The sequence below is a fragment of the Natator depressus genome, chromosome 2, assembly GCF_965152275.1.
Source record: "Natator depressus isolate rNatDep1 chromosome 2, rNatDep2.hap1, whole genome shotgun sequence".
Classification (NCBI taxonomy): domain Eukaryota; kingdom Metazoa; phylum Chordata; order Testudines; family Cheloniidae; genus Natator; species Natator depressus.
The window spans coordinates 153700300-153988657 of NC_134235.1; the positions used below are offsets into that span (position 1 = coordinate 153700300).

General features: G+C 42.1%; 5 protein-coding genes across 7 annotated transcripts in view; 4 read left to right on the top strand and 1 right to left on the bottom strand.

Moving 5' to 3' along the window:
• Positions 1 to 30705: 30705 nt before the first annotated feature.
• Positions 30706 to 162745, top strand: PLEKHG4B (pleckstrin homology and RhoGEF domain containing G4B). Its single transcript, XM_074945162.1, has 24 exons — positions 30706 to 31208; positions 61944 to 62141; positions 81779 to 83153; positions 89141 to 89338; positions 89782 to 89905; positions 99804 to 99897; positions 104386 to 104472; positions 105601 to 105717; positions 106718 to 106816; positions 107681 to 107823; positions 110884 to 111022; positions 112543 to 112665; positions 114018 to 114182; positions 118610 to 119526; positions 127149 to 127401; positions 134649 to 134738; positions 134855 to 135079; positions 135406 to 135576; positions 136951 to 137131; positions 141541 to 141657; positions 142094 to 142363; positions 143077 to 143291; positions 147937 to 147996; positions 161988 to 162745. The coding sequence occupies exons 1-23, from the start codon at positions 31152 to 31154 to the stop codon at positions 147976 to 147978; spliced, it is 5400 nt and encodes a 1799-aa protein (XP_074801263.1). The 5' UTR covers positions 30706 to 31151; the 3' UTR covers positions 147979 to 147996; positions 161988 to 162745.
• A 6702-nt stretch (positions 162746 to 169447) lies between these two features.
• Positions 169448 to 179937, top strand: LRRC14B (leucine rich repeat containing 14B). Its single transcript, XM_074943215.1, has 2 exons — positions 169448 to 170388; positions 179292 to 179937. The coding sequence occupies exons 1-2, from the start codon at positions 169484 to 169486 to the stop codon at positions 179935 to 179937; spliced, it is 1551 nt and encodes a 516-aa protein (XP_074799316.1). The 5' UTR covers positions 169448 to 169483.
• Positions 179938 to 207046: 27109 nt separating this feature from the next.
• Positions 207047 to 229010, bottom strand: CCDC127 (coiled-coil domain containing 127). 3 transcript variants are annotated; one of them, XM_074945165.1, is made up of 5 exons: positions 228937 to 229010; positions 226067 to 226151; positions 225124 to 225195; positions 220198 to 220326; positions 207047 to 210404 (listed from the first exon to the last, which is right to left on the bottom strand). In XM_074945165.1, exons 4-5 carry the CDS (start codon positions 220316 to 220318, stop codon positions 209734 to 209736), a joined length of 792 nt encoding a protein of 263 aa, XP_074801266.1. In that variant the 5' UTR covers positions 220319 to 220326; positions 225124 to 225195; positions 226067 to 226151; positions 228937 to 229010; the 3' UTR covers positions 207047 to 209733. The 3 variants fall into 3 exon arrangements, with proteins under 3 accessions (XP_074801266.1, XP_074801265.1, XP_074801267.1); XM_074945164.1 differs by lacking the exon at positions 225124 to 225195 and having other exon boundaries at positions 228937 to 229009; XM_074945166.1 differs by lacking the exons at positions 225124 to 225195; positions 226067 to 226151 and having other exon boundaries at positions 228937 to 228961.
• Positions 229011 to 229119: 109 nt separating this feature from the next.
• Positions 229120 to 258374, top strand: SDHA (succinate dehydrogenase complex flavoprotein subunit A). The gene is made up of 15 exons (XM_074945163.1): positions 229120 to 229265; positions 236057 to 236143; positions 236552 to 236713; positions 237334 to 237477; positions 240235 to 240399; positions 241814 to 241962; positions 243775 to 243899; positions 248205 to 248373; positions 249313 to 249508; positions 250468 to 250639; positions 253091 to 253209; positions 254661 to 254772; positions 256158 to 256288; positions 256960 to 257073; positions 257981 to 258374. Exons 1-15 carry the CDS (start codon positions 229197 to 229199, stop codon positions 258065 to 258067), a joined length of 2001 nt encoding a protein of 666 aa, XP_074801264.1. The 5' UTR covers positions 229120 to 229196; the 3' UTR covers positions 258068 to 258374.
• Positions 258375 to 260974: 2600 nt separating this feature from the next.
• Positions 260975 to 288358, top strand: part of FH (fumarate hydratase) — a 47890-nt gene continuing 20506 nt past the window's right edge. The window contains exons 1-6 of the mRNA XM_074945167.1: positions 260975 to 261147; positions 271461 to 271595; positions 279676 to 279786; positions 280996 to 281172; positions 284235 to 284417; positions 285559 to 285724. Of these exons, the coding sequence (XP_074801268.1) occupies positions 261016 to 261147; positions 271461 to 271595; positions 279676 to 279786; positions 280996 to 281172; positions 284235 to 284417; positions 285559 to 285724 (904 nt within the window). The 5' untranslated portion in view covers positions 260975 to 261015. The remainder of the gene's footprint in view (positions 261148 to 271460; positions 271596 to 279675; positions 279787 to 280995; positions 281173 to 284234; positions 284418 to 285558; positions 285725 to 288358) is intronic.

A 288358-nucleotide genomic window follows, 5' to 3' on the forward strand; every position in this document is an offset into this window, starting at 1 on the left:
TGGTTTCAGCTCCAAAATTTTATTTGAGGGGGAAGTTTTGATAAAATCCAGTCACTAAAAATAGTGTTCCACTTCAGAAACACCATTCAGATTCTCTTTTCATTCAGCTAACTTAAAACTGTTTGGGTTTTAAAGGCTTGAACTTTGGGTCCTGTTTTTGAAGCACTGAGTGCCCTGAGCAGCCTGTTAGGACTTCAGTGGAAGATGGTGGTGGTCTGAGTCTTGCAGCTGGGACTCCACTTCTCCCATGATTGTGTACATACAGATGTCAGTGAGTACAGGTCACTGTGAACATGTGAAAACCAAAAACATTAGATTGAAATAGTATGTGTCACATTAATTTTCCTAACAAAATAAGGACAAATGTCAGAAGTGGCTTGTTTATCTACTCCCTTGCACCTTTGTGTAGTCACTTACACCTTTACCAAGTGGATGTACAAAGCTACCATTCTGATTAGGTGGTATTGTGCATCCACTCGATATTCATTTTACACAAGTATACAATGTGCAAGCAGGTAGAGAATGAAACTCAATGACTTGGATCCAGATTCTGGACTTCTTGCTCAGGCAAAATTGCCACTGACTGCAGTGGAAGTTTTACCTGAGTAAGAGGGCCATTCTTTCACTTATGTAAGAGAGTGTGGGAATTTGAAAATGGAAACTCTTCTACCCTTGTCAGTCCTTCCTTCTCATTTTGTGCTTTTTTGGAGGGCTGTCTGTGAGCTTGCACTTTCCAGAATTGAACATGTCCCTCAGAGGGTGTGAAATTTGAAATAGGCAGGCTTATAGGTCCCCTTCTGATGACAGCTGGAAGGTTAAGACTCTCTTAAAATTACATTGATGGGGGGGGAAAATCCACAATCTATTTTCAGGACCTGAGCTCATTATTACCTCTGTAAATAGGAGGCAAACACTTTTTATCAAATTGGCTACAAACTATATGGTTTATACTCAAAGGGATTTAGAAGTCTAGGCGGTGGACAAGGGGTGCTAATCCCAGCTCAGGAGAGGGGGTGCAAAAGTGCCTTCAAGCTCTTGGCACCAGTCAAATCCCTGGGTGTAAGTGAGAGCAGAAGGTAAGGCCTGTTTATGGAGAATTCTGACAAGTCATCAGATTTGAATATATGCTCTGCCTCACCTGCTGATATTCTTAGAAAAGTCAGAGTAATGCAACAATATAAACTGAAACACTAAATAAAAGGGCTGCATGTTTTACACCCATCTGTAGTTAAATGAGGGGACTCTGTTCCTTGCTGTGCATCTGAATCATTCCTCCCTCCTCCACCAGACAGGCAGACAGGGCCCCCCATGCACACTGCTCTCCCGCACCACACAAAAGTCAGTGTTTGCCACTTCCATGGCACCAGCTCTCTTTTTCCTGGGAGCCAATGGAGGTTTCACCTTAGGGGTGGGAGATCATCTCCTTCTCAGCGCTGCAGAGATGAGGCAGAAATTGCTATACAGCCCAAGTTTGTGTTACCTGTCCACAGAGCATCCCCACGCTGTGGGGTCTTGAGTGCAGGGACGATCTGGAAGCTTGACTCATTAGACCTGAGCTGCCAGAGAGTAGGAAGAGGATGTGCCAGGGTTCTCAGAGTGCAGCAATCCTTTGCCTCTGGGCCAGTTGCGGGCCTTGTTTCCTGTGGATCTGTGGGGACTTGGAGCAGAGCCACATCTCATTTCAAACCAAGCCCCTTCGTAGAGCGATTTGGGGGAAGCTCTATAAGAAGAGCTTGAAGGAGTTTTTTCCTCCCATCAAACTCCTTCCCAAGGGTATTTCTGAGGCCAGAATGATGTGGATCTGTTTTGAAAAATCTCCATTAGCTACATGCCTAGTGGCAGTTGTAACATTTCCCTCTTGGACGGGTGAGATCAATATGTACAGCCCACTCCTACAGAAAATGCTCAGCTCAGAGTGATCGACCCCTGAGGGCCCCTTTTCGACCTTAGTCAAAGTTTGAGGTGCTGGGGGTGTTCCAGTTGGGAGTAGAAATTGGGGATAGGTATTCCTTTGATGCGGTGGTGTTTATTTACAAAGTCCCATGTCTCCGAATGCAGAGGGAGTCAAATAGCAGGTAAAAACTCCTTTTGCTTTTGGCACCGAGAGCACTCTTTTTAGCCTGCACCGCTGGTCCAAAAAACTCTTTCCAAGTTTCTTCCTGAGTCAGCCACGGCAGTGCTTTCAGCTGCTCCTTCAACCTTGCTCTTTTCCAGCTTTGCTGTATATTCTCCCCTATTTCCCCCTCCCACCCCCAGCCACAACACCCAGTCCAACCCTCGGCCCACCTAGTACTAGTTTCTGGGCAGGCTTTGCTAGGCTTTGCTTTAGGTGTCACTGCCATGCTGTCTGGAGGGGCTCATGACTGGGAATGCTAACCTCAGGGCAGACTGTCAAAAAGGAGGGCAGATACCCCAAACTGGTAGTATGTTCTGTAATTAGATTTCACCAACCTTGTACCTAATGTGAACTCGTGGCTCTCTATAACAGTCTTACCATGAAGTCACAGTGTGCCCCCTTGGGCATTCCCGTCTATTCTGCCACTCAGGCTAGCTGGACTTAGTGATAGTTGGTTGTCATACATCAAAGATCACAAAATATTCAGGTTGCTCCCTGTCCCAAGAAACCAGTCACTTCCTCCAGATCAATTTGTACCTCAGATCTCTCACCAAAGACAACACTTGTAGCTAAACCCATAGTTAACTAAAGAATTATTAACTAGGAAAAATGAGAGCGTTATTTACAGGATAAAGCAGGCAACATATATGCACAAATAAGTTAGTCTGTGGTTCAAAAAGGTGACAGATGTAATAATCTGTCAGCACTGAATGTCTAACCCAGATTGACCTGGGGAATCACTGCTTTTGTTTCTTAGCTCCAGCCCTGTGAGAGTCCAAACAGTAGAGACAGAGCAAGGGAGTTTTCTTGTGTCCGTGTTTTATCTCCTTCTTCCAGCACTTAAGCTAATGGGATGGGCTTTCTTGCACATAGCACCTGAATGAGTGTGGGAGGGCCATTAACCTAGTCTTTGTATCATGATGTTCCACAATCGCCCACTTAGTCTGGATAGTCCTTGATGGGGGGGGGAACCACTCTTCCTGCCAGGGTTCACAAGTTCAGAGCAGGCATTTTTACAGTTACGAAGCAAAACGTACATATTACGATATAACATGGGATACATTACAAGTAATACACGTGTAAACTTTGGGTGGGCTACAGTTTACTTCACTGCCCGCATGAAATCTGAGCCCAGCTACAGGGAATCTATTAAGCATACCCAAAACTACCACACGCAATTCCAGAAACTTTTGGATATGGAGTGTTAATTGTGCATCTGCCTAGCAACAGTGACCCAGACACAACTCATTCCTACTCCCCACCCCTAGATCTTTAAAGAGATCCCCCTTTTAGGCACATGAGTCACACATGCAGCAACTTACAAGCATTTTATAGAGTCTAAACACATCCTTACAAGTCTAACACCTATCTTGGACAATAACAACATACAGGTGATCTGGTCTGGTTTCCAGCTATGAATTTGTCAGTGCCTAGCTGATGCCTGCAGCCTTGGCAAGAGCTGGCACCTGGTCTATCCGTGTCACAGTCACCCCTTAACTGCCTCTTACAGCCATCTTAAATAGGGGGTTCACACATCCATTTGAACAAGGTTTGCCAAATAACAAGGGCAGATCCCTTCCCCTTGTGAAGCTCCTGCTCACTGTAGGTCTCTCTCCTGCAGGTCTCATTCTGGCAAAACTCTCACTGACTTCAGTCAAACTTTTGTCTGAGTAAGACCTGCAGGATCAGGGCCATTATAAGTAGCTCATACATGTGCTGAGTAAAGGAGTTCACGGATCACAGGCAAGGGCTCTTTGCACTGAATCATACCCATTTTGTCATTTTTCTGCATAAAAACATATTTGTGTAAATAAGGCTAAAAAGAAGCAGGAGTTGAAAAGTTTTAAAATTATTAGCACTCTGTGGGGACAGCAAGCATGGTTGCATTCCAGATAAGAATGCAACTCGTGTTGCTGTCAGCTGATTTCTGGATGTTGACCGTAGGGTTGCCAACTTTGTATTTGCAGAAAACTGAACATCCTTGGACCGCCCCTTGTACAAGGCCAAACCCCCACTCACTCCATCCCCCCTCCCTCCGTCGCTCGCTCTCCCCCCACCTCGCTCACTCACTCATTTTCCCCAGGCTGGGGTGTGACAGGGGGTGAGGGCTCTGGCTGGGGGTGTGGGCTCTGGGGTCGGGCCGGGGATGAGGGGTTTGGGTACAGAAGAAGGCTCCAGGCTGGGGCAGAGGGTTGGGGTGTGGGAGGGGACTCCAGGCTGAGTGAGGGGGTTGCGGTATGTGGTGGGGAGGGGGGAGGTGCAGGCTCTGGGCTGGGGCCAGAAATGAGGGGTTCAGGGTGCGGGAGGGAGATCTGTGCTGGGGCAGGGGGTTGGAGTGCTGGAGGGGTGAGGGTTTTGGCTGGGGGTGCAGGCTCTGGGGTGGGGGTGGGGTTTGGGGTGCAGGAGGGGGCTCAGGGCAGGGGCTTGGGGTTCAGGAGGGGCTTCAGGGTGCATGCTCTGGGTGGCGCTTACCTCAGGTGCTCCCTGGAAGAAGTGACATCTTTCTTCTGCTCCTAAGCAGAGGCGCCACCAGGTGGCTCTGCACGCTGCTTGCACCTACAGGCACCACTCCCTCAGTTCCCTTGGCCACCGTCCTGGCAAATGGGAGTTGCTGAGCTGGCACTGGGGGCAGGGGTAGTGTGCAGAGCTCCGGTCCCTCCGCCTAGGAGCCAGAGGGAGATGCCGGTAGCTTCCCAGGAGTTGCATAGATCTGGGTCGGGAGCCTGCCTGCTCTGCCAACCAGACTTGTAACGGCCCAGTCAGCAGTGCTGACCAGAACTGCCAGGGTCCCTTTTCGGCCAGGCATTCCAGTCAAAAGCCAGACCCCTGGGAACCCTAGTCGACTGGCTCTGAAACAAGTTGTGTCTAGGCCTCATTGGCAGAAGGGATAACTACCGTGAAATGGATGAGGCCTTCCAGGCTGTGGGTTAAATGTTTGAAGTTGTAATATAGAAGTAGGACATCTCCTTGTCAGAAAAAGGCTCTTTTAGAGATACAAGTGGTATATTCTGAAAATATTTTTGAATAGCTAAAAGGAACTTTATCCAGATTATTTCTGATGCTTTGAGAGTCTTCCTGGTTGGCATCACCGTCCAGTCTAAGTCATTTGCTTCTGTCTGGTTTTTCCTCTTGTTTTAGCCTGAAGCTTCAACCAAAATCAGTTTCAGACAGTTTGTGAGAGAGAGCATCCGGCTGAATTCCAAAGGTAAGAGGATGAATCATATAAGAATTAGGGGTTTTTTATATTGTTCTTCTTGTGGTCCTGAAATGTGCCCAGGCATAGGAGAAAGAAATGCTCCATCTTGTGCTCTGCTGCAAAGTTATAGCTTCTTTATGAATATGCAAGTAAACAAGATTATTTTTTCCTCTAATAAGCCTACAGCCTGGGAGCTTCAAAGATAGGATCCCCACCTAGTTCCTCGATTTTAGTGTAGTTGTCTAAAATGAACAGTATCGCAAAAAATGTGACGACAAAAGTAGGAATAGCTTCTAAATATCCTCTACACTGCCTGGAGAAATATATCAGACTTGACCTGGAAGGGACCACCACCTTAGAACAGTTAAGGTAGTTCAGTCTTCTCTGTCCATCCAGTCCTTGGCCTCTTTTCTGAGGCTGCCATAAGGAGTGCTAAGTGTGACCTGGACATCTGTCCACTAAGAAGTGGACTGAGACTACCCATTAATTTCACCTAGTACATCAGGTAATCATTAGATAGCAATAATTTTTGTTTGTTAGATTAACATTGTGAATATTCTGGCTGCTGTAATCTGTTATGCTATTTCCTATAGTGAAGAACCTGGCAGTTTCTTGGAAATAAACACAATACAAATTTCTCTGTCTAAATCCAAAAGTGTGAAAATAAGATGTTGTCAAAAGGTAGTATGAACCTGGATGTGTTTACATATGTGTGAACTCTAACTGCACATACTCATGTGCGCACACAGAGAGAGAGTGTTTTAGAATAACTTAGTCGGTGCATATTTTCAAAGGAGGTATATTTCTTGAGGTTTTTTTACCTGAGCTTTTCTTGACATCTAGTACCCTTTTTCTTGTACAAAACTGATTGGTGGTAACATCTGATTGGCTATGTGTGGCTGCAGGATTAGAAATGAAATAGAACTTGAAAGGTGACTTGCAAATTAATTCAGGTCTTGGAAAATCAGATGTTTATTTAAAGTGTTAACTTTTTTTGCATTTTCCAGTTCTGAAAACTGTTGCCAAAAATGTATTGTTTCTGAATCTCTGACATACCTGCAGCAGAAGCCCACAACACTATAAGCCTTGACTTTTAGAGGGAAATCAGGGGCAGTAGAGACCTGAAAGAAAAATACTGAGGACAGCATGGGAGCATTAGGAAAACAATAAACAGAGAAATAAGAGAAGCTAATAAAAGAGATTAGCAAGAAATTTAGTAAAAACATGTCACTACTAGAGACAGAAGGGAGGGACGAAAACCCACTGTATTTACTTTTGAGCACTCCACATCTCAGGCTTTTACAAATTTGTTTGAAATTGTTCAAACTACTTTAAAACACGTGGAATTTTGGAACAGCCAGTGTATCATAATACTTTATTAAAGGCCAGCGAAAATTCCTGTTTAAGGGCTAGCTTGTGGTTTCAGACACAGCTTTGAGGAAGGGATGCATCAACTCAGGAGGAGCGCTGGAAGGCATAGTGATTCAGTGACACACATCTGAGCTGCAATTACTCCCCTGCATCCTCCTTGCTCCCAGGGTAGGAATTTACTGCTGGCCTATTTCAGCAGTAAATCACTCGCTGCCCTGCCAACCTCCCCACAGAATAGGAGGGTGGAGCCATTTCCTCATCTGTTTGCTCTGAGGGAACAGGCAGGTGAGTAGCCTGAATTGCTCCTGTGTGTCTAGACTTAAGATCCGGGCAGCCTGCATAAAAGGCTCTAGCTTCCTTCTGTGGATGTGTAGTCCAGGTCACTAACCCGCAATTAGTGATGAGACTGAGTCACAAAATTCCAATTCCACTCCAGGGGTTGGATAACCCGCTTTCCAGAGTAAAACCTGCAGGAAGGGGCAAAGAGAAAGGAAAGCTCAACACAATTCTCATCTTATCTTTGAATTTCTTGACTTTTTTGTGTGTCAGTGCTTTACTATATCGTTATAATAATATTTTTGTATTTAATTTTCTCATATTTTTTTCAAAAAGTATTTGATGAGTGTGTGCTCATGTCACTGCACTCTCACACCTCCCTTTCCAGGTATTTCCTGATCTCTGTGACATGCATGAACAGCATTTCTGATGGTCAACGTTGAGATCTTCAGATGTGCTTTGGCTATTGTGGGAAACTGGTTAGATTTTGCATTTTGTGGGCCAGATTTTAATATCAATGAGTAAATCTGGAGTGCCTCTGGTTTAAGGCAACAGGGTTTCTCCTGATTTACATCAGTGTAACTAAGATGAGAATTTGGCCCTAAAAGTCAAGGTGAGTAAATAGTGAAGGAAATCAAGGGCTCTCCTGTCCCTTTCCTATTCTGGAACCAATGAAACAACTCACTATTGCATGGTGAGAAAAGAAAACTGGCATCAGTCATCATTTCACAAATCCAAATAAACCTCAGGATTTTCTTGTTTAGTTCTCATTCATGGGAGAGCATGAAAACACTTGTAATTTTCATCTGAATGCCACTGTGGTTCCAGATTTGTTTGTTTTGTCAGAGAACTGCTCTAGTAGATAAGTGTCAAGTCTGAAACAAGGTCCTTTTCAGCTTTTAAGAAATAATGCCATTTTCTACTCCGTTACTCTAGTTCTTTAACTGGCTCAGTTTTGCACTTTAGGGCACATTGTTGAAATAATTAAACAATCCATTATAGGAGATTTGCATTGATTAGTTCTAATACCTTTGAAAGTTAAATGAAGATTTATTAAATAAGAATATATATTCAAAAGTTTTTAGATATAGCTCTCTCTTTTGTCTATAACGGGGAATGGTCCCGATGTCATTCACTAAAAGATGCTGGTTTAGTGATTCTTCGGGATTTTAAGGATTTAGATTAGGACATAAAGGGTCTGATTCTCTTCTGATCATGGTGTAAATCAGGAGCAACATCAGGGAAGTCAATGGTATTACTGGTTTAAAAGCAATGTGAGAGGAGAATCAGATCTAAAGAATACAGTTCTCATTTGAATGTGACAGTTTTAATTGGGATTAATTTAACAGTGGTTTAAGTGTAACTTCCCTCGTGTGCAATTGGTATCGAGAGGGATTACTGATGGATCTAAATTGTTGGCCATTCCTGCTGGTCTGTAGCCACATCACTGCAGGCTGTGATCTTATTAGATTATGTTTGCGCGAAGCACTTAACATGCAGAGTACTATACAGATACTAAATGTTGTTATATTACCATGTTATTTAAACATGATCAGGGCAACTTAGTAATTGGACAGGATCATGAAGACCTTGAAGGAAAATGGTGGTGGTGGCTTAGTAGCTAGCGCTTTCCCTTCTGATTCAGTATTGAACCAATATCCCCATCGTGATCCTATGGGCTTTGTGAAAAAGGAGGTGGTGTATCTTGGTAAACCCGTAACCCTGAATATGTATGATTATTAAAGATCCCATGGAACTTTTTCACAAGGCCACATACGTTAGTTCTGGTGTCCTGGCAAAAATTCACTTCAAATTCCCCATGCAGTTTCAAATGGCTATTGTCTTTCAATTTCCTGCCTAAAACTTGAATAGTGTTGCTGTGTGCTGTAAGTGCATGTGAGCTGCTGTGCTTTGCTCTGGTGGTGTGCAGTTTATAAAATCAATCTGTCTTTTTGTCTTTGCAAAACACTTTTAGAGTCGAACAGATAATTAAACTCTGGGCTTTTGCCCGTAGCCATAGAGTTTCATTGTCTCCCTGACTTTGCATGGCTAGTGGTTATGCAGAGTAGATGAGGGTGTGGCCTAAAAGATGCCATGGCTAGGCATCTACAGGATTTGGGGCAGGATTTCCTGCAGATTCTTGCTAGGCAGATGGAGGAACTGTCGCTTCCATGCTGTCATCCCCAGTACAGTCGATAGCTCAAGGCCATGCTGCCCTAGGATACCAGGCTGCCGGATGTGTGCCGTGACTCCACCAAGGAGATTCCCAGACAGGAAGAATGAATTAATGCTGCTTTGAGTAATGTTCCTTTACCTCTCTTTTTTGCAGTGGATGGGAGAACATGCCCTTTAGTGGCCCCAGCTGCTTCTCTCAATCCCTGACCCCTCCTCCTTTCAGACCATGCAGATATTCTGAGAGGTGATTTAAGGCAGCCATGCAGAGGGTAGAACATTACAATTCTTTCCCCCCCATCTCTATAACTTCCATAGATGTGACTCCTCCCTCTAACACATAGTGGATTAAAACATAGAGACCACAGTTGGAAAAGTCAATATAGAAAGGTTTTAGGATCAAATTTGGAAGAAAGGTTGTGTGTAAATCCATGCCTATGATAATTACTGTAATATCCTAATTAGGGTTGAAAAATATGTTGTGATGTGTTATTGCAAGAGATACTTATTTACAATACATTGAATGCCATCTAAAAATCAAATTATTTAGTTAGAGATGGGCTGAAATTTAGACACCATATCAGCCAGCCAGGGTGGAAAACATTTTTCAGCCCACCCCACTCCCAGTGACTGTGGGGACAGGGGAGTCAGCCAACCAGAGCAGAAGAAGGAGGTTAAAAAAAAGCTGATTTGGTGCAGCCATACGGCACCTCCTGGAAACTGGTGCAGGGCAACCACACTGCTTGCCTGTCCGTAGAACCAGCCCTGAGTATCCGTCAAGTAGACATGATCAGGTTACTCTTTCAGAAGAACTGAGCAGTTGGTTTAATTTCTTGATTAAAAGAGTGACTAAATTGAATAATTATTTGTACCATGTAAGTTTTGATTTTCTTAAAATAAAGTTCAAGGTTTATCTAAGGATGAAGTCCTTAAATCCATACACTGCAAGCTATTGGTCTCAAATCCTGTAGTTGTTCTGTTCAAGAAGATGTGACATTCCACAGTTGGCTGTGGATATTAACACACACAGTGGCCATGCAGAGATTGCCATGGTGAGTAAATAATCAACCCATTACATAAAGGCCATTTTTGCAGCAGGGGAGTGTTTGTCGAGGTATCTGTATGCTCACATCTCAACTGTTTTTTCTAACAAGAGCTAGCGAATTGAGAGAACTGAATAAGTTTGTGCTTTTTGGGAAAGGGAAGCTTTGAGATATGCATATAATCACAGTATTGTGTAAAACCATTGTGGGTAAATGTAACCAACAACAAAAATTAAAATAATCTCGGGACCAAATTAAGGATGTAAATACCATTTTAAAAGTTAACCGTTTAAACTATTAACATTTTTGTTTAAACGGGGCCAGCGTAGCTGGGGCTGCTGCGGCTGGCTGGAGCTGCTTCGGAGGCTGCAGGAGCTCCACGTTGCCTTGACCAGACCCTGCTGCAGAGCTGCCAAAGGCCCCTGTGGAGACCAGGAATGGACGGCTGCAAGTAAAGGAGGAGAGCAGCCACACCCATGATTTAAAAAGCTGACCCTTGCTGTGATTTTTGGAGGGGGCTGAGGACGCAGTAGGAGGCGACCCAGGGAGCAGGCTTGGTGGTGTCCACCCCCAAGGCTGCATAAATGACTAGCCAGTCACAGGGCCCTGGGTTGGAACCCTGTGGAGCAGGGAGGGCCCAGGTTCCCTTATCCCTGGCCCCAGACTCTCACCACCTGCCTCAGATATCGAATCCCCCTCCCTCATGCTCCCAAAACAAAATATTTTGAAATTGAAGTTCTTGTCAGTTTCACCATTGCCCTGGAATGTCACTTTTACTGAGCAGCTGTCTGGGCTCCCAGGGATGTGCAGCTCCTGGGCAGACCCCTCATGCAGACTGCCCCAGTGCTAGGGACCCCAGAGCTTCCAGACTCTTAAGCTCGTTTCCTCCCCGGTCTGGGGCTGCCCAGGAAGTCCACATAGTGAAGCTGCCCCAGAGCTGCAGACGCTGTGGGGATCTAGTCCCAGGATTTCTGGGCTCCCAGCTGTACATCAGGGAACCTGGAAGCTCTGAGAGCTTCAGCTCAAGCCAGGGTTCTAAGGATGTCTGGGCTCCCTGCTACAGTTCCAGGAACCAAGCCACGGATAGAGCAAGGGCACGCTGGGGCTTTCTGGCTTCCAACTCGAAGCCGAGACCCTGGAAGCTCTGGCATGGCAGGGCTGTCTTGGAGCCTGGACTCTGAGTTCTAGGCTCCCTGCTCTTCAACAGGGAGCCTGGTAACACTGTCATGGAGTGGGTGGCCTAGCAACCCCATCAGGCTAGGCTCCAGCCTGGAACATGGCTGTCCAGTGAATTTCCAGCGGACGTCTGCCTGTGTTTTGTTGAATCTGTAATATATTTGCAGAAACATTTTACTTCATTGAACTGGTATTTTTCTCATCAAACTACTCTCCTATCCTGAGTAAGATCATTCGTAAATTGGTACTGAGCCATTTCCAGCAGTATCTGACCTTCCCTGGTATCTCAGACCTTTCCCTGTGAGACCTTGCACCAGAACACAGTATGGAAAGAGTCCTGACTAACAGATGGAAGATCTTCTGGCTAGGGACAGAGATGAATGTTGATGCGACTTGATTTATTGTCTGGCCTTGAAACTGTTGATCAAAAGGTGCTGCTGATCTATCTGAGAGATCTGGCAGATACGGACATAACTGATACAAAATCTCAATGCGCAGTCCTATCTGACAGATCCTAAAGGGTCATGATGGGCAGCCGCTCCTCCTGTCTGGGGAGTCATACGTGAGAGCCTTTAGAGCCTTCAATCTCTCTGTTCCTATTCAACCTCTATTTGAAATTGCTAAAAGTGTTAGTGCAGAATGCAGAGTATAGCCTACAATGACAGACATAGACTGATGGCACAAACCTCTAAGTGTCCCTTAAATCCTGGTCAGAAAGTATTTTTTCCCAGGTATCCCAGGAAGAAATAGTAACCTGAATGAAAGACAGCTGGCTCAACTGTAATCCAGGAAAGACTGGGATACTGTTGATAAGAAGGTGGAAGAAGCATTTTGCAGAGCTGGCTAATACTGCAGACTCACTCTCAAATGACAGCATGTGCCCACCACTGATCAAAGCTGTGTACAGCGTCAGAATCCTGCTAATCTCATTGCTCCTGGACACCAGAATACTAGCTGTCACCCCCAGTGTTTTACCTCTTCAGCTAGCAAGGAAACACTCCTTTTCTCTCAGGTGAAGAATTACACCTGATCCCTTCATTTACCTTCTGGATGAACTGTCACAACTTACTCCAAAACCAGAAGTGAAGGCTGTGAAGGGGCACTTTATCCAATTTATGGCAGTCTGCCTCCTAGGGGGATGGAAGAGTATAACTGGTGCTCTGCATTGGCTCTCCATTCATTGCAAGTTCATTTCAAGATGCTGGCCCTGGTCTTGAAGGCTTATACTAGCCTAGAAGCCCTCTTCTCCCTTCATTCTGTGCCACAGAAACTGTACAGCTGGCTCACTACAGCTAGCAGAACCTCTGGGTTAGACTAGAGGGAAGCAAGAACGGAGCTTTCTCAACCCAAGCTATCAGAATCCCCTGCCAACTAAAATGGGGTGAGTCCAGCCTTGCTACGCTCACAGCATGCTTCAAAACTCTCATCTTGCTGAAGATGTTCCCCAAATAACATTGTGAAGGAGACCCAGGCAGCGCTCTCCTGCAAAACAGCAATCAGCAGCTAGAACAAGAGAGTGAGTAGTATTAGGATCCTAACTTTAGAGAGAACTTGTTGTGATTTTTTGTAAACTGTCCTTCAGGCCTACCTGCTATAGGGAGAAAATACGGTTTTTGTTCCCTGCTGCACAACTGAGAATTGTCCAGAGCATTCTGGGACAATGGGGATGAAGGCAGCTAGCTACCACTGCAGCCGTGTGGGGGCTAGGAAAGGAAACATTGCCAGGGATCTGATCCCAGAGGAATTGGACACATTTTATAGTTTCACTAGAACTAGCCTGAACACTGAGACGGTGGCTGGAAACCGGGCTGTCAGTGTGAAACTGGTGTAAGGGAAATGGTGTATCAGATCCAAAGTTTCAAACTTCAAAAATAAAAGGGGGGATGTTTTGTTTGGATAGTGAACATGACCTGTCTTAAAGCAGAGATGCTTAGAACCCCTTTGAACTCCACTTATTGTTAGGGTCAGTAACACTGTAGGCGTTATGAGGAGCATATCTGATTTGGCCAGCTAGAATATATTCAAGAATAAAGCATAATTCCCCCTACTGGGCTGAAACTAGTATGTGAAATTTACATTTGCTCCTCCTTTGAAAATGTTCAACATGTAAAGAATGAGATGTATGAGCCTTAGGACCCATTCTGGTCTACGCTATGCACCTAATGTAGTGTTGTGCATGGTCTTGAGTGAATGCCTGCTGACCTTATCCAGGTGTGTGTAAAGAGTGACTTACTGTGCCTCACCGCTTATGATTACGTGCTGAATACTGACTATATTGGTATAACAGAGACTGTCCGCAGTAATAGAAGCATCAACAAATTCTTTTCAATGGTTTCTAGAATCTGTGTGCATTGAAAAAAACCCCGAAGCATGTGTATTTCTCAACATTTAAAATAAAAGTCCCTTTTAAAAATCCATTTGAGTGACTATTTTGAAAGATCCAGTTTCTCAAAATCTGCATCTACTGTTGATATTCCAGTTCAGTTCAAGCTGGTAATTAGAAAGCAGAACTAACAGAGTAAACCACGATTAATTCAAAACTCTTTTTGCATCTCTTCAGCTTGTCTAAATAGTTTCAGTGAAAGATCATAATAGGACAGGAGATCAAAGAATCAGATCAAGTCCTTTATCAGACAGCCAAAAGGTCTCTAATGCTTTCCAGTGTGGGAACAATCTAGTGGGTCTGTTGAGGCAGTACATCTTACGTTTCTTTTTACTGTGAGTGCATTGTGTGTGGATTCAGCTTCGGATTTCTGTTGTCACAGGGTAATCCTGAGAAGTTGTAACCTTTTTAGGACTATTGTGCTGCTGCAGAAAGTATTTTCAAGATTTCAGATTTTAACATTCATATATTTAATTCAAATGCAACATTCCATAGAATATATTTATGAGAAGGATGGAGGAAAAAAAGCATCTGAACCCAGTTAATAAATATAAAGCTTATTTAACAAGAGACTTAATGATCCTATTATTTTAACAAATCACACAAGATGGCATCTGATACCAGGCATAAGTAGCAGAGACTTGTTCACCACATCCTCATGACAAGCTTTTTTCCATTGACAGCTGCAGGGAGGGGCTTAAATTTTTTTTTATGGGAATTGCCAAAAAGTGCAGGTTCAGGTAAACTGATGCAGTTCACAAATTTGGGTCAATTTTGGTGAATTGTTTCAGTAGAATTTTTTAAAAAGGAAATGTTGAAATGGTTGGCTTTGGCATTTCCAAAATGAAACATTTCAACGTCCTGTGTCAAAAAGATTTTTCATTTTGGAATTTTACTCAATTTTATTGAAAAACAAAAATGAAAAAAATGTAAAATCCTCAAAACCAAATTGTTTTCATTTTGACCCAAAGTTTCCAGCTTTTTTGTTTTGGTGAAAAAAATTTAATACATTTTTCGGGTCAACCTGAACCAATTTTTTCCCCATTGATTTTTCTTCCCTTTTCTCCTCTGCAAGTTTGGCTACCAAAATGAACACTTGGTTATATGCACAACTCTATTTGGAATTCCTTCCCACACTGAATTTAGACACTGAAGAGAACTGTTCCTGGTTTCCTCTATGGCAGGACAGTACATTTTTTTTTTTTCCCCTGTGGGGAGTTGGAGCCTACAGCTTTTATTTTATCTTTGAAAGTTGATTTGTCCTTAACATGTGGAGGAACACTGAGCATTCCTTTCTCTGGGATTTATGATGCCAAAGGCAACCTTCCTTAGGGGTGGGGGGGACATGTATTGGGGGGGAAAGTGCTTAATCTAATCCTCATCACATCTGTTCAGTCATGTATTTTATATAATGCTTGCCACCAAAGTTTGCTGGGAAAAGATGGGATCCACCTGATCAAAGGGAAGAGCATCTTCACCCACCAACTTGCCAACCTAGTGAGGTGGGCTTTAGATTAGATTTAAATGGGGCAGATGACAAAAGCCCAAAGGTAAGCTGCTTTTTTTTTTTTTAAAGGCAACCTTAACAGGGATACTTGGTGGTGGTGGAGGGGGGACATTGAAATTTACAATAGGCTCATAGGAGCAACTAGAGGGAAATCAGTGGGGGAAATCTGCTCAATGTCCTAGATTTCTATACACAAATGAGGAATAAACAGGAAAAACTGAAAGTATTAGTCCATAAGCTAAATGATGACTTAATTGGAATCACAGTTGATGTCTGCACTGCAGTGTAAACCCAGGCTCAGACTCCGATCCAAACCACCTTTCCCTCTAAATGCAATTGTGTCTAACCCAGACCTGGGCCACAGGACCTTTGCAGGGATGGAAGGTTGGAATCCGAGTTCTGCAGGGGCTTGCGCCCAAACTTCCACATTTTGTAGTGTGGATGCACTTAGGCCTGGGCCCCGTTGACTCTGGTCCCAATAGTCCCCCAATGCTATCGCACAGTCTCATGGGACAGCATCCTAAGACTGCCCAGTTGACTCCCAGGAAACGGAAGCAACTCCACTGGTTCAAGTGCAGCTGCTTGGCATTTAACCCTTCCATTTTGTTTTGAACACTAAGCTGTGAGCAGAGTGAACCACCTTCTGCATTTGTAATGACCACTGACGTGAAGAAGTCCTTTGCCAAGCACGCAGATTTCAGTAAATCTCTGGTGTGAGGTGAGCAAACAGTTCAACTTTAGCAAGAGTTCCAGAAATGACCACGTGCACCAGCTAACAGTGAAGAAGCTGATAGCATTGGGGATTCACTGGACTGGTGACCAGTGCAGGGAGTGGATTAAGCGACTCGAGACCAACTACTGGAAAGCGAGGGATGAGAACTGCACCTCTGGGAACTCGGCATCATCCTGCTCCTTTTTTGAGGAGTTTGACTGGGTACTGCACTGAGCCACTAGTCCTTCAGGACAGCCTGGTCACCTGGTGGCAACCTTCTCACCCTGCGTCCAGTACAGGACCAGAGAGGAGCCAGCAAGCACCGGAGGAGGCTGCCAAAGTGACGCTTTTATACTCAAACCAGGCCCTAAGGAGGCTTTGCTGTCGGTGCACCTCTAGCATATTCTAGGTCTCAGCTCAGAGGAGCTTTTTGATGCCCCTCTAGAAGAGCTGCCTGCCATGGAACCAGCATCAGAAACACAAGAGGCGGAAATAGCTCCTAAGCCTGGTAAGTTTCTGGTTCCATGTTTTCTGCTGCTGTTGAATATAGGGATGGGCAGGACCTCTGGTTTATTGCCCAATATAAAATTTATTGCAAGCCACAGGCAGCAGAGTATATCTGCTCGTGGTGGCTTGCACGCCAGCACCCTGGTGGAGACACCTGGTGGAGAGTGGGAAGCATGAACAACAGTGAAAAAATCATTTAAATATTTTTTTTTCGAGAAAAATTCTCGCACATTCTTACAGACATGCTGAGGTGGCTAAAATAAGAAGCTGATATTGCCTTCTCTTTTAGCATGCCGGGCCATGTGGTGTCGGGCACAACACAACACAATGAGCTGCCTGAAAACAGAAAACTGTCTGGAGGGCAAGGGGGAAGGGAAGGTTAAATGCAGTCCATGGATGACTAAATCAGTGTCCAGAGAATGGCTGGGGGTTTGTATGCAGTCCAGAAATGTGCTGGGGGATGGGTGGGGAATGGCTGTTTAGTTCTTCGGGAGTCCTTGTTCTCATGTGTGTTTGCATGTACTGTAGTCCCTGGGAAGATGCGTTCAGAGCAGCCTACATCGGGAGCTGTAGAGAGCCATAGAGAGGCAGTCATCCATGTGGATGCTAATGCCACATCCTGTAGATTCCCCCATGAATCTTGACCCAATCCTGGGCTCTGATAGCCTCACACTCTTCCCATAGTTGGAACTAAAGATAGGTTGTCAAATTTCAGGGAAGGTCATATTTTTCATGTCCACCCTTATAGGTCACCAGTCTACTCCGCTCATACTTGTGCTACTCTGTCACCATCAATTTGAAAACATCTGTGGCATAAACAGCTGGCTTGCCACTGGCACCTTGGAATAAAATCTCTTTGCCATTCTGGAACCTCTCGATTGTAATGTCCTCAAGAATGTGGAATGTGTGAAAGTAGAGAGAAGGCTTCTGTAGTCAGCTGCGGCTTCCCTCCTGCCACAACAAGCCAAAGAGCTCTGCAATTTTTAAACTAAACAAAACAATTATAAATTGAATCTTACCATTGTCTCTGCAGTCTCTTCACTGTGATTAACTGAGTCTTGTCCCAGGAATTGAAGCATTCCTCTCAGAATATACTGAGCCTCAGTTTTACAAAGTAACATTTTTTGGCTTTGAGATTCCACACTGCACTTTTGCCTGGGGATGCACTGAACCTGTTGTGAAGCACTGAAACAATAATAATTGGAGGTTTTTAGAACAGGTGGGACAAACATCTGTCAGGGATGGTCTAGGTTTACTTGGTCCTGCCTCAGCATAGGGGGCTGGACTTCTTAAGATCCCTTCCAGCCCTACATTTCTATGATCCTATGAACAGAAAAAGCCCTTCCATTGATGTAGGACGTTTCTACACTACGGAGCTACAGGGGCACAGTTGCAGGGCCAGAGCTGTGCGATAAGATCCATTTACTTGCACAGAGAAAATTTCAGCTATTCTCCTTAAACAGAGGAAGAGTGTTTGGCTATGCAGAGTGGCAGTGGTCATAGCCTTCAAGACCAGTGGAGCTCAAATAACTTTAGAAATCCAGTAGCAAGCCTGTGAATTCTGGAGCATCCATGTGGTGTGTCAGCCCCATCCTCTTGCTCCCTTGTCATCGTAGCTCACTCGAGGCATGAAGCCATTGGCTTTCCCACTGCAGCTATGACATACTCATTTGATAATGGGAGTTCATGTTGTGAGGCTGCTTCCTGAATGTTCCCTCTTCTGGTCTGAAATCATCCACCACCAAAGTGATAGAGAAAATTGGGCTCATTGTTGGGGGGAGACTGTCAGTGCCTCCCTTTGTGAGGGTGAGGCTCTGAAGAAGAGCTCTACTCAGGAAGCTCTCTTGACTCAACAGCCTTGCCAATTCTCAACCTGTATCAAATCTTCCATTTGTAGTAAAGGTTTTCGAGACGATTGTGGAGAAGAAACTCTGGAAGCATCTGGTGCCCTGGGCTTTCCCTAATCCCGGCCAATATCATTTGCTGATGATCTCTTCTAAGAAAAGCTGTATTGATTAATTTAGATCTATCAGTTACTTTTGATATTGTAGACCACAAGGTGGTGTTGACATGGCTATCGTCCCTTGCTAGAGAGTGGATTGAGTCACACTTCAGTGTCTCTACTTCTTCTTATAGAAGGGATTTCTCTCAGGGCAATCTGCTGCTCTAACACCTCAGATATTTGGATTGCTGCAGGGTCTGATTTTGATTCCTCCCCTGTTTGATGTGGCTGATGGGAGGCTTAGTAAGAAGACAAGGGTTTGTGCTGTCTTCAGTATCTGCTGACCCTCTTAATATAATAGAACAGGTGAATCAGTGACTGCAGGAGATTGAAGACTGGTTGGGAGACTGCTAGCTGAGGCTCAGTTCAGGTAAGATGATGGTAATATTTACACATTGCTGGAAAGAACCAGAATTGGTGGGAATTTATATGGCCACCACTGAGTGAAAGATAGATCATGGGTGGTCCTTATGCAGGTGAACAGGACAGGGAACAAGGAAGCCTTTTGCCTCCCTTGCACTTCCCAGATAAGGGTCATGCAGGGCCATGCTGTTTCCCCCTCCCCCCTGCCCCATTGTCTGAACTAAGGCATAGACACTAGAGGCACATGCCTATGGCTCCAGCTCCTGGAAGTGTACAGTAACTCGAGAAGCTCAGCTTTCATTTGAAAAAGTATGTGTCTAGCTGTCATGGGTGGAAAGAACACCTTGTAAATGTGACCTGGATGTAACTGATGCAGTGATTTCTCCCTGTGTCTGCAGAGAGCCTGAAACAGTAACTGTGAAAGGAGTGAACTGCCACTGGCCTGCTGGGTGACCCTGGGCAAATCACTCTATCTATGTGCCTTGGATTCCCAATCTGTAAAATGGAGATCATGATAGTGACCTCCTTTGTAAAGTCTTGAGATCGACTATATAAGCTGTGTGTTAATATTATTATAAATTCTGAAATCTGATGTTCTGAGGGGCCCCATTTGTGAAAAAGGGTTGCAACTTAGGAGTCTTGTTAGATGCCAGGTTGCTACTGAATGTTCAGGTAGTGGTGATGGCTAGTAGCACTTCTTTTTCATCTGCAGCTAGTGAGAGGAGTATGAGCAGTTTCTTTCAGAGGTGAACCTTCTTCTCATGGTTATCCATGCTTTTGTTACCCCCAAGGTTATAGTATTGAAATGCCCCTTACATGGGGCAGCATCATAAGACCACCCAGAAGCTGAAGCTGATGCAGAATGTGGCTGGCTGCTTTATTAAAAAGAATTTCACACAGGGAGCAACACCTGATATTTGTGCTCTGTGATCTGCACTGGTGGCCCACAGGCTTCCAAGTGGAGTATAAGGTGGTGGTTTTACCTACAAAGGCTTAAAAAGTTTTGGACCTTGCTAACTAAGAGCCCACATATCTCTCTGTTCTACATGGCTGCATTTGAGAGCAGCTGAGTTTCTTGACTGGAGTTCTTTAAATTTAAATGTGTGGGAGTTGCTGCAGGGGCACGTGAGGGCCCCTCAGTTAGAGAACTCTTACAAATCCAAGTTCTGGTCGACCAAATCTTCTGGATGAACGTGATGCATCTTTTCTCCAAGGTTTTTGGGGAGTGCTCTGGGATATGATTGACAGGTTTACGTGAATGAGTATTTAGTGGGATTAATAATGTGTTTGTTTGAGGTACCGGAGTAGTTTACTATATTGTTTTATTGACTCTTCATGTTGTGGCTGTATGTTTTCATTCTTTTAATGGCACCCAGGGCAGTTGAATGTGTGTTTATTATTCCTATTGTGAGTTAACATAAATAATCTAAATAAATAGACTTGAATTCAATACAGAGCCCCAACCACACTGTGTTTGCTCATAGGGGTTTCCTTGAGCTCACAAGGAGGGCGGAACATTCTGCTTTGTGGAGAAGTGGGGGAGCATTTGACTCATTTGTGAACTGTTGTGTCCCAGAGCACAATAGCTTTGCCTCTATTATGGCAGAACCAAAAAGGAGAGAACTAGAAATAGATTGAGCTATTTGAAAATAAACACAGTCGTAAACACAGTAGGATGCTTGCAGACTATTAACCGAGAAGCACTTTATTCATTCGTCTTTTTTTATGTTGTGAAATGTGAGGAATTATTTGGCTCTACATATTACATCTTAATAGAGTTGTGTGTCACATAGGTGTGATAGTGTGTAATACATAGTATTTTATTATATATTGTGACAGGGTCAGGCCAGATGGCTAGAGGAGAGTGATAGAAGGCAGATGTATTAGCCCCAGGTTAAGTAGGTCCCTTTCCCCTGGGTAAGGTAACAGGGAAGGTTCCAGAACAATCAGGAACTTTCTGGAAACAATTAAGGCAGACAGGCTGATTAGAACACTTGCAGCCAATCAAGAAGCTGCTAGAATCAATTAAGGCAGGCTAATCAGGGTACCTGGGTTTAAAAAGGAGCTCACTTCAGTTTGTGGTGTGTGTGCGAGGAACTGGGAACAAGAGGCACAAGAAGCTGAGAGTGAGAAGGCGTACTGCTGGAAGACTGAGAAGTACAAGCATTATCAGACATCAGGAGGAAGGTCCTGTGGTGAGAATAAAGAAGGTTTTGGGAGGAGGCCATGGGGAAATAGCCCAGGGACTTGTAGCTGTCACGCAGCAGTTACAGGAGCCACTGTAGACCGCTGCAATCCACAGGGCCCTGGGCTGGAACCCGGAGTAGAGGGCGGGCCCGGGTTCCCCCCGTCCCTCCATCCCCCCAACTCCCTACTTGATACTGGAGGAGTTGAACTGGACTGTGGGTTCCACCATGGGGGAAGGTCTCTGGCCTGTTCCCTGATCCACAAAGTGGATCAGCAGAGACTGTGGGGATTGTTCTTCCTTTCCCCATGCTGGCCAGTGATGAGGCTAACTGAGTGAATGGCAGATTTGAGCCGTGAAAGGGGCCAAACTGAGGGCTACCATGAGCCTCTGAGGCGAGAAAATCCGCCAATAAGCACAGGACCCACCAAGGCAGAGGAGGAACTTTGTCACAATATCTTTTTCCTCTGTTTCCTGATGGAAATTCAGACTTTTGGTACTGGAATAGTTCTGATTACCAGGTAGGTGTTTCCCGTGAGTTCTAAGGGTAAATAGTAGTTTTGAATTGTTTCATTCACTCTGCTTCTAAGATAAAGTCAACAAGCAAAAACCACTTCGGGGCATTTTTGCTAATTGGTGTTTATTCTTCATCCCTTTAAATACCTCTGAGGCAGTTAATGTACTAAAGGTTTTAAGTGGTTAGAGTTATCAATAAAACTAAACTCTTCATAAATGCCAGTTTTGACTATTACTTATATTCCATTACTCCATATCCTTTTTGTAAGCCTCTTTTCATTTGGAATCAGTATGGTGGGTTTTTTTTTTTGTAAACTCAGTCCCATCTTAATGGCAAAACTGTAGTACTTGTATTTTAACAACCATATCAGATAACACGACACACAAGAATTTTCATTCACAGTCAAAACTGTTGTTCTTTGTGAAAAGAAATGGCAGAAAGACAAAGCTGTGTACCTAGAGCAAATTCTAAGCCCATACATGCTAAGTGACCTATGAACTGAAGGTTAGTTCTGGGTCAAACCATCAATACCAGAGAAGACTCATTCAGAGCAAAAATTCTTAGTAAAAGATTACTGGAACATTAGGCCTTTTGATGAAGTGTTTCTGTAAAGCTGATGATTGATAACTGTCTAATCTGAAAAAGCAATTTTAAAAATATTTCATTGACTTAGAAAAACACCTCAAACTAAAGCCTGTGCAACTAAAAATACTCAACATCAAGTATTCTGTCAATTTTTATGACCAATTAAAATGATTAGATTTTTAAAATGTGCTAGTATTTAGCCATCGAGTTATTCCATACATTGGTTTCTACTGTACAATATACTAGGAAGAGAAAAACAGAGGATAAGGAGAAATGGTTCCTGTCCAGGATAGGCTTAAGGAATTGTCTCCTGCCGATTTTCTTGTTACTGCTGCCTGAAACATTTCTGTAAGGAGTTAAAAACAGGATATTTACTGACCTGTGGGACATAGAGCACTGTATTAAACTCTGACTATCCTGTTCCAAGCATCTCCACCACTAAATTAAGTTTTTATATTAAGGATTGAATGAATTACAATCTGTCACTTTTTATACATATAGAGACATCACAATTACAGCTAATATGTTAGATGGGGAATGGAATTTACAAACTTTACATCTACAGGCAAGGAAGCTTGAATTAAAGGAGAACCATCATTAATTGGTAGTAGTAGTACTTAGATCTTCTTTCAGGTCCACTTCCAGACACTAGGGGGTGAGATATTGACAAACTAAGATCTTGATCCTGCAAGCACTTACCACTGGTTGTAAGTGTCTCCTGACTACTCATGAGACTAAGCATTACTCCTATTAGTATTTTCAGGGTTGGGTTCTGTAACCGTTGAGCAGATCTGATGTATTTCATCCAGTAGCGGGCACTAGTATGTATCTATATCAGGGGTGGCAAACCTTTTGGCCCAAGGGCTACATCTGGGAATAGAGATTGTATGGCGGGCCATGAATGCTCAGAAAATTGGGGTTGGGGTACGGGAGGGGGTGAGGGCTGTTGTTGGGGGTGCAGGCTCCAGGGTGGGGCCAGAAATGAGGAGTTCAGGTTGCGGGAGGGGGGCTCCGGGCTGGGGAGTGGGATGCGGGGGCGGGAGGGTGAGGGTGAGGGCTCCGGCTGGGGTGCGGGGTCTGGGGTGAGGCTGGGGATGAGGAGTCTGGGGTGTAGGAGGCTGCTCTGTGCTGGGACCGAGGGGTTTGGAGGGCGGGAGGGGGATCATGGCTGGGGCAGGGGTTGGGGTGCGGGAAGGGGTGCAGGCTCTGGCTGGGGGTGTGGGCTCTGGGGTGGGGCTAGGGTGAGGGGTTTGGGGTGCAGGAGGGTGCTCCGGGCTGGGATCAAGGGGTTTGGAGGGTGGGAGGGGGATCAGGGTTGGGGTGTGGGGAAAGGCTCAGGAATGCAGGCTCTGGGCGGTGCTTACCTCAAGTGGCTCCCGGAAGCAGCGGCATGCCCCTTCTCCAACTCCAGCGCGGCCATGTGGCTCTGCACACTGCCCTGTCCGCAGGCACTGCCCCTGCAGCTCTCTCTGGGGCACTGGAGGGGGGCTGTGCTGCAGCTTCTGGGAGCCGCATGGAGCAGCCCCCGACCCTGCGCCCCAGCTTGAGTGCTGGAGTGGGGCAAGCCCCAGACCCCATTCCCCAGCGGGAGCTCGAGGGCCGGCTCAAAACGGCTGGCAGGCCGGATGTGGCCCACGGGCTGTAGTTTACCCACCCCGACCTATATCTACAAGCACAACTTAATATCCAGTTGTAGACCAAGATACTGCGTAGGAGTGGGGGAGCTTGCGTGGCCACTACTTAGGCTTCAACTGATCCATGGCTAAACACAGGACTTTAGGTTCCAGTGAGCATCTCTTATGAGCAACAAATTCATTTAAAGGCAGGTGGATAAGGTTTCTGGAGAAGTCTGGGATTTGAGACATTAGGGTTACATGCAGCAGACTAATACTAGTGAAAGTACACAGTAAAGTGGGATTGATACACTATAGTAAAACTGATTATGACACATAGATATGCTGTTTTACGACGAGAGATGGAAAATGTACATCTGTTTAATGAGGAATTAGTGTAATGTGTTCTGCAGGATTTTAGTGAGAAAATTGAAGTAGTAGCACTAGCTGCCAGCTGGGAGCGGGAAAGATTAACTGCAATCCTAGTGGTAACAAAAGATGTAAAAACAGGCCAAATCTCCACACAGATTTCATTCCACTCTAAAATTAGATTTATAGATGATAGCCAACAGGAATCTAAAACAAGGGTCCAACTGTGCAAACTTTATTTATGTTTGTGAACACCTATTCTCACAACTAGTTCCACTGACCTCAGTGGCACTATTTCTGTTAGAGTTTACCAGCATGAGTAAGGGCTGCATAGCTGAGCACAAGAAACAGAAGGATAGGAAATGACAGCTGATTCATTATGCTTGTCCTATTTGTCTTCCTGTCTGTTTCTTTGATTCCCACCCATGCCTTTCCAAACTTATCTTGATAGCTGCAGAACTCACTGAAGCTTCATGCTTCATTGACCTTGTTTGGTAACCTTTATTAGCTCTTTAACTTAAATTCTTTCACCTCAACCCTTATAGTTTGGTTCCTTAATTGTATTGTTTTGTAGCCAGCTTTTTATTATTTTGTATTTAAGGCCCTACTTGAATTGCAGGATGATTGTCAAAAAATTGCAGCTGAGTTGCCGACGAGCTATGGAAAATTGCAGAAAAGTAACAATGGACCTTATTATTTGTGGTAATAAAATCCATTATTACTTTCCATGATTTTTCCGCTGTCAGCAGCCCAGGGCTGAAGTCGGGGGGCTCCTGCTGTCAAAATTGTGGTGGAAGCCTAATATTGTGGAATCTGCGGTTTCTGCAATATCGCAAGTTAACTAGGGCCTTATTTCTATTATTTTAGTGAAAAAATTATCTAAGCAGCTGAGCATATATATTTTTAAGCGAACTCCTTTTCTAGAGGAGTTATTCCATGCTCTGTCTACACTCAGGAGTTGTAGACCTAGTTTACTTAGATATTTTTGGTAATTTATTATTATTTATCATTTGTATTGCCTTACTGCCTAGAAGTCCTGGTCATGGATCAGTACCCCGTTGTGCTAGGTGCTCAATAAACACAATAAAAAGACAGATTTTTAAATCGTGGTCAAAGGTGAATGGCAAGAAGTTTATTTTCAGTGAATTAACCCTATGTTATAGTACATATTGAATGCCCCATATAGAAAGGTGATTGCTCCCTAATAAGGGTTGTGAAGAACATAGAGCTATTAATAGAGTCTGTTGGTTTCCTGGTTTCCCACCCAAGGCATTTTCCCTTCACCAAAGGGTATTTTGACAGAGAAAAGGATGGTGATCCATTGTTGCCTGTGTACCATCCAGAGGTTCTGTTTTGTGTGGAATATCGAAGTGAGGCACAGAAGAGCATGTTCGCTGCAGGTGGGAATGTTGAATGATTCTATCAGCAAGCCTCTAGTGAGTGCTATGAAGTACAATGCTGACTGCAAATGGTAATTCTCAACAATTTATAAATCAGTCAGAGACTAATGGATTTTTATGGGGATAGCAAAAAACCCCTCTCTAAACCCTGAACTATTTTCCTACTAAATTTCAAAGTCCTGTTGCAAATCAGGGAGGCATTAGAGCAATTCAAAAACACAAAAAAAGTTGGACATCTTTTATAATGAGAAATATTTAATGACAAGTATGAGTCCACCGTAATGTAGGGATTGCTGCTACTCCTCATATAATAGCCTCTTCTAGGGCTTTTTAAATATAATCGCAACATCATATTTTCACGGGTTTATAACTTATTTTAGCAAATGTGCTCCTAGCTAAAGGGCGAAATGCAAGGTATCTCCCTAATGAGCATTTTGTTTGAATTAAAAATGTAATTTGCCCATTTTAAATTTCAAGTATGGGGGAGCGGGCTGTTTATTCTGATTTCTTTATTGACGTGTCTGCCACTAAAAGGCACCTATATTTTTATAGTGACATTTTGCAATTAAAAACTAAATTAAATTAAATTAAAACTTATTTTTTTTAAAATAGTGGAGATACTTGAGTTCTAAAAAGTAGGCCCAGGCAGTCTCAAGCTATGTCTGCACTACTAGTGCTAGACTGGCACAGCTGCACTGCTGCAGCTATGCTACTGTAATGCTGTAGCGTACATTGCTTTATACATTGACAGGACGGATTTTTCCATAGATGTAGGTACCCACCTCTCTGAGTGGCGGTAGCTAGTCAACAGAATAATTCTTCCATTGACCTAGCTGCATTTAAACCAGGGGTTAGGTTGACTTAACTTCAGTGCGATGGGGTATGAATTTTTGGAGTGATGTAGTTAGGTTAATCTAAGGCCTGAGAGCAGCACATCGTGCTGCCTTCAAGAGGATTAAAGTGCCTTCAAGGGCTCAGCAGTTTTGCTCCTTGGGCTAGCTGAGACAGGGTCCTGGGAGCATTAGGAATTGCACTTAGCACTTCAAGGTGAGTACCTTGCATCAGTCTTGTGCAAATGAACCAGTGTGTCTAGACCAGGGGTTCCCAAACTTCATTGCACCGTGACCCCTTTCTGACAACAAAATTTACTAGATGACCCCAGAAAGGAGTCCACCTGAGCCCCACCGCCCTGAGCGGGTGGATGGGGGACGGGCAGGCGGAGCTGGGGCCATGAGGGCTCTGGGCAGGGGGGCCTGTAACCTGAGCCCTGCCGCCTGGGCTCAGATTTGGGGTCAGGTTTTGGCCCCGGGCCCCAGCAAGTTTAAAGCCAGCCCTTGTGACCTAAGTTCCCTCTAAACTTCGCAGCCACACAGCTGACTATTAAGCCCCACGCAGGGGCTCAGGGCTGCAATGGTGAAAGAGGGCTGGGGGGGGAGTCCTTTCTCTCTGCTGCAGCCCCAGGGCAGCCTGCACCCCCAAACCCCTCATCCCTGGCCCCATCCCAGAGCCCACACACCCCCGCCCCAGCCCTGAGCCCCCTCCCACACCCCAAACCCCTCATTCCTGGCCCCACCCCAGAGCCAACACCCCTTGCCAGAGCCCTCATCCCCCCCCACACACCCCAACTCTCTGCCCCAGCCCTGAGCCTCCTCCCACACTCCAAATCCCTCAGCCCCACCCCCACCACATGAATTTTGTTATGTGCACCAATATGGAGGTGATGTGTCACACACAGCCTCCATTTTGGTGCACATAACAAAATTCATTCCGCACATGGACATAAAAAATTAGAGAGAACGCTGCTGGCGACCCCATTAAAACGGGGTTGTGACTCACTTTGGAGTCCTGAACCACAGTTTGAGAACTGCTGGTCTAGAAGGACCAGGTTACTGTGCTGTGGGGTCACTGAGAGGGAACTGAAGAACAAAATGGAAGTTTCCAGGTAACTTTCTACACAAAATGTAATGATGGATACTATGTTGTACCTACTTTTAAAAAGAAAGATTCTGTCACTTTGGTAATCTACTTAAAGGAATGGGACAGAGCCACTAAAATATCCAGTTACAGTTTATGGGTGTGTCTGAACTGAACCTCACATTTTCATAAAAGTTTGGGCAAAAAAAAGGGCTTAATCCCAGAAATTATTATTATTAATATTGTGGTAGAGCCTAGAGGCCTCAATCAGGATCCAATTTGACTAGAAGGGTGGTGAAGCACTGGAATGAGTTACCTAGGGAGGTGGTGGAATCTCCTTCCTTAGAGGTTTTTAAGACCTGGTTTGACAAAGCCCTGGCTAGGATGATTTAGTTGGTGTTGGTCCTACTTTGAGCAGGGGGTTGGAGTAGATGACCTCCTGAGGTCCCTTCCAACCCTGATATTCTATGATTCAGTGTGTAAGGAGCTGTGTGCACATATAATAAACAGGCAGTCCTTGACCCAAAAAGTTTTCAGCCTAAGGCCTTGTCTACAAACAAAATTTGTACAGATTTTAACTAAGGCTATATCAACAGAAAAACTCCTTCTGTCTGTGTACTGTGTGTCTATACTAGGGCTGCAGTCAGGTCCACATCTTCTACCTCAAGGCCCTGCAGAGACTCCTTTAAGGTGCAGGTAGTCAGGCATGGAGCGCGCTGACGCATGTCTTCCTCCGCCGCCTCTGAGGGTTCCGATATGACTGGCAGTCCTTCTACCTCCATCCAATGGATCTTTCACAAGACCTCTCTGAGCTGCCTGTCTTCTACTAGGACCTCCTCAGGACCTGGAAGCTGATCTCCGTGGTGGCTGCCAAAAGGGAGGACCTCCTCACGGAGCCCTTGCTACACAACCCACATCTCAGTGTGCAGGTGGCGGAGTCCCCCTTGGTGCGCCACAGGTGTACCCGCCAGGATTGGAGACATTCTGGACTACAACCAGAGGAACTGGTTGGACCCCCTGGTGCTCAGCTGCTGTATGGGGCTCTCCACCCCTCACATCCTGCCACGTATACTCAAGGAGGTGAGGGCAGTCTTACAGCCTCTAGGGCTTTCCTTTAGCGGGTCCTGGGAGAGGGTGCTCCCTGCCCTCCCCTCACCCCTGGCCCTCCGGACATCACCATCAGGCCCCTATCCCGTGATCCTTCCCAGCCGCCCCCTCCTCATCTTACTGTATGTGTTTGTAAAGTGCTGGGTGTATATAAAGAATTATAAAATTGACTTTGTAAGAATTTACGGTTGGTTCTTCCTTCAGTTACGTGCGTAACATTTAAGGATGCTACCTGGAGTGTCACAAATTCACCAAATGACTGTTGCTGTGTTTTAACAATGCCCCATTTAGCAGTGAGTTTAACTATGCTCTCTCTGCCTCTCATTTATCTCAGTTACATTACAGTAATTTAAAAGTGCATGCAATTAATGTAGCATAGGAGACGAAAGTATTAGCAGAGTAATGCTTATTCAAATACTTGTCAGTTGTGTGTTTTTAACATGTATTTACCTGACATCTGATCTCTGATGATGGTGTATTCTGGAAACAACCCTGCCCAGAAATGATTTATACAAAGCAATTCAACTGCTTTCCCTGGTGTTTGCGCAGGTGCATTATCAAGTCAAGTTGCTAGAAACTGTGCCAAATTATAGGGGGTTGTATTGTGCCTGTTATGCACTTTCTTATGTTGGGGCAGGTGCAGAATGGCGTGCCCCAAGTGAAGATCCAGGAGGAAATCTGCTTCCTGCAGGAGGAGCACACCTGCCACTATGCCCTTCAATGAGTGCAGCCTGCTTTCCCCTGCATGCCTGGCCTTTGCACTGGGGATGGGACCATGGTCCCACCTCTTCCTTATCCTCTTTTTGCAGTGTCTCGGGCACTAGGGAGCAGTCTCTGCACTAGACTGAAATCGTGCCCAGGTATTTATTGTGCTGGGACTCAACAGGGAATGCTTTGCTTCCCCAACCCACACAGAACCGCTGAGCATTATCTGGCCCAAAGGTATTCCTGAGGTAGCTATAATGCAGGGGTGGGCAAACTTTTTAGCCCGAGGGCCACATCGGGGTTGCGAAACTGTATGGAGGGCTGGGTAGGGAAGGCTGTGCCTCCCCAAACAGCCTGGCCCCCGCCCCCTATCCACCTCTCCCACTTCCTGCCCCCTGACTGCTCCCCTCAGAACCCCTGACCCATCCAACCCCCCTGCTCCTTGTCCCCGATTGCCCCCCTGAGACCCCACTCCCTATCCAACCCCCCCTGCTCCCTGTCCCCTGACTGCCCGCCCCCTGAGAGGCCCCCCAGAACTCCCACGCCTATCCAATCCCTATCCCCTGACTGTTCCCTGGGACCCCTGCCCCTTATCCAACCCCCTTATCATGCCGCTCAGAGCAGCAGGAGCTTGCAGCCCTGCCTCCCGGCCAAAGCCAGCCACACCACCGCACTACCCAGCAGGAGCGGCGGGCCAAAGCGCTGGCGGCATGGCGAGCTGATGCTGCGGGGAAGGGGTCTAGTCTCTCCAGCTGGGAACTCAAGGGCTGGGCAGGACGGTCCCACAGGCCGTTGTTTGCCCACAACTGCTGTAATGTGTGGTATAAATATGTGGTAATTCTTATTTTATATACAAAGTCATGTCATATTGCCTTTAATTGTTTGGATGAGTGGTGCTTGTTTTGAAAGTGGCAAGCTGCATATGTAGACCCTAAAAAAGTTCACAAGGGGCTATAAAATGGTAACAGGAGCACTAGTATCTACATTTACTTGTATAAAGTCACTGCTGATTATAGAGAATGAAACACTGACTCTAGGGATGTTTGTAGCTATTCCTAAAAGTCAGGACATGCTTTTAAAATTACACTGCATGCTTTACATGATATTCTGATACACCACACTAGTAAAACCTTTGAGCACCGCAGCAAGTATTTAATCCTCAAAGAGGCCTTTCTAAAGCTTATTTCTCTGATAAGTGAACAGCCCTAACTAATTTAGGTGTGCATCTGTGTTTTTCATCAGCAGCAACAGTTGCCTAAAGCCACTGTAATCTGAAGAGAATGTGAAATGAAAAATACTCATACCTTGATTGCTATTAGCTGCCTGAGGTCCTCAGATTCAGGGTAATAGAATTGCCTCTAATACTAGGCTCTTATTACACAAAGTCTAGTTCTTAGGTTTTTGAATCAGATAACCTGCAAATTAGTTGCTAGGTGTTTTTGCAGGTTTACCATTGTTTTGGGTTAGGTGTCGGAGAAGCTTCCTTTTCTGATGGGAGAAGGTTTGCAATTTCAGCTTGAAGCGGAGTTTTGTTTTTAATATGAAAAGGGAAGCATGATGATCCTTTGGATTCCTGCAGGGCACTTAAGTGAGAGCAGCTATTGTTTCATGTTTTTGGAGGGAGGCACTCTGTTTTGGACTGATGGAGGAAGTTACATCAGCATGCATAATGAAGCAGTGGGAGAGCAACTTGTACTGTTTGGAAGTGGACACTCTCTGTTCTCACGGTCTGACAAGTGGCAGTGAAAAATGCTTCCTGAGAACATTTACTGTGTGTAAAAGCACATGCAAAAGAGGAGAAGGAAAGCTAGAAAAAATGTCAAGTGAAATTATTAGAATGACATGGACTTCTGTACAGTTTGCATTGTCTTGACAAAGTGGATTTTATGGAATCATTTTTTACATTGAATTCAGAACAGAGGAAGTGTCAACATGAATCACCGAGCTACAGCTCCGAAGACAAGAGGTGATAATTATCTGAGCATAAAGGTATGTTGAACACAGAAGCAGTCAGAATAGTAATAATATGTATGGTCATAAAAAGTATGTTACAATAAAATGTTATGTTTATTGACATCAGTAACAGTTTTCTAATTATTTTGGAAAAGTAATCCAGAAGTTTTATATTTTACAAGTTCAGTTTTCCACTCCCATTGCAATCTGGAAAATGTAGACAAACCTGTCTAAAACTTTTTGAATATATATGACAAAGAAATATACGTATGGATAAAGAGTAACTCAGTGCTTTTAGGTTAGCTACATGGGAGAAAGCAATATATGTGAAAATAAGACTGATTTTAACTCTTTCTCATCTGCTAACTCAGGCAGTGGTGATAAATTGTTCTTCAGCTCAGAACTGTGTAAAATGAACTTAACAAACTGCTTCTCACTGTGGGAGAAATGGAATTTATTGCCTTAAGAATATAGGCAGTGGCTTATATGTAGGAATGTCTGTTGGCTTAAAGAATGGGCATGGCTTAGTAAAACAAAACAATCTTTTCAGTTTCAGATAAAAGTGACAGAAGCTGCTTTGTGTTTTTATGTGAATTGTTAAAATGTGTTGACTTGTCTTTGATTCAGCTTTTACTGAGAAAATTAAATTGAGTGTGTTCCATTTGGCAAGTCTACTTCTACTACTCAGCAATACTTCAAATCACACTTGATAGTTTGATGTAGTTAATTCAGAATAAAAGTGCATTAAAAGATTTGCAATTACAGAGAGGGGAAACTTCATGATTTTAAAGCTTATAAATCAGATGTGTTAATCAAGATAATATCTGAAGTAATATTCATTTAGAAATAATGATAATGTTCTTAGAATAGAAACATTTTGTATGTTCTAAAAGGGAAGTTGAAAATATATATAAGTAGGTTTGGGACTTGTGAGCATTTGTAGTACAGATATATGCATTGCAATATTTGTCTCATGAGGATGCTTTGTAATAAGTTCTATTAATACATAATTTGCCGAGTGTTAGCTGATTACGATTATATCAAAGCACAATTACCGCTATAAATGTTCATTGTCTATCACTTACTGTGATGCTGTATTACTGCTTAGGCTGTAAAGCTGAAACCAAATTAAAATTAACAGTCAACATTTGTTGGAAGGAACCCACTAAGTTAGTAAGTTCTCTCACCATCAGACCCAATGTGTATTTTTCTTGTTATATAACGCTATATGGAAAAATCCACCAGTTTCTGAATCATATGCTTTTTTTATACACTAGCCAAATGTTCGATACATTAGGATTTTAAAGCATATGTGGAATGTTTCCAATGGGTCTCAGCAAAGTTCAGCAGCTTTGACCTCAGTCAGGTACACAATGAAAGAGATAACAGTTCTTCAGCTTGATATGTCAATCTATTATTGTCTCCCAAAGTAATAAATGCATTCATACTAGCACTTTATAGTCCAATGGTTTTAGTCTTTGTGCATCTGGTTAAAAATTTGGTTTAGCACTTTCTGTATGTGACACAACAGTTAATACTCATTTCGCTTGAAGTAGCTACTGAATACTTTATTTTTTGTTGAGCTTAAAGGAGGTCAGACAAGACAAAAATAATTAACAGCTCATTTGACTTTGGGCTTGAATCAACAGGTGGACACAACTTTATTCCTATTGCCCAATGATCTACAGTCCTTTAGATACCATTGTGTAGTGAGTGGATGTTTGCAAGTACGATTAAGATTTTGATATGAAACGGAGTTCTATTTTTGCTGCTTCTGCGCCAAGTAAAAGTAACCTTTGTCCTCCCTTAACAGTAAGATTAGGTAGGTCAAACAAAGGACAGAAGATCTAAATCTAATTTTATCTTTTAAATAATTATATTTTGGTTTCTTGAAACTGATACTGCTAGCAATACTGTACCTTGAATAGATATTTTCAGATATTTAATTTACTTGTGCATATAATATGGTAAAATGATCAAGCAAACGTTCAAAATGTGTATTTTTTAAAAAAAAATTTTTAAAAAATTATTTAAAATGTAGGCTTTATCTTTAGGCATTCTTTTTTTTTTTTTAAGGATTTGAATGTGCCAAAATGTATTTTAATGTTTTCTTTCTTTTTTTTTTTTTAAAGAACAAAGCAGAAATCAAACTTTGTATTTCTTTTGGCTCAGGGGACCTTTCCTTTGGCAAGTATGATCTCAAGATTAAACTGCTCTGTCTGTTTTAAAGGTTCGCAAATTATTTAATTGCCAGCAAAAATTATAGCATCATGATTAACTCTTCGGGATAAATTTGGATTGTAAGGCTTTGTCTACACTACCCAACTTTTAGCGACACACCTGTTGCTAAAGGTGCAGGGTGTAGCTGCTGTTAATCAGCAAGACAGAGCTGTCCCGCTGACCAAAAAAAAAAAAAAGGTTCCACCCTCAATGAACGGCAGCAGCTTTGTAGGAGAGTGCTCCCGCCAACAAAGCGCTGTTCACACCAGAACTTTTGTCGGTCAAACTTTTGTCGTTCAGGGTGTGTGGTTTTTTTAACATCCCTGAACGACAAAAGTTTTCCCGACAAAGTTCCAGTGTGGCTGTTCTTGGGGGCCTGGGACCTCTGAGGTAGGCACAGTGTATCAAGGAGCACCTGGGAATGTATTGTCTGGGCAGCCTGTGCTATACTTTTTTGGCAAACAGTTCTGTTTCTTTTACACCAGTGTAAATCTGAAGTAACTTTTTGACTTAAATGGAATTACTCCAGATTTATTGCAGTGTAAATGAGAGCAGCATTTGGCTCTTTGAAAGGCTTCAGTGTTTGTTCCTCTGCACTGTACTGGATCACCTGGCCAGTGTAAAGGGTGTATACCCATGGTTCTCAACTTATTACACATTGTGGGAAGCATATGCAGCCCACAATGTGTTACCTGGACTGCAGGGGCTGGGTGGCAGGGCAGCGGCAACCCAGAGCCTGATGTCGGACCCTGGCCAGCTGCCCTGGACCCCGCTACGGACCCCTACCACACGGCTGTCCTGGGCTCCTGACCCCGTGGGGCCGGCCAGGAGCCCCGGACCCCAGACTGGCAGCCCCGCCTGCACTGAGCAGCTCAGCACACAGCTGAGCTGGGCCACAGCTGTGTGCTAATCGGGCTGCATGCGGGTTGAGAACCACTGGTTTATACTCAGGCCATATCTACATTTCCAATCTTACAGTGGCACAGCTGTACCGATATAGCTGTGCCTCTGTAAAAGCACTCATGTAGCCACCTTGTGCTGACACGAGAGAGATCTCCCGTCGACATAATAAAACCAGCTCAATGAGTGACGGTAGCTGTGGCGGTGGGAGAGCATCTCCCGCTGCCATAGCGCACTACACACGAGCACTTATTCTGGCAAAATGTGTGTCGTTCTGGGATGGTTTTTTTGTGTTTGTTTTTCAGACCCCCGAGTGACAAATATTTTGCCGACATAAGTGCTAATATAGACATGGCATCAGATTCTGCCCTCGCCCCTCCCTGTCTCTTTGTGGAGGCTGGCTCCACTTCGGCCCCAGGCTCAAGCAGCCGTTTTGTTCAGGGAAGGGAAAAAGTATGATTGCAAGCAGCTCCAGCAGGAAGAGAGGAGAGGTCCTTGCACCATCCCTCATGCCCCCACTGCCTGCCTAGACAGAGCCGGCCACAATATAGCCATTTAGATTTTACACCACAGATAGTAAATATAGTCTACAGACCACCTAATGAATGCCTTTCACACACACACATACTGTAGGGTAATACTTAAATTAGTTAGGACGGTGTGACCCTGGGCAAATCACTATCCTCTCTGGGCCTCAGTTTCCTTATCTGTGAAATGGGGTTAACAAAACTTACTCTGGGTATTGTGATATTAATCAGTTAACATTTGTGCTGTGCTTTGAGACTCCATTGGAAACAGTTGTAGAAGTGCTATTGTTCAAGTTTCAATTAGTTGAACTTCAAACAATTGAGATAAATACAGGGGATACTATTTTCAGGATTCTCACTTTGATGACATAGAAGAGTTCTTGGTAGACTATAAATATATTTTTAAAATTAATGTATTTTAATGAGGCAAGGTTGCTGAGGTAATATCTTTTATTGGAGCAACTTTTGTTGGCAAGAGAAGTTGGCCCAATAAAAGATATTATCTTACCCACCCTGCCTCTCCTAATAGGAGATAATAGCCGTGGCCAGAGACCATCTGACTTTTTAAACCTTTATTTTGCCTCCAGACAGAACTACATTAAATGTTAAAACCATTGATTAGAAGGGCTGGCTTTGCAAAGGAGTTGTCATTTAGCATGGCTGGCCTTAAGGTTCAAGAAATAAAATTGTCTTTTGAAGACCTCTAAGCTTTTCTAACATTTGGCATTTGATAGCTGGAAATAAAATTACTCGTATATGTTGCACTCAAAGTGGTATTTAGTATTTTCAGTAACAGAGCAGCCAAAAAGTGTAGAAACTGTAAATAACAATTCACATTTTTTTGTGTGTGTTTCCAAATACCACTATTTTTTTTCCTTCATACCCACTACAGGGGCCAACATTTGGAATCTTCCTCTTGCCAAGATTCCTGTAAACCTAATTCTGTTGAAAGAGCACAAGAGGAAAATGGAGAGTGGCTTTGTGTGTTCTCTAAACTGTCAGAGGTCCCAAGCAGAGAAATCTTGAAGATCTTGTAGCCATTGCAGAGGCCCAGGCCATGAATACAGACACCTGTGGTGTTCTCTAGGTCTTTCCCATGGCAACATGGGGTGCTCCAATTGATTTTCTGACCATACCTGGGCTGAAACCCCACATGATAGCACATTGATGGTCTGTGCAAAGGACAATGTTGACACGGTCAGTCTTCTCATGTGCTGGGCAATCCCTGTGATTTACGGTGTGGTGATGTTGCAGGAAGTGGCTCTCCACAGGCCACGCTCACTCCCAGTTCTGCCACATTCCTCCCTCTCCCAAAACAAGGAGCCCAAAATACAGAAAAATATGTCTTCCATAGAATTGGCAGGAGTGGGAGATGATGGTATGTTCGCACCTTCTTGGCAGTCTCAACGGGTGTGGGTCATTTGGGCTAGAATGGGCCATTTTGATGTTTTCACATGGATAAAGATGAAGTAACAATAACACTTCTCTGGTAAGGCAGAATTCAATGGATTACTGATTAAGTGTCTCTAACCACCTTGATATGCAGAAGATGGTCGCCCATATGTTTTACCTCACTACTCAATTCCAACACTGAAAGTTTAGGCCTGGCTAGCTGGAAAAGAGATTTAAAGTCCTTTCAGTTGCTTACAGGAGCCCTGTCTAGCTCAGTAATGACTGAAAACTATTACTGTCTGATGACGGTCTGTTGGCCTATGTAGCATGAAATGATAGTCTCAGTCCATCTCCTGGTGGAGACATATCCACATTGCAAAATTTGCCCCGCCTCAGCAGTCTCAAATTAGATTTGTGTGCCACACAGAAACTAGGACATCCAATGTTTTGCGCTCAAAATGTTGGATATGGTTGAAACCATTTTGAAAATTTGGCCCCAGTTACTTGCATATTGTGGATTGCACCTTTGAAAGATGATCCAGTTTTCCTCATTGAACATGAATTTAAATCTGCCAGGTGATCATTTTACAGAAAAAATTAAATCCAGCAGGTCATTTTCTATGAGAGGCCCTCAGCTTTGAAGATCACTTGTTCCTTGGTCCAGAATAAACAGTATTAGTTGACCTTCAAGGCATGTTTCAAGACCTGTCTTTTTACCTAGGGTTTTGGGCCTGATAATGCTGCTCATTGTGAGTTAAGATGGGTATTGTTGGAGGCCTGATGGATGTACATATTTTCAGGTTTGTATTTTGTTAATGTATTTTTAAAATTATGTCTGTTTCTTTTTGTTACATAAATCTATAAAAAATAAGATGGAAAAATTGATTTAAGTGAATCGTGTAATACAAATAATACTAAGAATTGATAGATGAGGAGGGAAGCTCTTGGACTGCTTGTTCAGAATGAGTAAGATCCCTATTCAGAGATTAAAAACCACCTCTGTTTTGTCAGGTCATAAGATTCAGTCTGCAGCCAGAACACAGTAAACCCTAACAGACACCAAGTGATGAGAGCAATGAAAAATGCTGGAACAACTGAGGAAAATCAAGAGTGATTTTACTCTTAATTCTACCCCCTGCCCGGCCCCCCCAAAAAAGTCATATCAGTCTATCTCTCATCCTCTGAATTTAAGAACCATGCATTCTCTTGCTGTAGGTGCTCTTATTACAGTAACTCTCTGATGAGCACAACTTTTCTGAACGTCATTGAAGAGTATTCAGAGTTAATAAATTTGTAAAATATTTTGACAGTCAAGCTATTGGGAGTCCATTCAAATGATTTTAATATTGAATTTATCTGTAAGATGAAGAATCAAGCACTTGCTGAGAGTCATTAACTAAGAATCAGCATTTTAAGTCTGAATGAGATAACAGTGGTAAAATAATATTTAAATGTAATTCTTGCGGTCTTATTTAAGCTTGTATTGTTCATTACACAGACCGAAGTAATGTCCAACATGTCCAGGTGTTTCCTTTAAAAGCAAAAGCTGGCCAGAATGATTCTTTTTTCTTGGCACTTTATGGTCATTCAGCCTTTTCTTCTATTGAAGAGACAACACAGCCACAACAATCTGTATAGTTGGGACTGCATCTGCTTTGCCCATTTGTTTTGTCTGTTGAAGTTCGCCTCCTCCGTTTAATTATTGGCATAAATAAGAGTTTTAGTTATGGGCAAACTTCAGATGTTTTATTTTGGACAAACCCCAAAGAACTGACTGCTCATCTGAACCTTTTGAAGTCTCCTCCCTGCCAAACCCTATCCTCATTCATATGCTTTCTTCAATTCCTGCCACCTTATCCAGATTCCTAAAGCTAGTAACTCCCCTTTTTATCGCCCTAATATTCACCCACCTACACACTTTTGTGTTTGTCTGGTGAAGTCCATTGTGAGGGCTCAACAGATCAAGCAGACTGTGCTCACCCGGCTGCTATCATAAAATTCTGTGCATTCTAGGGCTTCATAGGTCAGGGGGTGTTCTACACACTGTTCATTCTGCAAGTCCTAAGATGAGATACAGAGCTGGCAAAACTTGGCTCCCACCTTTCTTCTCTCCCGCTGTGCTTCCCTTCCTGGCCCTGCTTCATTCCTAGCCCTCCTACTTCCTTAGCCCTTCCTTGCCCTCCTCCACTCTCTGCTGCCTACCGTTGCAGCCTTAGTACTCATTTTTTTGCCCCAGCCGGAGCAGCAGCTGTGAGCCACTTCTGCTCTGCTGTTTCCTGGAGGAAATAGGACCCAGCAGTGAGGGACACTTTGGGCATGTAAATTAAAGGAGGAGGGAGAGACAGGGGTCAGGGTGAGCTGCTGCCAAGAATCCTGGTTGGCCCCTCCCCCCAACAGCGACAGACCATTCCTTTTCCTTATGACAGCACATCCCAGAACTGTAAGATCATAGAGCCCTCACACAGGAAGCAGTGCACTAAGGATCAAGTTGCCTGGCCCAGCCGCAGTGGAACTGAAGGAGCACTTCAGCTGGCCAGACGGGACAGCCCTCTGAAAATCAAGGCATTGCACTTTGCCTGGGTGGTCCACCAGTGACCTACCTTGAATGTGAGAAAACATATTTTTCCTGGGTCTGTAAATTGGACCCACCCAATGTACTTTAAGCTCTTAAAATAGGCAACTGTAATTCAAGAGATACGAGATTCCTATCAACTGTGTGTCTGCCTCCCCTTAAAAAAACACTGTTTCAGGATGTGGCTGAAACAGTCAATCTTATTTAATTAAAAAAATATTTTTGTTTTACTCCCTGAGAGAATTGCACATACATCAATTCAGAGGATTTATGAGTAAGATAAGGACAATTCAGCAGATTTGCCCCTTGGACACTGGAGGCAAGGGCCGTACTTCCCTTTGCAGAGAGAAAAAACTCCTTTTCTGGTGTATAATCCATTAGAATTGAGATTACAAAGATTGAACAACTCCCTCAGTGAGTCTGAAATTGGGGCTTTTTCTAAAAGTAATACTAAAACTCGTGATAGTTTGAGGGTTATGCAGAAATGTACATAGTCCTTTCTGCCAGCCCTCACCAAGTCCAACTGCTAGGATATTGGAATTGCAAATGCAGTGTCTCTTCTGCTAATGCTCTACCTAAAGATCTGTTTCTTGCTCTCTCTCTCTCTCTCTCTCTCTCTCTCACGCGCGCGCGAAAAGGTGACCCTGTTCTTGCGAGGGTGAGTTAGCTGATGCAAGGTTTTTGGACACATTTGGGAAGGAAGGGCAGCTCCATAGGATTTGAGCAAATTCTAATGTAGAGGGCAGTAATTTCTTCAGGTTGGCCAGCAAACTACATGAAAGAAGATTGTATTGTTCAGTCTCCCAACATTTTACATGAGGAAAAATTACTACAATCATCCAATTATTGTTTTAAGTATGTTTTTTTAGTTTGTTTAGTTTAGTTTGGCTGATTTTATGTTTTTGCGGTAATGAAGATATCCCAGTCCCATTCTGAAGTCAGGATTTCCTCTACTGTTGGAAAAATCTAATTTGGGATGGTAGCTTTGGTCAGTGCTGCTGTTTGTCCCAAGTAAAGTTTACAGTTTGTCTCTAGTTTTTGAAGGTTTGTAAGAAGGGGTTTATGAAAAGCAGGCATATCAGCTTTTGCACAGTTCAGACCACATTGCTGGGTGAGATGGATATATTTTTGTCTTGCATCCTCCATATGCAATTAACTATATTCGTCATATAGTTTGAGAGACTTTCAGATAGAATCCTAATAGTACATCAGGATTTGGTTTAGTGTTTTTAAAAGTCTTTCCTCACCTCCTTTGCTGCTTGTGGATGCAGTTTTATTGCATCTTCTCTTAGAGTTCTCAAGTTCTATTGAGAAAGTTTTACAAAATTACAGAGACCCTTTGCTATGCAGTGCAGGTGGGAGCAATTTGTAGGCAATGGGGAGGAGTGGAGAGCAACAGTCCGTTACATCCTTCTCTCCAAATCCTGGACACTGCAGCAGTCTCCCTGGTGGGCCTGGGCTCTTCAACTTTTGGTTGGAGCCTGGGAAGGAACTGCTGTCTGTGGTCTGCTCGTCTCAAGTCTGAGCAGATTGAACATTGGAAAGTTGTACCAGCAGATGGATGTAGCCACCACTGAGACGTTTGCCTCCAGCCTGGCTACCGTACTGTGGGGGAACCGTGGCATACTGAGGAAGGGAGGAAAGACGCTGTGTAGAGGCACTGAGTTCTCTGCACATAAGCTCCTACTGTCTGTATCTGTCATGAGATCTTAACCCATCTGCTGGTATAGGGGCTCCTAGTTTCAGGAAGGAATGAGAGAAAGTAAATGCTCCCCAAGCCTCAGTGAAACGAGGAAGGAAAAATCTGAGAATGGAAATTTGTGAAGTTTCCAGCCCTCTTCATGGGATAACTCAGACTGATGCAGCATGTGGCCCAATAAGTGAAATGATCAGTTAACACAACTAATGTAACAGAGAAACAAATGTAGAACTATGGGTGTGTCTGCACTGTCCCTGGGAGTGAGCCTCCCAGCCGGGGTAGACAGACTGAGCTAGTGTGTTAAAAATAGCAGTGTGGATGTTTGTAGTTTGCGTTGCAGCTCTGACTTTCAAACCCACCTGACTCCCTAGGCTTGAGAGCCTGAGCTCCAAGCCCAAGCTACAATGTCCACACTGGTACTTTTAGCGCACTAGCTCAAGTCCTACTAGTGTGAGTCTGTCTACCCACGCTGGGAGGCTTGCTCCCAGCTGCAGTGTAGACATACCCTAAAAGGTTATTAGGAAAGGAGAAATAATGTGCAAAAATACAAGGCAACCAGCTCTGAAGAAAAGACTAAACTTAACAGCCCCAAGCACAAAAGAAAAAGTTCATGACTTGCTCTCCTGAGACTCAAAATGTTCAGATATGACCCTTTTGTGACTCATTTGCCTATGTATCCTTTTTCTCCAGCTGCTGACTTTTCAAAGCTGATAGTGAAATATATACATTGTTGAGCAAGATCTGACCTCGAGCTAATTAAGTTCTTTCCAGTTCTGATTTTATTGTTTTTATGATATAAGGAAAGCTTAAAATTCTGGGGCTTTCCCTCATTCTCTGACAGCTAAATTTGCCTTTTTTGTCATTTGAACTACCAATTGCTATTTCTTCATCTTGTAGGCTTAGAGAACGGGGACTTTTTTTTTTTTTATAAACTATCCTTTCTGAATTTCCATTCAGAGATGGATAATGTAAGATATATCACTATTCTCTCATTGTTCTTTGGGTGGATTTTCAACATACTTGCAGAAATAGTATTTCTGTTATTCTTTTGTCTAAAACTCTGTGTGGGGATTCCCAAGGGGGATGTGAACACTCTCTCCCCCAGAGCAGGTTTTTCAGATGTGCCAAGAGCTTCTGTTTATATTTATCATGTGTTTTATATAACCTGTCTTGTGGTTAATAAAGCAACTATTTCACTTTCTCTTCTTGAGGTCAAAGAGCTTCTTAATGCCATTAGGCATCTTTCTGGAAATTATGAAGTAATTAATCAGCTTTCTAGTTCCTGCAAAAGTTCATCAGATACTGCTTAATAAACAGATGCCATTTTAGGTGGAAAGCAGCTAAGAGGCTATGGCTGATCAGATTTTATTTTCCTTGTGCTCTTTTTTTTTTTTTTTTAAATCTCTTGAGGCCCTTTTTGTTCTAAGGAATCTTATATAGCTTCAAGTAAAAATGCATAATTGTTTACCACTGCAGTTTGGGACCTAATGTAACTGATCTTAATCAAGCTATGTGTCTTAAATAAGCCCGTCACTCTGGGATATGAGCATGAGTCATATTTACTGTTCTAAACTCTCCTTTCAACAGTGCTACCTACAGGAGGCAACAGTGAGAATTCTCTAACCATGCTGCTAGCTGCAGCCGATCAATCGAATCTGTATTACAATACACTGCCACACGGTGGGCCAGATTCTGATTGGCCCCTATGTGGGTGGATAGTGGTTGAGATGCTGCAAGGAGCCTCCTCTCCCCTTTGCCTGGGTAAGGGGCAGGCAGAATTCCAGTCCCTGTGCTCAGAGGAGCACAGAGCTGGTCCATCCTGCCCCAAAGTGGGAATGCAAAAGGTGGTGGCAGGGCTATCTTACCTCCACAGACATTGGACAAAAGAGCGAGTTGGCTGCCCAGAGGTAAATAAGTTCCACTCTACAACGAGGTGCAGTAGCAGGTTTGCAGCCTATGCCCCTGCCCACGAGACATTTTGGTGGATGGTGCTGCCCCCACCCACACTGGGGAGCAGAGCCATATCACCCTATCCTATGGACTGTGCCTAAAGGTCAGAATCCTGCCTTGCATTAGCACTGTAGCAGTGTACTGCATGCTGTGGGATGGTTGCAGGAAAGGTGTAAATGAACTCTGCCGAACTTGCTTCAATCCTAGCGGTGCACTCTTTTAAATATATTAAATAAAACCAATATTTTGACAATCAACCTTTCTTCCCATTAGACAATAACCAGTTGTGAAAAGGCTGTTATCTGTTTATAAAGTGTTTCGGTTACCAAAGCCTGCTAGAGCTGTTAGCTCTCATGACAGTATAACATGTGGATATGGCTACACGGTAGCTGGGAGCGTGCCTCCCAGTGTGGGTAGACAGATATGTGCCAGCTCTGCGAAAGCTAGTGGGATAAAAAGAGCAGTGTGGCCATGGCGGCCCAGGCAGCAGCTCAAACTAGACATCTGAGTACACACCCAGAAGTTAGGTGGGATTATAATTGGGTGGCTAGCCCCTGCTGCCACGGCCACTCTGTTTTTGTTTTCATGTCTGTTTGCCTGCCCTGCGAAGCACTCTCCCAGCTTCTGAAAGTGTGGGGTGCACTGCGGGGCCAGGACAGCCCCTACAGGGGGTGAGGAGGGACCGCCATACTTTCAGCCCCCAGACCTGCTCCGCCTCCAGGCCCAGCTCCGCCCTAACTCCCTCTGCCCCCTGCTCTGCCCCCAGCCACAGCTCCCCTCTGCCCCCTGCCGCAGCTCCGCTCTGCCCCCTGCTCTGACCCCATACCAACTCCAACCCCAGCCACAACTCCACAGCACCACCTGCTCCAGCCCCAGCCTGGTTCTGCTGTCATTCCCTCCCACCCCTCAACCAGCTTGGACTCCAGCCACAGCTCCTCCTCATCCCCAGTTCTGCCCCATCTCTGCCTTCAGCCCAGACTCCTCTGCTGAGGAAGCCTGTGAAATAATGGAGGGGGGGCACAGACAGATTGCATTAGTGGTAAGTGGGGGCACGGCGCACGACTGTAGAAGTTTGAGCGCCATTGAGGTAGACAATGCCCTGTGTGGATCTCAACCACTCTCTAATATGGGTCACAATATTATGGGGGGAAGGATCTGGGACCTATTGGAATGCCATCTCAACGGGTGGTTTTGGGCTGTTACAGATTTTAAGGAATCATAGATTTGTGTTTATTTCTTGTGGAAGGCACCCAGATTCTACAGTGATGAACAACATTATAAAAACCTAGTTAGAGAACATCAGGTTGGTGGGAGGAGGCTCCTTATCTAAACTCATCCAAATCAGAGAAAAAGGACTGAGGGTTGAGCAAAGGTTCAGGGAAGTTATTAACTCTTTGAACCATTTTGCCCAGCCCTACCCTACATTTTCCCTGTTAACAGCTGACCTGTAACTGGATCAAAATAACCCTTTCACTTGCTGGTTTTATAAATCAGTGAAGACTAAAGACATACTTGTACACGGGACACTTACAAAACTACTAACAAGTCTGGACTGGACAGTGTAATTCTAGTTAAAAACAACAGTAAGAATAAATCAAGGAGACCTTGTTGTTTTGTTGTGGAAAGCCAGGTTCCTACATGAATTCCTTCAATACTTTTTCTTGGTATTTTGGTATATAGTTATGACCAGCAACTTGTCCTTCTTTCTGCCTCTGCAGAAGGATTTGCAGTTTTCTCTAGTGCCACCCCATAGACAGGTTGTATTTTTGACACATAAAGTAACTTCACAGCAGCAATTACTTATTTGAAACATTGACCGCTGTATTACTAAGAATGTTTTTAATAGCTTTAGTTTTGAAAATTCAAAAGAATATAAGAATTTAAGACTAAGAAATACTTAGAACATAGTGGGTATAAGATTAGTTGAATAAAACCTCAGAGCCATCTACCAAATTCTTAAAATAAAAATCTTGAATATTTGAGTTGAGTTGAGAAGGCAACATTGCTGGGACAAGATAGGATGTCTAAGATCGAGAGAACTAAATTTCCGAACATATATATACTGTATAGTAAGAACTACATTGATCATCCTGTAGTGTTTTTTTTAGGGTGCAGCCTGAAAGTGTATAATAGTCAGGAAGGCAGGTATGATGATACACAGACAGAGATGTCGCTGCATGGTTTCATACTTTAAGCTGATGAATCAGTTTAGCATCCATTATTCCAGAGTACTATTCATCATGTCTGACTCAGACTTTAAAGGTCAACTATAAGTCACTAGGTTCTTAAGAAAAGTGCAATATTTCATGTATAATTTCAATAATGCTATATTTCCCCCCACCTTCACCCTTTATTGAATAAAACAGATGCCATTGATTTCCACTCCTGCTCACTCAAGAATGTGTAATTTTTAACCACACAGTTGTAACTAAATTTGTGATACAGTCTACCATTACCGTGGCACATGAATAAGAAGCATGAAAAAGCTGACTCTTTCTTTATTCTTCTTACGAATACAAACACAAAAGGTCAAACCTGCAGCTCTTAATCATTCCACACTCCATGATGTTAACAGGACTTTCATCAGATTACAGGCTGAGTAAAGACAGCAAAATTTGTCCCATATTCTTTTAAGATTTTCATACAGTCCTCAAGCAATAGCTATAGTGAATGTTCTGAACGTATATTTTTAAAACGATAATCTGTTTTAAAGGACTATGTTTTCAGCGCTCAAGCTTTTTGTTTAACAAGTTTCTATTTTCTTTAATAGCTTCCATCGGCTAATTTAATGCAATGAGATGGAGAAGTTGGTTTAAAAAATTGAGTGACTAATTAGTAGCTTACTGGGAAAATTATACTTGAAAGGTACTGAACAGATGATAAAGCCTATTTTGGAGACTTGATAAACCAGGTGTGTTTCTTACAGACTGGATACAAGGCAGACTCTGGCAAAGGATTTAATAATCTATTTTGTCTTTGAAAACAGTTTGTTTTGGCTGGGTTTAAAAGTGAAGCTGGCAAGGAGGCAGGGCAGCACATCTTTCACACAGGATGGTCTTTTTTTTCTCACAACAGCTAATGGGAATGCATTTGGCAATACCAATGCTGGCTTCTTTCAAAGATTAAAACAAAAAACCTTTCATGTGTGAATAACATGTTACAGGCATGAGAATTAGTGCTATATCTTATGTTGTTTTATTGTGTAGATTGTTGGAAAGGATTTGGTTAGCCCACCTAAGCTAAATAAGACTGGAGAACGGAGATCTGCAGTTTGCTTCAGGAAATTTCTGATTTCATCAGTGTGTGAATGGCCCCACCTCACCCTTGCCCCTCTCCACTGTTTTTGGGATGAAGAGAATGCTTAGGGGCAGGGGCGGTGGAGCATGCTGGCTGGGGCACCTGGACAAGGGTGAGGAGATGTTTTATTTTCACGGGGGAGGGGAGGGCGAGGTTAACTAATAGGACATGTGCCTGACAGCACCTTGAATGCTTTGTATGTTTTGAGTATTCTTATCTGTCTGTCTTGTCTATTTAGGTCCCAATCCTGCAAATGGTAGTGTGTGAACAGACTCCTGTGCCTACATGTGACCCAAATGAAGTCAATGGGGTTCTGCCCAGGTGCAGCAGCTGCCCACATGCTAACTGCTGTAGGATTGGAGCTTTAGATTGTGACCTTTTCAGGGCTTGGAGTATGTCTTCCTATGTGTTTGTATAATACCTACCCAGATCTTGATTCCTGTCTCTGGGCATTAACAAGAATTATTTTTAAAAATGATAAATTGAACATTCAAGATCAAGGTAATCCAGATTATAATTGTAATGTTTTAAAACTAATTTGAAGATAATAGTTCTTTTTGGAAGCCCTGGTGTACCCTTGTCTTTATTCCAGTCACCTTCCTTTCACCAAAAGGCAGAAGCACAGAGAAGAAGGTGACAGTGAAAAGGTAGGAAGAGGAGGGGGAAAAGGAGAGGAAGGGGAAAGTTAATTTATGAAGAACCAATAATAGTAAATAAAACAAAATAATGAGTTGCCCTCTCAACAAACCAAAGTAGTCATATTATTATGGCAGATGTCACAGGGTGGTACTGTTACACATAATCTTCCAAGTTCTTTTACTTAGTGTATGAGCAAATGTTCATTCTTGAGAAGACATGATGTGGTATTAGTTTTTTGTTATGCAGTGTTCTCTGTAGAACCAGTGGTCTGGGAGAGGGAGCTGTGTGAGCAGCAAGAGGGTTTGTTCTCTGCTTTTGGTCTCTGATATCAGAGTTAATTCTTGGGGCAGTGTTGCTCCCTGGTAACCAGGCACTGGTGTTGGGCTGAGATTCCTGAGAGAAGGGGCTGCCCTGCCTCCTGGTAGACGACCTGTGCTCCAGAAGTGTGCATGTATGTATGTATGTATAGCGGAGGAGCAACACTGATGTCAGAATGGGATATAGGTGTTGGAAGAAGAGACATCAAAATGAACTTCTCTCACTTGATCTTTGTCATCTCTCCCCACTGCACTAAGTTGTCTGTCCATCTTTTGCTATATTATATCTGAATGTAGGGGATAAACTTGTACAGGTTCACAAGATGAGACCATTATGCTTTGAGCCAAGGCTTAAATTCTCGCCAAGTATTTCCTGGAGCCCCAGGGCTCGGGGCTTCAGCCTCACCGGGTGTACCGGGCTCGGGGCTTCTGCTCACAGGATGCGCCAAGGCGCCGGCGGATTTGTAAATATTTACTGGACCTCTGCTCTGTATGGCTCCAACTGAATTTAAACCCTGCTTTGAACCTGCAAACATCTACATGTGGAATTTCTCTCTTTGATTGCCATTGAGAGACAATACCCAGCTCTTATATAACCCATCACCAGTAGATCTCAAAGTGCTTTACAAATACAGATATGGAAGTGAAATGCCTAAGTTTACACATTAGGCCAGGGGTAGAGATAGGAACAGAATCCAGAATCTCCTGACTCCCTGCCTGGTGCCTATCCACTGAGCCAAATTACCAGAATGCGTTGATTTGGGAATAGCCAGCTCAGGCGGTAGCTGCTTAGATAGCAACTCTTGCACTGCTCCTTTCCTAGCAAGAAAACACTTGTAACCCTATTTTAAGAAGCTTTGAGTTTCCTCAAACTTTAGCCAGTTCTTCAAAGTAGGTTAATTTAACATTTGTGTGTAGTGCTAGATCAGGCTGGGATGGAGAGTATAGCAGGAGGGGCTTAGCTAATCAGAGATAAATCAGTGGATTGTAAGCCAGCTGGGAGCTCCATGTTTCTGGAATGCTTTGGTACCATGAAGATTCTGTCACAGAAACAATGCATTTTTGAGAGTGGGAGGAGGAAGAAAGAAAAAGGCAATATAACCTCAGTTCTGATTACTCCTCCATCTCTCTTGTAAACTAGAGAATGAAGTCAAACTGGCAGTGCTCCAGTGCAAAGCTCTTTCCGTTTAATTATAAAAAGTGAACAGTTTCAACATGTGTAGTTTCTTCAGCATGTGCATCAGTCACTTAGTAAGTTAGTTGACATGCAGCAGAATGTGTGTTTTATATAGATAGTAGCCTGCTTTTTAGTTTATTTGTGTTCATTTTGTTATGAATGTGTTTAATGTAAATGTAAACGGTCAAATCCATCCCGGTATATATCACTGGGCTTCAGTGGAGTTTCACCAGAGATTAATTTGTTATTACTATTGCTCCTACAATGTGCAAGGGGATGTTCAAACACAAAAAAGTGCATAGTCTCTGCCCTGAGTAAATGGGACTTGAGCTCCTAACAAGTTTATCAATAAAATTAACTGAAGCATAATATAATTTTATAAGAAAATCACTAACTACAGTTATTGAATTAAGATGTTTATTTGCCCCCCTGCTTTACAAAAAGGAAGTCATTAGCAAAATTAAAATTTTATATCTCTTCTAAAAAAGTATAGATTTATGGTTGCCTTCCTTTCACCACCCTAACAACCCTAACAGAGGAAAGAAATTTTCAAAAAAAATCCTTATCCCTTGAATCTCATTTATCTTTATTCACCCCATTATTTCCCTCATGATTTTTTGGTGTTAGTAAATACAGAGATGACAATAGAAGGGATAACAGCATAGCCTGCCCTTCACCGGGTCCAGTAATTCCACGATCATTGCATTCAAACATAGGATGGTTCAATTTAGGAACACCAAATTGGAACATATTCTTTTGGATTGTATTGGGGTGGAGGAGGGGTAGCAGTGTACTGGGTGGGTTTTGGCAGGTGGTGAATAGATTCAGGTTGGAATGCTTTTATTTTCTTAAAGGATCCTCCTCCCAAAGAATCCCTTTTGAAACATGAACCAATGGACTGGCTCCCACAGGGTTTTATGATTAGGAAAGGTTTTTATTCAGTTCAAAGTTGGGCACTTGGTAGGGGTTGAACAAAACCACATGGGCACAAGTAATGCCAAAGACATAGGTATGAGACATATGGGTAGGAGACATATGTCACTGGTTGGGGGTTAGGATGTGGATGGGGGAGGGGAATGTGTCACTGCATGTCTGTGGTGGGAACATATCATTGGCTGGTGGTGGACGGCAGTATGTCACTTGCTGGGCATGTGCTTGTTTCTCTCCCTCTTTGCTCAGTGGCTTTCCCACTTCTCCCCTTGCTCTAAAACTTGTAATTCTCTTTGGCATTCTTGCTTCTCCCCTCCCTCCACAATGACGTCCGGTGTCTTCTCCTTAAACTCAGGTTTGACTCTTTGATGAGCCCAGTGCTTTGTTTCCTTGTTGGTCTGATTATTGAATTTTCCCACTACTACTATCCAGTGGATTATTTACAGGTGTTGGGACACCCTATGCTTCATTTGTGGTGGTGGAGGACAAATTCCATAATCAGACAAGAAATTATGCACTGGGACCCAACACAAAGACAGTTGTTTTCTAAAGTGAGCATTATGGTAGCGCAAGGATAGAGGTGGAGAGGGAGAGTAGAAAGTCAGAACAAAATGAACCAGAAGAGAACCTATGGTTTCAGTGTAATCTGCTGAGGCACTGGGACTACTCTACCAAATCATGACAGCCCCGGGCAAAACGGACATTTAGTCTCCTTCTTGACACTGGCAAGTTCCCACAACCTTTCTCATCTCAAATTAAAACCAGAGTTACACAAGAAAGAAAAGGCAGTAGTTGCATACAGATAACATGCTAAACAAATGCCTTCAATAACCAATTGCTATCATGACCATTACTCTAAACCACCTTATACACAAATCCATATTAAAAAAACTAAACAGCTATGTGATCGGAACATTTAGGATGTATGGTTAAACACTCAAGTCATGAGATGGCAAAGGTAAGGTTGTGTACTGAACCTGAGCCCTGTCCAATATATGTGTATGAGCTGGTCTCTCTAACAATGCACAGTGTGACAAAGTAGCCCAATGGTGTTGAGCAGGAAGGGGGGATATGTGACAAAGTCAGGCCGGACGGCTGCAAGAGGGTGTAGGAAGGCAGATATGTTAGCCTTAGAATGTTAAAGGCCCTCTTCCCTATAAGATGAGAAGGGGTTACCTCAGGTCAATTAGGAACACCTGGATCCAGTTAAGGGCTGCCTGAGACCTTTTAAAACCAGGAGGGCGAGAGAGACAAGCTGCTACCAGGCTAGTGGCAGCAGGGAAGTAAGCTTCTCCAGGAGGGAAGGCTGTGCTCCTCCCCATAGGGGAAGCAGACAAGCCTGAGTGCCTGCTAGGTTAGGGGAAGGACTGACATCCCGGGGCAGGCTACAGGGTGACACCCAGCCCCAGTGAGGAGGCAGGGGAAGGTATCACCCTTTGTTTTTTTGTGTATGGGACTCTTTCCCTTTTGTTTGATGGAGGATCACCCTGTAGGCCTACCCTGAGGCCTATCCAGGAAATATGGCCAAAGGAGCACAGAGGGGGGAGGACAAACGCTGCCCAGAGTGGGGTGGGGCTGATTTACCTCAGGCCCACCATCACCAGAGGGGGAAGTGCTTGATCCGGCGAGATGAAGGAGGTGCCATGCCACAATAATAACTTCATAAAAAATTTTCTACAGCCTTAGATACATGTGACATCATCTAGGGTTTTGTGTATGCCAGAGAAACAGAGCCCAGGATGCACAGTGAATGGGACAAGGGTTCTTGTGAGCCCTTGCCTTACTCACTGCAAAGCTTTCAACCTGTAGAAAAATAGTATGGTATTGTATCATTATGTGATTGCATTATAATGCAGATGCAGAAGGGGGCAGAGGTAAAGTTTCACACACACAACATTGGCAATTCCTAAATTTTGCGTATGCCAAACAAACATCATCCAAGATGTGAGGCTGAGACAAGACCTTATGCATACCACATAGGTATATATGGGCTGAGACAAGGGATTTTCTCAACCCCCAGTTTGTGCCTCTGCATTAGGTATTTCATATGTGCAGTGCATACCTAGAGACATTTACGTATTTGAGTCTACATTCCTGCCCTCTCAAATCTCCTTGGGCGTGTTGACTGGCTATATTTTTCTTCACTTACTGGCCAAAACGGTGTTATACCATGTGAACTCACTAGTGCGGAATAATTATTGCCTTCTCCCTCAGAGATAGCTTTAATTTAGTGGTGTGTCAAGTGGTTCTTGTATGTATATCAGTCATGTTTTAGTTCCTTGTGAATGAATGGGGGTGCTAGAGAAACATAAGTCATTCTCACACTGTTACTCATTCACTCCAAAAGGTGTACGATTTGCCATGCTAGGTCAAACCTGTGGCCCATCCAGCCCAGCGCTCTGCCTCTGGCAATAGCTAATGCCTATGCTTCAAAAGAAAACAAAAAGCCCCATAATACACCTCGTCAGTTGTGCGAAGAAGCTGTACATTCTCGTTGAAGCTATTTATTTCAGAATGACATGTCCTCCTTCCTAGAACAAAAATAAAATAGCTGTATATTTTCTCTAACATTATTAATTATCATTTTTACTTTATTTATTTGCATTGAAATAGAGCCAAAAGGCCCCAGTTGGGATTGAGGCCCCAACATACTGTACAAACAAAGGAAGGCATGGTCCTTGACCTTAAATCCATACAATTTAAATAGGTAGGCTTGTCCTGTTTGTGCCGTTTTAAAGTGACCCTTAATTCCTAAATGAAAGACCTTTTTGCTTTGGCAAACAGTTTGATTAGCAGTCCTTTTAGTTATTAGAAAATTCCTCTCTCAAGGTGCTTTCCATTCCTGGTGTGTTCCCAAACATCTTTGCAGACACATTCCTGACTTGACAACAGTTATACTTTTCAAACTCTTGGAAAACAATACTTTTCACATGCCTTTCTCTCATTCCATGTGTAGTTGTCATTCTAGGTTGGCTGCACACAATTCAAAGTAATACTTATTATTTTCTATTAAAACTGGAATAAATGGAGGTCTTCCAAGAGGCAAGCTCCTCATTTTGTGTGCATGTGGGAGGAGGGAGAGGGAAACGGAGTGGTGCTGTTCAGGATATGAAAGATATCGAATGCCGCATGTTGAATATTTTACCTGTTGCAGTTTTATACTTTGATTTCCGTTGCCCCGTGTACAGCAGCGTTCTTGTAGCTGTCCAGCCTGCCTTAATCTTCACAAAGGAGGAGGAGTTGCTTTCAGAGCTTTTTATCCAGATGAATCCCAAATGCTTTCTAAATTACCAGTCAGTCTTTGTCTCTCTTTTGCGCCTGCTCGCTTATGTATGCTCATTTAGGCTCAATGACTGATTCCTGGCCAGACTACCAGGCCACCAGGCCAGCTATGCTACACAATATTGCTTAGTGGAGTCATAGAACATGTAGGATCTGATTGCTGCACTGAGTAGCATTAATCAATCAACTTTGTACATGGATCTTAACTGAGAGAGGAATGAGACTGTGCTTAGAGCACTCCTGCTGTCATAGAAAATGTTAGGGGTCCAGGACATACAGCTTTCTGTGTAAAGTCCTGAGAGCTTGGTGCCATAGAAAATGTTTTATGCGCCTAGCAGTAGTGCTCATAAGTGCATTTCTCCAAGTTCCAATGCTGGCAGGATTGCTCATGGAACATCTTGGCTCCTACTGCTCTGCTTTTCCCCCATATAGACCACATAATAGCAAGAGCAGGATTTTGCCCTATATCTAAGTGCTTGCCCATAGACAAAAGTCACACCAGTAAAAGCTTGGTTGGCATAGTGCTACCCGCAAATCTGTTTTGGTGGAGTGCACTGTGCCGATGTGTGTGTCAGTGCTTGTGTTTATGTAACAGCACGCTGAATCACTAGAAGTGTGGTGTTCTCCCAGAGATCTGCACTGCTTGCAGGCTCTCTGCTTTAATGGAAACTTCTGATGTGTATTGTGGGATGACCTCTACCATAGAGAATTCTGGAAATGTGAGATAAAATGCCAGAATTCCCTTTGATCTATCCCATAATTCACCTCTTTGTTGTGCCTATTTCTGAACAACACACTAGAAACATGGATGAGGACTGCGCCGCTCCAGTTCATTAGGAGAGAGAGATGCTTTTCACAGGGAAAGGGAAATTTATGTAACTGCTGAATCATTGCCAGTATTGGCCAAGGAAGGCTTGTTTGTGATCTTAGTTTTCTTATAATTTACAAACAGTGATTGCAGTAAGTATCACGTATAATGCATTATCCATTTAAAGTCAGAAATAGGACAGACATAATATACCAATGAGTTTGTCAGTTATCTTTTTGAGTTTGTCAGGTGATTAGATTTAACTACTGAGTGCTAAACTATAAGCCACTGAAAGTTTGGTTTCACTTTGGCAACTTGTCATGTGCTTGCTTCTAATTTGCATATAAATGTATACATTTATATGCAAATAAACACACACAAGCACAATAGTTGCTTGTATCTTCTTTGCTGGATGACTAGAAATAGCTTGTTAATTGAATTTACAGGAGATGAAGACAAAACAGCAAGACATTCACTATGTCATTAAAAAGGAAAAGGCATGGGGCCTGATTCTCCACTGTGTTACACCAGCTCTAGAGCTGTACAACTCTCTTGGCTCCAGTGCAATTACACTGGTGTAAAACTACTGTAACAAGTGTAGCACAGTGAAGAATCAGGCCCTTGGGTTCTGGCCTGTTAGAATCATTAGTCTTAATAGGGGGTACCTCCATATCTAAGATCAAGCACAACAAAGTGGGGGTTGTGATCTGTTAGGAGACCATACAAAGTGTGTGACCCTCATGTCTGACTTTGGAAGCTACAACTTTAGCTGTTGCTTTCTTATTTTTATCTGCATAATGATTTCTTCACCATCAGCTGAAGGATTCACTTCAGCTCTTCTGAGTCTGCAACAGCTCTCATTTCAGTTTGGGCAGGGGTTCCTCCATTTGTTCTTCACCCAAGCCTAAAGCTGTACAAACACCTACAACTAGATGGTGTTTGATGCACATTAGTTGTTCCACATGGGCTGTATAAGATGAGGCCTTTATTCTCTTTCAGCTGACTAATTCCTTGGTCTTCACAACAGGTCCATTACCAATGCTGCTGTTCTCTTGTTTACATACTGACATCTGTGAGGGGATAAGGAGGAAGGACTAAGGAGAGTTCCCAGGCTTTGTAATGCACTAATGCTTCTTCTGGGATGCTAACTGCAGTGTGCTCTGTGTTAATCAAACTCAGTTTCAAGTGTTGCTGTTTAAACATCTGTAGAATAAACTGAAGAAAAGAGTTAATATAAAACCATAGTTCATATACAACCTTTAAAGTGACCTACTGTATTAATTTATTCCAATCAAAAATACTTCTTAACTTTTTTCCTAAACATGATTTTCTTACTGGGCTACTGGAGACTTCCTCTTCATCTGTTAGTTTAATTATTTTTAAATATGGCCCGTGCATGCTGTGGGGGGAGAGAGGGAGAGGTTTTTAGGACAATGTTCAGACCCTCACAAGTAAGATTATTGTAGCTGAGATGCCATTAGGGCATACTAATATTTTTAGGACCAGTAACAGGTCTTAGTCCCATCTCTAAATCCAACCAGTTCAATCAGAAACAAAGTTAAACAGGAAGAGAAGCTTCCTGTCTTTTCTTTTTTTTTTTTTTAATCTCTCATGATTAAAAGGAAAAGAGTAAAGTTGAGAGGATGAAATAATTATTTCTTCACTCACATACAGTGCGCAGGATGACAACAAAGCTTCCTATACTGGCTGCTGTCCTGTCATGCTACTATCTGATAAACTGGAAAAGCTGCCTCAGGAAGAGGGGCAGTAGCAGACAGTTCTAAAAGGTTCTGTGGAATTGTTTAAAAACCACTGTTATAGCAATTCTGATGATTTACAGATTTTTAAACGTGTAGGAAAACCAGTGTTTTCTAGACTAGGTCCCTGCTAGACTACTAGCCAATCTCTAGACAGGGATGCAGAAAAGGACCTAGGGATAAATGGCAGATAAACCCAGGACTAAAGCTGGCTGGAAAAAGAGTGGGACATACTTTCATCAGAATTTGCCAGGTCATCAAAATTAAAATGTTTTGCAGAGATTGTTAGATTCTGATGGACTTCCAATGGAACCTAGGCTGGAACCTGGCCTGCCAGGCACGTTCATGTCTGAAACCTGCCTGGTTTCCTGCCAGCTTACCCATGTGGCTTCCAGGATCTGTGGCTCCAGCTCAGGCTGCTAGGTGGGACTGCCCCAGAGCCAGGCTCCAGTCATATTCACAGAGAATTTCAAAAATTTTGGTTTTCAATCCTAATTGGAACACAATACCAGATTTCAAAATATCTAAAACCTCTGTAAAACAGAATTAACTCCCACGCGTATTTCCCCCCCTCTCCCCGCCCCCCGAGCTCTATCAAGGACCCAGAATCTGGTAAAAAGTTAGCCATAAAGGGACTTGCAGTGTTAAAGGGACCTAAAACATCACTGCCACCACCAGAGGACCAGCTGACAGTGGCCAGTGGCAAGGCAGCTCAGGAATATGTTGGTTAAATATATTCTCCAGGCAGCCTGTGTTGAACATCCTATGGAGCTTGAGCTGGCGTCCCCCTGTCGAAACTCCTGAAGGATGGCAGCGTACAGACATTACTCTTCCATAGCAGCCTATGAATGCTCTCTGGAGTTCAGCACACATCCCATTGCAGGTGAATGAAGACACTAGTTTAGAATACAGCTTTGAATCATGGTCTTCCTCTTCTTCATGGCTGGCTGTTTGTTTGGTACGAAGAGAGACTCATTTTCCCTGCTCTGAGGGAGAAGAGTCACTGGTAACTCGATGGGGAGCACAGAGTGGTTCGATGGTTCCTACATCCCCAGTCCAGTTGTCAACACTTACTGCATTGTGTTGCATGTATCATGTGGTACAGAAAATTCCTGCCACTCTATGTAAACAGGTGGCCTTCCCAGTTGGCATTAAAACAAAGTTCACATGCTATTTAGGGTCAAAACTCACCCCCTTTCCTAGGGCATGGCTTTATTAACAAATTAATGCAAAATAAACAATATAAACTCCAGCACAAACCACCTCCCCATGTTTAGCTGTTTGTGAGGTTCTTCCCTTAAGACTACTCAGCTTTGGATCAGGGTTGCTAATTTTGGTTGGATGTATTCCTGGAGATTTATATCACATGATGCAATCTTTAATTAATGATTCATCTTTAATTCCTGGAGACTACAGGACAACCCTGGAGGGTTGGCAACCCTACCCCAGAACCCTATTCAACATCGAGAGAGAGAGAGCCACTCCCATCTCCCTCCTACCCAAGGTACAGTCAAACCTAATGTAAAAGTGAATCAGCAGGTCTCATTTAGCATCTCTCATTTAGCACCTCTCAGCAGGTCTCATTTAGCATCTCCAGGTACATTGCTCTCCACTTACTCTGCTGGGTATCAGACATAGTACACCAAGCACCAGCCAGGTTTATAGCACTCAGAAGTGAATGTGGCTTGAGAGCCATAGGTTGATTCTCACTGAGTTAACCAGTTTTATGAAATGCTTTATGATCTGAGCACATACCTCATTAATGTGTCAACTACTCTCTCAGGCTCTTGCATTGTAGGGTGTGCTACAGCATGTCCTGTACACAGCTCAGATAAAATAAGTAAACAAAACAGCTGGGTCTGAGCAGATCCCAAAATGTAAACCACACATAAACACAGGGATTAAAAATGTGCTCTCTGGGGCTTTTCAGCAATTTACATGGTTATAATATGCAAAACTTCAGGGGGTGACTTTTGTTTCTCAACTGTAGTGTGCAGTAGTGCCAGTAATTGTACACTACACTTTGTTACTGTGTGTGTGTTGATAATGAACATATGGACAAGTAGAACTTAAATGCTTTCCAAACTGTTACAATCTCATTTTATTGTGTTTGGTATGTGATTATCCTCTGGCTTACATGATAGTTTTACAATTTAGTAAAGGGTACATAGACTCAGTCAGGCTTCTTGACTGAATTTTTTGTCTATAACAGAATAAAAACAAAACAGAAGTAATTTGATTTTCCTTCTATGCCAATTGATTCTGCATCATTCTTCATATCACTTAATTTTTTTTCTCTGTGTCCTCCTCTTTCCATTCCTCTTACCTTCTAGTGGGCGAAAATGGTGACTGAAAAAATGGGGGTAACGGCATTAAGAATTGTTTTTAAAGCATCAGGGCACTTTCTACAATCCTAGCCAATTATGGCACAGTGTTACATTGTAAGACATATAGCTACCTGTATATGGTTAACACCTTTACCTACCCTACCTGGTATTTGCTCAGCCTCTTTGATATTGCTCTGACCTGGCTTTCAAAACAAACTGCAGCTAATCCAAACTGGGACTTTAGCAGTTTGAGTATGGATGCAGGACAGAATGGTTCAGTGGGCAGAACACTCACCAGACTAGGAATTTTGGAACTACTGAGGTGCTTTCATTTGCCTTCCATCTATGGAAGTTCCTGGTATTCTTTTTTTGAGCTACATGGGTTAGGCCACAATATATCACTAATTCCAACACTGCTGTTTCCCTGAACTTAAAGCCTGTAGCTTCAAATTCCTCACCAGGACTTGGGTTCATAGCCAGTGAGTGCTGATGCAGCACACACCCCATTGCAGGCTAGTTTAGAATACAGTTTTGAATCATGGTCTTCCTCTTCTTCATCCCCACTTCTGGCTGTGTGGTATGAAGAGAGACTCATTTTCCCTGCTATGAGGGAGAAGAGACACTGGTAACTCAGTGGGGTGCACAGAGTGGTTCGATGGTTCCCACATCCCCGGTCCAACACTTACATGCAACACAATGCAATATCATGTGGTACAGAAAATTCCTGCTGCTCTATGTAAACAGGTAGCCTTCCCAGCTGGCATTAAAACAGAATTCACATGCTATTTAGGGTCAAAATCACCCACTTTCCTAGGTCATGGCTTTATTAACAAATTAATACAAAATAAACAATATAAACTCTAGCACAAACCACCTTTCCATGTAACACAGCATATAAAGTAGCATTGTAGTATTGTTCGTCTGTAAAGTCTCATTGAAATGAAATGAGAAACTGGATGAGAAATTAAACTAAACTCTCTTCACACTATCTTGAGTTGGATGTTTGTGGTGTCGTGGTAGTTTTTTTAAAAGGGTCTTGGCCAAATGGTCTTCTAAACAAAGCGCGTTCTAATGCCTAAGGTGATGAGTTGTTGAACTTGTGCAGACTTCTTTGTTGGCTGTGTTGCTGCGCTATCAGAATGTAATTATTAAATACTTTGAAAAGTGCTTTGTTAGGGACTTTGTGCATTGCATGATCCTGATGATATCTTCCCTGTCAAGATTGTGCCAAAATTCTGCCTTGTTGTGTGCAGGTGTGCTGGACTGATGAGGGCTGAACCCCCAGCACATCCATGCATGACAAAGGAAGGATATAAATTTACCCCTCCAATGAGCAGTGAACTAGGCTAGAGTGCCTGGCTAGAGTGCCTCATGGGGCTCCATGGTCCCAAAGGGTGTTGGTTGATGACTTGGGGGTCTGGCTAAGGCTTGGTCTACACTACAGAGTTAGGTCAATGTACGGCAGCTTATGTTGACCTAAGTATATCAGTGTCTACTCTAGAATACTGCTTCCACTGAAGTAAGTGGCCTGCTACACTGACAGAACTCCACCGCCACAAGAGGCATAGCATTTATGTTGATGTAGTTAGGGTGACACAGTGTGCATGTAGAAACTGTGTTAATTACATTGGCTACTGGCTGTCATTCTTTTCAGTTTTATGGATGCCTCTGGCTCAGAACAGAGGATCAGAGTAGGAGCCTGGGGTTCACAGCTGGAGCCATGAAACTGACAAGAATGTCAGTTTCACTACTGATTAGGCTCTATGGTGTAAAATTGAGCCCATCAGTGGGCTCACAGCTGCACACCACCCCAGCTGTCAGTTAGGTGCCAAGCTCACAGCTGGAGCCCTGAGGTGACAGCTGAAGCTGTGAGCCCTCCTGGTAGAAAACCTAGTGTTCTGCTAGGGTAGAGCCATTCAGTGTGGATGGCCCTTGATTGCTCCATCACAGCTTTCCAGAAATAGTTCCTCCGCTGGATATGTCTATGCTATCCGCACAACAGTGGCACAGCTTCAGCACTTGCAGCTACACGTCGTAATGTAGACACTTACTACAGCATCAGAAGGGATTTTTCTGTCACTGTAGTAAATCCACCCCTTCGAGGGGTGGTAGCTAGGTTGATAGAAGAATTCAGCCCCATCTACAGTGGGGTTAGGTCGACCTAACTACATTACACAAGGCATGAAACTTTTCACAGCCCTGAGTAATATAGCTAGGTAGACCTACATTTTAGGTATAGACCAGTAAGGGTCAAGTACTTGCTACAAAATAGGTGCTCTAAACCACCCTGAATGTTACATTCAAAGTGGAGGTTGAAATACAACATGATGATCACAAAATGGAATTCATTATTTGACATAGCCATATTCCCTCTTCCCCATCTGTCACAAATCCTCATATGCCAAACAGTGATTGGCCATCGTGTGGGTGAACAAACCTGTATTCCCCTTTGCTCCCTCTCTACAGCGGCCAACCATAGTTGCGATACTTGCACTGCATTGTGTGTAAGGGCACAGCAGGGCTAGCAGCTCCATGTGCATCTTCTAAGGGCTGACACAACAGCTGTCTGAGACATTGTGCCTACCGGAGTGCCCCTTGAGGTGGTACAACAGCTAAGAAATGTGCAGAGGATTTAAGTGGAAGGGTTAACAAATTGGAGCTCTTTCCACAAAAACGATCAGCAGTGAAATATTTAACCACGTTGACATATAAACTATTACAATCAGATTTCCAAGTCAACCATCCATCAAGATGAACTAATGTAGTTCATGGCTCACTGAGCTATTGCTTCAGACTGTCTGCAAACTCAAAAAACACTGTGTCAGTTTACACTGTTGCTTTCACAACCAAATCAGTTAGAAATGTAATTTTATTTTTGGCAGTTTTGATTCTGAAGCACAATTCTGTAGTCAGGGCAGGATACTGAGGCAAATAATGCAGCTGAAGAATCACGGAATGCATGAGGCTGTGGTTACAAATGTATTATCAGGCCCCAAATTCTCAGCTGTAAAAATAAGCTCAGTCTCTTGAGCAGTATTAAACAAGTGTAAATAAATTCAGGATCCCTTCAGCGTTCATGCATGTCATTCATTTTCAGACCATTGTAGTCCAAGTTTATTCAGAGTTTATTTCCAGTTTTTGAGATGATATAGAAATGTTTCAAACAGCACTCTTTCTCCAGGAAGAAAGAACAGTTGTTTCTCAAAGTCTCGTATCAAGAAATGTCTTGTCCAATCAGTTTCTAATGTTCAAAATTAATATATATACTTTAAATAGAAAATAAAAATCTACACTATGCTGAGACTAAGCACGAGAAATGTCATGCCAAAAGCAGGTTTTTGGAGAAAGTACAGTTTAAATTTGGGCTTAGAATGGGAATTATCTTTCATTCTTGACTATGGAGTCACTTCTGAATCCGTAGGTCATATGTAACTATTTGTGTAGATATAGAGAGATACATTTTATATGTGCATGCATGCATACTGTCGAATTGTTCATTCTAGCAGCGGTTCGTTTTATAGCAAAAAATCAGCCATATCATTTACACTAATTATTTATACAAAAATTCGGGAGTCATCTACATATTTCCCCTTAATGTCAAGATTTTTAATATCTGTGTACCAATTTTCTGGATTCTGTGGGATATATTGTCCAGAGTTCTCCTTAGCAAAACTTTTTTTGCTCAGGACAAAATCCTGTTATCAGAACAATATTGCCGAGTGGGGAAAAGTGCACCAAGTCAAGCGGAATAGGGTTCAAATCTGTCTGTGTACAAAGGAGCTGGCTTATCAGGATCACGGTAGGGTCAAAGGTGCTCAGTTTGTATTGAGCAGAAATTTGGCAATGTTAGCTGAAGCTAGGCAAAGGGGCAACATTAGGGGAACAAACTGGTGGAATCGTGGTGAGACAAAGGATAAAAATACCATTTAAACAAGTGCCCTTGTGTGTAGGATAGGGGAAGAGCCTCGCACTGCCAAGCATGCTCAGCAGCCCATATGGAGTCCCACAGTCTGGACAGGCTGTGTGCTTATGGCGCACTAAAGCGAGGCCCTCCTCAGCAGCAGCAGTCAGTGCCTGTGCCACAGCTAGTCAGCCGTACCCCCAAAGGCTGTGAGAGACTCCACAACCCAGGGCAGGACCTAGGGAGGAAATGCTTCTTCCCTATTACTCCATCACGGGGGTGAAGTCTCCTTGCTAGTCTGATAACAGAAGAAACAGTGGGGTTGAATGGCCTCATCTGTAGACATGGCTGCCAGCTCTAAAAGAGGGTAATTGTCCTCCCCTGACTGTATTTTAATTGTTGGTGCCCCCTTTTGAAATTGAATTTTTGTTTTAATCCAGGCTTGATTATTTCCACCAGAAATAGTAAGCGAGGTATTTCCTCAGGAAATTCTGTACCTAAAAAAGGACATTCTTGTATATGTACTGAGATTCTTAAAGGAAAGCATTCTTTCACTCCATGCAGGCACTCCTCACAGAACGACTAGAGAGTTGCTGTCACAGGGTTTATATTATGTTGTTATAAACATAAGGCGATATTTCAACTTTGTTCATAAATGTTATGTCATGATATATATCTATATCGCGCTGTGTGTGTGTGTGTGAATATATATCACTTAGAGTATGTCTCGTTGGAAGGATTAAGAAATACACTTTGACTGAAGCTTAGTGTGGCAGCGTTTCATATTTTGGATAAATGACTGAACTTGTGTGAAGATGTTTCAACTAAATCTGATTCTAAGAAATGTTGAGCTTCATTGAAATTTAAACAGAGCTGAATGGGGTTTAGATTACAGAAGTTGGGACTATGATTTTAAAAATGGCTAAAACACTTACTGTACAAATTGGGCAAAACAGAAGAACAGCCACCCACCAGTGTACATGCCATGAAATCAATTGATTGACATTTTAAAGTGTTTTATTTACAGTTAGATGTTTGATTCTCACAAAGCACTGTCATGTTGCTTTTTATTTCAGGACTCGGAGTCCCTTGACACCTACATCCAGAACACTCTCTCTGCATTATACCCACCTTTCGAGGCCACAGCTGCCACTGTCCTGTGGCAGCTTTTCAGCATAGTTGAAAAGCTGTATCGAGGAGATGGCCTCAGGTGCCTAATTGATTTCCTTGTCCCTGCCAAGAGAGCCTTACAGTGCATTCAGCAAGAAACCTGTGTAAGTATAGCTTACTCTGGCAAAACAGAGACCTCCTTTGTTCCTGACTTGGGAAAAGAGATAAGATGGAATTTAATCTCTGATCTAGAGAGCTCTTTTAGTCTAGCAAATAAAATTTTGGATAACCAGGGAACAGTGCAAATTCTAAAGGTACCAAGGAGAAGAGTGACAGAGAATTATTTACCAACCTTTTAAAACTGTGTCCGGAAAAGGAGTTAACTTGCAAAACCCGAACAGGAAATTAGCTGCAATCTACAGAAGTTGTTGATAGCAAAATTTGGGAAGGAAAACATGGTCTTTTTAACTGATAATTATTTTAAATATCCCAGTGCAGGCACTGAAATGATAGAGGACCAAGATAAAATATTTGCAATAACAAAAAAAGCGTAAGTCTGGAAGGTATTTTTAAAGACAGCAGATATTGTAGCAAAGAAATTATTGTGGTTATTTTCTTTTCCAAGCTGTCTAAAATCCTGTCCAGTGATGTGTCTGGAGTATGGAGCTGGCTAGGGCTGTACAGTCCACTTGGGGTTCATGGCCGCAGAGGTTTAAGTCCTGATGGGTGACATCCTCAGTGTTGGGGGGAGGATTTTTCCAGCGATTGATTGATTGACAGACAATTGGAGGGAACCTTGGAGGACTTATACTCCTCTGTCTCAGCACTCCTGGCTGGAATCTCCGATGTGATATAGCTGACAGGAAGTAGAGAAGTCAAGACCCAGAAGAACTACCATTGCATGCAAATGGCAGATACAAGCACCCTGTCAGCTCCTCCACACTCCAAATAAGACATCTCCCCATTTAAGTTTTGTAACTACAAGGACTCTCTTCTGACCACCTTCTCTCCCTGCAGCAGTTCCTCACAGCTGACTGCAACCCTAGTGAACACTGTGGGTCCATGATGCAGGAGAGAAGAGCATCAATCGATGGACAGAGCAGAGGGCTCCTTTGCATGAACTTACCACATCCACAGTTTGGTTCCACATCATGCTGCATAGATGCAGCTCTCATCTGCCCCTATTCTGTATTCAGTCTCGCCATCCTCAGAGGTGGAATTATTTATCAGTCACATACTGTCTCTTTTGGTGCCTAGCAGCAAGGAACTTCTCTTTATTATGGTGGTCCCAACCTGAAATATAATGGTACTGTGTCTGGATTAGCTTTCCTTTGAGACATGCAATAGAAATATTCAAAGACAGAATTTTAGGAATCTATTTCTCTAAAATGGGAATCAACTCCCCTTTTTCCTTTCCATTCTTCAGCACTAGTAATATATAAAACAGGTGAAATATGATTTTCATTTTCCCCAAATCGTTATATGCTGTTGGAGATTTTCAGAAAATGCTAATTGTTCTCTCTTCTCTGGGTTGTCTTTTCCACCTGAGTAGTTTCATTTAGATTTCTGATGTGTTTACACTTGGTAAAAGAGTATCAAATACTTAATCCTCCCTCAGAACTTGAGGATAGACTAGATGATCTTTTGAGGTCCCTTCCAGCCCTACGTTTCTATAACGTCTGTGAAATTTGCCGTCCAACTGAGCTATTGCCTGTCTGGTTTCATTTTTCTCCCCCTAGCTTGGCATGTTCGGTGAGCTTCCTTTCAACTCTTTGGTGCATGATGCTCTTGAATCATTCTCCCCAACCTGTTAAAATAATAATGCTGCTTGGTTCAGGTTTTCGGCATTATCAGCAGGCTGCCTCTGGCTTTCCATTCCTTTAGCTTTAAATTTTAAAAAAAGTTGTTGGTTTTTTTACCATCATTAGCTTTTTCCAGAGTGAACTACTGTTGTCTTTCTGCAGACCTCCACTGCCACAACTTTTCCTGCTTGCTGCTAAGTGCCATGCTCAGCTCATGAGATCCAGAGCTAGCATTCAAATTAGCAGTGATGCTTGTTGGTGAGCAGGCAGGAAAGAAAAACGAGCTGGATATACTTTCCCAGTATTTTTGTACCTAAAAAAGGATTGGGGTTCTGTCTGAGGGGTGGGCTGTGTAACAAGGTAGCAGGCTTCTCTGTTGACCCACTACTATTAGCAGATGTTAGAAACCTGCCTAGAACTCCTGACGTTAGTAAGTGTGGCTCATTAACTCCTCCCAGGGTACACAGAGAGGCTGGAGTCTCTCTCAGGACAGAGGCGATAGGAAGCTAAGACAGAAGAGATCCTGGAAAGGAAACTACTGGAACAGCCGTACTCGGGCAGGAAACGTGGGCTTACACTGAGATTTAGGTTGTTTGTTATGAGTAGGGCTCTGTGTCTGTCATGGAGGTTGTGGAAGTCACGGATTCCATGGGGTTCTTCCCCTGCAGCGGGACCCCCAACTCCCCACCAAGATTCAATCATGAGTATTTTTAGTATCAATCATGGATAGGTCACGGGCCATGATTTTTTTTGTTTTTTGCCTGTGACCTGTCCATGACTTTTACTAAAAATACTCATGATTAAATTGTAGCCTTAATTATAAGCCAGCCCCCCAAAAGAGGGGTGAGTCTGGACACTAGGTCAAAGTCAGTGTGTACTTTTGAGGACGGAGGTAAGAATTAGATCACTGACAGACTGTTCTTTCCATCCTTAATATGTCTTGCCTTAAGTCATGCTGTATTACAGCTGCATCTGTAGTCTTCTGCTGTGCTCAGCTGAGGAAGGAATTGAATCACCATCCTGCTTAATCGTTCCTTAGCAAGTTATTGGAAGTGCTCCAAAGTAGATATGACTTACGTAATGGATAGTTTATGTACTTGGTTTTCTTTGTTATGTTTTTATTGTAGCACATTTTGTTTTGATGTAGGGTTTTTTGAAGGCACTGAGTTGTATATGTATTTGTCCATTAGGTGGGGAAATAGAATATTCTTAGATCATTCTTTTAAATATATTTTTTAGCACCTAGCAATATGTCTTTTTTATGTTTGTATTTTGTCATGTGGCTTTGCTACAGGTAATGGCTTTCATTTAACAAATTTCTTAAGAGTCTTACAACAGAAGTATTCCCAAACAAAAAACTTTAATGTGAAGTGAAGATTGCAGTCAGGTATCAGAGTTCTGAACATGTACTACCTCTATATTTCTGTTACTCACTCACTCAGAGACCCAGGAAATTCAAAGTTAAGGTTGCACTTATAAGAAACCCAAATATTTGAAATTATGGAAATTCCCAATTAAGATAGCCAAACTACTTTAACTCAGCACATGTAGAGATGCCAGGCTACCATTTTCCCTCCTTTGCAGATGAAGTATCAGAAGTAGATGACAAAAAATGTGGGTTTTATAACTATCAGAGGGGTAGCCATGTTAGTCTGTATCCACAAAAACAACGAGGAGTCTGGTGGCATCTTAAAGACTAACAGATTTATTTGGGCATAAGATTTCGTGCATAAAAAACCCACTTCTTCAGATGCAGATTATAGATACAGGCATAAACATATATTGGCACATGAAGAGAAGGGAGTTACCTTACAAGTGGAGAACCAATGATGAAGGCCAATTTAGTCAGGGTGGATGTGGTCCACTCCCAATAATTGTTGAGGAGGTGTCAATACCAAGAGAGGGAAAATTGCTTTTGTAGTGAGCCAATCACTCCCAGTCCCTATTCAGGCCCAAATTGATGGTGTTAAGTTTGCAAATGAATTGTAGCTCTGCAGTTTCTCTTTGAAGTCTGTTTTTGAAGTTTTTTGGTTGAAGAATGGCTACTTTTAAATCTGTTATTGAGTGTCCAGGGATATTGAAGTGTTCTCCTACTGGCTTTTGTTATGTTACCATTCCTGATGTCTGATTTGTGTCCATTTATCCTTTTACATAGAGACTGTCCGGTTTGGCCAATGTACATGGCAGAGGGGCATTGCTGGCACATGATGGCATATATCACACTAGTAAATGTGCAGGTGAATGAGCCTCTGATAGTGTGGTTGGGTCCTCTGATGGTGTTGCTAGAGTAGATAGGGGGACAGAGAAGGCAACGGGGTTTGTTACAGGGAATGGTTCCTGGGTTAGTGTTTCTGTGGTGTGGTGTGTAGTTGCTGGTGAGTATTTGCTTCAGGTTGGGGGGCTGTCTGTAAGTGAGGTTTTATAACTGGTTGCATACCCACATGTCTCCAATATGAAGTGTTCTGCTTTCTCACCACACTAACGTTTTGCTTTTTTTCATGCAAGTGCTAAAATTTTACAATCAGGAAGGTTTGTATATGGAGCCACACTAGCTCTGCCTCTAATGAAATTTAGATAATTGTCTAGGGCATGCAGTGGTTAAGGTCAGGGCTGGATTAAGGCAGGGGCTTTAGGGGCTGCAGCCTAGGTCCCTGGCTCAAGGTGGGGTCCCACAAAAATAAATCACAGGCAGAGATCTCTGGGCCGCTAAAAGGGACGCTGCCTGCATGCTGTGGCCCCACACTGCTCCCAGAAGTGGCTGACTGCTGGCACGTCTCTGTGGCCCCTGGTGAGGGGGTGGGGAAAGGCAGCTCCATGCACTGCCCCCATCTCCAGCATCATCCCCATAGCTCCCAAGGGCTGTGCAGAGATGTGCTAGTAGCCAGCTGCTTCTGGGAGCGGCGTGGGGCTATGGCAGGCAGGCAAGCAGCCTGAGCCCTGCTGCGCCGCTGGCCAGGAGCCCCCTGTGGTAAGCGCCTCCCCGTCGGAGCCTACACCTCACAGCCCCTCCTTCACCCCAACCTCCTGCCCCTAATCAGAATCCCCTCCTGCCCCCAAACTCCCTCCCAGGCCCTGCACGCCTTCCTGTACCCCAATCCCCTGCCCCAGCCCCCTCCTGCACCAAATTCCCTCTCAGGAAAAAGACTTGTGTACAGGGGCCCCACAAAATCTAATCGCCGGGCCCAAAGGAGAGTTAATCTGGCCCTGGTTAAGGTAGATACAAATAGTAGGGGAGGTGCTCTCATCACACCAGCTGTGGAGGAAGAAGAGCTGTTAGTCTGTTTTCAGCAGAGGAGGGGCAATGTGCCCTATCAGTCCCCTTTACTTTTTAATCCGTGGTCATGTGAAATCATAGGGCCAGATCTTAAAAGATGCTGAGTACGCTCTCGGATTCTATCATGGTTTGGCCCTTAATGAAGAGTGGGGAGTGGCTGCTTGTTTAATCATGAAATTGTAGAGTAATTTTTCCTGCAGACCATATACAAATATATCTAAGACGTTCTAGTTTTTGTGGTCAATGACAAGCTGAAACTGTAATGGGTAGATAAGGTAGTCTGGGTTTCTCAGGAGAGCACTATATGGGCAGAATTAACGTAGTTTGGCTACCATGGAAACTGAACTCTGAGTTTTATGGGGGTCTGACATGGTGTTCTGTTTATTTATGTTTGACTTGTTAATTCCATACCCTGCAACCCTAGTGTCAAACCTGAGACATTTCCTTAGGTTTTGTTTTTTCCTAATATCCACAGGAAAGGAGCCCTGTTTCTGCAAACCCTACGAGGTCTGCAGAAGGAAAGGCCTGATCCAGTAGAGGTTGGGAGGGGTGAAGAGATTGCCACCTTGGTCATTTGGCCACAGTATCATGCTAACTACAGTCTCCACCCACTCTCCCGTGGAGGAGAGTGCGGAAGTGGGGGTCAGCAGAAACAGAGCAGAAAAACTTCCCTTCCTCTCCTGTTGTTCCCCAAAGGGGACTGATGAATTCCTTACTGAGTACCCCTGCCACAGGCTACATGTAAGCATTCGCGAGGAAGGATGAACCACTTCACTGTTCTTCCTCCTGTCTCCTTCGACTTAATAGGCCCCATCGGGTCTTTGTGCACTGTCCTTCCCACCTCCTTATCAGCTAGCTTTATTAGGCTCTTTGAAGGCCTCCTGACTCCACACACTGTAAGCCTAAGGTTCATAGCCCCTAATGAACCGCCTATGGTAAGGAGTGGTGGTGGGCCCAAAGAAGTACTAAAGGCTTGTGGGAGATGTGGTTGAGTGTAGCCCTCAATGAGCCTAAGGCTCAGGGGAACTGAACTTCCAATGAGACCATGATTTGCTGGAGGGGTGTGTATATGAGGCCTAACAATCCTCCTAAGGCTTGACCATGGTCCTGCCCTCCTGCAGATCTCTGAAAAGGCAAGGGAAGAGGGACCCCTTCCCATCCTTCTCCCTCTAAGCCCACTGTTCTCTCTTCCCATATACCCTCATCCCCAAACAGTTTCCTCAGGCCTGCAGAAGCAGAGTTCCCTTCCTACAGCTCTGAGAGCAGGGGGCTTTTGGAAGAGGGGTCCTGGGAGCCATGCTTCCGTCAGGGCAGCTAGACTGACAGGGAGCCAACTTGAGAAAATTGTCTGTACATGCAGCCTCCCTCTCTTCTCCCCTGCTCCTTCCTTCTACTCACAAAGAAATCTGGTTCCATTTAAACTAGATACCAAAAAACAAGAAGAGTAAAACTTTGGGACAGATCCTCAGCTGGTGGAAATCATTCTAGTCTTCTTAGAGGGCATGTTCTGTAGGGAATTTCTGCCAAACATGGTAGATTTAAGGATTTACCTCCCCCACAGTCCTGCTTTACAGCAAAATTTGTGTGTGCGCACATGTGCAGAGTTTGAGCCTTATAATTGCATCTCCATTCATCAAAGTGGATAATATATATCTCCCACCTCCACAGCATACCCTAGAGATCAGAGGTGTAAGCCACCAATGGGAGGAAAGTTTATATTTGCTCTAATATTTGTTGCTTTCTTGGTTGCTTTTTACTTTTGCTTTCTGTATCTTTGACACACTTTTTTCTCACCCTTCTAAATGAAATCCCATATCATGTGTGTTGCCCCTCATTGGCTGAAATCTGAATCTCCCTTCCCCATCACACCACACAGTATCACATATTCCCTTCTGCCAGTTCTATCACTTAATGGCTTTTTTTCGGTGTCCTACTTTGTCCTGCTGATTTACCCCGTGCTGACACTGAAACAGTAGTTATGGAAAAGGTATTTTTGTCATGACCTCATTATATCCAGAAGCCCAACTTTATCTCTAATCATGCTCAATCTAGACTATCAGTAGTCTCAGTGAGCCTGTTATATCTCTCATGATGTGTTTGACTTTGCTTTGCATTGTTTTTGTTGAGTGATGTCTGGCTTTATTTCTTTCACCTAGTATTTCTGTATTTCAGGAGCTACTTAGTGGTTTCTACTTGTGTTTTCCCATTCCAGTATTCCAAAAACAGATCACTTGTCAGCATAACAATGCTGGTTTAAATGTCTGCTCTCTCTCTTTATTCCCAAGCCCAAAGCATTGAAGTTTGAATTTACTTGAATTTAAGTCTTCCTTCTTCTGTAGACTTGACACGTTTTTGAGCCTTTCTGACCACTCTCGTCTTTGCATAAAAATAATACGATTATGATTACAGTACCAACAAATCCGAAACCTTTGCTCTCTATTGCTTTCCTGTTGTTTGCTGCACTTGGATCTTGGTACTGATGCATAGGTCTTACTGGAGCACCAGGGCTGAATTTCTTTGCACCTTATGTTCTTTTAAAGTCAAAGGGCAAATTTCCAGCTTCTCCTACATGAGTAGGTTTGCGGAAGGAGCAATAAGGCATTTTTAGTACACATTAACAGGGAAACAGGCATCAGGTACAAAATATAAACTGAGGGCCAGATCATTGGTTGGTGTAAATTGTCATAGCTCCATTGAAGCCAGTGGAGCTATGTCTCTTTATACTAGCTGAGGCTCTGGCCCCTAGTCTTTCCTTTAGCACGAAGTTGATGAGCCAGCTAGTATGCTTAGTAGCTCAGCAGAGTCCTATGTTGGAGGCCAATCAGGATGGAGATGTGGTAAGAGCCCCACCATCCTCTGTGTGCGTGCTAACATATGGCAGCAGGTACTGGGAAGAGTTCATGATTCCCCTTTCAGGCTCTCTTCTCAAAGCATTCCCAGTTGCTTTGATCTCATGCAGTCAGAATGCCTCTGAGCACTTCTGTGATAACTCTGCACATCTTGGTACCACCAGTTCAGAAAGGGGGTAATTAGCCCCATAGAATTCAAATATGAATTTTTAAAGTGTGATGATTAAACTTTGTGTTGCTTTTATTCCACTGTAGAGGAATGTGGAGACACAAAGATTGGTTAGATTGATAGGAGGGATGGGAGCATAAAAATAATACATTTGTTGAAAAGAGTGAATATCTGTTTGCTGTTTGGAAAACTCACTGTTCACAACTGACGGTCCAAAAACATTGGGCTGCAAGATGTTTCTCCCATCTGTCCCTTACTGGATAGCACTAGATCCTTACTAGGAGACACAATCAACTCTCCTCTATCTCTGTGTAGCTTACTCATGATCAGACAGAGCTAAAGAGACGCAGATCTCATATCTTGCTTTTTGCCTGGTCTGCTAGCCAGGCTCTCCACCTTCTGTGGACCATGCAGGGGGAAGGGACGGGAAATCATCAGAGCAAGGAAATGATGATGTCACTTTCCCACTGTACCAATCTGCAGCTCCCTTCCTTGGGCCTTAGGGTAGAGAAGAGTGAAGATTCCTATCCTATGGTGTGCTTCTTTTCTTTCTTTCCCTATATTTCACCCAAATGTTCCTACTTAAAGGCTTCAAACATTGCCAAGTACACTTTATCTGATCAGACAATATTGATATCTGGGATCTGAAACAAACCAAATTACTAGGATGATCCTCCCTCTCTCCCCTGCTCCCCAAATGCAAATATGAAACAAATCTTTGAGTCTTCACACATGCCACTACTCATTACAATTGATATTCCTTGATAATGGTCCCATATTAAGGTTTTTGGTTTCAGTATTTTTCTTATGTCCTTTTTTTTAATAAACATTTGGACCAGTTTTGCAAGGTGCTTCATATCTGGCAGATGCTGAGTGGACTCAGTTTCCATGCTCAGCACTGCCCAAGCCTGAGCTTTAATTAGTGTCACTATTGAAAATATTGTTTAAAATCAAATGCACGGTTTATTGGGAACTCAGTAATCAAACCACAGCTCACTAAATTTAAGAGACATAAACAAGTATAAGAAATATATTGTTGGAGTCTGCAGACAGTTGGGTGGTTTCATAGCTCAGATTTTCAGATTTTCCATTTTTAATTATACCTCTTTGTAACTGATGATTATATTCTAGAGAGACTGGAAACTAAACATGTATTGTTATCCAGGTGCATGGAACCCTTTCATTTTTATCCTTGTGCTGTCCATGCTGTCAGCCCTTGCTTATGCAAGTAGCTCTGATTTCCATGAGGATAATGGGATTACTTTTGTGACTATGGGTTTTGCAGGTTCAAGCCTTAAATCAAGATAGCCACATCAGTGAGGTATTTATATTTGGAGTGAGTAAATGATAACATGAGCACTGTCAGAGACAAACCATCGAAGTGTTTGGATTCCGTATCTCATGGTTACGTGAAATTGATATAATGAAGAGAGACTTTGCCTGACAGACAATAGCTGAGGTGATTATTAAAACAATTAAGGATAATCAGTCATGTTAACTTACAACCTCTTTTGAATGCAAAAACACTAATTCAGAATTCGGAGTCTCTGCTTTTTGCTAGAACTATACAAGTCACAACAGCCTCATTAAAGTTTTCAGGTCCCAATCCTGATTTCATTGAAGTTAGTATTTCAACTGACTTCAGTGGGAGGAGGATCAGGTTGTGGGGATGAGGGTGGTGTGAGAGGGAGGGAAATTTTTGCCCATATTTATACTTGTGAACTGGAAGTTTCTCAGGAATGCAACTATTCAGGAAATGATGTGAAGATTTACAGTCCTCAGGCTGTAATTTACAAGGCACTGAAGGATTTATAATCCAGCATTTGTCCAAAATATAGAATCTCAGTAGCACTCAGAATAAGGGGTTTAATGACTATTTCGTTGTAGTCACACAATGGACAGTTTTCTTGCCATAGCATATGTTATGTACTGCATGCAGTTATTCATTTCTAATGACAGAGGTTTCAACCCACAAATGCCTTTCTTCTCACCCTTGTTTCCTTTTTTGCTGATAACTTCCAGTTACCTGTCTGGAAAGCTGAACCTACCATTGCTTCCACTGGCAGTTTAAAAACAACATAATCTCCATAGCCTAAATGGATGCAAGAAAAATTAACTTTTGTTGATTTCATGATATTCAGAAAACAAATTAGAGACAGGAGAATCTAGAGTCATTTAAAACCAGTCTGGACAAAGCACTGTAGAAGATACTGTAGATAACAGACCTGGATTAGCCCCTCCCTGGACAGTGAGTTAAATAACCCAATAGGTGTTTTCCATCTCAAAGTTTGGTAGTCTAGAGCTTTTCCTCTGGTGCCACAAAGAGAGGGAATGCCAGAAGGGGCTTTGGAAGGGTGAAGGTACAGCTCCAGGGAAACCACCATCCTGTGAAAGTGCTCCTGCTGGATATAGGAAGATGTGGAGAGGAAGACCAGCCACTCCCCACAACATCACTTTGAGCTAACCCAAACCAAAACCTGGTGGTAACAATACTAACTCCCTCTGGATCCTCTCTGCAGCTGCTGTGGAGTGCCTTTTGTGCATAGGCCTCTGCCTCTAGGGCTAGAGCGTCTCTTTCCATGAATACTAGGCTGTGCTCCCTACCTGCTCTGCACTCCTCAGAAGCCTCTTACCTGAGGCATTAATCACTAGGAAATTCCACAAAGACAATCTGGTGGAGTTGCCTGGCTCCTCCGCCCTGCTTCTGCCTGTGCCACTGTAGGACAGAGTGATCTATGAACCTATCAATTAGCCCTTCTATATCTTCATGGGTTCTCGAATTCAGTGCCTCTGTGGAATTTTTAAACACATTGTTGCATAGGGGGAAGGACAGGGAGGGAGAGAGAATACAGAAAAACATTACTTTTCAAATGATGGTTTACAGCACTACTGATTTCTTCGTACACAAGACAAATGTGCCCATACGTGCAACTCAAGTAACTGATCTCTGTGTGGCAGGAGATGTCAGATTGTTGCTGAATTAACCAGAACACAGTATGAAGGAATTGGGGTGAAAAGTAAAGTGTTTTAGTCCAGAGACATTTGCTTTACTGTTTGTTTAAAATTTAAATAGATGCAGCTGTATAGTAATCAGCGTTTAACTTACTTATTAGTAGCTGAAAATTGCCAAACCTAAATAAATTCAAACTTATTCATTTTTATTGGCAAGACAAAATATATGCAAGTATTTCCAAAGTGTAACACTCAGGTAATTGTCAAAGGGAGGTACAGTCTATGCAGAAAGGCACCAAACAGGATCAAATGCTTAAACAGTGGATTGTAAAAGCAAATTATAAGTGGCTTATGGGAGAACAAGTGATCAAGCAAAATAAGAGCTATGTTTTCAGTGTGGTCTCTGGGAAATAAGACATTTCTACTAGAACTGTGCACTTTTAACTCCCAAAACTCGTGCCAACTTAGTTTCTGGTTTTGCTTCATGTGGCTCTCCGGCTGTTCTGCTTCACTTTTAAGTTTTAGGTTCAAACCAAAGCAAAAACTAGCTGATGCCCTGACAAGTTTTTCCTGGTGTCCAAATGAAACCAGGCAAAACCACTGGATTTTTAATGGCTTTCACCCAAAACCATAGATCTGTTGAGGTTCACTCCAAACTCTGCCCAAGTTTGGTCAAAAGGTTCATCAGCCTCAGTGACCCCTTTAGCACACCTGACACAAATTCTGAGTTTGTAACAAAATCTGCATTTATCAAAGTTGTACTGAAGTAATTATGTGGCCTAGTGGATAGAGCAAGGGACTTGAACTTAGGGGACCTAGGTTCTATTCCCAGCTGAAGTTGCATGAACTTTCTGTGCCTCAGTTTCCTCATCTGTAAGATGGGGATAATGATACTAACCTCTTTTGTAAAGCATTTTGAGATCTACTGATTAAAAGCACAATGTGAGAGCTAAATAGTACTAAACTTTAATTGGTACCAATACACTCGTTGAGGAACTGCCATATAACTGTAATGCCACTACAACTTGCCCTTGTGTGTATGATTTCAGACATTACTTATATTGTAGGTTGAGGTATTTTATGTCTGATTTAATGTTATCAAAGACTCTTAGGCTATGAACACTTCCATTGTATAATAGAAATCTCTTTCCTGGAGCAATAGACCGCCTTTGTGGTTGTCCAGTACCTTGGTAGATGAGCTTACTGATTAAGTCATTAGATTTGTGGTTACTGAGGCAGATAGCAGGCAGGCCCAGGGGATCTTTCTCTCTTTCAGGTCTGGACAGGTGCTTTGCATCTACAAACTATTCATTATTTTTTCTCTGAGCAAAATATTTTATTACTCTGTTGACAAAAATGCCACCACCTGTATTTTATTTAATTATTTGCTTCATTGATTTATAGAGTGCTTATTAATGTAGCAACTAAATCATCCTGTTACTCAGGAGCATGCCTGGTCTTTATAACTTTGCACAGGTTTTTAGATGCATCTGAATTTAATATTTAAAAACTAGTTAAAGTGATCATAAGGGTTATTATTATAATTTAATTATTTTCATTGTGCCAGGAAAGCAAGCTATTCTTCATTTATCAACCAAATTCAGGCTTTAGGGACAAATTCTATGGTGACAAAAAATAAAAACATCTAAATTAGAATAACAAATAAAAGCAAAAATAAAATGGGGGTGGAAATGAGAGAAGAAAAAACAGACACCAAGGACAGCTCAGCGAGCGAGAGAGAAGTGGAGAGAGGAGGGAAGTGCATTGGGACATGGCCTAATGGTCGGGGTGAGTCTCCTTTGCCCAATCCTTCACAGATGTAGGACTCTGCTCCTATTGCTGAAGCCTTATTTGTGGGTTTGCCAATATAGTAAGACCATTGCATAGGTTGGGTGAGAAAGGGAAACCATTTCAGTGGTTAGCAGAGTGTGAAGTAGCATTTTCAGAGTTGAAAAAAAGCTCTGGTGACTGCGTTTGTCTTGGCCTATCTGTGTTTCAAAACCCCTTTTCATATTGGTCACAGATGCTAGCGCTGATGGTTTGGGGTCAGTATTGACATAGGAGCCCAAAGAACTTAAGGTGGTGGCTTATTACTGCAAAAATCTTTTCCGGAGAGAAGTTATTGCACCACCCAAAAGGGACTCCTGGCAATGGCTACATCCATAGAACACTTTCACCAGTATTTTTATGGGAGGAAGTTTGTGGTCAGGACAGACCATGTTTTCCTGCAATAATTCTTTAGATTCAGGAATCCTGAGGGCAATTTGCCAGGTGGTTGGAAAAACTGCAGTGCTAGGATTTCAGTCTCACACAGGCCTGGACATGAGCATGGTAATGCTGATGCCTTGTCCAGATGGCTTTCCTGGGCAGTTAATTGCAAATGCTGCCCCAACCAGGATTGCAAGGAATTGGTTGCTCAAGGGAGTGTGCTGAGGAGGAGATGGCTGTCTCCTCTCTTCCCATAATTTGCCAAAATGTTCCTGGTTCATCCACTGGAACAATGCGTGTGGGATGGTAGAAACAGAGTTCAGAGCAACTAAAGCTTCCCACAGAGAGGATCCTGATATAAAAATAGTGTGTGACTGGAAAATCATTTGGCACCTAGAAAGGTGCCTCAGAATATGGTAGTGAAAACTTTGTGGTCACTGGGTGACAGTTTGTAGTTTTAAGATGAAATATGATATAGGACAGCGGTTCTCAAAGCCGGTCCGCCGCTTGTTCGGGGAAAGCCCCTGGCGGGCCGGACTGGTTTGTTTTCCTGCCGCGTCCGCAGGTTCGGCCTATTGCGGCTCCCACTGGCCGCAGTTCGCCGCTCCAGGCCAATGGGGGCTGCGGGAAGCGGCTCAGGCCAAGGCACGTGCTGGCTTTCCCTGAACAAGTGGCAGACTGGCTTTGAGAACCAGTGGTATAGGAGATGGGAAAAACCTGTGCCAAAGTATTACGGTCTCAGATTTAATCTGCTGTATTTTTTGTAGCTTATAGGAATGGTTCGCAACTTTTTTTTTTGTTGGCATCTCCAAGTGTGAGTGTCTGGGGAGTTGGTCAGTTCTGCGTAGCCTCTGTTTTCTTTGTCAGCAGAAATTCCCCCTTTGCTGTTTGTGTGCCCAAGATAAATTACCTCTTTTTTTGAAACAATTCATGTTTCCTTGGGTTCAGTTTCAGTTTGGCAGCATTAAGGTTATCACAGACCATTTGTAAATGTATCAATTCTTGTTCAAAGGTTTTAGCATGCACCCAGCTATCATATAGATATAACAAACAGACTAAGAGTGGCACGCTCTGCAGTACACTTTTCAGTGTGGCTGGTGCATTGCACAAGCAAAAAGCATCACTTTAAATTACCCTGGGCCTTATCTGCTATGAAAGCAGTCTTCTCCCTGTCCTTTGGATCCAATTCCACTTGCCAATACCCATTTTTAAGATCCAGTGTGGGAAAACCAGATTGAACCTGCTACAGTATTCCAGATGTCATCTGGTCATGGTATGGATAATAATTCTTTAAAGTGACCTCATTTAATTTTCTATTGACCACACATAATCTGATGCTTTTCCCTGTATGAAGGTCCTGTGGTTTCTTCTAACATATTAAACTAGCAAAGAAGTCCAAGAGATGTCTGCATTGTATTTGAAACATTTGCATCATTTTAATATTTGTCTTATATGTAATATATCATTTAAAAATGTTTTTTTACATAATGATTTGCTGTTAGAGTGAATGAGTGTTTTTCTGGTTCCCTGAAGTAAGGGCTTGTCTGCATGGTGCATTAGTCTGCCTTAGAAGGGTGTAACTTCTAGTGCACACTTGCGTGTTGTGCACTAACTGGCCCATGCGGACTCTGCTGGAGTGCACTAAACATTTCCTTGTGCACGTTAATAATGTGAGACTACATTAACTTTCACTAGGGAACTTTTAGTGCGCACCAGGAGGGTCCACGCAGGCCAGTTAGTGCACAACATGCTAGTGTTTACTAGAATTTGCACCTCTCTAGAGTGGACTGATACACCTTGTACAAATGACCCTGAATGATTTCAAGTGGCCAGGATTTCACCTAGTCTCTTTCCAGTTGGTCTTCTTGTGCCAGACGTACTTTTGTGGTGATTGTTATGGCTGCAGTATAATTTTGTGGGGGGCTTCTTCTTTGTTTCTTGGAGAAAGAGTCATTCCTTTTCTGCTGCTTGACACTCTGTTTCTACGAGAGAATTCTCCATATGAAGTAGTACTACATTTCCTCAGTAACACTACAGTATCTTTTTGGGGGAGTTTAAGTATGAGTTATGCCTAGAGAAACAGCCATTACCATGTTTAGTAGCAGGCAATCTATCAAGGTCATTCTTTAGATGGATTTTTAGGGAATAGAGTTTCTTTGGTATCAAGACAGACTGTTTTTCAGAGAGCTTGTGAAGCTGACTGCACGAACAATTGAAAGCTGCTTTCCAACGTTCCCAGCCTCGGCTTTTTCTTTCCTCTTATGCCCACTGGACCAGCACATCTCATTGTCAGTCTGGAAGTGGTTGAAAATCCTTTTTCTTAACTGTTTTTAAACCCAGTTCTGGATGGCTGGCTTCCTTCTGAACTTCTCATCACCTTTCATGGCCTCTGCGGAATTCAACAATTTGTTTAAAATGTCATTAGCCAAGGAGCTGGGAAAAGACTTTTTTTTCTGCAAGTGAATGTTGAATGGTTAAAAACTGTATGGTGTTAGGGATAAAACTGCAAATTTCAGCTGCTTTGTTTTTTCCAAAAATAATGAAGTAATTGTCAAAATGAGTAGATGTATAGAATAGGAATGTTACAGTAAGGTCTTGACAAACCTTTTGTTTTGTTGTTGTGACATGTAAATAACAGTAGTCTCTGTGACTGTTTTTCTTTTCATCTTTCTAGTTACACAAGTGTGCTTTTTTTGCTTTAAAATGAAATCTTTTCATCATAAGCTATGTAACATTACTGATCATTAAGAGCCAGACCTGTGGTCTCAAAGCCTTCCCTCCAAACAATTAAAGCTGTTTGTAATTTTCATCTGTTACTGTGAATTTTAAACACTGAGTTTACTATTACAGAATGCTAAAAGAAATAAGCTGTAATTGTGTTTGCCATGAAGAGTGACTAATTAGATTAGAATAAAAGCTGGGAAATAAATAGAGGGAGGAAAAAAATGGTGAGGGCTGCTTCTTATTTTTATTCGAGTGAATTATCTTCTCCCCCTCTCTCCCCCCAACTGAATGTATATTCTGACAATTGTGTGAAAGAACTACTGGCGAGGGGAAGGGAGAAATTGTTCCTTTCTTGGGGGATGGGGAATGGGGGGCAAAAACACATAACACCATGAAAGCACAATAGGACGAGGCCATGGTGGGAGGGAAACTGTGAGGTTCCTTTTGTGGAGTCTTCCTCACATGGTACCATTGAGGAGGGCAGGGGTTACCCCCCACCCTGCAGAACCAGACACTGCATTAACTTCTTAGTAGATTTATGCCAAGATGGTGGGGCTATGCACCCCTAACCTGCAGTCTGCCTAGGATCTGTGACATGGGGTGATGGTACCAAGGAATCAGCTGTCACCACCCTGCTAGTGAGAATGGGGAGCTCCCCTCCATATATAGATCCTCTCAGAAGAATTCACCCTCCCCATCATGTCACTAAAATATTTCTCCTATGAGCTAAACCGTGTCCTATATATGCTAGCATTAGTGACCACTAATAAGGAGTTTAACAGACACTGAATAGAAAGAAGCAAGATTGTGTCGGGTGGGATTATTTTTATTTTATTTTATTTTAAAATAACTTTTCTTGAAACATGCAGAACTTTCCTTATCTGTCAGACAGTACAGTTTGTATCAATTACTTTATTTACAGCTGCTACAGTCCTTAAATCTTTCTTTGCATTCTGCCTGCATGTTTTGACCCTGTCTGTTTTATGCTGTATTAGTTAGTCCCAGATGTAGGAGGATTCTGCAGCAGGTGCATTTTTGCCTGACCTAACATTCCGTCTCGATATTTTGTTCCTGTGCTATTGGCTTTTTTTTAGTAAGGGGAAGGGAATGTGCATCTCCTTCACTCTTGTACCCTTATTTCTGGAGTTTTTTTTAATGTATTTGCTGTTACTGTGGCATTAGTTGAATAAGTCTTAAATCTAAAAAAACGTTTGAGGCAGTTGGGCATATAAGAAAATAAATGGTGATTCCAAATGGCAAGAGTCATTTGTCTTTAGAGATATATAGGCAAAGAGAGATTGTGCAGAGTGAATGGAAACTAGAGACCAGAATATTCCATTTCTGGCAAGCAAACACGGTGTTTCAAGCAAGTACCTTGCTCTCCCAATATTTGCAACTTAACTACAAACAATGAATCTTTGTGTAAAGTGAACTTCAGGTTCCTCTCCCATCTCTGCCCCCACCCCACCCTTTCCTCAATATAAAGGTGTCATGGACATATTTCCTGGAGACCCTCCTTGTTTTGGTTACTCTGATACTTCTCCATCTTCACCAATTATCTGTGAAATCACAGATTTATTCTTTTTATGCTCCTCACACATCCCCAGAAAGGAAAGGCCACTTTTTCATGCATTTCTCTACTTAGCCTAATAGCATGCAGACATTGTGCAGTGCTCTGCATAGCCAATGAATGAACTGATCAGTGCTTTACTCCCTTTGCAAACTCAGTGTTTAGTTCCAAGAAACATGTTGATCTATGAGGCTCAGAAGGGAGAACCTCTTAAGGAAACTGGGGAGTGTACCCAACCAGGTGGGAAAGAGAGCCACCAGGTGGGATGCTCAGCATTCCATGGGACATGGTCAGAAAATCATTGGGTGGGACCTACAGACACAAGTTCAAAGAAGGAGAGAAGACCCTATTCCCCAAGGAGGTGGGAAAGAGAGGTTATGCTCCCCCTTTCAATGCCAAAGCCCCAAGTCCTTCCTGCTTCCTTACTCTCTGGTTTTCCTTCTTATTTTTTTTTCAATGCCTGATTATATTATTCTAAAACTTCCTGGAAGTTGCTCAGAATCAGAACTAGTTTGATTTCAAGTGCAAAAAAATATAGTTGATGTTAGCACAAAGCTTGAAAAATCCAAACCCTTCCCCTAGCAAGGAGCAGAAAATTGTCCCTACAGGTCTTAAGACACTATCAATTTCTGCAAAACTTAAGCTTTTATTGTTATTTTTTTTTAAATTTAATTCTTGATGGCTGTAAAACAAAATCTTCCAAAAGTGACCCAGTGCTTTGCTGTCTTTCTGAGTCTGCCGAGAAAACTCCAGTACCTCTGCTGCTATTCCTAGCTTTGCCCATGTGACAGTCTTTTGGGCAGTGATGCTGAAAAGAATCACGTCAGTTTTAGTGTTACCAACTTCCACAGTTTTATCATGAGTCTTGTGATAGTTGATATTTTACTTAAAGCCCCAGCTCCTACAGTCATGTGAATATGAGAATATCTTGGCTTTTTTTCTGAAGGTACGTTTCTAGCCCTGATAGTTGCAGACAAAAAGTAGAAAATATTACCCCTAAGTGCTCAAAAATACCCTCCCCCCCAAATATATTTAAAATCTTGTAATTTTTGTGGGCCTGTGTTAAGATTTTGAATTCCTGGGGTTGGAAATACTGCATTTTCACTCTGTTGCTTTTTGGGGAAACTTCTAGTAGCATCAGAGGCAGGTACTGAAGTTCTTTAGAGGGGAGGACAATCTCAGTAGTGAAAAACCTCCCCCATTGCAACAGTCAAGAAGCTGGAGGAAGGGTTTAATAGTAAAGACATCTCTCCACTCCCTTCACCGCAGCCAGGAGGATGGGAAGTGAGTACAGTAGCAGAGACATCCCACTCACATCCCAGCAGCATCCAGGTCACTGGTTAGACGAAGAAATGGACATACTTTTGCCCCAACTGCCTGAAGACTCTGGAATGGGGAAGTGGGGGAAGAGAAATAACTCCCTTTAAGCTGTCAGAGCGAGGGGCTTCAGATTTATCAGACACCTGCAAACCAGGGGTTAGGGAAAAATACCAGGGAAAAATAAATTCCCTAAGCAGACTCCAGGGTCAGCACCCTCCCCCTTACCCGCAACTGTAGACAGAGTGGGACCTGGACTTCTTACCAGAATGTTACCCTGGATCTCACTGATGCCCCTCCCTCATTTTCCTGTCACCCACCAGCTAGTATGTATCTGGTACTATTTTAAGTACCGGCGTGGGAAATTTGTAGTTTGTGTGCATTGAAAAATGTTTTATTACACATCATGGGCAGTATTGTCCACATTTTGCTTCTCATTGACTGTGAGAATGCCCAGAGCAATGGTGACTCTAAATGTTAGGTTAGAAGGGAAGAGTTTACCATTCCTTTATTTTTGCTGCCATTTTTATCCTTCTGGGCTTATCTTAAGCTTGCTCCTAATGGCTCCTATCTGCATGCCTGTGTGTGGCCTATTGCTACCCTTTTTTCTATACCCAAGAGACCTACCTTCTTCTGAAACTATTATCAGTTCTATTAATGTAATTAGGCTGCAAGATACAATGTAACAGTAAACTAGTAGCTTATTCTAGTGGGAAGAGGCATAATATTGATATCCCTTATCTTAAGAGACGCTATTTAAATTGTGTTATGTTTATGTTATACAAACCTTTTATAGCCCTGTCTAATTGCATCGAGCTCAATGATGGAGTAGTCAGTGCAGAATTTGACCCCACTGTTTTATATTTGTAACAAAATGCTGTCTTCCAAGATAAAGATTTTTTTCCTCAGACGTTTTTCTTTCTCTTTTCCTTACAGGCTAAATACACTGGTCTTATTTTCTACCATGAAGGCTGGCCACTGTGCATCCATGAAAAAGTGGTAGTACAGTTAGCATCTCTTCACAGAGTCCGTCTGAAACCAGGCGATTTCTACTTACAGATTCTTCCGGCTGGGAAGCAGTCAGCTAAACTAGTTTTAAAATGCCTCTCCCGACATGGACAAGGAATGGAAGAAGTTATTGTACCTGAAACCATGTATGGATGTGTTTTTACAGCAGAATTTTTGGAAAATGTAAATTGTGAAAGGGGGAGTGTTCCCTTGCAAAGCTGCTTACTTACCACTGGCCCAGCTGTATATAGAACACCTTGGAAGAATATAGTGAATCCTATTTTTGTCCCTACAGCTGAAACAATCCTGCATAATTATTCCGGTAGCCCTCTCCTCGACCGGTTAATCAGTAATGATACTGATGTGAAAACAATGACACAGACCATGGAGAGCAATAGTTCACATGACAGTTCCACTTCCAATGATACTGGCTCTACAGTCATAGAAGCAACACTTACCGATAATCATGGAAACCAAGGGAGTGAAGTGTATAGTCCAGTTCATACTGCGGAAAGTAGGGCAGAATTAGAATTCCCTGGAACCGCAGCTGAGGAGAGCAAAGGAGAGTACGTAAATCTCAGCACGTTGACTAAGGACTGCCCCAGCATGATGGAGAGGGCTTTACCACAGGCCACTGAGCCTGAAATGACACCTGAAGTATTAAAAGGTGGAGCATTATCTCCCATAATGGAGAAAAAGAACAGCATCAAAAGCATAACTTTCAGCACAGATTTGAGCAGTCCTTGTCCAAGAAGACGACAACTCAGGGATTCTTCATATTTTGAGACAAGGCGCTTGTTTAGAAAGTCATACATGGAAGCTTTGCAAAACCCAATGAATCTTGGTTCCAGCTCAGAGGAGTCAATTGCAGAAGAGGAGTCTTCAGACCAGACAGTGGACTCATATGAAGTGAATGATGACTTGAGAATCTCTGAGAGCAAATCTTGTGAGAAACAGATTGAGAAGGAAGATTCTCTTGCTGATAGACTTGCACCAAAGGAGGAAACAAGAGCGGTCATAAGGCCTGAAGATTGTTCACAGGCCTCAGAAAAACTGCTTGTACCTCATGAAACTTTCTCAATAGCAGAGTGCAGGGCTGGACCGAGAAGGTCTCGGTCTTTAGATAGGTCACATAAGAGTTCGCGTTGCAAGGATCATAGTCCAGGGTTGTTCTCAGATAGTTCAGCAAGTGCAAACCCTAAAAAGCTCTTAAATGGACATGCGTTAAGACTGGGGAAGTTGGACTCCAATGGTCATTTATTCATTACGGTGAAAAGCAACAAATGCAACAAAGAGGTTGAAGGTAAAAGCCAAACTACAACATGGATTTTATTTTTTATAATATCTTTAGCTTGCCTGCACCAACATATATAAACTTTGTACATAAAATTACTTTTTTTTTCTGCTTTCTGAGCTCAGATTTAAAGCACAAATAGTAGTGACATCATCATCGTTTTATTATTTCACATCTATTTTACTACTGTTTTAATACTTTAAGTAAATTTATTTTATTTCCATTGCTTTAAGATATGCTTTTCAGAATGCTTTGTATATTCTGCTTTTAAAAAAATTGATCAGAGATCAACAAAAACCTTCTTGAAACACACACGAAATTCTGCTCTCAGTTAATCCCATGTAATGTCTTTGGAGTCAATTGGCATTTTACAGACGTTACCAAAAGCATAGATGCTGGGCATGTAGTGAAGGTCTGGAATTTCTCCTCTGTACTTTATATTTTATACATTAAAAACAACTCGAGTTATTTTCCATGTGATTTGGATCAGTACAAAAAAAAATCAACTACCTTTAAATGCAAATTGTCAATGGAGAAGTAAGTGTTAAATAGCTGTGAAATGCAGTCCTGAGAACACCATGAATACCACCTTTCTAATGAGACAGTCATTATCCCAAAGTAACCTTTGCCCTCCAAAACTAAGTTATCTGAGCCCGTTTTTCAAATAAGGGAAAGTGTGTGGCTAGTTACAACAAACATGGTATTGAAGTACAAATAACGTGCAACATATTTTTAATGGTTGTTGATAGACTTTTACAAGATTGCTTCTACGTAATTTAATGGCATTTAAACAACAGAGAAACTTCATAAATGTGTGGTCTTTTCTCATCTGCAGCATTTCTTTGTTCTTATATTTCAGGTAATATACTTATCGCAGTATCAACTCTACATTCAAACAAGAATCAAACCACAATAAAAATATAAAAATGTCAGTCAGTAGGCCAGAACATGCCATAAGCTTTTAAGTAAAAATTCCTATTGACTTCAGTGTGGAGTTCTGCTTAAAAAATTGTCATGTTATGGTCAACTGATTTTAAGATTGGCAGCAGAGGTGACTGGGGTCACAGATTCAGCTTCTGGGAGTTAGTTTTCTTTTTTCCTCATTTAGAGTTCAGAGGTTATGCTTGCAAGTCTAAGGGAAACGCAGAAGTTGTATTTATTTATTTAGAAATGGATGGGTCATTTCTAAGACAAGAATCCTCTTTAAATATTTTTTTTGCTCAGTGGGGAGCAAGACAGTGGGGTTTTGTAGTAAATAATTTTTATTAGCATATTGAGCTATGCACTGGGGTGTTTTTGGAAAGGTGTTTCTGGACAGAGATTTCTTCTCCTCCCCCACCGCCCACTCTTCCAGTTTGTGTGGTGACAAATCTCAGGTGATTTCACAGCTTCCCAACAGGGCATTTGCCATTGGTGATTGCCAGATTCTGTTAATCTGCTGATGTTGTTTTATTCTGTATTGCCGTGGGTTAGCACCTAAGATAATGTGGGATAATGTCTTGATAATTTGGAGCACAAGTACTGAAACTGGGAACACCCTGCTATATTGTTTTTATAGTCTTTAAGTGATAAGGCTGCTGGGTTTCACCAGTCGTTCTTTCAGTGAACAGTTTGATTTAATTAATATCCAAAGGTGAACTGACAAAATCTCAGAGGAGTAGCGGTGTTAGTCTGTATCCATAAAAACAACGGGGAGTCTGGTGGCACCTTAAAGACTAACAGACTAATCTGTTAGTCTTTAAAGTGCCACTGGACTCTTCGTTTTTGACAAAATTTGTATTCACGGTGGCGTATATCAATGGTATCATAGCTAGGATTAATGGTTCACACTAGGATATAGTCATGTTTTGTAAAAACTGACAATGGTATCAAAAAGCCAAATCTTGACCTAACTTTACATTGCTGTAAGGGGCATGCAAGCCTCTGATGACATCATAAACTGGCCCTACATCATGTTGCTTTATCCTCTGAGTGCTAGCGCCTAGTTTAGATGGGGGACCACAAAGCTGCATGACAGCTAGAGATGGGGAGATCATGCTCCAGGGCTGTAGCAAAACTTGTGTAGCTCCAGCAGCATAGGGAGCAGGTTTAGGATGGAGTCTCTTCCATCTGATATTCCAGTTAGTTTGGGAAGTTCCATGGGAGATTTTTTGCTACTTTCTACCTTAGTTGCTAATGGGGAGGAGAGTTTATCTTTGACCTGGTGGCCTTGTCTTCATTCTCTGGCTGAACAGAGCTGTCCTCATGAAGCATGGCTCATCCACTCTCTGTCTGTCAATCAGGTGGAATAGTCTCTGCTCCCCCAGGATAACAGGGCAGGACTGCCTCCCCTTGCATTTTTCCCTGGCCTGCTGTTCCAATTGCTATACATGGCAGTTGGTGAAGTGGAATCACACTTTCTGCCTTGGGAAGGGCAGACTCTTAAGTCTGGCTCCCTCAGGGTTTGCATTTGTTCCCATGGCTGTGGAACCTAGGTGGGGCAGCAGAGATCCTGAAGACTTCTTAGCACAGATGCAAAGATAGAGAGAGATTTAAAACTTTCTTAGAAAAGTAATTTTAATATGTTTTATGGGAAGAGAAGATTTCTACCTCCTCTCCATCAGATGAAAGAAGGAATAGACCAGCAACAGCAGATAATGTAATTTCAACCAGTTACATCCCGGAAAGCATTGAAATAAACCTAAATTCCATGCCTTGCTTTCAGATTAGTGGTTCCTCTGAAAATGCAAGGCCCAATCCTGCAAGGTGCTGCACACCCTTAGCTAATGGTGCACCTAGTGAGAGTTTAGAGGGTTCAAGCACGTTGCATATTTTTCAGCTACGACGCACCCTTGGCATTAATGTCCCTGCCAAATCCTGCAGAGAGCATTGCAGCCATCTGCCAGTCCCAATGTCTCAGAACATTTCCAGATAAATAAATAAATAAACGGAGCCAGTCCTTCAGCTGTTGTAAATCCGTGTGGCTGCATTGATGTTAACAGGGCTAGGATGACTTATACCAGCTGAGCAACTGTCCCACTCGTATAGTTGTGTTGATTTGGCTAAAGCCATTTTCTGATTTATTTTTTTTAGTAACAATAACAATTATGTATTGCAGGGATAATTTTCAAGGTTATGTGAAGTACATTGGCAAAGTCAAGGAACAAAACCCAAGTCTCCAAATTCCCAGTCCCATGCCCTAGCCACCATACAGTTCTTCCTCTTCTTTGCAGTTGATTAGGTGCCTTGCCACAGCTTCAGTTTGGCATTGAGTCAACTCCGCTGCCATTTGTTGCTTCATTGTGCCAAGAATGTTACTCCATAATTAACTCAGTGTTGCTTATTGAGCAACACCAGCATAAAATACTGATTTTTATCTGTAATCATTTAGTAATATAAAGTGCCATGGGGGGATGTCAAGTGTATTTTTATAGCTTTTAAGTCCTGCTTTTTCTCTCTGTTGCTGGTAATAGTCTTTCAGATGTTTGAAAATAGCCATTTTCCAGCTGAATTTTCCTTTCCTATTTAGCAAACTCTGACCTCTCCCTGTTTCTTGAGCAGCACTCAAAGGTACAGCAACTGTGGGATGTAGACATCTCTGAAATGTGCGATGTCATCCAAGGAATTTTTCTTCCACCTTTCTTTCCTCTTCTTTCCCTTCTGTCTGTATATTTGTGTATATTTATTTACACATAAGAATATGCATCATCAGGGTGGTTCTCCTGCCTACTAAACTGGAAGAAGTTAATCCGATCCAGTGTCTCCTTACTATCTAATGTAATCTATTTATTTATATGCCTCCCCCCATCACTGTAGTCTATTACTTCAGCTGCTGAGGTGCAGTGCTAGTGGGGTGTGTCAACCCAATATGGCTGTAAATCTCCCTCCTCCTGCTTGCTCCCTGTTGCTATTAAAGACTGTAAAATGGAAAGAGGCATGTTTAGGTGGGAAATGGCAGCCAAACTAGGCTGACAAGACAAACCTCTGCTTGCCTGCAAGTGATCCCAGCCTCAGTGCAGGCTGGGCACCCTCAGAGCAAAGAAGTAATTGGTTGATCCTGGCCATTTCCATTGGCTTTTCTTTATGGAGCCACATAAAGGAATGATGAATTAAGGGAATAACTTTGTGTTCGACCACTTTTCAAATGTTTAATGTTATCTGTGAGAGGTTATAGGAACTACATTTATGTGTGTGCGAGAAGCTTGGTGATTGAGGTTCTTTAGCCACAGAGAGCCAAAAAAAAGCAAGATGCTCCGGACCGTTTCAATTAGGGTTCATTTAAAAATATTTGCTCTGCATAAGTCTGTAAATATTTTCTTTAAAAATGACATGGAAAATGCAGTTAATTGTTCCCTGAAGGATTAATATTGCAGGGGCTTTAGTCCTGCTTTATGTTTTAAAAAAAAAATCTGAATGCAGGCTTGGCTATGGACTTGCTATCACTGCTTCTATAATATTAACAATAATTTATAATTATATAAAGAGAGACCATATTCAGTGCTTAATCTGTGATGAAGGAGGTGCCTGGGCTCAAGCAATTATGTGCCGGGGCTCAAGCAAGTTTTTTACTTTCATAACTGATACAGCAAGCCCAGAGGTGGCAGGGCTATGAACTGCCAAGCCTAGAGGTCTCGGGGCTCAGCCCTGGCAAACCTTGGCGCAAATTAAGCCCTGATCATATTTGAAGGCATAAGCACAACATAGCAGAGTTGAGATTGAAATTGCCAGACCTCTGGGTGCTTTGTTTTGCAAACTTAATATGACATTAATCCCAGTGTTTTTCATTCAGTTTAATATGCAAGCTTTAGCATAGGCAGACTTGGTAGCTATGCCTATAGTAAAGGGTCACCAATTTAAAACCCTGTTTCTGGTTGCTTATAACATTGCCAAATTGTAACTGTTTGGGCTGAAATTTCCCATGGTGGGTTTCTGCCTCAGGCTGATTTTTTTTCCCAGATGTTTCAGCTAACGCAGTTTCGCTATTTCCAAGAACAAAATTAGGCAAAATACATTGTTTTGTCCATATTCATTAACAAAATTATTATAACATATTGTATATATAAAATATTATAACAAGCTGTAGCACCTCCATGTGTCGAAGCAGTGACTTGAAATTTGGTAGAGGTGGTCACCATCATGTCAGTGATATGCCTTTTGCCATCCCTGTGAAATTTTGCTCCAAATTAGCCAAACTATAAACCTCTGAAAATCTCAGTTCTCACATGCTCAGTGCAAGTTTATTAGATGCTAGCAGCTTTATTCTTTGATTATTCCATCCTTACTGAGCATGCTCAGTCCCCATACATCTCCTACTCAATTTGAGTGCTCATGCGACATCCCACAGAGCTTGTATGCTCCAGCCAAGGGACTTTCCTTGCAATTGCTTCTCATGACTGCCAGGGGCCACTAGTGCTGGAGGAATTAGAAGGAGGAACAGCCTGACTTGAATGTCTGTGGGTGAAGAGTATAGTAGGGGGGCTGGAGCTGTGGTGGGTGTGGGGACAGGGACTGGAACTGGACGTGAGGAATAAGAGCAGAAGGGGAACAGACCTAGGAGCCTGGGGAGGATAGGAACAGACTGGAGCCAGGAACAAGCTGGGGGAGAAGCAGAATGATTCTTGTGCACTGAGAGTAGCAGGGTCCTGTGGAGAAAATACTCTGATGAACTGGGCTTTAGCCCATGAAAGCTTACGCCCAAATAAATCTGTTAGTCTCTCAGGTGCCACAAGTACTCCTCATTCTTTTTGCTCATATAATTAGACTGAATCATGCATATGCACAGGTCCGATGGGCAACCTTCATTCTGGAATTTCCTGACTTCTGAGAGCTTAACTTTACAACTGTAATGTTCTTTTAATTTATTTTTAATGTAATCTATATATGGTTTCTGTTCTGTTTATATATGCTAATTTTCAAATATATGCTAATTTTACATGTTGATAGGAAGCTGCCTAAAGAGCAATTTTCAAATACACAGAAAAGCAAAAATTTTAACCAGTTGTCTTTCATTTGGCCAGATTTTCCACAGCACTCAACAGTAATAGACTCAAGAAACACTTTCCAGCATAGCACAATTACAAATGCATCTCCTGAGCTATTCCATTGTGAGAGTGAGCTGCTGTCTACAAATGCTGAAGACCTTTGTCACAGATTACCAAACCAATTACTTGAAATCAACCAGGAATTACTGCAGTCTGGAGTCATTTCTCTATGTGGTATGTAATTACAGATAACAATGTTCCTGATGATAAATGAAACATAAACACACACGTGCATAGTATAATATGCACAGATCTCTTAAAGATAGCCAAGATAAATTGATTGCCACAGAAAAAGTTATTTTTAGAAGATATATGGGTCAGATGGTATAAACTGACAACTCCATTCAATGTAGCCAAGCCAGTTTATACCAGCTAGAGATCTTGCCCATCAAAATCACCAGTAGGAACTTTAATATGTAGGAATGATCTTCACACTGATTAAGAAATTTTGTGATCACAATCAGTATAATAAGGTAAATGCAGGGGATGGAAAATCACTACGATTTTCACTTTTAAGAGTTTCTGCATTGTCATTTTCCAAACACACACACTTCTAAATCGCTCATTCTCAGTCATGCTTCTTCAATGGCTTTTCTTTGTGTGTTTTATTTGGTTAGGAAGCCGAGACCGGGGTGGCAGAGCAGTGGTGCAAGTCTGCACAAGAAATACCATCTGGTCAAGTGAACATTCCACAAGTACAGAGCTTGCTCGTCTTCTGATGTATTTCTATAGCATTCCCAGGTATGAAGAGAGCTGGGCTGGTCATTTTTCAGGTGACACAAATGTTGCGATCACAGAGGGCTTATTATAGAGCAGTAACAGCTGGTTTTTAGTTAAGGCCCCAGTCCTGCAATTTACAATGCCCTGGTGGGCTGCTGTATTCATGCAGAGCCCCATTGAAGTTGTGTGGGTCTCTGCAAGCATCACAGACCTGTGTAAATTGCAGAATCAGGGCTTAAGTTTGCAACCAGGTTCCATTATAAACCGTCATTTTTAGCTACTCAAAGATTTTGGCTAGGAAAGTTGGTTTGGATGAAAATTGCCAGCTTTACTTGGCTCTGCTGCTGCTGCTGTTTGTTTTATTGCCATTAAATAACTCTCGTTATTTGACGTGTAGTTTGTCTAATGTACCGTTGCGTCCTTCTGGCTCAAAACTAACTTCTTACTATCCTATCAAATATCTGCATATTTAAATATCCTTAAAAGTCCTTGCAGAAAGCTGTATTTGAACAAAATTATATTTTTGGACAAAATTAACTACTTAGGTGTCTAATTGTGATGGCTAGTGTGTTTGAACAGTTTGCCCTCTGGTGGCTGGTTGAAAATTAGGCACATCAGACTGGTTCTTTCATAGTGCACTGTGATATTTTATATTGGTTTTCTTTCATCTCAGGTACTAGAGGCTTGTGTATTTGGACCTACAGGATTGGGGACCTAGTCCAGCCTTGTGTGGTTAATCTAGTAATGATGATGATTCTGTTTGCAGCAATGGTTTTCATTGCGCCAAAGTACACAGTGGTTTTATTCACCAAAGTACAACGACAATGTTTTTGAGTTGAGGGTCCTTAGATATTACCCTACTATGGACAGACTCCAGTAGCCGCTCGCTAGTTAAGGTTGCAGCCAAGTTTCCGTTCTAGTCCCTATATTCACTCCCTTTATAGCTTTTCACACGAGGAGAGGTTTGGGGATTTAATTTCAGGGTACGTAGAAATTATTTACGTTTGAGGGATATTTGTCAAGCCATTAATAGATGACAGAGGCTTAAAAGTGCGCTTTTAAAAATTTTACACAAAATAACTGCTTTTTGAAGTCCCTCTAGGTAAAAGCAGCTTGACTCTAAAACTTCAGACTTTACATATAATAAAATACCATTAAAATCTAGGACTTAACACTATTTAAAATAACTTTTTAAAAGACTTATTTACAAAAATTGGTGTTGTTTTGTATAGTGATGCACACGTTATAAAGTCCATGTGGCCTATGGGATATTGAATAAAGGAAAGGGACCCCTGTGTATCACCCCTCCACTTCACAGGACAGGGAACCTGAGGAACTGATGGCATTTCAAAGCTTTCCCATTAGTAAGAAATGTCCCATAAGTTGTGCAAGGCAGTACGAGGTCAGGGAACCTAGTGATCCTGATCCTGAGATTTCCTAAGCGTTCAGTTAGAAGGAGAGGAGCAGGAGCCAGGAATATTGTGCAACTCTTCAGTCTTGAAGGTGAAGGAGAGGCAGTGGGGTGGTGTGGGGAGCCAGATACCTGAAGAGCTCTGAGATCTGTGGCCTCTGTGTGTTCAATGATGTAGATGAAGATGGACATATGGTCTGTATCTGGAAAGTATCTGTATCTGACTCAACAATGGGAGGGTGAATAGGGAAGTTATAATGAGATTTTTCATTCTGTAAAGAAAGGGTGGGTGGGGTACGTTGGTCTTTTGTGCCATTGGAAAGGGGGTTATTTCTGGACTGTATATGGAGATTAATATGTGATCGGTTGCCATCCCTTGATCATTGTGGGTAGGTAGGATGTGGAAGGATCACGTCTCTGCTCTGTATAGCAAGGGGAAAAGGCAAAATATTGGGGTCTCTAGGTAATAACAGGCAACTGAACTGAGGATGGTGTGCGATTGGTTCTGTTATCTGTGTATTTTGTGAGATTTCACAGTTTATATGTGAAATGCACACAGTGTAAGGGGATATGAGTTTAGAAAGGTTTCTGGTGAATAGGTTGAGGCTGCGTGCTGATTATGTAGCTGTGTTAAATTTGTTTGTCGAATATGCAGTGTGATATTTTATGTTTGCACTTATTTTTTAAGAGATTTTATGCACTGAGAGTGTATTTGAATATCTATGTTACTTCTTTACAATTTTCCCTTAAGTTAAAGTTAACAAAAAAAAATTCTGTTAATACTTGTTAGGTTTGGATGTTTTGATAAGTTTCAAGTATAACAAAACTTGTCAGTGAAACAAATACATTTTGTTAGAATAAACTGGAAATCATGTCTGTTGTTGAAATTAGTTGAGTTCTTCTGTGTCACATAAATTTAACAATGCCATTTTCACTGTTCGGAATGGCAGAGCATCAAAATGCTTGGAGGGTCAGCCCAGTTTGGATAGACATTCAAAAGGATGGTGCTAAACAATTTTTTGTTTTTATTAATGAAAAGTTCCCTTGTATGCAATTAGGCCCTGCTTCAGAAAAGCACATAAGTGCATGTATAACTTTAGGCATGCATCCGATGAAGTGAGCTGTAGCTCACGAAAGCTTATGCTCAAATAAATTTATTAGTCTCTAAGGTGCCACAAGTTCTCTTTTTCTTTTTAAGCATGTTGTTAAGTCTCATTGACTTCAAGTTACAAATGTGCTTCAGTGCTGTAGAGAACAGGAATGTTTTCCTAAATCTGGGCCTTAGAAATTGTATCTATATTTATTAGAATGTGTATAGCTCATGGCAGTGAAAAATGTATTAGAACTGGAATGTATACGTTGATTCCCTGCCTGGAATAAATGTATAGGATAATATCCCCATTCATGGAAATGAGGAGTTACAATTTGGGAACCCTGTTGGACTTATTCTTTGCATTTACCTTTGTTTATTACTCATTCAGTTTCCTTTTGGTGTTCCCTGTTGTTTTCTATAAATAGAAAACGGTCTCTAAATTTCTGTCCTCAATTTTGTATGCACAAATCATTTAGATAAAAAGTGATTTGCTATGTGTTTATGAAACTGTGCTTACAATTTACAGAGATCAGGGTGAGACTGCTTTGCAAATTTGACTCTTCATGTGTAACACTGATTACATTTATTTTGTGAAAAGAATGCAGGGTGCAATCCTGTACCAGGAAACATTTCAATGACTTCTGAAGTTATTTGTGGAGTGTGTTTCCTGCAGCTGCTTTCAGTGTTTCTATAATTTGACTACTTTAATCTTTGATATCACAGATCTACAGTTTGACCTATGGATATTTTCGTTGGTTTTAATAAGAATAGTTATAGAGGTTTTTTTTTCTGCTTTTCTTTAGTCTTTGTTTGGTATCTTCGGGTATTGTGGTCTACTCAGTGTATAGAATGTATACTTTAGTGTGGATAATAGCCCATTAGCCTATTCTTGCCTCTCAGGCTACATATTTCCCCCTTTTTAATTTCTTGCTCTCCTCTGCTAGTGGGAACCAGGCAGGTCTCCTGTGAGGCTAGGGTCAGTCCCACCCCAATGGTCAGGTAACAGGGATGTTCAGTGATGCAACAGACTCCTTTTGAAGACTGTCCCCTAGAGCAGTGGTCTAAATGGACACGGATCAGGAGTTCATCTGTCACCTCTAAACTCAGATATCTCCAAACTGTAAAATATTGGAAATCACCCAAAAGTCTCAAGGAAAGGATGTGCACTGATTTCAGCAGTGTTCCAAAGCAAAAGGAGAAAATGAGGTACTTGGCATTCTTCATTATATTACCTACTTTCATCACAAATATGAGAATTAAGTTCTTTGCACGGTGCTCTCAGACTCTGTCCTGTTATATATTGTAAAATATGAATGCTGTTCCTAGTACTGTGAAGCCAGAGTTTTCATGTAAATTCAGTCATCTTTATATCTCTGAATTTGAATGCATTCACAAAGTATGGGGAAACATGGGATATCAAAACATGAGGAAAACTGCACAGACTTCATTATCCTTAGGAAAAAAATAAGACCATGAGGGTCCTTAGGGGTATGTCTACACTGCACCTGGAAGCGAGCTTCCCAGCCTAAGCCATAGATTTGCGGTGGTGGCGCTCATGCTAGCGTGCTAAAAATAGCTGTGTAGACAGAGCTTTGACATTGCAATTAGGGCTGGAGCTTGGGCCCTCAAGCCTGGGGGCCAGGAGATGGGGCCTTGAGAGCCCAAGCCCCAGTGTCAAAGCCCCATCTACACAGCTATTTTCAGAGCACTAGCATAAGTTTGTTACTCGGGCTGGGAGGCTCAGTCCCAGATGTAGTGTAGACATACCCGAGAGGGTTCACATATTATTTAAAGGGATGCGAGCCAATTCCTGTACACTACAGATAGTGAGTTTCGTATATGAAAATCTCATAAAGTAGGGATTTTTTTTCTATTCCATTTTCATCAAAAAGCATATTTTAGTCAATAGCAGCTGTAGAATCCAAGTGAATAAAAGTTTAAATTGGGTAGAAAATGTGGTGCTGTTAGGTACAAATTACTGTCATGACATTTGGAGATTTTACAAAAGGAACTTAAATAAATAAGGCTCCTGCTTTCCATAATGGGGAATAACCTCTGAAATAGACAAGCAGAACTTACTGAATTGTCTCTTTCACTTTCCTCTGTGCAGAATTGCAAAACATAAGATGTATTTTTCATTACATTCATGCAGTACAGCGCATGAGGAACACATTTGAAGTATTTCCTCAAATTTGTATCAACTGAGAAATCATGTTGGCTCAAATCGTTTGCTCCCATGGAAAAACCCATAAAAAGAGGGATTGCTTCGGGGGGTTCCCAAGCCTGGCAGATCCCAGGAGATGCCAGCTGAACTCACTAACACCACAAGTGGGACTACTCAAAGGTGTGAAGTTACTCATGTGTAAGCATTCGCAGGATTGGAGCCTTAATTCTATCATAGTCAGTGTAACTGGTTTTAAAAAATCACTTAAAAATTCAACATTTTGAAGAGTTTTTTTGTTTTACAGGTTCAAATGGATCCATTTTTTCATTATTTTTTCAATTTGTTTTCTAAAATTGTTTAATTAAATTTTCAGTGAAAATGTAATAAAAATGTTTGTGTCACAAACCTGGTTTTCAGTGAATAAAAAATGTGATGGTTTTGTTTTTAAAAAATTGACCAAAAAGGAATGAAAAATATTGTGAAAAATGAAAATGAAGAAATCAAGTTTTTCAGTAAATCTTTTATATTTGAAAAAAGACCATTTTTCAATGAAAAAAATTATTAAAATAATTTCAGAGAGCTCTTATAATTGTGACACCATTTTTTAATATGGGGAAACAGATGAAATTATATCTAAGTTTATAAGTAATGGACCAAATTTAAAGTCTGCTTCCTCTGCGCATGCACACAGGTGTAGAATAGAGGGTGCAAATTCAAACAGTACTGTAACTTATGGAGAACTTTGTGTACAGTTTTATTTGCACAACAAAAACCGAGGATGATTGAAAATTGGCCGGATATATAAAATGTTGCCAATTTTCCTATCTTGTAGGTCTTGTTCTGTGCCTTTATACATTCTAATAAACATAGTAAAGGTGCTTTTAAAAGTACTATTTAAATAGTGAGAATTTTGAAAAGTTTCCAAAAGTTAATATAAAATAAAAAAAACCTACGTGGCTTGAATTAAACATCAAAGCATTCCAAATATAAAATATAATCCTGTGATATAATTGTCTTTCTGCCCAATGTTGGAGAAATAGTTCTGCTCAAAATACTTTTAAAAGAATTCCCCATGAATTAGTAGATACATGAGTGTCATAACTCAGGTATTGGAGGATGTTGATATTTTTTGTATAGTTTTAAAAATACTGTACCTACTGACCAGTGGTCTTCACACAACTTCCACAACTGTATCAAGGGCCCTGTCATACCCTAAATCAAAGCAGTGGCATATTTGGCAAATGCAGCGGGCCAGAAATAAGCCATATATTGCTGTACCAAAGAGGCTGGATAGCTGACTGACATGTCCAGCTGAAATTTCCTGGTTTAAAGGAGTGCTCAGTTGGCTAAGAAGTCCCCTGGAGCTCTCACCAGTTGGTCTAGTTTAGAGCAGCCCTGAGGGAACCAGGCCACTACAGAATAAATCCCAGGATCCGCGACCCAGAATCATTTTCTTTGTTTGGGTGCAGATGAGAATCTAGTCTAGTATAAGAATGGCCATACTGGGTCAGACCAAAGGTCCATCTAGCCCAGTATTCTGTCTTCCAGCAGTAGCCAATGCCAGGCGCTCCAGAGGGAATGAACAAAACAGGTAATCGTCAAGTGATCCATCCCTTGTAACCCATTCACAGCTTCTGGCAAACAGAGGTTAGGGACACCATCCCTGGCCATTGCTGGACCTATCCTCCGTGAATTTATCTAGTTCTTTTTTGAACCATGTTATAGTCTTGGCCTATATTTATCTACCACTGCAGAAAAATGTCTCTCCACTTTCAAGAAAGTCTACTTTGGCACATAACTCCAGAGAAATTAATTTTTCTGTGTAACAAACCCTTTTGTTTCCAATTCACAAATTTTGTATCAAACTCTACAGACTCAAAAACCAAAGAAAAGTATAGTTAGGGCCATACTGTTGCAGGTTTGTATGTGAAGGGGACAAAGAGCAGGGATAGATGCAGTTGCGGTGCTCACGGAAGCCAAGAGATTGCTGCCTCTTTTTGCTCCCAGGGTCATACATTACCCCCTAGAGGACCATGACCCCGCTCAACTTTGACCTCACACGGTGCCAGATGCATTGCGGTGCATTCCCCTGTATGCCAGGGAGCTTAGGTGTGGGGGTTGTACCATTTTTTGGCTCTGAGCCAAAAGCCCAGTGAAGTCATTGGAAGTCTTTTTGTTGATTCAGTGGGCTTTGGATCAGGCCTTGAGTCACAGTCCTTTCCCCACCACTTCTTCTAGCTGTGTGGCTCTGCATCACCCTCTGCTTGGGTGATGCCTGTAACCATGCCTTTGTGGGTCACAACTGAGAATAGAAATTCAGGACACACTGCTGAGAAATAGGGCAGACACACCCCAAAACTGGTGGTTATTCGCCCATAAAATATACCAAAGCAGCAACAAAAGTAAACTTCTCTTTCACCACACTGGCTAACAAGAAGTCAGAAAAGTAGTTTCCTTAGGCATTCCAGTCCTTGTATTGCCACCAAAAACACTAGTCTTAAAGATGAATGGTTCTTTAAAAACCAGTTTAATCAAATAAAAGGTTCTTCTGATCCCAAAGGACCAACAACACACCCAGGTCAATATATAACTCAGATCTTACCCAATAATCACACTGTTGCCAATCTTTTAGAATCTAATATCTAAAGGTTTAGTTATAAAAAGAAAGAAAGGCGAGAGTTAAAATTGGGTAAAGGAATCAAATACATACAACAATTGCAAAGTTCTTGGTTCAGGCTTGAAGCAGTGATGGAATAAACTGCTGGCTTAAGGCAAGTCTCTGGTTGCTTGCAAATCATTGGAAGGTCCTCAGTCCCTTAGTTAGAATGCTCCCATTAGTATAAATAAGTCCATAGTCCAGAGGTATGAGCAGGAAAGAGGCTTGAGTAAGAAAGAGGCAAAATGGAGATGTTTCCAGGGCCTTTTATAGCTTATGCCAATTGAAGGGATTCCCAATGTTCTCACAGTGGAAAATTACAGGTAAAAGATGGTGTTTGGGGTCACATAGGCAAGTCACATGTCCATGCTTGCTTTCGCTTAGTCATAGCAGGAAAGTCCATTAAGTATAGATAGGCGTCTCCCTTGGTCCATTGTGAGTTAAGACTAAATACCTTGTGGGAATTACCCCAAGAGCAAACATTTGAAATCCAGATATAGAGCCAATACTCATAACTTCAAATATAAAAATGATTCATGCATAAAAATAGCATAATCATATTCAGCAGATCATACCCTTTCCATAGACACCTTTCTTAACGTACTTTGTAAAAGATTTGTTGCAATTATGTAACAGTGGTAGCAACAATGATCTACATGGTCATATTTTAATCAGATAACGTCACGGTGCCTAATTGGGCAATCTAGCTCTTACCTCTTACAGAAAAGTCGTATAGAACTTCATAGGGACAAAACCAGTAAGGTTCTACAGAACTAATTGTAAAACCTGTAGAATGTAATAGAGAATGCTGTTCTTTCTCTCAGGATGGTGGAAGAAGGGAACTGCAGAACGGATGTAATTTTCTATTCACATCTATAAGATGTTTTTGCATGGGGGGAAATTAGGACTCCTATTAAAGTGAATGGGAAGTTTGCTATTGGCTTAAATGGAAGCTAGATTGAGCCCAAAATCTGTACTTCCCCACTACAGGGCATAATAAATTAATGTCTGATGGTTGTACCCACTCACATTGCAGTGAAGGTGCCTTAATGTTTAATAGTGTAATTCTTTTTTTTTTTTTTTTCTTCTGAACTTGCTTCACAACCCTGACATTCTTTGAATGTAATGTTTGCCTTGGAATGGCCCTGGCTTTTTAAAGTAATGTTTAGTTGTTCATTGTGTATATATGTCATTAATGCCTTTAAAGGTAATTGCTGTTTATACTTCGTGTAAATATATGTAACCTCATATTTAGATTATATAATTACAGCATGTAAAGATGAGCCTGGAGGATGATAAAACAGCTTTTAAACAAAATTTGAAACAACATATTTCACGTGTGTAACATCTGAGAGGTCAAATCCTGTGCAGTTTGTCTCAGCAGAGGGGTGAATTTCACCCTTAAAGCGAGTGCAGTTAGGCCTTAGAATAGTCCCCAATACTGTAGTTTCCCCTGAAAATAGCAGTGTCATTCGCTAGTGTTATGGGCTGGGATTTTCAAAGTAGCATAGAGGGAATCAGGCACCCACATTTGTTGAAAGTGTGTTTTAAAATCCGAGTCATAGAGTCTATAATCTTGACTAACTGAAAAGTTGGATTGTAAGAGCACAAATGTATTGGGAATCATACCTCCTTTTTGCCTTCTCATTTAATGCTAAAACTTTTTACGGATCTAATAATTTTCTCCAAAGCCACGCAACTCCTACAACGTTTAACTCAGAATAAATGTTTACATCTAGATGATAAAACCCTCATATTAGGGAAAGCATTTCAGTTACACCAGTCTATCTGAAAAATAGGGATATTACCATTTGACACTCCAGCACAAGGCATCAGTCTGCCATGCAATTAGTTCTTCATGAGTGTGAACTCATTTCAACTTAGTATTACAGTTACAGATCATTTCCCCCACCCTCAGACCTTATACAGAGAGCGCCCTCCCCATAGAAATCTACACATTTTCATGAGAAAAGTGACCCCAACTACTTGGCTGACACCACCAGCCCTATCTCCAGACTCACAGAGAGCCTTCTCCAGGGATAGAGATCTGGACATGGATGGGGGACCATTGTCTAGGTACATTGTTACTCCCCCCTGCCCCCGCCCCCCCATAAACCTGGAGGATATCTACTGTGGCTGTATTATCTTAACCAAACAGCCATTCCATACAGGGGAAACTCCGCTTTTAAGGCATCGGGGGTGGGGGGGGGCAGAGTTCTAAATACAGTGGACAACTGGAGAGGAAGCTATGCTGGCAGGAGAATGGGAAGGGCCACAAGGAATCTAGAGACAACACAACAGCAAATTGTTCATCCCTGACGGTATGATCTGGAGAAAACTCTGAGAGGGAATCACAAGTTTTCCAACCCCTGAGCTCCTACAACAGATTTTTTAATAGGAGGGGCTGACCTGCCCATAATAATTTTCTGCGTAATATACTGTCTGCTGCTTTATTTGTGACTGGAAATAAAATATATTTGTTCTAGATGGCCCAATCATCAACCTGTTTGTTTGGATACAATTTTATAAATATTTAGCAAATACTTTTATCAAGAGGAAACGCAGCTTAGGAAATATCTGCCTTTCTGTTTCTAGGAAGGAAGTACGTGATCTGGGGCTCGTTATTTTAGTGGATGCTCGTAAGTGCCAGCCTAGTCCTGGTCTTTTCAAAGCTTTCACAGCGTTACAGGTAAGTGGTAGTGCTTATGGTGCATTGTTTAAGAGCACAAAATAAAATCTTAGTATTTTTAAAAATTGTTGTTTGTTTGTATTGTGGTAGCACCTAGAGGCCCCTAATCAGGTACTGGGGTGTTGTTTTTCTGGGTGCTGTGCACACAGACAATCAAAAGATGCCTCCTGTCCCAAAGAGCTTACAGTGTTAAACTTAATGCCAGTTGTAGTTCTTTCCTTTCCGAGTTAATTTCTCCATTCAGCACATGAAAAAATTAATTTGTGATACACAATAGGATCATCAAAGGATCAGTTGAAAAAGTTAAAGCAGATTAGGTATAAATATATAAATCTAGAAGGAATAGATTTAAAATACAAAATTACAAGTATGGTATGTTCTTGAGAGGAGTTTAGTGCTAGTTCTACAAAAAAAAGCTCTGTCTGTTGACATTAAGTCCGGTTTTCTCAAACAGTGAGTAGGACTAGAGCAGCTTATTGGGAAGTTGTTATGGAGATTCATTTGCATTTGATATTATCCAACAATCGTTTTGTTAACCTGTAGTTTGGTGCACTGAGGGAAACAAATAGCAAAATAAAAGTTACACAGAATGTCTTGACAACTGAGGCCAACTTTTCTCCTGTCTTTAATGGAGTGAATTGTTTTTGTTTGCACAGTGAAACTAAAGATCTGTTAGTGCTGGTTCACTGAATAGTTCAAAAAGGAAAAGACACTAGCACAAAGATCTCAGTATCTTCTAGTCTGATTTTCTGTTACAACGTATTTTGACATTACAGTGACTCTAGCACGTCATCATCACAACAGCTTTTCAATGTGCTTGGCTTCCATCAGGATTCCTTTGACAAGGGTGAAGTGTTTTTTGTTCAGTTCAGAATTAATCACAATCAGAAAATGGACATTCTTCCAAAGTTCATACACCCCAGCCTTCTTTCTGAATCATGACAACAGCAAAATGAAAACATTGAAAACTCACGGAGAGAGGAGCGAAATTTTCCCATGGAGCGTCTGCTTTGTGCCATAGTTGACATTTAAGGTTATACAGCGCAGGATGTAGATATGGTAATCTTGTTATTCAAGGAGAAAAATAACAAGACAAGAACAAGTTGTTGTAGATGATGACTTTTTTTTATGATTCCTCCCAGCTTCTCACTCTTTCCCATCTACCCTCACAAGCCCTATATTATAACTGCACTCTGATTAAAAAGACACTACGCTGTCCATCTGATCAATTAAAAAAATTAAAGTTAAAAGTAGTTTCAGATATTAAACCTTCTTATTCTCCTGACCATCCTCCCTAAAATGTTTTCGCCGGTCCATTTATTGGATGAAGATCCACACAAACACGAGAGGAAACTGATTGCCTGATGCTGCAGTCCTATAATCAGCTCCACATAGTACCTGCATGAGGCCTAACTGCCTAAAAAAAGGGAAACAGTGGAACTAACTGTTTCCAAAGTGCTGTCAGGTGCCCAAAGTAAACAAAGTAGAAGACTAGAGCAAAATGATTTTTGATCTTTAATCTTTTATGGTTCTAGTCAGAACTTGAGTATTGTAACAATAGATCAAACATTTTCAGACTTGAGGTGCAAGTACCTCCAGCTACTGCATTTACTTAACATCACCCTGTGAGTTTTACACAGCCATTTTCCCACAGCTGCAGACAGACACTAACCATATGTATCACTTAGATCTAGATAGTTGCCCTTCCTACACACAGCTGGTGCACCGAAGCAAACAGTTTCAAGAAAAAAGAAATATGCACTGGGAAAATTTCCATCAAATACTCAAGTTCTCATTGTAACTGAATCTTCTAAATGGCTTTGCAACCAAATTGAAAAAAAGGAAATCTACTGAATTCATATTGATGTAATTATTTTATTAAGATGGCTTTAGTGTTTTCTTAAGTATATTACACATTTGAGATGTGGCAGATATGCGCTGAGGAAAAACATGTCATCACAAGATGATGAATTGAATCCTGGAACCAAATGAGTTTGTTTTTGGCACAGTGTTTAAGAAGGTATTTGTCTCAAATGAAAGCAATGAAAATGTGGAATTAGGTAGATACATTTAATTTCATTATAATAAAACTATAACAGTTTGACAATTTTTCCTTTGTCAGCTCCATTTTTAGAGTTTAGATATTTTAAGTTTTTAGACTAGCCATTTCAATTTAGAGTGGGCTGAAACTTGGTCTGCGTGCTTGGGCGGAGAATGGGTTGCCATTAACACCAAAAAAAAAAAAATCAATTAGTTTGGCTTTTTTCATTTTGAAGTGCACATGCAGGAGACCTAACTAAAATGTGGGCTTCCAGATACTCTCTTCCCACAGGCCAGGAGTAAACACTGTTGAACTTTTGAAAAACAACAAAGATGAAATACTAATTTTGCCAATCTGGAAAGGTGACCGATGTGCTTCAAATATAAATGTGGCCACTTGAGCATGTGCCATAAACGTACATTGGACTCTGCATTACAGCAAGCTTTGCAGCTGCTGTGATTAAAGACTTAATACATCATCCGTAGAAAGGGCTCAGAGGGAGGACTGATGGATTTGTTATCATTCTTGTCATTCTATTTATAACATAAGTTCCCTCTTTTTAACTTGCAGAATCAAAGGCTATACTGTCTTAGCCTTCAGCTCACTCTTATTTCCTCCTCAGCCCAGCACTGGTTGTGACTGTGGTCATGCAGGCAGGACGGGGACTACTTGCCTAGGAACCCTCATAAAGAGCCTTTAGAGGGGGTGGGAGGTGGGAAGGAGCCTTGGCACCAGGGCCGTCCCTACCCATATGCAAAGTATGCAGCTGTGTTGGACACCGCACCAAATTTCCTGATGCCCTGCACAGCTGCGTGTTGCTCCAACCCCTGCTCTGCTGCTTCCCCGTGGCCCCCACCCCTGCTCTGCCCCAGCCCCGCCCCCACTCCCCTGAGGACTGCTGCAGGGCCCAACCCTGCACTCACAGGGGGCACCGGTAAGTGGAGCGACCTGGCACCAAGCATAGGGAGGTGTAAGCTGCTCCAGGAAAACCGGACAAGTAATTTACTTTTCCCCCAGAGCAAAGGGGGAATGGAGGAGGAATTGTTCTCAGTGTTTGTTCTCTGTCTCAGGGCAGGCCTCTGATTCTGGGCAGACTGTAAAATTATAATCAAGTCCCAGGTGAAATCAGAGTTAACTCTGCCACTCAGCCTGTATCGTCCCAATGTTCAGTCTTTGCATTAGAGCACATCTGATGTGTATGGCTAAGCAGTGTTTTCTGAAGTATCCTTCAAACACAGAGATGGAAAACGAGAAGGAATATTAGGTAAAGATAACAGAAAATTAGAACACAGAATACTAATAATGAAAAAAGCCAGTAACACCAATAGTACATTGTGTCATAGTAACAGAAATAATAAGTCTTTTTCGCAAGCTGTGGAGTCACAATGGATATGATGACACAGAAGCACTCCGATCAAGATTTAGGGCTAAAATATGAAGAGTTGCTTTGTGCTTCTATGTGAAGCACCAAATGGCCTAAAATTCACTGGCAAGAATGATGGATGGTAGGCAGGCAGCGAACTCATGTGCTCTGCCTCCTGAAACCTCTGTTTGAATAAGAGTTGCAGAATAAGGAAGGTGTAATAGTGATCTAATACCTACTTAAGGCCCTACATCAAATTTATCTCCAGCACTGGGATGAATAAGGCCCTGATCCTGCACCCACTGAAAGCAGAGGAAACACTGATTGACTTCAGTAGGCGTTGGATAAATCCCTAAATGCCTAACTGATGGATTAAAAAAAAAATACCCATGCAGTGTCTTTTGAGACCTAATACCCTCTCCAACAGCCACTTCTTTAAGAGAGAAAACACCATCAAAGCAATACTGCATGAAGCAAGAAATATGAATGTCATCCTTTATTAGTTAAAGTATTTAAACTTCAGTTACTGTTTGAATGTGTATAGTTTACAACATGATGATGGAGTCTCATGTTGATGTCAACCTATGAGGATTCAGCAAACACTACAGGTGAACACACATATGTGAGGTCACACCAATGCGAGAACCACAAATACAGTTATATGTGCGATAGACAAGATTGACCATGATCATTGCAGGCTATTGTGTCCTTGTTTTGTGCTGTTCGCATTTTTCACCTAAGGCTTTTTAATGCCTTATGGGAATAACGTAGTGTAAAGCAAGGACACATACAGCATAGGTTAGTCACTAAGAAAACATAATTGCAGTTGTAGAGTAATCCAAGTTAATTTTATTGAAGAATAAAACAATGTGCTCCTGCAACAAAAAGAACCGAATTTGACCCCATAACTACATTTATTATAGGAAAAATACATTATTTAAAAGTAACGATTTAAAGATATTGCTTGTCTTATGATGCTCATTTTAACCAATCAAGCTGAATTTTAAAAAACAGCAAAAAGGAAAAAAAATTGGGAGGTTTATAATAAAGCATTTCTCTAAATTCATTTTGCTTTGCTTTCCAGAGTGCAGTTCCTCACTCCATTCATAGTGTCCTGATATTGACTGAGAAGGAATCTGCATTTAGACCTGACAAAGATACTGCAATTCAGGTAACATTAAGAAGAATGTGCATGATATTTTGTAAAGTTAAAATTTGTTATGAAAAGTTACTTTGCAAAATATAACTTTATGATATTTTATTTTGTTTAGAAGAAATTGATTTTGTTGTTTTTAAGGGGCAAATTCTACTATGGCTCACTGAATAATACCTTATACTTTGAGTAGCTCCAATTCAGTAGCACCTTACTGTGCGAGTAGTGCCACTGAAATCTATATCTATCTATAACATGCTTCTCAATGCAAATCTTATTTTCGGTACTTATGTGGCCGCCATTACCATGATGTCTGAGCACATCACAGTTATTAATGTATTTATCCTCACAACAGCCCTGTCATGTAAGGAATGCAAGGGTGGCAGAATTTGCCCTTTTATGGCTAGACTTACTGCGTAAACCGGTTTGCTGAATTGTATAAGTGGGTAGTCAGAAGTATGTTTGTGTGGATTGTGTTCTCTGCAATAACATAATGACTTACTGCTGTTGTTTCCTATGCAGGAATTTTATAAATAAAATATTTTTAAAAATACAAAATTGATGGATGTTTGAAATGAGTATAAAGGGAGCTGAAGTTAAAGACCAGAAATGAATTTATTATTTAAATCAAATCAATCAGAACAGAAGCTTGTTCTCCTGAACTTTGTATGTAGAGTTAAAATATACTATTTTCTCCCAATAAAACTTGATACCCAAAGAATTTTTAACAATGTCTCTTTTTTTCTTTATATGTAATATTCTGTTGGCATAGATGGTTGTTAGAGACAGAAGTCACTTGAGATTTTTTTCCCTTCAATCTTATATATATTTTAACAAATATATAATAGTAATAGAAAATATTTTCTACAAATAAGATGTACTGCTTTGGGCAAGATCCTCAGCTAGTGCAAATTTGCATAGCTCCATTGACTTCCATTCCAGAAGACAGAGTATTACACATGAAGAAAATCTGAGGCCCAGTTCTTGACTTCACTAGATCTGCACTCATTTATACCCGCTTGAGGATCTGGTCCTCTGTCTCAAGAGATTCTGTAAAAGATTTTGACAACTGGCACTATGTACGTTTTTCCCAGTAGTTTGATTTATGGCATTAATACAGCTCCATTCACAATTTTTCTTTAACAGTATGAAGTCCTCACATCACTGAAGGCTCTGCAAAAGCACATTGACTGTACCCAGTTGACAGCAGAATTTGATGGAGCCTTTCTGTATAACCACCATGACTGGATACGTTTCCGAAAGGTAAGATAGTGCTTGCAGCTCCCATTACTTGTTCGCCTCTGATTTTATTTTCCCTTTTAGAATGTTCATGATGGAATTTAGTAACTTTTATTCCTCATAAAAATAAGAAACAAATTGTGCTAGCTAGAGTCTTGTACGCTGCATGTAGGTGGTGTTGAAACTTCCCCACACGGCTCTGCCGCTGTATTCTGTTAATCCCCGGCTAAGTCAGTCCTTGCTCAGTCCTTGGCCTCTATTCAGCTATGTCGTGGTTGCAGGATTCAGACAGATTTCCACTCTGGATTATGTTAGAATTGCCAAACTCACTTTCTAACACGTATCTGAATCACTATGGCCAGGTCCTCAACTGGTGTCAATCAGCTTAGCTCTGTTAAAGTCAGTAACGGGCCCTGAAGTTTTGTTCATGTGCAGTACTTTGTCCTCTGGCAGTGAAGTCAATGGAGCTATGCCAGATGAAGATCTGGGGTCTATAGAGACTGTATATAACCACACATTCCAAATACTGACTTGGAAAGCAATGACCTTATTTAAGGCTATGCCTATTTTGATGTTAAAAAAACAAATCTGTGTCTAAGGTCTAAACGCAGTTTTTATGCCCATTTAACTATTTCAGTTAAGGGAGTAATTTTTTTTTACTGAAATAGATCTATACAGCCTTTAGTGTGAATGCAGTTATTCTGATATAAAAGTGCCTTTTATCTTTGTAGCTTATTCCCCTTATTAGTCTGACTTATTCCCTTTATTCCACTTCCCATTCAGGAATAGTTATACTGGTATAGCTGCACCCACACTAAGGGGATTGTACCACTTAACTATACTGGTTTCAAACTGGTATAGTTAAAGCAGTACAAAAACCACGTGTAGACAAGCCCTTATTGTAATTAACATACAAATAACTCATTGTGACCATCTAGGACACTTCAAGTTTAAGAAGCCAAAGCTATTTCCTGAGACTGTCTTTTTGAGTGTTTTTACCTGTCATTGTGTTTTATTGCTGCAGAAACTGGAACCCTTTATTACAAACTGCAAAGAGGCCATTGTCTTTCTACAGAACTCAGTCTGTTCGCTGAACTCCAACAGAACCCTAAGTACAGTGCAGGTAAGTATTAGCTGATGTCACAAATGCTATGCCTTGAATTCAAAAAACTGGAAGCCTGAGGTAGCTCAGTAATATATTATGGTGGTTATTAGAGAGAAGCTGAGGAGGAGATATTTGGATTCTGTCTGCATCAGGTTTAGACTAGCATTCAGTTACGAGGTCAGAATAGGGTGTCAGGGTTTAGATCTGAAAGCACCAATGTCCCATGAGTTGTTCTCACAAAATTTGAAACCAAGATTGTAGACATCTTGCAAGATGAGCCCTTCTCATAAGGTTTCTGCCACACCTGAAAAACAAACCCTAGAAAATAGACCCTTTGGGTTTTTTTTTTAATGCAACACAAAACTATAGGGATGGGTTCAGGTATAGTCATTCAAATTTGCATCCCTTTAATTTTAAAGGAGTTTGGATTCCAGGTTTCAGTTTTGGCCCATCTCTAATTATGGTTTTTTTAATAATTTTCTGTTAAAGGTGCCAGTTTACTAGCCCTGGAAATTGAATTCCTCTGTCTACAAAAGAAGCACAGTTTAGTCAGTAATACTACAGGCTTCCCCAGACTGCCTTGCCACAGTGCCTGAATCAACCTGAGGGACCAAGTGTAGTGAATGAGAGAGTAGTTCAGATTCCATCATGTTTTGGCCAAAAATTATTGCTAAAACTGGTTCAGCTCCACCAGTAGAAGCAACACTGGGAAATGTAAGGCAAAAATTACAGGTGGGAACCAGGCATTAACAGGGTTCTGTTACTTCCCTGACCAATGTGCCCATGGATTTGTTTTATAAAAGCCATGCTAGCCACGCTGTGGTACCAATACACTAGCTAGGTTTCTGGTAAAATGAGATTAATTGTGTTTCTTCTGTATAGGAAGTCAGTGACTTAATTGACAAACACAAGACAATGATGAAACTTGTTTTGGAAGATGCCTTGCTGGTAACATTAAGGCTAGAGGGTGGGACAATCCTTGCAAGACTCAGGAAAGAGGAATTCTGCAATACAGAAGACTACCGGTAGGTGCTTGCTTTGCAACAAGTGCTGCATCGGAGACCCATGTTAATCAGAGAAGGGAAAAGGGAGAGAAAGGACTTGTCTACATGGCACTGCAGTCCAGTGTGTGTGTGCGGCGGGGGGGGTGTGTGAATTGTAGAGAGCACAACATGCTCGATTAAACTGCCCATGTAGACCCTGTTGGTGTGAACTAGAAGACACCTAGCTGGCAGCGATGAAGTCCTATAGGAGCACTGTAACAGGGTCGCTGGCCCATCATATGAATCTGGGCTTGGCTCTCCTATTCCCGTCCAGGTGCTCCCAGTTGGGCCAGTTCAGCATGCAGGGCAGCATTTGGGGTTATAAAAGGTCAGTCAGGAGCCAGAGCAGACTGAGTCAATCAGACAAGAGGGGTAGGAGATGGAAGCCCCCGGAGAGAGAAGGTGGTTCCTGGGAGAGCAGCCAGAGGGATTTGTGGCTGGCATCCCCTACCCAGAGCCTAGGGGCTGGAAAGAACTGACAGCAAGAGGAGCAGCCGCAGAGGGCGATGCCTGCTGGCTCTAAACCAGAGAGCTAGAGCCAAGGGCTGAAGGAAGGGGGAACAGCGGAGCGACTTAGTCCCTGATGTCTCCTTGCCAGAGAGCTGGGCCCTAGAGGAGACATGAGGACACTCCCAGCTGAGAAGCATGTGGGAGTTCCTGCTGCGAAGAGCAGGGTTGTGCCCCAGAAGGAAGGGCTGGGGTGGCTCTTCTGACAGAGGACGACTGACTCAGGGTATGTCTACACAGCAACTAGATACCTGCTGCTGGCCCTGCCAGCCAACTTGGCCTCACAGGGCTCGGGCTGCGGGGCTGTTACATTGCTCTGTAGATGTCTGGGCTCAGGCTGGAGCTGGGGCTCTAGGACTCTGCGGGGTGGCTGGGTCCCAAGCTCGGGCTCCAGCCCAAGTCTGGAAGTCCACAAAGCAGTGAAACAGCTTCACAGGCCTAGCCCCTCAAGCCTGAGTCAGCTGGCATGGACCAGTCGCTGGTTTTTCTTTGCTGTGTAGTCATACCCAAAGAGTCCAGGTGTAGTGGAAGACACTAGGATGGTGAGAACCAAGCCGGGTTTTAAAGGCTCCATGCACTGGGGGATGTAGACTATGTTTTGGGACTACTGGTTATGGAGTTTTGCACTATGTTTTTGTTAATAAATTATGATGGAGCAGTGGCTCTCAACCTTTCCAGGTTACTGTTTCCCTTTCAGGAGTCTGATTTGTCTGGTGCATCCCAAGTTTTTCACCTCACTTAAAAACTACTTGCTTACAAAATCAAACATAAAAATACAAAAGTGTCACAGCACAGTGGTATTGAAAAATTGATTACATTCTCATTTTTACCATATAATTAAAAAATAAATGGATTGAAATATAAATGTTGTACTTACATTTCAGTGTGATACTTGAGCTTGTTTTTCTCTTGTGAGCTTTGTCTGAAACCCGAGCCCTGCAGCCCAAGGGCTGAAGCATGTAAGAGCTTCACAGGTCCCACTGTGGCCACCCCTAATGCCGGCTCTTCACTTGTGACCCTAAACCCGTCCCACAACCCCCCTTTGGGGTCACAACCCCCAGGTTGAGAAACATTGATCTAGATGAGTTGAGTACCCCTTGGAAGACCTCTGCATACCCCTGGGGGTATGTGTACCCCTGGTTGAGAACCACTGGACTGGAAGATGAACTTGTACTGAGTTACTGGGGAGCCATGAGGAAAACTGAGACAAGGAGCCATTTGCAGGACTTCCCCAAGGCCATGAGGGTGTGCCTGAGAGGAAACCACTCATTGAGAACTATGTTAATGCAAACTAAGGTACCTTTTAGTTCATCCCAGAAGGGTCTGCCTGGGGCAGTTAGAGTGCAGCATGTTAGAGCACTCTACAATTCACACCCTTGTAGACCAGAATGCGGCGCCATTGTAGTCATCCCAAAGAGAGAGGAAATGTAACAAGGGGAAGATATGTGTACACCTTGACAGATTTCCTGTTCCCTCCTAAGGAGAATAGCAAATATAGATGTTTTGTGCCAGATACTGCCCTCATTTATACATACACAGTTCCCAGTGAATGAAATGGGATTTACATCTAAATCACCTAGGGCTGTATGTAGCATTTGTTCCTATGAAGTGATCGACCTAAGGCAAAACAGAGTAATAAACATTAAATTTTCCAAAAATTTCAAAATGAAGTAATTTTAAAATCTCTCCATCTGAAAAAGTGCTTCTCAATTTAACTGAAAATTTCAGAGAAACTTTTATCATATACTGGGATTTAAGCTTCAGATTTTCAGAACATGAAGTCTAAGATATCCATTTTTGGTGGGGGGTAGAGGCTGGCTGAAACTCAGTCTTATAATGGAAGACTGGTTGCAGACTTACGTCTGGAGAGATTTGGGCCCTCCCTAATTCAATTATTTAATACCTCATGCAGCGTGAGATAGCAAGGGGGCTGGTGGGCAGACACATACCTGGGGAGTCAGAAGTTAAGATAGGCAGGTATTATGCCAATCTGATCAGATTAGGTAATCAGAGTGCAGAGAATTTTATAACTGTAATAAGGTCTTGATCCTGCAAAGTGTTTAAGCACTTGCCTAACTTTAAGCACATGAGTAATCCTGCAGACTTGAAACTTCGCTGAAAATCAAGGCTTTATATACTGCTCTGGGTTAGTGCAGCCTGGCTGGCTGAAACAACTCCATTTATATGCAACAGCCAAGATTTTCAAAAATGACTAGTGATGTTTGGATGCCTTAGAGAGTCTGCTGAGCTACACACACTTGAGCACCCAGCAGCTGAGATACCTCAAATCACTGGTCATTTTTGAAAATCTTGGCTGCCATGTATCTGTGGTTCTGAGTTGGATACGTTTTCCTTTGATGAGTTGAACAAGCAAACATACAACTAATACGTTCTGTAGTTGTTGGCTTGTTGGCCCAAGCCTCCTTTGCTTTGCCAATTAACAGCTTTGATGATTGTCGTCTTCTGAAACATAGAGTGGACTCTTCTGGCATTGTGTTTGCACTGGACATTTATGTGTCGTTTTCCCCCTCATAGAGATGCCATGGAGGCGATAACAAGTTTGTACAATCAAGTAGATGAGGAGGTCCATAGGCTAGTTCTCATATCGAATAAGTGTCTCCAACAACTGGAGAATCTCCAAGAAATAAGAAAATTTGAAGAAGATTGTGACCAGGTCAGTACTATTTTTGAGATTTAATTTATACCAGCTATAGGGCTAACCTTCCATTTTTCCATTCATGGGGCCAAATTAATCTGTGAATATAAGCTACATATTGGGCTGGCCATTTAAGTGTGTATGCAGTGCAAATAATGTTACAGTTCAGGGCAACTGCACCTGTATTCCTTTGTGGTCCAGCAAGGACACCCGCTCTTGGCTCCAGGCTCCTCAGCTGTCACCTCTCCTGGGCAGAAACTCTCTGCCGCCTCACCTGGGGTTTTCAGGCTGCACAGACCCTACCTACACTGGTGAGTTCCCTAAGAACTCAGACTGCCTAAATAAGTCTGCTTTGCTTTCTTCTCAGAGGTTATGAACAGTTGTAATTGCCCACAGTTGCAGGTTACAACACAGCCCTTTCTAAGGAAGCACATTTATTCTTAAGGTGAAAGCACTACACAGAAAACACATTAAAACAATAAAAGAACTTACGTGCCTGCGCATAAGCCAGAGATCCTCCCCCCGTTCTAACAAGGGCTCTGGTAGGATTCAGTCCTTCAAACCCCAGCATGGGGGTTTTCTGTAGTCACAAGTTCATAACAGCTTTTGCTCAGAACAAGAACCCATATGCATAGGTTAGTCTTTCCTTTCTACAGCCTGGGTCTGTGATCTGCAGAGACCTTTAATAGGTAATCAGCCAGGCAGTGGTTCTTTCCCCAAGGCATAGATTCAAAAGGTTGTGTCCTTAGATTTGCATTCCACTCCTCCCAGATATCTCCTGGGAAACCCACTTCACTTTGTGGGTCCTGAACGTTTTTTTTTTTTTTTTTGGTCTGGTACTTTGTTTAAAATAGTTCTTTGAAGCTAATAGCACTTCTCAGATTTTACACTGGCCATGTCTCCCCACTAGAATAGTTATGTACAATCCCACAATAATACATAAACTTTGCATTTATAATACATTGGACTGTAAAGCTATTTAAATTTAATTCAGTAAGGTCTCCCAAAGTTATTGCAGGAATCTGTGCATATCTGTCACAAGGGTAAACTTTCCAAGTCAGGGAAACATCTGTAATAAATTCTGAGTAAAGAAAATGTAAATATTTTAATAAATGTTTTTAAAAATTAGCACAGACCTTTTGGCTCTTTGTATTCAGTGAGCTGTTCTAATTATATTTTTATTCATTAATCACTAATGATCTTGCCCTGCAGTCTCTACACAAGCAAATTTCTCACTGAGTTCAATGGGAGTTTTGCCTGTGTAAGGAGTACAAGGTGAGGCCTAACATATGGTGCAAACTAATATATGTTTGACTAAAGTGTCTGTTACTACATGCAGTATATAAAATAGCTTTCTAGATAAATTGTATATAAGGAGAGAGATTTTTTTTCATAGTTTTGAAATAAAGAAATTTAAAAGATTTATTTGGTGTATGTTCACAAGAGTTTAATTTGCTTTGATAAAGTTGCTTAATTTCTGTGTTAGATATAGTTTACTCTTTAATTTAAAAAAAAAACAAATCTTGTATCCTCTATAGATAAAACTCTGGTTTGAAAATGAAAGCGAGAGATATCTTGGCCCCTTAGATCAAGAGCTGCTTTCTCTGGAAAGTGTGAAGAAGCAGCAAGAAGAATTCAGAGTTTTCAGTGACAAAGTGATGGTAAGTATTGTACTAAGGAACACTTGTTTTTGCTTTTGTTATTTTAGTTGCATTGGCAATAGCCTAGAAAATTAATTGGGGAAATACAAACCAAAGATGTAAGAGATTAAGAATGTTAATTTCACTGATTATTGGTAGTATAATAACACTAGCTCTGTGGCTCTGGGAAAGTTACTGCCTCTTTAACTGGAATTTTTTTTTTAATATCCAAGAAGAAAACAAGTAATACACGGAGAGGGAGAGCTATGCATGTGCAAGAGGGACTGCACAAATTCTCAGTACAGCAAAGCATAGTTGAGGAATTTAGGAGAGAGTTTTTAATTAATCTGCGGCCAGAAATGACAAAAATCACAAATGACACTAATAACTCAAGTGCCCATGTAGAACTGGGAATAGAACTCTGGACTTTGTGTTCCAGAAATAACAGGGCCTGATCCAAAGCCCATTGAAGTAAATGGAAAGACTTCTTTTGATTGCAATGGGGCCCACACACACCTACCACTTGCACTAAAGAAGAATTGCTGCTTTCTGTGCTAGAATGTTTACTTTTAAATATTTTTGAAGACCCACCACAGTGCCATGTGTGTTAGGGTGACCAGATGACAAGAACAAAATATCGGGACACATGAGGGGCAGCCACGGGCTCACCCCCGCACCAGGGCCGGCTCTAGGTTTTTTGCCGCCCCAAGCAATAAATAAATAAAGTAAAGCTGGAGAGCTGCTGAAGCAAATTATCGGGACAAATGGTGGGACAAACAACTAAATATCGGGATAGTCCTGATTTTATCAGGACGTCTGGTCACCCTAAAGTGTGCAGATCTGCCATCACAGTACATCCATGAGGAACAGCAGTACACAGGCACAGCAACCTCCTAGAGCCTGGTAAAGAGAAAAGTTCAGCTTGTAACTATTTCATATAAAGAAATTACATCAAGAAGGGTACAGGAGAGCTGTTACTTGCAAAACAAAAGTTCTCATGATGCTATTAAGTGCAACATAACCAGGACTCCTCTGAACATGTAATAATTCTTTTCAAATATTCAAGCTTAATTGACTGTAGTTTTTGCTCCATCATATCATTATATTCTTTCTTTATGCTTCCCAAAAGAAATTTAGATTAAAAAAAGACCAACAGTAACTTTATATTAGCAGAACAGTATAAAAAAAAAAGAAAAAAAGAACCCAAAGGATCAGCAAGAGTGATTATTCGCTTTTGACCTTTGTTCACTTTACAATTGGCCTATAACAAGATTTGTTGATATTGTATGGAGTAAATGACAATGCTGAACAAGAATTCGAACAGCAGAAGAAGCAATGTACTAATGTAGTATGTTTCATTTTGCATTCAACAGCAATATTGTGAGAAAGGGCTGCAGCTGATACAAAAGAACTGCTCACTGAATTTGGAAGAAAAAGTTCAGGCCTTCAGGAGTTATTTGAGTAATGTCAGCACTCAGACAGAGAAAAGGAAGAGTGAGCTGGAGAAGCTGATTCACTTGTATGAGTTTTACGAGACGGTAAGAAAAACATTTCAGGTTCAATACAGATTTACAGTAGTTTAAATATTTGTGCAACAATATTCCATAAAATGTGTGTTATATGAGCCCCTTCTCCTCCACTCCAAGGTACTGGAGGTGCTAGTGAGTCTCCCAAGGTGCTGGGAGGTACTGATGCACTTTCCTATACACTGCACCTGCTAGCAAGATTTCTTTGACGTATCAGTGCTGACACTTCTTCTTCTTCTTCTAGTGCTTTTTTTGTTTGTTTGTTTTGTTTTGCCATGTCCTAGCGAAATGCACAGAAGCACCAAGGGTCAAAAGAACAGGCAGAGTTTAGGCAGGATATTACATGTGTAACTGCAACCCATGAGTGCAGTTTGGGGGGAGTTAGGAGGGGCATTGCCGTGCCTAAACTGCAAGCCTCAAGCGGGCACATAATTTGCCGCCCCTTCTCCCACCAGTGCGCAGCCCCATTGGCCCAACTGGAGGCCCCAACCCTATATAGAAGTCAGACTATGCCTATGGTGCAACTACCGAACAGCCGCTAAGCTGGCTGTTCCCTCCCCAGATCCCAGAGTCTCAATGAATCTAATGTCCTGTGCACTGCACATGCAATCACAAGACTGGCAATTAGGAGCTGTTTAAAAAAAAAAAAAAGTATTATAAAATTATAAACCCAGCCAGAAACAGCAGCACCAGAGTGAGACAGATTTTCCTGCATGGACCACAGCCTGGATCTCTTCTTTCTCTTTTGAATGTGTAGGCAAAACCTTTTAAAATCTGCCCTATACACAGATAGTCATACACTGCTCTTAATGTGCAATCCAAGAACTTACATACCCGACTGGCCAGAATTTTCCTCTGCACGATTATGAAGCGCCAAATGACATAATAAGCACCTTTACCCTTTTAAATAATCATTTCTCTGCTTCTATAATGTAAAGGGAATCAAATGAAAAATATATAAACCCAAGCTTTTTCATATGTATGATATGTATAAAACCACAGAGCAATCCATCCTTACTACAGCAAAGCTACAGGTGAAAGCACACAGTAAGACATTATTATCTGTATAACCGTAACACCCAGAAACATCAATCAGGATTGGTGCCCCAGTGTTCTAGGCACTGTACGAACGCAAGATCTCTGCCCAATGGCGCTTAGAGGTCAAGAAGATTGTGATCTCCACTGGAAAAATAATTATACAAGCACAAGGTAAATCAGCTTCAAAATAGTCAATCTGGTGATGGGCAACCTCAAAAGGGTCAGAATTCAATCTGGGCCACCATCCAAAAATGTGGCTGCTTATCTGAAGTGTCCACACTATGGAGGACCCTCACCCAATCCTGGTCTTGTCTTCTCAGAGCAAGGATACTCACCTCTGGTTTCTTTGAAGACAGGCCAGTTCTTTCTTCCAGTTTCTTCAGAGGGGAGGTCCACTGCCTCTGCAAATTCAGGATCCTCTTTGAGGACATAATCGGGCCTAGCCCCATACCTTTGAAGGGAGCAGTACAGAACCACACTCAAGTCTTTGCAAGTGGTTGTTGGGTGACCCCCAAAAATCAGGCCCTAGGAAAATGACTGTTACTCAGGTCCTGATTCTCCTCTCACTTACATCTGTTTTACATTGGTGCAGTTCTTTGATTTCACTGGAGATACTCTTGATTAGCATCAGCGTACCCAAATGGAGAATCAGGTCCTAAGGGTTTTGTTTTTTTCCCCCCTTCTTGTGATTCTGAAAGTTCTAGTGAGTAGGTAGCACAGAATATCCATGCAGATTAAATTAAACAAGGCTAGTTTCTGTTGGATTTCAAAGTTGGCGTTGAAAACCTTTTCTGCATAGCTTCTATATCTTAGAAAAATTGCTTCATTGAGATTCATTATAAACACCACTTTTATGTCACAAGAACTCTTTGGCTCCCAGGAACAACCTAAAAGATGATATTTTGTCTGGTTTAGAATTTTTTAAAATAAGTTGGTTAACAACTGCCAGTAGTATAACAGTACTTCTTAACTTGTGTGTCATTAATTTAGTAATCTAGGCTCTGATCCAGCAAAGCACTTACGCACATACTTTAACACATGGGTAGACCCACTGATTTCAATGAAAGTACTCGTGCTGAAAGGTACCTGCACTTAAGTACTTTACTGGATCAGGACTTACATTGTGTGTACAAGAGGCCGCAGGGTTGAATCCTGTAGAACAAAATTCCTTGACAGGAAAAAGTAGTCTTGAGGTGAGATACAAGATTGGCAGTCAGGCATTCTGGGTTTGATTCCCAGCTACTTCACAGTTTCCTGTGTGACCTGGGGCAATTCACCAAACCTTATGAAATGGGAATAATATTTCCCTACTTCATGGGTTTTGAGGCTTAATTCACGAAGGGTATGTCCACCCAGCAATTTAAGCCTAGGTTTAGTGAGACTCGAATCACCTGACCCGTGTCAGGGAACCCTGCACAGCGTTTTAACCCTACATTAAGGATTTTCTGACCTGTGTTCAAACCTAGGGCTCTGGAGTAGACATTGCAATGCACAGACCCTAGTCAAAGTAACGCTATTCCAGAGTGCCTAGTGTCGTTTCCCCCCCCCCACCATAGTGTTGATGTTCTAGCCCAGTGGTTCTCAACCAGGGGTATGTGTACCCCTGGGGGTACACAGAGGTCTCCCTGGGGTACGTCAACTCATCTAGATATTTGCCTCGTTTTACAACAGGCTACATAAAAAGCACTAGTGAAGTCAGTACAAACTAAAATTTCATTCAGACAATGACTTGTTTATACTGCTTTATATACTATACACTGAAATGTAAGTACAATTTATTTATATTCCAATTGATTTATAATTCTAGGATAAAAATGAGAAAGTCAGCAATTTTTCAGTAACAGTGTGCTGTGATACTTTTGTATTTTTATGTCTCATTTTGTAAGCAAGTAGTTTTTAAGTGAGGTGAAACTTGGGGTACCCCAGACAAATCAGACTCCTGAAAGGGGTACAGTATTTTGGAAAGGTTGAGAGCCACGGACCTAGCCCTACAAATGTGTTGCACTGTGGGAAAACTCTACTGCCCACCCTGTTTCCTAACTGTGGTGGTGCTGTTGATGGGACTCATTTGCCCATGAGGAGCACAAATACATAAACTGCACAATTAGCTCCTTTGGTGGCTGTCTCAGTAGAATGACGGCAGTTTGAGAAGGCTTTATACTGAACTACCATCTAATCTGAGAATTGGGCTCTCCAATGCTGGGCTGAGTCACATTGGCAGGAAAATGCCTATGTGCACCTGTTCTGAGGATAATTAGCACATCAATGTCCAGGGTTGTCAAACAATTTCAATGAAACTTTTTGCAATTCTTAATTTTTAAAGTGGGATGTTCAGCAACAGGATTTTTGTTTGATTGTTTTTTTAGTTAGTTTTGTCTATTTTGAAGTTTGACATAAAATGAAGGTATCAGTGAAAACACACACACACACACCCCCAGCCTGGCTGCTGCCCACTGCAGAGCAGTGAAGTGCATCCCCAGGGCTCATGGTGCAGTGTGTTCCAGCATCCTCCGGGCCGGATCCCTTATCCCTGCCCCTACCACACCTCACGGGGTCGGGATATGGGATCCCCGGGAGGCGGTGGGGAAGTTTGGGGCTGGCTCCCATGCTGCCCGGGCACCTCTGCAACACACAACCCTAGGAAGGATGGAGGGGGGGGGAAGAGGGGCTGGAAGCAAGGGCCAGAGAGTGGAGAGGGACCAAATGGCTGCCCTGCAGGGAGGTGGAACTGCTGAGGTGTTGGGGATCATCCCTCCCCTGGCTGTGCTGAGTCAGGAGCTCTGCCACTCCCACTCCCGGCAGGGCAGCTGCTTAGTCCCAGCTCCATTCTCTGGCCATTGCTCCTTCCCCACCCACATCCCCATTCCCTCGCCCTCCCTGGGACTGCACCACAGATTGTTGGCATAGAGGGGACTAAGGAAATTGTCTCACGGAACTTTGGGATACATCCGGAGAACCTCTGGGACCCGAGTCAAGCCAGAGCCACATGCACACAGGAAAGCAATAGGCTTGGACCCCAGGTCCCAGCTTAACACGGGCTTGGACTCTCCAATCCTGGGTTCAAGCCATAGGTTAACACAATTGGTGTGTGGACACAAGGGGGTTTAGGCTTGAGCCCAGGCTCAAGCCTGGGCTTACATTGCTGTGTAGACATACCATAAGAAGCAAAATTCAGCCCTGTGTAAAGGGACAGCACAATGCCTATTCAGCACGTATATCGTGTTAAGATCTATTATGAGCACTTAAATGGGACTTAAATATTGCATAGGCCTTTTGCTGGTCCTCTGTACAACATTGACTTTCACCCTGATATTTGTAAATTGCTTTGAGATTCTAAAACAGAAGGTGTTATGTGAGTACACGGTCTTATTATTTAATGGTATTTTTCACTTTTAATCTAGGCACATGGGTGGATGTTACACTGTAATGAATATCTTGAACATCTTACTGTGGAGAACAAATACTCTCAATCAGTGATTCAGAGTTTGCAGAGCTACCACCAAGAAGCTACAAAAGTTTCTGCAGAAAACTTTCAAAAAGTGAATGAGATGGTATTGGGTCTGGCTAGCAAAAAGGAACTGAAACAATGGAATATTTTATGGCTAAAATGTCAGCAAACAAGGCACCATTTAGAAGAGGTCCTTTCTGAAGCTCTCAAAGGTTCCAACAAAGAAACTTCTCGCAGAGTTCCCCAGGAAGCTGATGCAAAAGTTAACTGTGAGTTTGATACTGAAGGTGGTAGACAACCAAGTCAGTCCCTTTCTCGACTGTCTTCTAGCACTGATAATAACATTTGGGATAATAATGTTAAGCCATTGCATAAACCTGAGCATACAAGCCTGCCATCAGGAGTACCACCTTTTTTAGACCAGGAGAACACCAATCAAAATATGGATGTATATGTGCCGTTTAATGCATCTCCACCACAGACATTTACTCCTCTCTTGGGTGGGCTTCAAAAAACTAGCCCAATCTCAGAAGATATGGACAATGTTTCCACCTCAGGATCAGCCTCCTGCTATTTGGAGCCAGTCCAGTCACCAACTACCCGCCACAGAAAACATCCACTTAAGAAAATCATGAAGAAAACTCAAAGCTTTGAGTTTACTCAGCGCGAGAGCAGCTACAGCGAGTTGCACCGGCATGGATACACTGGAGTTTATATCAAGGGATTGGAGGTGGCCAGCAGTGTTGCTGCTGAGAAGAAATACATGCAGCGCTTGACTATTAAAAGCCCTTTGATTAGTAGAAACCGCAGTTTATCTTCCCCATCAAGGATCCATCATACAGAAGAAGAAGATAAAAAGAGAGCAGGAAGGTGAGAAATGGCCACAACACAATCCATTTTGTTGAGGGAGGAACAAATAAAGTACTGTAATATTCTAAACGCTTTCTGGAAAACAGTTTAAAAGAGACATTAAATTCAACATACCGAATACAGAATAAGTTGTTCATTTTAAAGGGACACTGTCAAGTCATTTTAGACCCAACACTTAGGTTTGGTGGGGCTGGGGGAGATGGTTTTTGATAGTTTATACAACTTAATAGACAAAATCCTTAGACTTTTTACGTGAGGCCCACTGAAATCAAGGAAGAGTTTAGTAGAAACTGAGAAAGGAGTTCAAGATTTAAGCTCCAATCCTGCAAAGACTTACACACATGCTTAACTTTAATGAATCTGTAAACTCAGATTCTGGAGAATTGCTAATATGACTGGAGAATTGCTAATATAGTACCCATTTTTAAGAAAGGGGAAAAAAGTGATCTGGGAATCTACAGGCCTGTTAGTTTGACCTCAACTGTATGCAAGGTCTTAGAACAAGTTTTGAAAGAGAAAGTAGTTAAGGACATAGAGGTAAACAGTAATTAGGATAAAATACAACATGGTTTTACAAAAGGTAGATTGTGCCAGACCAACCTGATCTTTTTCTTTGAGAAGTTAACCAAGTTTTTAGACAAAGGAAATGCAGTGGATCTAATTTACCTGCATTTCAGGAAGGCATTTGATACGGTTCCACATGGGAAATTATTAGTTAAATTGGAAAAGATGGGATTTATATGAGAATTGAAAGATGGATAAGGAACTGGTTAAAGGAGAGACTGCAACGGGTCGTACTGAAAGATGAACTGTCAGGCTGGAGGGAAGTTACTAGTGGTGTTCCTCAGGGATCAGTCTTGGGACCCATTTATTTAACATTTTTATTAATGATCTTGGCACAAAAAGTGAGAGAGAGTACTAATAAAATTTGCAGATGACATAAAGTTGGACAGTATTGCCAATATGGAGGAGGACCAGAATATCATACAAGAAGATCTGGATGACATTGAAAACTGGAGTAATAGAAATGGAATGAAATTTAATAGTGCAAAGTGCAGAGTCATGCACTTAGGGACTAACAACAAGAATTTTTGGTATAAGCTGGGGACATGTCTATTGGAAGCAACAGAGGAGGAGAAGGACCTGGGTATATTGATTGAGCACAGGTTGACTATGAACCACCAATGGGCTGCAGCCATGAAAAAAGCTAATGCAGTCGAGGGTTGCATCAGGTGAGGTATTTCCAGTGGAGACAGGGAACTGTTAGTACAATTATACAGACCACTAGTGAGATCTCATCTGGAATACTGTGTACAACTCTGGTCTCCCATGTTTAAGAAAGATTAACTCAAACTGGAACAGGTGCAGAGAAGGGCTACTAGGATGATCAGAGGAATGGAAAACCTACCTTATGAGAGGAGACTCAAAGAGTTTGGCTTGTTTAGCCTAGCCAAGCAAAGGCTGAGGGGAGATACGTTTTCTCTCTATAAATACGTGGGAGGGATGGGAATTATTCAAGTGCCAATACGGACACAAGAACAAATGGATATAAACTGGCCATCAATAAGTTTAGGTTCAAAATTAGATGAAGGTTTTGAACCATCAGAGGAATTAAGTTCTGGAACAGCCTCCCAAGGGGAGTAGTGGGGGCAAAAAACCTAACGGTCTTCAAGTCTGAGCTTGACAAGTTTATGGAGGGGATGGTCTAATGAAACTGCCTGCAATGGTATGTAGCAAATCTGTGACTGCTAGTAGCAAAAATCCCCAATGGCCAGTGATGGGACACAAGATGTGGGACACAAGATGGGACACAAGGCTCTGAGTTACTACAGAGAATTTTTTCCCAGGTGTCTGGCTGGTGGGCCTTGCCGACATGTTCAGGGTACAACTGATTGCCATATTTGGGGTGAAGGAATTTCCCCCTGCTCAGATTGGCAGACCAGGGAGGGGGAGGGGTTGCCTTCCGCCGCAGCATTGGGCACGGGTCACTTGCAGGCTTAAACTAGTGTAAATGGTGGATTCTCTGTAACTTGAAGTCTTCAGATCATGATTTGAGAACTTCAGTAAAAGCCACAGGTTATGGGTCTATTTACAGGAGTGGGTGGATGAGGTACAGTGGCCTGCAATGTGCAGGAGGTCAAACTAGATGATCATGGTTAGGGCCCTACCAAATTCAGAGTCCATTTTTGTCAATTTCACAGTCATAGGATTCTTAAAATCATAAATTTCATGATTTCAGCTATTTGAATCTAAAATTTCAGGGTGTTGTAATTGTAGGGGTCCTGACCCAAAAAGGAGATGTGGGGGGGGGGAGGACAGGACAGGGCAGGGGGGTTTGCAAGGTTATTGTAGAGGGGGTTGCAGTACTGCTACCCTTACTTCTGCGCTGCTGCTGGCAGCGGTGCTGCCTTCAAAGCTGGGCAGCTGGAGAGCGGCAGCTGCTGGCCGGGAGCCCAGCTCGAAAGGCAGAGCCGCCGCCAGCAGCAGTGCAGAAGTAAGGATGGCATGGCATGGTGTTGCCACCCTTACTTCTGCTCTGCTGCTTGCAAAGCTGGGCCCTCAGTCAGCAGCCTCCACTCTCCGACCGCCCAGCTCTGAAGGCAGCAGCACAGAAGTAAGGGTGGCATGGTATGGTGTGGCCTCCCTTACTTCTGCACTGCCGCTGGCAGAGCGCCGCTTTCAGAGCTGGGCGCCTGGCCAACAGTCACTGCTTCCAGCCACCCCGCTCAGAAGGCCGAGCAGAAGTAAGGGTGGCAATACTGCAACTCCCCTCAAATAACCTTGTGACCCTCCTGCAACTCCCTTTTGGGTCAGGACCCCCAACTGGAGAAATGCTGGTCTCCCCTGTGAAATCTGTACAGTATAGAGTTAAAGCACACAAAAGACCAGATTTCACGATGGGAGACCAGATTTCAAGGTCCGTGATGTGTTTTTCATGGCCGTGAATTTGGTAGGGCCCTAATCATGATGGTCCCTTCTGACCTTAAAGTCTGAGTCTAACTTTACTCATTGTGAGCAGTCCCACTGAAAATCAATAGGACTTATTCAGAGGGCATAATGTTGAACATGTGTGTAAATCTGTTCAGGATTGAGGCCTTGGCCTAGTATGAAAAGAAATGTTTCCATATTTTTTTCAATATTAATGTGTTGGGATTTTTGGATTTAAATGTTTCCCTCCAGTTTTGGAAAACCAACCCATTGTGCTATTACTTAAGAGTCGGAAATTGAAACTAACGAAAGGTTTCATTTTCCAAGCTGAATGAAGTGCATATTGTAATCACACCACACAGTTAAAAGTGAATTAGATTTTTTTAAAAAATTTTAATTTTAATAATCTGACTAACCATGGTAAAGAACTGCTTTAAATATATTATTTTTATCTTGACAGTGTTCCATAAGGAAATGACCACTAAAATAATTTGTTTTTCTTTAAGATAAAGTATATTTGTAATAGAGTTGCTGACAGAATATTAAGAAAATACAGATAAACATCATTTACAAATTCAGAGGGAATTTAAACACTGTCTTCTGCTCCAATTTGAAGTTCTTAAATTTCACTATTTTTTTTTCTGTCAGACTTACTTTTGTCTCTCTCTCTCTCTCTCTCACATACACACACACACACACACACACTCTCTCTCTCTCTCTTTCTCTCTCTCTCTCTCTCAAGATTATCCCAGTTAGTGCCAAAAAAAAAAGGTTAAAAGGAAGACCAAAGTTTGACTGCTTCTAAAGAAGTAAACTGAAATCAAAATCTATGATTAATCTACCTACATTTTAATAATCTTGTACAAAAAAAGGAAAAAAACTAACTTTGTGTGTGTGCCTGAACAGAGCTCAAGATTTATGTTTAAGTTTTTTAAAAGTCCAGCTGTTTATATTTGTTGTCTAGTAATTGAGGGCCAGAATCTGATACTCTTACACACACTGAGTAACACCATACTCTGCAAGCAATCCCACTGAAGCCAGTGGTATTACTTATGGAGTAAGGTGGTATTCAATTTGAGTAAGAATATCAGAATGTGTCCCATAGCAGTTCATAAATAATCATACATTTTGTTTATAGTATCTGTGTATTATAGCTTTCAAGGGGTCCAATTCAGCAAACCATCTTTATTCAGCAAAAAACTTAAGCAGATGGTTAAATCCCATTGATTTAAAGATCTTGAAGTTAAGCACTTGCTTAATTGTGTTTACTGAATCGTAATGTTACCATCAATTTGTTCAATAGAGGAAGAATGGACATCCTGTGTGATCTTTCTTGCACAGAAATTGGTGTTTTTAAAAAAGTCTGTTTGGTTTCCATTTTTTTAATCTGTAAATGCTGCTTTTAAACAGTCCAAAACACACTGTGCAAACTGAATTATGTACTTTCCTCTTTTAAAACATATGTACACTGACTTTTAGTAGTTGCAAAAAAAAATCCAATACAATCAAAATAGTTTGTTGTTTTATTTGACTTTACTCGTTTCATAAAAAAGAAGTTAACTTTGGAATGGCTCCACTTTTCCATAATGCCTTTTTATAAAATTAGGATTCTTTATTTTTCCACATTTAAGCCCCAATCTTGCAGACATTTAAATCCATGCAAATTTGGGTACTTATCTCCAGACAAAACTCCTTAATTTGATTATCTAATTATTCTAGACCAAGTCATGGGACCACAGACTTTTATAGTATTTCACCAGGCTCAGCGGTTTAATGGGAGTTTACAAAAACTGCACCCAATCCTGCAAACAGATGTGAGAAAAGTTAGTCCAGTAGAACCACTGCAGTCAATGGCATTTATCAGATCAGTCATTTTTATTCACATTTGCAGGATTAGGATTAGGATTTGCAGGATTAGGTCTGCTAAAAGTTTTTTTTTTTAATGCATTTGTATTGGATTATGTATTTATTAAAGCATAAAAAGATAAAGTTTTGCTTATGATTTTCAACTCCGGAATGCCATGAGTTACAATATGGTCTTCATTTCCTTATGAAAAAGTCCTTTAGAATTTAATAGGGACAAAATTTTATAGATTTGTATTGGTTATCTTAAAACCTACCACAGTTAATAAATACTGGCATACTTTTTGTAAGATTTTTTTTATTTTTGATTATCCTATAGAATTCTATTGGAAGTATTTAATTTTTCTATTAAATTATATAGGACTTTTCCATGAAGGGTGAGGCAGAGTACAATGTAGTGATTCAAGAGTGAGGCTGAATATGGACTTGTGAGTCTTGATTTTCCTGTCATTTACATGAGTTTCACTTTTTTAGGGATACTCCTTATTTACACTGGTATAAATTAGTGGGGAATGAAGGACTTAGGTTCTAGTCCCAGCTCTCCACTGACTCAGTGTGTCACCGTGGGCTGTCTGCTTGGCACCTGTGCAGTAGTGCCAATCCCAACCATTCAAAAACCATGAGTCAAGCCCCAAAATACATAAGCTTGGCTTACAAATCATGAGGTTTTTAAAATGTGGGGTCCATTATTTACCTTCTTGCATTTGTTGAGCTTTTGGGGGGGGTCATGCTCTCTAGCTTTTCTCTGCAGCCAGGAGAGCTAGAAATGTATTTATTAAAAAATCTCAAGATTCTCATGTGTTCACCTGACTCCAGGTGCTGGAGCTTTAAGAAAAACAGCAAATATCATGGAAGTCAAGATAAAAATCTTGAGAGTTGACAATGCTGCTTCTAAAGAGGCCAGCCACAACCTGTCCCTTAAATTTTTTGTGATTCTGATTACTCATAGGTGGAGTTGGTTTGAACATTGCAAAATGTGAAGCTTTCAACAGAATTTTTTATGAAAATTTGAATTTTGATGAAAAATGAACTAATTTTTTTCACAAAAACTGTCATTAAAATGTCCTGTTTTTCATCCAGCTGTAAAGATGGGCAAACTAACGCTTCTTTCACAAAGTTTTTGTGCAGCTTACTTAATGTTTGCAAAACACTTTCTGACCTCCTTTCTCCCTCTGGTGAGAAATGGGAGAAAAGAGGTCACAGTGTAATGCTTTGAGATCCCTGGATGAAAGGCACTATAGAAGTGCAAAATATCATTATTTTATTATGGGACTAGAGATGGGCCTGGACTACAACATTTAGGTCCGAATCCAGATTTTTTTCCCACCTCACTTAAAGCTTGTGGTTGTCCAGATCTGGGATTTCGTTCGGTGTTTGATCCAAGTTATTGGCCATAGAATTCAGACACAAATCTGGATTTGGATTCAACACCCCAAATTCAAGGATTTTCAGATCTAGGGTTTAAGATTCAAGCTCATCTCTAATCTTGACACTAAAGAGCTACTGTAAGATGCATGTCCCTTTTTGGACAGGAAATCCTGACTGAAGTTATTCTAGTTCGCCTCTTTGATGAAGGTTTAAGAGCTAGCCAATTTGGTAAAGGGAAAAAATTCATAATATAAATAGTTATGTCCCCCCAGCTGATGGAATTGTTAGTATGTCACCTCAGATGCCATTAAAACAATTTAATAAATAAAAAAGTTCTCCATATTGTCATCAGCTATGTCCACCTCATTAAATCAAGTTTATTCAGCAGCATTTCCCATCATGATGAATCTACTATAATGGTTGGGTTTTGTTTGATTTGTTATGTTAGAAGTAAAGATTAAAATCTGTTCCTGTCATTGTTAACCATCCAAAAATGTTTCTACTATTTTTAAGTTGTTTATTGAAATTATTGTAGGAATGTTAATATGAAAAAGAAAAAAACTTAGTTATTATGAAGTCAAACTTGCTCTATCTTGTATTATCAGAAGTTCAGATAGCTTCAATTCCTTGCAAATAAAGTATCCTAGTAAATGAAATCTCACAGAAAATAACATTTTTCTATACTTTATTTCTATGCTATATTTTATTTCTCAACCACATGGTCTATGAATGAAAATACACCTTTTTCCTTAAAGAAATTGTTTGCTTCTATGTTGTCAAATGTTTAATGTTCATCAGAAATTGTCTTTTTTTGCAAACTGATTGCTTCCTCAGTTTGCCGTGTTTTTCCTGAATGCAAATCTTCCTGTAATGCTCGAACTGGTCACATTTTAATCTTTCAGAACTGAACATGCTTTCTCAGTGGGAGCTCATATTGTGTCAGAGGATATATTGTTTAGGGAAACTCATGAGAATTTAGCTATATGTTAGTTTATCATCCCAGGAATGTTGCTCTGTTTCCAAACAGAATGCAGGAATGGAAAAGGTCATGACACTTTTGCAAATGCAATAGAAAGTTCTTTAATATAATGAAAAAGTCTTTCCAGAGCGCAAACTTCTTTCTTTCTTTTCTGGCTGCTTAGCTGTTACACTACAGCTGCTGTAGACTGTTGTAAACCAAATTCTGTCCTCTGGTATGCCCACGTAACTCCACTGAAGTCAGTGAGAGTCCGCCATTGTAACTGGGGGCAAAATTTGCTCCTGAGACAAGAGCAAAAAAACCGGAAAGATCTGTTGCTATAATGATAAACAACTTAGCTGCCAGTGCTACAGTGTGATTTCCTCAAAGGACAGGTAAAAATGAGCCAAATAATGCAAATAAGCAAAGACAGTCACTCAGTATTCAGTGGTTACACATTGTCATAATTTGTCACTGTTCAAAACAGCTGTTCTGTGTCTTCCAGCAGCAAAGTGCAACATATAATGGATGAAATGATCACAACAGAAAGGGAATATGTTAGATCCTTAGGATATATCATCGACAACTATTTTCCAGAAATGGAAAGAATCGATTTACCTCAGGATTTGCGAGGGAAGCGGAATATTATCTTTGGGAACCTGGAGAAGCTTTATGATTTCCATTGCCAGTATTTTCTAAAAGAGCTGGAACACTGCAGAGACTTCCCACTGCGTGTCAGCCACTGTTTTCTCAGACATGTAAGTCCCATTTCCAAAGAAGGGTGGATTCTTAGAATCAGATATTTTGAGTTAATCACAGATCCTATGACAGAGTAAATCATGTCACTTACCTTTTTTATGTTTCTCATAGTGTGAATGATCTAGATGTCCTGTGACGAATGTTTACTGTTGTCTGTGTATGTGTCCTGCTGTCTTCTCTCAGAGACTTGTACATATACCCCTAGGTCCTCACGCAGCTGCAGCTTTTGATATCTCAGAACGTGCTGGCTGGAATCTTTCTAAATTTGCTAGAAGTAATACTGCCTCTAAGTTTTCAGTTTTCTATAATTATATGTTTTCTATTAATTTTGTTTCCTATTATGAACCAATGCACAGGTGCTCTTATAACATCATTTGCAATCATACTGGGAAAGTACCTAGTGTCATCTGATCACCCTAATGTCAACAAGTGAATTGGGACGAGGGGGGCTGACATTTTTTTCAAGAGGAAACTAATCTTAAATTCCACAATCTCACCTTATTGACAGTAATTTTCTTACAATAGACAAAGCATCAAATTGCCGCTTACACATCTGCTCTGACGTGTGAACCACACCCGCTGAATATAGCCGACATTTAACCAGAGAAAAGATGGTGTTATGTGCTCTCTGTGTATAATGTGTACACAGAGGGATGTGTATTGGATGACACAGGTCTGTCCCTATGGGGGTGCGAGGCCCAGGGCAGAAGTGATGGATTCATCTCTTCCGGGACCGACTGCGCCGGCCAATCATACCAGCCCGCGGGGACCCCCAAAGCGCGGGGCCTGGAGCGGTCGCCCTACCCAAGGGACGGCTCTGGGATGGCAGAAGGATAGTTCTGCATATACCAGGCTGGTCTGATGCGTGACTTGTGGTTTTGGGTATCAGGCTCCAGCATTCCACTCGTAGTTTAATTGTGGTACATGAACATTTCCCCTCAGCTAATCAGATGTGTCTGGACAGAAAAATAAATTTAAAATATTACATTTAAAAGCACTAACATTTTGCTGTTTGGAAATGGCTTGTTGGGCCTCCTTCGCTGTGTGCCTAATTCTGACCCTCTCCTAGTAGGGAGTTCAGGGCACATCCCTTCTTTCAACGTATGGGGAGTCTGCGTCAGCACAACTGATCCAGAGGATGGCGCAGCCATTGTGGAAAGGGGCATAGAGTGTCTGAAATGGTGCTGGTCTATTGTCAGGACCTGAGGAACCACTGATGTGGGTGGGGAGGTCATGCGAGTGAGCATGTCATTACCTTCCTGAGAGGCCCTGTGTGGACCAGGCCCCTCGCTCCCCTGCAGAAATCTCAGTATGGCGCTAACACAGGGCAGAGAAAGGGGGAGGGCTTTAGCAACATATGGCAGGGTTGCAGGGGCATGCGATTAATTTTTCTGAAGGGAAGGTCCATCTTTCAGAAGTTTGGGAAAAACGGATTAAAGGTCAATTTTTGCTGTTGGGATAAGTAGAATGGGCCTGGGGATCAGGATTTCCTTATAAAATGTTTTCAAAGATGTATCTTTGCATATTACGTTGTTTTAAAGTTGGCTTAACTTATAATTCCATCAAAAATAATGTTAATCGAATGCTACGGTGACAAGGCAAGCACTTGAACATCAGGAAATGACTGTTATGGTCAGAAATTCCTCAACATTTGACTGTTGTGCCAGACACCACCGGAATGTCCTACTCCACACACCTTAGGAGTTTTACAGGAGAAGACAGTTCTGCACATATTACAAGCTGGTCAATTTTTGGTACACAGATACGTAGGGGATGTGAAACCCCTACCTCATTCACTGCACATCTTACTTAACCACGCATACCTGTGCAGTTCAGCCTTTCTTAGCCATGCATTCAAGTTTAGCAAGATAATCTGTGTAAAATGTATTGTACGTCCAGGTAAAGTGATTTAAATGAGTCGTAACAAGGAAAAATATATAACAGTTTTCACCAGAACATACAAAGGTACTTCTCAAACAACACTATTGCCATTTCAACTTTATACTGGTCATTTCAGTGTTACCAGTGTTAAAAAAAATAGGTCATTTTTACAATGGGAAAAGCTTTTTTATTTTCATTTTCCACATATGGCAAAACACTGGAATAATTTTTGCTCAGACTTTCCAAACATGTTCATTTTGAAGTGGACACCGTAATATCAGCCTAAAAACCAAAAGTGACTGGGAGCTGGGGAGGGGGGAAAGGCAGACAGGGCAGAATAGAAATGCTTTTATGCAACTTTTAACTATAGTGGTCATGGTTACTCTCACTATAATGAACTATTTTTCCCTACCTTTTTAACCACTTGGCCATCATCAGTCATGATTCTGTGGTCCTGAGTGCTCATATACAATGGTTAAGTAGAGAGTACTGTAATATAAGGCTGGATACTTTTAAGTGAATAATTGTTGCAGTAGCAGCCCAGGGTTCAAGGGGTTTAAAATCTTTCCCATTGCTTGCTCCTGCATTTCTTTGTATTTTGTCTGTCCCCTTCTCCCATTTTGAAAAGCATATCTTAACAAATACTGTCTTATTGTTTGTGATTCACATTAATTGAACATTATTCTTCGGTTTTTTTATTATATCTTACACAACTTTTGCCCCACTGTTATATTCCATAATAGCCATCTTTGTCTGAACCACATATCCTCAGATGTTGCTTTACAGCAGAAGCAGATAGGTTTCTGTCTGTCTATTTTCGCTTTCTAAACCTGCTTCACTTTAATAAATTCCCATAGTGTCTATTGAAGCCATTTCTGGCATGCGATAATTGTGTCAAAGCAACGTTAAAAGAAATTGGAAAATGAACAATAATGGCTTGAAAAACACATCCAATTTCACATGGTGTTTCTTTACTCTTTCCTAATGACTCTGTGTATCCAGTATTAACCACAAAAGAAAATTCCAACCCTGACAATAAATGATTGATTAAATAGCCCACTGTGTTTTAAGTAAGGAGATGATCTGAAAAGGGAATCACTTTTGTTGTGAATGCTTAATGTAGGCCCCGCACCTGGAGCAACAGCTGTGATTTTTTCCTATTGACTAGGATGAAAAAGTCAGGATTTTATTACTTTCTCACCATACCAGAGTGTTGAGGATTAATTTGTGTTTGTAAAGTGGAAAAGCATTCTATGCTGTATGCGCTATTACTGACAAAGGAGCAAGTTATTCTATTCCTCATCCCCTTTGCAATGCATACTACCTCTAGTTTTCTAGAACATACATTACAGAGGATAGGTGGGATGTAATAACCTGGCTGTCAGGCCACTGTAGCACTTGGCGTATTTAGTGTTGTTCATGTCTAATGGGCTTTACAAACACTGGAAGACTAACTCTTTGGGCCAGACTCTGACCTTCGGAAGTGACTCCTTCTAGGACCCTGTTGCTTGTGCTCAGCTTGCAGACGTTCCCCAGCATGGATGTGTCAGTCCTTGATATTTACTTTGTCCATAACGCCCGGTTAGTAGGTTGGGGGATGCTGGTAGATAAGAAAGAAATTTGCTGTGGTGACCTATTCTCTGCTCTAGGAGACGGCGCCCTGGACTCACATTCTTTCAGGCTGCATTTTGCACATAGTGCCCTTTTCTGCTCAAGGCCTGGGTGAGAGAGAGAGAGAGAGAGATTGCTTTAGTGCTCATTACTAGACACCATTAGTATGAAAGTGGTAGTCGTTTACTGATGCCTCAGACCCTTTTGAAAGTTCTGGGCCATAGCAGGGTGGACAATTTGAATGATAGTTCCTTGGGCTGAGATCTGAGTTTTCTTTCGCTTTGTGGAGGAAAGGGATAGCTTTGTTGATTCTGTGTGTGTGTAGGGTTGGATGGGTGAGGCAACTTCAATAACCAGGTCAGTCTTTTCTCAGTCTGGTGACACACAAGAAGTTGCTCCTTTCCTGTTTCTCCCGCTCCCGTCTTCATCCTTGAGCATATGCTGTACCGTTCCCTTCGGCCCATATCCTGTGTTTGCCAGATATCCGGCCTGCACATGAAGAGCTTGTTTGTTTGTTCTCCTGGGTTGTCTGAAGGGAGCAAATACCAGTGTGCCACTTACAATGCGGTTGGTTTGTTGGGGAAGTTGGGCAAGAGTGTTTTGTAGCACTGCCCTTCCAAATGACTCTCCCAGCGTGCTCGTTGTTTCGTGAGTGCAGGCACAAGGGAACCATGACATGTTCTTCTGCTTGTAGCTGGTACTCAGCAGCATCAGATTGTCTTTGACTCATATGTCCCGCTGTTCAGCTGAGTAGTGGTTTGGGGCTGTGTTCCAGTACTTGGATGAAAAGCAAGCCTCTTCGCTCTTGCCAGTCCCACCACTCAACTAACTGGCAGTTTTCACTCATACTCTGTTAATCTGCTTGTGAGCCATCACCAAGCCCAGAGGAAGGGGACCTGCCCTTGCTCCCCATGTTCTTGAGAATTACACTTGAGGGAGTAATGCAGGGGAGCCTGGAGTGGGAGTTATAACCCTAAACTTCATACAGTTTCTTTATTGCTGGGGCTGCCACCTTATATGTTAGCTGTTTCAGGAGATAGAGAGGCTTATATTGTTCTTCTAATTCTGTGGGCTCCAGCAGAGGATTTCAGGGATCAAACTGTCTCCAGCTCATATAGGCTTCCGCATTTTCTCTCTTCGTTATCCTGTTCTCATACTAGGAATAACAAAATAAAAGGAGGAAGACTCTTGTAAAGATTAGGACAAAGGACGGCCTTTCATTGATGGGGTTTTTATCAAAAAATAAATATATTCATGAGGCATTTTTTCAAAATTTTCTGTTTTGGTTTTTTTTTAAGAAAAAATGAAAAGCTAAAACCAAAGATGTTTTTGGTTTTCAAACTCAAACTTATTTTACCTGCCTTCGGCTTTTTTTTTTTTACCCCCCCCCCCCCTTTTTCAGTGTCAAAATGGAAAAAAGGGAAAGATGGAGAAACAGAAAAAAGAGGAGGAAGAAACCTGGAAAACTGAAAAATTGATCTTCTTTTGACAGGAATTTTGCCTGAGAACGTGTTATAGAACCTGATCATTCATAACTGAATTCCTTTATTATTCGATGGATAAAGCGGGGGAAGCACAATTGTGCTGTATTTTTATAACTACTGTATTGTATCAACACAAAGCTATCTGAAGAACTATTCTACAATATCAGGCAAAAATCAGAGGCTGGCTAATAATCTAGGTTTATTTTTTCTTAGAAAAGAAAACCAACATTTACTTATTGGTTGCTTGCTTGGATTGTATTATGAGGGGAAGATCTGTTTGTTTATCCTTAGATGATTTGTTTGGGTCCTGTTAGTTTAAAGGAAGGAAGAAGATAATTTGTTTAATAAGAAGGAAAACAAACATATGAAGTGAAAAAGATTGTTTATTTCAGTGTTCCGAGGCAATGGGAAAATAGTGATCTCGCCTGATCTTTTTATAACTTCCAATCCATTGGGAAGCTTCCCTCATGTCCAGGGAATTTAAAAGGGAATCTTTTCGTATGCTTTAATACCATTCAGTTATTGGAGAAGATTTCATTCTGTCCTAAAGACTAGACTGGGCACAATGCTATCTAGATATCGATCTATACCACACTCAGCACTGGGACCTGGAGCCCAGATTCACATAGGGACTTAGGTGCTGCAACACTGAGCGTCATAATGCATAACTTTTAGGCACCTAGAAAATCTCAGGAACAACACTGCTATTCACAAAGGCCAGCACACTAGATAAGGAGCCACCTAAGCTAGCCAATGGGAGATGCTGAGAACACGAGTGTGTCCTATGCCCTGACCCTCTCATGGAGATAAGCACCTAAGTCAGGGCCTCAAGGAGGTGCCTATTTCTGCTAGCAATTCATGAATGGGAGTCAGGTGGCTTGGGCACCTAGAGTATTTCTTTTGAGAATGAGTATGGGTACGTCTACACTACATTTTAAATCTCACGGCAGCGAGTTCCAGAGCATCTTCAGTCTTGGGCTTGTGGGGCTTGTGCTCCGGCACTAAAAATAGCAGTTTAGATGCTGTGGCTTGTGCTGGCGCTCAAGCTCTGAAGCCCAAGCCACTGCCCAGCTTCAGAGCTCAATCCCGAATGTCTAGAGCAGCTGTTTTTAGTGTGGCACCACAATCCCGAGTCTGAAGCCCCAGGCGCTGAGATTCGTTGCTGCAAGTTTTAAAATGCAGTGTAGACGTTCCCTTAGGTGCCTGCCTAGCTCCAGGCAAACGGCCGGAGGAGGAGGTGCTACCCACCTTATAACTTTTAGCCCAGTGGTTAGCGCACTTGCCTGAGAGGCAGGAGACTTCTGTTCAAATCCTTTCTCCCCCTCGGGTGGGGCGGGGGGGGCGGGAATTGAACATGGGTCCACATCTCAGGCAAGTGCTCTAACCCCTGCGCTAAAAGTTATAAGGTGGTAACTGCCGTCACCATCTCCTCCAGCTAGATTTGGAATGGGACCCGATCTGGTAGGCAGCCTTTGAGCACACGTATCAGATCAGGTGCTGCATGCGAATTAGGCAAGCCAGCTCCTGTCTTCTGCAATTTGTGATTGCTCTGGGGCTTAGATGGGAGAAAAGTGCTCAGACACCTAGAGGGAGGCAGCAGTGCGCATGCCCAGAGGAAGAAACTTGAGCACTGAGGGAACTTTTAACCTGAAAATTTAGACACCAAATGACTTTAAGCACCTACGGGGTTTGGTGGGAGTTTGGGGAATCGTAGTGGAGCCTAAAACTGGGATTTAGGTGCCTAGGTACCTTTGTGACCCCACCAACTGGAGGTCCTTACAAGTTCTAAAGGGTCTAAATTAACTCTAGCATACAGCAGGAAACACTTTCTCATGTGAGCAGCCCTTACTCACATGAATGATCCTGACAAAGTCATTGGGTCAACTCACATGAGTTGCCAATATTGTTTAAAGTCAGCCTGGCTGATTGAGCATTTAGATACTGTAATGAAAGGTGCTCTAGAAATACCTACAATAGACAGATAGTTGAAACAGATGAATTTTGCAAATTGTTTGATCTGGAAGAGCTGTAAATTATAGAGAACTAAATCTCCTAAATGAATGGTCCTTGGATATCCATTGCCGAAGTGTGTCTCGATTATAGCACCTCCTGCAGCTTTGGATTGGAATGCATCCATTGTGGGGGGAGGGGGGTGTTATAATCTGTACGTGATTTCTGTACAAAACTGTCTGATGCTAAATGGAGAAGGAATTGATTGCTGGAGAAACAGAAAATAACAAGGAATAACACCTTTTCCTATACTTTTTCAGGAAGAACAGTTTGGAATGTATGCGTTATACAGCAAGAACAAACCACAATCGGATGCTTTGCTTACAAGCCATGGAAATGCATTCTTTAAAGTAATTACTATCCAGCTTCTTATTTAATGTGAATTGTGTGAACACCGCTCACTGCTGTGTGTACTTTTATGCAGTATATCAAATATTGTTTATACATACCTTTAATATTCCCACAGAATAAACAACAGGATTTGGGTGATAAGATGGATCTGGCTTCCTATCTGCTGAAGCCTATTCAAAGAATGAGCAAATATGCTCTTCTTCTAAAAGATATGATCAAAGAGTGCACTAAGACCCAGGAGCAGGAGCTCAATGATCTCAGGGCAGCTGAAGAAATGGTGAAATTCCAGCTTCGCCATGGAAACGACTTACTTGCTATGGATGCCATTAGAGGGTGTGATGTAAGCATTTTTCAATCCTTCCTTTATTTTTCAAATATCCCCTTGGCTTTGCTGCTGCAGTTTTCATTTAAAGACAGAAAGTTGTTAAGAGGCAGATTATTTTATTTTATTATATTATATATATGCTGTAGCGCCTAGGAGCCCTAGTCGTGGACCAGGACCCCTTGTGCCAGGCGCTGTACAAATATAGAGCAAGAAGACGGTCCATGGCCAAAAGAGCATACAATCTATGTGACATAATGCCCTTCCCCCATTCTTCCTTGGACTGCACAAAATCAGCCCAGCCTTCCCTTATCTTTAGTAGCATTGTCATTTTCTCCAATCAGGTCAATCTGAAAGAACAAGGACAGCTGAGATGTCAAGATGAGTTTATTGTTTGCTGTGGAAGAAAGAAGTATTTGAGACATGTCTTCCTTTTTGAAGACCTCATCTTGTTTAGCAAAACAAAAAAGATTGATGGGGGATATGACATCTATATGTACAAACAGTCATTCAAGGTAAATGTAATCCTGCTGTAATGTTTTGGAAAGCATGTACAATGCAGCATGCCTCCTGCCATCTGCTTAGTATTCTGCATGGAGAGGAACCCCATCTGTTTGACAATGGCAGGTGACGGATCACAGTTCCATTGCACGTTACATTTCAAGTAGTTTGTATGTGTTTTTTAAAAGTTGGAAGAAATGAGAGAGACAGAAACTGATGAGTTTCAGAGTAACAGTCGTGTTAGTCTGTATTCGCAAAAAGAAAAGGAGTACTTGTGGCACCTTAGAGACTGACCAATTTATCTGAGCATAAGCTTTCGTGAGCTATAGCTCACTTCATCGGATGCATACTGTGGAAAGTGTAGAAGATCTTTTTATACACACAAAGCATGAAAAAATACCTCCCCCCACCCCACTCTCCCGCTGGTAACAGCTTATCTAAAGTGATCACTCTCCTTACAATGTGTATGATAATCAAGTTGGGCCATTTCCAGCACAAATCCAGGTTTTGTTCCCCCCCCCCCCCAAACCCACTCTCCCGCTGGTAATAGCTTATTTAAAGTGATCACTCTCCTTACAATGTGTATGATAATCAAGGTGCCACAAGTACTCCTTTTTCTTTTTGAGAAACCGATGAGTAAAATGAGCAAAACATGTCTGTGTGTATATACACTGTATCATAAGTGCATGTGTGTTTTGCTGGAGAGGACTCATGGGAAATCAGGTGTTTCTTGTAGAAATAATTATTTTTAACATTTCTTTCATTACAAGAAGAAATGCCTGATATGTAGTTATGACCTCTCGGTCACCATGCTGACTACAGATTTGTACCTCTCAGTCTTGAGAGGTGTATGTGTGTGAAGCCAGGGTTTGCAACTACCCTTGTTGGCAACAGCAGATATATGAAAATTCACCAAAGCATGTGCTTAACTTTTTAAGTATATGCTGACCTGTGTTGTTGAACTGAGGCAATATATAGAGCATTCACCCTGCATACTAGACCCCAAGGGGCAGATCCTCAGCTGGTATAAGTTGAACTGTGACAGCATCCACTAGCTGAAGATCTGCCCCCAGATATTCAGCTTCAACTCAATTCACTGCAGTCCTCTGAACTTTTGAGGATGCTGTGCTTCTCCTAGAGATTAACACTGCCAGCTCCATGCTGCTCTTACAGAGAGATCACATGGGCAATCTAGAGTGCTGACTCTTGGGATATTGAAAATTCAAACAGAAATATTTACAGCTTTGTGTACAGTTGTACTACCAAGGAATCAAGGTGAAGACATTTTTCTACCATCATAGAATGAGCAATGCAAAGAATTTCACTTCATCAGTTTGTTATAAATGTTTCCATGCACTTGAACGTGTGATTTTTTAATATGATTTTAGACGGCTGAGATTGGGATGACAGAGAATGTTGGAGACAGTGGTCTACGGTTTGAAATCTGGTTTAGAAGGAGGAGGAAATCCCAGGACACGTACATCCTTCAAGCCAACTCAACAGAAGTTAAAATTGCTTGGACCAGTATCATAGGAAGGATTCTTTGGAGACAAGCTCTGAGAAACCGAGGTACACCAACTATTTAATTCAGAAAGAGAGTGAAGGGTTTAGCAGTCTACTCCTTGTAGTTCTATAAAGGCAAGTCAAACAATCACATTAGGTGACCCTTTTATGTCTGCAGTCACCAAAGACTTCAATTTTAAAAAAGCAACCGGAAAACAGCTTCTGCAAACAGCACTCCTAAAACAATTACAGCACAATAAAGTTGTTTCTCTACAATTAGCAGGCTTTGGGAGGGCCCCTTGGATATGTTGCTAACACTGTGGGCAAACCTAGTTTTTAAACACTGGATTTTTTATTGCTTATTACAATGATCTGTAACCCACTCACTCCTCTTTTTGTCATATGACTGCAGAGGTGTTAACAGGCCACTCTATCTTGAATGGTCTCTCAGAACAATCTGTTCCACCTTGCATTTTGCTGTGATGCTGGGGGGGTTCCTTTCCCAGCCCTGAAGGAGAGCTCTGTGTAGCTCGAAAGCTTGTCTCTCTCACCAACTGAAATTGGTCCAGTAAAAGATATTACCTCACCCACCTTGTCTCTCTACTATCCTGGGACCAATACCGCTACAGCTATACTGTCTACACTTACTGGTGGTAAGTATGGAACATATACCCCCTGGGAAACCTATGTGGAATACACACTTGGTTTTCAGTCTTGCCACAGTAAGTAGCACTGCTTCTTACAAGTGCAGCTAATAGTGCTTAAAAGTGAGCTCCAGAAGAAAAAAAATTGGATTGCTGTCCTTTCTTGGTTTGGTTTTGTTTTAAGGGGCATGAGTAAGACCTTTTTGTTTTGTTCATCAGACATGCAGGGTGGTAAAGAGCTCTCCTCATTCATTTTAATGTTAGAAATATCAGTACAGGGAGCTCTGGTCTTTTCTGGTTTTGTTACAGGACTCTTCAGAAGCTCCACATGTGAATTGTGAGCTTTCTCAGCCCTTATTTGAAGGACAAATTAAATCTTTAACCAATACCTTTTTTGAACCAACTTCTGTGGGTGAGAGACGCTTTCAAGCTTCGACAGCGCTCTTCTTCGGGTCTGGGAAATGTATTTAGCTGTGACACTCTGAGTACAGGGTTGAACAGATTGTTTAGCATAAGTAGTTATGGTAGACATAGTTATGGTATCTCTAACGTCATATTCCTACCATTTTGCAGTCATCCGTAGACAGAAAAATAGGGTAAACATTTCTAATGTAAAAATCAAACAGAAAGGAAAGGAAAGAAAAACAACAAAAAGGGAAACAAAAAGTTCTTACCTTTTAGGCTTTCTTTATACAGTACAACATAATGAAGAAAAGGGGATGATTTCCCCTCCCCCCCCCCCTTTTCAGGTTACTTTAAATTTAGCAGTTAAATACACGACTCAGAAAAAAGAAAATTAGAAAATAGTAACTTTGGGGCCGAATCCTATTTGGTGGTAAGCATTGCTGGGGAGATACTAACGTGTCGACTTTAACACATACTAGCCGGCCGATTTGAAGCTTTAACTCGGCCACTTTAATGCTGTTCTCTTTTTAAATCCTTTTCCTTTGTTCTTCTCTAGCCAATCACTTCAGAATTCCCCTCAGAAATTCCTAATTCACACCAAAAGAGAAGTAGCACAGAAAGTGACAGTAAACTCAGAAGTGACATGAAAGGAATAGATATGAACAAAGGAGGAGGGACATGGCATATTTATTCTAAATCCATCTGGGCGTTCCATGAATTAATGCTGGAGCTTCAGGACCTTTTCTCCTTCTGAGGAGTACTTGTAGCAACAGTGTCTTCTTAAGGATTTGGATGTTTCTAAGTTCTTATAAGATGGAAAGATTCTTGTACCTCTTTATTTTTGTTATTAAGGATGCTGTATATGTGTATGGTCAGCTTCAATTTGGCTCTGTTGTTTTGTAAATATCCCATCAAAGATCATGTGCCTGATTAATGGTGATTAACTATATTCTCAGATTCTTTTCATTACCTTAATGGGTTTTTAGAAGAATGGTTCCCAGCCTGTTTGAGAAACTCTGCTACCAGACTAAGACCTTGATGTACCAGCCAGTGCCTACCCCCTTCCGTTGAGCTGTGTGCGCTTTAACCCACAATTATTAGAGAAACAATACGTCCATTTTTACTGCAGACCTGGGGTCAGTTAATGACACCTAAGCTATTTAGACGAAAGCAGGGCTTAAATTCTCATAGATTATTTTGCGGAGCCTCCCACCCCCATCCCCCCAATATGCTATAAATCCTCCAGGGCCCAGCAGGCAGGGAGTGCCTCTGGCCTTCTGCCCTGCAGCAGGGTGGTGGGCTAGGGGCTTCTGCCCTGTGGAGCTGCAAGGCTCTGGGCTTCAGCTGCGGGGAGGGGGGTCGTGGAATGTATGTGTGCCAAGGCTCAGGGCACGCCAGGGCTCGGGAATTCAGCCCCACGGGAGGCACCAGGGCCTAGGACTTCAGTCCTGAGGGCGGGGCACTGGGGTGCCAGGGCTCCTTGTGGGTTTAAAAATATTTACTGGCACTCTACTCCAGATGGCTCCAGCTAAATTTAAGCCCTAGAAGAATGGGAAAATATCTGTGCACATTGAAAGCTTTGGACAAACTGAGCCTCTCTGCAGCAAGGCATTTGTTTTACATCATCAGGATAATCTCTAGGGAATTGGAAGCAAAGGCCTGAGAGAGATCACTGAGTGTGAGAAGTAAAGCCACTGAGAAAGGAGGGCTGATGGGCATAATTCCTGAGGCCTCTATGTGTTGGAGGGCCTGACCCTTCCCCCTGCGATGAAATTGAGTTCAGGAAAACTTCTGTTTCTGTTCCACTCTCTTTAAGACTGTGGCTTTGTACACACTGCAGCTTACATCAGTATAACTCATGTCACTCAGGGGTGTGGATAAGCCACCCCGCCTCCCCCGAGCATCGCAGGTTACACTGACCTAAGCGCCAATGTGAACAGCACTATGTCAGCGGGAGAACTTCTCAGTGGTGAGCAGCATAAGTGCACCACTGTAAGCTCTGTAGTGTATCCATAGCCTGAGTTGTTCTTTTTAGATTCAAGCTTTTTCAAGCTAATTTAGAGCTCGTGAAAGGTGCCAGCCAGCCCTGGAAGCCCAAGTTTTGCTTGAGTGCATCATGGACAGCAGCAAAGCTTGTTCCCCTACAATATGCCTCAGCCCTGTCCTGAGGGAGCACCCATGTTGGGAATACAAACAAGGCTCCCAATTAGTGCTAACCGCAATTGAGGTGTTTGTAATGGCAGGTGGTTTCTGCGTGGACCGGAGTGAGACTTCACTAACTCTTTTCACGTATGTCACTGAACAGCCCTCAGATAGTAATGAATGGCTTTTAGTTGCTACTTACATGAGCAGGATTTGAAATGCAGCCCTAAAAGACACTATCAGCCCCCTAAGAGTTAAATTGTGTCCAGCTGCTGAGCAAGAGCACAAAGAGGGGGAGTGTGCAAGAAGCCTTCCATGTCCCCTTTAATTTGTGCAATCACAGTCCCTGATCTCCTCCAATCACACAGACTGTTCTTTCCAAACTCCCCTTGGTGGGCAAACTGCCTCAAAGAGAGCAGGGACTGGCCAGGCCCAGAGAGGGGAGCATGCCACCCTAATTGAGTTGCATGCATAATAAAACAGTACCATAATATTCATGCAGCTCTGGTAGTCTCCATCCTTGGCACAAGCAACCATCCATCCTTAACAGAAGAAAAAGTTTAATAAGGGTAGATTCTCTGCCAAGAACCTTCAGTTAAGGGTGGGAAGATATTTGTACTGCTAGCCTCAAATTACTGTGTAAAACAGTCCTGACACTGAAGTTAACTTCCTAATATGGTGGCCTGGTGGCAATAGGCTTGGTGATTTGTGCTAGACATAAATGACATGCAGGTTCCATGGCTATATTTTTAGTAGGAGTGAAGTTATGAACTCTGCTTTGAATTGCAATGTATTTGACTGGTGTGGTGACTGGGGATGTTCTGAAACTGAGTCGTGTTCAATGGTGATGAAAACAATGATCATCCCATTTTCCCTCTAAAGAATTATTCTGTAATGTTTGAGGATGGTTGGAAAACAAATCTCACTTTGCCATTAGGAAAAAAAAACACGTACTGTTAAAAAGATTCAATAATAATAATGAAATGGGTCTGAGAGATAGCACCAGAGGAGATGGAACCATCCTTTACAATCCTCTAGTTTCCTTTACAACCCTCTAGTTACTTTACAAAAAATTAAGTCTGACCTGCTCAAGTTACCAGTGTCTGGCTGGCTCCAGAGCTAGAGTGTTTGCAGCTGATCAATGCTTTTCTCTCCTGTAGGGGGTCAGTAAGCTACTGCCGAGGGTACTGGAAAGAGGGAAATATTTTTGTTCTCCCATAGCAGCATAACTAAAACATCAAAGGAGTGGCTGATATTTTACACGTGTGCATTTCCCCACTTTAGAACTCAGAATGCAAGAAATGGTGTCAATGGGAATAGGCAATAAACCTTTCATGGATATCAAGCCCAGTGAAGCAGCCATAAGCGACCGAGCAATAGATTACATCATGAAGGGAACAGGTACTGTCTACTACTCACATTATGTTGCTGTTCTGCCTTCCCACTTGCCAGTCTGCTTGGACGATTGTCTTCATTAATTGTTTCACACTCTTTTTTTTTTAAAGTTTATTGTAACATATTTCCACAAAGAATTGATCTTACTTTTGTATCGGTGTAGTAGATTTAGTATCTTATTTCTGTTGTTAAGATCATGGAACTTCAGCAATACAGACCTCCAACTGTATTCAATCTCTCCTTGTCAGAAAATCTGGAGAGCACGGGGGCAGCTGCGGGCTGAACAAATGGACTTTCCTAAACTCAGTTCAATAACATTTTAATTCAAGTAGTAGAAGATTATTGAGCTAGCCAATCCTGCTTTATTTCTTGTTCAAAATAGCATTTTCCCCTTATTCACCTTGTTCCCTTCCAATGATCAAAGGTTCTTGTTTGCTTGTAGAATCAAGATCTCGAGCATCAGTAGCCGTGTCTTCATTTGACCACTCCACTCCATTTAAAAGGCCGCATTCCACTATCTCAAACAGTAGCACATCTTCCTCAAGCAGCCAGTCCTCTTCTTCCATTTTGGGATCACTGAACCTGCATGTGTATTCCAGCCCACCTCATCCAGGCTTATTAGGACCACCCTTCTACCACTGGTCATATGATATTAGAACCTGCATTGAGGAAGATGAACTGGAGCAGGAAACTGGCAGTCAGCCTTCAATGAGTGAGTGAATTTCAGCATCTGGATTAGAAGGGATTTGTAAGGATTTTGGACATGGCAGGTTGTTCTGGTTCTGATGTGTATCTCGATGGATTGACACACCCAGATGTGTAGAGGTACAATATGTTAGAGCTTTGTGATTTATGTCTTAAGCAGTACTTTTAGTCCCTCAAATTTATCACATTTCTAATTTTAGGTAGCAACAACCATGACAGCTCTTGCTGCTCTCTAGAGCCATGGCTGTCACCCAGGGTAGGATGTACAAGTAGTGCCTCTGCAAGTGGTTATCTTAAACTTTTTATTTTCAGAACTCTTTAAATACATGAACCAAATAAGGGAAACAATGGTGACACTGACTCCCACAGCACTGCGTTACTCCTTAGGCCTAGCTCCTTAGGGCTAGGAAATCTTAGCCTTCTTCTAAGCTTTTTGTGTGTGTCTGTGTGTGTGCGCGCCCCCTCAGTCCAATGGCCACACTGATGGAGAAGGCTATTAGGATGGTGGCTTTAATCAAGGAGGGTATATACATCTAAGGAGATTGTCTATCACTTTATAAAGAACTGGTTAGGCCACACTCAGAGTGTAGTGTTCAGTTTGGATCAGTAGAGTCCTAAAATATTAGACACTGGAAGATATAGAGTCTTTCAGTGTGTAAAGACTGTTGGACTACAGGCCTAGACAGAGTCTAACTTTGCATGCTTTCTTCCTGTTTATAGTCACAGAGAGTTCAGAATCATCCCAGTGCACTTCGGGTGAAAGTGTGAGTGGTTTTAGTTGCTCTGTTCATCCTGGATTGTCCCAGCTCTCTACAGAGACATTCTTGGATGAAGGTGCTTCAAATCCTGGCTCTAAACCTCCTTCCCTGTGCACATCTCCTGCTCTCCCTGAGAAGAATCCTAGATCAAAACACACCAACCAGTATGTCACAGCGGTAAGTATTTCACCTTTCAGCTCACAAGTCGTACAAAAAGCCTTCACTGATTTCACTTATAATGATTACCAATCATTTTACCAACATGGCAATACTGAACTAAGCTGTTTTCTAAGACCCTGCTTGTAGGGACTTGATCTGAGCATACGTCACATTGAACTCAGTAAGACGCTTACAGCCAAATTCTGCTGTCAGTTACACCCATGCAACCTACTGACTTCCTTTTGGTTGCATAATTGCAATGGTGACTCCAGTGGACTTGTATGGGGGTGAATGAGAGCAGGGTTTGGCCCTCAGTGTTGTACGTTTAAAATTAGGCATTTCTGACACCATTTTATAGCTGATGGATTTTAGAGTCTCTATTTTAGAAACAATTTATGTTCACAGGGGAAATCCATGCTTTTTCTTTTAACTTCTTGGTACAGTAAAAGGAGCTGAGTCTGTTCCCTGTCAGGCAAAGACCCACATCACAGAGCTAACACCACAGCTGGCCATGATTGCAGCCTCGTGGTGGCAGTTCCATCAGAGAGGACTGAATAGAGCTAGAGGCTGTATTACCCTTTCCTCCTGAGTGGAGGTGATCCCTGCAGGGCAATGCGCTATCAGTGTCTTTGGATAAACAAACAACTTCACGCTCCAGGGCTGTCGACCCAGCACCTTTCATCGGCAACTCTATTCACTTTAAAACCTTTTCCTGGTCCAAAGGCTGTTTTCAATTACAATTCTACTCTGAGTTCAGCAGAATGACTGTGACATACACTGGTGAAACTGAGAACAGAATTTGGCCCATATACACTAACTGCTCTGAACTGCCCGTGCATGAGAAGGTCAACATTTCTATTCTTTTTATTTAGGTAGAATGTATTTGTATTGGCCATACTCTGCTAGCATTCGTCATGTTGTACCTTATTCTGTAAATAGTCGTATTGATTTAATGGGGCTTCTTGTGGAGTAAGTCCCTACTCAGTGTAAATGTGGCAGAATCTGGCCTCATGAATTCGGAGTGAGCACTTAAAATAGGACAACACGAACAAATGAAGTGTCTCTTGCGCAATAATACTAGAGTAATAAAGCTGCATCTTGACAGTGGTGGCTAAAAGCAGCAGTTAATAAACAGCACTGGGATTGGCAGCTGTGCCTTCCTCTTGGCCTCCTGCTGTGAAAAGTCTCTTCAGTAGCCCTCGCAAAAGAATTTCAAGCGGCAGGAATATAACCAAGTCTAAATCCCCCAAAAGAAGCTCCCTCCTAAAACCCTGAGAATGAAACCCCAGTCTTTCTTGAACGCCTTGCTCTGACGTAGCCTGGCACCATAAAGAAAGCAGGGCTACAGTGCACCAGCTGCTTCTCACTCACACACTGAGTCAGTTATATGCAGGCTCTGCACTCCTCCCGGAAACTGTAATACCATGAAGTCTGGAGCCAACACCCATTTGAGAGTTGCAGGTGCCCTTCAAGTTAACCTCTGTAGACAAATAAAGTATAGAGCTTCCTACTGGTCAGCACTGCTGACAATATATTTGTTACAATAGAGGACAAAGGCTAGAGGATGCTGCCCAACAGGATGTACAGTCAGCAGAGTATCTCCAAGGTCCTAAATGTCACTTGATTACATGTCGAATTGAACAAAATTAGAGTTAGATCACAATGAATACTGGTAATAAATGTTGCCACAAGCAACAGTGATTTAAGGGCGAGGTTCACAAAGTGTATAACTTGTAAAGCTGAAGCAATTAGGAAGTAAAGTGCAGGGTGCTACTAAAGTTAGAATTAGTCAGAGCCATCCCCTTTTTAAGGCGCACGTCCCTTTTGCTTGAATACACAATAGTGTACTGTGTGATTTTATTTAATCTATAATGAAAATCCCTGTTTACTCAAGGACATTAATGACAACATGATCCCTTCTTGGATCCATGCAGGGCTGGTCCCATAGACAAATATCCAGGGGACCGTCCAGATTTCAATGGGGATAAATCAAATATATGATGTGTTAAGGATTTGATTAGCACAGGTGCAAATACGTACCTACTTTGCTTGTGCAAAGTTGGATTGGATGCTGGTGTACAAATTGGGATTTGTGTGTGTACATGGCTAGATGGTAATCTGTCTAGCCTGCAAGTACATAAATGGGAATGTATCAATATCTAACCATAGTGCACACACAAAATAACACATTTCTGTGTGCACAAATGCACAACTAGGTAAGATCTGAAAAATTGGCCCTAAACCACCTCAGGAAGTGAACAAACTAAAACAAACTCTGACTGATTCCAAGCATTATATTGTTCTATCCAGAAACAGGAAGTCACAGAATATAGGCCAAATTCTCCTACCAACAGAACACCCTGCCAAAATGTAGACAGTATAACACAGCTGTTTTCTGGCTGGTAAGCAGTGGAATCCATGAGTTATTGGATCCCCTGGATGTGGCAAAGGAACATCCACAGACTGGTCTTTCACCTACCTAGAGCTGAAGAGAGCTAGATCTTCCCTGATCCAGGATTAAATCAAGGCCTCCTGACCAATATGGATCAGAATGGGGGTCCTATCTATCTTCCCTTGACTCCAGGCACCAGCCGAGGCAGGCATCAAACTTCTCCTCTGCCAAACCAGCCAGGGAGAAGTAAATCAAGAACATGGTGCTGACTTATTCCAGCTGTAGATGGAATACATTATGAATAAATAGTATCCGTGGTTCTGCTGCATTTTGGAGGCAGTGTAGATGAGCTTGCCTGTAAGTTCAATGTTCAGCATACATTTCCCTAAACCTCCTCCATTTTTTGGCTTACACCTCACTCCAGATGCATGGCATTTGTACTGTCCTTTCTGCCACGGTTACATAGAGAACATCTCCAACAGTCCACAGATCAGGAGTTAGGCTCCCTTTAGGCACCCATTGCACTCCTTTTTTAACATGAGCATGGGTGAACATAAGTGCTGATCCAGCAAAGCACTTAAGCATGTGAATAATCCCACTGATGTGAAAGGCACTATTTACATGTTTAAACTTAAGCATATGCTTAAGTGCTTTGTTGGGCTGGGGATTTACTGAAGATTTTGGAGCACTTGGCTCTAAATTGCTAATGAAACCCCTTTGATCTTTCACAGCCTTATTTCTTACTGTTTAACCTTGCATATTGATTAATCTACGGGAGGATGAAAGTGTAAGACACGTCTTCTGTGGCCTCTGTGGTGACACTCTGACCTCTGCGTTGCTGTGTGAGACTCATGTTGGTTCCCTTGCTCCCCAGACTGAGAGCACTGCAGGCACAGCTTGCTCACCCCATGTGGTGGAAGGAAAAGCTTTGTGTCACTCAGTAGCAACTCTTCGGTCTCTCTAAAGAGAAGCGTAGACTGGTTCTGAGTACGCCCATTCTCTTTAGGCACCGTGAGGTGGCTGCAGCACAAACTTTTGATTGTGAGAGGCATACAATTGAGGAAATGGGCTCTGATAGGGACGTGCAACAGATAAAACCATCATGGAGGAGAACTGTGGATTTTATGGTTTGCACAGAAAAGTAATTTGGATGCCTATTTAGAGAATACATAGAAAAGTAACTACTCTGAAAATAGATGGGTCCTGATCCTGAGTTTATCACAGAGAGAAAATTCCCCTTGGTTTGAAGATTGAGTGTCAGATTAGGCCTATGGATTTCAAATATGCAGTGTAGGGGTAGCCATGTCAGTCCCAGGACATTAGAGAGACATGGTGGGTAGGGTGGCCAGGTGCTCAGTTTTCAACCGGAAAATCCAGTCAAAAAGGGCACCTAACAGTGTCCGGTCAGATCTACTGACTGGACACCCAAAGGCGGGTTACTGCAGGCGGAGGAGACAGGGAGGTGCTGGGTCATCACCCGTGCTAGCCATACTCAGCCAGGGCTACCTCCTACCTGTGTTGGGCGGCTGCAGCTCCGCAGGTGATTCCCTCCTGACCCAGGGGGAAAGCAGCGAGTGACGGGGGAGGAAGGGGAAAAAGGTGTGGAGGGGGTGGCGTCTTGGAGGAAGAGTTGGGGCAGGGGTGGGGCTTCGGAGTGAAGAAGTGGGGCAGGGGTGGGGCTTCGGAGTGAAGAGGTAGGGCAGGGGAGGTTCCGGCACTCCTCCTGGAGCGTCCATTACCAAGTTGGCAACCCTAATGGTGAGTGTGGTGATATTTTTTTTTATTGAACCAACTTCTGTTGGTGAGAGAGACAAGCTTTCGAGCCATACAGAGCTCTATGGATTTCAAGAGCAGTTTAAGGGACATATCAACAAATAACTTTAAGATATCATTTTCTTAGAAACCAAAATCTAAAAATGTGCTAAATGTGATTTGGGGACATTATTATGAACCATTTCCTGCTGCATGTATAAAATCAGGAAGATGATTAATAAAGATAATGGTGCATCTTATATTTTTATGGTATGAAGCAAAACATATTCATGATATCCAGTCTTTTCATCATCAGTTTCTTATGATTCAGCAGAGGTAATGCTTAGAAATGTTTAAGGACACAGTTTTGAACTATCCCGAGAACCAGGAGAATGCTATATGATGTGCCATTGTGAAGAAAATGTTCTGATGATCCCGTTGTTATATTAGTGTGACCCGGGTTATTCCTAGCAAAGTGTAATGTTGGTTTTAATTAGATTTCTCTCCCTTTTCCATCAGAACAAAACCTCTCATGTATTAGGCCTCTCAACAATGGTTTGACTGACAGGAATAAATTCAGTAAGTAACTGGTTTTCTCAGCTCAACCCTTATACTAAAATGATCAAGCTAATAAAAGACTCCAGGCTGCCACGTTAATTATAAGATAATAACCAATTAAACTGGGGCATGAGAGGGTGTCTTAAAACTGATCTGCATGTTCTAACAATATTAGAAAAGTTACTGAATCCTATTTGTGTCCCCTCTTACTAACAATCTTCTCTAGCGAGTGCTCTGGTATGAAAGTACTAGGCTTTATCCCTGTAATTCACTCTCTTCCTTCACTGAATGTTTACCCTTTCTCAGATCTCCATCTCTGGCCCACAGCAATTTGCTTTGTGGGTTGCACACATGCTGCTATAACAATGGTATAAAATGAGGTAATGGGTTCTACATTCTACTATTTGCATAATGCCTGACACAGACCGTACTGCCTATTTTTACTTATGCCGTTCGGTATGTGTCTATTGTGTATGTACATATACATGTCGTCTTCACTGTTTAAAATTAAACAGTGGATGTTTATGCCAACAAAGAGGTAAGGTGCTGAAGGAGGTGATGCAGTCCTAGCGTGCGCCTACTGAAGTAGGAAAGACAGAATCCAGCACGGAATGCCTGGATTCAAAGCCTGGTAGGCTGAAGGTGCTGGCTGCATACAGCAGGCTGAGCTGGTCTCTAGGAGCTTAGCCTGTCATGGTAGGTAGCAGCCTGAGGTTAGGAAAGTCCATGCAAAGAAACTCCCTGTCTCTCCTGCTCAACAACTCCTGATACCCTGAAGGGCTGCAGATGGGCTTGGGAATGTCTACGCTGCAATTAAACACCCATGGCTGGCCTGTGCCAGCTGATTCAGGTTCCCAGGGCTCAGGCTAAGGGGCTGTTTAATTGTGGTGTAGACATTAGGGCTTGGGCTGCAGCCCAAGCTCTAGGACCCTCCTACCTCGCAGGGTCCTAGAGTCCAGGGTCCAGCCTGAGTCCAAACGTCTACACCTCAATTAAACACAGACTTAGCCCAAGCTATGGGAGCCTGAATCAGCAGGCACAGGCCAGCCACAGGTCTTTAATCGTAGTGTAGACATACCCTCTGTTTATCCCCTGCTACCTCCTGGCTCACAAATACACACACAAGGACTGCGTAGTCTTTGGGGGGAGTTACAGCACTAGAATTGAGTAACCTGTTTGTGTGGCCATGGATTTCTGAGGCAGACTGTTCCAGGCTCCGCTGCTGTAGGCCAGGCTACTATATATACTCTTTGTATTTGTACAAAAATATGGGAGTGTTTGGAGGGAAAACACTCAGTCTCCCTTGTGTAGCCAGAGAAATGCCCTGTATTATTCATTTCATGTGAAAGTAATTTAAAGTCAATAAATACCTACACAAAATAACTGGGAAGAGGGGAAAAAACATCCACAAAAACAACAAAAAACCCTGAAATTTCAAAGTTGTTTTTGTTTCACAGAGTTTGAAATGGAACCATTTTTCATGGTGTTTTTTGTGAGTTTTTAATCAAAATATTATTAATTTTTATTAAAATCTAAATTTTTCATTTCCTGATCATCACATTTTCTTACTGGAAACAGAGTTTTCAGTTAACTAGTCATTTCAATAATGATTTCTAAAATGATTTTTATAAACATTTCAATAACATTGCAAATAATATGTGGAATAAAAATGCCAGGGAATATTTTTTCAAAAAGCAAAAAAAAATGGATAATGCCAGTAAGTTCTCACAAAAAGTTTAGTTTCCTAAAATAGGCCATTTTTTACAAAAAATTCTTTTTTTGAGAAAAATTTTGACCAACTCTACAAATAAAAGTTACAAAACTCCCAAGTACAATTTAAGAGTGGAAGAGACTGCAGGTTCTCAGAAACCAAAGCTTTATCGCACCATCAGTTCTTAAAATGAACTCTCAGTGAAGTCAATGGGGAATCTTAAAATGAACTCTCAGTGAAGTCAATGGGGAATCTTAAAATGAACTCTCAGTGAAGTCAATGGGGAATCTTCGCCTAAAAATTGGCACAATATGCCCCAAGATACATACCCTACTAATGTGTTTAGATAAGGAACAAGAATACAAAAAGGACTGCCTCTGCACACAGTCATCACAACAGAGATGTGCAAAGGTAAGTTTTAGGCCAGTTTTCCACATACTTGCTACCCTGCATTCTGTACAGACTGGCTAAATCCCAGCAACTACCCCAATAGGTTTATAATGAGCTCAATTTTATGGGTTTTTAGGGAGAGGGATTTTTTTCTTTGTCTAATAAATTAGTCCTTCATTTTACTCTTTTACCTCACATAATGTTTTTCAGATACTGATTGTTTATGGTATTAAAACATCCCACTGGGGTTTTTTTTGTATTTTATTTTATATTTTTATATTCCTATTGTCCTAGGTGTCCTAAAAATAAAGCAATGAAATGTGATGGCTTGAGATTATACAAAAATATTTAGAATTAACATGCTCTGTAGCATGCCACCAAGGAGTATTTACAAAAATATTAATTACATAGAAATATAACAATAAGTTTAAAGTTTCTGTTCATGAACAGAAAGTTACATTTCTTTTTGCTAATAACCATATTTCAGATCGGTCTGTGCTTAACAGGATATTCTTCTTCGAGAGATGTCCCTGTGGGTGCTCCACTTCAAGTCAAGGTGTGTCCCAGCACCTTCGATCGGAGATTTCTACAGCAGTAGCCTACGGGCTGCGCACGCGCTGTGCCTGCCTCTCGAGCTCTCAGTGTTCTAATAGAGCGTGCACAGCCCGGGCTCCTCAGTTCCTTCCCTACCCTCCCCGGCTAGAGACGGAGTTCAGCAGTGCTCTCTGAGACTAGCTAGGTAGTGTGTTTCTCCGTTTAGTTAGATCGTTTCAGTCATTAGAATTAATACTTAGATAAGTTACATTAGCTGTTACTTTTATTTCTTTAAAAAAACCCAAAAAACCCCTCCGCGGATTCGGAGATCCTGGCTCCCCAGACTTCGAGAGATGCGCCTCCTGTAAGGATGCCATCCCCATCTCAGACGGGCAGTCACAGTGCATACGCTGTTTGGGGGAGTCTCATGTACCCCCAAAATGCGTCCACAGTAACAAATTGAAAGCGCGAACCCGCAAGGATAGCGAGCTCAGGCTTAAAATGCTGCTCCAGGAAAACTCCCTCAGACTTGCCTCTGACCCTGGCCAGCAAACCTCTGTGACACCCTCCAGAGGCAAAGGAAAAGCAAAAAAATGGCCAGCTTCCTCTCCCCTCAGGAGTCGTTCCTTGGGGAAGAAATTAAAACTGGCTCTCCGGTCTCTGCTGACTGCGGCTCCGCGGCTCAGCACCTTCCACGCGGCAGATACCTCGGGCATCGACCGTGAGTTGGCTGCCCCACTACATGGTGCCAAGGCTCAGGGCTTCCAGTTGCCCGCCTCTTTCAGCTCTCCTACGGCCACCTTTGCTAGTACGATGCCGAGAGCTGTTACGGTGCCGACAGCACAAGCGGTGGCTGCGGCACCGTCCTTTGATCTTCCGGTGCCGCTTTTACAGCCGCCGCTCTCAGCACTGAGCCTCCTGACGTCTGCAGCCTCCCTTGCAGTGGCTACCTCAGGGGCTCCTACTCTGCGGAGCCAGCCTGTGCCCCCGGGACACCCTTTGGTGCACCAGCAGACGCCCCAGGAGACTCTGCCTCCACCAGCTACACCGGCACCGACTCCTGGTCACTCGGCTCCACCGCAGCTTTTACAGCCAGAGGATTTAGGGGTGTCCCATGCTCCTGACTCTCCTCTTCTCAGCACCAGCCTCTCACTGAGACCTTTAGCACCCTACCTTCAGTACTCCCCTACCACTTCAAACCCCTCCAGTGAAGTGTGGGTGGAGGAAGAGGAATATGATGACCAGTTGTTTTTCTCTCAATACTCTCCCAGAGTCGGTTACCTACAACCAGGAGACGCATTACAGCACGCTCTCCATATCCTCAAGGCTATTCACACTAGTATGGCAATCTCTGGATGGGACCACCTGTTCCCCCCTCTCTCCCCCAGAGCAATGGCCACACTGGGGCCCATGGACCTACACTGCACCACACTCAGGTCTTCCGCAGGCTGCCCTGAGGAAAGCTGTCAGACCCTCCCCACTGCCTGCTTACACGGAAACCCAGATAAGACCTGAAGTGGCCACCACCCCTACAGAGGACACTGCCCACACACCTCTTCTATAGTGATAACACCACAAGATGCCATGGTACCCCCACCACCTCCCGCTACTGATGAACTCGCTCACTTTCAAGAGTTGTTTCACAGAGTAGCAGAAGAGCTCAAGATTACCTGGGAGGAGGTCCCTGAAACACACCATCAGCTTACCAACATCCTGCAAGCTACGACCTCCTTCAAAATAGCTCTACCAATTAATGGGGACATTATGGAACCTGCTAAAACTATTTGGCAGACCCCAGCTATAATAACACCCACTGAAAATATTTTGTTCCTTCTAAGGGTTCTGAGTTTCTATTTATGCACCCCTCACCTAATTCGCTAGTGGTCGATGCGGCCAATCAGAAAAACAAATACTAACACTTCTGCTCCACTCCATCAGACAAAGATAACAAGAGACTGGACTCCTCTGGCCACAAAGTGTATTCTTCTTCCACTTTGCAATTTAGAGTAGCGAACTATGTGGCGCTCTTAGCAAAATATGACCACAAAAATTATGCTAAGGTAATGCAATTTATTGATGATGTGTCAGAGGATAAATGACAACAATTTAAAGCAGTGGTGTCTGAGGGCCAATTGATCTACCACATGACTCTTCAAGCCACCCTCAATGCTGCGGACACAGCGGCCAGATCCACAGCCACGACCGTTGTCATGCGGCAGTCCTCATGGCTTGCTTCTTCCTCCTTTCTGAAGAAGATACAGAATAAGGTTGAAGATCTCCCTTTCAATGGAGACAAGCTCTTTGCTGCTACAACCAGTGAGGTCCTTCACTCCATGAAGGATTCCCATGCCACTCTCTGATCCTTAGGCATCCAAACACCTGCCTCAAAGAAGAGACAATATAGATATCAGCCATACCAACGACCATGTTACCATACCTTTGTGCAACATCCACCTTTCAGACAATATGATATGCAACAACGACATAGGCCCAGGAACCAACAATGTCACCCTCCACAAACAACGGCGACCCACCCTACTAACCCAAAGAAACAAATTTGAAGTCTTTGTCGAGGGTATAGAAAACCTCGCACCCTCTCCAGTGCCAGCTCCAACCAAGCTTTTTTTTTTGGACACCGTTTGCGTCCATTCCTGGCCAACTGGCAAACCATCATTACGGACAGATGGGTCCTGGAAATTATCAGATTGGGTTAGGCTTCTTCTCCTTACCTCCCACCCACCCTCCCACCCCATCCCTCTTCAGGGACCCCTCTCACGGACAATTGCTCTGTCAGGAGGTGCATAACATCTCCTATATCTCGGAAAAAAAGAGGAGGTACCTCCTCAACACAGAGGGAAAGGGTTTTACTTCACTGCTTCTTGACGGAAAAGAAAAGCGGCGGTTGGCACCCTATCCTCGATCTTCGACGTTTGAACAAGTTCGTCAAGAAACAGAAATTCCAGATGGTTACTCTCCCAATGATGATTCCGACGCTAGAGCAAGGAGATTGGTTTTCAACTCTCAACCTCCAAGACGCATATTTCCATGTCTCTATCCACCCTGCCCATCGACGTTTCCTCAGGTTCGCTGTGGGAGAGCAACACTACCAATACAGGGTCCTCCCTTTCCACCGCACAACGTGTCTTCTCCAAGGTGCTAGCAGTTGTAATAGCACATCTCAGGAAAAAAGGAATCCTCATACTTCCTTACCTGAATGATTAAGAAGAACATAAGAACAGCCATACTGGGTCAGACCAAAGGTCCATCCAGCCCAGTATCCTGTCTACAGACAGTGGCCAATGCCAGGTGTTCCAGAGGGAGTGAACTTAACAGGTAATCAGTGGTGGATTAATGATTTTGCCGGCCCGAGGCCCTGAAATAATTGCTGCCCCCAGTCCTATATGAACTTGTTTTAGTTTTTACTCAAATTGTTTGAACCCACCGGCAGCTGTTTCCTGCAGCAAGCCTGGGAGGGAGGGAGTAGAAGCGGAGTGGCGGTGCGCTCAGGGGAGGAGGTGGCAGTGGAGCGGAGGTGAGCTGGGGTGAGGAGCGGTTCCTCTGCCCCCCCCGCCCCCCCGGGTTACTTGCTGCGGCCCTCCCTGCGCCCCCAGCTCACCTCCTCTCTGCCTCCTCCCCTGAGCGTGCTGCCGCTCCACTTCTCCTCCCTCCCAGCGCTTTCATGCAGCAAGCCTGGGAAGGAGGGGAAACGCAGCTCGCCCACGGGAGGAGGCGGGGCCAGGGATTTGGGAGATGGAGTTGTGGAGGGGAGGGCATGAGCACCCACCGACGCCGGGTAAAGTCGGCGCCTATGGCTATTATAAATTTGCCGCCCCTGCAAATTTGCCACCCTAGGCTTAGGCCTTGTCGGCCTAGGCAATAATATGCTGCTGTAGGTAATGATCTAGTGATCTCTCTCCTGCCATCTATTTCCACCCTCTAACAAACAGAGGCTAGGGACACCATTCCTTACCCATCCTGGCTAATAGCCATTAATGGACTTAACCTCCATGAATTTATCCAGTTCTCTGCATCTGAAGAAGTGGGGTTTTTACCCATGAAAGTTTATGCTCAAATAAATCTGTTGGTCTTTAAGGTGCCACCGGTCTCCTTGTTGTTTTTGTGGATACAGACTAACACAGCTATCCCCTGATACTATTATATCAATATCCTCCTTTAACACGAGGCACTCTAGTTCACCCATCTTATTATTTAGACTTTTAGCATTTGTGTACAAGCACTTTAAAAACCTATCACTGCTTATTTGTCTGCCCTTTTTCTGATGTGTCAGATTCTTTATGTGAATGTTTCTCATCTGATCTGGCCCATACTTTATCCTCTTCCATCACCACCTCCTGACTGAAACCTAGAGAATCTCTATCAATAGACTCTCCTCTAAGAGAAGATTGTCTCCTCAAGTCTCCCACTCAGTTGGAAGCGAGCCATGCAACTCTTGCACCCCGCACCTTGGGCCTACAAATAAAGAAAAACAAATCTACCTTACAACCTACCCAACAAATCGACTTCATCGGCACCCACCTTGATTCCACCACCAGTCTTGCATCTCTCCCCCAGGACAGATTCCACACAATGGGCATCCTTATTACCCAGATACATGCCAGCCCACAGACTACAGTCTGAGACTCCCTACAGCTCTTAGGACATATGGCCGCTTGCACATTTGTGGTTGCAAATGCTCGCCTGTACATGTGGTGCCTTCAGGGTTGGCTAGCCATGGTATACAAACCAAACAAGACAGGCTAAACATGTTACTAACTATGCCCCAGAAAGTCAAGGACTCACTCCTGTGGTGGACCTCTCCTATCAATCTCTGCACCAGGATGCCCTTCCGACAAGATCCCCCTTTAATTACCATGACCACAGATACATCCCTCACAGGATGGGAAGCACACATCGGCTATCTCACCACTCAGGGTCTCTGGGCCACTTCAAAAACCAGGCTTCACATAAATTTGCTAGAGCTCTGGGCCGTACACAATGCCTGCCTCCATTTCCTTCCCATCATCCAAAACTGCCGAATTCGAATCATGACCGACAACATTGCGTGCATGTTTTATGTCAACAGACAGGGGGGAGCCCGATCACACTCCCTTTGCACAGAGGCGATAAAATTTTGAAACTGGTGCCTTCAACACAACATCCATATCTCTGCCTCATACCTGCCAGGTTCTCAGTATACCACCGCAGATGAGCTCAGCCGATCGTTCCCCTTACAGCACGAGTGGGAACTCAATGACACCATTCTTTCCAACGTTTTCCAGACCTGGGGTCATCCTCAGCTGGATCTATTCACCCCAGCAACAAACAAAAAATGCCCGACATTCCACTCCAGAGCAGGCCTGGGCAAACACTCACGGGGGGATGCCTTTATGCTCCCTTGGACCAAGACTCTCATGTACGCGTTCCCACCAATGCCTCTACTGCACAGTGTAATTCAGAAGATACGAGCACACAGAGCCAACATCATTCTCATAGCCCCAGTGCGACCCAGACAACCGTGGTACCCCTTTCTCCTGCGCATGTCGGTTAAGCCTCCCATTTCCCTTCCACCACTCAGCAACCTCCTATCACAACGCACGGGACAACTATTTCACCCCAATGTACAACATCTCCACCCGAGGGCCTGGCCGATCAATGGTTCTCTAATGCGGAGTTAACGTGTTCGGACCAAGTACGAACTGTCTTGCTACACAGCAGAACACACAACACGCGCACTACCTACCTGCATAAATGGAAACGGTTTACATCTTGGTGCGCTGGCAAACCAGACCTCTCCAGTTTCTGCTTCACTCCCACTGATATTAGATTACCTGCTACACCTTAAAACATCTGGCCTCTCTACGAGCTCACTCAAGGTCCACCTCATGGCAATCACCGCCTTCCACCATAAGGTTGACAAGGTAATGGTCTTTGCCCATCCAATCGCCAAAAGGTTCCTGAAGGGCATCCAGACATTATACCCAGATGTGAAACTGCCTGCTGCACTTTGGGATTTACACCTAGTCCTCAAAGCCCTGATGGATAAACCCTTTGAACCGATGGCTACCTGCTCCCTTCTCCACCTATCCATGAAGACTGCCTTCCTCATAGCAATCATGTCTGCCAGACAAGTAGGAGAAATGGGGGCACTTATGGCGGACCCTCCGTATACCACGTTCTTCCGCGATAAGGTCACACTCCGCACGCATCCAAGGTTTTTACCTAAGATACACTCTTCCTTTCACCTCAATGACCCTGTACACCTTCCAACATTTTTCCCAAAACCTCACACCTAACGCCTTTGAAACGACAATGCACACTCTTGATTTTTGCAGAGCATTATTCTTTTACCTGGATAGAACAAAATCATTTAGGAAATGACTTTTTGTGTCTACTACTCAGCGCTCACAGGGAAATGCTATCTCTACACAGAGGCTTTGCAAATGGATTGCTGACTGCATACGCCTTTGTTACCAACTCAGGCAAATACAACCTCCTACATCAGTTAGGACACACTCTACAAGAGCTGTCTCCACCTCCACGGCCTTTCTCCATAATGTCCCATTGTCTGATATATGCAAGGCAGCTACCTGGGCATTGAACCTTACCTTCTCTAATCACTACGCTCTCATCCACACTGCAGCATCTGACACCAGATTGGGTAGAGCTGTCTTGTCAACAGCCTTCTTGCCCCATCCGAAGTCCCAACCATCCTAAGGGATACTGCTTTTCAGTCACCTGAAGTGGAGCACCCACAGGGAAATCTCTCTCTCGAAGAGGAGGTTACTCATCCTATGCAGTAACTGACGTTCTTCGAGATGAGTGTCCCTGTGGGTGCTCCACTACCCGCCCTCCTCCCCTCTACTTCGGAATTTATAACACACTCCGTTGTAGAGAGAGAACTGAGGAGCCCGGGCTCTGCACGCGCTATTAGAACACTGAGAGCTCGAGAGGCAGGCACAGTGCGTGCGCAGCCCGTAGGGGTGCTGCTGTAGAAATCTCTGATAGGGGGCGCTGGGACGCACCTTGACCTGAAATGGAGCACGCACAGTGACACTCATCTTGAAGAATGTCAGTTACTGCACAGGGTGAGTAACCTCCTCTTTCTGCATCTCAAAAAGATTGAAAAGGCAGCTTACATAAACATGCAGCCTAAAATCAATTAAGAAACAAGGAAATCTTTCAGTCTTCAGTATATTGAAACATCGCATTCCCCACCATTTTTCAAGAAGAAGAGCTCCAATTTGAGGAGGTCTGCTGAACAAGGGGAGAGCTCAGGAGGTCTGCTGAACAAGGGGAGTTTATTTTGCTTGATAGGCTCTGTTAATGACTTGGTTTTGTCTTTCAATCTCTCTTTTAAATGAGGTGTACTGCTACTGCTTGAGCTCCTCAAACTCCCTAGCAGAGACAATCACAGAAGGGTCTGCAATGTCTTCAGTATCCAGTTTAATTAAGTCTACACTCTCCTCTGAGAAGAGGTTGCCCATGTCTTCTATGACCTCAACAAATGCCTTGACATGTTGTGTAAACGAAGCCTGGGCACTATCACCTGCTCACGGTGCTTTGTGTTAGACCCTTTTCAGGTGGTTCCTTTCTCTGCTATGGCTTCAGATTCTCCTATCACCTTGGCTACCTCTGGTCCCACTGTCATCCACTGCCGAAGGGCCTCTGGACATTGTGTTAGACCAACAGCTCCACCATCCCCTTTGATTATAGCATTATTTTGCTCATGAGCTTGGTCAAGTGCAATTACAGAGAAAACATGCTGGTTCTTGCAAACTGGATTTTCTGTTTAGGAACTCTTTAGCTGTGTCTGGATGCACTGTATGAAGGCTTGCTGTAGCTCGAGGATGAACAGACACCTATTGAGCATAATTAGTATGATCTAATGCAAAGAACCAGAGTGACAGCTCTCCAAAGCATTCCATGTATCAAGCAAAGTTTCACAGATTGACAGCACATAGGTCAAGATGAGAAGCTCCAGATTAAGTGTGGTATGTCAAAAGTGGAACGCTTGGTTTTCTAGTTTCCACTTGCCACAGCATTTATATTACCCCATGTGGCCTCATCTTCCCTGAGACCTTGGGTATACTGTGTGTATGCATTTTAGAGCAAGATGTACTGACCCCTGGTGGGCCGCCTAGCACATGTGACATGAGACACTTTCAGGAAGGAGTCAGTTGTTCCTGGGGAAGCCACTTTGGCCTGAACAAGGGCTTCTGTCCATCCACTGTCTTCTAGCCAATCTCAGTCAGCTTTAGACTTGCCATTTCCAGATGAAGACCACACAACATAATGACAAATTTGTCCTTTCCATTTCCAGCGGGCCAGGTCAACTGTATCCGTTTGATTATGCTGAAAAAGAGTTGATCCACAGTGATCACTGGCACTTGGTATGGGTTTAGGTGGTGCACAGCATTCCTTATCACATCCATGGCACAGACTTGGAGTCATCTGGAAAGAGGGGAAGAAGCACAGTGATGGATGGGACGAAGTCTGGGATGGTAAGCTGTCCAGGAAATGTCTTGATCTCCACTGAAGGTATCCAGACTTGCTGCTTGCCTTACTTGTTCAAGCCACCTGCATTCTTCTTGCAGGGCTTGCGTAATCAATTGGCAGTCTGTTTTCATTTCAACATTTGCATCAGGGATGGCAGCATTGATTTTCTTCAAAATCAATGGAAGGACAATTCTATAAGACTCAGGAAGTGATGATACAGACTTCTTCACTGATGCTGCAGTCTCACAGTCCAGGGTGGGAAGTCTATGGACCGCTCCCTCCACTTCAGTACTGGGATGCTGAAAACATGATGTCCCAGTTCCCTGGGAGGAGTCTGTTGCTGTGGTGGAACTAGGATTGTGGTCTACGCTGTCTATGGCCACAACAGTGAACAGACCACCATGGAGCTTGAGCAGACAGACTACATTCTTGTCCTCAGAGTGTTGGCACGCATTGTTTGCCATGCTGGTAGAGAGGCCAACACACTGTCATAGGAGATAGTGGACAATCCAAATTTAAAGGAACTATCTACTAGCTCACTTTTTCATGTCAGTGCATGATTTGTCAAACCAGTGTAGACTGGAAAAGGCATTTCTCGAGCTTTGTTGTGGTACAAACTTTCTGTTCCTTCACGGCAATGGATATTGCTGTTCTACTGCAGCAGTTGTGCCAAAATAAGGATAGCTGGATGAATGGAAACTTGTTCTGACTGAGTTTTAATGTTTGAACCACACAATATTAGGGACATCAGTGCCAGTAGGGACTCAAGCACAGATTTTGCTTGGCATCCTGGGTCAAATGATACAAGTAGACTGTGTTTTTATTTAAAACAGGTCCCTTTGAATAATTTTTACTGTTTGGGGCAGGTGAAATGCTGCTTCATCACAGTTTTCCTCACATGCACTTCAGAGGGCATGTTTAAGGCCCTGGTTGAAGGCAAGGAGCACATCACATCCTTTGTGTGCTTGGAGAGCTGGAATGTGTGAAAGGATATGGGATTTTATTTCACTGTGTTGTGAATGCGCACAGGCAGCTGTTCTGGTCTAGCTGTATAGAGCATCGTGAGGACAGCTAGTTTAAACACTGGACCCACGTCTTCATTCAGTCTTGTCTCTTCAATCTATGTTGTCAGTTCAGAAGAGGCAGTCCCATGTGATATCTTCTCTGTGTTGCTTTGCTCAGATTTCTTTCCCCTTATTTTGTTGTAGAGAGAGACCAAACATCTTGCATGATACCTTGTCTCTTGGGCCACTAAGTCCCCTGCACTCAGTTTTGCAAGCAAACACTGGTCTTACAGCTCAGGTGCACAGTTGTGGACTCAACTCTCAATGCTGAGAGTAGAAGCTTCATGGAGGTCTTCTGATAGTATGTTCACTTCACAAATAAAGCACCCTTCTTTTTCTGGAGGTCCTTTGTTTTGGTCACCTAAACATGTGTATTTCCTCTATAGTTCGTCAGGGTGATCCACAGGTTTTTCAGCTTTTTTTAAAACTTGACAGAGCAGGATTTGTGCCAACATCCATTGTTCTTGTTCAAAGTCTTCTCAGTACCATCACCATTATCTCATCATCTGTCTGTGGATATGGGAAGTGCATTCATCTTATGGAAACATCTGATATTTTCTGCTAGAGTTTGATGGCCAGATCCAACATGCTCTTTTTTTGATTCTGTTGGATTAATCAACTCTGTAGCTGTGTTTTCCTGACAAAGTGCATGCTTGCCCCAGTCAGTAGAGGAATGGGATGTCTCCATTGATGGACCTGGCTCTCAAACAAGCTTGTATCTTTTTGACAGGTTTGAAGCATCAGTATCAGCCAATAGTAATCTGTATCTTTCACTACTGTGTATAGTTAATATTACTCAATCATAAAGCAGCTTTCACACAACCAAAGTAGTATCTGAAAGAAAAAAGAGAAATGGGATTAAATTCTTCCAAGACCACACTGACAATCAAAATTAGTACAAAATGTGTCCTTACACCAATTTTAAGGTCTTGTTGAAGCAAAACCAAGAATACATCCCTTGTCTGTCCAGTTGTAAAACATTATTTGCTGATTGTGACAATGTTTTTAAAATGGCTGCCACAGCCAACTTGCATGAACTGGCAATAGCCCCATGTCTGAAAATCGGTATTAGGTCATGTCCTAACATGGTGGCAAATTTCATGCTTTTATTATAAAACCCACAGTTCCCTCTCCCTTTCCCCTTACAAATCAGATCGGCTAATAAGTAAAGGTTTATACCTTTGCACAACTGATTCGGTAAGACTCTGTATTTACCTAAATAAACCCATGGATATTGAAATGAATCAATTATAATGGCAGCATTTTGCATGTAATTCATGAATTAAAGAGTCAGATTCTTCTTTCACGCACACTTTGATCTCAGTCAGGAATAACTCCATTGAAGTCAGAGTTATACATTCTGTAGTAGATTAGAAAAATGAAACTGGGTATTTCTTTCTATAGAGCTTTCTCACGTAAGTATTTCTGATGGGGTTAAAGATTCTTTATACACTTAGTGTGACATTTTTCTAAAGCTCTGTGTGCTGAGCACTGCTGAAAATCCTTAATTTTAAAACAGCTAATTTTAATAACCATTTACAGTTAACTGTTCTTTGAAATCTGTTAAAATTGACTTAAGGAATATTTTTCATACACACAGATCGTGCTGACAGATCTATTTTTGTATTAATTGAAAAACTGTTTCAATCTCAAGCAATTAAACTGAATTTGATTTTTATCGCCATATTTCAGCATAATAATAAACAGAAGTGCTAATGTCTGAATAGTTTGAATGCTTCACTATGCTAGTTGTGGTGTTCTGATTTTAACTAAAGATCGTAGTAAAACTCACTGTAACCTGTTGATTGTTTTGACAGCTATGAGTCAAATTACTATGAAGACATTTTCAGCTATGCTGACCCTGCTATTGCAGAGCATCCCGAATTCACTTTGTGATGAAAAACCTGTGACACGCTTCATGGACTCTCTTACTGGATATTTCATCAGCAGCCAAATCAAAATCTAAATATTTTTTTGAATGACCAGAGAAGACACATCTTATTTTTTCTTTGTCATTTTAAAGGCAGTTTTGTTGCAGAGTTCTTAATCTGCACTTCCAAAATATGAACCAAATTCTGCTCTCAAATAAGCATGCAGGTCCATTGATTCCAGGGGGTAGCACTGAAGGCCTGCAAGGGTAGAACTTGGCTTTGTACATGTGTGTGACAAATTAGAATGTTGTTTTCTGTTTTAACCTGAATCTTGTATATAGCAGATGATGATGTTGTAGATGTTACTATATTTTGTGCAATCCTGTAAATGTAGAAATCCTTAATAAATGAACTAATATCTGTACAAAAGGAAAAATATACAAACTGCTTGAAACTTTTGTAAATATTATTTTATTACTGCCCATTACAGCAGATCTGTTTTTATCTACTTATTAGTGTCTTCTCCAGCACACCACAAAGGCAACATGAATTCCTGCAATCAGAGTAAACATGGACTTCTGTTAGAATATGGCAGTTTCTAGAGATTAAAAATAGAAATAATTATTTGTAACCATTTTCAAATATGAAAACATACTATTGTTCATGGCTTGTTGAAAACAGTTTGACTTTTGTTACTTCAAACACTGCCCTTGTTTAATACTTTTTTTTAAAAAAATAAACAAAACAATTTCTACCGTTACATTTATTTTTATTGTATGTGATGATCCTTTTTTTTCAACCAAGCATTTGACTGCTGTAAAATCATGAAGCTTTGATGAGCCGTATCTATCAGGTTTTTAATCTTCTGTTTTACTTTTATGATGAAATTGTGATTCTGATGGGTTTCCAAGAGGCATTATAACTTATAACTCCTATTATTCATAGGACTGACTCACACCCTGTGTGAGGCAAGGGGGTGATGAATAAATAAATTAGTGACAGAGGGGAAATAGGGAAGAAATTAGTCATAGTGTAGAGTATCTGGAAGGCTCTTCCTCTTGGCATAAGACCCTAGATAGATAATAAAAGATAAATAGACAAAGATACAACAATCCCCAATTTAGGGCTACATTGTAACAATGTAATCTGTCTTGAGTAAAGGCAGCATCTAGCTGTGCTGTTCCTTGGAAAGTTACAATTCAGTCCCTGCTTCTCCCTTTGCACTAGGGGGAAATAATCTGTGCCAATTCTTTACCAGGTGCGGATTACTTCTCCCTCCCTGCCAGTTCAGCTATGCTGGCTGGCGCATTGGGTGGTAAAGTCAAGGTCTATATTCATCCTTCACCTCGCCCGCTTGCACAGGAAGGGGAGTAGCACACTTATGGTGCTTACCTATGCTGTGACCTGGATATGGGTACCTAGTACAGGACACTAAAGTTTCATTCCCCTCTCTCTCTTTTGTAGGCATGTTGGGCAGCTGCCAAGCTTACCCTTAATTAAGGGGGGGGGCGGGTGTTTCTATTGTCACATCACTATTTTTGCGTCACAGGACAAAATAAGCAGCGCCTTCCAGTAGAGCTTGTTGTTATAGAGAGCACTGAACTTATCCAGAAAAACCAAGGCCCTCCAAATGACTCTCCTCTATAACTAATGTTATCAGCCATCTACACTTTGATAATTTGATGGGGCTGTTCTGCGTTCTGCAACCCAGGCCTGCAGGATATTAAAAATCCCCCAAGATACCAGGATGTTGTCTCATGACATTTGTTATGGAACAATAAGATATCAAGCATTGGGATAAAATGAATTGGTCTTGGAGGACTAACTTTAATAGATGGGAATTTTATGAACTGTATGTGATGGGTTGTCACCCCCGGGAGTCATGGGAACTGCTTTGCCCCCAACCATTCAGCTGTGCTGGTCCCGCTCATACTGCTCTGCTGGTGGCTCAGCCAGCCCCTCCAGGCCCTGTTATCACCCAACACAATAGCAGGTGGCACCACACCCAACTGAGCTACCTGACTGCTTTACCTAAGCCACTCAAGGACAGACAGAAGACAATAGCCAATTTCCCAGCTCCCGAGCCTTACAGCCTTGCTGGAGTATAAACCCAGTATTCTACCATCTTGCACTGCACAGGGATCTGTACAATGCAAGCTCATTAATATAGCAAAAAGAAAAGGAGTACTTGTGGCACCTTAGAGACTAACCAATTTATTTGAGCATAAGCTTTCATGAGCTACAGCTCACTTCAAGCTTATGCTCAAATAAATTGGTTAGTCTCTAAGGTGCCACAAGTACTCCTTTTCTTTTTGCGAATACAGACTAACATGGCTGTTACTCTGAAACCTGTCATTAATAAAGGTCGCCTTCCCCTCGATGTGGGAAAATTATGCACAACAAGCCTGTAGTAACCAAGCTGAGATTTTCCCAGACACTTCACTTAAAGACACATTGGTTAAGATAAAACCTAAAACAAGTTTATTCACTACAAAAGGTAGATTTTAAGTGATTATAAGTGATAGCAACCAGACCAAAGCAGATTACTGCGCAAATAAACAAAAAACCATAAACTAAGCCTAATATAGTAGATAAGATTTGAATTAGCAATTTCTCACCCTGACTGATGATACAAGCATTCCACCAAGTTTCCATAAAGAGGCTAGAAATCCCTTTAGCCTGGGACCAGCAGTTCCCCCAGTTTCGTCTTTGTTACTTAGGAGTTCTCTTGTGAGGAGAGTGAGGTTAGGAGATGATGTCACTCCTCACCTTATAGAGCTTTTCCATATGGTGGGAACTCTTTGTTTCAAGATAAGTTCCCGGTCCAGTCTGTGGAAAAATATAGGTACCAAAATGGAGTTCAGTGTCATGTAGTCTGGTCATATGCCCTTGTATGCCTTGCTGAGTCATAGCAGCCTTTACTTGTAGTCTGGCTGAAACTTTTCACAGGGAGACTAAACTCTTCCATGGTCCATTGTCTTTGTTGATGAGCCATTAGCACTGTCAAGCTTCAGTGTTGTACCTGAAAGGCTAGTTGTGGGTGTTGCTCACAATAAGCACATTTGAAATAGAGCTACATAGTCAATATTCATAACTTCAGATACAAAAATGATACATGTACACAAATATGATGATCATATTTGGCAAATCATAACTTTTCCAATGACACCTCATATGACCCATCTTGTACAAAATGCATCATAATTATGCTATAATCATATCACTCTGATGAATATGGGGGTGCAGTGTTACACTGTACATCTGAAACTTTATAAAAGTTCAGTTAAGAAACCAAATGTAATTTACAGGACATTTCCCTCTATCTTATTGTCCTAACCTCGTGGACTAAATATCTAACCCAATCTTCCTTATTCCCTACGGTGATGGGGTGTTCACCCCATGCTAGCCTAGAAGGAGTTAATGAGGCTGAGAAGGGGCCAGTTAACTGGCTAGGCCACCTCAGAGGGGAATTAGGTGGCTAAGTAACCCCAGATTGATGATGGAGCCCAGCTGAGAAAGAACAGGTAGGGCTACAATACACCAGGAAGCTGGTAGCAGAAAGGGACTATAGTGAAGAATCCTGTGGCCACTCCCTGACTGTTAGCAAGGGAAGGAAGGAAACCCTGGGGAGAGTAGAAAGCCCAGGGCTCCAGGCCATGAAGGAAGGGTTTACCCAGAATCATGCTGGAGCAAAAGCCTGAGAGAGGTATGGAGTAGAAAAAGATTTAGGAAAATGGTAGCAAGGTGGGACATTGTGGACCTTGGCTGCTGATTAGAGGGTCCCTGTGCCAGAACCTGAAGTAGAGGTTGGGCCCGGTTTCCCCTGGTAGCCACTGGAGAAGTGGCACAGTCTGGGCAGTGAATTGGAAGACTGCTGGAGACTGTTTGGATGGAGACACTTTGATAACCCCCCGGAAGGGGAGAACTTTGTGACTTGGATGGAGGGCCAAGCCATGAAGGGAGAGCACGCTGAGTTGCAGAGTAAGAGTGAGGCATCAGGGTACCCAAATGAGCGATGAAAGGGGGCATCGGACCTGGAAGGAGCTACGCTCCAGAACTGCCAGGAGGAGGCACCCTAGCAGTGAGTTGGCCCTGCAACATCTAGATTCTCCCTTGCTCCGTACTTTTGAAGGGACACATGCTATTCCACTTTACCCTATCATCACTTCTATCAGCCCATGTACTAAGATATATGGGTCAAACCCTAAGGTTCTTGTTTGGTTCATTGTCCTTATTCAAGCAAAACACCCATTCACTTCAAGTGATACTTTGAGTAAAGACTTTAGGATCTGGCCCATGCGCAAAGCATAAGCCGCCATGTCCTATTCATTGTTGACTGTTCTCAAGTCACTTCCTTGTTGTTTAAATCAGGATTCAAAATTTCTCACCTAATGCTCCATCTAGTTGCCATCACCATGTTTCATGCATTTGTGGCTGCCCTTGAGATCTCTGGAATCTAGGTGAATAAACAGGTTAAGCCCTTTTTGATTCTGAGTGGATTTCCCCATGCTTTCTTTTCCTGTAAAGAAGACTTTTTAGCAGCTATCACCCTCTGCCTGATGAGTGAGCTAGCGCCAAGTCTTTACAGGTAATCCACAAAATTCCAATATCTAAAGATAAAATGCTTTGCCCTCACACTGGATTTTTGCCTACGTTTTTTTTCAGAATGCTGGCTTCATCGAGGAGAAGTTGCCTTCTGTGAACCAGATGTTGAGCTTAGTTTTAATACTGAGGAATCGGTTTTTAAAAATTTCCATATATTTTCATCATCTACAAGAAAAAGTCCAATGAGGATCTGCTATCTAGCCAATAACTATTGAAAAGAATTGTGCAATAGATCATCCCTTGTTATTTATTTAGTATTTATACTACCCTAACCTTAGTCACGGTCCAGGACCCCATTGTGCTAGGCACTGTACAAACAGCACAAAAAAGATGGTCCTTGCCCCACAGAGCTTATAATCTAAGCATAAGACAAGAAACAACAGATGAATCCAGAGAGATGGGAGAGTACAACGAAACAATGAGACAGTGTTGGTCAGCATGACAGGTAGTGATCTCTGCAGCCTCGCCACTGCCAAGTTTTTGTGGGCAACACAGCAAGGAAGGATTTGGGGAAGGCTTCAGAGGAGGAGGGTGAGGTAACTTTGTGGATGTTTATGGGAAGTGAAGTGCAGCATGCCAGAAAGCATGAAGGTGTGTGTTTGAAAATTTAACAAGTGGGCAGGGAAGGCTGGTATCATGGGCCAATCGGAGGGGAGTATCAACAGCTCGATAGCAAATGAGAATGCCTTGAAAGTGAAGGCAATCAGTGTATTTGTTGATATGACAGGGCAGCGGGAGCCGGTGGAGGCATTCAAAGAGAGGGTGACAAGGTCAAAGTAACAGGATAGGAAAATGATCTTCGCAGCAGCATTCTGAATGGAGATAAGCAGGGAAAGATTGCATTTGTCAAAGTCAGAGAGAGATATATTGCACCTCTTAATTGTGCCTTTTCGAGAGAACCTAGATGCCCTTTCCACTATAGCCAGGGCTGCCTCTAAGGCTTGTTGGATTCATAGCCACTTATATAAAATATGTAAGACAGCTACTATATTCAAGTAGATCAGAGGAGAGGTCAGATGCTCACCTCAGTGCAGCAGCACTCCAGTGTACTTTAAACTGTAGTATTCTCTAGACCAGTGATACTCAATTAGATCTACCGTGGGCCGATTTGAGAATTTTATGACAAGAGGCAGGCCATTTGCTCAGAAGGCTGATGCCAAAAAACCCCAACTTCAGCTGCCGATAAATAAAGACCTTGATTGCAACATAAGTATTAGTGTTTCTATCTTTTAATAAAGTTCATAAATCAACATTACCACCTTGTTAGTGGCAATCTCTAATGGGAGAGGCGTCATCAACGATCTCTAGCAAGCTTTGTGAAGAGTGGTTTGTAGGAGGTCAGGGCAAGGTGCATGCACTGGTGAAGATGCTCATCTGTCAGGTGATTGTGGTTTTGTTTTTTTATAATGTTCATGGTAGAAAACCCAGATTCGCAGAGGTATGTTGATCTGAACATGTTAAAAGATAGATGGGTAGATTTTGGCTATCCTGAAACTGGTCAGCATATTGAGTCCAGAAATCACAAAGTCCCATTTCTCTGAATTTTGCCTTCAAGACATCTGAAATCTGAAACCTTACCATTTCTAGTTGAAAGGCACCTTCCTCAATTGAATCAAAAATGATGTTTGCTTCAGAAGGGCAAGGTCCATTGGCAGAGACAACAAATGGATCACAAAAATAAAAGCAAATCCTTTCGAATGTTAAAATTCTCAAATCACATTTTAAAATTTTCAGTCATATTGTTTAGGAATTCTTGCATTGTTTTCATCAACGTTTCATCTGTAGCAACAACGGACCCTCTTTAGTTACAAATTAAGCACTGCCAGTTACGAAGGAAGTCATAGGCAAATGATAGGCAGCGAATCGCGGTTTGTGAATTTAATTATAAACATTTTTAAGGTGAGCTGGCAGGTCACACTGGATGCCTTCATGGGCCACATTTGGCCCGCGGGCCACCTATTGAGTATCTCTACTCTAGCCCTTAGGTTCTGTATGCCCAGCTAATCCTGCAAGATGCTGAACAGCCTCAGACTTGATGTCTTGCAGGAGCATGCAATACGTTGCAGGAATGGACCCCAGAAGTGGGGATGTATATTCTGCATGGAGAAACACTTCTCAGTAACTGGAGTTCTTAAAAAGATTGCCCCCACAGATCCACATTCTGCATCCCTGCTTGATTTTGGAGTAGCTGCTCTAGTCAGGAACCAAAGAAGCTGGAGCAATGTACCTCTCTTCATCAACAGAGGCATGATGCCTTAAGGTGCATGTATCAAATGCACATGGTCCTACCTTCGGCCTGCTGTCTAAAGGATTTCAGGTCCACATTGCTTGGAATCCAAAAAGTGGAGACCTTTGAAAACTCCAGTTAGTGGTAAACACTGCAAGCTAACATTTAATATTTCTTAAAATCTAAATTAGTTTAATCACCTTTCAAGAAAAAGTGAAAGTGTTTTTATTTAAAAAAAAATCTGAAAATAATAAAATGGTTAATGGCAGATAGAGAACTATTCCTATGAACATGTACTTTTCACAGCTCTGCCAGCCCTGTTTGATGCTAGCCTGCACTTATCAAAAACTAACCTTTATTACAAAAATGAAGGTTAAATAAACAAAATGGTCCCTGAATTAATGAATCAAAACATGTGACTTGTGCAGACTGTCTCTAGTACCAAAATAGAAGTCAGGGCTCAGCATGTGACTACTCACTTTACCTTCCCAAAGACATTTCACTGAGTACCAGACAGCAGCTGCAGCTAAAAATAAAGAATGATAAGCAACCAGAACCTTAGTTAAACACAGAAGCCACCCTCAATGCCGGAAAGAAATCAAAGGCAACAATGAAGTCGCTGCGGTTCATTAGTGCTGAGGCTTTGGTATCGAATGTGCAGCTTGCCAGGAAAAGTCTCAGCAGTGTTGCACATAACCTTTTTCCTCTTCTTTTTAAAGCCAGTTATTTACTGGAGCAGGGGGAAGTGATTCATGACCTGGTGGAAAACTGGCCCCTGGCAGACTTTAATATAGGAAAACTGTTAGGGACAACAGTGGATTACCAGGAAGACATCAGCAGCAGAGCATGCTGTGTTTGTTTGGAAAGTTGTCTAGTTGGGCTGAGAGATTACGTGTTGAATTGCTCTTCTCCATACTCAAAGAGACTGAAAGTGGTGGACCTGACAGGCATAAAAGATGTTGAAGTTCAGCTCTGCAAGTGTAAGAAGACTCTGGGAAGGTGGGCCAGGACAGAGCTACTATCAAAGCTCTCTTTTGAGCTGCTTGTTGAAATGCAAAGGCTGCAGTTCAATCCATGTATCTTTGATATCGCTATTGATGTTCTCATTGACCTGTTTGTTACAGAGCGGAACTATGAACTTGTGGTCCAAGCCTTACTGATGAGATGCCACTGTCCACTAAAGATTCGTTGTGTGGCATTCAGAGCTGACAGTCTCACTTTACGAAAGCTTTTCTACATCATAAAGCTCACAGATCCCTCTTCACTGCGCAAACTTGAAGTGGTTCACAATATTCGTTTGGAAATGGAGCACTTGGAAGTGCTGTTTAATAACATCCACTTTCCTCTACTGACATCGCTTACCCTGCCGGCCAGAGCATTCAATGTGCAGCGGTTTACAGCTGAGGATGAACCAATCCTTATGACTATTGGAGAAAAGATGAGCCAAATGACGCAGCTGACTGAGCTGAGCCTGGCATTTTCTACCCTCACAGGAAAAATACGGAAACTGCTCAGGTAAGTTGTTCCCAACAGTGTGACTGAAAGTGTGATGAGCCACTCGTCAGTGCAGTGGCACTGAATTAAAGGCTGCCAAGGCTAACAAAAAGGAAGGGGGTGAATAATGGAAATATTTTCATTGGGAAGTCCATGGAAATGTTTGCAGCATGCCATCAGGAATACTGATTAGACAATACGCTAATGATGACTAACTCACCTGCAGAAACCAGACTGTAAATTTCCTACAATCCCATGTCTATGGTGCTTTTATGTGGCGAGAGGGATACTAAGGGCAGCTCTACACTATGGGGTTAAGTCGACCTAAGTTACGCAACTCCAGCTATGTGAATAACTGGAGTCGACGTACTTTAGGTCGACTTATTGCCATGTCTACACTGCGCTGGTTTGACAGGAGAAACTCTCCCATCAACTTACCTTATGCTTCTTGTTCTGGTGGAGTACCAGAGTCGACGGGAGAGCCATCGGCGGTTGATTTAGTGGGTCTTCACTAGACCCGTTAAATTGACCCCCCGGTGGATCGATCGCCGCAGTGTTGATCCACCGGTAAGTGGAGACAAGCCCTACGATGTAGTCTGATACGATCTAATGCTTCTCAATGGGTCTGTGTATCTTAAGGCCTGGGAGATCCAATGCTATATCTAAACTGGAATTTGGGTTAACACAACTAGCCACACTGAATACACAGAAAAATCCAGTAATTCTCAATGTCAGGGGAAAAAGGTGTCAATAAAGAGCACTGTTATTTTTGAATGACCTGAAACAACAGTTTTTTGTGTTCTCTTTAAAGAGCTAATTTTACACTGGAGCAAATAACTTAGTGACATGCTGAACTATTCTAATGTCAGTGAGATAATGTGTGGCCCACAGCCCAGCTGTGACCGCTAGGCAAGACCATCTACGCTCCAGTCCCTTGTGCCATGTAGACATTCCAACTCAGGCTGGAGCTCAGTCTCTGAAACACAGCAAGGAGAGTGAGTCTCAGAGCCCAGGCTCCAGCCTAAGCGAGAACATCTGCGCTATGTTTAGCCCTTTAGCGTGAGCCCTGAAAACCTGAGTCAGTTTACATGGGATCTGAGACTTGTTGCCGTGGGATTCATAGATAGATTCATAGATATTTAGGTCAGAAGGGACATTATGATCATCTAGTCTGACCTCCTGCACAACGCAGGCCACAGAATTTCACCCACCGCTCCTGCAAAAAACCTCACACCTATATCTGTGCTATTGAAGTCCTCAAATCGTAGTTTAAAAACTTCAAGGAGCAGAGAATCCTCCAGCAAGTGACCCGTGCCCCATGCTACAGAGGAAGACGAAAAACCTCCAGGGCCTCTTCCAATCTGCCCTGGAGGAAAATTCCTTCCTGACCCCAAATTTTTTGTTGTTGCAGTGTTTGCATACCCTAAGGCACTTCTGAAAAACCCCACCCTTAGGCATCTAAATAGGGACTTAGGAGCCTAACTTTAGGCTCCTAGTTTTGAAAATATGGGCCACTATCTTTTTTTTTCATTGAAAATTGAGAAAATCTGCACCACTTTGTAGTCCTCATTCATTAACATTTTTGTTTCACTGTGGCCTTTATGCTGCCAAAAAAGCAGTGAAGCAGCATAACACTGAGGGATCATATCAGAGGGAAATTCCATCCCATATAGGAAAGATGTGTTTCATATACATAGTATAGACTTTTTGGGCTTTGACGGTACTGTCAGGCCCCATGGGTTTTGAACCCTGGAACCACAGATGTGCTGCAAGTCATCACACCCCAAACCATCATGCAGCCATTTCACAGCAGCTGGGACCAGCGTTCATGAAGCCCAACTGGGGCATAAACCCTGCCCCTCTACTCTTGATTGGGAGAGGTCCAAGGCTCCTCACTGGGCCACAGCCCTTATTTAAGCCAGAGAAGGAAACAGGGAGTTGTTCATACAACTGGGCTCCACCCTGTCACAGACCGCTGTGCCTATTGTCTGGTTCTGACCTTTCTCTGCCGCAGAAATTCTGCCTGACAAACCAGCTGCCATCGACAGGGAACCATACGATATCCGGTATGGGATCATGTTTGTGAATAACTGCATTTACATTCCCCCGGGTCAGGCAAGAGTGTCAGCCTTAGAGCTATATCACAACTCCCCCACCCCAATGGAAGAACACTTGACTTACTTTAAAGCTCAGCGAATGCACACCATAAAACAGTCCTTCATCATGTCCTGCAGTATGCGTGCTAGAGCCAGAACACCACATCACATGCTCTGCAGTCTACTTCAACCTCTAGACACCCTGTCCTGACTCTATTAGGCTGCTATTGCATTGGATTTTCTTGTGGAGCTCCCAGAGCCTTAACAGGTTTACAATAATCTTGATGGTGGCAGACCACCAAAATGGCCCACTTCATGTCCTGCACTGGTCTACCCTCTGCTGAAGAGACAGCCCAGCTATGGGTTAGCCATGTGGTCCATCTCCATGGCCTACTGGATCAAGTCACTTCCAATAAAGGGTCACAATTTACAGCCTGATTCTGGCACAAGGCCTTGCGTCTCCTGCGGGTCCAGCTGCGCTTCTGCCTACCAACCTCAGTCCAGTGGACAGACAGAAAGGGTCAGTCAGATTTTAGATTGTTACATTAGTCACCACCAAGATGACTGGTCCTTGCTATTACCCTACATAGAGACATAGAGTTTGCATACAATAACGCAGGTCGCGCCTCCATAGGTAAAAGCCCCTTTCTTTACCAGCTATGGGAACCACAGCTACCTATGAGCCTCTTCTAACCCACCCACCTTGGACTTAGTGCAGAGAATTCATCAAATCCAGAAAGAAGGAAGGGGAAACCTGGAAAAAGTGAAAGCCAACTACAAGCAACATGCAAACCAATATTGGCAACTAGGAACCCATGTTCAGTGGGACAAAAAGTGTGGCCCTTGACAGAGCACCTCAGCATGAACAGATCCATGTGTAAGTTCCTTGCTGTTATTGAATCTGTTGCCAAGTTAACCTGGTCACTGTTGAACTACACTTACCCCAATCTCTCAAAATCCACGCAGAATTCCATATATCGATCCTAAACCCATATACCAAAAATTCAGCTCCCCACAGGACCCAACTGCTTCATGCACAAGGCCTTGAGGAATATGTCACACATGAGATCTTGGATTCTGAATGCCAGTGGGGTAAACTTTTACATCTGATTAACTGGGAAGGCTATGGCCCTGAGGAGTGTATGTGGGAACTAGCAGAAAACTTTCATGCTCCTGCCCAAATACAAGCCTTCTAAGAAAATCAACCCTAGAATCCTGGACCCATAGCACCAGAGAACACCCCTGGGGTTCATTAGGGTTCTAGGGGTTACCACACTCATAGGTGCCGACTCCATGGGTGCTCCAGGGCTGCCAGTGGGTGCTAAGCACCCACCGGCAGCCAAGCGCCTTCCCTCCTCCCCACTCCCGCCTACCTGGGGCCCCCACTGATCAACTCCTCCCTCTCCCTCCCAGCACCTCCTGCACACTGCATAAGAGCTGTTCAGTGGCATGCAGGAGGTGTTGGAAGGGAGGGGGAGGAGCGGGGATGGGGCGCGCTCCGGAGAGGCAGCAGGAAGAGGCGGGGCAGGGTGGGGTGGGGCCTTGGGGGAAGGGGTGGAGTGGGGGTGGGGCTGGGGTGAAGCATGGGTGGGAAGAGACAGGGCAGGGGTGGGAGCTTGGGGGAAGGGGGCATGTGGGGGCAGGGCCTGAGGCGGAGCAGGAGTTGAGCAACTCTGGGGAAAATTAGAAGCCAGCGCCTATGATCACACTCCAATCTTCCACCTGGCAGCTCACAGACAGCAGCACAAGCACCACCCCTCCACTCTGATTGGGAGAGCTTTAAATCTCCTCAAGCCCCTATTTAGGCCAGAAGAGCAAACAGGAAGTTGTCTGTACAACTGAGCTCCACCCTGCCACAGACAGCTTGCTTGGTGTTTACCTTTATGTCTTCTGATCCCGACCTCCTGGTATCCTGACTTGGCCTGATTCCTGGTGACTGATTCTTCATCCCTGCCCTACAGTTTCCTTCGATTCTGATCTCCTGGCATTCCAACCTGACCTGAGTCCTAGTAATTGGCTCCTGGCTGCTCAGCCCATGCTTGATGCTCACTCCTGTAAGCCAGGCCACTCATGCCCTGGCCCTGACACAATTCAGTCCTGAATGAAATGTTCACTCAGTGGAGAAAGCCATCCTGGGAGCTGTTTGCCTCCCAGACAAACAAGAAGTTCAATCTGTAATGCTCCAGAACAGCAATAAGTTGGGATTCCAAAGCCGATGCCATTCTGCAGTCCTGGACAGGCCACCTTAGGTATGGCCTGTTCTCCAATCCACTGTAAAAGATTCATCCCAACAAAGCTCAAGTCAGTCTCATTGCACCCAATTGGCCCAGATAGTTCAGGTTTCTGGACCTCTTATGAATATCAGCCCATCCTCCCATCAGTATCTGAATCTTCCCAGATCAGACATCCCAACTCAGACTCTGCGCCTCATGGCCTGGTATTTGGATGGGTGTCAGGTCAGCTCTAGAGCATTCACATTCAGAGACTGTTTGAACTAACCTCAATCATAGCAGAAAAGTCTCCACCAGCAAATGCTATCTAGCTAATGGGAGTATTTCTCTACCTGGGTGCAACAAGAGTCAGTTATCCCCCAAATCAGCAGGTATTCCTGCTATTTTAGACTTCTGTACCTCCCCACCCTCAAGACATTGAGACTTTTCATTAGCTCGCTATGGGTCCACCTAGCAGCAATCAGTGCCTTCCATTCTCTGGTACAGGGCTAGCCAATTTTTACTCACCCGATAACAAACAGCTTCTTGACGGGTCTCAATAGGACCTTCCCGTCAGTAATGAAACCAACACTGCAATGGGACCTCAATCCCATACATGCAATACTTACCAGGCCACCCTTTGAACTGTTAGCCACTTGCTCGATGTGATTGCTTCTGCATGAAGGGCGCGTTCCTCATCACCATTATATTAGCCAGGAGGGTGAGTGAGCTGAGAGCACTCCTGGCCAATTCACTGTATATCACATTTCACCTTCAACCAAAATTCATCCCTAAGGTAATTTCCGAGTGTCACATAAATCAATCTATTCACTTACTAGTATTCTTCCCAAAACCTCTCTCTCCTCGTTGGAAGCATGAGAAGACTTCATTCCCTCGACATCTGATGGGCTCTGGAACAAAACCAATTAAGAAAAGGCCTAAATTATTTGTCTCTACAGCAGTGTTCATGGGGACTAGTGTTGTCTGCTCAGAGACTCTTTAAGTGGATCTCTGGATGTATCACTCTTCATCAGTTGGCATGTTTTCCTCCCCCATGACAGGTTGAGGGCTCACTCCACTAGAGCACAGGCAACTTCAATAGCATCTCTTCAGGAAGTTCCTATACTGGACATTTGTAAGGCAACAACCTGCAGTTCCAGCCATACTTTCATGAAGCATTAGTCCAGACCTCTTCTGCAGATGCAGCGTTGGGACAGCAGTATTACAGACTGCATCCTCATACCCAACATACCAACTGCATCTTCATGCCTGCTCCAGTTTGACTACTGCTTACCAGTCACCCACATGTGGAATACACCACAGGGACCAGCACTTGAAGGAGGAGAGGGTATCTACCCATAACTGGGGGTTCTTCAAGCTGTGTTCCCTATCTGTATTCCCCTACCTGGGGGATGTAGTCACATACAGGGGGATGGCAAAATCAGCAAGAGGTCATCCTGCCTCTTGAAACAAGGTCATTGAGCTTTGGAAGACAGAAGCCATCTTTGCCATCCATCATTAGACAGATACAAGGGAACAGAGCTCTTGCAAGCTGAGACAGATGGGTTCTTCAACCACGGTGAGGTTGAAGTCTCTGGAATACAGGTGAGAAATTATCTTGAACAAAGCCTGTGCCTTGCTAGATTAAGTTTTAGACTTTTAGATGTGTGTTTTCACTTGTATTTGCTTGTAACCCATTCTAACTTTATTCATTTTACTTGGCATCATTTAATCTATGTCCTAATGTTAATACATTTGTTTTATTTTTACTATAAACCGTCTCAGTGCTGTGTTTAAAGGGAAGGGTGTATTTACTGCAGTTAAGTTAATAAGCAGTGATGTGCTTTTGTGTCTTTAGAAGAACAAACGAAACTTATTATTTCTCTGAACTGTCCAGGAGAGGACTGGACATTGCAAAGTGCACAGTTTGGGGAAAATTTGGGACTGGGAGTGTGTTGAGCACAGGCACTGGCTTCTATTTTCCCTGGGGGTGCTCAACCCCCACTCAGCCCCAGACCCTGTCCCCACTCCACACTTCCCCCAAGGCCCAACCCTGCCTATTCCTGTCCCCGCTCCTGCCCCACCCCTTCCCCAACCCATTCTGCCCCTTCCTCTGAGCACATCCTGTCCCCACTCCTCCCGCTCCCTCCCAGCGCCTTCTGTACGCTGCTGAACAGCTGTTCCACAGCACATAGGAGGCGCCGGGAGGGAGGGGGAAGGGTTGATCAGCAGGAGCTGCAGGCAGGCGGGAGTCAGGGAGGAGAGCTTGTCTGCCAGTGCGTGCTAAGCACCCGCTAATTTTTTTCCATGGGTGCTCCAGCCCTGGAGCATCCATGGAGTCACCACCTATGGTGTTGGAGTTACCCTGCAAACAGTAACCAAGGCTGGTGGAAGCCAGAGTGGGGCTGTGGGGCTATAGACAAGCTGCTGGGGTCAGAGTTGCTGAACTAGGGCTGTCTAGCACAGACACTGAGGGTATGACCTGCATGCTTGTAAACTGGTTGTGAGTGTCCCAGGTTTGGAGCTACAATAGCAAAGCACTGTAAGGCACCCAGGATTGTAGGGCAAGTGGTGATACAACCCCTCACTGCTCTGGATTGCACCCTAAACCCTGTGACAGGTGACTCCACAAGACCTTTCAGCAGTGACCACCTTGGAAGTAGGTGTTGGTAATGCACAGTCCTCAGTGGGTGCAGAGCTCCAGTAATCCCATTGTCATTTGTTTTTCCCACTCCACTGTGACCAATGCATAGCAGTCACATCTCGTGATCCAGGGCAGCTGTTATACTGAAGTCTTCCAGCAAATAGTTGCTCACCTGATGGTAGCTTACTGATGCTGCTGCTGAGTTACTGATAGAATAGGTCCTTCTCTTCAGAGGTGGAGGAAAGTGTTGGGGGATATGTACTGATGATGCCGGAAAAGCCACCTGTGGTAGAGAGCCTTGGTGATAGGAAAGGTTCTGATGTTTCAACACGACATTCAGCTCTGGGCGTTAATGAGTTTTTGACTGCAAACCCCACCCTGCATTCAAATTCTTCATTGATGTCAAGCATGTCCAGCTCTCTGTCAATGATGGTGGTCTTTCTAAGTCATTGACCTCCACTAGTTCACTTAACATACCAGTGCACATTATCCTCACATTCCAACAAGCAAGTTTGAAGAGGGCGACCACCCTACTCGAACCTTCAGTGCATATACGTTGGCAGAAAAAAAATATGGGGGCAGAAGCTTGCCTTAAGACCAAAGCCCCTCTCTCTGTGGTACTGACTGGGACCAAAGGCTTGGAGACCAAGATGTTTGGAAGTGAGCACAGCTGCAGGAGATGTCAGAGGGCAAAGCTGAGTTGCAGTGCCAACTGCTTGACATTTTTTACACAGCAGATTAGATTCTGGGTTTTCTCCTCTAGCCTTTGTTCAACCAAGAACTAGCTGCAAGGTAGCAGTGCCAGATGTAGTTATTCCTTTGTGCACATTGTTTTTCATTCCAGTGGGTGCTAGGCATACCCCCCATCACTCAGAGAGTGGCAGCATTCCCAATTTAGTCAGACAGCTGCTGACCCATATCAGGTTGTTCTAGGTTATGTGGTACTAGCAGCAAGCCTTGCATACCTGACCTGACAAATGCTAGCAGTAGGTGCACACACAGACATTTATACAAAAGAAGAACCAAATACTTCCAAGCTGTCTCTTCACAGTGACAGGCACATTATTAGAAGTCCCATAGCCAGAGCTGGTTACTGTTCAACATGCAATGTGGCCTCTCCTAGAAGCTTCATTGTGCTAGGTGCTATACAGACCCACAGAAAAGGACAATCCTCACAGTACCCAGGTCAGTGCTTTCGGGTGGAGGTTGTTGCCCACTTCAACTCTGGGCTCAGATTCAAGTGGTATCCTTTCCCCAAAGGCTGGTAACCCCTTTGAAGGCTCTTACATTGGACTTACCTCTTGAGAACACCCACCATGTCCTCAGGTCTCACTACAGCCACCTCTTCGGTGTTACTGAGGTACCTGAGATGTATTTTGATGAACCCAGAGCATGGCTTGCTCTCCTCCCTGATGTGGGTCACTTGCAGGGTTCCTTGGCTCTCTTGATCCAGAAGCTCTTGGGTGCTGAACAACATCCTTTTGGGCAAGCTTGTATGTTCAGCAGACAATCAAGGCTGGAGTCAGAGGCACTGCCACTGCGTTCCTGTTCAACTGCAGGGCCCAAGTCAGATGCAGCATCCCCTTCCTTTTCTGCTTTTCCATCTGCACCGTCAGTGGCCCAAATTATTAGCTATTACTATGACAAAGTATTAGAAATGTAAGACCAACATATAGTGGAATACGAAATGTACACGTAGCATAAATGCAATGAATCAGATTTATCCCTGGTGTAAACCAAAGAAACCATTAATATAATCAGTTCAGCGCATCCATTTAAAACATTATTTTTGATGTATATTATATACCTTTCAGTTAATTGAAGTAGATTACAAAATTATTAAAGATTAGAGCAGACAGGCTACATTAATGATGAACAGCTATTTCAATGTTCACACAGTTTTTAAAAAAAATCTTATAATTTTCTAATACCATTTTGTGCTGTAAATATTTTTCCTTTTATTTAAATCTGCAGCCCACTGAAAACCCCTCTGAAGCTACTGGATGTTTCTAACTGCGCCTTGAACCATGCTGACATGGCTTATTTAGCCAATAGCCTCCATTCTAACCACCTGGAAGTACTGGACCTCAGTGGGCACAATGTGGCTGACCTTTACCCCTCAACCTTCTTTAAACTTCTCAGCCACTGCTCTTATACTCTGAAGATGCTCATCCTTGAGGAATGTAACATTCAAGACATTCATGTAAATATGTTGATTTTGGGTTTGATCCCTTGCCGGAAGCTACAAGAATTCAAGTTCCTTGGAAATCCCCTGTCATCCCGAGCACTTAAATGCCTCTTTAATGTTTTTAGTGACTTGCCGATGCTGAAATACATTGAGTTCCCAGTTCCTAGGGACTGCTATCCTAACAATGTCACCTACCCAATTGATGATGCTTATCTTTCAAAATTTGATCACCAAAAATATGAGAGTGTATCAGAGGAACTTAATAATATTTTACTTCATGCAAACCGGGAGGACATAAAGGCTTCAACACCACTCTTCGGAGGCTATGACGCAGCCATTCAAGAGACTGGCAATGAACTGGGATCTTACTTACTGAAATCTTTCAAAGATACTTTAGAAAACTTTAACAAAGCTCTTCAAGAAATGAATTAAAATGTAGTGGTGATGACTGCTCTGCCTAACAGAGAGTAAATTCAATATACACTAGGAACTTCAAAACACTGCACATCCATTTCTGCTTTCGCTGATTTCTGGACTGTATTTGGTTTTATTTTTGGAGCTACAGTATAGCATATGCATTTTTAATCATGCTATGAATTGCAAGTATTAATGTAAAGGCCACTTTCTGAGAACTCCTTTAATCACTGCATACTCTGCTCAAAAGCACAGCTTTGGTTCCAGTTACTGCAGTAAAGCAAGATATGATTGCATTTCACCTGCAGTATGACCTAGCCATATTTTTTAATTTACCTAATAACGATGGGCTAATTTGTGCCCTCTTGCAAATAAACACATTGAGAGGGACCTTAGGAGGAACTAAACTCCACTAATTTCCTCTGACGAAGTTTTATCTAAATTTGGCTGTGGATTTGCCCCCCATGGCAGAGATAGGGATTCCAATCCCCAAATCCTGCACACCCCCAAGAATCGTGTGCTGGAGGCACAGGGCCATCCCTGCACAGGTCCTTCTCTGCATTAGCTATCTCCATTGTAGCCACACTGCCCTGTCCACTCAAGATCCGTGGTAGTGCAACTGCAATAGAGATGAGCAGCCTAACTGGTAGCCGCCCCTGGAGCCCACCTTTAAGGAGGAGTTCCATAGTGCAGAGTTGACTCCAATCAAAAGATAATACAACTCCTACCCATATTAACTCCTGAGTGTATGTTCCAGTGGGCTTGAGGGGATGGGGGTGGAGATGATGTGCACCCTGTAGTCCTTTTTCTTTCTATGTATGGACCCCAGAACCCATACGTAGGTCTCCTTGAGGTTTGGAGGAAGGGGAGGCAGGGTGCTACTCAGACAGCTGACCCTCCTTTCATATGTGGATGCAAGAAATTCACACAGAGCCCCTCCATGCCTGGATCCTAGAGGATTAAAAGGCCCTAAATACAGTAACTGTATGATTGCATTCTGCAACCATCATCGTCTTCATACGAGCAATGCTGAGATCTGCAGAAAAGGACTTAGGGGTTAGAGTGGACGAGAAGCTGGATATGAGTCAACAGTGTGCCCTTGTTGCCAAGAAGGCCAATGGCATTTTGGGATGTATACGTAGGGGCACTGCCAGCAGATCGAGGGACGTGATCGTTTCCCTCTATTCGACATTGGTGAGGCCTCATCTGGAGTACTGTGTCCAGTTTTGGGCCCCACACTACAAGAAGGATGTGAAAAAATTAGAAAGCATCCAGCGGAGGGCAACAAAAATGATTAGGAGACTGGAACACATGACTTATGAGGAGAGGCTGAGGGAACTGGGATTGTTTAGTCTGCGGAAGAGAAGAATGAGGGAGGATTTGATAGCTGCTTTCAACTACCTGAAAGGGGGTTCCAAAGAGGATGGATCTAGACTACTCTCAGTGGTAGAAGAGGACAGGACAAGGAGTAATGGTCTCAAGTTGCAGTGGGGGAGGTTTAGGTTGGATATTAGGAAAAACTTTTTCACTAGGAGGGTGGTGAAACACTGGAATGCGTTACCTAGGGAGGTGGTAGAATCTCCTTCCTTAGAGGTTTTTAAGGTCAGGCTTGACAAAGCCCTGGCTGGGATGGTTTAGTTGAGGGTTGGTCCTGCTTTGAGCAGGGGGTTGGACTAGATGGCCTCCAGAGGTCCCTTCCAACCCTGATATTCTATGATTCTATGATCTGCAGACCAGCCCTCAGATGAGAAGTGCAGGGTGTGTTCAAGTTAAGGTAGTTTTTTCTGCTTTTCTTCTGTATGATGATAATACAGAATAATTAAATGCAACTATAAAAATCAGAGGGGCATCTACTCTCAATAATCCCACTTTTTTGAGATTTACAGGTCTCTGGCCCTTCCTGCATGCATACAAATAACAAATAAAAATTATTTTTATCTATGGTCTGTGTATTAATTAATTCAAATCCACCATACATGCAAATCAAAAGAAAAAGAAAAGAAAAGCTGTGTGGTTCCTCACCCCATACAGGAGGAGCAGCCCCCTCCATGTCCTCCCCTGAGTGGGGGTGCAGAGACTCATGGGGACAGGGGGTGGAGGTGGCTGAGTGAGGGCAGAAGGGACACATGGGGGCAGAGGGAGTAGGGGTGCTGGGACATGGGCAGATGTGCCTGACTGAATGGGAGAGTCTAGGGGCCAGCCAGGGTCTGCATGGGGGAGGCTCCCCAATTCCATAACAATTGTTCCTCCACCTCCAAAAAGCCTGTTCCATACTTCTCCCACCCATACCCAACAACCCTCCAAGTTCACACTCAGCTTCCTTCCCAGCAATTAATGCCCTCTCCCTCAGCTCCTCTGTTACCCCTAACTCCCCAAAGCCTTTGCACTGCTTCTGAAGGGTGTGGGAAATACATTTCTGTATCGTAGTTTTAATGAATTATTACTCAAGTTCTGTATTAATATGCCTAGAAAGGAATCTGTTTGTAACAAAAACATTTCCTGAATCTTTTTTGTTGTCTGTATTGTGGCAGACATACTTGTTGACAGGTATTTTGAAATAAATTACCAAAATAATTGAAATTGGCATGATTATATTGTTATTTTGACAAGTAAATATGCAGAATTTTAAAATATCATGCACAGAATTTTTATTTTTTTGGCGCAGAAATTCCACAGGAATAGATTGTACTGAAGACACAGCCTCAGTGACTCACCTTAGTCACCCCTACTGTTTTTAGTTCCTGAGGGAGCTGTTGTAACCCTCCCCCCAGAAGTAGAACAGAATCACACATAAACCATTCATAAATGTAATACAATGGTCCCCAAAGATAATACATGGGGCTGCAATATCTGTCACAAGTACTACTCACATCTGTTCAGCATGCTGCTTCCACACCCATGCGCACACATCAGAACATCTTCAGGGCTCCAAAGGCCAAGTGACCGTACCTACTACAAAATCCCTCTCTTCAGCTCCCTGGCCCATCATGGCTACCTCTCCATTTACCTCTATTACTTCATCTCCAGATAGAATTCTATCAAAGTTTCAAAGAAATTCTGATCCCTAAGCTGTTAGGCATTTACAAAGATCCCTTAAAGAAGGGTAAGCTACCTCCTACTATGAGCAATGTCCTAATTCCTGTACTACTTAAACCTAGTAAGGATGTGCAAAAAATTAACAGTTGTAGACCCATCTCTTTAATCAATACTGGATGGATTTTCTGTAACTTGAAGTCTTTAAGTCATGATTTGAGGACTTCTGTAACTCAGCCAGAGATTCAGGGTCTATTACAGGAGTAGGTGGGTGAGATTCTGTGGCCTGCAATGTGCGGGAGGTTAGACTAGTTCAGCAGTTCTCAACCTGCAGCCCAATTAGCACACAGCTGAGGCCCTGAGGTAAGGGCAGAAAAGGATGCTGAAGCCACATGGGAAGTGGCCTGGGACAAAGGACTGTAATTGCCACTGAGGTAGTCACTAGACGGAGATTGCAGGTCTACCGGAATGGCGGAACACAGAATGTGGCAGAGTCGGAGGGCAGTGTCACTGAAGAGTACCCTGCAGTCCTGGGAGTGGCTCAGGTCCTGGAACGGAAGTGACAGCGCCGAGACACCACCAGAAGAGGGCGCTCTGGCAAGTGGAGCTAATTCCTATGAAAACTGGCAGGAGACGCTAGAGTGGTGAGTCCTACCCCGTCACAATTCCAAACCCAACTCTCATATCCTAACAAATAGCACAATATCATCCCCCTTTGATCTATTTCAGGGAACTAGACAGGGATGTCCCCCCCCCCCATTCAATCTAACATTAGAACCACTAGCAGTATTAATTAGGGAACATCAAGATATTCAAGGCATCAAATCAGGGACTCAGGAGACAAAAATCCTTCTATAGGCAGATGACAGCCTCCTATTTATTAAGAAGTCAGATCAATCTATTCCAAATATCCTACAAACAATAGATAACTTTGGTAAATTCTCTGGTTACAAGATAAACTGGGATAAGGCAGAAGCAATGATCTCATCGTATTTAGTTGGAAGTGCATCGCCTATAGAGACATTTAGCTGGCAACAGACAAACCTCAGATATCTTGGCATCCTGTTTCCTAAGGAAGCTAACAACTTAGTCAATGTTAACTTTGCTCCATTAATCATGCAGTTAGCAAACTATTTAAACAGATGCCAGGCACTACCTCTTTCCCTTTAGAGAAAAATAAACATGAATGCTCCTCCCAGGATCATTTTTATTCTGAATTTCCTCCCTATCCATATTCCTCCCTTTTATTTTACCAAAATCAACAACATGTTCAGGTCCCTCTTGTGGAGTGCTGGTAACAAACCCAATGTCCTTACGAAGATTACATTTCCCTGTCCAAGCAAGTGGCTTCAGATTTCCCAGCTTTAAACTTTACCAGGCAAAAATTCTTAGCCAAGCAGCATAGTGGCTCATCCCCTTGTCCTGTAAAGCCCCGGACTGGCTCCAGCTGGAAGCAGAATTGGTTGCTTCCTTTCCAATATACTGCACTTGGATTACTACCAATTCCCTAAAGAATGATTACCAACTATTGAGGAAGCCAGAAATACTTGGTGTACAATTGTGATGTTCCCCTCTGGTGTTATCTGGACCAGTGATCTGTAAGGTCACTTCAATCCTCGACTCTGGGAGCCAGCCTTACCCTGCTGTGCTGTGAGAACCCCCACTCCTGGGCTGTTCACACACAGCCTCTGGTATGTAAGCTGCTCCTTGGATTGTGCAACCAAATGACACTAGCAAATATCTCCGGTCCCAGATACAACCCCAGGAACTTCTGTCTTGCAGTGTCCAGTTACGCCCGCTGGACGCTGCAAATTTATATGAGTTCATCAATTTAACAAAGAAATTGATATGTACCAGGTTTGTTATCCCAAGGGGAGTCTCTGACATGCTTCAGACCAAACACACTGCTTCAGGTAGAATAAACAAACACATTTATTAACTACAAAGATAGATTTTAAGTGATTATAAGTCAAAGCATAACAAGTCAGATTTGGTCAAATGAAATAAAAGCAAAACGCATTCTGAACTGATCTTAACACTTTCAGTGCCCTTACAAACTTAGATGCTTCTCACCACAGGCTGGCTGGTTGCCCTTCAGCCAGGCTCTCCCCTTTGATCAGCGCTTCAGTCACTTGGTGGTGATGTCTGCAGATGGAGGGGGAAGAGAGAGGAAGAGCATGGCAAACGTCTCTCCCTTTTATCATGTTCTTTCTTCCCTCTTGGCTTTGCCCCCACCCCCTTTAGAGTCAGGTGAGCATTACCTCATCGTAGTCCCAAACTGACCAAAGGAATGGGGGTGACTCATTCGGGAGTCCAACAGATCCTTGGTTACTGCCTAGGCCAGTGTCCTTTGTTCCTGTGAGGATGGGCTTAGTTTCTCCCATACATGCCCTAATGAGGTATGAACTGCCCCTCTGCTCTTGGAGAGTTTTTGTCTGGGCTTGTTTTAAGCCATGAAAACACATTTTCAGCCTCGTAACTATATACATGAAATTATAACCTATAACATTACTATAACAAAAAATACTATAACAAAAATGCTCAGTGCATCATGAGCCTTCCAAAGACACCCGACATGACAAACTTTGCATTGGATACCACACAATCATATTATAAGGATGAACATTGGGGTGCAGGGTATTCCCCTGAGGTATAGAATGTACCAAATGTTAAAAAATCACTTCCTTCTAGATACCTAGGCCTGTATCACAAGGGTAACTCAAAACTCTGTGTAGCAGGAAACGCCATCATTTGGCCAGATTGGATTAGTATAGGCATTTTAAGCATCAGTCAGTTTACTGAAAATGATATCTTCCTCCCTTCTGCAATATTAAAAGAAAGGTTCAATCTAGAGAGTCAGGAGAGGCAATATATCTAACTTAAATGTGCCATCTCCCATCTGTTCGGCCTAATGCCTAATGAGTTAAGTATTCCTTGAAGGGCCATTCAACTTGAATAGTCCCTTCATGATGTGCAGGCTAAATACCTTGTGGGTATTACCACATGAGCAAACACATTTTGAAATACAGGTACATGGTCAATTTTCATAACTTTAGATACAAAAATGATACATGCATACAAATAGGATAATCATATTCAGTAAATCATAACTTTTCCATGGACACCTTACATTACATACTTTGTACAAGATTTGTTGCAATTCTGGAACGACAGCAACAATGATCTATGTGGCCATATTTTAATCAGATAATGTCAACAAAATTATTGTAAGAATGTTTTTAACATGGGCCAAAAATTAATTTTCCTATCTCATTCTTGGAAATGGCTTAAGAGTTTTTGCTGAAACTTCCCAAAACAATTCAGCCGGAACCAGGCACCACCGTGGAAAATTTCAGCTCAAACAGGTTAGATTTTGGAAAACTTATAAGCAAATGAAAACAGGATCCTATAATGGGAAGTGTCAGACAACCTTAACTAGGCAGCACTACCAGCTCTGCTTATATTAGCAACCCAGGACCCTGGATACATACTCTAGTAGCTGCTACCCATGCCGTTGCAACTTCACTGCTACATGTTATTTGAGCTAGCTTTGATCATGTCTTCAACCTTCCATTTATCCCTATATTTTCATAGAGTTTAAGGCCCAAAGGGACCACCGGACTATCCAGTCTGACCTCCTGTGCGTCACAGGCCACCAACACTACCCAGCACCCACACATTAAATCTAACAACCAAAATTAGGCCAAAGTATTGCAGCCCACAGAAGGTTAAACTATTATGTGCCTCAGGTAGAGAATAGGAGGGACTGGAGTGCACTGAGGTCCCTGCAATGGCAGGGAATTGACTGATCAAGGTATATACCCAGATAATCCTGGCAAGTGACCCAAACTCCATGCTGCAGAAGAAGGTGGGAAAAAAAACTTGAGTCACTGCCAATCTGACCTGGAGTGATTCCTTCCCTTTCCAAATTGGGAACACAAAACCTTGCTGAATCTCCCAGATTATTCTTAAAAGATGTTTGATTTTTTTTATTATTATTATTATTATTATTGTTGTGCTGGATTTTCCAAGAGCTGGTGATAATCAAAGTGTTGCATAAGGACGATTAAAGGCCTAGAAAACATGACCTAAGAGGAAAGTTTGAAAAAGCTGGGTTTGTTTAGTCTGGAGAAGAGAAGACCTGGGGGGGAAGGACATAAGTCTTCAAATACATAAAAGTTTGTTATAAAGAGGAAGGTGATAAATTGTTCTCCTTATCCACTGAGGACAGGACAAGAAGCAATGGGCTTAAATTGCAGCAAGGGAGACTTAGGTTAGACATTTGGAAAAACTTACTAACCGTAAGATTAATTCAGTACTGGAAAAAATTACTAGCAAGGGAGGCTGTGGAATCTCTGCCATTGGAGGTTTTTAAGAACAGTTTAGACAAACACCTGTCAGGGATGGTCTAGATCAAGGGTTTCCAAACTGTAGTATGCGTACCCCCTGAGGATACATGAGACCTCGCTGGGAGGTATGCGGGAAAAATTGTGTAATGGTGGATTTTATTTATTAATTATGTTATTTATTGCATTTTCAAAATCGGCTACTCAAACAAAGCTTTAAAACTCTGTGGGAATTTGTTACACAAAATACGGTAGTTAATTTACTTTAAGATGTGCCAATGAGAACACAGATACACAGAGAGGCTGACGTACAGAACCCTCCCCTCTAATCACTGTACAGCAGGGGTTCAGTTGCCCAGCAACTGTCCAGTTTAACTGAGCTCAGAACACAAGGGGTTTTTTTTGGTTGTATGCATCACACTATAACTATAGTACATAACAGTGAAATATGGACAGATGGCTAAAGACAGATAGTGTTAAGAAGAACACACAAAGTATCAGTGATAAGAAGGGTACAGGTACTCTGGAAGCTGGTAGATCTGGAAGCGGGTACACAATAAGAAAAGGTTGGGAACTTCTGATCTAGATAATACTTAGTCCCTCCTCCGTGCAGGTACTGAACTAGATGACCTGTGGAGGTTCCTTCCAGTCCTACATTTCTGTGATTCTATAAACCAATTTCTATGGGAAGAAAAAGGACTAATGGGACTTCTATATAACTAAGGACTGACTTAATAAAGGTTTCAGAGTAGCAGCCGTGTTAGTCTGTATTCGCAAAAAGAAAAGGAGTACTTGTGGCACCTTAGAGACTAACCAATTTATTTGAGCATAAGCTTTCGTGAGCTACAGCTCACTTCATCGGATGCATAAAGTGGAAAATACAGTGAGGAGATTTATATACATGCCATCATGTGCCAGCAATGCCCCTCTGCCATGTACATTGGTCAAACTGGACAGTCTCTACGTAAAAGAATAAATGGACACAAATCAGATGTCAAGAATTATAACATTCATAAACCAGTCAGAGAACACTTCAATCTCTCTGGTCACTCGATTTCTGACCTAAAAGTGACTATTCTTCAACAAAAAAACTTCAAAAACAGAGTCCAACGAGAGACTGCTGAATTGGAATTAATTTGCAAATTGGATAAAATTAACTTAGGCTTGAATAGAGACTGGAAGTGGTTGAGTCATTATACAAAGTAAAACTATTTCCCCTTGTTTATTCCTACTCCCCCATTCCTCAGACGTTCTTGTTAACTCCTGGAAATGTGCTGGAAATGGCCCACCTTGATTATCACTTCAAAAGGTTTTCTCTCTCCCCACCCCACTCTCCTGCTGGTAATAGCTCATCTTAAGTGATCACTCTCCTTGCAATGTGTATTGTAAACACACATTTTTTCATGGTCTGTGTGTATATAAATCTCCTCACTGTATTTTCCACTTTATGCATCCGATGAAGTGATCTGTAGCTCACGAAAGCTTATGCTCAAATAAATTGGTTAGTCTCTAAGGTGCTACAGGTACTCCTTTTCTTTTTGTCTTAATAAAGAGTTTATTTGTTCTTTATCAAAACTAGTAATTTTTTTAGCTGTTTCTTTTGTATATGTTGAAAGACTGTAATTAGAAGAAATAGCTCCATTAATCAACACTTCTTGTTTATGTTTTGTCTACAGCTTAAGGATGGTGTGGAGGCAGTTCAGAGTCCTGAAGGCTCTGTGCCATGTACCAGAATGTATGTGCCAGTCAGGTGGTCTCTCTGAAGAAGTTCTGCTTCAATTAGTCATTCAAAAAATACCTTAACTTCTAAATACTCCAGAGTATTCAACTTGCCAGCTTATTCAGCATAACATACAGAGTGATTCACGAACATAAAAATAGATGCATCAAAATACTGAAGCAGCTGTAATCTGAACTACATTTTCAAAACAAAACAGAGATAAAAAATTATCAGATTCAGCTCTTGACCACGAAGGCATTTTAAAAAAAAACTTCTTATATTAAGTTCCTACCAGCTCTAAAAGGCCTAGATACCATACATCTCACTATTCTTAACTGTGATGTAGATTAAAAAAATATAGCTAATATGGAGTCTTGCACTTTGCTCTGGGAGGATCTGACAGTGGAAACTGTACGACAAGAAAGGTACAAACACTCCAACTAATTTTGTCTTTAAGTCAGTGTTTCTCAACCAGGAGTATGCATGCCCCTGGGGATACGCAGAGGTTTTTCATGGGGTACATCACCTCATCTAGATATTTGCCTAGTTTTACAACAGGCTACATTAAAAGGCACTAGCAAAATCAGTACAAACTAAAATTTCATACATACAATGACTTGTTTAAACTGCTCTAGATAGTATTCACTGAATGTAAGTATAATATTTATATTCCAATTGATTCATTTTATAATTATATGGTAAAAATGAGAAAGTAAGCAATTTCCCAGAAATAGTGTTCTGTGACACTTCTGCCTTACAGAGAGCACATTCTTGTATCTTTATTTATGCCAAGCAGACTCCCAGTTCAACATTGTACAAGTGAAGAATGGAAACCCCTAAGAGATGGTCAACCAGCTATCTCAAATGGCTCAGCTACTGAACAACAAGGGGTTGGGGAAATCACAAAGAATCTTCCTAAGGAGATTCAGCCAGCCAAACTGGATTTCCAAATATCTCATTCAAATATGGGGTACCAGTCTATGCTCTAATTATTATTGCACCTCAGCTATGATTACTCTTGACTGATTAGTTTTGCTGTGATTTTAAAAGCTAATAGTTTTGTAGTGCTAGAGCTCCATAACAGTGTTCATTGTAAACACTAAATGAATCTAACACTCTTTAAAAGTAACCTGCTTTGTGAAATATTGTACTTACTCAACATCAGAGCTAGGCCCAAACTAAAACCCAGGAGCCAAACCTGAAATTTGTGGACACTTGCATCCAGATTCAGACTTCAGAATTGGGGCCCATCTTTGCTTAACATCTGAACTCTATCCTGGAAGAACCTTGCCCGTCCTGAGAAAAGTAAACACAACCTTCTGCCCCGTACAATACCTTGTAATGCTTTAGGATTATAAAAAGTCAGGAACAATTTACCTTAAACTGGCCCAACCTGTAGAACATAATACAAGAGAAAAATCCAAGAGCAAGAGTAGACAGAACTACAGAATTATCGACACAACGTCTGAGTATGGTTAAGAGAGCCAACAGGATATATGGATCCAGAAGAGAGGTCCTGAAACACAACCTAAACACAAAGCAGGTCGAGCGGCCACTGACACTTCACCTAACAGACAGGAATGCTTGGGAGGTGTTGAACCATGATAATGGCTCCAGTACTATCCCTCCTCCCAATTTTTTGTTTGGGGGGCATAGCCAAAGAAAAGGAGGTGTTGCTAGAGACACCGTTTCACTTGCCAGTCTCTGGGGGCAGTTAGTAGCCCGTGTAAATTACAGCAGCTTTCGAACTGCTTTAATATACACTGGGGATGATGAACCTTGTGCCTAGATGACCCCAGGAACAAGGCAGGAATGGCAAAAGGCACATTCCTAACAAGTCACTGCTCCAAATCAGGGCATCACCCAGCATCTTAACTTGTAAGAATTCTGGTAGCATTGGTAAAACAGTATATTTTTCCATAATCTTGTTCTTAGAAACAGTGAAAGTTTATCTGGAACTTTTCAAAGAAATTAATCAGGTAGACATCTGGCATGGAAAATCAATTAAAGTTTGATAAAATTATAAACAACTGTAAACCGGATCTATAATGAGAAGTGTCAGACAACCTTAATTTTAGGCAGCACCACGAGCTCTGCCTAAACTTAAAAAAAATAAAATAATAAAGTTCTCCTTGCCTACGTTACAAAATAGAATTTGATATTCTTAAAACTGAAATAATCTTTAAAAGCTACTATACATTTCATTGTTACTGCTATTTTGTTTACTTTTGGACAATGAAACTAGGTTAGCCAGTTTCATTATTGTTTATAGTCATTTTTTCTAATCCATTTTACCTTCAGATTCCCAGGTACCTCTAGCACAATGAGACAATGCAGGGGGTGCTTATTTAAAAGCTGTTTCCACTGTAATTTTTAACAAAATCATGGAGCCATTTCCATTGATTTTTAGGTTTTGTAAAAATGTATTTGAACATTTGAATTTGGGGCCAAATGTGACATGACAGTGTCCCTTCATGGCAACCAAGTATGACATCTGTTGTAAAAGTTTAAAGTTTGCACTAATCTTACAAGATTTTGTGACTGGATTTAAAATTGTAGATTATATCAACTGAGGCCACAGTTCAGCAGAGCACTTAATTAAGCATGTTTATTTTTAAGCATGTGAGTAGTCCCATTGGTTTCAATAGAATTACTGTTAAGTACATACCTAAGTGCTTTGAGTTGGGGGAGGGGGGGCTTATGGATAAAAAAAAAAAATTAAGCCATCTTCAAAGTCAGATCAGACGAGAAACCAGACCAGATCAGGGCCAGATCAGACGAGAAACATTCACATAAAAAAGAATCTGACACATCAGAAAAGGGCAGAGAAATAAACAGTGACAAGTTTTTAAAGTGCTTGTACAAAAATGCTAGAAGTCTAAATAATAAGATGGGTGAACTAGAGTGCCTCGTGTTAAAGGAGGATATTGATATAATAGGCATCATAGAAACCTGGTGGAGTGAGGACAATCAATGGGACACAATCATTCCAGGGTACAAAATATATCGGAAGGACAGAACAGGTCATGCGGAGGCAGGGAGTGGTACTATATGTGAAAGAAAATGTAGAATCAAATGAAGTAAAAATCTTAAATTAATTCTATGAGTTCCATAGAATCTCTATGGATAGTAATTCCATGCTCTAATAAGAATATAACAGTAGGAATCTATTATCAACCACCTGACCAGGACAGTGATAGTGACGATGAAATGCTAATGGAGATTAGAGAGGCTATCAAAATAAAGAACTCAATAATAGTGGGAGATTTCAATTATCACCATATTGACTGGGTACATGTCACCTCAGGACGAAATGTAGAGACAAAATTTCTCAATACTTTAAATGACTGCTTCTTGGAGCAGCTGGTACAGGGGTGCATTTCATTCACAAAATGAAAAGTGTTTCCATTTCCCTCCGAAGGTCACTTCTGTAATTTCGACTGATTACCAGGGATCCTAGAAATCTATTTGCCGTGGACAAACACGGAATTTGCATTTTTACAGCAAATCTCTAGTTTTTACATTCTATGAAAAAATAAAAACATATATTAACTATTAACTGAATTTTACTGAAAGTATCAGTATCACTTATGCAATGCACACAACCTCTCCCTCTTGTGGCTGATTTTTTAATGCACTTTAAATTTACAAAGCTAAACTTACTCCAATAAACTGCTTCTGGTGTACAGAGGTTATTCAATGGCATATAGGGGTTCATGTTTTAATGCATCTCAAATTTCACTTCAGCCTCCAGATGTGAGTAATTAAAGTTATGAAAAGATGCCGAACACTTTAAAAATCACCCCAGGCCAGGACAAATTTCATGTTGTTGGCAATGTGCTGTTCTGTACTGTACGTAGCAAGGCTGTTGATTATGTTCAAAGGCAGATAATTGTAGGACACCTAGAAACTGCTAAACATAAACTGACTGAGAAGAAACAAAAACGAGTCTGAAACAGCAGGGCCATCGACAGAGTAAAGAAACAATGCACTGTGAATGGATCATTCCAGCGTTTTTGTGCATCTAAAACGCCCCAAAAAACAACCAATTTTTCTGAAAATATAGAATATAGACGTATTTCGTATATGTAAGACACACAAATTGGAATTCTATTTATTTTATTATAATGATTGATGGAATTGGTAGGCTTTGAACTTGCTTAAAAATAGTAACTATATCAATAAAATGTGTTCAGCTGAAACATATATATATATTGTGGCTAGGGAAACTAAAGTTTATTTTAATCGTGGAAAAACATGAATTTTTGTTTTTTAATTAGAGAATTTTGGTTTTTCTTATCACAGAAAATCTTAGGTGATCCTGGATGGACTCAATCACAATAATACCTGTCCACAATAAACATAATAACCCCGACAGCACCACAAATGATCAGCTATATATTTCAACTCACCCCTCTTCTACACCGTGGCTTATACTTCACCCAGAAGCTAGAGCAGACTGTGAAGCACCAGTGCAAGTAGTGCATTACTTTAGAACAATGGTCCCCAGATTTTTCAGGGTCATGCCCCTCCTTATCCCTGTCCACACCCCCGAGCTGGGGCCAGGAGCGGGGCCGTGGCTCCCGGAGGAGAGGGAGGGGGAGCAAACATGCCAAACCCGTGGAAAAAACGCAGAAATTGGGCTTGTTTTTGGCTTAATTGGCTTGTGAGTTGCTTGTTGGCTAGTTTTTGGCTTGTAGCTTGTAATTTGTTGCTTGTTGCTTCTTTTTTTTGATCGGCTCCCGGCAAGGGGGGGGGCAAGCAGGGGCAAAGCGGGGAGAGAGTCAGGGGTGCACAGCGGGCCCACCACAGTCCCAGATTGCACGTCGGGGGGATCTAATCACATAGAGTGTTGGGGTTCTTAGGGATTGGCTTGTTTTGGCCTAGTTTTGCAATGGGATTAGCTTGATTTTTGGCTTATTGTGAAAGTCGGGATGCTTATGTACTGCGTGAAAGTTGGCAACTGTGGTGGGGAGACAGGGGTAAGGAGGCCAAGGCTGGGGACGGGTCTAGGCCTGGGAACGGAGCAGTAGCCAGGGGCCAAGGCTGGGGGCAGGACCAGGTGTGAAGCCACAACCAGGCTGTGGTGACAGGCCGAGGCTGGGAGTGGGGCCAAAGCAGAGCTGGGAGTGGAATGGGGCTGGGTGACACTCCCTACCTGCCCCCTGTGGCACTATTCCACCTTAGAGGGGTGCGCCCCACAGTTTGGAGACATCTGCTCTAGAATATGGCTGCCTGCTTGCTTAAGCAATTTCAACTTTTGTGGGGTCTCTGTGTCTAGCCCAATGCATTAGCGTAATCTAGAGTTGAGGTGACAAAAGCCTGTACAGTTGTAAACAGGCCTGCATCCAAAAGAACAGTTACACTCTCCTCCCAGTAGTAGATAGAAAAAAAAGCACTCTTAGCTACAGCTACTATCTGAGTATCCCAGATCAATCAAAGATCAACAAAGCAAATGAGCATATTCCACAACACGGGGACATCTCACAAAGAAAGAAATGAACTTTTGTCCACCCTGCTAGTGACCATAGACCTCTCAAAGGCAGCTGCCAGGTCTAAAAAAATCAGGATGGTGCCTGTCTCCTTATCCATTTCCTGAAGGAGATCACTGATCGGTACCATCAGCACAGTTTCTTCACCATCCCCAGGCCTAAAACCTGAATGACTGAAGTCAAGGAAGTCTGAAGACTCCAGATGAGGATATAATTGCTTTGCCACTTTCCAAAATCACTCTAGGAATTTACATATGCTCAGATTTCCACAAAATAATAGATTTTACTAAACAAAACTTACACAGATGGAGAATTCTTCAGTTATCCTCATTTGATAGCATTACCTTACTGAAAAGGAATCATATGCTAACTTTGTTGTATCTATTTCAGATGTTCCCTTGTGCAAAGTTTTTATAGGCCTGATTAGTCCTTTCTCTAGATATATCGGGAACAGCAATAAACCTCATATAAAAGTAAGAGCTTCACAAGCTTCTGTGAAGTTTGATGGACTTGTTTTGGGATATATGGAAGTACTAAATAACTGCAAATAAAACAATGATAGAATTTGTAAAGCACTTTTTAGCCACAGCTCATTAAGTGCTTTACAAAGATAAGTGAGCAGCGTTATTCGGAAGACTGGGAAACTGAGGGTACGTCTACACTGCATTGTAAACCCAGATCTGTGGGACACTGGCTTGTGGACTCAGTGTTTCCAAGCCCATGCTTGAGTGTCCACACTTCATTGTAAACCTGGGCTTACAGCTGCTGGACCCAAGTCTCACAGCTGTGCTAACATTTCCATACTGCACTGAGCAGACCTTTGATTCGGGTCTGCGGCTTGAGCTGTGTCCACACTGCAAAATTACAAGGTTTGGACCTGAGTCAGACTGATTTATATGTGGACGGGGGGGAGCAGAGGGAGAGCCCATGCTTAATGTGCAGTGTAGACATACTCTGAGCTACAGAGTAGTTAAATGGCCAAGATTATACAACAGGTTACTGCCTGAGCTGGGAACAGAACCCAAGCTTGTGACTCTCAGTCTACCGCTGTATCCATTGAACTCTCTGCCTCACTTACTCATATAGCTCCCCTTTTCTTTAAGGATAAAGTGTGAAATGCTTTTTCTTTTTAAAATCTGTACAAAAATGCTATTTAAAACATAGTGCTTGAATGGAGTTTCAATTCGGTCTTGAGTGTATTAATATTAGCAAGGTGATCAACTCGCCACCAGTTGTATCTTGTTTAACTTGACCTTTCAAATGTTGAAACTGTTCCAACATAGCTGCTGTTTATGCTTATCATGGCGGAACCATTATTTTTCTAACTTGGTATTTTTAAAGTGATTTATTTTACATAGGTTGTGTTATAGCAGTGCTGTACTGCAGTCAACGTTGAGAGGGGACTTCCACTTTAAACCACCTATTTTTAGGGAATTATAGCTCACTGAAAAATATATCTTCTATCATGGTAGTTGCCATGGTTAGTCTCAGCCCACTAGGGAATTATTTTTTTTGTCAAAGTTGTCCTTTTGATTTCACAGAAGATTTCACAATTTTGGAGGGTTTTGTTACGTTTCAGAATGGAAAAAATTTTGAAATAATGAAATTTCTGCAAAACAGTAAATAGAGTTCCCACCCAGCTTTAATATTTATTGTTAAAAAATGGCTATCTAAAGAACGAGTTCAGTCTATTTCAGACTTAAAATTTTAGGGCCCAATTATATCCTGTTATAAATGTGCAACTTCCATTGCTGTCAGTGAGCATTGCTCCTGTGTAATTGGAGGAAGAATTGAGTCCTCAGTCTTCACAGTTGCTGCCTTTGTCTGTAGTGGTCTTCTCCAACAGAAGCATGAGCAACTAAAGCTCAGATCTGGGTATGCAAACTGCACTTGACTTCAAGTAAAACTTCAAGCCATCTCTCTCTTCTTACCTTTCACTCCTTTGCCAGGGAGGACAGGAGAGATTGGTGAGTTAAATGGTAAGTGGGATACACAGGATGAGAGGGGAGGTTTGGGAAGGATGACATGTCTGTGATGAAATGTCCTTTTCTTGACTTAAATTATTTTTTTTTACTAAATGTAGGTAGGGATAAATTATGGCTTTAGTCATGGATCTGAGTTGGAGCAGCGAGGAGATGTACAAGAGATTGTGCTTCTTTGCCACAGCAGCCCATTGTGCAGGGAGACTGTACAAGCTGTTTAATTCCCCATGTGGGGAAAGCCCACTCTGCAGGCTGGTGAAGAATAGAGGCTTTGGTGCCAGCATCTCTCTACCTACTGTTGGGTCAATATGTGCTCTGTGAGCACACCCAGGGCCTGATTTAGCTCCCAATGAGTAGCAGCACCCTACTATACCATAATCAATATTGAAAAGGTTAAGATTTTCTCATGATTATTTTTAGTAAAAGTCACATACAGGTTGCGGGCAATAAACAAAAATTCATAGAATTCCATGATCTGTCCTTGACTTTTACCAAAAATAACTGGGGGAGGAGAGGCGCTGACTACCGAGGGGAACAAAAGCCCAAGCCCCACCGCCGGGGGGAGGGTGGTGTGTGTGTGTGTGCTGCAGCTCCAGCTCCAGCCCCACTGCAGCTACAGGGGATGACAGCTCCAGTCCCCTCCAGAGCCTTGGGGGATGACAGCTCCAGTCCCTGCTGCAGCCACTAGGGAAGATAACCTCAGCTCTGATGCTGTGGCAGGCTGAAGCCAAAGAAATCATGGAGGTTCATCAAAGTCACAGAATCCATGACCTCCTTGACTAAATCGTATCCTTAAGTATTGACAACCCCAGCCATTCAAAAATCATGAGTCAGGCCCCCCAGATCATGAGAGCTTTAAAAACAATAAATGTCTTTTTATTTTTATTTCCCTTGTGTGAGCATTTAGGGAACGCTCAGTTCTCATTCTCAAGCTTTTCTCTGAAACCATGAGTGCTAGGAAACTACTGACTTTTTAAAAATGAAAGCGGAGGATCTCTCATAATCATGTGATTCCAAGAGTTGAAGCTTTTGGAAAAACACCAAATATTGCAAGATTTACAATAAAACCGTACGAGTCGGCAACGCTGTGTACTGGCAGCAGCACTTCTGCTTAAAGATGTATTTTCACAGGGGTTTAAAATGCAAAGTCAGAGTTAGTGACGTATCCAATTAAAAGCATTTTAAAAGATAAAATACATAAAGAGAAGAAACATCATAAAACCCAATACAATTTCAGTAACATGAGAAGTTTGATAGAGGGGTACACTTCCCGGTTCATCTTTTTCTTTCAATGTAAATTATGACAGCATATCAGTATATGTTGCCTTGGATTTAAAAAAAAATCTACTCCTAGCAATGCTAAAGTAAGAGATAACTCAAAAATTAATTTATAATTAGATTTTGTATTTTAGTTATTTCTACCCCAAATCTTTTAATGTAGGGGATTTCCACCACAATTCCATCAACAGAATTATTTGGAGTGGAACCCCATTTTATAAATCTTATGGGGTAGGGCAGGAGTATAGATTGGTACTAACTGAGCCTACTGGTAACACAGATTGAAATTACATAAATTTTGGTGATAAATAAACTAATCAGGACTCACGCCCTCTGTGTAGACAAAGGTGTAACACTGACCAGAGATTAACTTCTAATTATTTTCACACCATGTAAATAAAATAAAATAATTTAATTCAGCAGTTGAAAATGGGACCATTATAACTCAAAGTTGTACATTTATTTTTGCTGGCCCTCAAAACTAACATATTGTAACTTTCCAATGACAGCATTACAAACAACAAATTAAAAAATAAAAATGAATTAAACAACAAATAAATTAAATAAATACATTTTACTGTACAAAACATCTATTATTACTTAAAAAACCAAACCTGTACTGATCAAATCCAGAACATTTGTTTCAGTTTTAAAAGTGGGTGATATACCAAGAAATCTCAAGCTCACACTACATTAATATACTAGACTGCCACCTGCTGGAACCGGATTTACTGCATGCTGGAAATTTGACTGTTGAAATTTGGCCAATTACCCTGGTCAAGTCCTGTTCGCCTTATTTACAAGTGAGTATTATCATTGACCTCAATGGCATTTCCCATGTGTGTAAGGCAAGTAGGATTTGGCATCGAGTTACAAAGTTTCTGAAAAAGTCAGTCATACTGCAAATATTTAAAAAGCTGAAAATACAACAACACTATTGCGCAACGGAGACAAAAGAAAACTTTTTTTTTCCCCCCAAAAAACTACTGCGGTAGCAATTAAGGTTGCGGCTGGACAGAATTCATTCACTCAAAACCTTAAAAGAATGGAAATAAGTTAAAAGAAAAGATTAGTGTTCTTTTCCACTTTCACACTGCCTATACACAACACTGTCAATAACATATGCCCACACTCCACAAAGCTTTCATTTCCGTCTCCAACTGATACCAAAAAGCAATACATACCCCAGCTTCATCAAACCTGCACTCTATTGCAAAAGCTCAATAGGTGCCTCATATGCTTTCACATCAATTCTATCAACAGATCATCATATCTGACTGTCACACATTCCATGCACTTTAAGTTATTCTACCTTAATACTGAGATTATGGTCATATTTCCTGTTATGGCTAAAAGTTATAAAATGTTAAATAGATTAAACACTACCAATGTATAAATGATGTTCTAGGAATCAGCATCTGAGAAGCAAGTGTGGCCAAAGGGCAGCTCCTAGAACGTTAGAAATTTTCCAAAAATGTCAAAAGAGAATGTGTCAATTTTGGAAATCTATCAATATTTAGTTTATGAATTCTGTTTGACACTGGGGGCTCTTTATTTGTATCTATGTCAGACTGCAGAATCCATTCTGAATTTTTTTTCCTTCTCTGTTGTCCTTTTACATGTATGTTGGACTGTAATTCCAATAGGTAGTGGCACAGGGCTAACAATAAAGTGTTGTTAACTTAAGTGCTCTCCAGTTGAAATGGAACCACCCTTAGACAAAAGGCTGGCTCTTACCCAAGAGAACTGATTTGTCAGGAGAGAAGTTGCCTGCAACAAAGCTATCTGGCAGGGGTCTGTGGTTACATGCAGAGGTTGACCAGGAGGTCACATGACAGAGGAGAGTTGAAGGTTATAAAAGGGCAGGAGTTGCTCTTCCTTGGTTTTTTGGCCATTTTCACCAGCTCAAGGTGAGGAGAGCTGCTGCCGGAGTCTGATGAGGCTGGAGAAACTCTGCCTACCTGAACTCTAATGGACCCACTCAGGAATGCCCAAGTGAAGGGTGAGCCAAAGTAAGGTGCATTACATTCAGGGTGTTTTTTGTTTTCTGACTTACATGTTTTGTTTTCTGACTTATCCAAAGCTCTTTACAATAGTTAGCTAACGGTACAAACAACATTTGGAAAGATCATGAAGTGGTCCACCGAGACACTCAGCAATTTTCAAGTGGTCCGCGGAAAAAAAAGTTTGAGAACCACTGGTTTAGAGCTTCTGTTAAAATTAACTCTAACAGCTGCACATTAATCATAAAGTCACCGTAATGTTGGACTCAAAGGGATAAAAATAGCTGTGTAGATATTTGGCTTGGAGTCTGAAACCCATCCCCCAACCTGGGCTTCAGAGCCAGAGCTCTAGCCTGAGCCTGAACATCTACACAGATATTTCTAGCACTGTAGCATGAGCCCTCTGAGCCCAACTCTGTAGACCAGGTCTCTGAGACTTGCAGCCATGTTTTGTTTGTTTGTTTTTGTTGTGTAAACATGCCCAAAGAGGTCTTGCAGTGGGTCTCCCCAACCCCTGTACACCTGTAAAACTGCTGCTGAGTCTGTAAGGGGAATTTTCTGTTCCCAGAGCATATTACTCCCATATACAAAGTCCATAAACTTAGTCATTGTGCAGGGGGTTGAAAATTTCACTCTAATTGCTTATCTCTTAGAAAATCTCAACTTGGCCAGGGCTATTAATAAAATTCTGCCACAGGCCCTAAAATTAATTTCTAAAGAAATCCATGATTTTGGGAAAGTGTCTGGATTTAAAATAAATTATGCAAAATCTGATCTGCTAGCTATATATTTGCCAGATACTAAAAAGTCATTCCTCTAGAAAACATTTGAGTACACACGGGCAACAAATTTTATAAAATATCTGAAAGACAAGGTGAGTAAGATAGCTTTTATTGGACCACCTTCTGTTGGTGAAAAGAGACAAGCTTTTGAGCTTACACAGAGCTCTGCTTCAGTTTGTCTCTTTCACCAATAGAACCAATAAAAGATATTACCTCACCAGCCTTGTCTTTCTAATATCCTGGATGAACACGGCTACAGCTACATTGCAAACATAAAATACTTGGGAATTCAAATCTCAAACAACCTAGAAGAGCTCTATGACTTAAATGTCAAACCACTGCTTCTGCAAATGAAAAAAGATCTGGAGTGCTTGGTTGGGAAGAATAGCCACTGTTCAAAATGAACATTTTAGCAAAGATACCTTTCTTGTTTCAAAATCTTTCTCTGATCATCCCAGATAAAATCCTAGCAGGATTACAGAGGATGTTGTTAGAATTTATATGGAATAAGAAAAGATCAAGAAAGAGTGAGTGTAGTCCTTTGTGCAGACCCATGAAACAGGGTGGGGATTAGCTGTTTCAAATATTCTATGGTACTGTCAAGCCAGCTACCTCAAAGCACTAATGGATTGCAGGCACACTAACTCAGCCAAGTGCTTCATCTGTATTGAACAAGAAAATTATGATGTGGGTAAACATTGCTAGGCTACCATGGAGTAATAAAAAAAAAAAGAAAAAAGAAAAATCACACCCTCCAGAAATATATACATATCCTTTAGCAAAGGCTATTCTATGGGTTTGGGATAGAACTATAGATAATATACATTCTTTTCTCTTGCTAAGGACATCCATTGCAAATAATCTGAAGCACTTAGAGGAGAGGAAAGTGAACAGGAACAGTCAGCATGGATTCACCAAGGGCAAGTCATGCCTGACTAATCTAATTGCCTTCTATGACGAGATAACTGGCTCTGTGGATGACAGGAAAGCAGTGGACATGTTGTTCCTTGACTTTAGCAAAGCTTTTGACATGGTCTCCCACAGTATTCTTGCCAGTAAGTTAAAGAAGTATGGGCTGCATGAATGGACGATAAGGTGGATAGAAAGCTGGCTAGATTGTCGGGCTCAACGGGTAGTGATCAATGGCTCTATGTCTAGTTGGCAGCCGGTATCAAGTGGAGTGCCCCAAGGGTTGGTCCTCAGGCCGGTTTTGTTCAATATCTTCATTAATGATCTGGAGGATGGTGTGGACTGCACCCTCAGCAAGTTTGCAGATGACACTAAACTGGGAGGAGAGGTAGATACGCTGGAGGGTAGGGATAGGATACAGAGGGTCCTAGACAAATGAGAGGATTGGGCCAAAAGAAATCTGATGAGGTTCAACAAGGACAAGTGCAGAGTCCTGCACTTAGGACGGAAGAATCCCATGCACCGCTACAGACTAGGGACCGAATGGCTAGGCAGCACTTCTGCAGAAAAGGACCTAAGGTTACAGTGGACAAGAAGCTGAATATGAGTCAACAGTGTGCCGTTGTTGCCAAGAAGGCCAATGGTATTTTGGGATGTATAAGTAGGGGCACTACCAGCAGATCGAGGGACGTGATCGTTCCCCTCTATTCAACATTGGTGAGGCCTCATCTGGAGTACTGTGTCCAGTTTTGGGCCCCTCACTACAAGAAGGATGTGGAAATATTGGAAAATGTCCAGTGGAGGGCAACAAAAATGATTAGGGGACTGGAACACATGACTTATGAGGAGAGGCTGAGTGAACTGGGATTGTTTAGTCTGCGGAAGAGAAGAACGAGGGGGGATTTGATAGCTGCTTTCAACTACCTGAAAGGGGGTTCCAAAGAGGATGGCTCTAGACTGTTCTCAGTGGTAGCGGATGACAGAACAAGGAATAGTGGTCTCAAGTTGCAGTGGGGGAGGTTTAGGTTGGATATTAGGAAAAACTTTTTCACTAGGAGGGTGGTGAAACACTGGAATGCGTTACCTAGGGAGGTGGTGGAATCTCCTTCCTTATAAGTTTTTAAGGTCAGGCTTGACAAAGCCCTGGCTAGGATGATTTAGTTGGGGATTGGTCCTGCTTTGAGCAGGGGGTTGGACTAGATGACCTCCTGAGGTCCCTTCCAACCCTAATATTCTATGATTCTATGATAATCCAGATCTGACCCCAATCATGACCCAGAAAGCTTTAAAAATGGAATATATATGGTTGGTCAGCTATTCAGTAAAGATAATTTTCTAACTTATTTAGGGATCAAAGCTAATTTTAATTGGCCTGCTCACCCATGGTACAAGTACTTTCAATTTAGGCATTATGTTTTTCAAATTTCTAGAAAAACTGAAATACAGAAAAAAATACAGAAAGCTAAATGTAACAGAAGCAAATGTGTCTGGTCAATTAGGAAACAAAAATCTATATAACCAATTTATATCAATCTTTACAGACAACTTTCCTAACCAAAATATGTCCATATATGATACACTGGGAAAAGGACCTGCACAGACACATTACCCCAGAGGAATGAGGAACGAAGGAATGATCTGGAAAAGAGGACTAGCAATAGCTGTAGCACAACAGAAAATTTCTTAAATTTTCAATGGTGCCTCACACCAGTCAGGTTAAAAAATAGAGAGATTAAATGAGGATAAATGTTGGAGAAATTGTAGCGAAAGAGGAGATTTTATGAATATAAGGTGGACATGTCCAATCATTAGAGTGTATTGGGATGAAATCAGTAATCAAATATCACAAATTGTTTGGTATTTATTACCAAATGATTGTTTAGTAATTCTTCTGGGGTTTTCTAGCAGAAATGGTCACACAAAAAGGAAACGGAGAATTAATCTCTTAGCTGCTAGTAGCTGCTCAGCTACTGATAGCCTCTCCTTGGAAAACGAAAAATAGTTAATTGTCTGCACAAGGTTACGCATCTGCTCCCTGATGGTATACGTACAGTTTACTTCAAGAAAGGTTAACAACATTTTCAAAAGCAGCCACCGACTTTGGATGCCCAACATGCGACACCTTGGACTGATTTTCAGAAGTGCTGAGCAACCACAGATCTGAATGACATCAGTGGGAACTGCAGATGCTCGGCACTTCTCTAAATCAGGCACAAGGTGCCTCAAGCTGGACATCCAGAAACTGAAGAACCTCAAATTATTGGCCACTTTTGAAGATAAGGTTGTGTCAATACTTTGGATTACATGGCCCCCTCTATTACACCCTGTGGAGGGGAGCAAATACACAGGGGCAGGAGGAAGAGAGCAGTGCAGTGCCTTTACTAATGCTTCCTTTTTCCCAGACCCCACCAAAGCCCTACTGCTTCAACTGCACATGACTTGGACTCTGTTGCTTTGGAAGCTTGGGTCAAAAAGAGCCATTATGTGTGGCATACTGCCCTTTGGACCAGGAAAAAATCCACCTGGAACTTACTACTGGTGGTGGCAGCCACTGCGTTCCCCAGATCAACTCCCCTCACAAGCTGCATCCTCTAGAACTAGCTGGAGAACAATAATTCCATTCACTACAACTTTCAAGGCTTTAAAATTTGTTTTCATTCCACATTGTAATGAAAACAAACCCTTTCAAACATTTTAGTAGAGTGAAATTGTGTTGAAAAGGTCACATTTTCAATTCAGAGGTCTCCCTGTCTCTCTGGAAATGACCAGAGATTTCTCCCTGGATCTCAAAAACCTTCCGATCAAATCAATACATCTCCATGAAACATTTTAGCTTAGACAAAACAGCATTTTTCAACAAAACCCATTTTGCTGAAAATGTTCTAGCCATTTCTAGCATCCTTCTCTGCAAAGCCACTGACTCCTACTCATTACATGGAAGATGTAACTTCAACTTTGGCAGTTCTAACCTGGTTTCACCCTCCTATGGTTTGTGTATCACAGAGACCAATGCCAACTGCAGTCCTCAAGAACACCACCAAACCTGGAAAGGTATTCCCTTAAAAATGACCCATTTGAGATACCTTTCAGGATGCAGCCCTTAATGTACATCAGTGCCCTTCTGATCAAAAGAACATAAACTGTTTTTATTTTCCAAGTCTTTATTTAAATTTAATAGATGCATACACAGGTAGGTACCAGACAGGCAGAAGTTTGGGACAGCATTGTACACACTGAGTATATTTTCAGTATACGCATGGGAAACTAACATTTTTCTAATTATAATACAATGCAAAGTTCTGTTGTGGCATTGGGCAGTACTTTTTTTGTTACCTGTTAGTAGGCTACCTGTGACATAATTATCGTCCTATTTTGATAGGTAAATATGAAGCCAGGAGGTGCACAAATAGATTGTTTTCAGAGACTCAGTGATTCATGAAAGCGAATACTGTGGAAAATCTCCAAGGACAGATAATGTGGAGATGGCACCTGCCAATATTAGATCCCCAAATTTCCTCAGAAACCATGTTTACTGGCTGCCTGTCTTTTTTGGCTATTTGTGTGGGTGATGACTAACCTGTTTGCTGCAGCCCATCCCTTTAATTTTTATTTAATGAGTATATACAGAATCAAAGGTGTGCATGGTAATGTACACAGTAAGTGAAGAAATGTTTCTGACCGTAAACTTATCACAGCTATATATGCTGCAGGGGAAGACAGCACCTGACAAAGAGGACTGCGGAAGGAATTTAAACCCAAACAATATACTTTCCATTTAACTCTGAAAAGAACCCCCCCCCGTTATTTAATACATTTCCATTAATATTTAAGAAACAGACACTTTTGAGCTTGAACTACCTGACAATGTGGCTAATTGTCTTACTTACAGATAACTAACCTATCACAAATAATGATTCATATTTTAAGCAAGCAACCATGTATGACAAGATGTATGTTTACACTGGCTCTCCATATACCTCAGTCTATCGTACTGACTGCACACTCAGTGACATCGTCTTTCAGCACATGATGGATGCATTCTGGTCTCTGAACTCTTTGGGCCAAATTCTGCTCCAAGTTACATGGGCACTTCCTCTAGAAATCAGCGGAGTGTTCTGTATCATATATTGTAAAATATTAGCCCACCTCGCACTCACAGGTACTTTGTTTCAATCTACCTACACTGTTCCAGAAACTATGACAGGGATACAGAAGGATTAGGCTAATGTTGATAGTAACTTCACCTCTAAATCCTCTAAATATCCCCAAACATAAAACTTTATTAAGCTCCTCCCTTAGATTCATTTCCAATATTTCACAGTAATAGCTCCTTCCTATAACGTTTTATGGATGAGCATAGGCTGTGTGTCAAAACATGACTTACAAAGGAACTCTCAATGCATCTTTATCAATGAAGCTGCAATCAGCATCTCTATGATGTATGCAATCAACATACACATATTAGCTTATTCTCACAGTGTCTCTTTGTTTAGCTACTGTTATGTAATTGTCAGAATACTGAGGAAGTGATGGAGTGGTGCTGGAGCTACGGACAGCTGGAAGCCTAGAGGCGAAGGCTCAGAGGATCTGGTCACTCTAGTTAGGTTGCATGAGAGAGGAAAGGCGTTAGGAGGCATTGTGGGGAAGGCAAAGAAGGGACGGGGCAAGATAGAAAAGAGGGCAGCAAGAAGACAGAGAAACTGGTATATTGGGCGGAGTGTGACTGAGCTGAAAGGCTGTGGGCACTTTGTGTAGGATGGGACATGGTGAGAGCCAAGGAACAGAGTATTTGACAGCCCTCTCCGCCACCTCAAAGAGGCTTGTCAGTTCCCAATTAGACTATTTTGGCTCACTGAGTCTGACCTTAACTAGGCTCACAGAGGTAATGCGGGCCCCCAAGGAGCCTCTGAACACTGAGGGTGGGTTGGGGTGATGTGGGGATCCATAGGAAGGAGTCAGGAGTATTGGAGATTGCATGAAGGGAGCTGGGGTGTGTGGGATGTTTGAGGGAGCATGGTAGAAGGCAAGTGGACTTATGTAACAAATACACTAACTGACTGGCTGAAGTGTTTTTCTCATGCCAGCTAATGTCATCTATTGGCAGGGATAAAATTGGCAGGGATCAATTTGGTGATGATTATTTGTTGCTTCTCTTTTTGTTAAAAGAAAAAAATTCCAAAGGGTTTTCAAAGTATCCTGTGCATGAGAGTTCAGACCAAACTATACAAGTGTCAATTTGGAGTATAAAAGCCTGTCCTATATCAAGAGATCAACCCCTCCACTGCCCCGCAAACAAACAAACAACCCCATGAAACAGTGCAGCAAAATGTTGATTTTTTTTAACTGTTAATTGAAAACTGTAGTATGACATAATATGAAATGTTCTGAAAGAGATCTTCTTATACCCTACATTATATTGCAAATCAATTACTTCCTCAGATCAAAATTTGAAGGGCCAGGGACAAAATAAAGCTTACAGTGGAACGTCCAACACAACCTTATCTATTGCGAGAGAGAGAGAGAGAGTTACAAAAGTGCCTAAGAAATTTAGGAGCACAAGTCCCACTGAAAGTCAGTGGGACTTGTGCTCCTAAATCTATTATGTGCTTTTGGACTTCGCCTTTGAGTCACTGTCATGCCTTCATTAACTAGCCTAATGTTAAACAAATGTAACTTTGAAGAATCTTGTATTGACAAAAAAAACTCTACTTTACTAACTGGAATTTTGATACATTGATTACATCACAACATTGTATTAGGAATAAATTAAACAATGCCACAATTTAAATACTAATATAAACTGAAAAATGATTTGCCCTCTCAGCTCTATGTCCTCTTTGTAAATGGTTTTGAGTATCAGTGATAAAACTATAGAAAAATGTAAACCAAGATGACAAACATTTTTGGCCTTTTTCACAGAGGTAAAACAAATTTACAAAGCTTTAGTGTGTGTATTGGGTATATATTTCTCATTTTTATCAAAAAAGGGTTATTTTTAACTTTAAGAGAAGAGGTACCTACAATTAATAAAAGGGTCACTGACAGGATAAAAATATTGAAAACTGATATCCTTACTTAAGTTACAAATAACATCTTATTATTAAAACACAAAGAATTTTTTTTAAAATGACACTTCACTCTTTAACTTAATTTTAAACTCCTCAGGGTGTGGAGTGTCTTCATTCTTTATGTACACCAAGCCAAACCAATGGCAGTCTATCAAAATAGAAATGGATGCTCATTTTTTATCTTTGTATTTATCTCAGATTTGACAAAAAAGACCTGGGCCCTGTCCTACATGGAGATCTACTAGAGTGTATCCCTCAGCCTGTGCTCTGTGTGGATGCAAGGGTCTGGGATAGTGGATCCTGATATAGGATTGAGGCAGGCCCAAATCACTTCCACTCTGGATTTTAGTAGTTTAACTTTCAGGTTCTTATGAAGTAGCACAATGCTGTTAATCCATAGGAGAAAATCAAATCAAATTAAAACAAAAATGAAAAACCCACTGCCTGAGTACCTCAAGGGAAGTACAAAGGAAACCCTGGTATAGTGCATTAGCCTTTTGTATTTGCTCTATCCCTTGGGAGGCAGCCAGCAATTATAGTGGTGTGCACAGTTACAAGAACACAGACAGAACCACTGGCATTTGGAAAATATCCATGGATATGCTTCTGTTGGTCTTAGTTTCTGTAAATGACAGTTGTTACAAAACCTTATTTTGGGTCAGATTTAGCCCAAGTTTCTCACTTTAGCATATTTCTTTTTCTACCTAATGTTAGACATTATGCTATAATGTATTTAGTCCTAGAGATCAGTAAAATTAATTCTGAAATAATCAGTTATTGCTCATCTTGCTGCAATGTAAACAATATTTAATAGAAATTGACAATGATATAAACACATCTACAAAATCAATGTAAATACAGTTACTTTACTTATCAGTTACTGTATATCCATTTTCCTTTTGCTCTTTTTTATGTAAGTGATTTTGTTCTCTTCTGCAAAGGGAGAAAACATTACATTTCAAGAGGCACTTTAAACAGGACAGACTTGAAAAATGAAAGCCTTTATATTTTATTTTCTGCACTCCTCTGCTGTTATTTTTATTTGTCTGTGAATACATAATTTCTTCTGTTTAATTCTAGTTAGGTCAGAATCCTGGGCTGATTACCCCATGACTGAAATACCCAGATGAGGGAAGTTGAGGAGGAAAATTCCATGAGAATTTCTTTTGCTCAGTTACTTCCCCAAAATCAATCCAAGTGATGGTTTTACTCCCTGCCCAACTCCTCACTGTGCATGAGCCAAGGTAATATAATCCCACACCTGATCTGGGGGGACTACTTGTAAGGATAAGAGAATTATTTAGTCTCTACATCCAGTCAATCCTTGAAATCTCTGCTGTGTGTGATGATGGCTTTTATGATGTGGATATCTGTCTACTAGAGACGGGCTTAAAATAATCAACCCGTTAGAGATCAATCAGTCAAAGCAATAGGGCCTTCAGCAATACCAAGGTGGGCAAAGTCCAATCTGGTAACCTAGACCTCAAAGGAAAAATAAGTGATTAAATGTTTTACTTTTCCATTGTATGAATTCCCCTGACGTGGCAACTTTTAGATTACAACTCTCATGTAATCCTGATTTAAGACCAATCACGCCCTCATTTTTATTAACTTCAGTAAGCAGCAGATCAAAGTCCTTGTTTTTATTTTTGTTCTGTATTATTTTAAATAGCATCCTGTCTTTGTATTTCAAGCAAATATTTTTTTGTATAACGTAGTGTAAAGTGACATATGCACATCAAGCTTGGAAGACCATGCAAATCTAATTTGAAAACATGATTCCACACTTTTTTCATTGGTACAGAGAAAACATCTCACATCTAAATAATATAACAAGAAATCTCACTGTTACAGTCACTTCCGAGTACTTTCCTGAGAGTTTTGTTGCACTGCCATGCAGGAAATCAGGAGTTGGGAGCACTCTCTGCTAACCTGGCTGTGAACACAAAGTGTATCTTTCAGTTGACACAGTCTCAAGGTAAACTGCACTGCCTAGTGAGCATTTGTTGTTGGCCCATCAATGGAAAGGCACCAATAGTGGAGACACCTTCATGGATGGGGAGTACTGCAAATGTGGCTGCAATGACGAGGGGGGAAAATATATGAATGTACTACAGGAAATTAGCATCTTTAGAATACCAGTGAGTCATCATATATTACATGTGCCATAGTACATGAAATGCCACTACTTTCCCCACACATCATTTTTCCAACAGGGCCTTCTCTACCCTCTTGAACTTTTTTAATTCAACAGTTAGTTCCCAATATCTGAGATAAAGCCACATTAGTCTTCCATTTTGACGCTTGTTTGTGTTCAGCACATTACCACAATATGTATCATACTTAAAAATATCTTTTAAACCGTTTTCCATTTCTATATCCACAGCAACAGGATCAGTTGCAGCTCTAACTAGCAAATTTTTCTCTATTTCTAGTCGCTGGTTTCTGGGCAGCACAAAACTGCAGTAGATATCTTGTCTTTCTAAAAGTGCTTCTTCAAATTCTTTTATTACAATATTAGCTCTCTTTTGCCATTGTGCTTCTTTTGCAAGACAACTCTGGTACAAGGCACCTGCTGCCCCTGAGCGCCGCAGAACCTGCTTTTCTTGCTCCAACTTTTCATGTTCCTGTTGTAGAACTCTTCTTTCTTCTACTAATTTGCGACTCTGGGAGATTAGGGCTTCACGATAACTCAGGGTTCTGTTGTGTTCCTTTTCAAGCTCCAACTCCAAGTGAGCAACTGTGCGGCGATTTTCTGTGATTATGTCACGATATTTTGATTCAAGATCTCTTTGTACAGATGTTAGTTTTCTGTAATATTCTTTTTTTTCTTTTTCTATCTCTTTCTGAGACTCTCTGGACCAGATCCAACCTGTCATACATAAAACAAATTCCATATGTAAACAAAATATGTACAGTATTGATAATCAAAATTATTGAAGTACTTCACAAAGAAGTTCTGTTGCTACTTTTAGTAGTAACTTTATTTTTTTCTCCCCAAAGACACAAAGGGTGAAATTCACTTCAGTTCAGATGTCCCACAAAACTGAGAAGTTGTATGGTTTATGTTATAGAGGAGATCAGACTTGATTATCAGAATGTTCTCTTTTGGCCTTAAAATCTATCCATCTACATTTCTAAAACATAAGAATGGCCATACTGGGTCAGGCCAATGGTCCATCTTGCCCAGTTTTCTGACAGTGGCTGGTGCCAGATGTTTCAGGGGGAATGAACAGAACAGAGCAATTTATCGAGTGATCCATCCCCTGTTGCCCAATCCCATCTTCTGACAGTCAAAGGTTTAGGTACACTGAGACCATGGGATTGTGTCCCTGACCATCTTGGGCAATAGTTATTGATGGATCTTTCCTCCAAGAATTTTTCTAATTCTTTTTTGAACCCTGCCACACTTTTTGCCTTCACAACATCCCCTGGCAACAAGTTTTGCAGGTGGAGTGTGAGTTGTGTGAAGAAGTACTTCCTTATGTTTATTTTAAACCTGCCTCCTATTAATTTCATTGGGTGACTCTGGTTCTTGTGTTATGTGAACGGATAAATAACACTTCCTTATTCACTTTTTCCACACCATTCATGATTTTATAGACCTCGATCATATCCCCGAGTCATCTCTTTTTTAAACTGAACAAGCCCAGTCTTTTCAATCTCTCCTCACATGGAAGTTGTTCCATACGCATCACTTTTGTTGTCCTTCTCTGTGCTTTTCCTAATTCTAATATCTCTTTTTTGAGATTGGGCGACCAGAACCGCAAGCAGTATTCAAAGTGTGGGTGTACCATGGATTTATATAGTGGCATTATGATTTTTACAGTCTCATTATCTATCCATTGCCTAATGGTTCCTAACATTGCTAGCTTTTTTTCCACTGCTGCTGCACCCGGAGCAGGAGTTTTCAGGGAACTATCTACAATCACCCCAAGATCTTTCTTGAGTGGTAGCAGCTAATTTACATCCCCATCATTTTGTCTGTATAGCTGGGATTATGTTGTCCAATGTGCAGTACTTCACATTTATCAACACTGAATTTCATCTACCATTTTGATACCCAGTCATCCAGTTTTGTGAGATCCCTTTGCAACTCTTTGCAGTCAGCTTTGGACTTAACTATCTTGAGTAATTTTGTATCGTCTGCAAGTTTAGCCTGCAAGTTTTATCATTACTGACACCTTCAAATAATTCCAAGAATTTTGTGAGAGATGATTTTCCTTGGCAGAAACCATGCTGGTTAGACCATATCATATCATGATCTTCCAGGTATTGTGTTTTATTTAATTTTTAAGTCTCACTGATCTCTGACAGACTGACAATATCCTGTAATATGGATTACGGATTTGTAATATGGTGAACAAACCTATGGAATTAAGATGAAGTTAAATTTAATCAAACTTTACTGAATTAAATTAAACATCTTTGGAGTTCATTGTATTAAAAATGCAATTCTTTTTGTTCTAGTGTGAGACTGTATGGAACTTCTTTAGCAAGAAGACAAGATTAATGCAATTTCTCGATGGCATTAGGAACTTCTAAGGGCCTTCTGGAACAATGTGTGTGAAGTGGATTCCCAGGCAGTACCTTGGAGTGAGGGGAATGCAAATTCTCTCCTCTAGAAGCCAACTTTTTGAAGATATGCAGGAGAAGATAGACTCATTGCATACTAATTACCAGTTTCTGGAAACTCCAGATCAAAGTGCCCTGAATTGTATAAGGGTGGACTAAACTTGTCATGAGCACGCCTGTTCTAAACTGAAGCTGTGATGAATTTATAACCACAAGGAATCCCCTGGGGTTGGGGCTTGGAGGACTGCACCTGCCAGAATCCATGTTAGGATTGGGGTGGACTCTGGTAAGCCTACTAGCATTTGTGTATGTTCTTTTGTTTTTAATATGTTTTCCCTGTAATATTTTTTTACCTTAAGAATAAAGTCAGCTTGCACAGGAAGTGTTATGTGGTACCTTATAACTATAGCAATTACACCCCTTAATCGTCTTTGAAGAGAGAAGGCAGGTGTGTTTAAGCAGACTGTTTTTGCTGGGACTAACCGAGTGAAAGCAGGGAACTGTTACGAAGGGAGTGAGACATGGGTCTCAGCCCAAAAAGACAATGGCTAAGGAGCTGAAAGCATGACAGTGGGTGCCCTTGCTGGACCACTGAGGAGAAATACAGGTGCAGTTGCCCTCAATTGTGACAATCTCTAATTCCCCATATCACCACTTAGAGCCTTTTTAAAAAAAATACAGGTACTTTTACTGCCCTCCAATCCTTTGAAACTGTGTGTGTTTTTAATGAGTTTGTATATTTTTGCTAGCAGATCAGCCACTTCATGCTTCAGATCCTTCTGAAGTCATGGATGGATACCATCTCAGCCTGATGATTTATTGTTTTTAAAATTATTAATTTGTTCCAGCATCTTTTTTTCTGACACATGCAGGATTGGAGTCAGAATCAATATGCTGGACAAATTGTACAAATGTGTAAATAGAGAATTAGTTTTTATTAATTATGATCTGAGATTTAAAAAACTAAACCTCAGTCAATACCTGTCTATTAATTTGCAATCAGGTCAGTTAAGTCATCTGAGTAACTTTGTGTATAGGTGGAGTTTTCTCACTATGGAATTATGTATATTTATTGCCTTGAAGGTACAAGAAGCCCTTGAAATGAAGATTTTTGGAAAGCTTTCAATTCTTACATTGAGCACTGCTCAATTTGCTAGCTATATACCACTTTTTTTTCCCTCGACTGTTCATTTGAACTATAGGATCTTTATCTAAAGTGAAGTAGGTAGGAATGATAAGAAGAGTATGAAAAATGCCCCCTTGTCAAGAGGATGTTACAAAGAATAGTCCTGTAAAAGGTTCAGGTATCAGCCAGCCCAGTGCAATGGTCCCTGAACCAAGTAACCATTACTATATAGTACTATAAATATACATTTCTTTTTACAGAAAAAAAAGTTTCCATTCATGGAAACTGCACACAAATAGAGACAAAAACAGACAGACAAAAGGAAAAGGGAGAAACAAGATGTAAAATAAATAGTATGAGTCATATTATGGGAGGGTGGCAAAGCAACAGTTACAGTTGAGTCAGATATTTGTGTTTAACAGAGGAGAGAAAGGAAGTATCTTCTACATTATTTTAGAAAAAAAATCACAGAAGAGAAGGAATGAAGGCTCTGAATTTTCTGACATCTGAATTTGTTTAAAATAGGTATACTAATTACCAAGTGTGTCTTTTTTTTTTTTTTTTTTGTAGAACCATTTTACAATGAATACACGGGCACTTTCAATATTAAACTTCTAAGGTATTTAACTGAATTTCTGTAGTTTACACAAATATTGATTTTAGATTTTTTGCTTTTGTAATTTGGGTGATTTTTTTTCTCATAACTGATTTGAGCTAATCCAGTTTCAATGTGCTGCATTAACTCTGATAACATTATTTGCTAGACAGTGAGCTGTATTTACACAATAGCACATTAAAAAAATTCTAATGGGCCATTTTACAGCTTTGTTGTCAGCGATTTCAGAATCACCAGTTTGAAATCACAGTGATAAATGATGATAAATTCTTTGATAGGCAGCATCCTATATTTTTTTCCGTAACAGCAGATGTGCAGTTTGCAACAGGTGCATTCAGGGTGAACACTTCTCTATAGTTGAACATTCACTGCAGCCATCACTATACTGTCATTCTTTATAAACCACGGTATTATTTGTTTTTTATTTCTCATCTTTAATGTATGCAGTTTTTTTTAGGGAAATTCATGCAAAAGTCAATCTTTGTTTAACTCCAACATTCACAGAAGATGGACACACTTGTTAAAATTCTTTTTTTCCCCTAAGAAATGTTTAGCATTCATACTTTTAACGTGTCATCCTTGTATGTATGCTAGCCTTAAGGCTGTATGATAGTTTACCACAGGGGACTGTAACAGGGTAGCTGGCCCATTCAATTAAACAGAACTCTCAGTTCTGTTCCAGTCCAGGTGCTCTCAGTCATGCCAAATGAGAAGGCAGGGCAGCACCTAGGGGGCTATAATAGGCCTGGTGAGAAAGCAATCTACTGAGTCAGAGAAGACTGGTTCAGTCAGGAAGAGCAGGCGATGAAAACTGTCAGAGAGAGAGAGAGAGAGAGAGAGAGAAAGAAGGTGGTTCCTGGGAGAGGGCTGAAAGCAGTAGAGCACCAAGAGTAGTCTGCTGGTTGGTGTTCCCAATCTAGAGAGCCAGGGCCAGAGGGCTGGAGAGCAGGAGCAGAGGGAGAGACCTGCTGGCTCTAAGCTGGAGAGCTGGAACCAAGGGCCATGCATCCGATGAAGTGACTGTAGCTCACGAAAGCTTATGCTCAAATAAATTGGTTAGTCTCTAAGGTGCCACAAGTACTCCTTTTCTTTTAGAGTAAGTAATATGGCTAGTCTTAAAAAGATGATGTTTTGGGTCAATGAATGATATAAAAGGGATCCATAAAAATATTGTCTGTTTCGGGAAGTGTAAGGAGATAGCTTTTTTTCAGGTTCAGCAATTATTGTCATGCTACACTCTTATAGCTTAAAATAAGGTTAAGTTACAGATACTCAAAGTTTGTTTAAAACAAAAGAAAGATTTATATCACATTATTCCAGGGGTTCCCAAACTTGGTTCACAGCTTGTTCAGGGTAAGTCTCTGGTGGGCCACAAGACACTTTGTTTACCTGAGTGTCCGCAGGTATGGTCGCTCGCAGCTCTCAGTGGCCGCAGTTCACCGATCCTGGCCAATGGGAGCTGCAGGAAGCGGTGGCCCGGCCTGCACCGCTTCCCACAGCTGCCATTGGCCGGGAATGGCAAACCGCGGCCACTGGGAGCTGTGAGTGGCCGTACCTGTGGATGCTCAGGTAAACAAAGCCTCTCGCGGGGCTTACCCTGAACAAGCCGTGAACCAAGTTTGGGAACCCCTGCACTATTCTAACTGATGATCATTGTTGGGTAGAGGTCCAGAATAAACAGTTTAGAAATTTCTCTACCTGCCTTTTCAGAGATTATTAAAGGTGACTTTCAAAGGTGACTTCCCTTTCTTAAGGGAATTTGCCCTGTTTTGCTTCCTTCTGATGCATTAAAAAATGTAAGGTTTTTTTCCTTTAGAAACTAAAGACAGCTTTAACTTTTTTTTAACCTTAGAAATATCAGGAGCATCAAGTCTTATTAGCCCTGGAGAATCTCAAGGAAGTACCAAGGATATTTATTCTAAGTTTTAACACCTTAAGGGTTAATGTACTGAATGTTAACAAAGTTTTCCTTTATTCATGCTATTAGTTACTGCAGTTAAGATGGTGTTAAAAACAAAAGTTTTTAAAAAGTCTGAGTCACTTTCACTTGTTAAATTTTCACTATCACCATTTCACTAGTTTTCTAGTCTTCACAAGAGGGGCTTCCAGCCTAGACAGGCCTTGAATTTCTAACATTAACAATTTGCTTGGGGTGGCAGGGGACCTCAGCCCTTCTTCATACATCAAAAGACAGAAAAGGCACAAGTCCAATTTTTTAGCTTTTTGCAGGCTACCTTTAAGTTCCATTTTCAAAGAGGGTTCATCTGGACAAATTCCTTCCCTGCCAACTGGGCTGCATACAGTATTCTCGGCGGGCTAGCTACAGAGCATTGTCTCCCTTCTTCAGTGAGTTATCTGAAACAGTACAACTACGCTATTGAAAGTAATATAACGTATCTTTAGAGCCAGTCCATGGACATACTAGCTCCACCTTTTGTGGGTTCCCCCCCCAGCTTGTTGGCACCTTGCTAATGTGTCACATGCTGCTCCATCAACATGGTGCACTTGCAGAATGGAGCTTACTAAAATATTGGTTAAATTCCACTTGCAACCCTGACTGCCAAGGAACTGAGGGGAAAAATTGCTTTAATACTCTGCCTGTAACTCTCCACAACAGGATCTCAAATCACAATACAAATATTGAAGAACTTGAGCATCACACAACCTCTGTGACGTAGTATTATCTTAGATATAAGACGATGGATTAGATGATCCAGGAAGAGCTTTCTAGCCATAGGCTCTAAGTCTGATAGCTGCACACTCCAGTTTCAGGCTCATATTACTTTAATATCCAGGATTTCTTTTTTTAAATCCTTTCTTTACATACACCTAGAATCCATAGTATATAAATAGCACACATTTTGAAAACTCTGGTACCATTTATATATATATATATATATATATATATATACACACACACACACACACACCCCCCCCCCCATATACCATTATAGTCTCTACAACACTCATTAAAGCACAGTATCCTCAACAGTAAGATCATCATTAACAGACACTCTGGGTCACAGGAAACATTTCTATAATGTGTGTACCTATGATAGATTACCTTTGAGGGAATATAAGAGTATTTTGAGCTATTTATTGTCCTTACTCTGATCAATTTACAGAGCCAAAAAGAAAGCAGTTATTTTTAAGCATGTAGGGAATAATCCTGCATTCCTTAAGCACTCAAAACCACCACTCAGTCAAGCAATACAGTACTCAAAGAATGCAGGGTCTGTCCCCAAATGTGAATTACTGTACAGGGCTGCTTAGAACTCTTATACAGCAAGAGACTGAAGTTTTCCACAAACAGAGCAATTTATTAGATAATTTTTCACATTGTAGTTTTATGCATTCTGAAAACATCCAAGGTAAGTGCTATTCACCACAGGTAAATAAGTTTTACAGTCAAACTGCTTGGACAGGGTATAGCATTGTGTATGTGTCTAAAACAATGAGGCTCCCCATCTCTGATTTGGGTTTCTTGGCACCATCACATTCAACTCAAATATTCTGAAGCACAAGATAAAAATGTTGTAACATGGCTCCCCTACACATCATCCACTTCACCAATACCTCAAGCCTCCTCACTCAGCTCTTATACAGACAGCTCCACACCATCTTATGCATGGAACATCCTTCCTGAACTGATCCTTAGGGGTTACTAAGCTGTCCTACTTCAAATCCTTCCTCAAGGCTCACCTCTGCAGCAATGCCTAGACGAAAACTGCTAGTTAACAATGGCTAGGTTACGGGACAACTGGTAATAGACTTTAAAGAATACAAATGTATATACACAGTATTTATAAATAATTTTAATTATATTCCTCTTTTCCTACCATTCATGTCACTTCTAGCCCATATCCAATGGCTTAAGGCAGTGGTTCTCAAACTATGGGGCAGGCTTCTAAAGGAGGCGTGAGCTGTATGCCTTTTTTTTTTTTTTTTGGAAGAGCTCTGGCTGTCAGACCCAGGTGCCTGGGCTTGTGCATGCCCAGGAGGCAGAGATAAAGGGAGCTTTGCCACCTGGGCTTGGGCTCTCCTCCCTCCCCACCCCCTTACTGCCAGGCAGCCCAAGTTCGGGATCTCCTTCTTCCATCAAATTCCTCAACTGGAGGCGGTGAGGCTCTGGCTGTCAGCCCCAGAGTGGAAGCAGCAGTAACTCAGAGGGCACTCTGCGCCAAAAAATTAAAAATTCTGCACACAATATTTTAAAATTCTGCAAATTATATTTGTCAAATAAATGTGGAGGCATGGCATTGGGGAGCACGGGCCATTGGCTGCACAGAGATGGGAGATCACTTTGCAGCTCCCCCTGGGAAACCGACTCTCAGCACTGAGGCTGCACCCAATCCTGATACAGCGCAAGTCCAGGGCCTGCCCCCAGAAACACCCCAGGGCCCTCCCCCTCTGCTCCAAGTGCACAGGTGGGGGCAGGCAGGCTCAGCAAGGCAGGATCCAAGTGTGGGGGGTTGCAGGTGTGGGTTGAGAGGGTTCTTGGTGGGACAATCTGGGTGCGGGTGGCTCAGTGGGGGATCTGGGTGCGGGGGGGGGGTCTGGATGCACAGAGGCTTGTTGGAGGGTTCTGGGTGCAACGGTAATGGGACTCTGCAGCGGGGTCCAGGCGAAGGTGGTTGGGGCTCAGCAGGGGGATCTGGGTGTGGGGGAGATAGAGATCGAAAGGGGGGGGTCTGGGTGTGGGGGGGGTCCAGATGCTGGGGGAGTGGGGCTCAGTGGGGTGGGGATCCAGGTGTAGCTGGTTGGGGCTCAGTAGGGTGGGAATCCAGGTGTGGGTGGCTCACTGGGGTGGTCCAGGTGCAGAGGAAAGGGGCTCGTCGGGGGGGTTCTGGGTGTGGGGTAGGGTGAGGGTCTGGGTATGAGGGGTTCTGGATACATGGGGGTTGGGCGGATGGGGGAGCAGCTCCCTGTATAGGAATCCCTCCCCTGCAGTTGCAGAGCGATGGGTGCAGGAAGTGCTTGTGGGGGCGTTTTGCACAGCTTCCTACAGACAGGGGAGAAATCTGGGGGGTAGGTCTGACCCAGCGCTGGATGCCGTGCAGGGAAAGAGGAAGTCCCGACCTCCCCAACCCAGCCCGAACTAGCAGCTGAGCCCAGCGCAGAGTAGGAGCCACCAGCCGGGTCTTCCCCCCAGTCCCACCCCCCACCCCACAGTGATTTACCTCTCTGCCGGCTGCCCTGGGCACCCAAAACATACTTCTGGGAAGGGTTGCACGATTGCTCTTGTGGCTTCCCCATCAGAAAGCCATTTTTCTGCAGGGGAGCAAAGAAATCTGTGGGAGACATAACGTCTGTGCAGAATCCCCCCAGGCGTAAGCAGTGCAGAAGTAAGGGTGGCAATGGGGCACTAAGTCTGCTGTGAAAAGTGATATTGACAAATATCACTTTTCACATTGGCACCTTTACTTCTGTACTGTTGCTGGCACTGCACTGCTTTCAGAGCTGAGCACCCAGCCAGCGGCCGCTGCTCTCCACTCTGCCTTCAGAGCTGGTGGAGATATATATCCTGGGGTAGAGGGTGGGAGAGGGGGTGGAAAATACTACAGATACAAAGAAGGGAGGCCTGACCAAATAAGTTTGAGAACCACTGGCTTAAGGGGTTTTGGACAAAGTCCTTAGACTATAAACACTTTGGGGAATGGACTACGTCTTCATGTGAAATTGCAATGCAACTAACACAATGGTGTCCTCATCTCTATTAGAGCCTCTTAACGGTATTTCAGTGTGTTATCTGATAATAATGAGGAACAGTGAGGTTAAATGACTTGCCCAGGGTTACTCAGTCTATGGCAGAACACAGGTCTCCTTCCTCCAACTCACGTGCCTTAAACACAAAACTTTCCACTTCCCTGAAAAGAGGCAAACTATGGAGGAGCAGAAAGGATGAGTGAGGGAAAGGGAAAGACTACCAGCCTACAATTTTTTTCCCAAAAAAAGAACAAAGGTAAATTAGCTTGTGTAGACAAATGTGTGTACTAGTATTTTTATGTATTAGCCTTCCTTTACCTGCACATACCAGTCCTCCTAAACATACATTCCCTCCCAAATAGGGTTATTCACCCAATTCTCTCCTCTTCCTTCAAAGGCTCTGAGATGACCCTCCTCCAGCTAGTAAGGATGGCTGCATTTGGCTTTCCACTGGATTGTGGAAATGCCATTTCTATCAGCTGGACAGAAGAGAGGTTGCTGGAGCAGTGTATTGCTGCATGAACCTTTTGGTCCAGAGAACTCAGTTGCCAGTTCTGACCTCCCACACATGGCAACACATTGTATTTCCACTAGAATGCTGGGCCTGATCAGAAAAATATAATTAATAAAAATATTACTTACGAAATGCAGCCAATCCCAGCATTGGAACCAACAAAGCATAATTCCATTTGTTTCCATCACCACCATTTTCCCTTGGATTAGGCTGGATATTCCAGTTTGGAGGATCATTTAAATTATTCATGGAGACACCTTTAGATTCATAGGGGGAAAAAAAAAGTCATGTCAGTGCTACCAATGATTAGGGGAGGGTGCTGATAGCAGTAGGTAACATGGACATGTGCACCTATTAAAACCATACCTAATACTTGGTTCAGGATTTCTATTTCAGATTCTGGATCAAACTGGAACTAAAGAGATGGATTTTTAACTGTAAGGGTAATTAACCACTGAAACAGATTACCAGGGAAGTGGTACATTCTCCATCACTTGGAGTCTTTACAGTATAGTCTAGTTCAACACAAGCTATTGGACTCCGTGCATAACCACTGAGCATTCTATTACCCGTGTTATACATACTGGTGATCAGACTAGATATCACAATGAACTCTTTTGGTATTAATCTTACTCTATCTATTCTTTGCTAATGAAATTACTTCCAGTCAGTAGACAAAGGGCCTAGCACCTCAGAAAGCCAATTTCACTCCTCAAGCATGGAAACAAGTAAAATAACTAATCCATAAGGCCAGTACCTGTTCTTTGAGTCCCATTGCTGCTGTAACACATATAAAAACCCCACCAATTAATGATGCCTAAGATGGCGAGCAGGTGGAGATAATCGGCACTTTAGTAATTTTTAAAAACTTGAAAATGTCTTTTGTTGTGCTTTGGAGTAGACAACTAAAATAATGAAGCCCCAGTCCTACTGGTGGTCTCTGGACACTATGTTTGGCACTCTCTACCTCAAAGCAGCACCCTAGAACCCGCATATTCACCATCATATAATTATGATATGTTTTGTACAAAGTATGTCTTGTGAGGAATCATTTTAAAAGTCTTGATCTGTTGAACATTGATATCCTGTTGGATTGTATGTGCTATTATTGTATGTGAGGTTATGAAGTTTTGGTGTGTGTGCGCGCGCGCGAAATATGTTTGAGGTTGGGAACACCCACAACCAGTCTTTCAGGTAAAGCAATGAAGTAGCCAGACAAGCTGATGGCCCATTAAAGAGAATCTACACTCCCAGTTACCATCCCAGAAGACTTCTGAGAAAGAGCATTGTAGATAATGGAGAATGATTGACCAATGAGGGTGGACCCCCAGTCACAAGCACAGAACTTTCCAACAAGCTGGAAGAAACTATAAAAGAAGGGGAAGAGACATCATGACTTGGCCTCACTCCCCGCACAACTCAACATCTGGAAACACGTCTGGAGGACAAAGACTTTGAACGCAGGAGGGTGGTCCCAGGCTGGAGGAGAGTTCCAGCCTGTGTATTGAAGTTTCCAGACTTGTTTGTATCATCTCTCAGGATGAGGCACTGCTTGATTCCAACCCCATTTACTTTACAGAACTTAGACTGTGAATTTATTTTATTCCTTAGGTAACCAACTTTGATCTCTATGCTTATTACTTATAATCACTTAAAATCTATCTTTCTGTAATTAGTAAATCTGTTTTATATTTTATCTAAAACAGTGTATTTTAGCTGAAGTGTTTGGGAAATCTCAGCTCAGTTTACAATGGCTAGTGTATGTCCTCTCTACATTGAGGGAGGGGTGGACTTGGTAATGAACTTACACTGGTCAGGCTTCTAACCAGGGCAAGGCGGTACAGTTCTGGGGTACAAGGCTGGGAAGCTGGGGGGAACTGGCTGGAGCCTCTCTGTTGTTGGTTCATGAGTGAGTGGGAGCATTCATGTAACTCGATTGGTTGTGTCTGTGAAGGGTAAGTGCAGTGCCTGCCACAGTGTGAGAGGAAGCCCAGTTGGGGTGGGGGGGGGGGAGGGAAGCTCAGCAGTCCCATAGTTCAGGCTGCACCCGGGAACCCTGTCATAGTATAGTCATATAAATAAAAGTAAAAGCATGAATCCAGATGTTTTAAGAGTTGCCTTTAGGTGGAAAACAAACTGGGTTATTGGTTAGTTTTGAGTTGCTTTCTTCTTGTAAGACCAAAAGTTTCAACTATCCACCCACCCTCCCTTCAAAAAACACAAAAAGCTGATTCTTCCTTTAAGAGTGTTGAAAGTAAGATGTGTATTCCAGGAATAATTAGCTACAAAGAAAAAAAAATTGTCTACTGGTAAACTTATTTAAAACAGGGCTGCATTTGGCTCTCCATTGCAACACCACTCTTTTAATCAGCCAAACAAAAAAGGGGTTGTGGAGCAATAAGGTCCTACCCGCTGCATCTGCAGTGCTCCATGAATCGGCCCAGAGAGTTTCCTGGTACAACATGAAATACAATTTAAAGTAGAATAGTGTGGAAGGAATTGCTTATACAGCTGAAGACAGTTAATTTACTGCTTGTGAAAGATGTGGTCTCAGTGGGAGTCAAATAGACAGGCAAGTCCTTTGTTCATCCGTGGAACAGGTGAGTTGTGGGTACTGGCATGCGAGCTCCTCCCCCCACTCCCCACCACTGACCCAATTTGGCCATTACATTGTACAGAATTATCAAGGGGAAAGAGAAGTTCATCTCCATGCTATTTCAGACCTATGTATTTCTGTGAAGATTGTCAACATGGATCACAACTGTATTACAGTACAGACCTGTTTACATGCGAATCTGCTTAAAGCACGGTAGCGCCATGCCTCCCAGTGCTACCTATTTAACACGCGAGACTCATTAACATGCGATACAGGAACTTGCTATGTTGCGCTACAGATTTACTCATTAACTCACTGACATAGAAATCGACAGGAAGTGCGGAGCAGAAACGTGTTGTACGTCTTTATCGATATTGGTAAAGACGTAACACGCACGCTTAGACACTGTTATGCTAGAGAGATATATAATATATATACTACATTAGAAAATTTTAACCGTAGGCCTAATATAATGGCAGAGGGCAAGCGTCAGAGTTCCTACACTGTAGAAGAAAAGCTAGCTGCAATAGATGGAGTAAATAGTGGAGAAACCCAGGCCAAAGTTTCAAAAGATATTGGGATTGCCGAATCTACTCTCCGAGGACGGCTAAAAAACAAATCTAAACTGAATGGCTTTGTACAAAATATCGATTCTGCCATGGGGCTTAAACGAAAACATGTGCGCTATTCAGCAAAACCCACAATAGACAAAGCCATGCACACGTGGTTTGCTCAGAAAAGGCTGAAAGGAATGCCGCTTAAGTGGGCTAATTCTTCAAGCCAAAGAGACAAAATTTGGAAATTTAATGGGAGATGAATCATTCCAAGCCAGCAAGGGGTTTATAAGTCATTTTAAAAAGCGTCATGGCATAGCGCAGGTATCGATTTCTGGAGAAAGCCGATCAGCCGATGAATTCGCCGCGAATGCATTTCCCACCAAGTTAAAATCTATTTTACAAAATGAAGACTACCACGCAGAACAACTTTATAATTGTGATGAAACAGCTTTATTTTCAAAACTGCTACCTGATAAGACTTTAGCCTTTAATTACGAGACACAGAAAACAACGGGATTTAAAAAGATTGTGTGACTCTTCTTTTTTGTAGTAATAAGATGGTCAGCCACAAGCTTGCCCCTCTTCTCGTTGGCCGCTTTCATAACCCTCGCTGCTTTTAATCACCTCAACAGAGCCAAACTGCCAGTAATATATGCTAACAGCAAAAATGCTTGGATGACGAGACACATTTTCAACAACTGGTTCCACAATAACTTTGTTCCAGCTGTTTGTAAGCATCTGCGGTCAAAGAAACTCAAAGCCAAAGCACTTTTGCTACTTGACAATTGTCCGGCCCATCCTCCAGCTGAATCACTGGTATCGAGCGATGGAAAAGTTCAAGTGCTATACCTACCATTCAACACAACATCAAAAATTCAACCTTTAGACCAGGGCATTATTCAGAATTTTAAGAACAGTTATCAGTGGGAGATGATTTTGGCGATCGTGTCATGCACGTCTTCAGGCATTTCCAAACTCCTGAAACAGTTAAACATGAAGGAAATTATCTATTTAGATAAAAAAGCTTGGGACGGAGTAAAACAAAAAAGTCCATTGAAAACTGCTGGATGAAGGCTTTCGGTGATGCCTTTTCTGTCAAAGACGGCTCATACTCGGAAAACTGCAGCAGTGGCACTGATTCAGAGCCAGACTTTGAAGGATTTTCGGAAGAAGACATCCTACGAACATGCACGCAGACAAAAGAGGATAAAGGTAAACTTCTCTTTCAAATGATAAAAGATTTTAGTTTGGATACATCGCCGGAAATCATTACCGGACGGCTGGAGATGGATGAAGATTGCCCGACTTCAGAATTTCTGTCCGAGGAAGAAATATTAACGGGCTGCAAGGCTACGTCGGACTGCGAAAGTGATGGCGAGAATTCTAATAATGCAGGCCTAAATGACAATGACGACGACAACGTCGTTGAAAAGGTCAAAATTTCGCTCACAGAAGCCCTTAGTGCTGTAGAAACTGTTGTAAGATTTACGGAGGAGCAAAATGCGGAAAATATCGAAATCATTCATCTTCGGCGAAAGACAGACTTCATAAGAAAGGAAAAAAATGCGAGCCAGAAAGAGCAGAAAATAACAGCGTTTTTTTCTAAGTGAATCATAAACACTTTTTTCAGTATGGCCCTCTTAACCCGCAGTCCGTTAACACGCGGTCATGATGGCTTGACTCCTGACATCCGTACGTAAATGGGTCTGTACTGTATGTGTATTACTATAGCACCTAGGAGCCCTAGTCCTGGACCCCACTGTATTAGGTGCTGTACAAACACAACAAAATGATCATCCTGTCCCACAGGCCATACAATCTAAAATTTGTTGTCAGTATGTCCACTGAGAACTGGACTGCCAATGTCCATATCTGATAAAAGAAGCTGTGCAGTTACCCACCTCCACTCCTGCGTATTACACAAATATGATGAGTCGTTGTCCTCTCTTGTAAAGATGCCAAAACAAGTACTTCTTAAATAAATAAATAAATAAATAAAAAATCATGTTTAAAAAAAAATATCTTCAGAGTTTCGGGGGCTTTAAAATATGTTTAAGCAAGTGTTTACACCACAACTCAATTATCAAATATATGTTCATATTTTTATTACTTCAGGGAAAGCAAATATTCTTCATGTTGAAGGATTGTTCTAAAAGATTAGATTTTTTTAAAGAGAAGTTCTATTGGTTGTAGAATATTTTTTCTGCCATTCAGCACCTCTAAAATGCCACACTTACAACACAACTATATTTAAAAGTATTCTACATTTCCTACTTAAAATGGAAAGTGAACTTGGCTAAAAGCGTTGGCACAAGCCAACTTTTAAATACCAGCAACGTTTTGTTATGTTAAATAATCGTGATGCCGAAAAATCTTTACAAGGAAGAACTTTAGCATTGTAGTATATCAGGGGTCAGTAACCGACGGCATGCGAGGTGATTTGTAATGGCAAGCTGCTGCCTGCCCAGCCGCCAGCCCCGCTCAGCCTGCTGCCAGCCCCACTCAGCCTGCTGCCAGCCCAGATGAATGTTCGGAACTCCAGGCTGGCAGCGGGTTGAGCGGGCCAGCAGCGTAAGATCAGCATTTTAATTTAATTTTAAATGAAGCTTCTTAAACATTTTGAAAACCTTGTTTACTTTACATACGACAATAGTTTAGTTATATAATATATAGACTTATAAAGAGAGACCTTCTAAAAAACGTTAAAATGTATTACTGGCACGCGAAACCTTAAATTAAAGTGAATAAATGAAGACTCAGCCCACCACTTCTGAAAGGTTGTCGACCCCTGTGGTATATCAAGAAAAAACTGAAAAATACCCCAGAACTTTGAGATTTACTTACCATCAATTTAACAGACTTAGGTACAACTTAGCCACTTGCCTAGAAAATAGGACACTGCAGCTTCTTTATTAAAGTCATTTTAGACCTAAAAATAAAATGATTGCTTTAGTAACCAGTTAATTTGCAAGATTAGGATTTTTAAATATGAACATTTCGTCTTTATTTAAAGTGATAATTGGCGAAATCAGATCTCTCTGATAAGGTAGAAGTATAGAACAGGTTTTGCCGGTGATGACAGAGATGGTACTACCTTTCTTAGAGCTTCAGACCAACAAGTCAGTCTTTCAGATATTTCAGATCTGTCCCATGATATGGAGTAGGGTCTGATTCTACAACAAATTCCTCTTTACAGAAATGAAAGGAGCAAAAAACCCTGCTGCAAGCAACTGTAATTTTGGTTTTCCAAATCAAAGTCTATTATGGTGCAACTCATGTATGCAAGACTTTAGTACATTGGAGTTTGAGGGCTGTCTCTCTAGCACTGGGCAGGGATAACAGAGTTGGGTAGATGGATTTAGGACCTCTCCTCACATTCCTCCCCCCACCCCGAGTATAAGCATTTGTTTACTGTGTTAAGATACCTGTGGGCTATCTAGGTACTGATTTGGCCCCATCACTGCAAACCCAGACCACCCTCCACACTTTGAGCCTACCACGGTGCTAGCCCACAGAGAGGAGTGGGACGGGAGCTCTGCCCTGGCCAAGAGTGGGCTACTTTGCCATGGAAAGGGCTGTAGTGAAGTCCAAGAGTTAGCTGGGCCCTGATGCACAAAGATACTTCCAAACCCGAGATTTAGGTGTCCAAGTCTCAAGTTAGCCTCCTGCAGAGTTTGGCAGGAGTTTTGGGGATCACAAAGGAGCCGAAACTCACTCAGTGAGTAAGTTTTCAGGGTAAAAGTTCTCCGCCGCATCTAAATTTCAGGTTCTCCACTTGTGCGCAGCTGTCTGGGCACCTGTCTCTCACCTAAATTCCCGACCAATTCATGAACCGGGAGAAGATTTGCCTTTTGGCGTTCGCTGGCCTATCTCACACACAGGGCCTGATCTCGTACATGTGCTCAGAGGCTGCCAACCAGATCAGGTCTTCTGGGGGTACATCAACTCGTCTAGATATTTGCCTAATTTTACAACAGGCTACATAAAAAGCACCAGCGAAGTCTGTACAAACTAAAATTTCATACAATGACTTGTTTATAATGCTCTATATACTATACACTGAAATGTAAGTACAATATTTATATTCCAATTTATTTTATAATTATATGACAAAAATGAGAAAGTCAGCAATTTCTCAGTACTAGTGTGCTATGACGCTTTTGTATTTTTACGTATGATTTCATAAGCAAGTAGTTTTTAAGTGAGGTGAAACTTGGGGATACACAAGACAAATCAAACTCCTGAAAAGGGTACAATAGCTTAAAAAAGTTGAGAGCCACTGAGTTAGAGTGCTCAGCTGGGAGGCGTGGATTCACCCCTTGTGGCGGAGAAAGAGTTTGAACAGGAGTGGCCCCCTCTCGGGGGGGCTGTAATCAGGGAGGTGGGGGCAGTCTGACGTGGGGCTGCCCCCTGAGTGCCCCCACAGGAACTGTTCCACTGTGAGTCCCCTAGCACTTGGGGCTGGGGCGGTGCTGGGCAGCAGGGGCACTGGGCCCTTCCCCAGGACTGCGCGCTACACTGTGCTCCCTACATCCCTTGGTTACTCTTGGGGGAATCCTGCGCCAGTGCACATTGCGCAGAATTTGTGTCCCCTGCAGATTGCTTTGCTTCCCCACAGAAAAATGACTTTCTGACAGGAAAGCAAAGGGAAGCCACAAGAGTGGTCACGTGACAGCTTCAAGCAGGATGTTTCGGGTGCCCAGGACAGTCAGCAGAGAGGTAAATCACTGTGGGGCAGAGGTCAGGACTGGGGAAGACCTGGCTGGTGGCACCTACCCTGTGCCGGGGTCAGCTGCTAGCATGGCATCCGGGGCCGGGTCAGACCCACCCCCCAGATTTCTCCCCCAGTTGAAAGAATCTCCCACCTTTCCCATCACTCCTTAGCTACAGGGGGAGGGATCCCTGTACAGGGAGCTGCTCCCCCATCTGCCCACCCCCCCTATACCCAGACCCTCGCGCCACCCCCAGAATCCCCTCCCCTTACACCTGGACCACCCCAATGAGCCACCCTACCAAGCCACCTGGATTCCCACCCTACCAAGCCCCAACCACCTTCAGCCGAATCCCCCTGCAGAGTCCCATTTCCATTGCACCCAGATCCCCCACAACAAGACCCTGTACAGCCAGATCCCCCCTGCACCTGGATCGCCCACTGAGCCGCCCGCACCCAGACTGCTTCACCCAGAACCCCTCTCAACCCACACCTGTATCCCCCCCCCCCCACACACCACACACACACACGGCGCCTCCACACTTGGATCCTGCCTGCCTGCACCTGGCATGGAGGAGTAGGGACCTGGGGTGTTTCTGGGCCAGGCCCGGTCCTTGTGTTGTGTTAGGTTTGCGTGCAGCTATCTAGAGGGAGAGCTGCACAGTGATCTCCCACCTCCGTGCAGCCAGTGGCCCGTGCTTCCCAGTGCCACACTGGAGCCTCCACATTTATTTGGTAAATAAAATTTGCAGAATTTTAAAATATTGTGCGCACAGAGTTTGGGGGCGCAGAACGCCCTCAGCAGCCCTGGGTGGGTCCGGGTCCAGTGACGGGGCTGGACAGGCCGCGCGCTCAGAGGCCCACCACGGCTAGACCGATCCGCGCGCGGGCTCCCGCAGCTTCACGCGCTGGAGGCGCGGCCTGGAAACTCAGCAGCGCCTCCCGCCCCCGCGCGTCTGGGGACAACCCCGTGAGCGCCCCGGCCGCGGAAGAGGAGACTCACCGCACAGACCCCGCCAGGCCCAGCCGAGTAGCCGCCGCCGCCGCCACTTACCCGCCGCCAGCGGGTCCAGCCCCCACCTCCCCGGACCAGCCCATTGGAACGGGAGGGGGAAAGGGAACAACAGCCGCGGGAGCCTGGTCGCCCATCACACTATCCTCCCCCGGCAGTTGGTCTCTCCCGGAGGCTCGCTCCGGTAACTGCGCGGCCAGCCCCGCCCCGGCGCATGCGCAAGAAGTGACCGACTCTCCGGGCAGGGCGAAATGGCGGCGTCTGCTGGCGCGGCGTCGCGGGGGTTAGCGAAGCGGCTGTTCCGACTCCCAGCGGGAGCGGTGAGTGCGCCCCGCCTCGCGGGCAGCCAGCCCCTGCAGAAGGGCGGTGTGTTGGATCGGCGTCTCCCGGGGCGGGAGCTGGTCAGCCCGAGGGGGCCTCTCAGACGGGTCTAACTCGCTCGCGCAGCGCGCGCGCGCACGCGGCGGCGGGGGGAGCCGCGCGCTGCCCCGCCCCCCTGCAGCTCCCCCCCTCCCCTCCGGGCAACAGACGCCGGCTCGGCCCCTCCTCCGCTGTGGCTGTGCTGCTGGGGCGGGGGCTGCCGTACGAGCCTCGTGCCTGAGCTCGCCTAGCACGAAGATCAGACCTGATGTTAAAGCCCCCCCAGCCCCGTTCCCCCTCCGGGTGCCCTTGCAGCGAGAGGGGCCGGCCCAGCAGTCTCTGGCATTGGCTGCCAATCACTCCTCTGTTCGCCGCCAGTCTCGGTAGACGCGAACGAGATGGACAAACGGGTGGGGGAGAAAAGCGAGGCTCTGCGGGGTGAAGTGACTTGCCCCAGGTCGGACAGCTGGTGGGAGGCAGAGCCCGGTAGGGCACCCAGCCCTGGCAGCCCGTAGTGTGGTGTCCTGTCCACTGATCCCTGCTGCCTCCCCCCGTACCCCCTTTGCTCTGTTTTAGCAGGTAGACAAGTGACACCTTTAAGGGTCTTAATTTCAAAGGCCTGTACAATCTGTTTCTGTGGTATCTCTTTGGGATTTGACCTCAGGTACTAGGGATTCAGTGGTAGGAGTTTAGTTCTTGAGCAGCAGTGTCTTTTTTTTAGCAGCCTTATTAAAAAAGTGGGCAGAGGAATACAGCAGTCATGACCGCATGTTAGTAGAAAGGCTTTCAAAGAAACTCTAGTATTCTCAAGGAGACCAACGTGGCCTGGCTGTTTTAAATAGCCTGGTGTTTTATTAAACAACAAGGCAACGTGTATGAGGTTTTATTGGAGTACGGAGTATCTCATCCGTTGCTTTAAATGAATTAATAGTATTTTGCTATAAACAAATATTTGAAAGTTACATACATTTAAAGTGTTTGGAGTGGGGTTGTTAATAACTGGTCTATGAGCCGATAAAGCAAGGAATTATATATGAAAACAAATAGTTTCAGGGGAGCTGAGATGCACACTACACTTGATGCTTTTCATTCCCCCCTCGCTTTCTTTCCTCCACCTGCAGTGAGCTAGTCCTTGTCTTATTTTACTCCATTGTCACACTGAAATAAACAAAGGCAGGGTAATTAGCCTTTTTATTAGGAGAAACTTCTGTAGCAAATGACCACACTATTACTATTTATTACCGTAGTACCTAGAGGCTCTAAGTAGGATTGGGATCCCTTTATGTGCTAGGAACAGTAAGCAACAAAATCAGAAACAGTCCCTGCCAAGACAGATTAACAACCTAAATAAACAGGGCGGTGGGGATATAGAGGCATAGAGGAAAGTGACTTGTGTAAGGTCTCCTAGCTCCCAGGCCTGTGCCCTGACTACAGGATCCTACTGTGTCTCCACTAGCCAGATTAGGAGAGGGGGTTTGGTAGGAAAGGCTGTTGAGTGACAAATAGCTTCATCTAACTTTTCTTAAATTGTTTTCTACTCCAAAAGTTTCTAGATACTCTGGTTAACTGAAGATGTTTCAAAACTTGTCATTCTGTTGTACCATAAATATTTATTTCAGTGACAGTTGTGGTTCTTGGAATTTCACATTCTGAAGAAGAAGTACAAAGAAGTACAGAGATGATTTCCAAGGGGGAAAAACTGATTTTAAAAAGGCTAAAACGTATTTCTGGACTTAGGTTCTGCCACTGCCTAAATAGTGGGGCCATTTTGCATAGGGATATGTGCTTAATTACAGTTTCAGTTTTGCTTTGCAGTTTTCCTATTGCAGTCAAAACTTCTATACTCACTCAAAACTAATACTGAAAAGAACTGATGGACCTCAGTGAGAAATATTGAAAGTGAGCCAGTGACTTGAATGCATTGATTTTTAAAGGTTTTATATAAAATAAATAGGAAGGAAATATGTGTCTTAATGTAGTGGTCCATAAATTTTTCCACTGAATTTTACGGAACTCCAAAATTTTGACTTTAGAGATATAATGAAGAGAAGCAGGCTGGCCTACAAGTCACTCCCTGTGCCATTCTGCCAGGCTGCAGAGGAGCGCCAAAAAAAAAAAAAAAAAAAAAAAGGCAAGGGCATGTGTTAGAACAGGATGTATGTTTCCTGCCTGTTGTTGGAGGATGCTTTCCTAGTTATTGCTGAGGAGTTAGGCTGGTTAAGCAGTGTCCTTTCTCTCAGCTATATGGGGGCATTCTGCCTTTCAGCTTGTCCCCTTCCTCTTCCTGACAGCGTCTCAGTCCTGAGCTCAGAATGCAAAGGACAAGCTGGGAGGAAAAAGTCTCCTGCATAGTAGCCTGGGTGGAACAGGCTGTGAGGAAGACCGTCCTCAGACCTGTTGGGAGAAGGAGGGAAAAAGTAGGCCGTCACATGTGGCAGTGAAAGGAGCTTGCTAGAAGAGGGGGAAAGATTGAATTGTAGTGTTTAGGCAAACAGGAATAATAAAACATTTTCAAGCCTTGCCTACCTTTCTCTAGTTGTTGCAGCTCTGCTGTTTTGAATTTACGTAATATCAAGGGAGCCAAAAATAATAAAAACAACAAGGAATCCAGTGGCACCTTAAAGACTAGCGGTTTATTTGAGCATAAGCTTTCGTGGGTAAAAACCTCACTTCTTCAGACGCACGAAAGCTTATGCTCAAATAAATCTGTTAATCTTTAAGGTGCCTCCGGACTTCTTGTTGTTTTTGTGGATACAGACTAACATGACTAATAAAGAATGTTAGTACAGTAAATTGGATACCTAGGGTGTATTGTATAATCTGTTATATAAAAGGTTACTGTATGTCTTAAAATCACAGTTGAGTAACTAAATGCTCTTATTTGTACATATAATCTTTTAATTTGTTAAATTTACTTTGTTATAAATGAAACTTTACATAGTTTAATTTTTAAAATGGCCAAAACACAAAATTCATGGGACATTAAAGTATTCGGTGTAGTGAAAAATGCATACTGATAATACTTCAGAACTAGTATGCAAATGTAACTCGTGGAACTGATTATCACTTTTCCTGAGTATTCCCCAGGTATGTCTACACAGCAACTAGACATTTTTCTTCGATGTATAGACATACCCCCACACCCATTTCTAGTTGTATGTATGACACACAAAGGCTTCATTATTTGGATTGTCCACTAACTCAGGATTTGTGCAGCCAGTGAATATGAAGTGAGATATTCTCATGAGATCTTCATCCTTGTTCTGTAGGCTTCTGTGCAGCATGCTTCTGAACAAAGCCCCCAGTGAATATACTGCAGAAATGTTCATGCATACATTTTGCATCTTAAATAGGAGGAACACTACCACAGCTATAATTTGTATTCAGAAATCTGAGCTTCAGCAGTTCTGATGAACAGGAAAATGTTGAAAATGAACCTGCTAAACGGTTCATTTTGTTATCCCATTTCTAGAGCCTTCTAATTCAGGGGAAAATATTATGAATGTTTGCAAACCATACAGATGGAAGGTCCCCACAGTGGTTAGGATTGTATTGACTGGCAAATAGTTTGAAAAATCTACCTACTTCTGGAAATGCAAACTAAATGTTCCAAATACTACAGTGTGAGCTAATTGGCACATAATTGACTAAAAATTTAGGCCTGGTCTGCACTACAGGCTTAGGTAGATGTCAAGGCAGCTTACGTCAACCTAACTATGTAAGCATCTACTACACTACGCAGCTTTTAATGACACGGCTGTGCCGCTACAGCCGAGCTGTGCCACTTAAAGGCGTGCAGCGTAGCTGCTGTTTGTTGGCAGGAGAGCGCTCCTGCCGACAAAGCGCTCTTCACACCAGCACTTTTCGTCGGTAAAACTTCGTGTGTGTGTGTGTGTTAACACCCCTCAATGACGAAAGATTTGTCGACAAAGTTCCAGCATAGACGAAGCCTAAAATTTTGCTCCCACTGACATAACTTACCCACTACTCTGCCTTAACTCCACCTCCACGAGAGCCAGAGTGTCAATATCAATGTAGTTAGGTCGACAGTGTCAGTGTAGACACTGTGTTACTTGCATGGACTGTTGCTGGCTTTCAGAAGCCATTTCACAATGACAAAAACAAGAAGGAGTCCAGTGGCACCTTAAAGACTAACCGATTTATTTGGGCATAAGCTTTTGTGGGTAAAAAACCACTTCTTCAGATGCATGGAGTGAAAATTACAGATGCGGGCATTATATACTGACATATGAAGAGAAGGAAGTGGAGATAAGTCCTTTCCCTTCTCTATGTCAGTATATAATGCCCGCATCTGTAATTTTCACTCCATACATCTGAAGAAGTGGCTTTTTACCCACGAAAGCTTATGCCCAAATAAATCGGTTAGTCTTTAAGGTGCCGCCTGACTCCTTGTTGTTTGTGTGGATACCTAACAATGACAGTTAATTGGTGCAAGCGCTCTTGGTGAGCATGCGCACCACTGGTATGAGCAAAGCGTAGATAAGCACGGGCAATGTAATTAGCGCGATGTCTGTACGCTGATGTAAATTATGTTGGCTTAATTTTGTACTGTAGAATGTGCTTAGTTACTGTGTCATGTAGCAAAGTGTTTCTGTAAAATAAGGATATTAAATGTTTCAAAACTGCACATATTGTGGGTTTTTCTTGAACATCAGGATTCCGACTGTTTCCAGCCTGCCCTAGACTTCCATGTTGGATGTTATGTTGTCAGCTAAGACCCTGATTCTGAGGCAGAAGCTTGTGTTGGGATGTCATGTAGTTACAGTTCATTTGGATGTTAAAACCTGTAAAAGAAAGAAAATAGGTTAACTTCCTCCTGTGTTTTAGGGTATTAATAGATTTTATAGTCTGGAGTCTTGAAAAATATTTGCATGTCACCTTTAGTAAAACAAAGCAAGAAATAAACTGCTTGGAATTGCTTGATTGCCAGTTATGAGTTTTCTTTCTATGCAGTAAAGCTGTGCTATCAATCATTCTGAGCAATAAACAACGTAAAGTTATGTTATCTTTTATCTAAGCAAATAAAAGTACACAATAAAATATAGTGGAATACTACAATATAACTATATATCTGAAGCTAGCTTTTGGAGCGAAGAAAACGTCTGCCCTATGCATTTTACACTGAGAGAGACAGGGTGAGGTAATACCTTTTATTGGACCAGCTTTGTTCTATGAATGCAGAGGTGTTAACTGCCCACTTCATTTTGAATGGTTTCATACAACATGTGTTAACTCTTTAACTCTTTATGCTTAACAGTCCCTGCCACTTTGTATTCAGCTATTCTTTTTCATGGTTTGGTAAATCTCAGTTTAGTTGCTTCACTCTTCCAAACCTAAATGACTATGTCTTATAGCCAAGGAACTAGAAACCTTTCATCTAGTTCATTAACATATAGCTAGTTAATGATTCCAAAAAAGTGCAGTGACTAATGGGAGAGTTACAAAGTTCATCCCCATAAAAATGTTTTTCTGAATGTCTTTTGATGATCTTGAATCTTTTTTTTAAATATTTCTTTTACAATTCTTGCTTCTGGTATCAGTACCGCTTACCTTTCTTGTATAGGGTGCATGTTATAGTGGCACTGAAGCACTCCTATCGTTAAGCTTATGTCATGACATCTGTTTAAAGGTCACCCTTTAAGTCATTTAAATGATTTTACAATATCAATCCATATTTTGGTTGCATTGTAGTTCCTGCTACTCAACCTCTCCTGTTCACATTGTAGATTGGTTCTGTCTTCCTTTGTGTGTGTGTCTTCTCAAGTTTGTATCTTTTGCAAATTTGGGAAGTGTAGAATTTCCACCAAGGAAACACCTGACACGTGTGGTGACTGTACAGGATGTAGAGGTGCCTTGGTTAATCAAAAATACTACTTCTAGAAGGTGGAAAACATAGGAATCTGAGCAGAGCTATAGAGAGCATTACTGCTTGAAATCTGAAATGCTTCGCCTTTGTAACAAAAGGAGATTTGTGGTTACTGATATTGGCATGTCCTACACTTGCCACTCCCTGGTCCTCAAGTCTCTCTTCAGTAGTTAGACCTCCACTTACACCTGAGCTTGGGCACCCTTTCTTTGGCCAGACCTCATGTATATTACAATATGTGCATAATACCTCCTAGTTCAGGTTCCTCCTGGAAAAAAAAAACACCCCAAAACCCATTACTGAATAATTTAAAAAATAACCATCCACCCTCCCAAAGGTCTCATGCCTTGCTGTGGCCAACAAAATAAACTGAATTTTTGTTGTTCTAGACAAAACAGTTTGAGATGACATTACAAAATAGTTCAAACTACTTTACAAAAGTGAAATAGCTGTGATTTTTTTTTTCATACTGTTCAGTCTCAAAAACCTTCTCTCGTTACCCCAGACTTAAAAACAATTGTCTGTCAGAGTATATGCAGATTGGTCTTGTTTTAGCTGGTTAGCATGACTTGTGGAGAAGTAGGGGTCAACACAGGAATTACAGAGATTGCTCTATTTTTTAAATCTTGGGTAGATTTTGTCTCTGTCACAGCCTGTATTTAGGAACAAGCAGGACTTTCCCCCCTACAAATTATCCTAAAGCTATATGAATTCAATATTCTTTAGAGATATGTATTAACAAATTACAGTCAGAAGTAAAGCATATTTGTTTTAGACATTGTGTAACTGGAAATTATGGGAATCTGGCTCATAAAACATCTGTAAAGTACAACATTTTACATAATTTTGAACATGTTTCAACAGTGGCCAGCAGCTTGCCAGGCTCTTGCACGTAACTTTCACTTTACTGTCTATGGAAAGAAGAATGCATCTGCTAAAGTTTCTGATTCGGTAAGTTCATATTTATCTATGAGACAGTCTTCTTTCCTGGTGGTTCAGTGTATATTCTTAATGTTTCTGGCATTTGGAAGGAGAGAATAGAACGGGATTATCAGCGTTCTGGTTTCATGTATACTTTTTTGTTGAAGAAAATTTCAGTAGGGGCAGTGAATCGTTAAAATGGGTCATGCGTTGACTTTAGTAATACGTACTGTATTGACTAGAACCTACTTAAATGATTCATTCACACTATGCTAAGCTTGTGATACGGGTAAAATCAGTGATATGCACAGTTTGAGAAACTTGCTATATATCCTCCAGTATACATTAAAAGAAAATGCATAAAGTAGTTAAACTGACACCCTGCTTGAGCTATAATCATTTGACTTATGATCTTAATGCAGTAATCTTTCTCCTCAGATTTCTACACAATATCCAGTAGTTGACCATGAATTTGATGCTGTCGTTGTGGGTGCTGGTGGGGCAGGTTTGCGGGCTGCATTTGGTTTGTCGGAGGCTGGATTTAATACAGCATGTGTTACAAAGCTGTTCCCTACCAGATCCCATACTGTTGCTGCACAGGTAAGAATTTAAATACAATTATGTTGACATTTAAAATACTAATATTTTCATAACACAGATTTTATGTATGGAATATTATGATTCATAAATTGACTGAATTTCAGTCCCCACATTATGATTAGTAAAAATGGAGATGAGGATCTAAGTAAAACAGTTTAGGAAAATTGTATATGTTTGACTTTTATTCTATGGCTTCCTTATTTTTTGTTGTATTAACATGCCACTCCATTTTATGATTTCAGTTGTTAAGTGTGTACAGTGTTGTAATATATTCTGCTGTTCAAAATGTTTTACCCTAAAAAGAATGAGATGTTAACCATTGGGAAGTTTGATAAAAACTTATAATTTCTACTTTATAAATGAGAGACAAGGTGGGTTAAGTAATCTCTCTTATTAAACTAACTTCTTTTGGTGAAAGAGATGTGTTTGAGTTTACACAGTTTCTTCAGGTTTGTACGCTGTATAAATGGCACAGCACATAAATTTGATTCTCAAGTAATTTGTCCGTTGTCTTAAATATTATTTAATATTGTGTGTTTTAATGGGATTGAGAAATGAACTGGCTTTTGAAATTGTGCATTTCAAATGTCACTTTGGGGAAATATATTTTTCATTTTCAGGGAGGGATCAATGCTGCTTTGGGAAACATGGAGGAAGATAACTGGAGATGGCACTTCTATGACACTGTGAAAGGATCTGACTGGCTGGGAGACCAGGATGCCATTCATTACATGACTGAGGAGGCACCTGCTGCAGTTGTAGAGGTGAAATTATTCATATTGAAGTTTATTTGAATTATAATTATCTGCAACCCAAATCAGTATCCATAGTGACATTTTAATGATACAAAAAGAAAAGGAGGACTTGTGGCACCTTAGAGACTAACAAATTTATTTGAGCATAAGCTTTCGTGATCTACAGCTCACTTCATCGGATGCATGCAGTGGAAGATACAGTGGGGAGATCTATATACACAGAGAACATGAAACAGTGGGTGAGCTAGTACCAGCAGGAGAGCGGGGGGGGGGGGGGGAGGAGGAACCTTTTGTAGTGATAATCAAGGTGGGCCGTTTCCAGCAGTTGACAAGAATGTCTGAGGAACAGCCGGGGGCGGAGAATAAACATGGGGAAATAGTTTTACTTTGTGTAATGACCCATCCACTCCCAGTCTTTATTCAAGCCTAAGTTAATTGTATCCAGTTTGCAAATTAATTCCAATTCAGCAGTCTCTCGTTGGAGTCTGTCTTTGAAGTTTTCTTTGTTGAAGAATTGCAACTTTTACGTCTGTAATCGAGTGACCAAAGAGACTGAAGTGTTCTCCAACTGGTTTCTGAATGTTCTAATTCTTGACGTCTGATTTGTGTCCATTTATTCTTTTACGTAGAGACTGTCCAGTATGGCCATTGTACATGGCAGAGGGGCACTGCTGGCACATGATGGCATAGATCACATTGGTAGATGTGCAGGTGAACGAGCCTCTGATAGTGTGGATGATGTGATTAGGCCCTATGATGGTGTCCCCTGAATAGATATGTGGACACAGTTGGCAACGGGCTTTGTTGCAAGGATAGGTTCCTGGGTTAGTGGTTCTGTTGTGTGGTTTGTGGTTGCTGGTGAGTATTTGCTTCAGGTTGGGGGGCTGTCTGTAAGCAAGGACTGGCCTGTCTCCCAAGATCTGTGAGAGTGTTGGGTCGTCCTTCAGGATAGGTTGTAGATCCTTGATGATGCGTTGGAGAGGTTTTAGTTGGGGGCTAAAGGTGATGGCTAGTGGCGTTCTGTTATTTTCTTTGTTGGGCCTGTCCTGTAGTAGGTGACTTCTGGGTACTCTTCTGGCTCTGTCAATCTGTTTCTCCACTTCAGCAGGTGGATATTACAGTTGTAAGAACGCTTGATAGAGATCTTGTAGGTGTTTCTCTGTCTGAGGGGTTGGAGCAAATGTGGTTGTATCATAGAGCTTGGCTGTAGACAATGGATCGTGTGGTGTGGTCTGGATGAAAGCTGGAGGCATGTAGGTAGGCACAGCGGTCAGTAGGTTTCTGGTATAGGGTGGTGGTTATGTGACCATCACTTATTAGCACTGTAGCGTCCAGGAAGTGGATCTCTTGTGTGGACTGGTCCAGGCTGAGGTTAATGGTGGGATGGAAATTGTTGAAATCATGGTGGAATTCCTCAAGAGCTTCTTTTCCAGGGGTCCAGATGATGAAGATGTCATCAATGTAGCGCAAGTAGAGTAGGGGTGTTAGGGGACGAGAGCTGAGGAAGTGTTGTTCTAAGTCAGCCATAAAAATGTTGGCATACTGTGGGGCCATGCGGGTACCCATGGCAGTGCCGCTGATTTGAAGGTATACGTTGTCCCCAAATGTGAAATAGTTATGGGTGAGGACAAAGTCACAAAGTTCAGCCACCAGGTTTGCCGTGACATTATCGGGGATAGTGTTCCTGACGGCTTGTAGTCCATCTTTGTGTGGAATGTTGGTGTAGAGGGCTTCTACATCCATAGGGGCTAGGATGGTGTTTTCAGGAAGATCACCGGTGGATTGTAGTTTCCTCAGGAAGTCAGTGATGTCTCGAAGATAGCTGGGAGTGCTGGTAGCATAGGGCCTGAGGAGGGAGTCTACATAGCCAGACAGTCCTGCTGTCAGGGTGCCAATGCCTGAGATGATGGGGCGTCCAAGATTTCCAGGTTTATGGATCTTGGGTAGCAGATAGAATACCCCTGGTCAGGGTTCCAGAGGTGTGACTGTGTGGATTTGTTTTTGTGCTTTTTCAGGGAGTTTCTTGAGCAAATGCTGTAGTTTCTTTTGGTAACCCTCAGTGGGATCAGAGGGTAATGGCTTGTAGAAAGTGGTGCTGGAGAGCTGCCTAGCAGCCTCTTGTTCATATTCCGACCTATTCATGATGACAATAGATACTATTCCAGTCTAATATCTGTAAACTTTGTATAAAGAAAAGGAGTACTTGTGGCACCTTAGACGAACCAATTTATTTAAGCATGAGCTTTCGTGAGCTACAGCTCACTTCATCGGATGCATACTTCATACTTCAGTATGCATCCGATGAAGTGAGCTGTAGCTCACGAAAGCTCATGCTCAAATAAATTGGTTAGTCTCTACAGTGCCACAAGCACTCCTTTTCTTTTTGCGAATACAGACTAACACGGCTGTTACTCTGAAACCTGTCACTTTGTATAAAGAGAAACTCCTTTCTTTGTTGCCTTCTTGAGCATGAGTGATAAGTTTATTAGTGTTACAAAGCAGCCATAACAGTAACTAGGGATGTAAATATTGTTTAAAAAGTTAACCGTTTAAACGATTAAAAAATATTTCGTTAAAACGGTTAACTGATTAAAGGGGCTGCTCTGGCTGGCCAGTTGGCTGTCCCACAGGTTAACAGTTAAGGCAGATTACCTGGTAAGACTAATGCTTATTCGTTAACGAGTTAACATTTTACATCCCTAACAGTAACTTGCCTGTTGCTGAAGTCCACAGCTATATCTCTAATACTTTGTTTGGGCTCAATAGCTGGAAAATTATGGAATGCCGTTTAGCAGAACAGAAGAAGGGAAGATCTATCAGCGTGCCTTTGGTGGACAGAGCCTTCAGTTTGGAAAAGGGGGACAGGCTCATCGATGCTGTTGTGTCGCGGACAGGACAGGACACTCACTGTTGCATACACTGTATGGCAGGGTAAGAGACTGTGAAATGGGAAACAGAACTTGACTTTTGTTTTTAACTAATGGCTACTATAGGGATTTAAAAAAGTTGTTTGAAGTAATAGTGCTGTTACTTGTGGGCTCTGCTATATATGAGTTTAGAGTCAGCAAGGAATCCAGGAAAATTCCTAATCTTGATCCCAGGCCTCCTTTTTTCCCCTGGCATGCCTCTGCTTGATATCAGCGTGACAGAAACAGAAGAAGGCTGAAAAAAGAATCTGCTTTTCCTGCACTTCTTCCTGGAGAGAATGCATAGATAGTAAGCTCTGCTAATTTTGTAGCCAGAGGAAGCTCTCTCTTCCTTTTGCTGCTATGCCATGACACACTCACCTACTGCCCCTCCCCACACAACCACTCATCCACCCCTTGGCCAGTACCAGGAAGAGTTCATCTAAACCTTCTCATGGGCCAAGAAAAAACTGTGACAGAGCACCCCAGCAGGGAAGTAACAAGTAAGATCAGCCTCCATCTACCCTCACAGCAAGTATGGGAAACTAGGAGGGTAAGTGTGGTTCTGGCAAAAGTGCTACCACGAAGCTGCCTGAGCTTGTCTCATCAGCCTCTACTTAATAGGTCTCTAGTTAATAGGTCCTGTCCATCTCCTAGTGCAAGGCCATAAAAGATGGAAATATCCAGAGTATCATTAAGAACTAGTAAGTGGCCCTTAGACCTAATTTCAGTAAGGACTTAACAGCCCATGTACTTTATGCACTCTTTACAGAGGCTTAGCTAATTGTTCATCTCTATCCTGAGTGAGGCCTGTATGTGGAACCATAATATAGATAAATAGTATAGGGGCTGAAGAGAGATGGGGCACCTGCTTCTAGGTGCTGTCTGGTTCTTCCAGAGATGAAGAAAGCTCCCATAGTCCACTTGCCCAGCTGCTGGTATCTTTGGCCCTGTTAACACCTTAATATAGTGCTTGAAGTGTGACGTGAGCTTTCTCCAGGGTATTTGAGGGGTAATATGCTAGTGCATGGGACAGGAACTGAAAGAGATCAGCAAGTGAGACTCACCATATACCAGGTATTGTCAACTACACAAAGTAAACTGAAACATGGACTTTTTCTCATCTACCTTCGTTGTTACTTATACCAATGATAAGTACAACATTTTCAGATAAATTTGATGAGAGACTGTTCCTTTAAATGGTTTGGTAATTAAGAATGGCCTGTCCAATCTAAATGTTCTGTATTTTCTAGAATACCATTATCCTAAAAGAGCCGCAGACTTTCTGCATACAGGCTTATCTGGATAATAGTTTCCATGAGAACTGGGTCTGATTTTATTCTTATGTAACTAGGCACTTTTTAACAAGGCTGTGGGGAAAAAAAAATTTGTTTAGCTTTTGCATGTTCCTTAACTATTGAACATTTTTTCTTTTCTAGTCCTTACGATATGATACCAGCTATTTTGTTGAGTATTTTGCCTTGGACCTCCTGATGGAAAATGGAGAATGTCGTGGAGTTATTGCACTTTGCATAGAAGATGGCTCAATACATCGTTTAAGAGCAAAGAACACTGTTGTTGCCACTGGGTAATGTGATATAAAATTATGCTGAAGTAAAAAAAAAAAAAAAAAAAAACTTTGTAATGTGAGGTAGCATAATCTAGAACCTAGAGGAGAGGATATGGGTGTCTGGAGACAAGGGTTTGAGTCCAAATTATGGTGTTGGCACACTGACCTTGCACAAGACATTTCATATGTCTCCATTTCCCCATCTGTAAAAGGGGAATAATAATCCTTCTACTTAAATCATATTTTACCTTTTGGGTGCAAACAGAATAAATGCAATTTAATTACTCCATTTAGGTTTAGTTCCATGCTTTAATATACTGTATTTACTCAACCTTAACATTAATACTTTCATAATGTAAATTCACTACCCTGAGTTTAGCTTTAAGTTCCAAAGCAATACTATAAAGCTAAATCTAGGGGCAGTTAGTGTGGGCTGGGAAGTAAGGGATAATCTTTAAAATATTTTGAAGTTGCATTATACTTTCTGCTTTTACTTAATACTAGATGTAAACTGGCAGTGGCAAGACAATGTATCTATAGGGCCTACTGAGTAGTCCTCCTCCAGGAGATTTTTGTGCGAGGTAAAGTGTAGCCGCTCCCAGTGTGTCAAAATATATTAGAAAATACAAACAGAAATGGATTTACTGCAGGGTAACCTAGTGGATCACTAAAAGACTAATTGTGGTAACCCATGTAATTTTGGTGCAACAATTACATGTGGTCCTAATTTTGGGTAACTGATCTTCTCTGCCCTGTCCTCTTTTGTCGGTCCTGTCCTCTTCTGCATTAGTCTTTTATCTCCTTGTTAGATTTAGATCAGCAACTCTAGCATAAATGGAATAATACTGAGTTTGTGCAGAGAAGCACAATTTGTGTTTGGTGGCTGCATAACGTGGGTGCCTTATTAGGTCCCTAAATAAGTGAATTGATTTTTTTTCAGCGATACTGAGCAATCACAATCCTGTTAAAGTCAATAGGAGCACTGTATGCTCGAACCTCTGGAAAATCAAGACTTTTTTTAATGTAAAAATGAATTTAGGTGCCAGAATTTATGCAATTGAGTTTGGAAATCTTGTCTAAACTTTATTTCAAGCTGTGAAAATTGCACCTTAGATGTACAATCCTGGTTTTACATTATTTTTATCTCCCTTGGACATTGTAGTATGCTGTTCCTGCCAGAAGTTGCTAACAGCACTAGTCTCATTAAACTTGTGTACTTGAGGTAGTGTCATGGAAATAAGAAACAGAGGAGAAATAACTTATCTTCCTGAAAGAACTCTGCATGAAGAAAGGCACTGTTTTCAGAAAAAAACACAGTTCTGGTATTTAGTTGAGCAGAGCCAGATCACCTGACCCAAAGTAAAACAATGGGTGTATGAGGGGAAAATGGCATGTGATTCCTCTCTCAAAAAATTGACCCCATTAGTGGGACATAATTCCACTGACAACTTTTGAAAGGAACCCTAGTTAGCAATTCTAGAGGAAGTGTGGTGCTATTCCTCTTTCACCTACTAGCCTCAAGTTATTTTTCAGATATTAGTTGAGCTAGATGATCCTCCACTAGATCAAGTTGCACAGCACACAACCTATCCATTTTGTTCACATTAAGCTTCTCACAAATTTAATTTAACCTAATGTGTGTGATAAATGAGTACAGTGGCTGACTGAATGCTATGCATAAAGTCCTCTGCTTTAGTTGAATTGTAAATTTGCCGTTGTACAAAGTGCAAAGAATAAGCTAAACATCCTAATGAAATCTTACTGCTTCTCTACTGATTTCTTAAGGAAAATATTGCAGACAAATTTTAATTTTTGAAATGTTTTCTCTAGTGGGTATGGCCGCACCTTCTTCAGTTGCACATCTGCTCATACCAGCACAGGTGATGGTACAGCTATGGTCACACGAGCTGGCCTTCCTTGCCAGGACTTAGAGTTTGTACAGTTCCACCCTACAGGTACGGTATAAGACTAGAAAGGCACTCTTCGTTTTCTAGGAATTTGAAGTATTCAAAAAATAACATCTTTGAAATATTAAGCCTCACAGTTTTATAGTATTTAAGAGGTGTAGTATCTTAAGCAGGTTCAAAGCTTTTCAGCTCACCCTTAACATCCAGTTTCAAGTTGCAGGTTCCCCTGCAACATTTAATATTGCAAGCAACTAAATGGAGCAAGGAATTGACATTCATTAAACTTATTTAGATGTTTTTGTTGTCTGCAACTGTTGTAGGGAAAAATACAGAATCCTGAATTCAGGAGTCTTATGAAATAAAGTGGGAGATGCTTCAACTGTTGTATAAAAACTACTTAAGTTGTACATTTTGGCATAAACTTGCATGCAATTAATTTTGGGCTTTAAACACTCTATCAAATATAGTTACTTTATAAAATTTAGGTTCGTGTTTCAAAATTGTAATCTAGTGCCTCCACTTGTCTCTAGCTTTAAAATAACAAAAATGAATTATTCCTTTAATTTTTTAAATCTTAGGTTGTACACTGCATTTGTTTCTTAATCCTGGGAAGCATTAGCATCAAGAAATCAGTTGATAATTCCAAAAGAAATAAGATTAAAGTTCAAAAATACAGTATTGATTAAAGACATTCTAATAACTGAAGTCAAGATCTTCATAGTTAAGGATCTGCACACAAGTTTGCCTTTGATGTAGTGTCCATGCTCCTCATGATACTTGACCAGTGAACTGAATGTATATAAGCATACTTGACAGAATTTGATTTTTATTGTTTAAGTTTTGACTATTAATATCAATTTTTATTTTTAAGCACTTTTTTGATATTTTTTTAACAATTTTCCCAGTTGTGGGAAATTAAGGAGAGCCTTAGGTTTTGGGGTTAGGGCAGGGCTGCAGGTGGCTCTCTATGTGGCTGAGGGTTCAGAGAGACCCAGGTAGAAGGTGTAGGGGAGTCTGCGGTCTTGGTCCAGGGAGCAGAGATCTCTGTCCAGGGATGTAAGGAGGAGGATGAGCCCCCTGCTGTAGGGAAGGCCTCACCGCTGCTGAATGGCTCTTGCTGGGGAGAGCCCTGCTGGCTGCCAGTGAGTGAGTGAGTAGGGCAATGACAACAGAGCTGCAGAGGGCTCCCCACAGGGCCAGTGACACTGGATCCCTGCAGGCGCAAGGTGCAGAGAAAGCTGTGATCCTGGCAGGGAGAGCAGAGGTTGCTGGCTAGGGCCATGACGACCAGCCCCCAGCTGCAGGAGAGGCCAACCCAGCTGCTGAGCGGTTCCTGCCTGGGAACAGCTTCTATACTCCTAGGTGAGAGGGTGCGGAGCCATAACAGCAGGACTGTAGAAAGCTGCCTGCATGATTGCAGGCTCATGACATGAATCCTTGTAGGTCAGGGGTGAGCAAACTGCGGCCCATGGGCCGGATGCGGCTAGCCAGCCGTTTTAAGCTGGTCCTCAAGCTCCCACTGGGCAGTGGGGTCTGGTGAAATAAACGTTTACTGTGTGTCAGGTGAAATAAACATTTACTGACAACTAACAATTTAAACTGAATCCTGCCAAGCCTGTTACAAGTATATTATAGTGCAGTTTTTGTGATTTCAGAAGGTGCAGGGACATAACTACTGTGTAAATTGGTTTGATATGTGAATTGCAGTCTGAGTGGGAAGGGGAAGGTATATTGAAATATTGTGGAGTCTTCCAGCAACTGCATTTTTCGGGTAGATGGAAATCTATTGGGCTGCCTCTTATACTGGAATTGTAGAAAATGTTTATGGAAGGTAAGAAACTAGCTGTTGGTGTTGAAGTGAGGGACAGTGTGTCTTTGGGACTATTGGTTATATGTAGTCATGGACCTGTACTTAATGTATGGGTAATGAAGGCTTATGGAAAGGTGGATGAGGTATGGTTACTTGGTCATAGCTTAGTAAAATGGTCATTCTTGGCTATCTGGAGTGTGGGTGTTAAGTTTTTCTGGATCTTTGAATTTCCTAACTTTAAAAGGTGTTATAACTATAATGTTATAATGAGATTTCATTGTGTATACATGTTATATTTACCATCATTTATCACTTTAATGCTTTTTTAGTCAAAGAATCTTCATAGTTTATTTAAGTTATTGAATTATCAATGTCAGTATTCCTTAAATTTGTTAATCAGCCAACACTTTCACTTCCCAGGATCACCCAGAGGAGTGAGATGATCAAGTGGGTCTTGCTAAGTTTGGGGGAAGAGAAGACAAGACTCACTAAGCTAATCTTTACTCCCCGGGTGACCCAGGGAGCTACAGAAGCATACCTGACAGGTTTCAGAGTAGCAGCCATGTTAGTCTGTATTCACAAAAAGAAAAGGAGTACTTGTGGCACCTTAGAGACTAACAAATTTATTTGAGCATAAGCTTTCGTAAGCTACAGCTCACTTCATCGGATGCATTCAGTCATCAGTGCATCCGATGAAGTGAACTGTAGCTTACAAAAGCTTATACTCAAATTTGTTAGTCTCTAAGGTGCCACAAGTACTCCTTTTCTAGAAGCATACCTATTGCACTCCTCCTTCCTTACAGTCATAGTAGTGGAGCAGCAAAGATGTGGAACTGCAAGCAGTCATAAAATCGTTGATCGTATGCAGAATGGTTTCTGAGTTAAGTCCTCAGACAACAGGGTGTTCAGAAACATTGAGACCTTGCAGAGTTTACCGGCTCCACTGAGACGCTGCAGATTTCTGTGTTTCACATGATCATAGTGAGCAAATCCCAAAGTAACCACCCTTCCAGGAAAAGTGTTCAAAGGTACTAATTGCCTTTTGGGACAGATAAATAAAACAATTGATTTTAGACGGTTTGAGGGATGATGTTCACAAAGGTCAAATTTAACAATTGAAAAGTCTCTGTTGTAACTCTTGTATGTCCAAATCCTGGCTTTTTTTAACCTTGCATTTGGTACAAAAATCCTTCTTTGGCAGAAGATCACAAATGTAAATTTTAGACAGACTTTTTGAGGAGGAGTATTGAGGCCCAAGTGTGGAATATAATAGAAAACAATTTAAAACATTAACTTTGGAGTATTCAGTGGTGTGACTGTTCTCATGATAACAAGGACTGTGGGTCACCTTGTTACTCCCTGCCTCCAGGGAGAGGGAATCTTTCTGGTTTTGCTGGGTGTCAGCTCCCTTACACCTCCGGACTTTCAACAACTCAAGCACTCTTCTCTGCGCTGTGTCAGCCCTGTCTTCGCCTTGCAGGTTAATAATAGTTGCACTCAAATCCCCAAGGCCCTTTGAATTTTTCTCCTGTGATATCCAGCTCCTGACACTGGTTACTCTCAGAAATTCTAGATTGTCTGCGCCCAAAGGTGCAATATATCCCAATTTACCAGTTTTACATTAAACCACTGCTTCCTGTAAACCACACAGCACTCGTGAGCACTTACAATACAATGAGATGATAGGTTTAAGAAAATCAGAATTTAACTAGAAACGAGAGAGTGGTGAAAACAAGTAGTTACAGTACAAAACAAAATAATAAAATGCTAACCTGGATCACTAGTGTATTTTCCCCCAAAAGTTCAGTCTGTTATACAGCTGGGAGCTGGCTGGGTTCCCAAGAACCCATATCCAAACCTTCATGAAAGCAATCCTATTCAGAGGTTTTCCATAGTGGATTGGTCCGTAGTGACTTTCCCCACACACCGGTATACTGAAAGTCTTTTATCTTTATTCATAGCCAGGGTGATCCCAAGGCGGCTATAGTATTCCTTCTTACCTTCAAGTGGTTTCAATCATTTGCAGTAGTCTTTGATAGTTGGTTTTTTTTTTGTTTTTTTTTTTTTTTTAATTGACTGTTCTGGGATGTGGCAAGGGTAGACAATAGAACCTTGTATTACCTCACTGACTGACTTGGTAGGATGACAACTCCCTCTTGCTGGAATGGGTCATCACTGAGACACATTACCCCTGTGACTAATTTTTACTCCAAGTCCATAAAGCATACTTTCAGTATAAATACATTATTCTGTAAATATTATCTTTGTATACGTCTCAGAGTGATTGAGTCTTGACAAGTTACAAGCTTTCTATAGCCTTTTTTATGGATAAACATCCTGTAAGACATGTTTGATGTAGTGAGTTTGTCAGGTCTGAGGTGAGAGCTGTTTGCAAAGAACAGGGGACCTTATGCCAAGAGGTCAGTGTGTCATGGATGGGTCCATAATTAAAAATACTTGTGTTATACTTCCATTCTTACAATAATTTGATTATAAAGTTGTCATGTAAGTATTTTATAACATTGCTACTTCCTGCTTTGCAGGTATCTATGGTGCTGGTTGTCTTATTACAGAAGGTTGTCGTGGTGAAGGAGGTATTCTTATTAACAGTGAAGGTGAAAGATTTATGGAAAGATATGCACCTGTTGCTAAGGATCTGGCTTCCAGAGATGTAGTGTCTCGTTCTATGACCATTGAAATCCGTGAAGGAAGGTTTGTTTAATTTTTCAGTGGCATTGTGATATGAGTACATCTTTACATTTGGTTAAAGCAGATAGGGAGTTATATGATAGTTCATGGAAGTCTTTTGATCATTTTGAGCAGCCAGTTTTAATTGGTAGATTGCTGAAGATTTTACATATATTTCAGGCAAAAATCTTGAATATGAAATTAAGCTCCCTTTTAATATGGTAATCAGAAAAGATCTCCAGAGTCTTTTTTGTTGAAGTCAAATTAAAGCGTTGAGGCTGGATTCTCAAAAACGCTCAGGAAGCAGCAGCTCTCATTGAAAACAGTGGGAGGAGCTGTTGTGCTCTTGAAAATCTGACCCATAACTTTTTGGTATTTTTCTGAAGTCATAAGATACCACAGATATTCTTAATATTCATTAGATAATTCATTAGATAATTTCTAAATGGTATGGTAATTACTTGTAAATTGCTATATCATCAACATCTTTGGAGGACAAGAAGACTTTATATTGAAGTTTTCTGAAAACTTGGTTTAAAATACACGAGTCTCATGATTATGGTAGGAAAGACAGTGGAGTAAGGGGAAAATTTAAAGTGGACACAAGTTGAGGAAGGATGTCAATTATTTTTTTTCCTCTCTTCTGTGCTTCCAGATGCATCAGTTTTTCTAAATAGGATGCATAAATAGACACACAAATTTGGTCATGAATCAAATCTTAAAGTTTGAACTCCCAAACGATTACTTGAAACAGAGTAGAAATAAAGTGACTTAAATTCTGAATTTTTTTTTCTGGTGTTAGTGCTTCACATCACCATGCAGATGACTCGTTAAGATCAAAGTCTTTCTAGATAGTTTTTAGATAATATGGTTGGGGTGCTTTTGAAATGGGTGCTTTTATATATAGAGAATTCTGCAGAGGCCAGTATTCCAACCTGCAACTCGTGTTTCCTTTTACATTAGGGGCTGTGGCCCTGAAAAAGACCACGTATATTTGCAGTTGCACCATTTACCACCACAGCAGCTAGCAATGCGCCTCCCTGGAATTTCAGAAACAGCTATGATATTTGCTGGTGTGGATGTCACAAAAGAGCCTATTCCTGTTCTTCCTACTGTGCATTACAATATGGGAGGTATTCCTACTAACTACAAAGGGCAGGTAACTACCATAGATCAGTATTGTGAAACCATTTTTCTCTAGTAGAAAGGAAATGTTTGGTTCCTTGTAAAATTAGTGTGAACTGAGCATGCTATTAGATTTATATGTACAAGCATGTTAAATTACATAACCTTAAGAGTAAATGTTAAAGGAAAACTTGCAAAATATCATAATTTGGTTTGTCCTGTAAACGAGTTGTCAGAGTTCTCAGGTTGTTTGGGTGGAGCTGGAACTCTGTAGACAGTATGCAAAATATGAAATATATTCTTTAAATATGCATGAAATCTACAGAATTTCTTTATATTAGCCATGTGAAAGCTTATCCAGATAAGGGTAGTACTGTATAGTTAAAAATGGATTATAGCCGGGCCTGAACTACAAATCATTAAGGGTTTAGGTTATGTGGATTATCTGTGCCACTGCTGCAATTCCTGCGCTAAAATTGGTTACTTCAGTTTGCTGCTGTTTAAATGTCAATTTTAATGGCAGCCAGTCCCAGCGTCAGCCAGAGTGAATCTGTGAATGGACCAGTCTGATTTCTTGGACTAGTTCCTTTCAGTCAGTTTTTAAAATAGCTATAAAATTCTGCCTTGTGAATGTGGCCTGGCATTATAAAAGGTCCAGTGTTCTTCCCACTCTACTCAGAATTTTACTACAAAAATATTTTGGTGAATTTGTAGTACTTTGTGTCTCAGAGATGGTGGCAAAACATAAGAATTAAACTGTTAATACTACATTCTTATATAGCACTTTTTTCAATTAATAAATTATTCTCATGGAGTCTTCCCCCCTTTTAAAATCTGTCACTTACTATTTGGATTTCTTTGACTTCATGGTTTCAGGACAAATAAGTGACATTCAGATACATTCAAATGAAACTTTGACACTGTACTACAAGTGATCTTTATTTTACAAATGAATTTGCAAACATGTTGAGTGAATTCCTTCTGAAATTACAGGTAATTACACATGTGAATGGCAAAGATCAAGTAGTACCTGGCTTGTATGCTTGTGGTGAAGCAGCCTCTGCATCTGTTCATGGTGCTAATCGACTTGGAGCAAACTCTCTTTTGGACTTGGTGGTCTTTGGTCGTGCTTGTGCCCTTAGTATTGCAGAATCATGCAAGCCTGGTAAGATTCTACAAGTTTAACTTAAATTGTATGAAGATGCATTGTTATAAATTCTCATCCTTAAAACACTCTCATATCTTTAACTCTTAGCAAGTAATTATAGGGCTATTAGCTAGACTATTAGAAAATTGCAGTAGCTTTTTTTATAACTGTTATACATAACATGCAGTGTTACTGACTGTTCAAGAACTCACCATACTGTATCTAATTGCAGGAAAATATAGTTCTGCCAAAGCAACTGGAAAATACAATCAAGAAGCTTTTCTCCCAAACCAGAAAAATTTAACATTACTAACGTTATCACAAGTTTTAAGAAACAAGGCCTTGCAACATACTGCATTTTGAGGTGGATGGTACAGTGCAGACTCCTCTTATACTGTTTATTCTTATATTAAACTAGTCTGAGATGATGGCATTTGCTGTAGCCTTGCACATACAACATGTTAAATTTTTAGCATTTAACATAATATCCGTTCCTTCGGGTGCATCTCAGTTTGCAACATAACTGAGAATTTGGAAGGCAATTTACAGATTGACTTAATACCTAGAACTTTCCACTGTAACTTCTATGAGTCTATAGTTTGATCTGAAAGCAAATAATACATTCTAAAACTATTAATGCAGGTTTTGATTTTAATAATTTCTGATTTTTGGGGATCAGAAGAACACTTTCATCTAGTTTCTTTAAAAGGATTAGCACAGTGTCCTTTATTTCTGGTTAGTTTACATGTGTAAACATACAAAAACCTGTAACTGAAATCACATCTACTGAAGTAGTGGGCTGGAGCTGAAGAGGGGTACATAGGCCAAGCTACAGAAAGAATGTGCACTCAAACTAGAAATCTGATTTGGATTAGCTCTTATTAAAGAGGCTTAATTAATACTATCCAGGGAGAAGAAATGGGATTTAAACATGGTTGTATGGCAGGCTCACTTCCTATGCTTCCGTGAAGTCTAGGACATTGTATAAATCCCAGCCATAAAACTCTGAGCATTAAGGTTGAGATTAAGTTAAATGCTAATAGAACACTTCACATTTAAAAACCCAAAACATATCTAATCAAATATATCTAAATTAAGTCAAGAAATTTCTGTTAGTTCACAGGACCAACACTGACCTTAATTGTTGTCACTCACCCTCCCCATTGATAACTCTCCAGTACAAGCTGTAACTATTTAGAACTGTACCTGTTTCTCTGAGAATTGTGAATCCACCTACCATCTATAGGCTGGAGATCTGACTTTTCCCCACATGTTTCTTGTCAGCAATGATAACCATTGAATCTTCTCTATGTATGGAGTAGAGATGACACTCTATCCTTATCTACCGCTTCAGTTTGGGCTATACATCTCTTGTTCCCTCAGTATGAGTTTGAGACTTCACCCATCAGTTATGTGCTAGAGATCAGTTTGTGCCCTTATGTGCCTACATGTGGGTCCTGGAGCCCACAATAACTTATAAACCCTGGGAAAATTGACCTTAGATCCCCCCTGGGACCCAATACAGAATGTGAGTGGAGGGATGGCATACTTCTGTAACACTGATAAAACTTGGTTTCTCCTTTGTGACTATTGGTGAGGTGTTCTCTGACAATATGTGAAGTGTTATGAAGGATGATGTGGCTGTAAAGGCTGGAATTTTTACTGTTGTCTTTCTTCTGAGCTTAAGTTATATATTTTTTTCAAACTTATCGTAGAATTGGCACTAATATTTAAACCATTTTCAAGCTGTAAAATACTACATACTGAGTGGTAGTATGGAAAGTCTGTTTTGAAATGTTTTAGTTCATCTACACATCTTGGTTTATCTCCTGCCAAAAGTTAAAAATGCTAAGTTTGACATCACAGTTAAGTTTAATACGTTGCAGTCTTAATTATTCCTTTGTATCTCAAAGTGCTCTATAAATGTAAATGAACTGAGCCTCTCCATCTCCATGAGGCAAGTAAGTAGTAGCTGCACTTTACAAATGGGGAAACTGAAGCATCGTACTGACAGGCTGTAACTTGACTGAGGTCACACATTAATTTAGTGGCAGACAGGAATGGAACACAAGTGATCTCACTTCACTCTCTCTAGCCACTAAACATGATTCTAACAAGTTCAAATGGAGAATAAACATAGGTAATTGATGAATCCTGAAGTTGTGTTTTCATATAAACATCCGAAGGAATACAAGGAAAGATATATATGTGCATACCTTCTCTCAGAATAAAGTGTGGTTTATTATTTTCCAGATACTGTCATCAGCAGCTTTTAAAAAAGACTGTTATCCTTGTCTATCAAGAAACAATGACAGGCTCTCTTATTTTGAGATAAATATAAAATAAAATATAAAAGAAGCAACTAAAAATAGTTATTCCTGTGTAAAATTGCCACAGGCTGAGGATCATTAAATCTTGATTTTATTGAAATAATTGCATAAGAAAACTGAAGATGTTTACCCTTAATAGGAGAATCGGTTCCCTCAATTAAACCAAATGCTGGAGAAGAATCTGTTGCAAATCTTGACAAACTACGATTTGCCAATGGAAACATAAGAACATCAGAACTGAGGCTTAATATGCAAAAGGTAAGGATCTCACTACCAATGACTGTAGCACAGTATCTTGAGATGAGGTTGATATTAAAATATACTGTAGGTGTTTATGAAAACTGAGTTGCTATTTAGTAGAGCTGAAGCTCAAACTTTGGAAAACTTTTTGAATGTATCAAAATAACCTTTTTTCCATACAAAGATCCTTCTGCTCCAATCAGCTGCCCAAAAGATCTTTTTTTCTTTAAATTAGGAATAAGAAATGCCACCTCTCTCCATTTAAAACAGTCACTCCTCTTCTGACCTACTTCTTGTCTGTGACCTGATAAGAGAGAGACCTCTTTCTAAATGAAATACTTTGTTTACCAAGGAGAATGCTCTGTTCTCCTCTTTGGCCCATGCTTCAAGCTCAGCACCTGATGGCAAATCCTAGAGCTCAGAAGTTCTGAATTGTCGTGTTATCCATAAGGGGTTTTCTTGTGTGCTCATCACTTAGTTTGGGCACCCAGAACCTAAATTCTTGTATCCAGAAGCCAAATCTATAACCATGTTTTGTAAGTATGTTCAGACAAGACTTAATTTGCAAAGCAGTCACATCATACACAGATCTGACTGGTAGCCAAGAACGTTACTTCCTGTAGGAAATGCCCGACTAAAAGTGAAATGTAGACAAGGTGGGTGAGGTAATATCTTTTACTGGACCAACAAAGACATTGCCTCACCCACTTTGTCTCTCTAGTATCCTGGGACTGACACGGCTACAGCAACACTGCATACGTAAAGTGAAATGTAGTAAGACAGCCATTTCAACAGTGTTAGGAACGTAGGAACTGTCATACTGGATGTGACCTGAGGTCCATTTAGTCCCATATTCTGTCTCTGACCATATTATATGATTCAGAGGAAGGTATAAGAACCCTGCAGTAAACACATGTGGTATACTTTCCCTCATCACGTTAGGTCTCATCTTGATCTCTACTAGAGATTGGCGTAAGACCTAAAGCGTGAGATTTAATATCCCTTCCAAACTTTTTTTCTATAAGTGGATATTGTTATCCATACATATATCCTATCCCATTTGGAATCTTGCTGGGGACAGGACTGGAGCAGAACTTGAAGTGGAGCAGGGCTTGGTGGCACTCCCTTCCTTCCCCCTCGGGGGGCTGGGCCCATGCCCTGCTGTGCCCCTCTCAAACATTCCTCTGTGCCCCCCTAAGGGGACCTCTGCTTTAGGGCCTGCTGGGCCTGCAGAAGTGTATGAGGAGGGGGGATATTTGGCCCTTAGAACTATTTCAGACTTCCTGTTCAGGATGACAGTATGGCATTACTACACATACAGAATATGTTTGCAACCATAATGACCAGAAATTTTAAAACAGCTTAAAATTCTGCAGAAACTGGTGAAGTTACAAGAGAAATTCTAATGGCTTTCTTGAAACTTCTTACAGTTTTTGGAAGTATACTATTTCTTAATTTTGATGTTTCAGACAATGCAAAGCCATGCTGCAGTGTTCCGAACAGGCTCAGTACTACAGGAAGGCTGTGAGAAACTCAGCCACATTTATCGTGATTTGGATGATCTGAAGACATTTGACAGAGGTAATGAGATATCGTTAGAAAATACTTCTACAGTGGTTTGTGTATTTGAGTGTATTCATTTTGTTACCTGTGGGTGTACTTATTTTCCAAGTGTTGAGACTGTGTATGTAGTTCTACGTTGAAAGGTATTTTCAGCTAAAAAGAAGAGTTAGGTATAAAAATTAATTAGCTTGAGCCAGAGTTTCAAAGCATTATTTGGTTGTCTTGACCATTGTGAATTCGCATGAAACATTTTAAAGAGATTTCGTTTAAATGTTTTAAAGAATGTGTATGTAGATTAGAAAGTCAGGTGTTCATGAATGTGAGGTTTTTGTTTTCTACTTTGTGTAGGCTAGCTAACACTTTTCAGATTTGACTACAGAAAATACCATTACCTCCCAGGGGACTTGTGTACCATTTTTTACCTCAAATACACAGAAAGCTATTGGAGTCTTCTCAATTTATTATAAATAAATCGTGAAAACGGGGTTTTTTCATGCAAGTGTAATATCAACCTGTTCTTATAACAATGTTCAGGTATATATGTATTTTAAAAACAGACATTGCACACAAAAATCCAGTTTTGCTGAACTCTCTGAGGATTTAACCTTTTTCTTTTAAAAAAAAATTGGATGAGTTTATTAAATAAAATTCTTTTTTCCCCCTTTTCTGCAATTTGTCTCTTTCTGTAGCTGCTTTTAGAGATGTGCCTTAAAATGAATATTCTGAAGTGGCCCTCTTACAGGCTGTAGTGCTTGCCAAACACCAAGAAGAGGAAAAGCCTGATGTAGAACTTAAAGCCTAGGGATGAGTGGCATGATGCCAGTGCATCTGTGATCCCTGCAATTGGATTGTACAGTGTCCTAAAGAGGTAGACTGCATCCATCCTGTATGGATAGAGGATACCAGTAAAATTCTGCTGGAAGAGCTCTTTTGCCCAGCTACCCCCAAGGATTTTTTTTAAAAGTGACCTTAATTAATTTTGCAGCCAAATCTTGTGATCTGAAACAAACTGCTTGAGTGTGAGGACAGAATTGTGTTTTGACACGTAACATGCAAGATTCTACCTTGTTTTTGGTACACTCAGTCTTGAATAGTATGTCTTTTTGACTCAGAGGTAATTGAGTTTGGTCTCACAATTGTCTCTAGTAGTCACAGGCACATATCTCAAAGCCCCTATATACTTTTGCACAGTTAAGCAGGATTGTCAGTTTATGAAAGATGCAATACTGGAAGAGAGAGCTTTGCAGGCTGTGACTGAGATGTGCTGATAATTGCATAGTGAAGCTTGCACTGTGACTACAGTGCTCTGTTTCCTAAGTACCAACAAAAAGAGAGAGAAATTGAGCTGAAGTTCTTAGAATTGTTGCTAGAATATTTTTCAAATTAGTGTAATATCTTGTTAGGTATTGTGTGGAATACTGACTTAGTGGAGACCTTGGAACTGCAAAATTTGATGCTGTGTGCTATGCAAACTATTTATGGTGCTGAGGCTCGGAAAGAATCTCGTGGTGCTCATGCCAGAGAAGACTACAAGGTGCTTATGTACTTTATAACTTCATAAATATGTTTTTCATACATGGGACCAACTTTTCTCAACAAACAAATATCTCTTGGTCTTGATCAATTGTACTTGAGTTTGGGGGAGTGATTTTTTTTTCAGTGTGCATTGTTTATTCCAAAAATTCACATAAATTAGACTCTTATTTAAGAGAGTGTTTATTTTTAAGTGTTCCTAATGTTGGCTTAAAGCTTGTGATACTAGTTTGTGGTCTGAATTGTGAGTAAATCCAAATTACCCTTTCACACCCCTTGATCCAGTAACCAGAATCAGCTGGGTATTGATATGATGAAAGCACAGCTCCTAGTCAGTCCTATTGAATCTTACTGTTGAAGTACTGATAAAGAAGATAAGAACAGTAATGATTTGGTCACTGGATACATAAAAAGGATTGAAAACCGTTAAGCATTATATGCAGACATCACTCTAGAATTTCCACAATCCTACTTAACTTGCTGAAACTCTGCAAATGATTTTAAAATAAAAGCAGGAACTGACATAAAATTTAGTGAAACAGCTTAATATTAGCCTACACTTGGTAAAATGCATTATAATCGGAAGAGACCTAATCTTAAAGGATGTTATTAAATGCATTTGCAAACTGCAATTTCTGGTCTACAGCATGATACTTTCTTTTTACTGCTTAGGTAAGAGTAGATGAATATGATTTTTCCAAGCCAATCCAAGGGCAACAGAAAAGACCATTTGAAGAGCATTGGAGAAAACACACCCTTTCTTATGTGGATGTCAAGACTGGGAAGGTATGTTGGCTCTGGGCTTGGAGGGGTTTTTATCCCATCCTGTTGCTGTCAGTGGGGTGGAAATTGCGTGATTGCAGTGGAAATGAGTTGAAGTTTCTCCATATAGTACCACATTCAGTTTTTCTAAATTACAACACTTCTGCTTTGAGTATATGAAGAACTAAATGTACAAGATGGTACAAGAGCCATTCCTGGTGACCATCACTGAATTGCTTTTTAGCAATTGACTTTGCACTTGAAGTAGGAATTGGAATAGTTTTTCAGCTTAGAACAGACTAGTTCAAAGTTCTTATCATTACGCACTGGTAATACATGTTTTGATGCTTAGCATAAATCATTTATGGATTCAAAAAGAAATGTAATAAAAATCTGTGGTCTTACAAACTCCCTCCTGAGATGATCTACAGTATCCCTCCAATGTGAAATACTGAGGATCACCTCCCCCTCCAAGTGATTAACCTCCTTAGTTGGCCAGAAGGGTTATTGTTGAGTGACATGAGGCACTCTTCCCCCAAAGACAGACTGTGCCTCCAAATGCTCCAAGACCCTGCTGGCTCTGGAGGTAAGAAGGGAACTAGAAATAAATCTTGCTTATTAGAGCTGCTCAAAGTTTTATTTTTTATTTTATTTGAAACACTTTGATTTTAAAACATTGCTTTTTCACTAAACTCTTTTTTGCAAGTTTTTTTTTTCCTTTTTAGTCAATTTTCTAGTTTTGATGCAGTACAAGAAATGGAAAAAACTAAAGTTTTGTTTGTCAAAAAAATGTTTTTTTTATATTAGGGCAGTTCCAATTCTTTTTCATTATTGGGATTTAGCAGTAATTGTGAATATTTTTCATGTTATCTTCTGGATTTGATGCAGTGGTTTGCTTTGCCTTAATTAAGACACTTTCTTATATTTGTAGGTTACTTTGAGATACAGACCTGTAATTGACAAAACTTTAAATGAAGACGACTGTGCAACAGTTCCACCTGCTATTCGTTCCTACTAATGATGGTTAGCTATGTAAATCGGCTTATGTAATTATGTATATGTCTGCCAAAGCTTGCTGGTATACGTGAACACATTAAGTGTTCTCTTATTCAGAAAGCTACTGTTATGTTAGTGATGATTGAAGAATGCTGTCTAGAGATTTCTCACTCATACTCTGCTCGGTGGCTAGGATATCCCCATTAAACCAAAGTGCACAAAGCCGTACGCTGATACTCTTTCATCCCTCTGTCAAAACGTTTGAAGTGAACATACAGAACTAATGCCAAAATAAAATAATCTAAAACAGCCCTGCCTACTTTTTACAGTTTTTTTTTAACCTCTGGAGCTCTGCACATCAAAATAAATGCATTAAATTTATTTCAAATAAGGGGCTACTGTAATGTGCTGCTTGAGACTTGCATTTCATGATTGGGGTAAGATTTAAAGTTAAGCTTCTAGGACAGTAACTTTGCCCTGTTACACATTATTTGTTTGTTATAGTTGTGGGAACTGTAACTTTGAATTTCTAAACCTATGATTTAAAGCATCTATTATGCTTCATTAGTGCACAATAGGGCTTTTTTATTTTTATTTATTTGAAGATACCTGATTATTTTACTACAATGCAAATTGTTTCCTTTGAGCAAATATTCTCCACTCAGAGGTAGACTGATAAGCTGAACATATTCTTAGTCAAGTCAAAACCACTGGAAAAATTAAAGATTTACGGAATATTCCTATGGGGTGTATATCTATGAGGATGGATAAATTAAACTGAATTCCCTAGAAAAGGACTTTTTGCTTCCTCCCTACCAAGAAATAAACAAAGGATTAGATTTATAGAACAGGGTTCTTTATAGCTTAACATTGCTACAAAACATATACCATGCTTTATGTTAACAATATAAAATGAGAAACATACACTACAGAATTTCCTTAGTACACAAAAACATCTTGTCTGCTAATCTGGATGGGGATGACAAATATGAATATTGTAATTAAATACTGTTATGTATTCTGTATTTGCATGAATTTCTTTTCTGCTTACTGACAAAAGGACTGCAGTGCAGTATATGTAATCCTCTAAAATTGAGTAATGAAACACTCCTTTACTCTTGATCAGTAGTTTTCAAAACTATGGGGTGGGCCTCTCAAGGGTGGCACGAACTGTGTGCTTTTTGTAAGAGCTCTGGCTGTCAGCCTGTGGTGGCTGGGGCTCATGCAGGAGGGCTGTGCACACCTGGGAGGTGGGGATAAAGGGACCAGTTGGAGCCCCACCACCCAGGCTCAGACTGTCCTGATCCCAACCCTTTGCCCCCACCCCCTAAACAGGTTATAAGTTATATGAAATAGATTATTTTCAAGAATATTAGCAAAATTTTTGCTACAACTGAGAACTTGGTAAACCCTCAAGAGCCCTGCCTCCTCTTAATTTATATTCAGCCATCTGTCCTTATCAGTACATATCAAATTATTCTAGTATCATGTGTTACAAGCACTTCCATTTTTTTAAATTGATTTTTACTATGATCAACATGGAAATATGTTGCTTGAAAGAAGGGATGATTCATCATAGCTTAAAAACTTTTAAGAAAAAGGAAGGACTAAAGCCTTCTTTCACTTGCAGAGGTTAACTGTCCTTTACTCAAAGCCCAATCTTAAACATGAGACAGATGGTTTTTTTCTACTTAATATAGTTTTTGCCTGTTGTCTAGCCCTCACTGGTTCCCTTACTGTGGCTGACATGCTGTCTATTCAGATGTGCTTCACATCTCATTGCAGCTCATGAAATGAACTATTTTGAGTTACTAGGTTATATGTGCACATGGTGGACAAATATTTCTGGCACATAGACACGTTGGCAGCGGATCTGTGTATTGACAGGACTAAGATTTAATGAGTGGTCATGAAATGAGGTTAATGTTTAAAGGAAGGGGCAAGTACACCCTGGGTAAAAACAAATGTCAATAAAGCAAGGCCACGTATAGGACAAGGCATGACTGAGAAGAAAGATAGCTTCTTCTAGGTGCGTTACCAGAATGAGGCAGGAGATGGTGGAAGTGTTCAAAGGATCAAGAAAGGATTTATCATTTGTTCTCTGAGCGCCTTAAAATTAATCCTCAGTAACGCTTGTTGGCCATGGGACGCGGCGTCTTCATTGGAGAGAAAGCGGGAAGTCGCGATCTAGCCCCGCCGGTCCCGGCCCCAACACGGGGGTGTGTCCGGCAGAGCCAGGCGGCGGGGCCCGGATCTCCGTTCCCGGGAGCGGTGCAGCAGTTCGGTCCCTGCTGACGTTTACACCAGTCGGGCCGGGCAGCTCCCACCTGCCGCCCGCTCAAAGCAACTCTCCCGGGCGGGGGCTCCCAAGCCAGAGGCTGTTTTCCGGCAACAGCGGCCCCAGGCCGCCCCTTCTCCCCGCTCGCTCGATGAGTGGAAGCGGAGGCTGCGGCGGCAGCTGCGACCGGCCCGAGGCCCCAAGCGGAGCCCTGGTGATCGTTGTAAGGGCCGCGGGTGTTACCTCACCGCGACCCGCCTCAACAGGCCCCGGCGCTGCTCAGGGGTGGCCTGCGCGGAGGCGCCATTATCTGATGAGGCGAAAGAGTCCCGTTCCCCGGGGCCTCATCACCCAGGGGCATCGTCAAGCGCCCGGGCCCTCGCACAGCGCCCTCGCGCCGCTCCCCCACGCCTGTCGCGAACGGTGCGCATGCTCAGCTTTCCTCAGACATGCGTAGTAGCCCTCCAAGAGCTGCCGCGGAGAAGGGGGGAACTGGAACCGGCCCCACGCCTTGTTGCAGCTTGGCAATTGGCTTCCGCGTGGTTGAGCCCGCCTCCTGGTGCCCTCTCCCAGCTGTTGATTGGTCTGCGTAGAGGCGGGCCTTCCTTTCCCATGGCACTCGCTGTCAGAAAGTAGCTGTGCCCCGCCCCTTTCCCGGCCCCCCCGTCACGGCTTCCGTGCTCCCGCTCGCCATGTACCGCTCACTCCGGCCCCTTCAGCGCCTAGGCAGCACGCGGGGGCTCCTCGCGCTCCAGCTGCCGCCGCGCGCCGCTCTCCTGTGCCAGCCTCAGCAGCGGGTGCTGCCGCCGCGCGCCGCCGGGATGGTGAGGACGTGTCCGGGTCTCGCGCCGGGCACAGGGGGGAGGGGTGGTGACCTCTAATCGCTACCGCCAGCCGCCCCTCGCCTCCCGGGCTGTGCGGGTGTCGAGATGAGGGGACGCGCTCCGGCCTGGGGAGCGGGTGCCCCGGGGCAGTGGGGCCACGGTCGAGCAGCCCCCCCCCCAGCATCGGGCTACCGCGCGGGGCGGGTCTGGGGGACCCTAATTTGACCCTGGGCCTATTAACCCCCCCGCCCCCGCTGAGCTCGAGTCCCGCCGGGTCCGACACACCGGGCTTGGGAGAGCTCGGCTGCCGCTGGCGGAGCCTCGCCCTGAAGCGCCGGGACCCCGCGGTGGTGGGCGGCCCGAGCCGCGCCCGCGTCCCATCACCGCCGAGCAGGACGCGGGACCCGAAATAGCTCGGCTGGGTGGGCCTGGTGCGCGCATAGGTCTTGCACCGCTGTCGTTGGCTCCGGCCCCATCTGGCCCCGGGACATGGCTGGGAGAAGCCGGTCGCTGTGAAGATAGACGTGGATGGAAAATTCGCTAATGTCTTTAATAGCTCTTCCTGGGGATGGGGCACCCTCGGCCACTGAAAACCCTTTGAACTGCAATGCTCCCCCCAAGCCGATGGTCTATGCACAGTCAGTTGCAGTAAATGAGGGCTATGCTGCAGTCTAAAAACACACAAACTGTGAAAATATGGGTTTCAGAGTAGCAGCCGTGTTAGTTTGTATTTGCAAAAAGAAAAGGAGTATTAGTGGCACCTTAGAGACTAACCAATTTATTTGAGCATAAGCTTTCGTGAGCTACAGCTCCCTTCATCGGATGCATTCAGTGGAAAATACAGTGAATAAGGGTTTGTAAACCTGTCCATTAGAATTCTCTCCTGTACTTCTGGTTTCAGCCTCCTGTAATGTCACTTTCCAGATCTTCATAAAATTGTCAAAAGCTTCCAGGAAAAAGTGGGAGGTTAGGATAGGACATTTTTCCTAAAACAGGCTTTTTAAAATGTTGATTCTGTGTTTTTATGGTCTAATGGAGTACAAAGGAGCAAACTTCCAAATTAACAAACCAAATGACAATATTCTGGACTGTGGGGGAATTGGAATTTAATCTTTAACTTAAAACAAACAGACATGTAACTAATAAGCCACTGGCCTATTATCACTCTGATAATTTTGTTTGTGTATCCCTCCATATTTTCCTAGCATGTTTTTTTGAGTTAATAAGATCTAATAAGTAACATGCATCCTCTGAGCTGTGCCAGACAAACATATGACTTGTACTGTAAGACAAGCTTTTAATGTCATTCATGATATAGTTGACTGACAGTATTTAAACTCTTATTAAACAGTGAGTGGGAGACACCAGTTGTCCAAAGCTGCATTCTGATTGGACCTTACTGTTGTCACATCTGTGCTCCAGCTCACAACAGGGTATGCCTGGGACCTCATCCCTCAATTTAAAACTTAAGTTTATCCCTGTTCCTGTGTTGTTTCTTGGGTAAGAGCAAAAAAGGACTAGTGTAGTTAAAATAAACTGTTTGTCATAATCTCTGGTTTGAAGTAACTAAAAAAAAACCCAAAATGCATACAGGTTCTAGCTGCAAAACCAGTTAATTCTGTAATCAATATTCACTTCTGCCTTTCCCAGAACTACTTTTTCTCCTTTGTTTTTTGCTGCCTAGCTGCCTGAGGAATGGAAGTACCGTGAAAACCCATATAGCTCGCTGACCCTTTTTGGTAGAGAGTAAAACTATGTTAATGAGAATACAGTAAAATCTAAGAGTTTGGATGTCATTTAATTTTCTGATAACTAAGCAGGAAGTTACAAAATAACTTTCTCACAAAAAGTAAAAGTGGAGAAGGAGCTCCAACAGGCTTCTGAGTGTGAATGGAAAGCTTTGTTGTTTTTGCTGATACAGACTAACACGGCAATCACTCTGAAACCTTTGTTTTGGTTTGTTTTTTACCCAAACATTTCTTGTAGCATAGGTCTTCTGAAAGAGCACACTTCTTCAATCATAACTGAAGGGTTTTCACAAGGAGCACTTTGTTTAGTCACCTGAAGGCAGTAATAATCATCCAGTTCTTGATTCCTTCCTTACACTGCAAAATCATAAAGATGTGAAGTAAAACTTAAGGAGCAGAAAATGTCTTTAAACTCTCAAACAAGTTGTATCAAAGATGGATAACTTCTCATAAATCACCTTTGCTAACTTAATTGACAAAAAAAAGTATGGAAAAAGCTTCAGGGGCATAAGTGGAACTAATGACATTTAAATATTCTTAATTCTCCAAACTGTCACCTGTTATTTAGGACAGAAGAGAAAAGGTGTATATAATGGTTCCCTATTTTTTTCATTATTGGGAGCTACTTCTTACGCTGGAAGGATACATTGCAAACAAACTGCACTTTGTAAATTTTTTTGGGGGGTGGGGGGCCCATGGGAGGGGAGGAATGAAAAATCAATGAGCAGATACAAACCACTTCGAGATGTGCACTTTTCCTGGTGTCTGAAGACATGTAGCCAAATACACTAATATACCTACACCCTGCCATGACTTTCTGCTGTTTTGCTACCATAGAGCTAAACTGCACATCATTTAAAGTGATATATTTTAAACTGAGGCGGGAAATGCAGCATTCCTTCTCTCCTCAGTTGAGTGCTACAAAATATACCTTTCTGGTTTCCAGACTTTCAAAAGTTGCAACCTGATAGTTATAATGAAGCAACAAATAAAACTAAAACTTTGAAACCTTTTCTGTGTCAGAAGAGCAGTTTTTATTGTGCTTTGCTGCACAAATGCAGCATAAATGAAATGAGGTAGAAAGATTTCTTTCAAAAAACTGCTGCTTGTTGAAACGAGTAGAATTTTTCACAGTAGGCGTTATTGCGATTGTCCTACCCTTTTGAGTTCTCCATTGCATTATGGTGCAATAAGTTTTAACATCAAAATAGTTAGTCACTAGCTAAGAGCTAAAAGTACAGTTATGTTTGCTTAGATTACTTAAGCTCTGAACTGTGTTTTTGGCCAGAGGACATGTGAGTAGGACTTTGACAAGCTGGGCTTTATAGGGTAGAGAATGTCAATTCTGAGCTGTGCCTTGTAGGAGGCATAACGCAGCAGGTTTAAACCTCCGTGACACAGAAAAGCTGGAGTAGGACTGATTTTAATCCTGAGCAAGGCTTGGTCTACACTACAGAGTTAAGTACAAGCATCTTATGTCTACCTAACTCTGTAAGTATCCACACTACAACGTTGCTCCCACCGATGTAAGTCACCCACTACACTGACCTAATAACTCCACCTCTGCGAGAGGTGTAGCTCTTAGATCCAGTGTGGATTTGATTTAATCATGGATTTCTACATAAAAGTGCATTCTTTTTGGTTGTTACAATCTTAATACATATTCTTCACAATTTCACAAGATGTATGTTTCATTTTTAGAAGGTACACACTGTACATTTTAAAGTGATTTATTTTGAAAACTTTTCAGGTTAGTTTTACAGCTATATCGGAAAATGAATGATTGGTTATTTCATTTACCAAAGGTAATTGAAGCAGATATTTATGAAGTAATTGGGAGGTGAACTATCTCCAATTCAACAGGTTAATCATTAATATTTGGAGGATTTTCTTGCCATGCTGTATTAGAAGGAGAACATCACCAGACAGACACTTAAATTGTTTTATCTAACTAAAACAACAACGTTATGTATTCTGGATTTTTTTCAACAGCAAACATATAATATTTTAACAAAACAAGCATATGAATTTTTGAATTTAGTTAAACATTCAAGTTTTTTAAAATCAGGTTTTTGTTAAAATTGTTTTTAACTAAAATAGTTAAAAGTCCATTTTTTTAAAAAAAAAAAATTTCAGTCAGCCAGGTCAACATGAGAAACTTTAAATATTGGCTTCTGCAGCTAACTCCGTCGTCTTCACCTTCATTTTCCTGTTTGTTCATAATCTGGAAAAGAAAAACAAGCTTTCCTGCTTTTTCAGGTCCTAAACAATTTCTCCATTTGGAATGAATTAGTCCAAAGGAAGAAAATATTCTTTCTACCACGGCAGAAGAAGCTACTGCTGTTAAAAGTGAGATTATCACTTCAGTTTCTGAATCCAAGTGCTTAAGTGACGTCCACCAGTTCAATGGTGTGACTTTCTTTAAAACATCATCAGCAAACATATATTTCTTGAATGGTTCACCCTGAGCTCTGAAGTTTATTATAGTTGGCATGATGGAGGGATAATTGCTGGATGTTCCTGTCATAGTCAACTCCTCTTCTTCAGCAGTCAAGGTTTGACCCTGGTACCAAGTATTGAGAATATTTGCAAGAAAATGAGCTGGAGATAGTACTCGTCCCATTCGTTTTTGTAATGCTTGTAATTTAACTCCGTCATTGCATATTTCTCTTTAAGGTTTCACTCAGTTCCTTCCAAATTTCAATGGCATCGGCAATAAAACAGCTATTTCCCTGCGTTTTGTTCAAGGCTACAGAAATAGGCTTCAGAGTACTCAGCATGTGTTCAACGTTTCTCTTAAGCCCAGTGTTGAGAACTTTGGCTGTGACAGTGCCATCTATTTTTTCACGATTTTGTTCACAAACTGTCATCAGATTAGGCCAGTTCTTGCTATAGTGCTCAAAACAGTCCACTACTGAGTTCCATCGCACGTCTTGAGGGAGAGTTAGCTTGGTTCCTCCCACTTTTTTCAGAGCGGCTGCTACAAAGTGGTTGTTACAGAAGTATTTTGCAATTTCAGCAACAACCTTAGCCCTTCTTTCTGGAACACTGAAGTCTTTGGCTAGGAGGTGCATCAAATGAGCACTGCAACCAGATATTATTAGATTGGGGACTCTCTTCTAAATAATTTCTTCTCATCTTGGATACATTTGCAGCATTGTCTGTGACCAAGCTGCGTACTAGACATTTGAATTTTTTTTCAGTTTGTGTTAGCTTTTACTGCTACTTCTTGTAAGTATTCTGCTGTGTGTGCATTTCCTGATGTATCAATTGTTTCTGTAAGAAAGACATTCCCTCCTTCTGTTGTCACACAAGCATATACAACAGGACCGTTGTGGACATTGCTCCACCCATCAAGACTCGGGTTGACAATTTCACCCTCTAGACCTTTTGCGCACTGCTCAATTTCTCTTTCATACACTTATCTAGCAATTAGCAGATGTCACAGGCACTGTTGGGTGGACTGTATCCTGGTCTTACTGACTGAACCATGTTAGTGAAGTGTGGGTTCTCAATCATATGGAAAAGAGAGTTTGTTGCATAAACAAACTAGGCAATTCTTTCATCAATTACCTCTTTTTGTAATCTCCTGGTTCTTATCACAGACTTATCTATGGTTGTTTCTAGATGATGGAGATTTTTTTTCTTTTTGCTACAGGTGATATACTGTGGCTGTGTGACATACATGATGTGACTGAAACGCTGTCATTGGCAGATAACTCTGAAACTATAGAAAATGATGGTGACCTTGAAGGTGGATAGTCTTCAGAATCCTGTATGTTGAGGTTGGATTCTCTTAAACAAAATAAGTCAATGCAGTTATTTAATTCTTACCATACTGCTCATTTAGTATTACTCATTGCATTCACTGACACTCAGTACTACTTTAAAGGTGAAATTGTAAAAGGAAGATCTGCCTATTTCAGTTATTTATTTTTATCACAACTGCATCTAAAATGATAGTACTATAGAGTAACTACTATATTTTTTGCTCAAACATGAGAATTCAAGAATAGTCCAGAAGGAAGACAGGCTGTGCTTAAGAAAGAAGTGGGAAATAAAAAAAGTTTACCAACCCGACGATCCTGCATGTTCAGACATGTTCCTTTCATCATCTTCAACGCAGCTTCCTCCGAGAAGGAACGCTTCTCATGATGTTGTTTCATTCGGGCAACCGGGCTTTGCATTTCTTTGTTGCACTGTTTGTATTTTGCACTCATGCCTGTTTTACCCACTGGAAGAGGAACTTCATTAAAATATTCCCAAACTGGGTCTCTCTTGTGGCCTGCTGCAATTATAGATTTTCCCTTCTAGTGAGAGAATGGTATGGTAGATCTCAAATCAATGAAGGCTACACTCAGAAAGACCTCAAGACTTCTGGAATATGCTGCTGAAACAGTTTCACTTTTGTTTCTACTGCCTGTCCTCCCCTTCTCACATTTATCTCCAGACTTCTTCTCCTTGTCCAGATCTATTCTGCCCCCAACAATCTTCTGTTCATTGAACTTTTTGAAACTTTGCACTTTTAGAGAGGTAAGGGATTCACTTTGTGTACACAGATTAGATAGAAAGATTAACCTAAATAATCTATACAGAAGCCCCTGGAACCCCATAAGATTGGGTCCCTAATCCATGTACTATTGGAACTCATTTACAAAACTTTTCTTAAACATGACATGAATATATTGCCTCATACTATAGAATTAGAATTTAAATTCCCTATTCCATGATGAGATATCTTTGAGCTACTGTATAATGTATCTTAATTTAAACTATTTTTAGATAGGTTTTTTCCTCAAAAAGCATTTTATCAAAAAAATCTGATTTAAGTGAAAAAAATCTTCTTTTTTTAAATCAATTATTTTTATCCACCCTGCTTAGATCGATGTAATTAGGGTGACGCAGATGTCTGTGTAGACACTGTGTTTCTTACATCTCCTGTGGTCTGGGATCCCTGTGTGGGGTGGGAAGGGGCTACAGCTGTCAGTGCCTCACAATGCCCCACACAGTTAAGGTGGCATAGTGTGAACATGAACCACTGCAGTAATTACTGTGGTGCCTGTACATTGACCTAACTTAAATCAACTTAATTTTGTAGTTCAGACAAGGCCTAAATCAAGAAGCAGAAAATCTTGATTTAAATAATGGATTTTAATCTTGTTTTATGTTTGCACTTTTTAGTTATTTTTCTTAAAGGAATAAGACACTTTTAGATAAGTAATTATATAGCTTCACATGTGTATTCAGATTCTTAATTTTTATATTTGTATTATCTTAGAAAATGGTGAATGATTCATTTCTTATTTACTAGATTATTTTTCTTGTGATTTGTGTAAAGCTGCATTTGGATGGAAATTGGAAATCAATTAAGAATACACAAACAGTATTCAAAAAAATGCATTGGTAGTTAACTAAAACTACCTTAAATGTGCTGGATGTATAAACACTTTTTCTTATCAAAACATGTCTTACATTTAAAATTAACTGATTTATTAAACATATGAAGTATTAACTGTAGTCAGTTGATTTTTTTTTTTTTTCCTGTGCATCGTGTCCTTCAGGATTTTAGAAGTAGTAGATCACATTCTTTCAAACCTCATTTTTATTCATAGATTGGAAGAGGAAAGCAGTTTTTCTGCTTTTTCAACTCCCCATCAGTTTCTCAATTTTGAATGAACTAGTAATTGAACTAAACTAGCTGAATAAACTGAAATGAAGAAAGTATTCTGTCTTTACCTGCAGAGTAAGCTGGTTTAGCATTTCAGCAAACTCTGGTTTTACATGCTTAGCCAGTGACTTCCACCAGTTTGTTGATTTGATATTCTTTAATACTTGACATCAAATGTACTGCTTGAGTATTTTTATTTAATTGATTTTAATATAGTAAGTTTAAACCTTAATATATGTTGGTCATAATTTCAAATTTAGTTTCAAATAGGTTTATTTTTAATAACATATTTAATTTATTTAAATAAAAATAGCATTTCTAATTTTTTTAAAATTTAACGAATCTACTCGTTCATAAGCCGAATATTTTTGGTAAAAAAGTGACGCATCAAAGAGCGGGGGTCAGCTTATAAACGGGTCTACATCAAAATTTGATGATTTTAAACTCTATGAAATCATTGAATTGAATATCTAATACATTGTCATTTTATTTACCTGGAGCATCTGCAGGCAGGCTCCATGCCTGTAGACGCTCCATGTAAACAAAACATCCTGACCTGCCAGCAGCTTACCCTGACGGGCCAGGAGCCAGAGTTTGCCAACCGCTGAAATATAGGGTCGGCTTATGAAAGGGTCATACAGTTTTTATTATTTTTATCTATCCATCTTGGGGGGTCGGCTTATAAATGAATGGGCTAATAAACGAGTATATACAGTAATTAATTTTTATCCATCCTGAAACAAATCACCCCAGCCATGCTTTTGTTATACCCTAACACAGAAGGCTGTTTGGCTCCCTTATGCCACTGAAGAACTGTCAGAAAAGATATAGTTGGGAGTGGGATCAGGACCTGAAGTTCTAAATAGTAGCATGCAGAAGAATAAACTAAATACTGAATGAAATATATAAATATGTTTTATACACCATGTGTATGTAGCCTGTGAAATTCACTGAGAGAGGGTGCAGTCACACAGTGGACTTCTTAAAAACATTTGCATTGCTTTAGGTGATACCATTTGTAGTTATACAAACATTAGGTTAATCCAGATTAACTCAGGAAGAAATTCTGTACCCCACCTCTTACAGATTTGCATAAATGAGTGCGCAAAATGGGGCTTTTTGCCTGTCTGAAGCATCTGCTGGATATATAGAGTACTGACTTGATAGACCAATAGTCTGGTTATGATGATACTTATATTTTGGAACACATGATAAAATTAGTCTTTGACTTGTTGAAGGCTGTTTGTGAAAAATGATAGAGTTAAACACTGGATGACACTTAAGTCAAAGAACTTGCTCCTTCAGTTATGATTTCATAAACACATTTTTATTTGTGAAATGTGCATCTGATATCAGTGATGGTTCATAGGTCAGTGGCCTGTTGGTTGTGGTCAGTCTTAGTTGTTAATTTTAACTTTCCCCATTGTTGACACTGGAACTTTGCAAGTTTTGAGAAATAGGTTCTGCCCCAGTGGAACTTGCAGTTCTTTATTTATCTAAAAGGTCATTTAGTTTAAATGAATTTACATCTTTGAGTATATCTGTTTCTGGTGACTAGCTGTTGATATAGTGGTGGTTTCAGTATTAGATCTATATTCATTTCCATCAATTTTCTCGTGGGGACAAAGTTTCAAATTTGGCTGCTTCAATTAGGTGCCCAAATAGCATACCTGGGTATTTATGGAATGAAATACCAGTTAGAGATACTTCAGAGCTGAATTGAATATCCATGCCTGGCATGTGTATCAATACAGAGGATAAGTTTGGTCACTGTCCAAGTGAAGCGTTGGCTGTAGTAAGACTAAATATAGAAAATGTTCAGCAGATGATAGATCAAGCATGTATGTAAATGATTTAGGCAACTAGAGTAAGATAAAGAAAACAGAGGAACTAGTTTATACATAAAGTAAGAAGCATGAGTCCTCTTTTACATTTTCCTCAACAAAGGATTCCTTTTTCTCCTCTACGGCCAAAGAAGAAGTCAGGCATTATTGATTGAAGAGGATGGATGGTGCTTCCTTCAGAGAACATTACTGCTGTTCCTAGCTGAGCCAAAGGAGGCAAATTGTGCCCTGCTTTACCTGGTGGAATCCCATATGGTTTTGGTCATCTCCCCAAAATTGAACGTTCTTAAAAAAAAACAAACAAACAAAAAAAAAAAACAACAACTTTAACTCTTCAATATACAAATAGGTCAGCTAAAATGTATTTGCTCCTGGCTACATAAAATATTGTAACAGAAGCATATTATATGCATTGAATGTTGTATGAAAACTTTGTTATGGACATTTTCTTCTTACTGTACAACTATTATTGTTAACAATAATAACATGCCTGTCTTAGGGCTTCAATAAAAATGGACCCTCTTGTCCCAGAGCAATCCTATTTTTTAGACCGAGTTTTCTCTAAATACATGTCACATACACAGAGATCTGGATTTTGTATTTTCCGCTTTTTTTAATTGAAGCCAGCAAGATAGGTGATTATGCTTTGTGAGGTGAATTGGTAATTTGTTGACAAGAAGCAGATGTGTTCTTGGCTGAAAGAAACTGGATGCTTCATAAGGATGAATTATTCCATACAAAAGGCAGGAGAGGACTTGTCTCTCTCAAACCACTTACTACTGGTTGACAATGATCCAATATTGAATTATGTATTAACCATATTAACACTTGTGACTCTTCTCTAGTGCGGTAAAGAGTGCTTCAGAACAAGAAAAATGTTGTTAAAATGAAAACCCCTGGGAGGCAATGTTAAAAAATATTTCATGGCCATCTGTGTGTGTCTGTAGCATTCCCCCCCCCCCCCCATTTATGGGGTTACCTTGTTTCGTTTTACTAGGTATTTATTTTCTTTCTAAATACATTTGCTTACCTGTATTTTTTTTCCCTCCTCAGGCCAGTCAAGACTCTTTTAGAATAGAATATGATACCTTTGGTGAACTAAAGGTCCCAAATGACAAGTATTATGGTGCCCAGACTGTGAGATCTACAATGAACTTTAAGATAGGAGGTGTTAGCGAGAGGATGCCAGTAAGTAACTTGAATCTACATTGATTTTTATTTTTTACAGTATAAACTCATTTAAACATAAGAATAAGTCTGTTTTCCTTATAGTCTTGTTAGGAACTAGTTAGGAATACAAGGTTAACAGTACCTGTCAGTTATGATTGGAAGGCTCAATCCTCATGTCAAGGTCTTGTTCGTCTTTGAGTGTTTGTGCATGTCTGTTCTACTGTAGGTGTGTGCACTCCTCATGCACAGGTGTTGGAGATGTTTTCCCCTCAATGGTACCCGTCAGGATGGCTCAAGTTCCCCCACTGCTGCTATCATAAATATAAAGGGAAGGGTAAACACCTTTAAAATCCTTCCTGGCCAGAGGAAAAACCCTTTCACCTGTAAAGGTTAAGAAGCTACGATAACCTCACTGGCACCTGACCAAAATGACCAATGAGGAGACAAGATACTTTCAAAGCTGGAGGGGGGGAGAAACAAAGGCTCTCTGTGTTGATGCTTTTGCTGGGAACAGAAAAGGAATGGAGTCTTAGAATTTAGTAAGTAATCTAGCTAGATGTGCGTTAGATTCTGTTCGTTTAAATGGCTGAGAAAATAAGCTGTGCTGAATGGAATGGATATTCCTGTTTTTGTGTCTTTTTGTAACTTAAGGTTTTGCCTAGAGGGATTCTCTGTTTTGAATCTAATTACCCTGTAAGGTATTTACCATCCTGATTTTACAGAGGTGATTCTTTTACTTTTTTCTTCTATTAAAATTCTTCTTTTAAGAACCTGATTGCTTTTTCATTGTTCTTAAGATCCAAGGGTTTGGGACTGTGTTAACCTATGCAAATTGGTGAGGATTTTTATCAAGCCTTCCTCAGGAAAGGGGGTGTAGGTTTTGGGGGGAAAGACATTTCCAAGCGGGCTCTTTTCCGGTTATATATCTGTTAGACGTTTGGTGGTGGCAGCAATAAAGTCCAAGGGAAAAAGGAAAATAGTTTGTACCTTGGGGAAGTTTTAATCGAAGCTGGTAAAAATAAGCTTAGGAGGTTTTCATGCAGGTCCCCACATATGTACCCTAGAGTTCAGAGTAGGGAAGGAACCCTGACAGCTGCACACCACTGTATGCTGGTATAAGAAGGCAGAGCCACCGCTGAGCCCAGTCACTTCCTTCTTACTGCCAGTAAGGATTGTCCAAGAGATCTCAGACTTGTTAACTTAAGTGCTTCCCTCACTTGTTATAAATAGTTGCAGTTAATTATTGTTAGTTGTTCGATAGTTTCTCAAGTATGTTAGTGTTAGGTTTCTGTTTTTGTGTTCTTTGGGACTGTTTTGTTTCTTTCAGTACTAGGCTCCATACTGAAATGATGCCTCATTTCCCAGGCTTTAAGTCTTGCAGCACATATTCAAAGCCCATGCCAATCAGTAAACCTCATCCTGAAGCACCTGAAGTGCTTCGGTGAGGCCCACGTTAGTGACAAGTGTCATTTTTCAAGGGCTTCAAACCCCACTTGAAAAAGGCTAGAGCAGCGAGGTTTAAGTGCTTGCTTATGGAAGCAGTTCTTGGTCTCCTAGCCGAGTCACCTCATGGGAAGAGCATCCCAAGTATTTTAGCGTCGGTACGGAGTGCTCCAGCAGATGTATTTTTGTCTCATTGATACCGATTCCCAGTACTGAAGAAGAAACCCAGACATTCCTTGGGCTCAGGGTCTCGTTCATCAACCTTGGTACCGAAGCTAGAGGCAGGTGTGTGGCAGAGAGCCACACCAGAAGCCTCGCCTCGTAAGAGGGGTTTGCTGCCTCCAGAGCCTGTGCCACGTCCATCAAGGCTGTCCTCTGAGAGACATTTAAGGAGCCAACAGTCAATGCCGTTCCCATCTACTCCAGAGGCATATGCTTCCGCAAGAGACTTGCCTAGCCTCTTGGTACCAGTTTCATCAGCACTGGAAATCATCCAACCAGTTCCTGCTCCTGTGGTTCACCCCTTACTGTACCGAGAGCCCCCGGTATCACTATCTAGATTTCCTCTCAAATCAGTTTTGTCTAGAGGGAATACTGCCATCCCCGGGTTCAGGATACCCCGCTCCAGTACTGTCTGCATCAGCGCCTCCATTATCGGAAACCTCTGACTCCTTGTTCACGGACTTGGAAGTGTGGGCACTTACCCTCCTTCAAGGTCTGGGCTCCCTGGAGTGTCCCTCCTTTACCCAGGACCTCACGTCACCATCTTGACAATCACTGGGAGGTCATTGTACACAACGGCACTGGGAATATAATTCACAGATACCTGACACTGAGTTGGGCTCCAAGCGCCATGAGCGTTGATGTCCGGTACTTCACAGCCAACCAGGTCCTTCTGAGTAGCTTTTCCACTATAGATTATGGAGTTGCCACCAGTTGCTGGTTGCATCCTTGTCTTTGCACCGGACAAAGCTATCCACTTCAGTGAGAGATTCATCTCCTCTGGAAGACCACAGGGCCCACCAAGACTTCCTGCAAAGAGTGGCCTTGGTGCTTGGCATCCAGGCAGAAGAGGTACGTGAGAGTTCTCACAAGTTGGGGGACATCCTAGTGTCTGGCACCCCAGTTAAGGTTTCTCTGTCAATCAAAGAGGCAATAATGAAGCCGGTCAAGACTCTTTGGCAGATATCTTCTTCCTTGGCTCCCACAGCAAAATGAGCTGAGAGAGAAGATACTTCCTCCCCTCCTAAGGGGTATGAATGTTTTTACACTTGCCCTTTTTCGGATTTTCTTGTAATGGCAGCCACCAATGGGTGGGAAACACAGGGTCAACAAGCTTCCATGCCTAAGAGTAAGGACTCAAAAAGGCCTGACTTGTTTTGCCGCAAACTTCATTCCTCAGGGGGCCTGCAGCTAAGGATTGCATACCAACGTGCACTCCTGAGTTGATACAACTACATACATGCTGTCATAAATATAAAGGGAAGGGTAAACCCCTTTAAAATCCCTCCTGGCCAGAGGAAAAAATCCTCTTACCTGTAAAGGGTTAAGAAGCTAAAGGTAACCTTGCTGGCGCCTGACCAAAATGACCAATGAGGAGACAAGATACTTTCAAAAGCTTGGGAGAAGGGAGAAAAACAAAGGGTCTGTGTCTGTCTGTCTATGCTGCTTTTGCTGGGGACAGAACAGGAATGGAGTCTTAAAACTTTTAGTAAGTAATCTAGCTAGGTATGTGTTAGATTATGATTTCTTTAAATGGCTGAGAAAAGAACTGTGCTGAATAGAACGACTATTCCTGTCTGTGTGTCTTTTTTGTAACTTAAGGTTTTACCTAGAGGGATTCTCTATGTTTTGAATCTAATTACCCTGTAAGGTATCTACCATCCAGGAAGTGGGGTGCAAGGGTTGGGAGGATTTTGGGGGGAAAGAAGTGTCCAAACTCTGTTTTTTTCAGGAACCCAGATAAAGTTTGGTGGTGGCAGTGGAAATCCAAGAGTAAAATAATTTTGTACCTTGGGGAAGTTTTAATCTAAGCTGGTAAAAGTAAGCTTAGGAAGTTTTCATGCAGGTCCCCACATCTGTACCCTAGAGTTCAGAGTGGGGAAGGAACCTTGACACATGCTCTGGGAGAACATTGCTAATTTCAAGGACAAATTACGAGAGGATTTCAAGCAAGAGTCCTCAGTAATATTGGAGGAGGGTAAACTGGTCACCTGCACTGCCTTCCAGGACAGTCTGAATAGTGCAGGTTCGGTGGCTCGAACCATGGCTTCATTGCTGTGAAGAGGTGTTCATGGTTACAGTCTTCCGGACTACTAGCTGAAGTCCAACAGACCATATAGGACGTTCCTTTTGAAGGTCCTACTCTGTTCTCCGAGAAAAATAATGACAGGCTTCGCAGCTTTAAAGATTGCAGGGCAACACTCAAATCCATTGGAATCTACAGTCCAGCAATGAAAAGGAAGTATTTTTATCAAGAACCCTTTCAACCCCTTAGCTTTGCTCCTTGTTCCCAAATCCACCTAGAAAAAGGGAAGGAGTTATAGAAGGCACTCTCCACTGCCCTCCTGTTAAGTATCAATAAGTTCATCCCATCCAGCTGCCTCTTTCAAGCAGGCATTTTTATGGGGTTGCATACCAGCATCATCACTTCCATCTGTTCCCCATTTTTTATTTACCAGTTGCTTGTCCCACTTCCTAATTGCCTGGACCTACATAACATCAGTCCAGTGGGTCTGCATATTAACCCCCCCCCCCATAGTGGAACAGGGGTATGCCATCCAATTTCCTTTAGCCTTTCTTCCCCACACCTTCTCCACACTCCTCTTCAGGGTCCACTCTCACAAGATTACCCTTCAGTGGGAGGTCCAATCTCTTCTTCAGACAGGGCCCATACAGTAATTACCGTTGGGCTTCAGGGGAGAAGGCTTCTATTCCCATTATTTCCGGATTCCCAAGTCAAAAGGAGGTCTCAAGCCCTTATTAGATCTAAGAGAGTTGAATAAATTCCTGAAGAAAATAACATTCCTCGTGGTTAACCTAGCATCAATTATCCCTTCCCTGGAACAAGGAGACTAGCGTACCGTCCTCGACTTGAGGGATGCTTGCTTCCATATCACAATATGAAAGTTTCCCAGGTTCCTGGCAAATGGTCGACCCTATCAGTTCACTGTACTTCCGTTCGGCCTGGCGGCAGTTCCACAATTATTCACATAGTGCATGGCGGTGGTAGAAGCTCACCTTCGAAAATTAGGTGTCCATGTGTTTCCACATCTGGAAGATTTGTTTAGCAGAATCTCAGATTCTGTCCAGCATATCCACTGCTCTATCCACAGTCAATGCTCTGGGTTTCCTAGTGAATCAAGAAAAATCAATAGTGAGGCCTGTACAGACAGTAGAATTTATTAGAGCAGTCCTCGACTCCATGAAGTCTAGGGCTTTTTTGCCACAAACCAGATTCAAAACCATTTGAGATCTACTACTTTAAATGAAAGCTTTCCCACTCACAACAGTGAGAAAGTGCCTCAGGCTGTTAGGTCACGTGGCAGCACATACCTATATAGTGCAATATGCCAGACTGTGACTCGGGATGCTGCAAATATGGCTTGCATCAGTATATGCCCCAAATTGTCACCACTTGGATCAGGTGGTTTGAGTGCCGAAGTTAGCACTGTTGTCTCTGGATGAGTGGACAGACTCTCTAAAAGTTTGCATGGTAGTTTCCTTTCTTCCCGCACTACCAAAGCCCTAGTTATGGATGCATCATCTCCAGCTTAGGGGGCTCGAACTGGGTCCCTGAAGACTCAGGGTCTTTGGTCATCTCAAGACCTAGAGGCTCACATAAATGTCAGGGAGTTAAGAGAAATATGTTTAGCCTGATCATCTTCCTTCCCCATGTAGCCTGGGCAGGGGGGCGGAATTATTGATTATGACACATCTTGTCGACCATGTTTTACATAAATAGGCAAGGAGGGGCGTGGTCAAACCAACTCTTTTAGGAGGCATTTGGCCTTTCGGACTTCTATGTAACCATTCAATTCACCTCAAAGCTGCTTACCTCTTGCGGAAACAAAACACACAGGAAGATCAGCTGAGCAGGTCCTTCACCAATCAACACAAGTGGTCATTATGCCCATATGTAGCCAGATCCATCTTCCAATTCTGGGGATTCCCCAGGTGAACTGTAAAGGAGTCCCCTGAGGTTTGTGTCCCACACAATGGGAGAACCAAATCACACCCAGTTACTTGCACTGCGTGACTCCAGCACAGGCCCTATTTTCTTCTTGCAGGGGGCCCCCCCAACGCTGCAGGCCCCCTTAAGTCTCTCCCTGGGAGTTCGCTGCACTCCCTGTAGGGGTGGGGTGAAGATCTCCTGGAGGGGAGTTTCCCCCGTGGTTTGAGGAGTTATGCCAGCAGTCTCCTGCTTGGCGATCCTGCTCCTTCCCCATCAGATGACTGCAGTTTTCTCCCCTTTAAATGCCTCCAGCCTATCATATGTGATTGACAAAGCCAGAAGGACAGGACATATTAACCAAGCTATCTATTTGTCCACCTTTTTTTCCAAAACCTGATCACCATAAGCATGAAGAAAGGTTTCATTTGTTGGATGTGAGAAGAGAATTAGTTTTTTACCTAGAGCATAGTACATTGTTCTGTACTTCTACCCAGCTTTTTGTCACAAAATTAAGGGCAATCCTGTTTCCTCTGGAGAATCTCCTCCTAGATCTCTTCCTGCATCTGATTTTTGCAATTGACTAACATGATCCCGCTATCTAGAGTACTTGTGCTTTCTGATAGAGCACAAGCAGCTTTTGCAGCTTTCCTGGCTCAAGTACCAATTGTCGACATTTGTAAAGGAGCAACTTGGTCTTCAGTTCACATCTGCACTTCCATTACACCATTACCTGTCAGTCTAGAGACTATGCCAGTTTCAGAGGGTGTTTTACAATCACTGTTCAGGTAGACTCTTAACACCCCTCCATAGCTGTTTATGGAGTGTCACAGTGGAATTGACATGTGCAATCACAAGAAGAAGAAGAAAAGATTACCTACCTTCCTGTAACTTGTTCTTCGAGATGTGTTGCACGTGTCCATTCCACAACCCTCCCTCCTTCCCCTCTTTATTGGAGCACATCCAGTATGAAGGAACTGAAGGGGGTTGGAGGTGGCTCTATGCTCTTATCCCAGCTTCCAGTGGTGTGCAGCAACAGGGGGCACTTGAGCCATTCCGACAGGTACCACTGAGGGGAAAATATCACCAACATCTGTGCATAAGGAATACACACACCTACAGTGGAATGGACATGTGCAACATATCTTGAAGAACAACAGTAATGGAAAGATATAACGGTTTCTTTCATGGAGTGAACTGTTAAATCATTGAGCCTGCCCATAAAGAAATTACTGAAAAGCTATGTAAAACTTTTTTTAATGATTTTTATTGTGGTACTTACCTCTAAAGACTTTTTAATAGCAAGTTTGAATAGAAGACTGGTTTTAGTTTTGCTCCAAATTTGTTTTATGGATTCTAAGCTTTATATAAGGCAGCGGTTCTCAAACTGTGGGTTGGAACCCCAAAGTGGGTTGCGACCCCCTTTGAATGGGATCGCCAGGGCTGGTTTAGACTTGCTGGAGTCCGGGGCTGAAGCCCGAGCCCCGTTGCTCAGGGCAGAAGCCAAAGCCTGAGGGCTTCAGCCCTGGGTGGCAGGGCTCAGGTTGCAGAACCCCTGAGTAGGGGCTGAAGCCCTTGAGCTTCAGCTTTCGTCCCCCTGCCCAGAGTGGTGGGGCTCAGGCTTTGCCCACTCCCCCAGGGCAGTGGGGCTTGGGCGGGCTCAAGCTTTGGTTCCCACTCCTGAGACCATGAAGTAATTTTTGTTGTCAGAAGCGGGTCGCGGTGCAATGAAGTTTGAGAACCTCTGATATAAGGTAAACAGAATTATACATAGTACCAGTTACCTTTATTAAATAGTTGGTCACTAAATAAAATGAAGTTCTTGTTCTCACTGGTTTTGAAGGTTGCCTTCATACTATAAATTGACGTAGGTTGCCTCATTTTCTCTGTAACTGGACAAATTGAAACAATATAGTGCTAGGGTATCACACTTTTCAGGTGTGTATATACTTGCATATACTTTGAAGTGAAACCTGTAATAAGATCCATCTCCAAGAAAGCAAGTGATTCTTTCTTTCTTTCTTTCTTTCTTTCTTTCTTTCTTTCTTTCTTTCTTTCTTTCTTTCTTTCTTTCTTTCTTTCTTTCTTTCTTTCTTTCTTTCTTTCTTTCTTTCTTTCTTTCTTTCTTTCTTTCTTTCTTTCTTTCTTTCTTTCTTTCTTTCTTTCTTTCTTTCTTTCTTTCTTTCTTTCTTTCTTTCTTTCATCTGTAGGTATGAGTGTCACTTAAAGACACACTATATATCAAAACAGACTTTAAGTACAAGGGGAAAAAAATTGCAAAGTACTTCTTTACAATTTTTTTCTGCACTGCTTGGTCAGAGTTCATTTCAGTCCATGTGTTAGCCATACATCATATGTTGTCCTGTGGACTACCTGATTGCCTCCTTGCTAGATTTAGCTTTGGGAGTTATACAAACCTTGTGACTTCCTGTATTTTCTATATCTAAAACGTTCACATCTTTAAACATATTTTTGAAATTTCAGGTTCAAGTTATAAGAGCTTTTGGCATCTTGAAACGAGCAGCTGCTGAAGTAAATCAGGATTATGGTCTTGATCCGAAGATTGCGAATGCCATTATAAAGGCAGCAGATGAGGTAGGAGGAAAGTGTTCAAAACATCAGGCCTATACATCAAATTATTTCAGTGTAAAATAGCTTTCCATAGGAACAGATGATTCTGAAAAAATGCATGGATTCCAAAGCCAGAAGGGACTACTGAGATAATCTAGCTTGACCTCCTCAATAACACAGACCTCAGACATTCCCCAAAATAATTCCAATAATTCCCCAAAACTATCGAGTCTTGATTTTCAAATTGCCAGTGATGGAGAATCCACTATGACCCTTGGTAAATTGTTCCAGTGGTTATTTACCCTCTCAGTTAAAAAAGTATGCCTTATTGGCAGTCTGAATTTGTCTAGCTTCAACTTCTAGCCATTGGATAATGTTTTACCTTTGTCTGGTTGTCTGAAGAGCCCATTATCAAATATTTGTTCTGCTTGTATGCACTTATAGACTGTAATCACCCTTAACCTTCTCTTTGTTAAGCTAAATAGATTAAGCTCCTTTAAAGCCTGTTTTCTAATCATTTAATCATTCCTGTGGATCTACTTTGAACCTTCTCCAATTTATCAACATCTTTCACTTCCTGAATTGATATGGTAAAGCATCAGTATTGGCAAACGGTTTTCTTCACAGGATTTGTGAAGCCACCTGTCTGACAGAAAGGAGAAGCTTTAGCTAGCAAGTGACAGACGATACCATGCTACTGATGTTGGGACTAATGTTCATCGTATGCCCGATTCTTTCCCTATGTAGAGCCAGATCACTAGGCCTTGAGGTTTCAGTGGAAGCAAGCAGCACAGGATCACTTGTGTTGGATCTGGATGACTGCTTTTCTGGCCTGATGCCAGTATAGAGAACTAGAAACTGACTTCCAAATGCCTCCTATCCAAATTATATGCTCAACCTGGAATGTGCGAGCCCATGTAGAGGGACTGCACACCCATGAAACTTGATCTCTAGAAACAACTGCATATCAGTATTTTGGAGATGATGATCCTGAACATGCTCAGCACCACCTGTGTCCCCAGGGGTGTGTTCAGTTCAAATGGGCAGTCAGGCCCCCAAGAGTGAATCAATCCTGTGATAAATCTTCTCGCTAATTTCTGAATTGGGTAGTAGCTGATCAGATTATCCTTCAGTGGGGGATGCCTGGTTTGCCTCTAATCTTAACAAGCATCTGGGGGAAGGAAGCTCTGGTTGTATTGTTATAGAAATTAACACATTCTTATTTTTCTATAGGTATCTGAAGGTAAATTAAATGATCACTTTCCTTTGGTGGTGTGGCAAACTGGATCTGGAACACAGACCAACATGAATGTAAACGAAGTCATAAGCAATAGAGCCATTGAAATAATGGGAGGTAAACTAGGAAGCAAGGATCCAGTGCATCCTAATGATCATGTTAATAAAAGCCAGGTCATTATACACGTTTTCAAATATTTTGGGGGGTTGTTTTACCAAAAGTAACCCTTTCAAGTTGTGGTTCTTACTATAAAAATCCCAAAATTCTTCTGAGATTACTATTTTTATTTTTGTGTATTTGATACACACATGGCTTGTTCGGGTCTGAAGTTTTAGACCCATTCTTTAAAGCTTTTATTGAATTAAGTGGTGGATTAGCTGGATGTTAAATTACTGCTTGTTTGTACTTATAAAAACAGAATCCCTGCTCTGTACATTTTGTTTTTTCCTTGTATCCTCTTTACTCCCACCATATTATACTCCTGGGGGAATTCTCCACCACTGCACAATGTAGAATTTGCTCAGGATTAATGTTTGGCGCAGAATTGGTGCTGCAGAGCTGCTGGCTGCTGCTAGGGGCCACTGGACCCAACAGAGCCCAGCTCACAATGCAGCAATGCGGGAGGCGCAGGTGGGCTGCGGTTCCCAGGTTTGCTGGTCCTGCTTGGTCACATGGTTTAGCTGGGCCCTCTCCCTGTGTGGCAGCCGCTAAAGCCCATGAGCTGTGCCCTTCTGGGAGAGCCAGGAGCAACAGCTGGGAGTTGCGGAGGGGGCACTGCTTTCTGGGAGGGGAGACTGAGGGGGAGGCCTGCTGTGGGGAGGGCGTGACTCGAGCTGTTCCAGGGGCAGTTGAATCTTTATATCATGCCCCCCAACTAACAGCAGGTACAGGACGTCTCTGCCCAGTGGAACAGTAATTAAACTGTGTGGTGCAGAGCATATGGTTGGCCTCTGGAGGAGAGGAGGGTGCGGGTGTCTGAGCCGGGGCGGGGGGGTCCCACGCAGCCCCCTCCAGCACCCCCAAATACCCCTTCCAGTACATACATCCCTCCAGCACCCTCCAACAGTACCTCTTCTCTTCTCCCTCCCCCCTCCCTCCTGCCCCCCCCGCAGTGCCCTCTATTTGGGAAACTGAAATATGGTAATCCTGTAGGGGCAGGGCAAATAAATAAATTGACTAAAACAACAGCAGGGCAGAGTTTTCCCCTAGGATGTGCCCAGCTGGCATGTGTGACACACCCAGACTGAGGTGCCTGACAAAAGTATAACAGAGAAATGGAAACTGGGTTGTTGCAGAGGTTTCTTTAACTTTCTACTTCTGGGGGAATCTTTTTTGTTGTCCGTATTGTTAGACATATTTGCTGATAGGTGTTTTGAAATTAATTACCAAAATAATTGAAACTGGTGTGATTTATATTGTATTCTTTTGACAAAATATGCAAAATTCTGCAGAATTTTAAAATATTGTGAATTTTAAAATTTTTTGGCATAGAATTGCCCTAGGAGTAATATTCAAAGTTTCTGTCTCATACTTGATTTCAAGCAAGGATAAACTCTGTTGGGGCAAATGTTCGCTTGACTTGTCTACGCTTAGGGACCAACAGCAGTGCGGTTACCTAGATTGCTAGCCACCAATGGCTCAGACAGGGCTAATCCCAAGTATAGATGATCTGAAGTGATATTCTCTTTGGTAACCCCAGTAGAGAAGGACTGGAAGGGAATGGAGAATAAACTATTCATATCCCTTAGGTCTAGGGTTGAGCTGCTGTACATGTTGCATCTTTTCTGTTGATTATAGATATAGGGCTTGAACTTCCAGGGTTGTTAGATTTTGTGAGCTTTCACATGCAGCTATACTTGAATAATGATTAACTGTAATCAGGTTGCTAGCTATTTTGCAGTTGCAGATTAAATAAACTCTCAAGTCTGTAGATCAGTAATTTGATGTCACTCATGCTTTGTTCCCAGCACTTTAGGTTAAATTCCTTGGCCATGAAAAAGTTGGCCCTTTTTCAGTTGGTGTGGTGGGTGTAGCTAAGATAGCTCCTTTGAGCGTTAAATATAATAGTGTAATGGATTGACAAAAATATCAAAATGTTGCTGTCTTATGGATTTTTTTGTTTATAATATTTCTTTCTTACATTGGGGTTTGACAGCTGCTGCAGTAGAGGAGTCGGTAGACTTATAGCAGTCAACTGTATGTAGATATTATGGAGGTCCATTACATGGTACTTTCTCTCCATTCTTATATTTTGGAGCAATGAAATAATTTAACAATGTTGACATTTGACATACAGTAGTTGACATCTAAGTTAGAAGCAGTGAAGGGAATGGGTCAGTTCATACCTCGGCTATTTTAGGCCATCTGCACACTGACGTTGCTCCTTTGGTTACACTTTGTTTCCCATTTTGAAGGTTTTCTTGACAATTGTTGCAGCTAGAGACTTCTTTTAAATGAAAGCTGATACTTGGGAGAAAAGTTGAGTGGTGTGTCTGTTGCCTCTTTCCCCCAATGAACTAGTTCTGCAGGTACACCCCGTGCTTTGGGAAAGACTGTGTTGTCATAAGAATACAGATAATTTTTAATCATTTCATTGCACTTGTTACATCTTTTCTTCTGTACTAGTTTAAGCTACTACAGTAATTCTTTCCATTTCTCAATTAACTTATATTTGTGAACCATATTTAATAGCCACTTAATTTTGCACTTCTTGCTTTTTTTAAGAAGGAACTTCTTGGATGGTCTTGTGGCTAAGGTACAGGACTGAGATTTGGGAGGTCTGGGTTCTTTCTTGGCTTTGTCACAGGCTGACTTTTTTGACCTTAAACACGTTACTTAATTTCTCTGTGCCCCAGTTCCTCATGTGTCAATGAGGTTACTACTTTCTTACCTCACGGAGGTTTTGAAGGTAAATCCGCTGAAGTGTAAATCTATTATATGAGCCACCCAGGTATTATAAAAAGAAAAGGAGTACTTGTCGCACCTTAGAGACTAACAAATTTATTTGAGCATAAGCTTTTGTGAGCTACAGCTCACTTCATTGGATGCATCCGATGAAGTGAGCTGTAGCTCACGAAAGCTTATGCTCAAATAAATTTGTTAGTCTCTAAGGTGCCACAAGTCCTCCTTTTCTTTTTGCGAATACAGACTAACACGACTGCTACTCTGAAACCAGGTGTTATAATGAACATTAGAGAAAAGCTTGTAAATAATCAGACTTGAACTTCCTTCACAGAGCTCAAATGATACGTTCCCAACAGCAATGCATATTGCTGCTGCACAAGAAGTTAATGAAGTGTTGTTACCCGGACTACAGAAGCTACAAGATGCACTTGAAGCAAAATCCAAAGAGTTTTCCCAAATCATAAAAATAGGGCGCACTCATACACAGGATGCTGTTCCACTTTCTCTTGGGCAGGTATAAAACACTAAGTAATATATAACTTTGTACAAAAATGTTATCCACTTGTTTGAAGCATTGTTGTAAATTAATGGAGGTAATTGTTAATTTTCATCATGGTACATACAGGTGAAAAATTTGCTCAGCAATTGAAGACAAAGTATTGAAGGTCAACAGAATCTTAGTTCACAATATTTTATTATAGGTTCATATTTACTGAAAATTAATGCACAACATTTCTTGGGTGTTTTGTATGCAGGGCTTCAAGAATTTTCTTCGATCATTGTGTGTTCTTTTAACCAGTGGATTTAAAGAAAAAAAATCACTTTGAGTAGACTATATCAAGACTGCACAAGAAAATGTAAAATATATTTAAAATGATAAAAGTATACTGTCATTTGAGTATTACATATGCTTCTCTTTCTTTTCAGCCAGATGACCAATATTATTGAAGGAGTTTGGTGGCTGGATAACTCATTAATGCAAATGTAACACTATCTGCAAATATTCAAACTGAAAAAAATAGTACAAATCTTTTTCTAATGTTTATAGTAATAATAATGTTCAGAAAAGTGATTTTTTTTCAGTTGATGGTATCCCTTTATGGGAACAATGTCAAGCTAAAAATTGTGTTAGCAGTTATTTCTATTGCAGTAGTATCCAAAGGGTCCAGTCAGGTTTAGGCCTTATTCTGTAAATTCATAGAAAGACTGTTCCTGTCCTGTACGCTTGCCCTTGCTGAAATAATTATTTAAACCATTTTCATTTAAACTGATTCAACTTTGTGTGGCAACAAGTCCTAAGACTCCCTGATCTTGTAATGCATACCTGTGTGGAATATGCTGACTCATTGCACTCTCTGAGTTGATTGCAGGATCAGGGCCCAAGATAAGCAACCTCCAAAAGGTGAAAGGAGAGGGAAAGAGACAATCTCTATACAGATGTATGCTGGTTGGATCTCCACATTTAGGTGCAGAACTATTTCCAGTACAAGAGCAGTCTGTTAACTTAACCTACTCCGTTTCATAGTAAAATTAGATAGAGACTATTGCTTAGAAGTTATTTTTAAATAAGTGTTATGTGATATTAAATTACAAAATACCAATTCTAGTCACTAATTCTTGGTTTTCTGTGTTTTATTTTTTTTTCCCTTTCAAAGGAATTCAGTGCTTATGTGCAACAAATTAAATATGGTGTGGCTAGGATTAAATCAGCCATGCCAAGAGTCTATGAGCTGGCAGCTGGTGGCACTGCAGTTGGTACAGGATTAAATACCAGGATTGGTTTTGCTGAGAAGGTTGCTGCTAAAGTGTCTTCACTGACAGGTAAGGATGACACAAAAGAAGAGATTCTTCTTCAAGTGATTGCATATATGCATTCCATTCTTGGTGTCTGTGCACCCAGCACATGGCTGTCAAAAACTTTTTCCCTCAGCAGTACCCATTAGGTGGCTCAAGTTCCCCCTTTTTGCTGCGTGCCACTGCATGCAGGTGTAGAGGGCAGAGCCAGCACAGCCCTCCTCATTTTCTTCTTACTGCCCAGAATGGTCATTGGAACCCTCTTCAATAGCAGAACAGCGCGCGCTCTCTCTCTCTTTCTCTCTCTCTCTCTCACCTTTTGTGAATAGTAGTGTACATCATATAGTTAATACATTTTAGTGATTTTTAAAAAAATTCAGACTGGTTGTTTTCCCCATCTGAGGATTTTTTTTTCTGCATATGGTACCCAAGTAACTAGGATTCAAGCCATGTGCTTCTTGCTTGAGGCCTGTGCCAGTGAGCGACCCTCACAATAGCTGCCTGAAGTGCTTGGGTGAAACACATGTTAAAGGCCAGTGCCTCATTTGTAAGGAGTTCTAGCCCAGAGTGAAGAAGCATAGGGGGGCTAGGCTGAAATTCCTGCCGATGGAGGTGGCACTCAGGCTACTGTCAGACCTGTCCTGATTTGACTCTGTTCTGAGTGCTGCAGCTTTGGTGAGAAGCATACTTCCAGCTTTAGTTCTATCCTGGCACCAATCTCTTTCACTCATACAGAGGAACAAATATGAGACTTCCAAAGGAGACCTGGTTGGGGCAAGGTCTTCACCGTCTAAGTCTGCTAAGGTGGGCAAGAAGGTGTTGAGTAGAGTGCACCTGAAACCTCCTCCAAATCCGTGCCTCGGTTGAGGCAGTTGGCTCTGGTGCCTCAGAGAGCACTATAAAGCCTGGTGCCAGAAGTGGCACTGTCATCATCTTCCGTCCCTCAGGAGACTGTCTCAGTGCCAAATACCCTGGAGGCATTTGCGGCGGCAAAGAATCTGCTCTGCCTCTGAGTTCCAGTGTCACCATCATCCCAGGAGTTGGATCCCTCAGCACTGTTTTCCTATCTGGAACCAGTAGTTCAGCCTTCGGTACTGCAGCTGCCTGCTTCCCACACAGGTGGCCTTTTGGTACCATCCAAGGGGAAAGCCACAGTGACGACAATGCTCCACTCAACACCAGGTTCTTGGCACCAGTCTCTGGCACTCACTGGATCAGCTCCTCTGTGATCAAAGGAAAAGAAGTCTTCGTCATTGGATTTGGAGGTGGGATTGTATGTCTCACAAACCAGAAGCAGGACCCCCGGTCTCCTCACAGATCCTCTCTCCCTCCTGAAGGCTCGCAGTGGTAAGCTGGAACTGCCATGAAAATGTGGCCAGGCCAGTGGGGCTGACCCTGTATCAGTGGCCATCTTGGAACCCTTACGGTTTTCCCCCACCTTCCTGATCTTCCCCTCACCGTGCATACTCAGTCCCCTCATCTAGAAGGACAGCGTCTGTGCACCAGGGGGCTCTATGTCTAGAGTCCAGTACCGAGCATCAAGAGGTCATCATGGAGCCAGAGCAACAGCCTATAGAAGAGATTCTACCACCTCCAGTCTTGGCTTCCTCTTTGTCCTCTTCAGATAAAGCGTTTTTGTCGGGCAACTTCCCCTCCTCCTGATGATTTTAAATTTTATCAGGAGCTGTTGAAGAGCATGGCTGCAGATTTGGGTGTACAGGCTGAGGATGTCAGGGAGAGTTGTCACATTACCAGGTTGGCATTTTATCATCTGTTGGTCCCTCCAGGGCGGCTCTGCCAATTCATGAGGCAATGCTAAAGCCTATAAAGGCTCTATGGCAGACTACATCTTCATTGCCTCCCACCTCAAAAAGGGCAGAAAGAAAATATTATGTACCCTCCCCAGGTTTTGAATACTCAGTCACTAGTGGGCTCATTATTTGTGACAGCAGCTAATAAGAGTGAGCAACAAGGGCACTAGTTTACTGTCCCCAAATCAAAAAAATGCTAAAAGGCTGGACTTATTTGACGGGTTTTACAGCTGCATATTGGTAACCAATAGGCTCTGCTGGGATAGTATGTTTTTAATTTATGAGGTTGCGTGGAGAAGTTCAGAGAGCTGCTTCTAGAGAATGCCAGGCAGGAGTTCTCTTCCCTGGTCAATGAGGGCAGACTAGTTGCGACAACATCACTCTGGGCAGGGCCGAATGCAGCAGACTCAGCAGCTAGAACCATGGCTTCCATGCTCACCATGGACATCATCTTTCTGGTCTTCCCTATGAAGTCCAAAATACAATTCAGGACTTGCCATTTGATGGTCCTTTTCAATTTTTAGACCAGATGGACAGCAAGTTCCTCGAACTTAAGGACTCTAGTGTCACTCTAAAGTCCTTGGACTTGTACACACCTGCCCCAGTCAGAAAGCACTATTGGCCCCAGCAGATGCACCAATATTCTGGTCCACCTCCTCAACAGGAGTTGTCCAAAAAGAGGTCCAGGGGTTATAGGCATATGCATCCCCTTTCTGCTGCTTCAGCTTCAGTTCCAGGCCCTTCAAGACACCCAGGAAGTACAAAGCATTCATTTTAATGGGCTGGTCAAGGTTGCCATGCCAGTCTCTGTCTCTCCAGACCCAAACTCCCTCACCTTCACAAACCATCT

Excerpts from the sequence above, each read along its gene's own strand:
- PLEKHG4B (XM_074945162.1), top strand. The coding sequence starts at position 31,152 with ATGAATCACCGAGCTACAGCTCCGAAGACAAGAGGTGATAATTATCTG. Across the intron at positions 105,718-106,717 it reads ACTGGATACGTTTCCGAAAG|AAACTGGAACCCTTTATTAC; the intron begins GTAAGATAGTGC and ends TTATTGCTGCAG. Across the intron at positions 114,183-118,609 it reads TGTATGAGTTTTACGAGACG|GCACATGGGTGGATGTTACA; the intron begins GTAAGAAAAACA and ends CTTTTAATCTAG.
- LRRC14B (XM_074943215.1), top strand. The coding sequence starts at position 169,484 with ATGAAGTCGCTGCGGTTCATTAGTGCTGAGGCTTTGGTATCGAATGTG. Across the intron at positions 170,389-179,291 it reads AAAATACGGAAACTGCTCAG|CCCACTGAAAACCCCTCTGA; the intron begins GTAAGTTGTTCC and ends TTAAATCTGCAG.
- CCDC127 (XM_074945165.1), bottom strand. The coding sequence starts at position 220,318 with ATGAATAATTTAAATGATCCTCCAAACTGGAATATCCAGCCTAATCCA. Across the intron at positions 210,405-220,197 it reads GCTGGGATTGGCTGCATTTC|GTTGGATCTGGTCCAGAGAG; the intron begins GTAAGTAATATT and ends TATGTATGACAG.
- SDHA (XM_074945163.1), top strand. The coding sequence starts at position 229,197 with ATGGCGGCGTCTGCTGGCGCGGCGTCGCGGGGGTTAGCGAAGCGGCTG. Across the intron at positions 237,478-240,234 it reads CACCTGCTGCAGTTGTAGAG|CTGGAAAATTATGGAATGCC; the intron begins GTGAAATTATTC and ends TGGGCTCAATAG. Across the intron at positions 243,900-248,204 it reads TGTACAGTTCCACCCTACAG|GTATCTATGGTGCTGGTTGT; the intron begins GTACGGTATAAG and ends CCTGCTTTGCAG.